This window comes from Cnephaeus nilssonii (genome assembly GCF_951640355.1).
Source record: "Cnephaeus nilssonii genome assembly, chromosome: 17".
NCBI lineage: Eukaryota > Metazoa > Chordata > Mammalia > Chiroptera > Vespertilionidae > Cnephaeus > Cnephaeus nilssonii.
The window spans coordinates 1715096-1924100 of NC_137088.1; the positions used below are offsets into that span (position 1 = coordinate 1715096).

Here is a 209005-nt window from a genome sequence, read left to right on the forward strand (position 1 = left end):
CTGCACCTCCCTTAACACACCCGGCCACCATGACTTACGATTTCCCCGCTTTGCTTACCTGATGTATGTATGTTTGTGTTTTGCTTATTTTCTTATTTTTTCTTTTCTTTTTTTTTTAAAAATATATTTTATTGATTTTTTACAGAGAGGAAGGGAGAGGGATAGAGAGTTAGAAACATCGATGAGAGAGAAACATCAATCAGTTGCCTCCTGCACACCTCCTACTGGGGATGTGCCCGCAACCAAGGTACATGCCCCTGACCGGAATCGAACCTGGGACCCTTCAGTCCGCAGGTGGATGCTCTATCCACTGAGCCAAACCGGTTAGGGCATCTTTTCTTTAAAAAAACCCACACAAACATATATATATATATATTTTATTTCAGAGAGAAAGGGAGAGAGAGATGGAAACATCAATGATGAGAGAGAATCACTGATGGGCTGCCTCCTGCACGCCCCCTACTGGGGACCAAGCCTGCAGCCCCAGCATGTGCTCATTGGTCGACGCTCAGCCACTGAGTCCTGCCAGCGGGGCTGCCTACCTTCTTGGTCACCATCTTGGGACAGTATGACAGGCCCGGAGAGGGCAAGGGTCCCAGTCCTATAAGTAGTACAAGGCCCCAGATTCCATTCTAAACACTTCAGATATTTTCTTTTTTTCTCTTTTATTGACGAGAGAGAGAGAGAGAGAGAGAGAGAGAGAGAGAGAGAGAGAGAGAGATTTGTTGTCCCACCTACCCATGCATTCATTGGTCGATTCCTGTATATGCCCTCAGCAGAGATTGAAGTAAACATTTCAGATTTTTTTTTTCTGATTGTAACATTTTCTTCATATTGTGGAGTGCGAAGAAGTATTGAACCCCCCACAGAGGGATGCTGGGTACCATTCCTTTATGGGGACCCTGGAAGACCCAGAGAAGATAGGCCAAGATATTCAGAGTGGGGGTTCCCATCTTCTGGGGGGGGGGGGCGTTGCTCTTGCAGGAGGGGCCTGCCCGAGGGCAGCTGGTGCAAGAGCAGCAGGAGGCCTGGCCGCCAGGGTTCTCGGTAGCCCCACTCCTCCCCCGCCCCCCCCCACTCCCCCCACTTCGGTGAAGGCGACCCTGGAGGCTGAGCTGGGGTGAAGCCAAGCTGGTCTGTCTGTGTCCCTGTGGCAGCCTCCGTGTGGCCTGGACGGTGCGCCCTCGGGTTGGTTCACGGCGGTGACCCCGGCAGCCCCCCGCCCAGGTGAGCCCCGGCCCAGGTGAGCCCCGCGGAGATCGGGTTGCCAGCTGCTCTGGGCCCAAGAGGAGGCAAGTGCCCGTCGGCTCCCAGCAGGTGGCGCCAGAGGCCGGAGAAACCTGCGGGCGGCGGGCGGGGCTGAGCAGCGGGCGGTGGGCGGGGCCTCAGGGCCCGCGGCGGCCGGAGGCGCGGGGCTCGGGTGCCCGCAGGTGGGGAAAGGGGCCCGGTTTTCTCCCGCTGCCCGGTCACCGGTGGGCGCGTGTAGCCGGCCCGGAGCCTTCCCTTCCCTGGACGTTGTCCATCGGCAGGGAAGCCGCAGGGAATAGGAGGGGCGCGTCTGGAGGGCTGCGCTCCTGGGGCCCCTCCAGCGAACCTCGAAATTGGGTGTACGTAGGCGAGAGCTGCTAAGGACCGGTATTCTGCACACTCCGTGCCCTCAGCTTTTCCTGTGAACGTATTTCCGCTGACTTCAGAGAGGAAGGGAGAGAGAGAGAGACATCAGTGATGGGAGAGAATCATGGATCGGCTGCCTCCTGCACCCCCCCCACTGGGGATGGAGCCCACAGCCCGGCCCTGTGCCCTGACCGTGACCTCCTGGTTCCTAGGTCCATGCTGCTGGGCTGAATGCCTCCAGACTTTGTGTGGGGGCGGCCGAGCCTGGCCTGCTCACATCAGCCCTCCCGGCCTGGCGTGGTGATGTGTGGCTCCCCACGCCTCCCCTTCCTCCATCCTGAGACCTCCTGAGGCCAAAAGTCTGTGGGATCTGGGCGGGGGGGGGGGGGGGGTGATAGATGGAAGCCAGGCGTCTCCTGGGGCGTGGTGGGGCCCTCATCTGAGCTCCTAGGGGAAGACGTTTGCCACTAGAGACAGACGGGGACGGGGGAGCAGATGCTCACTTCCTCGGGGTCGGCCTGCAGTTGGGGCCCCCTGAAGCCCAAGGGATCCCCTTGCTCACAGCTGTTGCCACAGCCGTGGGCACACAGACGTCAGGGACCATCCCCTCAGCAGCGGGCTGGGGCTCCCGGGGCCAGGTCTGCGGGCACAGCTGCCTTTTGTTACGGTGTGAGCAGCTTCTGCAGAGGGCAGAGCCCACGTCTGGAACTTGTTGAAATGTCTGGGAGTTCCGGTCAGGCCAGTTCCCTTCCTAGGGGTCACTCCCCCCGTCACGCCCCACTCCCCTAGGCACCTCTGCTGCAGAAGGTCTGGGGAGAGAAAGGTGGAGGGAGGGGCGGCCCCGCTGAGAGGTGTCAGCGGCACCTCTGGGTGTGCCCGCAGGAGGGGGCCCGCTTTGTCCCACATTCACTCACTCACCCCCCGGAAACACGGGCCTGGTCGGGCCCGCCCGGAGCTGGGCTTGGGGCCTGCGGAAGGGCATGGAGGAACACCTGGTATAGTGAGTGTCTGTGCCTTCTCGAGGCATCCACTGTGACCCCCAGGGCTCTGACTCGGCAACCGCCGTGTCCCCCAAGCCTCGCCCTGGGTCCCGGCAGCACCTCAGCTTCCTCTTATCCTGGCCTCCTCAGAGAAGCCCTGGGCCGGGGGTGGGGGGGGGCAGGGGAGGGACATAGCCACTCTGTGAGCCCAAAAAGAGCCCTGGGGAAGGTTGGGAGTGTTGGAGAGTGGGAATTTCTGAGCATGCTTCCAGAGAGGCCGTGGACTGTGCCCCAGACAGAGCTGTCAGTGCTGACACCAGGCCAGGCCTTGAGATACGGTCTCATGGCCCCTTCCCAGCACGTAGGCCTTCTTTCACAGAACACTGTCAGCTTTCTGAAGAACAGGATGACCCTGTGAATAACATGGTCGTCAATGGCATGACCCTGACGTTGCTTGGGAAAACTGTTTTGTCTTGGGTTGCTTGCTCTGCAAAAACAGGATGTGGTTAATGTGCTTAAAAGTGGTCCTGCACAAAGGGTCGGGGCTGCTCTCCAGACCCCCTGCATGGAGAGAGAGCAGTCGCCGGCCGGCTATTAAAGGCTCCCTAAATTTTAATTTGGTCTGGACTCCAGTGGTCGTTCACTCTCGTTCGCTCCACAACAGGGGGTGGGCTTGGTTGGAATCAGCAAAGATGAGGGGAGGGCTCAGCGGAGCACCCAGCCTTTCTGCTCTCTTGGTGGCCAATGGCAGACGCTTAGCCTTGCTGGCCATTCCTCAGTCTGCGGGTCAGCTCGCTGTCAGAGGGACCACCTTCCCGGAAGCCAGGCCTCCCGGCTGGAGGCGCTATTAATAGAGAAAGAGCCGTGGCAACCCAGATGTTGCTGCCCACCTGGCACCTGCTGCTATCCAGCCCGGAACTGGGGGAGCCAGGAGGGCTCAGAGGACCCTGATGCCTGAGTGTGACATCAGCCCCACGGCCTAGCCCGCTGATGCTCTGACCACACCCACTGCAGGGCAGGGCACGAGGTGCAGGGCCTGGCGTGAGTGGCTGCGGGGCAAAGGCCAGACTTGGGAATCTGGGCCTTTCTGTTTGCCACGTGGGGTTTGCTTCCCCATCAGAGACCCCACTCCGTGCTGCCCACCTGTCCGAGAAGGCGGGAACTCCGCCGTGGCTTCTGGAGCCTCGCTGGGCACTTGGTGACGACAGAGCACACAGCCCTGTCAGCCATCTGCTCTGCCTGGGGCCCCGGTGGAGCTCCGTGGGGAGGGGCCGTGGCCGACCTGAAACCCTGGCGGTCAAGGGCATTCTCAGGAGCGTGCTTGGGTTTGCAGGAGTGGAGCCGTGGAGCGGTCAGGCGTGGCCCCTCTCAGGAGACCTGTGGGACAGTGTGGAACCCTCCCCCGGGGCCGCCCATGCACGAACTCATGTCTGAACCTCTGTCGTCTGGGCTGGTTAGGAGAGGGCAAAGGGCATGGCTTTCTACTGGGCCTGCTCCCCACACTCTCACTCCCCATCCATGGAGCAGAGGAGGTGGAGGGAACCCCATGGGAGCTGGGGTCCTCATGGGGAGGATGCGATAGGGGTTGAGGCAGCATTTTCTAGTCTGTGGGGAGCAGTTTGTGTCCCTGTCTCTCCCGCAAACAGCTCCTTGCAGGCAGGTCCCAGTCTTCGCTGGGCCTGGGCTGAGTGGGAGCTGGAGGCCTGAGGGGGATGAGTACCCGCGGGGAGAGAGGCAAAGCCAGCCGGGGGGCCTGTCGGGAAGCGCCGGGCCAAGGGAAGCAGCGTGTTTTGACTTGGACGCTTACGACTCGGAGGAACCGTGGCTCCGTGATTTTTTCTTGTCATAACAAGCGTGGCAGCACACCACTCACACAGCACGGGGCCTCCATTAGCGCTCCTGGGAGCAGTGGTGGGCGGCGGCGTGAGGCTGCTAGTCAACATTTCTGATGATTTTTTTTCACTATTTCCCCCACATAATGCAAGTAAAGATCTTCACGTCGCAACAGGAACGGAACTCAGACCAGGCATCAAGCCAATTCCATGCCTTCAGCTGCCTCCCCTCTTCCTGTTCCACCCAGGGCCTGGGCCAGCTGAGGCCCCCAGTACCGACGTGAGGTGGTCCAGGCCAGCGGGGGCGGGGGGGCGGGGAGGGGGGTAGGGGGAGCTGCTGAGCAGGACAAAGATTGGGCTTTGTTTGTGGCCTCACACCGGCCCGAGGCTTGCGAGGCCGCCTTCTTGCCCGTGCTGGTGGGCAGTGCGGACACAGCTGGGCCGGGAGCGAAACCCTCCGATTCTTTGGCTTCTTTACTCCCCTTCCGTCCTGCCCCTCCGACCCGAGGAGGCGTTGAGGACAGGGTGCCGAGCTCCTGAGCTGCTCCTCAGAGGCAGGTGAGGCCGGTCCCAGCAGCACGACCACAAAAAGAGGCCCGGCCCGGCCCGCGGGGCACAGTGGTTGAGCCTCAACCTCTGAACCAGGAGGTCACGGTTCGATTCCCAGTCAGGGACGTGCAGGAGGCAGCCGATCAAGGATTCTCTCTCATCATGGATGTTCCTAGCTCTCTCTCCCTTCCTTTCTGAAATCAATAAAATATATATATATATATATATATATATATATATATATATATATATATATATAAAAGAAAAAAAGAGCCCAGAGCTCAAGGGGCCCTGGAGAAGGGGCCAGCTCTCCAGCTCCCAGCTGGCCTGGGAGAGTCCAAAGCCCATAGCACCCATCATCCAGAGCTGTCCTGTGAGCCTTCCTCATTCTGCCCCACCTCCGCTCTGCCTCCTCTTCCCGCCTGCAAAGCTCGCCATTCCTCTTCGTCCCGTGGCCGCAGCATCCTTGGAGCCTGGTCCTCCCTCTGCAGGTCACCACGCTGCGCAGCAGCCCAGGGCGAACTGGACTGTGTGGGGAGGCAGGAACGCCCTGGCTCGGCACGCTGCCCCCTCGCCGTCTGCGGGTGCCCCTACACGTTGCCCGGCCCATGGCCCGGCGGGCATCCGGGTGCAGCTCTGGGGGCCCTGCATCTCTGCATCCGCCCGAGGTCTGCCTTCCAAATCCCGGGCGTGAGCGCTTCCCGACCTGGATGGCTTTCTGATCCCATCTTCTTGCTGATTCCGTTTTCCCTCTGGTCGTCTGCGGGTGTTTGAGAGCCCAGACCAGAGCAGGGAGTGGAGGGGTGTCCATCCATATGGAGAACCCAGCGCCCCCGCCAGCCCCAGGGGTCATGCTGAAGGACACCCCAGGGAATGAAATGAGTCAGACACGGTCCTGGCTTGGGGAGCCCCTACTCTAGGCCAAGAGGAAGCAGGTAACCCCTGGAATAGTGAGTAATATTGGGAGGCTTGATCAGAGCCCCAGATAACCCGAGGCCAGCACCATCCCTGGCCAGCAGGAGTTCCCGGGCCGAACGCCGCGGGTGGACAGGGACAGGGCGGGCATATTCCCGGGGTGCTTTGCGGAGGAAGTGGAACCGAGCCCTTGGAAAGAAGGCAGGGCACCGCTAAGCCACGCCTCCGGGCCCCACTGTGCTATGTCCTTGGTCACCAAGGCGGCTGAGACCCTGGACGTCTGCTGACAGCCGGGACTCCACTCCGAGGAGGGCCCCTCCCCAGGCCCCCTGGCGGGTAGAGCCGATTACCCATGGGAACCAGCGGCGTGCTGGTTTAAATCTACGGGAAGCCGTAGCTCCGTGGCTTCTCAGGAAACAGAAAACATCCACCCCACCCCCCCTTCCAAGTAGCCCCACCCACACTGACGGGTGTCTATGAAGCCAGAAGAGTCTGGGCTGGGTCAAGGTCGGGTCAAGGCTGCCCATAGTGGCTGTGTGCCTGTTCTTCCTCAGGAGAAAAGGTGTGGCCCTAAACCCCCAAATCCAAGGTCACCCACCAGAGAGACAACGAATAACAAAGCTGGTCACCTGTATGCCAGACCCTGGTCCTTTACCCACATCAGCCATGCCACCCTCCCAGCCTCCGTGTCCTAGGGGGGAACGTCATGAGTTTGCGGGCTAGGAAATGAGGCTTGGGGAGCCGACATCAGTCGCCAGGGTCCCAGGTGGGAAGTGGCAGGGCTGAGACGTGGGTCCTCGCGGAGCCTGGATGCGCACACGGTCACCAGCCACTCCAGAGGAGGAGGCACAGCGAGGGCCATCCCGACGCAGGCGGGGGGCTCTTCTCTCCCCGGCGGCCGCACGTCCGGGCCGCATGGAAGCTGGGAGCGCACGGGGAAAGCCAGGTAAGGCCTGGCCATCAGCCCGGCCTGCAGGGTCCCCGGGTCCCTCCAGGCCGGGCTGGAACGCAGCCTCCCGCTGGGTCCCCTCGTCGCAGGAGCACTGCCTGGGTCTGTAACGGGGTCCAAGTTTACTCAGGTTCTATGCAGCCATGACGTGTGACGCCAGGGCGAGTGTGGAATCTCGTCTGAATCTTCCAGGGACTGTTCCCCCTCAGGAGCCCACCGGCTGGTGTGAGAAGCCCGGAGGCGGACCATCCGGGTCGGGTGCCGACACTGCCGCCTGCAACGTGAGGTGACGGGAAGTCCCTGGGGCTCTAAGGCTGGTGCGGAGGCAGCCTCCCGGCCAGACAGCCCCCGGGGCCCGGGCTGCAGGCCCCTGAGAAAGACCGGCTCCTCTTCCCCACCGCCAAGGTCAAGGTCACCGTCCCAGAGCCGGCACCGGCGCCTTCCACCTGGCCCCAGGCCAGCCAGGCGCACCCTCCACCTCTTCCAGGGTCACTTCCCGAGGCTCCTGTGCCGGGACGAGGCCTCAGCGTGGGTCCCAGATGGGTCCTGGCGCCATCTGGATGGTCTTCCCTCCCGTGGCCGTGACACCCTCCCCATCGGCCCCTCACGCAGCCTCCTCTACCTCCGTCCTCCCATGACCTTGCCTCCCCTAAACACCCCTCGAGGCCACACTGTCCTCACGAAGCTGCCGGCTGGGACACGAGGGTACCCCAAGAAGAGCCCCCAGGCCCCGCACTCCCGTCTCAGGGTCTGGGCCCCGCCATCCCCGTTCGCCGGGATGGATGGTCCCGCCACCTCCCGCGGGGCTTCGGGGAGCGCTCGCCGGCCGCGTCGGCCTCGGAGGGCGCATGCGCCGACGCCGAAACCCGTTTCCCAGCGACCCCGCCGCGGGCGCCCGGACGCGCGTCCTCCGAGCCGGCGTGAGCGCGCGCGGGGACGGGAGGGGGGCGCGTGCGCGGGGCGGGGGCGCGCGTGCGCATGCGCAGGGCGGGCGGCGGCGCGAGCCGAGCGGGGAGATGGCGGCGGCGGCGCCGAGAGCGTGAGCAGCCGCCCGGGAGCCGCCGGCCCGGGCTCAGAGCGACCCCGACCCGCCCGCCCGCCGCTCGCCATGGGCAACGAGGCCAGCCTGGAGGGCGGCGCCGGCGAAGGGCCAGTGCCTCCCGGCGGCACCGGTCCCGGCCCCGGCCCGGGCCCCGGCGCAGGGAAGCCGCCTTCAGCACCGGCCGGCGGCGGACAGCTCCCCGCGGCGGGCGCTGCGCGGGCGGCCGCGGGACCACCGGGCCCCGGACCCGGCCCAGGCCCGGGCAGGTAAGCGCGTGTCACGGCGCCCGGGGGTCTGGGAGGGGCCGGGGCCCGTGACCCCACGATCTAGTCCAGACGGTGAGGTCGGACTTCCGGCCACACTTGGAACCCAGCTCCGTGGGCGCGAGCCGGGTGGTCGCGGGAAGCGTCCTCCCTTTCCCGCCGCGCCCGCCGCCCTGCGAGGCCGGGTGGTGAGCGCGGGGTCAGTCGGGGCCTGCAGACCGTGACTTCGTCATGAACCCCAAATTTGCTTCCCCCCAACGTCGGGCTCGGAGGGGCTTATGTAACAGCAGCCCGGTCCTCCGCACCGGGAGCAGCGGATGGAGCCGGCCTCCCCGTCTGCTGGTGTCGGCAGGTGTCCATTGTGTGGGAGAGGAGGGAGCAGGATGGGAGTGGCTCTCTGGGAAGATGAGTGTCGCTGGAGGGGCGAGGGATATGGAAATAGTTGGACCATGAACTTGGTCATGCGCTTTCCTTGGGCATTGAGTGGCTGTCGTCGTCACTGGAGGAAGGGGGAAATGCCCCCGGACACCAGAAGGTACTTATTTGGGCTCAGCAGCACTGACAGGGTCGGGTGCTGTCACCAAGCGTCCGTGAAACACGTCTGGGGTGAAGCAAGAGTGCTCCTGAGTCACCGAGCACCAAATACGTTTCTGTTGTCTTACGACTTAGCTCGCCACCTCAGACCAGGGCAGCGCCGAACCGACATAGATTGCTTTGAGCAGAACACAGCTGATCAGATGCCAACCGTGAAACCAGCTTGTTGAAAATGTGTGCCAGCCCAGGTCCTGCAAACACCATCGAGGGCAGTGAATGCAGTGGGAGGGAATGCCAACCTCTAGTAAAATCATGGAAAACTCCGGAAAGCCACCGAGAGATGACAGGATAAAATGGAAGGCGTTATCTTTACGCCAGATAGCCCTGGGGAGCAGCAAAAGCGGGGTGTGTGTGTGTGCGTGTGCGTGTGTGTGTGCGTGTGTATGTGTGCGTGTGCTCGCGCTTCCGGCTCCAGGGGAGTCTGCTGCTGATGTTGCTTTGGCGTTTCTGTGTGGCAGCACGCAAACCGGGAGGGAACGCAGTTTTTGATTCTCCAGCTGCCCAGCTGTGCCTGTGGAGCGATTATTTCTTCCGAAGTCGTTTCTTAGACAACGAGCAGCAGTGAGAGGCTCCTAGTGGCCCGAAGCCTGGCGCAGACAGGCCAGCCCCAGTCCCTCTCGGAGGGGGTTTGCCCGTTTCACACGGGCTGCGCTCTCCCCGTCATGCAGGCGGATGGCACTCGGCTCGCAGCACCGCATGCACTGTGCACTCTGCTGCGTGCTGAGCTCTGTTTGAGGTTCGGCGTGCACGGGCTTTGACAGCTCTCCCTCTCCGGGAACACGTCTAGAGCCGAATGGCAAAGCGCCTTGGTGCCCTCTCTGTGGGGAATCCGGCTGTTCCCTTCTGGGAACCCGCAGGCTGCTCCCCTCCAGTTTATCTGCTGCTGCAGGGCCAGCACAGGGCATTTGGGAAAGGCTGGGGCAGCTCAGAGGGACAGGAGGGGGCTGGTGTCTGCTGCTCATGTTCCTGTTCCGTGTTTCATTGCTACCCGGCCCGTGCGTTCTGCAGACCCTCAGACTCCTGGGGTTCGGGGACCATGGGCTCCTGCTGGGCGCAGCAGTCACGGTAATCTTGCTCCTGGCGGTGGGCAAGGCTCACACCTGGGCCTGTGGTGTGAAGGTCCCTATGGCCATCAGACTCCGGGGGTGAGCTGGCTCTTTGTCCCCAAAGCGCAGGACTGAGACCCTGAGGAGACTTAGGGGTTTGCTCTTCCAGCTGCTCTGAGCCTGTCGCAGCACCTTCACGGCACGCCTCTCCTTCAGCATCAGAATAGCTTCCACTTCCTCTCACCACGAGCGTCTCAGGTACCTGATGCCAAATTTAGCCCGTTCTGTTCTGAGAAGATGCTGAACAGATTGGCCCCTTGATGGTGGAAAAGCCCTGGGCATGTGCTTTCGGGCCTCAGGAAAGAGCATGCACCGTCTCAGGCTGGGAGCCTCGGAGAGAGAGGTGGGGGACCAGGGAGGGGGAGATCACGTTACCAATCTCGAGGGGCATGGAACCGAGGTCTGGAGGGTGCATTCCTGCTCATTCCCGTCGGCGTGTCACCCCTCGCCACCCCAGGCTGAATCAGCCTCTCCTCCTCACCCTGAGCTGCTGGGCCCTGGCAGGGGGCGGCGCAGCCTTCGTGCGGAGGAGCCCGACTTGGGTCCCGTGAAGAGCGGCGCCGTCACAGCCCTGGGTTGCCTCGGCACCCACAGTCTGCCGTGGGTGAGCCGGCACTTTGGGCGTCAGAAAGTCCCTCGAGGTGAGGCTCTCGCTCTGGAATCAGGGTCACGTGTACAGTTACATGGGCTGTGCCTTTCCCGAGGGGTGCCGGCCGGGAAGGCTGAGCTGATCTCCCCTCTCCAAGCCTGCGCTGCTGTGAACCTCCCGGAGGTTCATTCCCTCACCATTGACGTGTATGTACACACTGCTGTCAGAGAGGAAGGGGGAGGGAGGGACAGAGAACATCACTGATGAGAGAGAGGCCTCGATCGGCTGCCTCCTACATGCCCCCCACTGGGGATCGAGCCTGCAACCCGGGCATGTGCCCTGACCTGGAATCAGACCATGACCTCCTGGTTCATAGGTTGATGCTCAACCACACTGAGCCACGCCTGCCGGGCCATTGCCTTATTTTTTAAAATATATTTTATTGATTTTTCACAGAGAGGAAAGGAGAGGGATAGAGAGCTAGAAACATCGATGAGAGAGAGACATCAACCAGCGGCCTCCTGCACACCCCTCACCGGGGGATGTGCCCGCAACCAATGTACATGCCCCCGACCGGAATCGAACCTGGGACCCTCCAGTCCGCAGACCGACGCTCTATCCACTGAGCCAACTGGTTTCGGCCATTGCCTTATTTTTTATTTTTTTATGGACGTTTGATCGACATCAGACGCCTGACAGGCAGTGCAGTGCTCAGGCTGATGGGACTTCTCCTGCACACACACCCCGACACACAGCCCGTCCAAGACGGTGGAACCCGAGAAAGCACCTTCAAAAAAGTTGCACAAAAGCGCCATGTTGACGAGGGGCAGCCTGTCTCCTCTGCGTCAGCCTGGGACGGGCCCGCGGTTTGACTTTGCACGTTGGTCTTTGGCCACCAGCCCCGGGGCACTCACCGGTGTCAGGAGCAAGGCGGGGCCGGGCTTGCGGAGGGCCGGAAGGGCGTGCGCTGCTCTCCGTCCTCCCGCACCTCACAGTCTGATCGGCCAGGCAGCTTTCGAAGAGCCTTTATGAGCCCGACCCCGGACGGCCCGCGTGGTGCTGCAGGCAGGTCCGCGTCTGAGGAGGCCGACGGCCGGCTGACAGGGTTGTCCCGTGAGGAGAGGGCGGTGCAGACCAGGCTTCCAGGAAGGGCGAGCCCAGGCCGCTGGGAGATGGGCTCGAGAGGCAGAGGAAGGGACATGGGCTGAGGAGTGTGTCCATGCCGAGGGGCAGTGAGCAGATAACGGGCCGAGTGCGGGACGTGCGGGAGCGCGGGGCCAACCCGGTGGGTTGCCTTCCCCTCAGCACCCCTCACAATCCGCGAGCATCCAAGGCCGCCTCTCGCTCGCGCCCAGCCCATGGGCCGCGGGGACAGCCTGAGCCAAAGGCAGCGGCCCGGAGGAGCCGGGAGGGGGCAAGGCTGCTCTGAGGACCACACTAGAGCTCCTTTCTCACGTGGGTCTTTCCCTGACATCTCAATAAAAACCTCAATGCGTTTGTCAGACAGGGACTCTGGTCCAGGATCAGCTAGACTCGTTCCATTGTATCAGCGAACAGTCAGCTCTAGAAAAAGCTGGGGCTAACTTGTCAGGATAAACTGAAAGGACACAGTTGCCAGGGTTGAGAGAGTGGTTACCATTTAGAGACCACGCTCGCTCCTGGATTCTCACGGAGGGCGTGTGCTGGGTTTGTACCAAAGTGATGGAACATCTGAATGGTGATGACATCAGACTTTCCCCCAAAGGCGGCAAACACTTCTGCCAGGGAGAGAGGGGTGCTTTGATAATATAGCCGTTCCCAGCATTAGCCTGGTAAGATGCTGCTAGTCAAAGAAAAAGTTATGCAGACATTAGGGGGAGAAAGGCTATCTTTAAAAATAACTTTTTATTATGGAAATTTTTGAATGTACATAAAAGTGGAGAGAATAAGCCAGTGAACTCCCCTGTTCCCCTGGCCCAGCCTCAGCCGACATCAGCTCGTGGCTGATCAGGTTTCTCACCTTCACTTCCCACCCCTTATGGAAGCAACTTCCAGACACCCCAACAGTTCCTCATCATCTTTTCAGGGTGCACGTCTAAGGAATGAGGGCTTCGTGCGGTCCTGACCATAGCACCAGGTCACAGCTACACAGGGTGACGGTCCCTTCTTAATCTCAGCAAATATTCAGGCAGGGTCCAGTTTTTCTGATTATCTTATGAATTTACTTTTACAGTTGGTTTGCTTGAATTGTGTCTATATGGGGTCTACGCATTGCATTTGTTTGAAACAGCTCTTGAGTTTCTTTAAATCTATAGATTTCCTTTCCTTTTTCCCTCTGGCAGTTTTTGATTGGAGAACTCAGTCCTCTGTCCTGCGGTCTCCCATGTTCTGGACTGTGCGGGTTGTACCCCTGTGGCGTCCTTTAAGATGTCCCTCTGTCCCACATTTTCCCTGTAAACCGGAATTATATATAGAAGCCATTCAGATGCTGAGTTCATTCTTTTGGCCGAGAAATTCTAGCTTTTTCACAAAGACTTTGTTGAGGGCTTCAGACATGAAGGAGCCGGAGCCCATGGAAATAGAGCCAGACTTCGGGCGAGTTTGGGAGCAGAAAGAATAGACCACTCCAGGGGTAGCTTTTCTGTTCCACTTTTAAAGGCCTCCTTGCTCTGCACTGTTTGGGTCTGAGCTTCCGAGGCAGAGCTTTGAGTCCCTGGGTCATGCCTGTCCCTCTGCTTCGCGGAGCCCGCCCTGTCTGTGGAAGGAGCCGGCTGCTGGGGCAGGATTGGGCCTTCGATAAACCCCTCTCCTCCCCCCGTCCTGCACCCGCCTGGGCCCCGTCCCTGTTGCTGATGGAGGTGGAGGGACCGACCTGGCGTGTGGGGGCTCCGCCAGGAGAACCTGTTCCTGGAGCCATGGCCCACGCACAGGAAGTTGGGGCTGAGTGGGAGCAGTCGGCAAAGCTCTGGCGCAGCTGTAACGGCCATTGCTGGGTGCCCGCTTCCCCGCAGGCATTCTGCTAGGCGTTTTTTTGTTTGTTTTAAATTTTTATTTATTAACTAGAGGCCTAGTGCACAACATTCGTGTACTGGGGGGGGGGGTTTCCTCAGCCCCGCCTGTGCCCTCTTGCAGTCTGGGACCCCTTGGGGATGTCTGAATGCCTGCTTAGGGCCGCTCCCCGGGGAGACATCCCATGAGGGGTCCTAAGCCCTGCCACGGCCACCGCCGCTGCACTTGCGATCCGTGAGCCCAGCTTGTGGCCCAGCGGTGCTCCCCCTGTGGGAGCACACTGACCACCAGGGGGCAGCTCCTGCATTGAGCGTCTGCCCCCTGGTGGTCAGTGCACATCATAGCGACCAGTCCTCCCACCGTTTGTTCGATTTGCATATTAATCTTTTATTATATAGGATTTTCGAGAGAAAGAAAGGGGGAGAGAGGGAGACAGAGACAGAGAGAAACATCAATTTGTTGTTCCATTTATTTTCTTGTAGTCTTCACCTGAGGATATTGTCCCATTGATTTCAGAGAGAGTGGCAGGGGTAAGAGAGACAGAGAGAAACATGGATGTGAGAGAGACACATTGATTGGTTGCCTCCCGCATACACCCAGACCACGGCCAGGGATCAAGCCTACAACCGAGATCCGTGCCCTTGACTGGAATCGAACTTGGGACCCTTCAGTCTGCAGGCCGATGCTCTCTCCATGAGCCACACCAGCCCGGGCCTGCCCACTTCGTTATGTGTTCGGTGGCTGCTTGCTGTACGCGCCCTGTCTGGAGCTCGAGCCTGCACCCTTGGCGTATTGGGACGACACTAACCAGCTGAGCTGCCGGCCAGGGCTTTTCTGCGAGGTGTTTCCCACACGGCGCCCCGCTCCGCCTGCCTGCGTGCAGCTCTTGCCGGCCCGTCTGCCGGGTCTCAGTCACCCTCCTGCCGGGACTCGCTGCTGTAAATGGTGAAATGGTGGCTGAGACCAGCGTGTCCACGGCAGGGCCAGTGTCCCTAGGACTGGACGCCCCGGGGAAGCTGGGGCTGGTGGGCCATCGGCTGTGGGACTGCTGCCCAGACTCCCGGCGGCACCAGGCATGCGGCTGCAGCGGTGACTCTGGTCCTGGCGTCGATGCCTCTGTGCCGTGTCCACGCCCCAGCACAGAGGGAAGCCGTCACAGCTGGGGAAGGAAGGGGAGCCTGGCCTCGGCTCCTGCCTGTGGCCAGGGAGGGGCCCAGGCTCCTGCCCAGTGGTTCCCTCCCCGCAGGTTGGGCCTCTGGTGGGTGTCTGCCGCCCGGCACTCTCTCGCCCGGTGTCTTACACGGTGGCCTGGTCAGCTGGGCCTGTAGGACGGCGCGGGGGCATGCTCCTGACTGCCCTGTGCGGCCCCTGGGCCCGGCTGGTGGCAGTGCTGCTCTGAGCTCCCTGTCCTCCTCTTTGCTCGGGGCCAGGGTTCTGGAGAGACCCTAACGGGGACCCCTGCTCCTTCCCAACAGGAGGGCCACACGGAGGCGTGTTGGGAGCACCAGGGAGCTCTAGGTCACCCCTGGGATCAAACCCAGAGCTGCCTGGCGAGGGGTGGCTGCCCCTGTAGAGGGTGGGGCTGCCCTCAGGGCCCAGGGTGGAGCCCCCCCCCCCCCGGTGGGGGAAGTTCTTGGCCCCGGCTGTGGAGGGGATCAAAGAGCCTCAGCAGCCTGTCCACAAGCTCATGCAAGGTTCCCCGCCCCCCGGTCCCCTCTGGGACTGACTGCCCGTGCGCCCAGAGGAGCCGAGCCCGCGGAGCTCCAGGCTGGGCGGGCGCTGTCCCCACGGGGCTGGAGGAGCGGCGAGGCGCTGGGTGCTGGGAGCGGGAGGGAAGGAAATTCCCGCTAGTCAGACCCGGGCATTCTGCACACTCTGATACAGGCAGACAAAAGGGGTTCCTGTACCTCCCATCTATGGGGCAGTTGTGAGGGATTCTACAGTTAAATTCCGTTTAAAAGCAGGAGGCTTTTCCGGGGAAGCTGGGCCATACACAGCGTTCAGGAGGGCCTTTCTGAGCACTACCTGGCGGTGCCGTCCCGGTGAAATGCAAGGATTAACAGAAGGGGGCTCTGCCCTCAGGGCCTCACAGCCAGCGGGGGGGGGGGGGCGGGGGGGCAGGAGACACCGCTCAGATCTTTACCCCCAAGTTCCTTAAAGTACAGTCTGCTCCCGCCTCCTCGCCGCCTCGCAGAGGTGAGGCAAACGAGGGCGGATGAAAGGCTGGAGTGTCTCACGTCCTCAGACAGCCCAGCATCTACCTGCCTGTGCTTTACAGCGCAGCCGCCTCTGCTGGGAGCCCTAAGGCCTCACAGGAGAGACCTCGCCCTCCGCCAGCCAGCTGACCCGCAGCCCGAATGCCATCACTGCGCACAGCCTGCCTCCTGCCAGTGTAGCCAGAGGAGGGGGAGGGCTGTGAGGACGGAAGGGTCGGGAAGTAGGACAGTTGAGCAAGGGAGAGGGGAGGCGGGTGCACGTGAAGGGACTGAGTCAGTGCTGACGGCCGCTCCCTGGCCGCGCGTGACGGGTGGGCCCTCAGCCCTTTCTGCCTGAAGCGGGAGGCACTGCATGGTCTCCAGCGCCCCCTCTGTTGGCGGAGGAAGAAGGAGCGGTGATGCTCCCACTGCCAGCCCCACTCGGGGGCACAGGGCAGCACGCACGGCCGGTTCCTGGGGCTCGGCGCCAGGCCCGCACCGAGGCCCTCCTCAGGGACGTGGTCTGGCCTCCGTGGTGCTCGGCTTGTCTGCCCACTGTTCACCGTGGCATCTCCCCGGCCCTGACGGACCCAGGCCTGCTCTCAGCCCCGAGGCCGCGGCCGTGGCGGGACGGCCCAGCGGCCAGGGGTTTTGGCCTCTCCCGGGCAGATGGCTCCGTGGTTGGCAAGTTCTTTCTCTGTCGGAAAGGGGTTTCCTCCTGCCCGCTTTTCTCGGTCCTGGCTCTGCCCTCGGGCGGGCGCAGCTGACTGTCTGCCTGGGGTTTCCCGGACGCCCCATGCCCTCCTCTGCGCGCCCCGTCTTCTCTAGATGTGCCTTCGCCAGCTGCTCCCCACCTGGGCGGTGCTGCCCGCTGTCAGACCCTGAGGCAGGGAGCCTTCTCCCACGCACCCGGGCTCAGCATGTCGCCTAGACTGGGTGGCACCGTCTGACGGCCACTGTGCCACCTTCCAGCACTCTGGCACCACCCCGCCTCGTGCCCGCCTCATGTGAGCCTCGCCGCCGCCGGCTCCCGCAGCCTGGCTGCGAGTCTGGGGGCTCCTGCCGGGCCTTCTCTGGTTGTAGACGGAGACCCCTTCCCACCCAGCGGCACCTCTGGCCGTGGCTCTGGCCGCGGCGGTGGGAGCTGAGGCAGTGTGCTTGTGGGGGTCTCGCTGGGAGGCCTCTCCCCTGCTGTGGCCCTGGGAGCCACTCTCCCACCCCGCACCGGACTCAGGGCCAGTGCCGGGCTCTGGAGGGCAAGGTCTTAGCAGCTCGGGGTTGTGGTGGTGCCCGGTGCCCGCTGAGGCCAGGGGCAGGGCCAGGGCTGGGTCTGGAAGCAGCCACCCTTGCACCCCAGCCAGGGCAGCCCCTGCGCACTGGGGAGGGAACCCTGTGCAGGCCATCCTTCTTGGGGGGCCACGCCATGCTGGCCTCTCGGGTACGTCGGTGTCCCCGGAGCAGCAGTGCTCTGCAGGGGAAACGCCAACACGCTTAGCAGGGACGGCGGTACCGTGGACCCCGTGAGTGCTTTGCCGACTTGCTTCATCTGTATTCCTCCAACTATTTCCAGCCAGAGTATTTCCAACCAAAACCCAGCATATTGCCCTGGCCGGTTTGGCTCAGTGGATAGAGCGTCGGCCTGAGGACTGAAGGGTCCCAGGTTCGATTCCTGTCAAGGGCATGTACCTTGGTTGCGGGCACATCCCCAGTAGGGGGTGTGCAGGAGGCAGCTGATCGATGTTTCTCATTGATGTTTCTAACTCTGCATCCCTCTCCCTTCCTCTCTGTAAAAAATCTATAAAAAATATATATATTTAAAAAACAAACAAGCAAACAAACAAAAAACCCAGCATATCGTTTCACTCGGAAATACTCTGCCGGTGGCACGGCAGACCGAGGGCCGTCGGAGGCTGTGAGGTCACCGGGTCTGGGCCTGCCGAGGCGTTGGGTGAGTTCATTGAGTGTCTGACCAAACAGAGCAGGCTGGTTTTTAAGTCGATAATTCTGTATGGCCCGTGAATGAGGTTATAAATATCCACACGGCCCTGGGCAGGAGAAAGGTCCCACCCCTGCCTTAGGATGTTCCTCTAATGGTTAAAAGTTGTTCTTATTTTAATCCAATGACATATCACAGCCAACAAAATTAACTGTAATTTCATAATATAACCTTAATACCCAGTTCATGTCCAGTTTTTCTTGATGATCTCAAAAATGACTTTTTAGAGTTGGTTTATTCAAATCAGGATCCAAATAAACATTGCGTGCATATAGAATATTATACACGGTGTCCCAAAATAATGTATACACACTTAACAGCTGAGAGCTCAATTTTGAAAATGAAATGTATTTTAATAAACTCTGCCTTTATATTTATTCAGAGTATATGTATACATTTTTACTGACTACAGTACTAATTAATGAATATGGTTTAAGATTCCTTGTGGTTTGTTTTGTCCTTAGTTTATATTTTTCCAGGGATGTATAGTCAAGGTTTGTTTTAGAAATGATTACATTCTGGGTGGGTGCCATTAGGAAGATTAAGCTCCCTTTTCTAGTTTATGTTCAGTTTCTAAGGATTGCTTTTTTTTAAATCCTCATCTGGGGACATGTTTATTGATTTTAGAAAGAGAGGAAGGGAGAGAGGAAGAGAGAGGGAGCGAAACATCGATGTGAGAGAGAAACATTGATCAGTTGCCTCCTGCGTGTACCCTGGGGATTGGGCCTGCTGCCCCGACTGGGATCAGAACCTGCCGCCCTTTGGAGCAGGGGCCGACGCTGCAACCCACTGAGCCCGGCCCTAGGGATTGCTTTCGGTAACTTCCCTGGTGCCGTCATCACACCGCACAGCAAACCCGCCAATGCTGTGGCTGCACACTGCCGCCCTCCCTCACTCACGTGGCTGCTTGCTGCTCGGAGTCCTGAGCGAGGCTGGGCTCCAGGCTGCGCTGAGTCCGGTTCTGCTCCACTTGTCTCTCCTCCTCGGGCACGTTTCCCAGGGTGATGACAGACGCACAAGGGGCATTCTCACCACGCAGACATGCACACGAGCACACACACTTCAAACCTTTGCTTGAAATCACACATCTACTAACATTCCTTTAGTCAACGTTAGGGTGGCGTTGCACTTAGTATGGCTGTATAACCAATTACCCCAAAACTTGTGGCAGAAAACAGCCACTACTCGGCTCACCGATCCTGTAGGTCGGGAATCCTGGCAGGGCGCGGGGGGATGGCTTATTTCCGCTGGAGTGTCTGGAGCTGCAGCTGGAAGGCTCCAAGGCCCGCGGGGATGAGTCCCGAGACATGGCCGTGCCTCACAGCTGATGGGGGTCGCTGGCCTCAGTGCTTCCCAGGTGGGCTAGCCCCCAGGGCTGCGGGCGAGCGGCGCCGGGCGGAGGCTGCACGCCTTTGGGCTCCTCTCCAAGGCCACACGTTCCTCCTCCGCCTCGTTCTAGTGGCCGAGCTGCTGCCGAGCCTGCCCAGGCCCAGGTCTGAGAGGAGGAGACGGACTCCATCTCTCGATGGGGCGTGTCAGGTTCTGTAAGGCATGTGGACTGGAAATCTTGCTGAGCTCAGTTTTGGAAAACAGAGTTTGCCACAGCTGAAAAACTGCTCCGCCTCTAGTGGGAGGACCTGCAAAGGCGCATGGCACAGGGCAGACCCACGGGAGGTAAAGGACGGAGAACAGTGCCATCCACCAGGCGCTTTCCCTCGGTGTGCAAACCCACAGATGCTCAAGGCCCTCCTGGCAAATGGCTACATTTGTAAACAACGCAGGCACACCCTCCCGGACACTGCCATCCTCTCTGGATCACTTTTAATGCCTTATACAACGTAAATGCTAGGCAAGTCGCTGTTACACGTGTTGTTTAAGGAACAATGGCAAGGAAAGAATCCGTATGTGTTTAGTACAGAAGAGAGCATCATAGGCCTAACTACATAGTACACATCAGCAGCAATGTAACTTCTTTACAACAATGTAACATTTTTGGAAATATTTTCAATCTACCGTTGGTTGAATCTGTGGATGGGGAGCCTGCAGATACCGAGGGCCAACTGTACATTCTTCTTTATAATTGACTAGAGGCCCGGTGCACGACATTCATGCACTGGGGTGGGAGTCCCTCAGCCCAGCCTACGCCCTCTCGCAGTCCAGCAGATGCTCCTGCGTTAAGCATCTGCCCCCCTGGTGGCTGGTGCATGTCATAGCGACCGGTAATTCCGCTGTTAGGTCGATTTGCATATTAGGTTTTATTATATAGCATTTCAGAGAGGAAGGAAGGAGAGATAGAAGCACCAATGATGAGAGAGAATCATTGATGGGTTGTCTCCTGGGGATCAAACCCGCAACCCGGGCCTGTGCCCTGACCGGGAATAAAACCTTAACCTCCTGGTTCATCGGTTGACGCTCAACCACTGAGCCACACTGGCTGGTCTGTATCCAGTCTTTCGCTCTCACAGAGAGCACACAGTGAGGAGCCTGGTGTATGCACCATTTTTCATTTTCACTCGTGTGTCTACGGGATAGCTACCTGGGAGTCAGGTCGCTGAAACTAAAGGGTAAATGCACTTTTTTGCTGCGTGTTGCCAACCCTGAGGGGCAAGAGAAGAAGCAGGGAACTGGTGAGGGGTTAACAGTATTCAGGTGTGATAGGATAGTCCCTGGCCCGGATGTGGTGGGCAGTGGGCAGTGGGCAGTGGGCAGTGGGAAGGGGGTGAGAGTGCTGGAAAGTGTAGAGGCAGGGTTGCTGAAGGGCTGGCTGTGCAGAGAGAGAGGGGTCAGAGGACCCTGAGTTCTGGCCTGAGCGTCTGGTGCGCTCTGGGCAGCAGGCATGGAGCTGGGACCGGACCAGGGCTTTGCTCCTGGGCAAGTTGTGTCTTCGAGGCAGCCAAGGGAGAGGCCAGGGAGGCAGCCGGTATCCAAGCCCGGGCTGGAGAAATAAGGAGCACTCCACCTGCAATTGCGTTAATATCAGTGCCGCCTGGTTCCTACAGGTGCCCTGAGGAAGAGATAAGGAAGAGGGAGAGGCTGAGGCAATACCGGCTTCCAAGAGGGCCAGGCAGGGATGTGCAATTTGACAAACATTTGTGTTATCAGACGCAATGGCTGGAAATGAGAGCCTCAGCCAGGGCCTGCATTCAGTGCCGCTGGCTCCTGCCCGGGACCGAGGACACAAGGTGACGGGGGGTTAGCATCCCTTGTCCTGCCACAGGGCACGTTGGAGTTAAACTTGCTTAAGGGCGTGGTCCCTCCGCGGGGAAGCTCTGACTCCGTGGGCGAGGCCTCGGGCTCCGAGGGCCCAGCGTGGTCCAGCCTCCTCATCTTCACACGTGGCAGCTGAAGCAGACTCAGAATCGGGGCCTCAGGAACTGCCTTGGTGAACAAGCCGGAGGGGCTCATCCATCTTTTTCTAAAAATATTTTTATTGCCCGGCCGGTGTGGCTCAGTGGTTGAGTGTCGACCTATGAATCGAGCTCACGGTTCGATTCCCGGTCAGGCACATGCCCAGGAAAAAATATGTTTAAAAAATACAGCTTTGTTCCCACCCAACTAGCTCCTTTGTGCTCTTCTTGTCAGACATGACATGTCTATACAGTGTCAGCTCAGCAGCACACACCCAGCACCCGGAGTTTTCGTCAGTTGCCTTTTCATCGTTTAAGAGCATAAAGGAGAAGAATAAGCAGTTACACTTGCTGTCATGCTTACCCACATCACTGCCTTCGCCGTCACTCACTGGTTTCGTGTAGATTCCAGTTCCTGGCGGTGTCACTTGCTGCTGCCTGACGAACTTCCTCCATTATTTCCTTCCTCCCTCCCGGCTTTATGGAGGCATCATTGGCCTTCATTACTTCTTATAATTACAATTTGCTATCAACAATTTTTCCTGCTTTTGTTTACGTCAGAATGTTGTTATTTTGCCTTCATTTAAAGTTCATCCATTTTCCCAGAGATTTGTAAGCTTACTTTATATTTGTTATTAAAAAGATTGTTGGCTATGGTAAGGTTCAAAATCAAAGACGGAATAATATTATGAAGTGACGAAATATCAACACATTTCTTATTCTCCAACTTTAAAAATGGCAAACCAATGGTATAGACTAATTTGAGACGTGTTTCATTTTTAAAAAAATTGAGATTATTGCACGTTCATATGCCGTTGTAAGAAAGAATACAGAGCCTTTCCTTTTAAATTTTTTCCCAAATTTCTCCCAGTGGTAGCATTTGCAAAACTGTAGTATAATAACGCAACCAAAGCAGTGACATTCATACAAGTCACCAGTCTTACTCCTATTTCCCTGGTTTCACTTGTCCTTATTTGAATAGTTTTTCTTTTCATTCTCTTTCTATGGATTTTAACAAACCAAAACTTTTTCAATTTGGTGAAATCTAGTTTATCAGTATTCTCTATGATGGATCATACCTACAGTATCAAGTCCAAAAACTCTTTGCCTAGACTAGATCCTTAAGGTTTTCCTAACATTTAAGCCTGTTATCCACTGAGAGTTAATTTTTGTATTAGATCTGAGGCGTAGGCTGAGGTTGTTCTTTTTCTGTCTATGGATCTCCAGTGGCCTCATCACCATTTGTTGAAAAGGGATCCTTCCTCCATGGAGTTGTTTTTGCACCTTTGTAAAAAAAATCAATTGAGCATATTTGTGTGGATCTATTTCTGAATCCTCTGTTCTATTTCATTGATTTATGTGTTTATCTTTCTACCAACACCGCACTGTCTTGCTTACTGTAGCCTTAATATGGGGTAGAATAATTCCTCCCACTTTACTCTTCTTTGACAAGGTTACTTTAGTGTTCTAGGGATCATGCTTTTCCATATAAACTTTAGAATACATTTGTCTATGTCTATAAAAACCTTACTGGAATTTTGATAGGAATTGCATTAAACCTATAGATCAGTTTAGAGAAAATTGACATCTTTTCAATATTGAGTCTTCCAGTTCATGAACATAGTATGCCTTTCCATTTATTTAGGTCTGATTTGATTTCTTGAATCAGCGTCCTATAATTTTCAGCATGCAGATCCTACAAATGCTTTTTCAGTGTATACCTCAGTAGCTTTTGGAGTGATTGAAGTGGAATTGTGTTTTTACTTTGATTTCTTCATGTTCATTGTGAGTATACAGAAATAGGACTGATTTTTGTGTGTTTATTTTGTATTCTGCAACCTTGCTTACCTTATTTAATAGTTCTATGATTTTTTTTAAAGATTCATTGGGATTTTCTATGTAGACAATCATATCATCTGTAAACATACAGGTTTTTTTTTTGTTTTTTTTTTTTACAGAGAGGAAGGGAGAGGGATAGAGAGTTAGAAACATCGATGAGAGAGAAACATCGATCAGCTGCCTCCTGCACACCCCCCACCGGGGATGTGCCCGCAACCAAGGTACATGCCCCTGACTGGAATCGAACCCGGGACCCTTGAGTCCGCAGGCAGACGCTCTATCCACTGAGCTAAACCGGTTTCGGCTGTAAACATACAGTTTTATTTCTTCCTTTCCAGTCTGCATGTCCTTTATTCCTTTTACTTGCCTTAGTTCAGCTAGCTAGAACTTGCAGTGCTATGTTGACTAAGAGTGGTGAGAGAGTAGCCAGAAGAGAGGGCTGGACGGAGAGACCTCCGGACACCCACTATGTTGAGTGGGGTGGTGAGGCCAGAGACCAGAGGGCTTGGAATGGCGGCAGGGTTTGGACTTGAGTCTAAAGGTGGCAGAGGAGTGTTGGAGATGGCCGAGGGTTGTTGGGAAATGCTCCTGGCCACTGCATGCGACACGCGTGGGGAGGGAGCCTGGGTCCTGGGGCTGCTGAAGGCTTTAGGCACGCTCAGAGCCCATCTTGGAGCCGGTGGCACAGGTTGTTGGACATGGAGCTGAGACCGAAGAATGGCCCACAGGAGGAGGAAGCGGTAGGTGAGGAGCCACATTCAAGGCCGGGTCCAGGCAGGCAGGGCGGGCCCTGGGCTCCGGGAAAGGGGGCAGGAGTCCTGGAGCGACAGAGCAGGTGGCCCTCGTGCAGGGGCATCCATCAGAGCTGCCTGAACACCCACACGAGACCTGCTGCCGGGAGGCTCTGCAGGGGCCGGGCCGGTCCCTGGGCTCAGCTCGGCCTCCTTCCCGGAGCCGCAGGAGGGTGCGTGCCCAGAAGCCCAGAGTCTGAGTGAGAGCTGCTTCCTTTGAGGTCGGTCTTCTGAGCGTAGCACCTCCTCCCATGTCACCTCCGGCCCTGTCTTGGCCGAAAAGTTTGACCCCGTGCATTTTCCTCGCCCACGCGCCCCTGTGGTGTCTCTTCCGAGTGAAGGCCGAGCCGCGTCCAGCCTGGTGTATAGGCGTTCAGAGCGACACCAGAGCAGGTCTCCAGTTTTTTGTGTCACCAGCAGGGTTTGCTTCTGAAGAACTTCTTTCATTTTTCACTAAGAGCTAGCTATTAGATTTCTGGAAACTGGGGGATGTGTTTAAATGAGTCACAGCTTTCGGCCGAAATAGAGGCTCCATCTGCTGCCTTTGCGTGGAGCTCTGTTCCCTGCGACGGTGAGGGACGCGGGAGGACTTGGTGTTCTGGGAGCTCACCTGGCCTGGCCCTGCCTGGCAGACCCGCCTCACCAGTGCTTTGGGGACGTGGGCCCTGGGTCTGAGCTGCTCCACTTGAGACCCCGCATGAGCCCACCGTGTCTGGGTGAGAGGGCGGGGGGCGGGGCCGCGGGCTCCTTGTCCTCTGACCTCTGCCAGCTCTTCCCTTGGCGTGCCCTTGCGTTTGCCCTTGGTGTCAGGGGGGAGCATCCACTGCAGAGATGGTGTCCTCAGGTCCTTGTGGCCTCCGGCGCCCTGAGGCTCGGCTGTGTCCCTGGGACGGGGGACCACGCGGGGACAGCTCACTGCTGACTCGGCTCTGAGGGCAGGTGGCCGCGCCCGGTTCAGGAGGGTCGTGGGAGCGTGAGCCAGCACGGGGGAGGGCAGGTCAGGAAGAGAGGCCTGCTCTCAGGGCGCTGGCCTTCTGCACGGCACTGCCTCCCTCCCCCTCTCCTTCCCTCCCCGCCTCCATCGCAGAGCTGCTGCGTGGGAACCGGAATGGCGCCGTGAAGTGTTGGTCACGCGCTGAAAGTGACCGGCTGTCTTGCCTCCCCCGCCGTGGCCCGGCCGCCTATCGCACATGCCCCTCTCCCGTCAGTCACGGCTCGTTCTCATGTGCGGAGCGGGCACAGCTGTGCTGAGTCAGGGCGCACAGAATCTGCTCACACCCCGCGCTCCCGTGGGGGCAGCTCTGCGGGGGGCGTGTGTCCCTCCTGGAGCCTCGTGCTCTTCAGCGGTTGGCTGACCCCCTTGGTCGCTCACCTACTGCCTCCCACTGGGCAGCCGGGCCTGGGCCCGCGGAGCCACCCCCCTGCGGGCTCCTCAGGACAGCCGCCTGGGCGCCGCGTTCCTGTGCTGCCCTGGGCCCCGACACCGCTCTGGGCGGCACAGCAAACGCCTGCCTTCCTCTGGGGCGGCTCTGCCCCTTGGCGCTGCGCACACGGTCGCTCCCGAGGCCTGCTGTGACCTTTCGGTGCGTTTCGTATTGTCGGACCTGGACCTTTACGAGCCTCTGCATGCCGCCTCCCGGAGCGGAAGCGTGCCTTTGGAAAGTCAAGACCTTCCCGCCACGGCGCTGCAGGTCGGTGAGCTGGATAAAGACCCGGTGAAAGTCCCAACGTCCAAGGCAGGGGTGGGAACGTTCTCCTGCCCAGGGGCATGTGGCTATTTATAACATCATTCACGGGCCATACAGAATTATCAACTTAGAAATTAGCCTGCTCTGTTTGGTCAAACACTTATGAACTCACCCTAATGCCTCGGCAGGCCCAGACCAAGTGATTTCACAGGCTTATATGGCCCGCGGGCCGACATTCCCCGCCCCGGCCTAAGGGTGACCTGATAGCATAGCGGGCTGTGAACAGGCCGTGCAGACCACGGCGGTGCGCAGCGCGGTCCGGAGGGAGCGCACGCCCACAGGTCGGCGAGTGGATGCGGGGGCTCCGCGGTGGGGACAAGCTGAGCAGAGGGCTCTGCACCCAGGAAATCTCTGACTGTGCTCGGTTTTCCTCCCCCTCTCCCTCTGCCTCTCTGGTTTCCTGTTGAAGTGAAGTTCACGGAACATACAATGACCAGCGTGGACGAGGACAACTCAGTGGCATTCAGCACGTTCCCATGTTGTGCAGCCCCACCGCTGTCTCCTCCTAAAACACTCTCCACCTCAGAGAAACCCCAGACCCATTAGGCAGCCCTCCCCCTCCCGCCGCCTGCTCTTGGTCTCTACCGATGGCCTGCTCTGGCGATTTCATGTAAACGGACTCATACGTGGCCTGTGGTCTGGCTCCTTTCACTTAGCCGAGCGCTTTCGAGGTTCATCCACGTGTAGCCTGTATCAGCGCTTCATCCGGTTCTTCTGTTTATTGTGGTGAACTGTACGTCCTGGAAAAGGAACCGTTTTAGTCGTTATTGAGTAGACCTTTCAGTGGCGTTAAGTGCCTTCACATTGCTGTGCAACCACCACCACCATCATCTCCAGAACTTTTCTTCCTAAATTGGAACGGTGTGCCCACTGAGCCTAACTCCTCTCCGCCCTCCCCCGCGCCGGAGCCATGTCCTCCTCCCGTCTCTGAGGACGGGACCGCTCCCGGCGCCTCCGGTGAGTAGAATCACGGGGTATTAGTCCTCTTGCATCGGGCTTCTTTCACTTAGCACGCCTCCGGGCCCATCCATAGTGTGACCTGTGTCAGAGTCACACTCCTCAGCTGAGGCTGCTCCGCGGTGTAGGCGCCACCTGTTTATCGCTGACCCGCACTTGGGTTGCTCCCACCGTCGCTGCTGTGGGTGATGCGGGATTCGTGGTCTCAGCAGCCTGGTGGGTAGCCAGCAAAGACACGCAGCGTCACGGAGACGAGCTGCCAAGGTTCGGGAAGGCGTCCAGAAGCAAGGTCTCCGCTCACGCCCCACGTCTCCCAGATGTTCTCCCCTGCACCGCCCCCCCCCGCTCCCCCCGCCCACCCCCCGCAGGCTCCCCGTCCGCACTGCACTCTCCTGCCCCAAAGCCCAAGCCCCGACATTCCTCCCAGGACCCGGACCAAGGCTTCCCTCCCAGGAGGTTCGCGTGGCTCTGCTCCCACGTCCCCTCCAGAGGTGCCCGGCTCACCAGGTCATTGCTCTGAGCCCCTGCACATGCACCAGGCTCGCTGTCGTCTTCCTGGTCTTGGCGAGTCTGAGTGCCTCGCAGTGTGCTGCCTGCCTGCCACCGGTCTGCATGCCGCCCGCGCTGGGCCCGGGCCCGCTGGTGCTGCTGTGGCGGCCCGGAGCCCCACTCCCGGCCCCCTCTGGCGTTCGGGTTGCACTGACCACGCCCTCTCCCGGCATCTACCTTGGGTCCCAGCGCCTTCCCCAGGCGAGAGCCGGCTGTGCCCTGAGCAGGCCTGTCCCGACCCCACTTCCTTGTCCTCTGGGCCAGGGGCCTCGGGCCTGAGCCTGAGCCTGGCCCTCGGACGGTCCCTCCTCTCCTGCAGCCACAGGCCATCTGCTTCCACCACCGCTCGCCCTCGCTGGCTGGCTGGCTGCGACTCACTGCTTCCCGCTTCCCTGAGGCTTGGGCATCTGGCTCCCAGGCTCCCCCACTCCTCGCTGCCAAGCCCGGAAAGGAAGGGGGGAGGCGGGGAAGAGCTCCGTTCTGTCCACGCCTGCGGTGCACCTGGCCCCTCGCGCAGCCGCCCAGCACTCGGGCATTGCCCAGGGGCTGGGCGTGGGCCATGGAGTGCGATCCCACGCGCTCACATGCACACTCACACATGCGAGCACATGCTAGCACTCACATGCACACACAACCCTGCACACACATGCGAGCACGCCTGCACACACCACTCACACGTGTGCACATGCGCTCGCACAGCGGCTCGGCGTGCCTTCTTCTCAGCCCTAATTGCCCCTCGGACCACAGCAGACTCCTCCCCGAGGGCCTCTGTCCGGATGGGTTTGGGGCCTGAGCAGCTGAGTGTAATGTTCTGAACGGAAAATATGGGGGGGGGGGGCATCCCTGAGCCTCTGCTCCCGATGCTGAGCCCTGGGAAGGGGCAGGGATAGGGGAGGGCTCCTGGGGCCGGCCAGAGGGGGGCCTCTCTGGTCAAGGGCGGGCCAGCCACCGGACTGGGATGGCTCCTGGGACGGGAGGCTTTGGCCTTGGGCCAGGCCCAGGGGCCGAATGAGAGTGAGCGCCCCACAGGAGGCTGAGCAGGGGGGCTGGGATCAGCCCTTGAGGCCCGAGGGGAGAATGGGAAGGGGGTTGGGAGTGAAGAGGGCACCTCACCTCACTGGAGGCTAGCTCCCCGAGGGGCTGGGAGGTGAACCCCCGCACCTGCCTGGCCCTCACAGTCTCAGGTGCTAGAGTTCCCCCCTGAGCTGGACCCCTCTGAGTGAGAGGCGGGAAAAGGAGAGCCGCCGGCCGAGGGTCAGGAGGAAGATGAGCGGCCAGGCCGGCCGACAGCGGCACGGGGTGCGGGAGCCTGGAGGGTGGGGTTCCCTCCACATGCCCTTCAGGGTGGCGGGGTGGACTCAGAGGGGCTGCTCCCTGGGCCACCCTGAGATGCCATTTGGTCTTCCTGTTGGTCTGCCACGCGCCCTGTCAGCAGGCCAGCACTCCGGCCGCCAGCCCCGGGTCTGCGCCTGGCCTCGTCTGCAGCTGAGCTGGGGCGCGGCCGGAGGGTCTGTGGGAGGCGCAGCAGGTTAGGGTGCGTGAGCCAGGATTGGAGGGAATTGGGTTTGCGAGAGGGCCTTCTACAAGGAGAGCAGAGTAAGCGGGGAGGGGAGGGTCAGATGAGGGGCTGCTGCCCATAGGAGCTGCGGGGGAGGGTCCCCACTGGAGGCTTGGAGGCCGTGGGCAGGCGGGAGCGTCCAGGGTGGGGCGACCCTGAGCTGCTGTGCGGTCCCTGCCTACAGGGTGCGGCTGGGCAGTTCCTGCTGCCCCTGGGCAGGCGGGGGGCGGGGGGGGGACAGCACGGCGGGGGGGCCTTCGAGAGGCCACGCACAGCCGCACCGTGAAGCCCTGACTGCCTCGCGTGAGAGAGAGGTTGTGAGTGTGGAGCTTGGAAGGTGTGGATAGAGAGACATGGCATGGCGTTGGGAGGTCTCCTCCTCATTCGCTGACCTGGTATTTCCAGGCCCAGCCCTGCCGGCTCCGCAGAGCCCTGGGCGGGGGCAAAGGGCAGAGGGCGGGTGCCACAGGCAGACTGGAGCTGGGCGGGGGCAAAGGGCAGAGGGCGGGTGCCACAGGCAGACTGGAGCTGGGCGGGGGCAAAGGGCAGAGGGCGGGTGCCACAGGGAGACTGGAGCTGGGCGGGGGCAAAGGGCAGAGGGCGGGTGCCACAGGCAGACTGGAGCTGGGCGGGGGCAAAGGGCAGAGGGCGGGTGCCACAGGCAGACTGGAGCTGGGCGGGGGCAAAGGGCAGAGGGCGGGTGCCACAGGGAGACTGGAGCTGGGCGGGGGTGGGACCCCTTCCATTGTTTCACTCAGAGCCTGACCTCCAGGCACAATTTTCTTTTGACTATTTTTGGGTCACAGGTAAGGGTTCTTATATAGAAACATAAGAAGCAAGCAAGCTATTGTTAGTTAAAAAAAAAAAGTCTTTAAAATTTAAAGTTAAAGCAGGCCTGATTTCTGGACAGAGGTTTCAGCGTGGAATGGACAGGAATGGCTTTGGTGTTTCTTTCTCCCCCAAATACACAAAAGCCCTAGTTTTTGAGTCCCATGGCTTCCCACGAGGAAGGGGGCCACTCAGGCCAGGCCTGGGAGCGCAGGCGCCCGCAGCCACACGGGTTCCAGCAGCCTAGGGCCGCGCCCGCAGTGGGCACTGCCTCATCCTGCCGCCTGTGCTGGGAGCAGGGCCGGGCGGAGGTGGGCCGGAGCCATCGCTGTGGCCGGGCTGTGCCTGGAGCCCGAGGCCGGCGAGGGCGGACTCCCCAGCCCGGGCCGGAGGCTGGGCCGCAGCTTGTTGAGCTCCTGCCCAGCTGCACGGGGCACACTGCCTCCGTGGTCACGTGACGCATGGTTTCCTGGAACTCCTCTCCCTCCTGGCTCAGCAGGGGTGGGCGCTGGCAGGCGCAGCACCGGCCTGGCAGGAGCTGGCGGGGAAGCTGGCTCGGCTTTACGCAATGGCCGCTGACTGGGGCGTAGAGCCTCCTGGCTTCCGGAGCTTCCCTGAGCCTCCAACTGACACTTCACACTCGAGGTCCCCACGTGGGCCCCGGAGCAGAGTCTGCAGGCCTGGGGCACACTGGGAGGAGGACCCTCCCGGAACGCAGGGCTGGATGTGAACAGGGGCCCTGGCCAAGGCCCGTGAGGGCTGAGCCTGGCAGGAGAGTCCTGGGGCGTGTGGCGGCCTGGAGGCGTCTTGAAGGGCCGGTCGCCACAGGCCGGCAAGACCAGGAAGTCTCTCACACTTGGCACGCAGGTGCTCTGTGCTGTCCCCAGACAAGGGCAGCATCCTGGGTTCAGTCCTTTGTGCCCACAGGGAAGAGTCCCTAAGGTGGTTCCACTGGTGTCCTCGCGGGGGGGGGGGGGCACCTGAAATCCAGGGGCTTGATGGGGTGACCCTTCCGGAGCTACGGGCTGTGGGCGGAGACTCTGGCCGCCCCTGACGCCTCCCTCTTGGCCCTCTGGGCTCCCAGCACAGGCCCCACCTCCCCTGGCTCCCAGGGGCCTCCTACTGATGAGCTGTTGGCCACGTCTGAGGAGTAAGTGGAAAGGAGGCATTAGGAGGACCCCCCGCCCCCCGCTGCATCCCGCTAAGGAAGCCAGGTCCTCACGCTCCGCAGTGACCCCAGCCGCCGGTCACGCCTGGACGTGGTGATAACTGGCCGAGCCGGCCTTGGTGGAAGGCGAGTGGCGTGCGTCACCTAAAACAGAAGTTGCTTCAAGCCTCAGGAGGCTCGGTTCCCACAGGCCTTGCCAATCGCAGGTCCCATCAGTTGGTTGAAGCAGCCTGTGTGTGGGGCGTCTGCTGCTTTGACGGCAGACAGGGACGGTATTCACGGTAGATTCGGGGACCCCTGCGCTCCGGGGGTTCAGGCTGATGTGAGAGACAGACCCCAGAGGCTTGGCAGCCTGGGACCAGGCTGGTGGGGGCACAGTGGGAGGGAGGCCCCAGGAGGCTCCCCGGGAAGTCAGGTCTCCTGGTGCTGGGAGGGCCCGCGAGCCCCGGGGAGCCGTGGGCAGGGATGCAGGAGGGCCGGCGTGTCCCGCGTGAGGAGCGGGGCGATGCTCCGGACAGGCGGGGGGCGGGGGCGGCACTGGCAGCCAGACCATCCTCTGTGGCGTGGCCGCCGGGCTGCAGGGCGTCTGCACCACGAAGTTGAACAAAGGCGTTTGTCAGTGTGTTCTGTTCCTCCTCGGGCTGAGAGCTGAGGTTAAGTCAGATGTACAAACGGGTCCACGGTTAGAAAACAGGACGGGCACAGGTGGAAAGCAGAGGAAAATGGCATTTGTTTTGGGTTGTAAATGGCTTCTGGTTAAATATGACGAATTGAAACATCTGTTTGCTCAGCCTCCTTACTGAACTAACAAAAACTGCAAGAAGAAACAGAAAAGCAAAGTCTATCTTTAACAACCGAAGACACATCCATATGCTGGAACGCAATGAACGAAGAACGGTTTCCAAGTACAGGGAAATTAGGCCAGGATGGGAAATGAGGATGGTTCTAGAAGTGGAATTTGCCTGTACGGAACCAGGGCACGGAGATCAGAGTCTAGAGAGCCAAACCCCAAAACCCCCTTCTTGGACTGGTTCGCAGAGCCGAGGTATGCGGGACCTTGAGGAGTGTCCCTGAGTCCTGTGTGATGCCAAGGGGTTGCTAAGGAGGTGGAGTTACCCAAGGGACTGAGCAGGTGGGGCGAAAACTGTGGGTTGCCAGCAGCCGGGACAATGGAAAGACAAAGAAAAAGAAAAGAGGTATAATGGGTATCCCTGGAGAAGGGAACAGAACAGAGCGAACGAGCAATTTCTAAAGGCACAGAGAAAGCGTCTCCCTGAAATAGAGGAGCACATTCATCTTCGGTCTGAAAGAACGTACTGGACTCGGGAAAGTAGATAGGGACCGTTCACACGTACCTTGGCGAAGTTACTGAACTCCAAAGAGAAAAGGGGTTCCACGGCATCAGGGGAAGTGTTGGGAATGGGGCGCATGGGGCACTGACCCGGCTGGCCAGGGCTCTCCACAGCACAGTCAGTGCCGCAGCTCAGGGGCGGTGCCTGCGGAGTCTTCCGGAAGGAAGTGTGAGCCTCGAGTTTTCTATCCAGACAAGCTGCTCCAGTCTAATGGCCGCAAAGGTGTGGTCAGACATTTGAGAACGAGGGGACGTGGTTCCTACGAGCTCTTTTGAAGTGAGGAAGTGAATAAAAGCCTCTGTGGTAGATGAACTCCTTAAGACCCGCGTGGAGAAGCGGGTAGCGGGCTGGTCGCCCCTGCACAGAGCCTTAGACCAGGGCGGCACCGAGGCCACTGGCCCTCCGGGGAGTCACCGCCTGCGCTGCCGGTCACAGCTCTGCGGTGAGGAGACGTGCCGCCTTCCAGTTACAGGAGCTCGGGGCGCTGACGCTCAGGATGACGCTCCGCCGGCCGGCCGGCGCCCACGCAGCTCGCCTGCCTCTGGGAAAGCCGCAGGAGGGAGGAGACAGGCCGCGCGAAGGTCAGGGGTCAGCACTACGTGTCCTCTGAGCTCTTTCCCGTGGGGACGAGTTCGCCTGAGGTGGGCCTGGCCGGGTCCGAGTGAGACGCTCCAGGAAGTGGCTGTCACTGGGCAGGTCTGCGTCACCGATGTGTCCGTGGCAGACCTTCCCGGTTGATGGGAACAGTCTTTCCACGGATCCTTCGCAAACCCCGCCTCCGGGCAGGCAGGTCCGTTAGTGGGGGTGGAGGACAGTGGCCCTAGTTTCCCATCCTCGTTCTGGATTCTGGAGACTGGCTGGGCCTGACGGGAACCAGGGCCAAATCCGACTGCCCCGAGAGGCGCTCAACCCAGGGCCACGGGGCCTCGGGCGGGAACGAGGCCCAGGCTCGCTTTCCTGCGGCTGTGGCCTCCTCCAGCCTCCTGGCGGCCCCTCCTCTTGCCCTGGCAGCTGCCCCTGGCCTGTGTTTGATGCGGCAACTCTTGCTCCTGCCACGCTCTCTGCCTTCCTGGCCCACCTGCAGTCTCAGCCCAGACACTCCCTGCGGCAACGCGGCCTGGCCCGGGACCCACGGAAGCTGGCTTGTCCACAGGAAGTCAGCTGCTGGTTTCTAAGTGGAAGGACGAGGGGAGGTGGTGGGTGTCTGGGCAACACTGGTTTCTTCCCGTGGGTTTGCCCGCTCCTGGTGTGCGTACGTGTATGCCGAGTGCATCCGCATACCTGCCTGGGGATTCACCACGCACGGGTGTGGCCGCTGCCTGTGCCGAGGGGGACCGAGTTCTCCAGGGTCTTTGGGTCTGGGTGTCTCATCCTCCTGGCGGGCAGCAGCTTCGAGGGGCTGGGAAGCCAGGAGGGAGGACGCCAGCTCGTGGGGAGCTCTGTTTATAGCGGGAACCCTGTGTGCCTCTTCCCTCCCAGCCCGCGGGGCGACCCCTCGCTTCCAGAGAGCGTCTCAGAGCCCGGCCAGTGCCCGAGCATCGACCTGTGAACCAGGAGGTCACGGTTCGATTTAGGTCACGGTTCGATTTCCCGCCAGGACACATCCCATGTTGCGGGCTTGATCCCCAGTGTGGGGTGTGCAGGAGGTGGCCAGTCAATGATTCTCTCATCATTGATGTTTCTCTCTCTCCCCCTCTCCCTTCCCCTCTGAAATGTGGAGCTTGGAGTGAGGAAGGTACCAGTAATGGTACCAGTGCCTGGGGAGGGGAGGGAAAGGCGAAGGCTTGCTCCCAGGAGGTGGGCTCCTGGGAGGGAGGGCGCCAGTAAAATTATACTTAAATATTTTTTTAAAAAGGAGGGCATCTCAGAAGCTGAGCCACAGCCTCCTCTGAGTGCTGCGCTGCGTGTCACAGTGCGCTCGCTCTGTGCTGTTGCTGTGAGCAGGGCTAATGCTCCTTGGTTCGTGGTGGTCAGGAGAGCTGGGAGGGCAGCCCCTCGCTCAGGGCTCCCTGACACTGACCTCGTGTCTCTAAGAGGGCAGGGCTGGGGCAGGAGAGACTCTGGTCCCAGCAGCCGATGGCGGCTCCTTTAAAGACAGGGGAGGCCCCCAGATCGGGTGCACAGGTGAGGAGGAGAGGGAGCGAGATAGGCAATGAGGCCAGGGGAGGAAACGCAGAGATGCAGCGTACGGCTCTTTCCCCTCGCCCTTCCCTCTTCCCTCTTGGGAGGCGTGTCCCATCAGCACTGGCCGTGCACAGACTCGGGGCGGGGGTGTGTGTGTGTGTGTGTGTGTGAAAGTGCACACGCTGAGCAGACGCAATCATGTTTACTGATGGGGACCCATGGCCAAAGAGCAGGAGGCTGCTGGCCTGAAAGCTGGGCGAGTCAAGCAATGTTTTCTTGTGTGAAAACGGAATTTCTTTCCGAACTCAGACTTTGTGAATTCTCGCATCCATTCCTGAGAGTTTCTCCCGGACCCAGCGGGGCGCCAGCTCCCCCTTCTGCAGCCCCGCCTCTCTCCTGAACACACAGGCACCGCGCTGTCCTCCCTGCGGGCCCTCCCACAGCCCCGCGGCCGCTGTGCCTATTCCAGAAAGGTCAGCCGCGAATTCATTAAACCTTGTTTGAAGCCGTGGGCTCTTCCGGCTGCTCTGACTTAGAAAAACAGCTTCCTCAGCTCTCTCCGGTCCCGCTGAACAGACAGCCGTTGGCTGGTGCGCAATGTTCATCTTTCAGCTCTCCCACTGGGGCGGTGGGGCCGCTCTGTGGAGCCAGCCTGGCTTCCCTGCTCTCCCAGCCGCTCCAGCCCCAGCCGCCCTCCCGCGTGCTCCCGCGGGCAGGGCAGGTGGTCTCCGGGGCCCTGGCCCTGTGGGTGCACCTGGTGTCCGAGCGGCTTTGGGCACCGGGGCTTGTTGGCCCCATGCCCTCCCTGAGGCTTCTGATCAGCGCAGCGCAGTCGGTCTGTTGGTCCTGGCGGCTCGTGCTGCGGGACAGGCGCGCCCTCCCGGCACCCTCCATGGCGGCCTCCTTCCTGCCCCGCTAAACAGCCTTAGACCTGCTTCCCGCCAGGCGCAGCCTTCAATGCTGGGAGGGAGGACAGCTGGCCGAACTCCAGCCGTTTCACACCCTCCCCCTTCCTGCCCCTCTTTAGGAATCACTGTGCCTGGATGCGGCACGTGCGTCTCCCCTGCTCGGCTCGGCTTCCGCCTCCGCCGCACTGCTGCCCTCTCCCTCCTTCTCCGCCCTCCGGTCCCCGGTCCCCGGTGTCTCCTCTGCTCTAGGGCAGTGCCCTCTCCCCTCACGGCACTGCCCCAGCTCCTCCGGGAACGGGGAACCCGAGGCTGCAGGGAGGAGCCTGGGCCTCGAGGGGCCTCCTGCTGAGGCTCCATGTCCATGAGCCAGGTCTTCGCCGGGGCGGGTGGGCCTGCCTGTGGACACCGCCTCTCCTTCCCTCCCCCCGCGTCTCCGCCAGTGGAGACCTCAGTGAGGAGGGGCTCCTGGGCCACACCTCTTGCCTCCTGGGGTCACTGCAACCACCTGGCCCCCTGGGTCTCCTGGAACGGTGGGCCCTTCTGTCATGGGGCAGCCTTTCCTCCACGCCTCAGGCTCCTCAGCCTCAGGCACAAAGCCCCTCACAGCCCCGGCTGCTCCTGCTCCCGGGACTGTGTGTGTGTGTGTGAGTGTGTGTGTGAGTGTGTGTGTGTGTGAGTGTGTGTGTGTGTGAGTGTGTGTGAGTGTGTGTGTGTGAGTGTGTGTGTGAGTGTGTGTGTGTGTGAGTGTGTGTGTGTGTGAGAGAGTGTGTGTGTGTGTGTGAGTGTGTGTGTGTGTGAGTGTGTGTGTGTGTGAGAGAGAGACCCTTCCCCTGGCTTCTCTGTTTCCGGCATTGCTCCGCTCCCACACCCGTCCGTGCTCCCCACAGACCTTCCCGGATCGGCCCTTTGTGTGTGCTCTATCCTGTGAACCAGCTCTTTTTTTTTTTTTTTGAACCAGCTCTTAACTCGCCCAGTTAAAATAGCCACACTTACCTGGACTGGACCCAAACTCCGATCCATTTCCTCATGTCTCTTGGACGCCCCCCACCACTAACTCAACAGAACCAAACCCAACCTCGTGGTTCTGCCATGTCACCCCCCATTCTCCACCCACCAACTGGCTTCTCCCCTTGGACCTCCCATCGCATCGAGAGGACCACTCCTCCTTGGACTCAAGCCCGAATGCCCTGTCCGGAGCCTGCCCTCCCTCTCACCCCAGGGGCTCCCTCTGGGGCTGTTGCCTTCTCCTCACTGTGCCCCCATCGTCACCGTTTCCTTACACAGAACCCGGCCTGGCCTTGTTGGGACGGTAGCGCCCTGTCCTCCTGGCCCTGCCACTTGGTCCAGGCCAGTGGTCGGCAAACCGCGGCTCACAAGCCACATGCGGCTCTTTGGCCCCTTGAGTGTGGCTCGGCGTTAGAACCACTTCTTCAAAATAGACTTGCCCAGGCCGAAAACCGACTTCTGCGCATGGGCCACGAAGTTTAATCGCACTGTACGTGCGCTCCCGCACGTGGTATTTTGTGGAAGAGCCACACTCAAGGGGCCAAAGAGCCGCATGTGGCTAGCGAGCCTCGGTGTGCCAACCACTGGTCCAGGCGCGTAATCGCTGTTGCCAGGAGCTGTCCGAGGTGCTGAACCCGCGCTGACTCCACCTGCCCTGCTGCCCTGCACAGCCACCCAGCTCAGCAGCCCTGCCGGCTCTGGGTCTGAGTGTGCTGCCCTTTCCCCTCGGAGGCAGCCCGTCCTTTAAGGCCTGGCTTAGCTGTCGCCCCAAAGCCTTCTCGGACTCCGGCCCTCCCCGGAGTCCCGTCTCGCAGCGATTTGTTTGCACATCTGTCTCCACTCTAGGCTGGGCTTCCAGAGGACAGGAGCCCTGTCCATTCACTTTTAAAGTTCATTTAATTGAGCACTGAGTAGCTGTTCATAAAGAATAAAAGAATACTTATAAACTAAGTATTTATATATATATACATACATATGTGTAAGATGTAAGGGCAACAACACAGTGACAGGTGTTCACGGTGAGGACCCACCTGCCATGGTAAGAGATGTAGCCCATTCATACCATCCACACCTGTCGCTGGGCCGGACAGCAGCCCCGGGTCAGGAAGTGCTCGCCAATGACTGAATGCCCAAGCGAGTGAGCGTGCCTCTAGTTTTCTCAGTGAGGATCGGTGCTGCTGGGCAAACTCCAGGTGAGGAGGTCATAACTAAATCCCATGTCTGCCCACTCGTGAGCTCACTGCGCTGCTCACACGTCTCCGTTTACTTTGCTCTGCTTACGGCGTGCCCACTCGGTCCCAGGCCTGGGGCTGGGCCTGGCCTGCAGCAGGGAGCCAGTCTTCCTCGGAGTGGGCGCTGGGATGGCTCTTTGGGAACAGAGTCCGGCGAGGTCTCCTTGCGGCGCTTGCCAGCCCTCACAGCCGCACTGCGCTCCCACAGAGCAGGAGCCCCGCTCACCCCGGGCAAGTCCTACAGGCTTTGTGAGTCACTTCCTTCTTTGTGTGGCTGTTTCCTCGCCTGTAAAATGGTCAGAATGGGTCCTGCCCCCCGGATTGAAGGAGTTACTGTGAAACAGGTGCTTGGCACACAGTGGGGGCCTGGTGAGGGCCTGGCTGGCATTTCTGCCTCTGTCATCCACAGAGATTCTGTGCGGCAGGGCTGGGGTGCAGGCAGAGGTTGGAGAGGACGCCCAGGGGCCGTCCCTGCAGTCCTCCGGGGGAGGGCCGAGCACCAGGCTTCTGGCTCACCCTCTCTGTCCTTCCCTCACTTCCGGGGGAGAGTCATAAGAAAACAGCCACACGGATACAGCAGAAACGGCTAAATTTCTCCGAAGAAGCCACGGCCTCGCACGCTGGGGGGCTGCAGTCCTTCAATGTCGCAAGGGCTCTCGGAGCCTCTGGGTCGCTTTCAGGGGCTGCTTTCACATCGCAGCCCAAGTAGCCACCGCAAACAAGGGAATTATGGGTCTAACCACGTGGGACTATTTCTTATCGATGCCTAGAAATTAGTCTACCCAGAGGCCCTAGTGCCAGGTTCTGGGCGTGGGCCAGAGGGGCTGGCCCGGGCCTCTGGCTGCCTGTCCCACCGAAGGGGAAAGTGCAGGCCTGTGAGACTGATGGGGTGTGCTGCTCTTGGTTGATGAAAGAAGCGTTGGATGGACACGTAACAGAACTTCTTTGGGGGAGAGTCTGTGTTGGACCGAGGGCGTGTCTGTCCAGCAGTTCCCAGGAGAGAGGAGGAACTGGTGTGCCTGGTGTGGGCCTCCGGGGGCTCCCGGCCTCTCCCCTCCGAAGTGGCTTGTCCTGCGATGCCTACCAGTTGGCTCCTGAGTCTTGTTGGCAAGCGATGGCCTTCACATAGAGGCAGCAAACAGACTCTCCTCCTGTCAGGCAGGCCCTACAGGCTGGGCTCTGGGCCGGAAGGGCAGGCCAGGCCGCTCCGTGGGCAGCGGTGGCCCGGCCTCTGCCCTGGCTGTTGGCCAGGCTGCCCTGCTCCGGTGCCAGTCGCCACCCAGGTGATCACAGACTGAAGCAAGCGTGGGCCTCCGGGGAGGCCGGAGAAGGCATTGCCTCGGGCTGTTTGTGCTCAGCTTCCTTCCAACTGGGAAAGAAAAATTGGCAGAAATGAACCTAAGTTGGGTCAAAGGAGAAGGCATGGAAGAGAACTGGGTTTAGCCTGACGGTTGGCTTCTGCCTCGTTGCGTCACCTCATTGCTGGCTCCGGGGGGGGGGGGGGGGGGGGCGGGCCCGGCGGACTGCCTCTGTGGCTCCTCTGGGCTCTCCCAGAACTCCACCCCCACCCAGCCTCGCACTAGCAAGAAAGCAGCGGGTCACCCATCTTGATGGCCGTGGTCTGGCTCCAGGCCTGCTGGGGGACTGCCAGAAGGCCCTTCTCCCGTCAGTGATGGCGTTAGCAGGCATTGGGGTGCCCCCCACCTCCAGCTGTCAGTCAGCCTCTGACGAGGCCACGTAGAATGTCACAGACCTGCCCGAGCAGCAGTTTGGACTTGAGCTGTAGCTCGGACACAGCTGGGGGGACAAATGCTGAGGTCACCGTCCTGCCTCCACAGACTCCAGGTAACTTGTCTGTGGCTCCGTCTGGAGTCGCAGTTTAGAATCGCCCTGGGCGCTTCCTGGGCGGTTTGGGGCCTGGTACTCAAAGTGTGGTCTGCAGACCCCAACAGGCCTCACCTTAGCGACTCTTCAGAACGCAGACCCCAGCCCACACTTCCTGAATGAGAGCCTGCACTTTCTCAGGAGTGAGAGGTCCGACCGGATGGCCCGGTGCTGAGGGCTCACGTGGGAGACGCTGCTCAGGGCCGAGTGCGCACGGCCCGCTGAGCACTCGGCCCGCGGTGGCGGGTCCTGCGCTGGGCAGGGCGAGGAGGGTGGCGGTGGGCGTGGGCGAGCCGCGCGGGCTGCTTCTCTGTGATGTGTCTAACGTGGCCCTTTTCAATGTCATTTCAGCGTCTCCAGGAGACTGGACCCCAAGGAGCCCCTGGGCAGCCAGCGAGCAGCTTCGCCAACCCCGAGGCAGGCTCCGGGGGCTGCTCCCGGCCACGAGAGCCCCCGGGAGGCAGGGGCCCAGGGCCCGGCCAGCCAGGAGGCTGGTGGCCCCCGCAGGACGCTGCAGGTGGACAGCAGGACGCAGAGATCAGGGCGGTCCCCCTCCGTGTCACCAGACAGAGGCAGCACCCCCACGTCACCTTACTCTGTCCCCCAGATCGCCCCCCTTCCCAGCAGCACACTGTGTCCCATATGTAAGACCTCGGACCTCACGTCCACCCCCAGCCAGCCGAACTTCAACACCTGCACGCAGTGTCACAGCAAGGTCTGCAACCAGTGTGGGTTCAACCCCAACCCGCACCTGACCCAGGTGAGCACCTCTGCCCGCTCCCCACCTGTGTGTGTCCCTGCGTTCCCCCCGCTGTCACCAGCTCTCTCTCCCTCATTTCCTCTGGCCTCCGGCCTCTGTGTCTTCCTGGGCTTGTGTTCTGGCTCCAGACGTGGGAGCGGAGACCAAGGCCTGGCCCAGGGCTCCTGTGGGATCGCACCTCCCGGAGGCGCGGGCGGCCCCAGAGCGGAGGCGCGTTCTCACCCGATCCGAGTTTGACCTGGAAAATGGTGCTGAGAGGACCAGACATGGCGTGGACACCTTTCCCAATGGGACTCACTGAAGAGGCCCTGGGCTAGCCTCTCCCTGACACGGACCTGAGGGAGAGCGAGGTGTGGGGAGGCAGGACACTGCCCCCCGTGTCTGGGGAGCTCCCCCTCTGCGCGCCACTTGTTTGTTAGCTGGGGCGGAGCCACGAGAGGCCCAGGCTGGGGCCAAGCGCTCACACTGGGTGACAGCGCCCACACTCTCCGGAGGCCACTTGGGGGCCATTTCCATGAGCTTGGCCTTCCTTCTGCCCCAGAGGCCCTGAGCCTACAGCCCTCCCCCCGCACCCGGGTGCTCAGCCACCCCTGGAGGCGCCCTGGCGGCCTGGCGGCTGCTGCTCCCGTGCTCTAGCTGAGCTGGCGCCTCTGCAATGAGCCGAGCGGGTCTGGCCCCCACGCTCTGCTCGGGAGGCCGTGGCCGTCTGGATGGAGAGCGGGTGCTGGCGGCAGGCACAGGCATGGCCGCCTCTGGAGCCAGAGCAGCAGGAGCCGTTTGGACCCCGTGGGGGGAAGTGGGAACGCGTGTTCACAGGTTGGGTCTATTTGTGACACGAGGTGCGTGGGTGTGGGACGCGTGGTTTGCGAGAGGTAAGTGTGAGGCTGCCAGGAAGGAGCTGCCGTGGGGGCGACTCAGCACTTGGAGTTGTTCCTGGAGTGCGGGGGCTTCCGAGGAGGCGCGCGCGTGAGGGTACATCTGGGACCGGAGGCGCCCGTGCTGCCCGCTGGTGAGGGAAGTGTTTGCCTTGAGCCCCGAGGACAGTGGCTGAGGCCCGCCGCTCACCTGTGCTTCCTCCGGGAGAAGAGAGCACCGGCCTCGGCCTCGTGGGCGCTGGGGGTGCGGGCAGGGACGCCACCGCCCTGGGCGTCCCCTGCGCCAGCCTCGCCTCTGGGTTCCCTTCCTCAGATGCTCTCGAGCTGCAGGACCTGAAGGGCTCCGGGCGGGCGGGCGGGCGGAGAGCCGCGCGTGGCCCCCTCTCCTGGTGGGCAGCCCGGCCCTCACCACACGTGGGCTCCTCCACGCCCGGCCCGTGGGCACTCAGCGGGCGGAGAGTCAGCCTCTGAGCGCGCCTGGGAGCAGCCGAGTGGGAGGACCTGGCGCCCATCGGTCCATCTGCCTCTGCTGGGAGGAAGCCGAGGCTCAGGGCCAGGGGGCCTGCGCTCACCCAGAGGCGCTGGAGAGAGCAGGCCTCGGCGCCTCAGGCGCGTGCGGGCTGGGCAGGGCTGTGGCTCTCGCCCGAGGCCGTGGAGCGCCTGGGCAGGGCTGTGGCGCAGACTCGCTGCCACAGGGTCGGGGCTGCCGTTCCCTGGCCGCCAGCGCGGGAAATGCTGGCCTGTCCTCCGGCTCTCGCCTGGGGCCGCTCCCCACGCAGCCTTTCTTCTGTTGGTTCCTGCCGGGGAGGAAGGGCCGGCACACCCTCCCGAGGGGCTGGGCGCTGATGCTTGAGTCTGGCAGGGGCCCCGCCCCTGGGGGAGAGCAGCTCAGCAGTGAGGACCAGGCGGCAGGGTTTGCTGGTAGCCCCCCCCCTCCCCCCCGCCCAGACCCCGTCGCCTGGGCACCTCTGATGTGACGCTCTCGGGACCCGTGGCGGCGGGCGGGGGGTGCCTGGCACTGCTGGGGGGAGGTGAGCCCTGGCCGAGGCCTGGCAGCCTGGGGCTGTGTCTGGCCTGGCGGTCACGGCAGCAGGACGGGCCACACCGCAGTGACCTGGAGGCCTCGTGGCCTCGCCGACCTCGCGAAGCGGCTCTTGGACCTCTGCACGGCGACCGTGGGGATGGGCCTGGTCAGCGTGTCACGGGTGAGAGTCACTGGCACGGACTGGGAGTGTGATGGAGCTGCTGTGCCGGAGGCTCCGTGAGGACCAGTGAGCGGGACGGGGGCGGGGGGTGCACCACAGGCCTGGTCCGCAGACCCAGAGCTGCGGCTCTCTGTCTCCTGCCCTCCGTCAGGCCCTTCACTTCCACTGGGTCCCCAGGGACAGCAGGCAGGCCTGGAGCCAGGACGCACACAGGCAGGGGCCGCCGTGGGCAGAGCCGCTCCTGGTCTGGAAGCACTGCCTTCCTGCGCGTGGGCCACGGGCCTGGTCAGCGCGGGGGCTGCCGAGGGGAGCGCCAATCCCAGCACAGGGCCAGCCCCCCACGCTGTGACGCCCTCACAGGCAGGCGCCCCCCACGCTGTGACGCCCTCACAGGCAGGCGCCCCCCACGCTGTGACGCCCTCACAGGCAGGCGCCCCCCACGCTGTGACGCCCTCACAGGCAGGTGCCCGCCACGCGCCTGGACCCCGGGGACGCATGGAGGTCGGGGAGGAGCTCAGAGCACCCTGCCCACAGGGGAGCAGACAGGTGTGGGAGCCGGCCTCCCCCGGGCCATCCCGGAGCGAGAGAGCAGGGTGCAGAGCTAGTGGCAGGTCTCGTCCCCCGGGCCCTGGCCATTTCCCACCACAGTCCGCTTCTGCCCAGGCTGACGGCTCAGCAGGCCTCTTCCCGGTGGAGGCCATGTCTTCCCGCGCTCAGGGTCATAACAAACTGCTCGAAACCTGGGGCAGACTGTGGCTGCCTGTGGGTCCGAACACGCTCACCTCCCGCAGGACCGTTCCCTGAGGCTGCCTGCTGGCGGCCAGAGGCGGAGCCCGCCATGCCCGGGGTGGGGTGGAGGGTAGGAAGGCAGAGTTGGGGTGAGCAATGGATGGAGTGATATGGGCTGGAGGATGTGGGCGTGGCCTGCAGCAGGCATAGCCCTGGCCAGCCCTCCTGGAGGCCCCGCCTTCCCCCTACCTCCTACCCCCTACCTCCTCCCCCCATCCGTCTCCCCCCATCGTCCCCCCCTCCCCCCTCAGCACAGCAGACCTCCTGGCTGGGCTCCTCCAGATGTGAGTCTGCCCTCCCTGCCCACCGCCCTTTCTCTGGTCAAAGTCGCTCATAAGCCCCTTTAAGAAGATGGCGGAGGAGTGAGCATGGCCTTTCCTGGCCTATTCAAGGATGTTGGTCCACTGTGCTCCCACCACCCCATTGGCAAGCCCGGGCCGGCTGCTTCCCAGGGTGGGCGGCGTGAGAGGGAGGGAGATGCGCGATGGCCAAGGTCCTCCTCCTCCTCTGCCTGCAGCCCCCCCCCCCCCCACGTCCGGGCCAGCCGGGCTGGGCACCAGATGGCCGGGGGCGGCTGGGAGCACAGAGCCCTTCGCGCAGCCTCCAGCCTCGCCCCCGTTCCGGCTCCCTCCTGGCCACACGGCCGCCCGCCCGCCCGGCCCAGGAGGAGCGCGGGCAGGTGTGAGGAGGACAGGGATCCGCTGCGGCTGAGGAGAGGCAACCGGCCGCACCTCCCTCCGCCTCCAGCCCAAACGGAAGCCGGTCCCCAGGAGCCGGCCCGTGGGAGGCCTTTCTCCCGCCTCCGCCCAGTGCTGGGCCGTCCGCCTTGAAGTATAAAAATGGCAGCAAAAAGGAGAAATAGACAAAGCGGGACCAAGAGGGGAGAGGCAGGAAGCCGGGACTGGCTGCCATCTGCTTCGCCCCACCTTGGGCCCAGCAGGCCGCCTGGTCCCCGCAGAGAGGGTGCCCTCAGCTCCTGTCAACCTTTCCTCCTCCCGTAGATGCCTTTCGAGTCTTTCCCGGGAGCGGGGCGCGGCCCTTGGTTCTGGAGAATCGGGTGGAGCGGAAGCCGGCGTGCTGCTCAGCCCTGGGGCCAGCGGGAGAGGCAGCCTGGACCGGAACCACCAGCCAGCGCAGGGCCCCGCCCGGGCGCCAGGGCTGCGGAGGCCAGGAGGGGGCCGGAGGCCAGGAGGGGGCCGGAGGCCAGGAGGGGCCGGGCGCGTGGTGCGAGGCTGTGACCAGACTCCTGGGGCTTGTAAAGGAGGGAAGCTAGGCTGCACCTTAGACCGAGCTGGACGGGCAGGTGGAGGCGGGAGGCCTGCGGGAGTGCGTGGTCCGTGTGGGGCCTGGGGGCAAGCCAGGTCCAGGGGAGCCGGATCCACGGCCAGTCCCGGATGCCGGGCTGGTTTCCAGGGCCTCCCTCGGGGGCTTGACCCGATGAGATTGGCACAGGCGTCCCTGCCCTGTAGGGCTCTGCGTGCCGGCCCCTGAGCCCGAGGCCAGGCAGCTGACGGGCGAAGCAGACTGTGGGGATTTAGGAAAACCGGAGGCTGGAGGGGCCGGCCCCTCCTCCGCCTGCCCTGGTCCCGGGGCCACAGTGGGGTGCTCCCTCCTAGGGGCCTGGCTAGTGACTCAGCCGGAAGAGCATGGAGTCAGCTGGCTGGTGGCCCCCAGGACCCTCTGGATTGAGCACCGCAGGGAGGCTCCGTTGTGAGCTTTTTCTGTGACGCCCCCACTTGCACCAGAAGAGAAAAAGCATGAATGCGGCATCAGGCCCGGCGTCGGTGCTGAGGGTCCGCCACGGAAGGCAGCTCTCCAGGGAGCCAGGCCTGGGGCGGCGGCGCTGCTGTCGCAGGAAGGCAGGCCCGTGACGTCTGCGCCCCTCCTTGCCTGCGGGGAGGTGGGGGAGCCGCACCCACCAGAGAGAGAGCCTGTGACTGCCGGGGCCCCGAGCTCCTGGCAGCCGTGGAGGGGCCGTGAGGCAGGCTCCGCCCGGAGTGGAAGCAGGTACCCTGGGCAGCATCCTCTGGGGTCCACCCTCTGAGGTTAAAACTCAGGGTGGCCAGCTTCAGCGTCACCGGGCCCCTGTGGGGAAGACGTAGAAGCCCCTCCTAAGATCCGCCCCCTGCCCCTTCCCGCCCGGAGCCCGTGGAGGGGCGGCAGGAGGCACTGCAGACGGATCACCGCTGGCCGCTCACTCTGTGGGGCTCACAGAGCCCGGCCTGGTCGCCAGGCCTCGGGTGGGCAGTGCCGCCTTAGGCCCCCACCCCGCCCCCAAGCCACCTCTTGGCCTGCACACCACCCCGAGCCTTCCACCTGGGGGTCCACGGCGGCCCCCCAGCCCTGAGGTGGCCGCCTGGCTTCCTGCCGGCAAGGTCAGCCCTGGCAGCCCCCAGCTCTGCCTCTGGCTCCGAGGACCCGAGGCCGGGTTGGCGGCCTGCTCATCTCCTGGCAGGTGCCAGGCCAGGTTGACGGACAGAGACCTGCAGGCGGTCTCTGGTCCCTCCCATTCTGGTGGGCGTCGGCCTGGGGTACGGAGGAGCCGTGGGCACTGGGTAGTTGAGGAGGACTCACCACTGCTGGTCCCGGGCCGGGGAGTCTGCGGTCTGCGCAGGCCCGGCGTGGACACCAGCTGAGGTGGGCGGGCGGGTGCGCCATCTGCCTGCCCCGGCGACAGCTCCGCCCTCGGAGAATGGAGGCAGAGGCCAGCGGGAGGCAGAGAGGGGAGTTTGTGGGTTCAGAGAGCCCCCCAGCCAGTGTCCTCCCTGGGAGGCCCTGTGTGCGGGCGTCTGCCTGGGCCTGTCCTGGGCACGGGGAGGGTGTGGTCAGGCTCCTGCGGGCCGGGACCTGGTGGACAGGAAGGCGTGAGTCCCGGCCGCCAGCCTCCCGGGAGCTTCTATTTGGCGGGGGGGGGGGGGGGGGGGGGGGGGCGGGGCGCCTGCTGACAGCCTGGCTGACAGGCTGGGGAGGGAAGGCGCTGGGGTGAGTGCGGGAGCCCTAGCACATGCCACCCCTGTTCAACCCCCTTCAGCCCCAGGGAGGTCGCCCTGAGGTCCCAGATGAGAGGCCTCACCGCTCAGACCCCTCTTCCCAGGAAGCCCCGCCCCGCGTGGAGAAAGCCAAGCGGGGGTTAGACCGAGCGGCCCAGAGAGGGTTCTGATGGGGCAGAGGGCGGGGGAGGGCAAAGCAAGCTCACAGCACACTCGGCGGGAAGGGCCCAGCATGTCTGGGTGAGGCAGCTGGGGGGGGGGGGGCGGGCAGGAAAGGAGGGGTGGGCTGGGGAGGGCCAGGGGCGCATGGGGGGCTCCCCCAGGGAAGTATGGGGGGCTCCCCCAGAAGGGTCGGAGCCCGTAGTGTATGCTCGGGCTTCTATGTGGAGTTGTTGGAGGAAAGAGTGTTATTGGCTCGTGTAGCTGGAAGTCCAGGGGCAGACTTAGGCACAGCGAGTGCAGAGGCTGGTGGAGCCCCAGACCCGCCTCCGTCTCGGCTCACTTCGGACTGCCTGGCTCCCGCGTCTCTCCGCGTGCTGGGAAGGAGGCTCCTGACCTTCCAGGCAGCATCCTCCAACAGGGATGCAAAGGAAAAGACCCTCTTATTGTTCCTTTACCTCATGACAGGGCTGGGCGCCGACTGGCCCTGTTGCCAAGGTCACATGCCCGTCCCTGCACCACTATCTAAGCCACTGATTGGTCAACGTGAGTCACATGCCCACTTGACTGAGGGAGGGGTTGGTGACAGGTAGAAACTACACGTCTGTCGCGTGAATAGCAACACCACGTGTCTTGTTTGTTCTGGAGGCACAAACCGTCCCTTTTCTTAGCCAGCCTGTCTTCCTGGGGGAACGAGGGCCAACCCTGCTCTCGGAGTGTTCTCGCCCGTCTCCTCGGCTGGCCTGCCTCCTCCCCACAGGGCCTGTGTGCTGAGGCCGCCCTCTCCCCCTCTGTTACGCATCTTTCTGCAAGTCCCCTGGATGCCGACTGCACCGCGGCCAGGCCACGTCCCCTCCCTCCTGCTGCTGAGGGGTCGCGGCCTGAAGGGAGCGGCAGGGGAGGAGGGGACCCGTGGAGGCGGAGGTCATCAGCCGGGAGGAAGTGTGTGGACTGGGGAGGTGGGATGTGGGGTGCGCTGGTGCACAGGTCTGAGGCGCAGCCAGTGGGCCGTTGGGGGACTGTCGAGCGGGAGGCCTGCGGGCAGTGGCTGGTGGCTGTGGGGTGGGAGGGGGCGTGTGTGCCTGCCTCTGCTCCGCTCCCTGTGCCTGGCAGCTGCTAGCGGGCAGGGTGGTGCCCTCTGCCTCCCAGCCCTGGCCCTGGAAGCCAGGGAACCCCCCAGCAGGGCTTGGCGCCCCGGCCTGTGCTGGGAGCTGCCCGGTGCCCCGGCCCTGGCCCTCCCGCTGACACGTGCTCCCTCCGCAGGTGCAGGAGTGGCTCTGCCTGAACTGCCAGATGCAGCGGGCTCTGGGGATGGACATGACCACGGCGCCGCGCTCCAAGAGCCAGCAGCAGCTGCACTCCCCCGCCAAACAGCCCCCGGGGAAGCCGGAGCAGGAGCGGCCCCGGGGCCCCGGGGGGCCACAGCCTGGGCCCCGCCAGGCCGAGACCGCCAAGGCCACCACAGTGCCGGGACCTGCCCAGGCAGCTGCCCCTCCCGAGGGGGGGAAGGTGTCTCCTCAGCCCCCTCACCCCATCAAGCCTTCCACAGCTGAGCCCCGGCCCCCTGCGGGAGAGGCCCCGGGCAGAAGTGCCACCGCGGTGCCCTCCGGGCCTGGTGCTGCTGAGCAGGCCCAGGAGGGCCTCACCGGGAAGCTCTTCGGTCTCGGCGCGTCGCTGCTGACCCAGGCGAGCACCCTCATGTCCGCGCAGCCTGAGGCCGACGCCCAGGGCCAGCCTGCCGCCAGCAAGGGGCCACCCAAGATCGTCTTCAGTGATGCCAGCAAGGAGGCTGGCCCGCGACCCCCAGGCTCAGGGCCCGGGCCTGCAGCTGGAGCCAAAGCTGAGCCTGCAGCCAGGGCAGGGCCCACATCGGGGCCTGGAGCCCTGGCGAGGACTGGGGGGACACCCAGCCCAAAGCATGGCCGAGCAGAACAGCAGGCAGTGCCCAAGGCTGCTGCCAAGCCAAAGACCATGCCGAAGGACAGGCCCGCCTGCCCACTGTGCCAAGCCGAGCTCAACGTGGGCGGCGAGGGCCCAGCCAACCACAACACCTGCACCGCCTGCAGGCTCCAGGTGTGCAACCTCTGTGGCTTCAACCCGACGCCCCACCTGGCGGAGGTAAGGGACCGGGGTCATGGGGCACGGGCGAGTGGGAGCAGAGGAGCCCCGAGAGCTGGGGCTGAGCCCCGGGGCGCCCTCCACCGCGGGTGCCCCGAGGGCTGCGCTCTCTCTTCTGTCCCTGCCCCGGCCGTCCCTCCACTCAGAGACCTGACGGCACCGTGGGTGCGGGCGATGTGCCCACTGCCTCTGACTGGCTGCGAGTGCCCTGAGCCTGGTCCCAGAGTCAGCCAGGCTCAGGGGGCCCCGAACTGCCTCCCCAGGCCCAGCTCTCGTGGCAGGACCTGATGAAAGATGCCAGCCCCTCTGCTCAGGGAGGAAGAACCTGGGGTCCCACCTGCCCGCGGCCTGTGCCCCTCACAGGGTGGAGGGCTGTTGGGCCCCAGGACAAGGCAGGCTTCTCACCGTGAGCAGGCCGTGCCCCGTGGCCCAGCCAGGCGGTGCCCACCCCTTTCTCAGGCCCTTGGTGTTGGGTGTTGATGTTCACTTGTCAAAGCCTCAGCCTTTGGGCCCATGTTTTCCCGGGCGGGCCTGCTCCCCTGGGCCTGCTCGTGGGGCGCTCAGAGATGCTCTCCTGAGCTGTGGGAGAGCTGGAGGCTGGGGCTGGAAAGGTGCTGAGCGCTGCCGAGCTGGGCGGGAGGGAGCAGGACGCCCGTGCTCTCGCGAAGCCTGAGGCTCAGGGTGCGGAGCCCCTGGTGGAGCTGGGCCACGCCAGCCTGGAGCCTGCTTCTGACCCTCCCCGTGCCCACGCTCCCTGCTCCGGACCACCCGGGGGCCTGCTCTGCTGCCCCGACAGACCTGCCTGCGTCCCCTTCTGTGGGTCTGACGGGCTCATCCCTGCTGTCATGCCAGGGGCCAAGCCAAGGCCGCCGCTGGGCCGGGCCGGGCACGGCGAGCAGGCAGGGCGTGCGGAGTGCGGCCCTGCTGGCCGAGGGCGGGCAGGGGAGCAGGAGGTGGTGGTGCCACGGTCTGGGTGGCACCGTTCTGACTCCCGGGGGCCAGGCCTCGCGGGGGCCGCCCGGTGTGATGAGGAAGACGGCTTGGCCGCCATGCTTCCCAGCATCCCTCGTGGGATGGCCTGTGGCCCTCGAGTGTCCACACTGTCCCTTCCCAGGCCCTTGGCCGCGGGGCTCCCTGGAGGACCCTGGTCTGCTGACCAGGGTGGGGAGGGGGCGCCGGGGACACGCAGGGCCAGAGGGGTTCCCATAGAGAGACTGCCAGGCACTAGCTCGCTGCCAGGTGCCTGGGGCACCCCAACACTGAGCGGCTGTGAACCCCATGGACTCCTGAGCTGGCCCAGCCTCGAGGACCCTTACTCCCCACTCCCCTCCAGAGACCTGGCCTGCATTTCCTCGCTAAGCAGGAAGGATGTGCACAGAAGGGAGCGGAGCCGGCTCTGTCCAGGAGCGAAACCGGTCCAATAGCGCCTTCGGCAGGCGGGGCCAGGCCAGCGGCAGCGCTGGTTCCGCCCAGGCAGCCGTGTCGGCACAGGCAGGCTCTGCAGGGCGTCTGGGCTCTCGCCTGCTCTCTCACCAGCTGCTTGGCTCTGCCTTCCTGGACCCGAGCTTCTGCCTCTCAGTGGCCAGCATGGCCCTGCGCCCCCTCCACGTCCCGAGGTCTCCATGGCCGCTCCCCTGCTGCCTTCTTGGCCAGCAGCACCACCTGTGCCTCCGTGGGCCTGGCGGCCACGCTGCTCAGCACCCTGGTCCTGGCTCCTCCCACCCCGCGCCCGTCCCCCTGCCTCCTGCGCACGTGGCCGTCAGAGGTGGCCCAGCTTCTCTACCTCCCCCTCCTCGCGGCTCTGCCTGCTTAGACCGCTACCCCAGAGGACCATGCTGCTCCGGGGAGGTGTGGTGGGCAGCCATGCCCGCTCCCGGGGTTCCCACCACGGGGACCGGAAACCGTGCCACCATCCACCATCAGAGATGCAGGCCGGCGGCCCGGGTCCTCCTCAGCGTCCCTTCTCCCCCCAGATCCGCTTGGTGGGCCACACCTCGCTGGCTCTTCCTCCCACTCTCCTAGGCCTCTCCGCTCCGTCTTCATGGCCACGCCTGGCCCAGCCCTGACCCTCCCCCCAGACAATGACCAGCACCTGCTCGCGGCTCTGCCGGCCGGGGGCCTGCCGGGGGCCGGTGCTTGGTGTGTCCCCTCTCCCTCCCGACAATGCTGCTTTCTTCGCTGAGGCCCAGCCAGACGGAGGGCCAGCTTTGATCTCAGCTCAGCGAACGGCCACGTGGCATCGGGAGCCCTTGGTGCGTCCCCGTGACCTTGGAGTGTTCTGTTGGAGGCTCCTGACTTCTCCGCAGGCCCAGCACAGCCTGCCTGGGAGGCGCTCCTCCTGCCGAGCGAGGCCTGCGGGTGTCCCCGTACCCGCGTGGCCCGGCCGCGGCGAGGCTTGGGAGGGTCGTGCTGTCAGTGCAGTGAGGGAGGGCGGACCCGGGACCCGCTGCCTCTGCCCTCAGGCCTCTTAGACCTGCTGGGCTCTCATCCTCTGCCCCGGCAGTGGGCGGGGTGTGGGCCAGGCCGCCACAGGGGTCGGTGCGGCTGGTGTCACTGTCACCAGACTGACCCGGGGCAGCGCCTCCGATGAGGAGACTGCGCCTGCGGGTCACTCAGACGCTCGCCCACGTGCCGGGAGGAAGCCCGCTTCAGTGCGGCCCGGCCGGCCCCTTGGACACAGCAGCCAGTGGCCCTGCAGGCCGTGCGCGTCCTCCAGGCCTGGGACAGCGCACTCCCCTCCCTGAGCGCCGGCTCCACCCTCCACGGACGGTGCGCACACCCCACCCTCACCTTTAGAGCCGCTGGCCTCCGGGTTCTACCTTCCTGCCCGGAAAGGAGCTGGGCCGAGGGGGGCAAAGCGGAAGTGGTCGCCAGCGCCTCCCATTGTCCCTTCCCAGGTCCCAGATGGCCCCCGGCCCACTTGCCGAAGGGGACAGGCAGGGTCAAGCAGGCAGCAGCTCCCCGAGGCTGAGGCCGGGGCTGGTGAGGGAGACTGTGGGGGAGAATGACAAGTGAATGAACAAGGGGATGGAGGAGCAGGGGTGTGGCGGGGCAGGGCGGGCGGGCAGGTGGCAGGGGAGAGGTGAGAGCCGCTGAGTCCTAGCCCCCAGGCACAGGGATTCTGCTTGCCTGCCTCTCACCCTGTCCTCAGTCCCCAGAGACTGGCCCGGGCCAGGTCTCCCCTGGCTCCACCCCTCCCAGCCCCTGCCCCTACCCTTCCCCCTACCCAGGGGGCTGGAGAAGTGCCATCAGCCGCAGGTCGCAGGTCCGGTGTTTATTTTTAGCTCGCAGCTCACATGCTGCCTCCTGCCAGCGCCCTCTCTTCCTGCTGCCTGTGTAGCAGAGCCGGAGAGGGGCCTCCATGTGTAAGCACGGGCGGACCAGGGCCCCGAGCTGTGGCCTCGGGCTCCAGGCTTTGCTGAGGGCCTGTGAGCAGGCCGCCGCAGGCTGGCTCTGAGCCCCTGGCAGTACGCCTGCCTCCCCCACCCAGGCCACCTTCCAAGGTGCCCTTGCTTCACTGTTGCTTCGGGGGAGGGGTCTGCAGGCCAGTGGTAGGGTCAGAGGTGTGCCGCGCCACCAAGGTGAGCAGGGGAGATGACCTCCCTGGAGTGGCCTACCCTGGATGGCCGTGTGCCCTGGATGGCCGTGTGCCCTGCAGTGACCCTGTGCCCTGCAGTGACTGTGTGCCCTGGATGGCCGTGTGCCCTGCAGTGACCCTGTTCCCTGCAGTGACCCTGTGCCCTGCAGTGACCATGTGCCCTGGATGGCCATGTGCCCTGGATGGCCGTGTGCCCTGCAGTAGCCGTGTGCCCTGAATGGCCGTGTGCCCTGGATGGCCGTGTGCCCTGCAGTGGCCGTGTGTCCTGGATGGCCGTGTGCCCTGAATGGCCGTGTGCCCTGGATGGCCGTGTGCCCTGCAGTGACCGTGTGCCCTGGATGGCCGTGTGCCCTGCAGTAGCCGTGTGCCCTGAATGGCCATGTGCCCTGGATGGCCGTGTGCCCTGCAGTAGCCGTGTGCCCTGAAGTGGCCGTGTGCCCTGCAGTAGCCATGTGCCCTGAATGGCCGTGTGCCCTGGATGGCCGTGTGCCCTGCAGTAGCCGTGTGCCCTGCAGTAGCCGTGTGCCCTGAATGGCCGTGTGCCCTGCAGTAGCCGTGTGCCCTGAATGGCCATGTGCCCTGGATGGCCGTGTGCCCTGCAGTAGCCATGTGCCCTGGATGGCCGTGTGCCCTGAATGGCCGTGTGCCCTGGATGGCTGTGTGCCCTGCAGTAGCCGTGTGCCCTGGATGGCCGTGTGCCCTGCAGTAGCCATGTGCCCTGAATGGCCGTGTGCCCTGGATGGCCGTGTGCCCTGCAGTAGCCGTGTGCCCTGAATGGCCATGTGCCCTGGATGGCCGTGTGCCCTGCAGTAGCCGTGTGCCCTGAAGTGGCCGTGTGCCCTGCAGTAGCCATGTGCCCTGAATGGCCGTGTGCCCTGGATGGCCGTGTGCCCTGCAGTAGCCGTGTGCCCTGCAGTAGCCGTGTGCCCTGAATGGCCGTGTGCCCTGCAGTAGCCGTGTGCCCTGAATGGCCATGTGCCCTGGATGGCCGTGTGCCCTGCAGTAGCCGTGTGCCCTGGATGGCCGTGTGCCCTGAATGGCCGTGTGCCCTGGATGGCTGTGTGCCCTGCAGTAGCCGTGTGCCCTGGATGGCCGTGTGCCCTGCAGTAGCCATGTGCCCTGAATGGCCATGTGCCCTGGATGGCCGTGTGCCCTGCAGTAGCCGTGTGCCCTGAAGTGGCCGTGTGCCCTGCAGTAGCCATGTGCCCTGAATGGCCGTGTGCCCTGGATGGCCGTGTGCCCTGCAGTAGCCGTGTGCCCTGCAGTAGCCGTGTGCCCTGAATGGCCGTGTGCCCTGGATGGCCGTGTGCCCTGCAGTGACCGTGTGCCCTGGATGGCCGTGTGCCCTGCAGTGGCCGTGTGCCCTGCAGTAGCCGTGTGCCCTGAATGGCCGTGTGCCCTGGATGGCCGTGTGCCCTGCAGTAGCCGTGTGCCCTGAAGTGGCCGTGTGCCCTGCAGTAGCCATGTGCCCTGAATGGCCGTGTGCCCTGGATGGCCGTGTGCCCTGCAGTAGCCGTGTGCCCTGCAGTGGCCGTGGTGCCTCGGGCTGGGCCCTGCAGGGAGCAGGGTTAAGAGTACGTGGAGGACCCCTGCAGAGCCCCCTCCATAGCTGGGCCCTGGGGGGGCCTCCGGGCAGGGAAGAGCTGCCGTCTCAGGGAGACAGACTCCAAGCCTGTGTGCAGGCCTCACCCTCCGCGCACACAGGGCCTGGCGCCGCCAGGACCCAATGAAGAGATGTGGCGTGTGGCTCTGTGGGCAGCACGCAGGACAGAGTCCCTGACGTGGCGTTTTCTATGGAGGTGTGAGCAGAGGAGCCTGCTCAGCACCCCTGACTCCAAGGAGGGCACCCCCACAGCGCCGGCCCTGGCCCCGGAGCCTGCACCCAGCACAGCCCTGGCTGGGGAAGGGCGTGGGGAGGAGGTGGGGGGGACCATGCACCCGGGGGTTCCCTGACGCCCTTGCTGGTCTGGGAGGCTCTCCACCGCGGGCTCCACACCGGCCAGCAGGGGCTGTCTGCTGCCTGGGGGGCCCAGATCCCCCTCTTGTCCAGACCTTTGTGCCGTAGCCCCCCTCCCCTCCCAGTCTCCCTGTCTCGGGGGGGAAGCTTTCTGTGGGGAGATGAAGGGACCCTGCTTTTGGTTTCATTTTAACTCTAAATACATGCTTTCTAAAAATTACTGATTTCTGAGAGGAAGGGAGAGGCAGATGGAACATCAGTGATGAGAGAATCATGGATCAGCTGCCTCCCGCACGCCCCCACAGGGGATCGAGCCCGCAACCCGGACCTACGCCCTGACCAGGAATCAAACTGTGACTCCTGGTTCGTAGGTGGACGCTCAGTCACTGAGCCACGCGGGCTGGGCTACGCATGCCTTTATGAACGGGAAAGTCTGTCATTTGGGGGCAACACACCTGTCAGTCCCTTCTCCTCGAGCTGCGTGCCGTGCTCCGGAAGGCGCTCTCCTCCTCAGGGCCGCCCTCGGGGAATGCTCTGAGTACCTCCGGTCTCCCTGACCGCACCACCTTCCCTCCCTCTCCCCACAGAAATCCGAGTGGCTCTGTCTCAACTGCCAAACTAAGCGACTGCTGGAGGGCAGCCTGGGGGAACCAGCCCCCCGCCCACCGCCCGCCTCGCAGCAGCCGCCCGCCGGGGCCCCTCACCGTGCAGCCGGAACAGCCCCTCCGAAGCAGAAAGGGCCCCCGGGGCCGGGCCAGCCCTCGGGCCCCCTGCCCGCCAAGGCCAGCCCCCAAGCAAAGCCCCTCCGGGCTTCTGAGCCCAGCCGGACCCCGAGCAGCACCCAGGAAAAGAAGACGGGGGTCCCGGCCAAAGCGGAGCCTGTGCCGAAACCACCTCCAGAGACTGCCCTGCCCCCCGGGACCCCTAAGGCCAAGGCCGGGGCGCGGAGGACCGAGCCCGCCGCCCCGGCCGCCACGGCTGCTCCAGAGGCCCCCAAGGCCGGGGAGGCCGAGGTCAGTGCCACGCCCTTGGCGGGACCCGAACTCAGGCCACAGTCTAGGCACGGGCTCGGCTCCCTGGGGCTGCGGTGGAGGCCGGGCCCCTGGGCCACAGCGGGGCGCAGGGCTGCCTCTGAGGCCGTGGGGGGCTGCAGCCTGTGGGCTAGAGGCTAGCCCTGTGCCTGGCGCCTGCTGGATGCTTTGCTGGGCGTTGCTACCATTAGAAGCAGTGAAGTTTCTCTTTGAGAACCTAGGGCTGCTTGGGGCTTGCCTGGGAACCTGCGAGTTATTCCAGGCCAGAGAGATGGAGAGGTGGGGCTGTGACCTGGGCGGTGGAGGGACCTCCGCTGGGCGCGGGGATGGACGGAGAGGGCGGGGCTCCAAGGAGCTGTGTGCACGGGAGTCAGCCTTTGCCTCTCGCCTGCTGCAGGAGCTGGTGGGCAAGCCTTACTCCCAGGACCTGTCCCGGAGCCCGCAGAGCCTCAGCGACACGGGCTATTCCTCGGACGGCGTCTCCAGCTCCCAGAGCGAGATCACCGGTGTGGTGCAGCAGGAGGGGGAGCAGCTGGACAGCGCAGGGGTGACCGGGCCCCGCCCGCCCAGCCCCTCCCAGCTCCACAAGGCGGGCAGCGTGCGGCCTTCCCTGCAGGCCCAGGGCCCAGCCTCCAGTGGCGAGCGGAGCAAGGTGCCCCGCAGCAGCGCCGAGGAGCAGAAGCGGCGGCCCCACTCCCTGTCCATCATGCCCGAGGCCTTCGACTCGGATGAGGAGCTGGAGGACATCCTGGAGGAAGAGGAAGACGCTCTGGAGTGGGGGCGCCAGCGGGAGCAGCAGGACACGGCCGAGTCCTCGGACGACTTCGGCAGCCAGCTGCGGCACGACTACGTGGAGGACAGCAGTGAGGGCGGCCTGTCCCCGCTCCCTTCCCAGCCCCCAGCCCGGGCGGCAGCAATGACCGACGAGGAGTTCATGCGGCGGCAGATCCTGGAGATGAGCGCCGAGGAGGACAACCTGGAGGAGGAGGACGCGGCCACCCCCAGGCACGGCCTGGCCAAACATGGCACCCCGAAGGGCGGCCCCAGGCCCAGGCCCGAGCCCAGCCCAGAGGCAGCGGCTCTGCCCACGCGGCGCCTGCCCCACCACGCCAGCACGGGCTACGAGGAGCTGCTCGCCCTCTCCGAGGGGGGCCCCGCCGAGGCGGTCGACGGCACCGGGGCCCTGCAGGGCGGGCTCCGCCGCTTCAAGACCATTGAGCTCAACAGCACGGGCAGCTACGGCCACGAGCTGGCCCTGGGCCCAGGCGCCGATCCCGGCCTGGACCGCGAGCCCGAGCTGGAGATGGAGAGCCTGACGGGCTCGCCCGAGGACCGCTCCCGCGGGGAGCACTCCTCCACGCTGCCCGCTTCCACGCCCAGCTACACCTCGGGCACCTCGCCCACGTCCCTGTCTTCCCTGGAGGAGGACAGCGACAGCAGCCCCAGCCGCAGGCAGCGCCTGGAGGAGGCCAAGCAGCAGCGCAAGGCCCGGCACCGCCCCCACGGGCCCCTGCTGCCCACCATCGAGGACTCCTCGGAGGAGGAGGAGCTGCGGGAGGAGGAGGAGCTGCTGCGTGAGCAGGAGAAGATGCGGGAGGTGGAGCAGCAGCGCATCCGCAGCACCGTCCGCAAGACGCGGCGCGACAAGGAGGAGCTGCGGGCCCAGCGCCGGCGCGAGCGCTCCAAGACGCCGCCCAGCAACCTGTCGCCCATCGAGGACGCCTCCCCCACGGAGGAGCTGCGGCAGGCGGCCGAGATGGAGGAGCTGCACCGCTCCTCCTGCTCCGAGTACTCGCCCTCGCCCTCCCTGGACTCGGAGGCCGAGGCCCTGGACGGCGGCCCCGCCCGGCTCTACAAGTCAGGCAGTGAGTACAGCCTGCCCACCTTCATGTCCCTCTACTCGCCCACCGAGCCGTCCGCGGGCAGCTCCGGCACCCCCAGCGCCGGCCGGCCCCTCAAGAGCGCCGAGGAGGCCTACGAGGAGATGATGCGGAAGGCCGAGCTGCTGCAGCGGCGGCAGCAGGGCCAGGCGGCGGGGGGCCGGGCGCCCCAGGGTGGCCCCTCTCAGCCCGCAGGCCCCCGGGCCCAGGGCTCCTTTGAGTTCCAGGAAGCCCCAGAGCGTGACTACGGCCGGGCTGCCCCGCTGCCCGTGGAGGGCACGCCCGCTGGCCTGGGCGCCGCCGTGTACGAGGAGACCCTGCAGACGGCCCAGAGCCCGGCCCGCGTGCGGCAGGCCTCCCGAGCCCTGGCCTTCGCCGAGGACAAGAAGGAGAAGCAGTTTCTGAACGCCGAGAGTGCGTACGTGGACCCCACGAAGCAAAACGGCGGCCCGCTCACCCCGGGCACCAGCCCCACCCAGCTCGCTGCCCCCGTGCCCTTCTCCACCACCACCTCCTCCGACGGCGGTGGCGGCCGCGTCATTCCTGACGTCCGAGTTACCCAGCATTTTGCAAAGGAGCCCCACGGCTCTCCCGCCTCCCCCAGCTCTGCCTCCCGGGAGGCCAGCACACCCTTTCCCCAGGGCCCTGCGGCCCCAGCCGCCGCGGCTCCTCGGGGGCATGTGCCTTCGGCGTCGCCTGCAGGCTCCGAGCGCAGCCCCTCACCGTCTGCCACAGCCCACAGCTACGGGCAGAGCCCGGCCACTGCAAACTACGGATCCCAGACGGAGGAGATGCCCCCGGCGCCCAGAGAGAAGCCGCCGCGTGTGAGTGACGGCAAGGGCGGCCCCGCCCCGCCCGCCCAGGGATATGCCTATTTCTCGGGCTCCAGCCCACCGCTCTCCCCATCTTCTCCCTCAGAGAGCCCCACCTTCTCCCCTGGCAAGCCGGGCCCCAGGGCCACAGCCGAGTTCTCTACACAGACGCCAAGCCTGACCCCTGCCTCGGACATGCCACGGAGCCCTGGCGCCCCCGGCCCCTCCCCCATGGTGGCGCAGGGCACCCAAACGCCACACGGGCCCGGCGCGCCCCGCCCGGCGTGGCAGCAGTCCTCTCGGGAGGCCCCCTTCATGGTCATCACACTGGCCTCCGCGGCCTCCAGCCAGACCAGGATGGTCCATGCCAGTGCCTCCACCTCCCCGGTGTGCTCCCCCACCGGCACGCAGCCCACCCCCCACGGTGCGTCTCCGCTGCCCTCAGAGCCTCCTGGGCCGCCTGGCTTCCCGCGGGCAGCCAGTGCCGGTGCGGACGGGCCCCTGGCGCTGTACGGCTGGGGCGCCCTCCCTGCCGAGAACATCTCCCTGTGCCGGATCTCCTCCGTCCCGGGAACGTCCAGGGTGGAGCCCGGCCCCAGGCCCCCTGGCAGTGCCGTGGTGGACCTCCGCACGGCCGTCAAGCCCACGCCCATCATCCTCACTGACCAGGGCATGGACCTGACCTCTCTTGCCGTGGAAGCGAGGAAGTACGGCCTGGCGCTGGACCCGGGCCCCGGGCGGCAGTCCACCGCGGTGCAGCCTCTGGTCATCAACCTCAACGCCCAGGAGCAGACCCAGGCCTTCCTCGGCACGGCCACCACCGTGAGCATCACCGTGGCCTCGTCTGTGCTCCTGGCCCAGCAGAAGCAGCCTGTCTATGGGGACCCCTTCCAGAGCCGCCTCGACTTCGGCCAGGGGGCAGGTAGCCCCGTGTGCCTGGCCCAGGCCAGGCAGGTGGAGCAGGCCGTCCAGACAGCCCCGTACCGAGGCGGGCCCCGGGGAAGACCCAGGGAGGCCAAGTTTGCCAGGTACAACCTGCCCAACCAGGGGGCGCCTCTGGCCAGAAGAGATGTTTTGATCACTCAGGTGGGCACAGCTCAGAGCGCTGGCCTCAAGCCGGGCCCTGTGCCAGAGCTGGGTGCCAGGAAGCCACACACCGTGCTGGTGCAGATGGCAGAGGGCGCAGCAGGCACTGTGACCACGCTGCTCCCGGAGGAGCCGGCGGGCGCCATGGACCTCACAGGGATGAGGCCCGAGAGCCAGCTGGCGTGCTGCGACGTGGTCTACAAGTTCCCCTTCGGCAGCAGCTGCACGGGCGCTTTCCACCCCGCCCCCAGCGCCCCCGAGAAGAGTGGGGCCGATGCCGCCCCACGGGCCCAGAGCAGCGGCCCCTTCTACAGTCCGCGCGAGCCGGAGCCTCCCGAGCCCTCCACCTACCGGGCCCAGGGGCTCGCGGGGCTCGGGCCCCCTGAGGAGCAGAGGCCCTACCCACTGGGCCTCCCAGGCAGGCTGTACTCCTCCATGTCCGACACCAATCTGGCTGAGGCCAGTTTCAACTATCACGCCCACAGGATGGGGCAGCTCTTCCAGGGCCCGGGGCGAGACGCGGCCGTGGACCTCAGCTCGCTGAGGCAGTCCTACAGCCTGGGCTTTGCGGACGGGCGCTACCTGGGGCAGGGCCTGCAGTACGGCTCCTTCACGGACCTGCGCCACCCCACAGGCCCTTTGCCTCACCCGCTGCCCATGCGGCGCTACAGCTCCGTGTCCGACATCTATCCAGACCACAGGTACGGCCCCCGGGGAGAAGTCGCGGGCTTCCAGGAGGCCAGCCTGGCCCAGTACAGCGCCACCACAGCCCGCGAGATCAGCCGCATGTGCGCGGCCCTCGACTCCATGGACCAGTACGGCGGGCGGCGTGGCGGTGGCGGTGGCGGCCCTGAGCTCATGCAGTACCAGCCCCAGCCTGGGCCTGGGCTCAGTGCCCCGCAGGGCCTGGGCCCACTCAGACCTGGCCCCTTTGGGAACCCCACCTTCCCGGAGGCCCACCCGAACCCTGGGGTCCTGCCCCAGTACAGGCCTGCAGCCCAGGGCGCGGCCGTCCGACAGCTGCTGCCGTCCACGGCCACGGTGCGTGCCGCCGACGGCATGATCTACTCGACTATCAACACCCCGATTGCAGCTACACTGCCCATCACCACCCAGCCCGGCTCGGCGCTGCGGCCCCTGGTGCGTGGCGGCATGTACCGGCCCTACACATCGGGCGGGGTCACGGCTGTGCCGCTCAGCAGCCTCACACGCATGCCTGTGACTGCCCCCCGGGTGCCCCTGTACCGATATCCTGCACCAAGCAGGTTCCCGGCATCCAGCGTGCCACCTGCCGAGGGCCCCGTCTATCTGGGGAAACCTGCTGCTGCGAAGGCGCCCGGGGCCGGGGGACCGGCGAGGCCAGAGCCACCGGGAGGGGCCGCCCGGCAAGAGCCTCTTTCCACAGCCGTGCCTGCTGCTGCCAAGGAGGCGGCAGCTGCCCCGGCCCCGGCCCCCCCGGCCGGCCAGAAGCCAGCAGTAGATGCTGCTCCTGCGGGCGGCAGCGCGGGCCCCGGCCGGCCGGGAGGAGAGGAAGCGTCGCAGGAGGAGAGGCAGCGGAAGCAGCAGGAGCAGATGCTGCAGCTCGAGCGGGAGCGCGTGGAGCTGGAGAAGCTGCGGCAGCTGCGGCTGCAGGAGGAGCTCGAGCGGGAGCGCGTGGAGCTGCAGCGGCACCGGGAGGAGGAGCAGCTGCTGGTGCAGCGGGAGCTGCAGGAGCTGCACACCATCAAGCACCATGTGCTGCAGCAGCAGCGGGAGGAGCGCCAGGCCCAGCTCGCCCTGCAGCGGGAGCAGCTGGCGCAGCAGCGCCTGCAGCTGGAGCAGATCCAGCAGCTGCAACAGCAGCTGCAGCAGCAGCTGGAGGAGCAAAAGCAGAGGCAGAAGGCCCCCTTCCCCGTGGTCTGTGACGGACCCGGCCGAGGGCCTCCCCCCGCGGCCACCGAGCTGGCTCAGAATGGCCAGTACTGGCCGCCCCTGACCCATGCGGCTTTCATCGCCGTGGCTGGGCCCGAGGGGCCGGGGCAGCTCCGGGAGCCCGTGCCGCACCGCGGCCTCCCCAGCTCCGCCTCGGACATGTCGCTGCAGACCGAGGAGCCGTGGGAGGCCGGCCGCAGTGGCCTCAGGAAGCGGCACTCGATGCCACGGCTGCGGGACAGCTTCGAGGCGGAGCCGGGGCCCGAGCCCGGCCCGGTCAGGAGGATCGCGGACAGCAGCGTGCAGACGGACGACGAGGACGGGGAGGGCCGCTACTTCCTGAGCCGGCGGCGCCGCAACCGGCGGAGCGCAGACTGCAGCGTGCAGACGGACGAGGAGGACAACGCCGAGTGGGAGCAGCCCGTGCGCCGCCGCCGGCCCCGCCTCTCCCGCCACTCGGACTCGGGTTCGGACAGCAAGCACGATGCTGTGGCCTCGTCCTCCACAGCCGCCCCCGCCCGGGCCACGAGCAGCGTGGGCATCCAGACCATCAGCGACTGCTCCGTGCAGACGGAGCCTGACCAGCCGCCCAGGGTCTCCCCCGCCATCCACATCACCGCGGCCACTGACCCCAAGGTGGAGATCATCAGGCACATTTCGGCGCCGGAGAAGACCGGGCACGGGGAGAGCCTGGCCTGCCAGACGGAGCCGGACGGGCAGGCCCAGGGCGGGGCCGGGCCGCAGCTCGTAGGGCCCGCCGCCATCAGCCCCTACCTGCCCGGCATCCAGATCATCACCCCAGGGCCCCTGGGCAGATTCGAGAAAAAGAAGCCGGATCCCCTGGAGATCGGCTACCAGGCCCACCTGCCCCTGGAGTCCCTCTCGCAGCTTGTGAGCCGCCAGCCTCCCAAGTCCCCGCAGGTCCTCTACTCACCAGTCTCGCCCCTGTCCCCACACCGGCTCCTGGACGCGTCCTTTGCTTCCAGCGAGAGGCTGAGCAAGGCTCACGTGAGTCCCCAGAAGCACTTCGCGGCCGACGGCGCGCTCCGCCAGCAGACGCTGCCTCGCCCCATGAAGACCCTGCAGCGGTCTCTGTCTGACCCTAAGCCCCTCAGCCCCACCGCCGAGGAGTCTGCCAAAGAGAGGTTCTCCCTCTACCAGCACCAGGGGGGGCTGGGGAGCCAGGTATGGGCACAGGGGCTGGTCCAGGGTGGGGCCGGGGTCTCTGCCTAGCCTGGGGCCCCCAGGGAAGGCTTCTGGGGGGAGGGGGTGGACTCGGCTCCAGAGGAAGGAGTGGAGAACAGAACCTTCCCAGAGGCTCGTGTGGAGCCTGCCGCTTGGCCAGGACGTCCTAGGCAGATCCACCCCCATGGGCCCTGCGCCATCCATGCAGACACCACTAGGAACTTCCGCCTCCTTAGCACCCCCTCCTCAGGGCCCATCCCCCCTTTCGGGCCTCCCCAGCCCTCCCGTCGGGGCCCTTTCCACTCCAGACCTCCACTGTGGGTGTTTCCTGAGAAACCGGTCAGACACAGTGACCGTCCCTCCTCCCCAGCCCTGGCCTGGCCTCCATTGCCCCACACGAAGCCCAAGCCCTTGTGTGGCATTGAGGGCCACCCAGCGGCTGCAGGCCTCAGCACGTCTGTCCACACACCTGTCCCCAGGGGCTCCCGGAGCATCACTGCCCGGGTCCGTGGCTTTAGTTGCTAACGGGACGACGAGAGGTGGCCTGCATGCGCGGCCGTGGGGAGGAGGGTGTGAGGGCCTGACGCCAAGACCGAGTGCAGGCTGAGGAGGGCGTCTTTCGAAGGCCCTCGGAGTCTTGGGAGGTTTTAGGCGGGGAGACAGGACCTGGCGGGCGGGCGTCTCAGACAGCCTCCTGGCGGAGCGGGCAGATGCGCTGCAGGAAGAGACTGCGAAGTGGCCAGGGCGGGGCCGGAGCCAGAGGCGTCCGAGGCGCACCTGCCGTCCTCTGGGGCTGAGGCAGAGGAGAGGGCGGGGCGGGGGGCTGTGGAGATGGTGAGCGTGGGTAGTGGAGAGCTGGGTGTGCAGGCCAGCGGGCTGAGGAGGGGTCAGGAGTCTGGGCTGGCAGGGGGGCCGTCAGGGAAGCCACGGGCTGGCCATGTGGGGCCACGGACGTGAGCACTCGGTGCAGCCAGGACAGCCAGCCGGCGCAGCCCGAGCTCAGTGTGAAGCCTCCCAGGAAGGCCCCCTCGGCTCTGAGGTTTGGGGGACCCTGTCGCTACGACACACAGTGAGAGCGGGCGGGGTTTCAGCAGCTTCTTCAGAAGCTGAAGTGTGAGGAGCCCCGTGGCAGCCCCACTGCATTTGGGGGACTTGGGTGGTCCACCCTGGGGCCTCTGGGAAGGCTGTGAGCCAGAGACAGAAGGAGGGCCCGGGGCAAACCTTCCAGCCACGAGGAGGGCCTGGGGGGCAGCGTCAGGCCCGCACACCCTCACCCCCCACGGCAGCCCGGAGAGGAGGGCTCGGTCAGGGCTGTGGAGGGAGCTGGGGGCGAGGCTGCCAGCACAGCCCCAGGGGCAGCTGGGAGGAGGGGGGCAGGCAGCCGGCTTGGCGTCACTTTAGAGAGGAGGGGGCAGGAGGTAGCCAAGGCCCCGGAGCAGCAGCACTGACACCCGCCAGCCTGTGCTCCTTCCGCCTGCTGGGCACCCTCCTCCAGGACCCACTCCCTGTACCCATGTCCCCCTCACTGCCCGTCCCCACAGCTGAGAGGACCACGCCCAGAGCCAGACCCACGGTGCACTCGGTGGGAGGCGTAGGGGGGCGCCCATGGGGCATCGGCAGGGCTTCTCAGAACCACGCGCTGGAGAGCCCACAGCACAGGCAGGGACCCCAGGCTGGGGCAGGGGCGGGCAGGCCTCGGGCCGCCTGCTGAATCAGGGCACCGGCAGTATGGAACCCAGCCCCTGCCCCACCAAAGCCAGGGCGCTTCCACCCTCTGCCCCGCCGAGCCACCCACACCCTGGGTCTCAGTGCTGCCCGCCTTCCCTCTGTCTCAGGTGTCGGCGCTGCCACCCAACGGCCTGGTCCGCAAGGTGAAGCGGACACTGCCCAGCCCTCCTCCCGAGGAGGCCCACCTGCCCCCGGCTGGCCAGGCCCCCCCACAGCTGTATACGGCCGGCCTGCTGCCCCGGGGGCTGCCCGCCGCCGCCCCGGCCAAGGCCAGCCTGCTCCGGGAGCTGGACCGGGACCTGCGGCTGGTGGAGCATGAGTCCACCAAGCTGCGCAAGAAGCAGGCAGAGCTGGACGAGGAGGAGAAGGAGATCGACGCCAAGCTCAAGTACCTGGAGCTGGGCATCACACAGCGCAAGGAGTCTCTGGCCAAAGACCGGGGCGGCCGCGACTACGCGCCCTTGCGCGGTCTCGGCGAGCATCGGGACTACCTGTCGGACAGCGAGCTCAACCAGCTGCGGCTCCAGGGCTGCGCCGCGCCCTGCCAGTACGCAGACTTCCCCGTCACCTCCGCGGTTCCCGCCACCCCCTCCGGCCCCGCTGCCTTCCAGCAGCCGCGGCTCCCGCCTCCGGCCCCGCAGTACTCTGCAGGCAGCGCTGGGCCGGCTCCCAACGGATTCCCAGCCCACCAGGCACCTGCCTACCCCGGCCCCAGCACGTACCCAGCGCCTGCCTTCCCTCCCGGCACCGGCTACCCTGCTGAGCCTAGTTTGCAAAGCCAGCAGGCTTTCCGGCCCACAGGCCATTATGCAGCCCAAACCCCCATGCCCACCACACAGAGCACCCTTTTCCCAGTCCCGGCCGACAGCCGTGCCCCCCATCCGAAGCCACGCCAGACATCACTAGCCGACTTGGAGCAGAAGGTGCCCACCAACTACGAAGTGATCGCCAGCCCCGCGGTGGCCATGTCCTCAGCGCCGTCGGAAGCCAGTTACAGTGGCCCCGTGATGGGCAGCAGCTACGAGCAGAGCAAGGCCCCGGAGCTGCCCCGGGCCGGTGACCGCAGCAGCGCGGGCCCCGCCCCCACCTACCCCTCTGACTCGCACTACGCCAGCTTGGAGCAGAACGTCCCCCGGAACTACGTGCTGATCGACGACATCAGTGAGCTGACCAAGGCCAGCACCTCCACGGCCCAGGACAGCCAGCGGCTGGAGCCCCTGGGCCCGAGCGGCGGCGGGCGTCCAGGGAAGGAGCCGGGAGAGCCGGGGGTCCTGGAGGGCCCCCCCCTGCCCTGCTGCTACGCCCGGGGGGAGGAGGAGTCCGAGGAAGACTCTTACGACCCCCGTGGAAAGAGCGGCCACCACCGGGGCATGGAGAGCGACGGCCGAGCAGCCAGCACCCACTACTACGGTGACAGCGACTACCGCCCGGGGGCTCGCGCAGACAAGTACGGGCCAGGCCCCGCGGGGCCCAAGCACCCCTCCAAGAGCCTGGCCCCGGCCGCCCTCTCCTCGAAGCGCAGCAAGCACCGGAAGCAGGGCATGGAGCAGAAGGTCTCCAAGTTCTCGCCCATCGAAGAAGCCCGGGACGTGGAGTCCGACCTGGCCTCCTACCCGCCCCCTGCGGGCAGCAGCGGCCTGGCCTCCCGCGGCAGGAGGTTCCAGGACGAGATCACCTGCGGGCTCAAGAAGAACGTGTATGAGCAGCAGAGGCGCTACGGGGCGGCCAGCCGGGACACCCCGGAGGAGGACGACCGTGCGTACAGCGGGAGCGGCCGGTCCCGGGGCCCCGCTGCGTACAGCGGGGAGAAGCTGTCCAGCCACGACTTCGGCGGCCGGGGCAAGGGCTACGAGCGGGAGCGGGAGCGGGAGGCTGCGGAGCGACTTCAGAAGGCGGGCCCCAAGCCCTCCTCCCTGAGCATGGCCCACGGCCGGGCCCGGCCCCCCATGCGGAGCCAGGCCTCGGAGGAGGAGAGCCCCGTCAGCCCCCTGGGCCGGCCCCGCCCCGCGGGGGACGCCCTCCCTCCCGGAGACGCCTGCCCGCAGTTCTGCTCCAGCCACTCCATGCCGGACGTCCAGGAGCACGCCAGGGGCGGCCCACGGGCCCACGCGCACAAGCGCGAGGAAGGCTACCTCCTGGACGACTCCCACTGCGTGGTCTCCGACAGCGAAGGTAACGCCGTGGGTGATGGCTGTGCGCCCGCCCCCGGGCCCTGGGCCCTGAGCTGTCCCCGTGGGTTCTGGCCTGGCCGTGGGCGGGGCGGTCCGAGTGCTGCTGGCGGCCGTGGTGCCGCCTGGTGTCCCTGCATGGCTTCCGCCAGGCCCCGCCGGCCCGGGTGACGCAGTCCTGTTGGTCCGCAGCGTACCACCTGGGCCAGGAGGAGACGGACTGGTTCGATAAGCCCCGGGACGCCCGCTCGGATCGCTTCCGGCACCACGGGGGCCACGCGGCCTCCTCCGCCCAGAAGCGCGGCCCCGCCAGGCACAGCTACCACGACTACGACGAGCCCCCTGAGGAGGGCCCGGGCCGCCACGCCGTGGCGAAGGAGCACCGGCACCACGGAGACCACGGGCGCCACGTGGGCCGCCACGCCGGCGAGGAGCCAGGCCGGCGTGCTGCCAAACCACACGCTCGGGACCTGGGCCACCACGAGGCTCGGCCTGCCCCTCAGCCCGGCCCGGCCCCGGCCCCGCAGAAGAAGGGCCAGCCCGGGTACCCCAGCTCGGCCGAGTACGCACAGCCGCCCGTGTGCCCTCAGCCTACCACCCCGCCTCCGACAGCAAGAAGGGCTCCCGGCAGCCCCCACAGCCAAAGCCAGAGCCCCAGCCGCAGCCGCAGGGTCGGCAGGCACCTCCAGGGCCTCAGCCGTCCCAGCCGCCTCCCTCCAGGCAGACACCCTCAGCAGCAGCGCGTGCGCCGCAGCCGCAGCCGCAGCCGCAGCCGCAGGTGCCCGGGCCGCAGCCCCCCCAGCAGCCCCCACAGGCGCGGCCGCAGCAGCAGGGCCAGCCAGCCGCCCGGGTCCCGCCGCTGCCGCCAGCCAGCCAGCAGGGAGGCCTCAGCCCGGCCCCGGGGCCACGGCAGGCTCCCAGCCAGCAGGAGCGGTAAGCAGGGGCCCGGGGCACAGCCCCCCAGGGCGGCGGAGCCTGGCCATCCCCTGGGCTCCTGCTGGGTGCGGGCGGGGCAGTCACGGGCAGCGTCTCAGCTCTGGGTTCTGTGTTGCAGCCGCGGACAGAGCAGGCCAGCGGCTCTAAAGGGGCAGCCAAGGCGGCCCAGCAGGGGCGGCCCCCACAGGCTCAGCCCCCGCCAGGACCCGGACCCGCAGGTGAGCCTGGCGCCCCTCACCCACCGTGCCCTCCTCCCGGCCCCGCAGGCCCCGCTGCTCCTGAGAGGGGCCCGGGCTGTTGGGATGAGCGCGGGTCCGCACTGGAGCCTCGGGGCCCAGGCGCTCTCGGCGGGGACCTGGGAGGGACGGGGTAGGGGGCCCAGAGCAGGACCTTGACTTCCTCCTCTCCTTCCTCCTTCTCCCTCCTGACTCCGTCCTCCTCGGCCTTTCGCTCCTTTTTCCTTCTTGACCTTCTTCAACGTCCTTTTCCCGCTTCCTCACACCCTTCCCCCGTTCTTCCTGTTGTCATTCCTCTCCTCCCGCCGTCCCCGTCCCCGGGCACTGGTGTTCAGCACCCTCACGCCGCCGTCTCCCTCCGCTCCAGGGCCGGGTGGAGCTTGGGTGTGACGGTGGTTTCCCCTCCCCGCCCCCCCAGGCACGAAGCTGGAGCCAGGCCCGGAGGCACCCCGGGGGCTCCTGCTGGCCAGCCAGGGGCCGAGGGGGACAGCGTGTTCTCCAAGATCCTCCCCGGGGGCGCCGCGGAGCAGGCGGGCAAACTGACAGAAGGTGAGCGCTGCCCACGCCAGGTGCCCGGAGGGCGCTGTCCCAGGCCTGCTGGATGGAGCTGGGTCTGGGGGCTGCTGGGGGCGCTCGGGCTGCGCTGGCTTCCCTGTGCCCTCTGACCCCGCCCAGGAGGGAGCCCGGTTCAGTGTCCTGATGCCTCTCTCCTTTCCACCTCACAGCGGTCTCTGCTTTCGGCAAAAAATTCTCCTCGTTCTGGTGACCCTGCCGGAGGGGTGAGTATGAGCTGCTGCACCTGCTCCCTCCCAGAAGGCCCGAAGGGTCTCACCTGCTCTAGGTCCTGGCGTCCTGGGGTCCTGGGGGTGGAGACTGGGCTTCAGCGGGAGGCGATGTGGCCAGAGCCGCAGGGTCCACTCCTCTGAGGGGGGGAAGGAGGAGGGAAAGAGGGACCCTGTGTCCAGGGGCCCCAACACAGGCCGGCTCAGCAAGCCCCTGCGCCCCACACGGTCCCAGCAAAGCGCAGCGGGCTCCCTCCCTGTCCTTCTCAGCACCCCTGCCCCCGGGGCTCGCCCAGCGAGGAGTGGGCGTTGGGTGGGGGCTGGGATGCGGCTCCTCCCAACCTCCGTGCGCCCCGCAGGCTCTCGACGAGCTGGAGGGAGGTGGTGTCTGTTGTGGAAAGACCTCTGGAGGCCGAGGCCTGGGCGCAGCTCTGGACTCTGCGTATAACAGTGAGTGGGCGCCAAGCGGGCGGGGCAGCCGAGGGGTGCGGGCCCAGTGCCTGTGTGACGGACACCGAGCTTGAGGTCACACACGGTCACCGCAGAGGAGGTCACGGGACGGGTCAGGCCAGGAGAGAGGAGGCCCAGGCGGGTGGCGTGCCTCCCCTGGAGCCTTCCCTGGCGTGCCCCCGGTGGTGAGGAGAGGGATGGCATCCGGACGGCAGGGAGGGGCCTGGCCTGGGTGCCGCTCTGCGAGCTGCAGCCCCTCCTACCGTCACGGCCTCTGCCCTCCCCGCTGGGCACAGAGGCCGCTGCTTCCCTGTGTGCGGGCGTGCGCGGCGGGCCAGGCGGGCAGGGAGAAGTCAGAGGGCCTGCGCCAGGCCTGCGGCGGGAGGGCGCTGGGTGGGGCCGAGGGGGCTGCCTGCCTCTGGAGGAGCGGGGGGGGGGGGGGGGGAGGGACAGGAGGGAGGCCAGCCTTTCGCCCCCTCACTCGGTTATTCCGTGAATGGTTCGCCTGCTCCAGTGCCGGGGACACCGCGGGGACAGACCCGTCCCTGCACTCAGAGGCTGGCCGTCCCTGGAGTGGGACCGAGGACAGGAAGGTTAAACCGTGAAGTTCGGTCCAAAGGGCAGTTTCTGCAGGCGACGACCCTCTCTGAGCCCATGAGGTCGGGGCAGAGGGTCCTGCCCTAGAGACAGTGGTCAGGGCGAGGGAGACCGAGAGGAGGCTGGGCGGGTGCAGGGGGAACAGCACCCCAGCTCCGGTGCCAGAGGCTACAGGTGGGCCTGACAGGCGGCCAGCAGGCCCGGGACAGGCGGCCAGCAGGCCCAGCCTCGGGTGGGAGCCTGAGCGGGGAGGAGGCCATGGCGTGTGGCAGCCAGCTGAGAGGAGCGCGGGTGGGAAGCAGCTGTCCACAGCTCCTGACAAAATCCTCTTTGCTTCCTCCCTCCTCCTTCCTCCCTCCTCCCCCTCCCTCCTCCCTCCTCCCTCCTCCCTTCTTCCCGCCTCCTTTCTTCCTCCTTCCCTCCTTCCTGCCTCCCTCCTCCCTCCTCCCTGCTTCCCTCCTCCCTCTTCCTTCCTTCCCTCCTCCCCTCCTCCCTCCTCCCTCCTCCCCTCCTCCCTCCTCCCTCCTTCCCTCCTCCCTCCTTCCCTCCTTCCTCCTCCCTCCTCCCTCCTTCCCACCTCCCTCCTTCCCACCTCCCTCCTTCTCTCCTTCCTGCCTCCCTCCTCCCGCCTCCAAGCATCTACAATCTGGGGCACCCTTGGCTCCCAGACTCGCCGGAGGGACATGGTGGGCGGCCTCCGTGAGGCAGGATGTTGGCTACCAGCGGCGCCGGTGGGGCTGCCTCCGCTGGACCCCGGCTTGACTTTCCGGAGCCCCTGCTCTCCTGGGCGCCGCCTGCAGGCGGGGCGGGAGGAGCCTCTTTGCAGACCCTGCGCCCGGCCCGCCGGCTCCCATGCGTTATACGCAGAGTTGGCGCACGCCGCCTTCCCACGGACCTGCCTCCCTCCCGCGGCCCGAAGCCCTCCCCGGCCTGGGACTGAGGCTGCCCGGCCGCTTCCTCCGCCTGCAGCTGCCCAGCCCCCTGGGCCGCAGCCCGCCCTCCGGGTGGCCTCGGCGCAGACTTCCTGGCGGTCGGGTGGGAGGACTTCACAGACACGAGGACCTCACACTGTCCCCTGCTGGAACCAGAGGCCATAGCACCGAGACGCAGCGTGGGCGCCCGCAGCCCGCGGTGGCCGTGCCGGCGGGCCGCCATCTCAAAGCCATTCCCCAGCCATCGCTCGGGCACCGCCATGTCTCACAGCTGGCTCCTCCCCCACGCCGGGGGTTTCTTTTGATTTCAAGAGCAGCCTTAACATTTCAGTTGGTTTACGTGTATACCTCATGAGCATCTTCGGTTTCTCCTCCTCCCCCCCCCTCCTTCGCGCGCCCTTGACGCTCCTCCCTCCACCCCGTGACTGACGGTCCCTCGCTGCTCAGCCCCTGCCACCCGGGGGTGCGACTCCGAAGCAATAGTGGGCAGCGGGCCGCCCAGAGCACAACCAGGGCGAGGCCTCGGAGCCGCCCCCGTTTACTGTGCAATCCAGTCCTTCTTAAGCCATCGCCGGGCGGCTCGCAGAGAGGCCAGCTCTGGCCGGGTGGGCCCAGCGCCCGGACTGGGGAGTGTGGCTCCGTCCACCCACCTGGTGGACGGGGGGCCTCCCTCCCCAGGCCCTGCCCGTGGGGACTGTCTGTCTCTTGGGCACAGCCCCAGTCTCATCTCTAACGTTCTATGCAATGAAATAGAAGCCCTCAAAGACAACTGTTAATATTTAATAAATCCCATGCTATGTCTAAGGAGTTCATTGCAAACATGCAATTGAGACACTGGACAGATACGCTCAGATCAGACCCTCCCCACCGCCCGCTCGCCTGTCTCTGTCTGTGGCATGTCTGACCCTGGCCGGCGCGGCCGCCCCCAGTGAGCACGCACACTCGCAGCCTCTGCACGATCTCATCCCTTTCCAATGCTCGACCCTCTCGCTTGGAGTCCTTTCTGCCTCAGAACCTCTCCTTCCGGAGCTCCCGCTGCCTCTGCACGAGCTAGCAGGGACCTGCCGGGTGCCGCCTGAGCCCGCGCCCTGCGGGTTCTCTGGCCAAGATGGCAGGCGGGAGCCTCTCTGGGCTGGACACTCAGAAGGCTGCCTCACCCCGCCTGGAGCCAGAGGCCTCGGCCACCCCTACCCAGCGGCGCGCTGCTCGGGGGCAGAGCCCGGACGCCTGTGGCCTGACAGGCCCAGGGCAGGGCTGGCTGTGTCCTGGGCCCGGCCCCGGGCTGCCGGCTCCAGGTCCCGGCCTGTGGCTGGAGGCGCAGAGCAGAGCGCTGTGAGCCAGGCGGTGGCTCCGGGGTGAAGGGTGCTCAGGAGAGCTGGACGTCGGGCCTCGTGGCGAGGTCATCTCGGGCGGAGCAGGGTCCCCTTGGGCAGCGGCTTCAGCCCCGTTTCGGGAGGCTTCTCACAGCAAACCTCGAGGCCCCTCTGCCCCTGTCCCCGGACCTGCACCCCGCCCACCCTCACCCTGAAGCCGGGCCTCCGCTGCTCCTGCTCCTCCCGCGGAGCCCGAGCCGGCAGGGTGGCGCCCGCCGCGGCCGGCCCGCCCGCGCTCTGGTTTGCACCATTCATTTCTCAGGGTCCACATTTCCATGCTTCCCATAGGTCGACACGGCCCTTCAGGGGACCCTGGCCGCTTCGGGGGGATAGGAGGTGTCAACCTCTGTGTTGGGCCTGAGACCCTGGTCCTCCAGGATTTGGGCCTCACGCATCCCACGAGCACTTGCCTCCTCTGAGACCAGGCCTGGGCTCCGGGAGGCGACTGAGCAAGGGCTGAGGGAGGCCCCCTCTCCCGCCTGAGCCCAGGGCCAGGCTCTCCTGCCACTAAAGCCGGGGTGGGCGGGAGCAGGAGGGGGCTGCAGGCCGGCTACCTTCTCAGCAGATTTCCTCCTGGCCAAGCCCCCCGAGTTTGAAAGGTCTGACATCTGCCCCTCCCCACCCGCAGCGTACCCACAGGGCACACCTGGGCCTTCACTCCTGTGAAGGCGGCCGGAGCAGGCCTCTGGGCACGGGCGTCCGGCCCTCGTGTGGATGCTAAGGGGCCAGCACTCGGGCCGTGGGCAGTGGGAGCACCGGGCATGTCTCCAACAGGAAGGGGTCCCTGGGACGCCGTCCAGGCCTCTGCATACCCGCCACCCGGCGTCAGAAGCAAGGGCATTCACTTCACAGCGACGCCCGCTCCCCATCTGCTCAGTCCCGGGGAGAGCGAGGTCTCAGGGCCGTGCTGAGGGGGAGCCCGTGGGGGGGGGGGGGGGGTCCCAGGCAGGTCCTCAGGTCCCTGCATGGCAGCCTGGCCCGCCGCCCTGTGTCCCCTCCCCCACTTTGTAAATAGGTGTCACCGTGGACTCCACAGGGTCAGAGTGACAGGCCTGGTCAACTGAAACTCCTCAGAGATGTCACCCTCTCCCTGGGCACCCAGCCTGCCCCGTGCACGGGTGGCCCTGAGAGCCGCGGAGGCGGTGACCGTGCGCATGTGACCCGGTGTGAGTGGGGGTGTCCGCCCTAGCCTCTGACCAGTCAGCCCCCTGCGGGCGCGCTGCCCCGGGCTGTGGCCGCCCGGCCTCCCCTGCCGGCTGCCGGTCTTGTTTTGCTTTCCCCTCCCTCCTCCCGCCCCTCCCTCCCTTCATTCCCTCCCCCCTTCTTTCTCTCCTTTATCTGAGGGGGGGGGGAGTGCTGTACAAAGTCAAACCAACAAGTTTACAGTTGTAAGTGCGATGACGAGTCCTCCACATGACCTTGTGACGTGCGTCCTCCGTGCCCTGTGAGAACTCGTGCTACTTCCGTGTCCCCCCCCCCGTGCTGTGACGAGGTAATTCCGTGGCATCAGAATAAAAGGACTTGATACCCACAACCTGCAGGCCGTCTCGGATGGTTTCTGACGCGCGAAGGCTGAGCGGAGGAGCGAATCCCCGCACGGCCACAGCCCCGCCGTGGGCAGCTGCAGGCAGAGCGCGCAAGTGCCTGCCTGGCCAGGGCCACGGCCACGGCCACGCCGCTGTCCGAGTCGCGGCCCCCAGAGGCGCCCGGGCAGGCCCAGGCTTGGCCCTGGAGGACGGCCTCCTCCGCCCCCGTCCAAACTGCTTTCTGGGCTCTGGCCCCAGGGAGACGGGCGGGCGGGTGCTGCCCCCTGGTGCCGCCAACAAGTCCTACGCCCGCCTGCCTGGCTGTGTCTGCTCCCACCCCCAAATGCAGGGGCTGCCAGACCTCAGTCCTGCCCGGAGGGACCCGCTAACCTTCCTAAAGGAGCCCAGCGTTGCTGGGTAACTTTAAAAGCACAGACCAACAGACAGAGGCTCAGCCTTGCCTCTGGCCTCCCCCCTCCCCAAGTTAGAACCTTGATGCATGTCCTTCTTGTTTGTATTTTTCTATTCTTTTTCATTTTATTTTATTCTTTTTTTAAAATATATTTTTATTGATATTTTACAGAGAGGGAGAGGGATAGAGAGTCAGAAACATTGATGGGAGAGAAACATCCATCAGCTGCCTCCTGCACACTCCCCACTGGGGATGTGCCCACAACCAAGGTACATGCCCTTGACCGGAATCGAACCCGGGACCTCTCAGTCCACAGGCCGACACTCTATCCACTGAGCCACACCGGTTAGGGCTCTTTTATTCTTTAAAAATATATATTTATTGATGTCAGAGAGGAAGGGGGAGGGAGAGACGGAAACATCCATGATGAGAGAGAATCACTGATCGGCTCCTACTGGGGACCGAGCCCGTTACCCGGGCCTGTGCCCTGACTGGAATCGAACCCAGGACCCTTCAGTCCACAGGCTGATGCCCTATCCACGGAGCCAAACCGGCTGGGACTCTTCATTTTACACGGAAGTTGGGAGGTCAGCTCCTCCCACTTATTTCTGCAGGTTCACCGGTACTTGGGGGGCCACCCCCGGCCCCCAGCCTCCAGCCTCTGGCAAGCTGAGCCTGGCGTTTCTAGCGGGTCCACTGCACAGCCCCGAAGGCAGCACGGGGTCCCCCGCTTTCCTGGTGCAAACACCGCGGAGAGGAACGTCCCAGCCCCAACCTCCCACCCACCGCGGCTGGGCCGCTCTCCCTCGCTCGCTCTCAGGGGGTGCTCACAGCCAGCGGCCTCAGGACCGGAGGACTCCCCCAAGGGGCCGATGGGGCTGAGGGGGAAGGCGGCGGACCGCGGCCACCGCAGCGCTGGCTCCGGTGGAGCTGGACCCACCGGGCCCTCCGCACCCAGAGCGTGGCCGGAGGCGGGAGGCAGGCAGAGGCCACCGCTCAGGGTCCCACCAGGCGCCACGGAGGGGGTGCGGAGGGCTGAGGGGCAGATAGCGCGGGGTGCGCCTGGTGGCTGATAACCCAGGCGACGCCCCGAGGCTCAGCAGCCCGCCCTTCGCCCCGCACCCCGCGCTCTGGAGCCCCGCCCCGGTCAGGCCGGGCGCGGTCCGGGAAGGTCTGCCCGCAGGGCGCCCGGCGGGGCCCAGAGCCCGGGCGGCGGGGTTCCTGCGGGGCCGGCGCTCGCACCCCGTCCGTCCGGTGACCCGCCCGCCCCTCCCCGCACAGCCTGGCCGGCCCCCGGCCTCCCCCGTCTCCCTGGGGCCTGTCCCCCGGCCCCGCCCGGCCTGCCCACCCTCCTGCGTGGCTCCCACCGGCCGCCCCCTCTCCTGGGGACCCTACGCCTCTCCTCCGGGACTCGCCCGCGGCGTGGCCCCGACCCCGGCTCTCCCCAGCCCCGCGCGCCCCCAAAGCCGCTCCTCTCCTCGCGGTCCCGCCCAGGACGCCCCCTCGGGCCCCCGGCTCTTCATCGGGGCCCCGCCCCTGACCCTCGAGACCACGCCCCTCCGCCAACGGTCCCGCCCACTCGCCGGAGGTCCCGCCCCTCCTCCGGGAGGCCGGGCTGCGCGAAGTTCGGGGGCTCGTCCGGGCTCCGCCCCCCGAGCCTCACTTCCGGGCGCCGTCCGCCCCGCCCCGCCCCGCCCCGGCGGCGACGGCAGTCATGGAGCGGCAGGTGAGGGCTCGGCCCGCCGTTCGCGCGGCCCCTGCGGCGCGGGCCGGGCCTGACCCTGGTGTGTCCCCTGCGCAGGTGCTGCTGAGCGAGCCCGCGGAGGCGGCGGCGCTGTACCGGGCCCTGAGCCGCCAGCCCGCGCTGAGCGCCGCCTGCCTGGGCCCCGAGGTCACCACGCAGTACGGGGGCCGCTACCGGACGGTGCACACCGGTGGGTGTGGAGGGGAACGGGTGCGGGGGCAGTGGGGGTGCAGGGCAGGCTGCCGGACAGCGCCCACGTGTGCGGAGGAAGCCGGGGTCCGAGGGCGTGGGGCTGAGGGTGCACCGCGCACGCGGCGTTCTGGACGCGCCCCTGGTGCTGAGCTGAGCGTGCGGCGCGGGCCCGGCCTGGTGCCGGCGGGGGGCCTGGAGCGGGGCGCCGCGGGGGTGTCGCCAGGAGGCTGGGCCTGAGCTGCGGCGCCGGGTGCCCGCCCTGCACCTGAGGGCCTGGCGGCAGGTGGGGGGCGCGGGCCTCCTGGGCGGAGGGCGGAGGGCGGAGGGCGGAGGGCGGAGGGCGGAGGCCGGAGCAGCGGCCTGAGCAGCGGCCTCTCCTGCAGAGTGGACCCAGAGGGACCTGGAGCGCATGGAGAACATCCGCTTCTGCCGCCAGTACCTGGTGTTCCACGACGGGGACTCGGTGGTGTTTGCAGGGCCCGCGGGCAGCAGCGTGGAGACCCGGGGCGAGTAAGTGTGCGGCAGGGCCCAGCGGGGGGCCCGCGCCAGGCTGTGCCCCTGGGGCTCCTGCCTCCTGCCGGGGCCTGATAAGACTGGCGTTGGCCCCAGACTTGGGCCTGGAGTGGAGCCCGCGGAGGCTCGGGGAGGCGGGGGAGAATGGAGCCCGTGCCCGGCGGAGAGGCCCGGCCAGGGGCCACGGTGGGGCCAGGACTGCCAGGTGGGTGTGGGCCGTGCTGGGTGGGAGGTGACCCTGGCCTGCCCCCGTGTCTTCCTCAGGCTGCTGAGCAGGGAGTCTCCCTCGGGCGCCATGAAGGCCGTGCTGCGCAAGGCGGGGAGCGCCGGCCCCGGGGAGGAGAAGCAGTTCCTGGAGGTGGGCGCAGGGCAGCCGTGGCCGGGCCCCCCTGATGGGCCCTGCAGGGGACCAGGGGGCGGGCAGTGGGGCTCAGCCTGCACCGCAGGCAGCCTGACGCCCGATGTGCCCAGGTCTGGGAGAAGAACCGGAAGCTCAAGAGCTTCAACCTGACGGCGCTGGAGAAGCACGGGCCGGTGTACGAGGACGGTGAGGCGCCGGCTGTGAGGGCGGGGTGGGCAGAGGGGCGGCCGTCGCCCGGGGCCCCCCCTGACCGGCCCTCTCACCCAGACTGCTTTGGCTGCCTGTCCTGGTCGCACTCGGAGACACACTTGGTGTACGTGGCAGAGAAGAAGCGCCCCAAGACCGAGTCCTTCTTTCAGACCAAAGCCCTGGACGTCAGTGATGACGAGGCGGCCGGGCCCAAGAAGCCAGAGCAGGCCGTCAAGGTGCTCCGGGCCGCGGCCAGTCCGGGAAGGCCCGCAGGGCGGCGCCGGGCTCCGTGCGCACCCTGCCCGCCCTGCGCCTCGCAGACCCAGAGGCCCTGGCTTCCGGGGGGCCGGGCTGGCCCTGGCGAGGAGGCTGGGTGCTGAGCGTCTCGTGTCCTCAGGGGGACCAGTTTGTGTTCTACGAGGACTGGGGAGAAAGCATGGTTTCCAAAAGCACCCCGGTGCTCTGCGTGCTGGACGTCGAGAGCGGCAACATCTCTGTGCTCGAGGGCGTCCCCGAGAGCGTGTCCCCCGGACAGGTGAGCCGACTCCGCCCACAGCTTCGGGGGCCCGGCCCGGCCTGAGCTCACCCTGCCCCCCCTGCCCCGGGGTCTTGTCCACAGGCCTTCTGGGCCCCCGGAGACACGGGCGTGGTGTTCGTGGGATGGTGGCACGAGCCCTTCCGGCTGGGCGTCCGCTTCTGCACCAACCGCAGGTGAGGCAGCGGGCGGGCGGGCAGGCGGGCGGGGTGTGTGGCTCAGGCCGGCCGTGACGCGAGTGTCTGTGGTTTCAGGTCAGCCCTGTACTATGTAGATCTCACCGGGGGCAAGTGCGGTAAGTGCTGGGCCCCCCGAGCTGTCCTGACCCGCCCGGGCCGGCCAGCCCGCGTGACGCTCCCGCTTCCGTCTGGCCCAGAGCTCCTGTCGGACGACTCCCTGGCTGTCTCCTCCCCCCGGCTGAGCCCGGACCAGTGCCGCATCGTCTACCTGCAGTACCCGTCTCTGGCCCCCCATCACCAGTGCAGCCAGCTGTGCCTGGTGAGCGGGAGGGGGCGGGGCCGGTGCGCAGAGGATGGGATGGGGGAGAGCTGACGTCACTCTGCTCCCCGGGGCCCCTCGTGGGCCTCCTGTCCCGGGTGGAGGGTGGTGTGAGCCCTGCCCGTCCTCTGGAGCGGGGCCTGGGCTGCCAGTGCTGCTGGCACGGAGGGCTGTGCGCCGTGGAGACGGCGCCGTGAGGGCGTGCTCCGCGTGCCGGTGCCCTCCCTCTGCCTCAGTGGCACGGGGCGGCTCTGCCAGGGGCTTCGTTACCGGCTCTTGCCCAGGAAGAGCTCTGGCCCGAGAGTGAGTCGGAGGCCCCTGCAGACGTCGGCCCAGCTCGCAGGAAGGAGCCACAGAGGCTCCTCCCGGCCCCCTTCCCGGGTTACCCCGGAGCGGACTGGCGCGGAGCTCTGCCTGAGGGCACCGCCGTCCGGCCTAACGGCCTCACCGTTGTGTCCGCAGTATGACTGGTACACCAAGGTCACCGCGGTGGTGGTGGACGTGGTGCCTCGGCAGCTGGGAGGTAAGGGGCGTGTGGCGGCGGGCGGCGGAGCCTGCAGCGTTTTCCTCCGTCCGTCCCCCCTGCGGGCCCAGCCCCCGGGCAGCCTCCACAGGGAGCAGGGCCAGCGCCACGGGCAGGGTCCGGATAGAGGGCGTCAGCTGGCCCAGCGCAGGGTCCGAGCGGCCACGCTGGCGGGACGTGGGGGGGGTGGGGGGGGAGGATCGCGAGCCCGGCCGCAGCTCCCAGTTAGATTTGTCCGGTTTCCCAGCGGCTGCCTGGAGCCGCCGCTCCCTCTGGGCTCTCAGGACCTGCACTGGGGCCGCGTTGTCCCGCCCCCGCCCCGCCCCAGCCCTTGATCAGCAGGCGCCTGGGAGGGTGCTCTGGGCCGACAGGCTCGGTCAGTCTCGGTGCTCGGTCTCCTCGGGACCCTGGGCTACCCCAGGGCGTGCGCGGTGAGTTCTCAGGCCGCCCGTCAGTCTGGGCGCCGAGTTGGGGAGGGCGGCCTTTCCTCCCTCCCCCCTGGCTGTAGGGACGCAGCTGGGTGCCTGGCCCTGACCTCCCGGCTCCCCTGTCTCCGTCCGTGGAGGGTGGTCACCCTGCCTTCCTGGGGCATCGATGACGTGAGGGTGACATGATAAAGAGCAGGAGCGCCCGGCTGGCTGGCTCAGGGGTTGAGCGTTGACCCAGGAACCAGGAGGTCACGGTTTGAGTCCCGTTCGGGGCACAGGCCCGGGTTGTGGGCTCGATCCGCAGTGTGAGGTGTGCGGGAGGCAGCCGGTCCATGCTTCTCTCGCATCCTGATGTCTCTCCCTCTCCCTTCCTCTGAAGTCGGTAACATTGTAAAAAAGAGCAGGGTCCCTCCCGCCCCTGTGCCAGGCCCTCTCCCCTGGCACCGTAGGAGCAGGTCGCCGGGAAGCCAGCCTTTCCTCGGAGCCCGCCGTTCCCAGAAGCCCTGAGCTCTGCCTCTCTTGGGCCTTCGGAGAGCCTGCCCTTTGCCCCCTCCTTGGGGGCTCCTCATTGCCTGGGGTGCCCTCCTGCGTCAGGGGTGCTCCCCAGCAGCCAGCCTGACCCGCCCCCCGCCCCCCGCACGCACACCCTGCTCTCCTGTCTCCGCAGAGAGCTTCTCCGGCATCTACTGCAGCCACCTGCCGCTGGGGTGCTGGTCCGCGGACAGCCAGCGAGTGGTTTTCGACTCTGCTCAGCGCAGCCAGCAGGTGAGGGGCCTGACTGCTGAGAGGCGGCCTGTGACCAGCCCCCGGGCCCCTGGGCCCAGGGCCCCGCGTCTGCTCCCCGCTGGCTGCAGTACCCGGCTACCGGGCCTCGCCCGCCCCTGAGGCCCTGCCGGCCCCTGTCCTGGCTGCCCTTGTCCTTGAGGCTCTGGCTGCCCTGGGGTCCCCGGTGCCGTCCTTGGCCGCGGTGCCCCGGAGCAGCCACCACAGCCTCCCTGGCCTCCATCCTCCGCACACAGCTGCACCCCTGCGCCAGGCATCTCCGCCAGGGACAGGGGGCTGGCACTGGGGGGCCTAACACTGCAGGCGGAGTGATAGAGGGCGGGGGCCTTCTCCCAGGGGTTGGGTGGGGACACCCAGTGTGCCGGGCCCGTTGGGTGTGATGCCGTGTGGTCCTCGTTCTGGCTAGAGCGGGCTCAGGCAGCCCTGCCCAGGGCGCTCGGCACGTTGTGACGGGGCCAGGGTTTGAGCTCAGGCCCTCAGGCCGCTCCCTCCCGTACCCAGTAGCCGTCACCAGAGTTGCTCAGCCCTGGCCTGGCTCAGGCGTCCCGAGGGGAGAGGAGGTGGGGGGGACCCACAGGACCCGGGGCAGGAGGCCACCGTGGCTCCTTTCTGTTAGGACCTGTTTGCTGTGGACACCCAGGTGGGCACTGTGACCTCCCTGACGGCTGGTGAGTGGGGGGCCGAGCGGGCCAGCCAGGCCGGGGGGCGGGGGGGCTGGGCTTGCGCTGGGGCAGCGGTGGCCCTCGGCCCTGTGCCGCGGCGTGTCCTGCAGCCTTTCCCGCCAGTGCCACGAGGACCCTGACCAGCCACAGCCGCCTCCCGCTCCCCTCGCGCCATGTCCTGCCCGGCCCTAGAGCGGCCCCACCTGCTGCTCAGCCCTCCGCAGCCCCAGGCACAGGCACCGGCCCGGGGCAGCCCTGTGGGCGCCCTCCTCCCTCCTCCAACCAGCTGGTGACCTGCCCTGGTCCTGCCCTGACTACACTCCTCCTCCCAGCTACCGAGGGCCCGGCCCCGGCTGCACCTCACCGTAAGGCCCTGCTCAGGAACCTCCTCGGACCCCACTGCCAGGATCTCCCCCGCCCCCACTGGCCCCGTGCCCCGGCCTGGCTGCCGCCATAGAGTGGGGACGGGCGTGGCGTGGGGTCCGGGTGTCCCCAGGTCTGGCAGTCCCCAGGCACAGCCAGTGTCCGATAATCAGCAGCAGACTGAGCAGGAGGCTCACCCAGGGCCGTGTGCACTGGGGGGTCTGGGATGGTCCCGAGCGGCATCCCTTCGCTCCTCAGGGCAGGAAGGCACCTGGCTTTCACGCCTCCGGCCAGGGACCGGCTCCGCAGGGAGGGGGTGGGAAGGTGGCCCTGCAGGTGCTGAGCAGCCGCTGCCTTCCCCAGGGGGGGTAGGAGGGAGCTGGAAGCTGCTCACGATGGACCGGGACCTCATGGTGGCGCAGTTCTCCACGCCCAGCCTGCCCCCGAGCCTGGTGAGTGCCGGTGGCCCCGGCAGGAGGGGCTGTGCAGGCAGAGCTCCGGGGTCGGCACTGGCCCGAGTCTGCTGGCCAGCAGGTGGGAGGCCAGGTGGGCCCGCAGCGTGGTCCGCAAACTGCCAGGCTGGGGTCTGCCCTGCACACAGGTTCCTGGGGCCGCGCCCCGGCCTCTGGCTGAACAGAGCGCAGGGAGACGGCGCCTCGAAGCCGCGGAGGGGGGTGTGTGCCACGCCCGCTGGAGGGGCAGAAGGCTCAGCGTTGAGAAAGCTGCCCACCTCCCCCCTGGGCAGAGGCCGCCAGGCCCCGTGACACCCCCTTTCCCCTTGGCAGAAAGTTGGGTTCCTGCCTCCCGCGGGGAAGGAGCGGTCAGTGGTGTGGGTGTCCCTGGAGGAGGCCGAGCCCATTCCCGACATCTCCTGGGGCGTCCGGGTGCTGCAGCCGCCCCCGGAGCAGGAGAACGTGCAGTTTGGTGAGCCCGGGGCGCAGCCCTCCCCAGCTCCCGGCACAGCGTCCGCCCCTTTCCTGCCCCCGGCTTCAGGGGGGGTTCTCTCCGAGAGGGTTCTTCCCCTCTGGACAGTCCTGGGGAGGACGGTGTCCAGGCGTCTGGGCACCTGCTCTGGGTATCAGCCTGGAATCCCCAGGCCAAGTCGCCTGTGGTGGGGAAACCAAGGCACAAAGACAGGCCTATGCGAGGCCTGTGACCACGCCTCCCCCAGAATGCGGCCCTGGCGGAGTGGGGCTCCTGGGTCCGTGTGGCCGTGGCCAGGCCTGTTCTGGAGGTCAGCCCCAGAGCTGCCGCTGCAGCGCGGCCTTGGCCGGGCAGCCCCGGTGGCCCTGCTGACAGCCGCCTCTCCCCGCAGCTGGCCTTGACTTTGAAGCAATCCTTCTGCAGCCCAGCAACCCTCCGGATAAGACCCAAGTGCCCATGGTGGTCATGCCCCACGGTAGGCACCTGGCCTAAGAGCCCCCGCCGCCCACCACCCCTCCTGGCTGCTCCTCACCCTCTGCTCCCCGCCTGCAGGGGGGCCCCACTCATCCTTCGTCACCGCCTGGATGTTGTTCCCAGCCATGCTCTGCAAGATGGGCTTTGCGGTGCTGCTGGGTGAGTGACAGCCCGCAGCTCGCAGGGCTGTGGGGGACGGGCGGGCCTGTTTGTACAAGCACCACAGGTACCACCCTAGTCCCCGGCAGCTCTGTAGCCCGGACCTGGTAACTACCACCAGGAACTGCCGGGCCGGGCCGGGCCCTGGCTCCATGGCCAGGTGGTAGGAGACGCCCTGGGGCCTCCCAGGGAAGGCAGTGCTCGCCCGGCAGCAGCCTCGCCTCCCCCAGCCCCTCCCCCGACAGCCTGTGCAGCTGGCCCCGGACGGTGCGGTGTCCAGGGGGCTGGAATGCCACTGACCACCGTCTGGTCCCTTCTTGGCCTCCAGTGAACTACCGTGGCTCCACGGGCTTCGGCCAGGACAGCATCCTCTCCCTCCCCGGCAACGTGGGCCACCAAGACGTGAAGGACGTCCAGGTAGCAGGGCTGGGCTCCGACTCCTCGGACTGGCGGGCGCGGAGGCTGGGGGTGCCCTCGGGCAGCTGGCTGAGGTGCGCTCTGCCCGCCCTGTAGTTTGCCGTCGAGCAGGTGCTGCAGGAGGAGCACTTTGACAAAGACCGAGTGGCCCTGATGGGCGGTTCCCACGGCGGCTTCCTCTCCTGCCACCTGATTGGCCAGTACCCGGAGACGTACAGCGCCTGTGTGGCCCGGAACCCGGTGATCAACATCGCCTCCATGTGGGGCTCCACGGACATCCCCGACTGGTGAGCGCCCCCTCCCGCCCTCGCCCGGAGCAGCCCATCCCCACGGAGCCCGCCCACGAGCTGCAGGGCTCCGTCTCCCGCAGGTGCGTGGTGGAGGCGGGCTTCTCCTACAGCAGCGACCACCTGCCGGACCTCAGCATGTGGGCGGAGATGCTCGACAAGTCGCCCCTCAAGTACTCCCCTCAGGTACACAGCCCGCCCCCCGCCCCCCCCGCCCCCCTCCCGTGCTGCCATCCATGCAGCGCCGGGGCCTGCTCACCCTCACCCGCACCCCCAGGTGAAGACGCCGTTGCTGCTGATGCTGGGCCAGAAGGACCGGCGGGTGCCCTTCAAGCAGGGCATAGAGTATTACCGCGCCCTCAAGACCCGCAACGTGCCTGTGCGGTGAGTGCAGGGCGGCCCTGGAAGCTGGCGGGCAGCGGGGGGACCCCCCAACTTCAAACACTCCTGCCTGCCCCCCACAGGCTCCTGCTGTACCCCCAGAGCACCCACGCCCTGTCCGAGGTGGAGGTGGAGTCGGACAGCTTCATGAACGCCGTGCTCTGGCTGCGCATGCACTTGGGCAGCTGAAGGCCCGCCCCCGCGCCCGCCGGTGGGGGCGCCCTTGGCTCTGGGAGGCTCCTGGGCCCTGGACTCTGGACGGGTGAGCGAGAGCGCGGGCTGTCTGGTCACAATAAATGAGGAGTCTGGTTTGTGCGGGTCCTCTGTGCCCAGCCCCGCCCTCGGTTCAGAGACCTCAGCCATGGGGACCTCATCTACCTCCGTGTGGGAGGGGAGGGGCCGTGAGGGATTCGCCCGTCGCTGTCCTGGCCACGGGGCTCCCCCAGGCCAGCTCCCTCTGCTGCAGCCCCTTCGGTTAGCAACTGCCTACACCACCCTTAGGCGGGGGCCTGGGAGGTCCTGCCCTCCCACAGCACCCGCAGGCTGGGGTGGCCCGAAGGGCAGCTCGCCCACCCAGGGTGTGCAGGGCCGAGCCCCCAGGCCCGAGCGGGGAGTTGCCAGTTCATTCCCTGGAAGCAGAGACTAAAGCACCGCCCGGGCGTGAGGAGGAAAGGTGGCTTTATGTCCGACAGGAAGCTCCGTCCCTCCCCGCACAGGGAGGGCATCGAGGCCGGGCCTAGCCCAGCCGCATGACCTTGTCGATCCAGTCCACAAACACAGAGACGCGCATGAAGACGGCCGGCCAGCCGGGCCGCGCGCACACGCGGTTGGGGATTATAATTCCCTCCAGGACCCAGCAGTCGTGGGTGAAGCAGGCAAGCGGGCCCCCGTAGTCGCCCTGCGGGGGGGGGAGACCGGGTGAGGGGCCTGTGCCGAGGCAGGGACTGGGCCCCGGAGGTGCACTAGTCCAGGCTGTTCCCACGCCCTCCCTGTGGGGCCCGCACCGACCTCACAGGCGCCCACAGGGGCCAGCAGCGCCCTGGTGCACATCTCGTGCTCCTGGACGCGCCCGCGGTACTTGACGTTGCACTCCTGGTTGGAGATGACGTTCAGCAGAGCCACGTTGAGGACCGAGTTGTTCCCTGTGCCTACAGGACGGGAATGGGAGGAAGGCAGGCCTTGCGGGAGGACCCAGGGCTGGCCTCTGGCCTGAGCGGTCCGCCCCGCGCCGTGTCTTACCTCTGGTCTCGCCCCAGCCTGCAATCTCACACTTGGTCCCCGGAGGCACCACGTACTGCTCGGGGGGCAGGCAGATCAGGGCCACGCGCTGGTTCAGGGCTACGGGTCTTTGGCAGAAATGAGGGCGCTCAGGGCCCGAGGCCGAGGGCCGGCCCCGCCTCACTGCCCCGGACCCGGCACACACCTCTCCAGCTTGAGCAGCAGCAGCTGGGAGTCCGAGGGCCCGCACACCATTTTGGCCACTGGGACCCGCTGCAGGCCTGGCTCCTGGGGCTGCGGGTTCTGGAACATGGTGCCCAGCCACACCTCATAGCCCACGAGAGGCTCGTGGCTGGGAGACAAGCTGCTCAGTCAGGACTCCTCGCTGCCCGAGGCCCACCTGTTGGCTGGCCTGGGGAAGGCGGCTAGGGGGAAGATGAGGCAGGGTGATGGGACTGGGTGGGTCCCCAAACCCAGGGAGGCTCACCAGGAGGAGAAGCACTGCTGGGAAGTCAGCACCCACTGCTCCTTCACCAGGGAGCCCCCACAGAAGTGCTGGCCATGCCTGGAGGATGAGGGTCAGAACGGGGAACAGTGAGGCCTGGCACACGGGCTGGACCTGCCACCTCGCAGCTAGAACCTCTGGAGCCAGGACAGGTTCCCACCCTCCGGGGCACACACAGGACAGCCTCGGCCCCTGGGCAGCGGGGGGGGGGGGGGGGGGGGGTTGGGCCTCACCGGTTGCGCAGGCTGACGGTCCAGGGTGAGTTCCCAGGCTGGCCCCCCACCACACGCAGCCTGGAGGGGGACCGGTCCTGGCGGGGCTCCCTCTTGCCACACTTCTCAAACAGCACCTGGTCTGGGGGCGGGATGGGCCCGATGTGACTCCTGCTGCGGGCAGGTGGGAGGCACCGGCCGGGCACCCCCACCCACGCCTGGTTCGGCTGTACCTGGGGGATCTAGGATGGACGGTGGTTGGTCCTCATCTGAAAGGGGATGTTCGCCCCGTTAGAAAGCCAGCCTTAGGCTGTGGGGGCTGGGAGGTGGGATGGGGTTAGGGGCAGGGGAGCTCACCGCAGCGCCTCAGCGCACAGTAGTCGAAGGGAGTCCGTGCGTCCGTGGTGTGGCACCAGGGCCCGTGGCTGTCCCCGTCCGGGTTCCTGCAGAAGTTCTCCTCCAGATGCGCGTGGGGGGCGGAGGAAGGAGTGAACCTGGGCGGGAGGGGGAGCAAATTCAGAGCAGGACCCCAACTCCCCGACTGGCTCCAGTTTGAGTTCGGGCCGGATGTGCCAACCAACTCACAGCGACTTGTGCGGCGCGTCCGCGGACCAGAGCTGGCACGGGACGCCCTTCCGCGTCTTGCTGACCGAGCCGCGGTACTGCTCCCCGGTGCCATAGTAACAGTCTGGGCGGGCAGGGGGCTGCGTCAGCCGGTGCTGGCCGAGCCCTGCGGCCGGGCGCCTCCAGCCCCAGCTGCGGCCTTACCCTCGGGGCGCACGTCGTCGGTGCAGCGCCGGATCTGGTAGCAGAAGGCAATCCGCATGCCAGGCCGCGTGGTGAAGCACCAGGGCGCCTCCGAGCCGTCGGGGTTTCGGCAGAAGTTCTCCCTGAGGTCCCTGGGGAGCGGCTCCGCTCAGCGCACCTGGGCTGGAGCCACGCCCCGACACCGCCCCAGGCCGCGCCCCGGAGCCGCCCCAGCGACGGTCGCCCGCCCGCTCACTTGCACGCGTATTTCTCGGGCGCGAAGCGGTGCTGATGCGGGCTCTGTGCGTCCCAGCGCTGGCAGGGCACGCCCGCGGCGGTGGTGTTGGCCGTGCCCCGGTAGCCCTCGCCCTTCCCGCGGAAGCAAGTGAGCGTCGTAGCTTCTGGACGCGGCTGCGCCTCGGGACCTTGGACGAACCGAAGCCGGTCGGAACTCGAGTCAGAACTGAGAGCCAGGCTAGGGCTGAGGCCGAGCCCCACTTCCGCGGGTCCCCTGCCAGATCACGCCCCGCCCCTTTCCCAGCGAGGCCCCGCCCCACTTTCCCGGCCCCGCCCCCTCCCCAGCGAGGCCACGCCCCCAGTTTGCCAGGTGCCCAGCCCCGCCCCTTTCCCAGCGAGGCCCCGCCCCCACCTTCCCAGGCGTCGGGCGGGCCCGTCCTACCGCAGCGGGGGAGGTCGCAGAACTCTCGCTCCACCTGCGGGTCGGTGGTGTAGCACCAGGGCCGCTCCGAGCCGTCGGGATTGCGGCAGTAGTTGTCGTCCAGGTCTTTGTCAGGGAACCTGGGGGCCACGGCCGGACGTGAACCCCGCCCTACTGCCTGCCATCGGGCCCGCCCCTGGAGTCCCCAGCCCCCCACTAGCCTGGCCCCGAGGCATGGGGCCCCCCGCCCGCGCGTACTTGCTCGGCTCAAAGCGGTGCGGGTGCGGGCGCTGCAGGTCCCAGCGCTGACACTCGCGGCCGGACTCGGTGCGGTCCACGGCGCCGCGGTAATCCTCACCGTTGCACGAAACGCAAGCGGCTGGAGACAGGGCAGTGGGTTATGGACGGTGTGGGGCTGGTCCTCGCCCCCAGGCTCGACCCGGATTCGCCTACCCTCCCGGCAGGACTTGATGCCGCAGCTCTGAAAGCGCACAGCGGGGTCTGTCGTGTAGCACCAGGGGCCTCTGGGGTCCCCGTCGGGGTTGCGGCAGAAATTCTCCTCCAAGCCATTCTTGGGTGTGGGCATGTACCTGGGTGCAGAGAGCTGCGATATAGTGCGTTTGGGGGGGGGGGGCGGGGGACCGGTGCCCACCGCAGGGACAGAGAGGAGGTGTCTGGCTCACTTGTGGTCATTGGGGTGCCTGTGGCTCCAGCGCTGGCAGGTTAGGCCACTCCTGGTGAAGGCCTTGGTGCCCCGGTACTTGACCCCATTGTCCACGATACAGGTCCGCACGTAGTCTGGGAGAGATAGACCCACGTCCACAAGGCCTGAGGCCAGCACCCCTGTCCCGGGCCACCCTTCTCCTCAGCCCTCACCTTTCTTCTGGAAGAGATCGCAGCGCCCTGAGCGCTGCAGCCAGGTGTGGGGCGAGTCCTGGGTCCAGGGCAGCAGCTGGCAGCCCTGGCTGCTCATGTTGTGGTGGAAGGCCCTGGGAGGAAGCACAGGGTTACGGGGGCCCAGGCTCCGCTGCCTCGGTCTCTTCTAGGCCCCTCGCCACGCACCTGCAGTCCAGCAGGCGCTCGCAGCGCCCCGCACACTCCTCGGCGTCTGCCACGTCCTCCTGCCAAGGCCCGGGCCCCGCTGCGTGCAGCAGGTGCCGCAGCTCCGTGCCCCGGAGCACCTGGAAGTCGTTTAACGGCGAGCGCTGCCCTGCAGGGGGGTGTGCGTGTCAGTCATCATATCGACACAGCCACGCTGTGTTCACTCAGGGAATCCGAGCTACGAGGTTCGCCCTGGCCCACGCGCTCAGTGGTTAGAGCGTCTGCCTGCACACGAAAGGGTTGCGGGTTCAATTCCCGGTCAAGGGCACATACAGGAGTTTTGGGTTCGCTCCCCACCCCCTGGTCAGGGCTCCTGTTTCTCTCTCTCCCCCTCCTTCTCTCCCTCCCACTCTCTGAAAAGCAATGGAAAAAATGTCCTCTGGTGAGGGTTAACAACAACAAAAAGCTACATGCTTGGGGACGGACTCTGTGGACACATTCAAGGGTCAGACCCCAGTCCAGGGCGGGAGAAGCAGGCCCCAGACATGGGAGTTAGCACCTGTATCCGTGTTTCGTGGGCAAGGCACCAGGCCCAGATCTGAAACATGCACTCCATGAGAGCCATGGGGCGCGGTGTCTGCCCGATGGAAGTTGTCTCGTCTCATCTCTCAGCTGAGGACGCCAGGCCCAGACCTGTCCCGCTGGCCAGGCAGGGGCGCAGCCACGCTAGCTCGTCTTTCGGACTCCAAGGCTGGTCTCTCACCAGCACCAGGGCGTGTGCTAGGGCAGACCAGGCTGGGGAGGGACGACTGCCCGCATGCGTGCCTCTGTGCCGTCCCAGCACCGCCTCGATGCCCAGCAGACAGTCTGCCAGCTAGACTAGGCGGTGTGCACCGTATTCCCGGGCCGCCTGTCTGACAGAAGCCAAAGTGGCTCAGTGGGTAAGTGAGCTCCTGGCTTGAAGGGCAGGATGGGCCTGGGGCTGACCTCGACCCGAAGGCAGATGGGGCTGGGGGGGGGGCTGGGGGGGCAGGGCACACTCACCAGGAGCCCACGGGCACTGCAGCAGCAGCAGCAGGAGTGGCAGCCACCCCATCCTCCCAGCTGGAGGCTGCACTGTGACCCATCGCAGCCCCATCCGGGACATTGTGAAACCTGTCCCTCCAGGATTGGGCGGCTCTGGCTCCACACCCCTGCTCCAGGCCTGCTGGGGCCTGACCTGAGACCCAGTTACAGGAATAGGGGTGGGGCCAGGCCCCCCGGGCGAGGGGCGAGGGCCCTCCCTGCACAGCTGGCCCCTAGGAGGCTATGCAGTGGGCAGGTGTAGGGGACTCTTGAGGTGCCCGGGGAGGGGGCGGAGTCCCCCTGCAGCCCAGGCTGCTCTGAAGGGAAGCTGCAGCCCCCCGCAGTGGTCTGGAACCTTCCTGAGCCTGTGCCCCCTGGAAAGGGGGGAATGTTCCCTGCCCAGCCCCAAAGCCGCCGCCCCTTTGGCTGGCTTATCGGCCGCAGCTGTACAGATGGGCCCACACCCGGACAGCCGAGCCCAGGGAGGACTCCCGCCCGTCCGCAGAGGGAGGCGGGGGAACAGGTAGCCGGGAGCTGGCGGGAGCCGGGGCGTCCTCGGGGGCATCTGGGCGGGCCCCCCGGTGCGGGAGGCGTGGAGGGCGGCCCGGGCGGCCGTGGGCCCTGGGGCTCGGCGGCGAGCTCCTCCCGCGGGGCAGGGTCCAGGCGGCGGGAGGCGGGTGTCTGCGGGGCCGAGGCGGGAGCACGGCCCGGGCGGCGGGGGGCCCCCTGGCGGCGGCCGGCGCGGCCGGTGCGCGTGCGCGGCGCGGGGTTTGACCCCGGGCGGGCGCCGTAGCGAGAGGCCGGGCGGATGTTGTGAGCCGGGCCGCGGCGGCCGAGCTGGGGTGAGTGAGGGGCGGCCCCCCGGCGCGGCGAGTCCCCGCTTCCCCCGCGGCCCGGGGCGGGTGCTCGGCGCGGGGTCCCGGCCTGTGCGGGCTGCGGGGTGCGCCGGCCCGGGGACCCCGGATCTCGGGGCCGCGCGCAGCGTTGGGGGGAGACGTGCCCTGCCCGCCGCGCCCTTGGCTCCGAGAGGGGTCGGTCCTGATCGGAGCTCGGATCCCCCGGCGGGACCGGGCGGACCGGCGCGGCGGGAGCCCGAGCAGAGCCAGGCCCGCTCTCACCTGCTCGCACCCGGCACCCGGGCGGGCGGTTTGCTGACCGGCCGGGTGACCAGGTCTCCGCTGCCCGCACCGGCGCCGGTGGGACGGGGCCGCGGTCACGGACCGTGGGGGCCGCTGTCCCCGTCCCGAGGGGCAGGCGGGGCTCGGCTGGGGACGGGCAGGGTGTGCGGTGGAGCCGAGGGCCTGTTTGGGGCGAGATAAGAGGCTCGGGGAGCGGGGTGCTGTCTGTCCCGGGCGGAGGGGGTGCAGGGGGGCCGGCTCCAGCCCAGGCTGCGGGGGACAGTCGGGTGCGGGGTCCTGTATTCCAGTGCGCAGCACACGAGCCACTGGCCACACGTGGCCGCCGAACCCTTGAAACGTGGCTAACGTAACTGAGAAGTTGACTTCAGCTTTTCAAACGTTAATTCCGTGCGAAGAGCCGCGTGTGGCCAGCGGCTCCTGTGGGCGGGGAGCTTTGGACGGAGGCTGACCGGCCTCTTCGCGGCCCCAACACCCGGTGAGGCTGGGCAGCGTGGGGGGAGCAGGACCTGCCATGAGCACTGGGCACGGGGGTGGGGTGGGGTGGGCGGCTGTGTGTGAGCGGGACTTTCCACCAGAGAAGGGGGTCTGGGCTGCGGAGGGTCCTGGCCTTGGGTGAGGGCAGGGCTTGTAGCTGCAGAGGCACCCAGCCCCGATGGTGGGCCGCGCCTGGGGGTGTCCTGTCTTCCGGATATGAGCGGGGCTCGGTGTGGCTCGCGATGGAGAGGGGTACAGGGGCGCTGCGCCCAGGCCTCCCCACTGTGGACACTGGGTTCATTTCCCCAGGTCGGTTCTACAAACACCCATCTGGCCCTGCTCTGGGGGGCCCTGGACTGACCCTGGGACATGGTGGTGACCTCTCACACGGGGTCCTACACGGCCCCCTCCCTCTGCCTCCCTCTGCCCAGCGTTGATGCGTGAGGGAGTGCGCCCACCTGGCCTCGCCGGCTCCCAGGCCTGCCTGCCCCCTAGCGCTGGGGGGAGGGGGGGGCTCTGGCTGGCTCCATGTAGACAACCTCTGCCCTGGCTCAGCCCCAGGACACTGGCCGCCCACGGACATGAAGGATGGCATCCAAGGGGGCTGACCTGTCTTTCTCCCGCAAGAGCTACGGGCTGACCTCGGACGAGAAACCCAGGGCCACAGGTGAGGCGGGGGGCTGGGAGGGGCTCCCCGAGCTGAGGGAGGGGGGGAGAGGCAGGGGCGTCCAAGGCCCAGGTCCCTGTGGCCAGCTCCTCCACCAGCTGCCACGGGGCAGGGCACCCACTGGGCCGCTCCTGACCCCGCGGGCCGCAGAGCTGGCGGCGGCTCTGACACGTGCCCTCCCTCCCGCCCGCGGCCCAGGCATCGTGCACGAGAAGCTGCTGGAGGACTACCTGCACCGCGTCTTCTCTCCGGACCACGCCGCCGCCGCCGCCAGCAGGTACGGCCTGCGGGCAGCCTCCTCCGTCTGCAGGGCCAGCCCGCAGGCTGGAGGCCGCACGAGGCCTGGGGTTCCCTCGCGGCCGCTCCACGCTGGGCCCCGCTGCGACCTCCCCTCGAGGGAGCTGGGGGGTCAGAGGCGGCGTCCGGTCAGCGCTCAGCGTGGCACCTGCCGGCTCCCCCCCACCTGGCCCTCGGCCGGCCGGCCTGCATCTGATCGGTTCACACCTCACCGGCCGTCTCCTTGCAAGTTCAATGCATTTAAGTTCAGCCCCCGTCAGTCCCAGTGCGTCTTCGCAGGCGCTTAGAAGCGCGTTGCCTGAGGTGCCTGGCGGGCGGGACTTCGCCATCTCACCGTCTGTACAGTTTGGATTATGCTGGATAGAAATTTTCTTTTAAGTTAAAAATTTCTGTCGCCATCCTCCTTTTTAAAAAAAGGTTTATTAGGGAATGATTGGCACACAGTAACCCACTTGTGTTCAAAGTGAGTTTGAATTGCGGGGAACCTGTGAAGCCATCGTATCATCAAGACAATGGACATAGCTCTCAGCTCTGAAAGTGCTTAGAAATTTAAATCCTGTTTTGTCATCAGCATACCCCTGAGTGTTTCCCCACGCTGCAGACTGGTCCTGCTGGGCATGTTTGAGGGCCGGGGGCAGCCCTCAGCCGGGCCCTGGTTTGGGGGCTGTGCTTTGGGAGACCGAGCTGTGAGGCGCCGGGCGTGGAGCGTGTGGCGGGAGTGTTGGAGCCGCAGTCACATTGAAGATGGCTGCTGAGTTGCTCCTTGCAGATCCGGCCTCCTTCCTGCGAGCGCCCTCCTGCTCAGCCTCTCGCCAGCCCAGGCTGCTCTGTCTCCCGCAGCCTCTGCGCTCGGGCAGGCTCCGCGGGCAGCGTTGTCTCCTGTTCCTTTAAGTGGCTGTGGTGGCCAAGGGGCTTCTACTTCTCGGGCTGCTGCCCACCTCCGCCCCAGCCCCAGCCCCAGCCCCAGCCCCAGCCCCAGGCCCAGCCCCAGCCCCAGGCCTGCTCCAGGGCCGTCTGATCCTTCCTTCACGTGACAGCAGAAATGATCCTGCTGCTGCCGCCGTGGCTGCCAGGAGGGCGAGCAGGTGGCAGGGCCATTGGTCAGCGGCTGTGTGGACGGGAGCCCTGGGCTGGGGCTGGGCAGGCAGGTCCAGAAAGGGCAGGCGGTGCTGGGTTGGCCAGATGGGCAGTGCCGGGCACTGAGAGGCCGTCTCAGGTCACCTGCCCACAGCTGCTCTGCAGATCGGGCACAAGACCAGGGCAGCCTGCCCGGCCAGCGTGGCTCAGGGGTTGAGCGTTGACCTAGGAACCAGGAGGTCACGGTTTGATTCCCCGTCAGTCAGGGCATGTGCCCGGTTTGAGGGCTCAGTCCCCAGTGTGGGGCATGCAGGAAGCAGCCAATCAATGATTCTCTCTCATCATTAACGTTTCTCTCTCTCCCTTCCTTTCTCTCTGAAATCAATCCTATATAATAAAAGCCTAATATGCTAAGTGCCCGGTCATCTGGTTGGCCGTTCAATCAATCAAAGCGTAATATGCTTTTTTTAAAAAATGTATATTTTATTGATTTTTTACAGAGAGGAAGGGAGAGGGAGAGAGGGTTAGAAACATTGATGAGAGAGAAACATCAATCAGCTGCCTCCTGCACACCCCCTACTGGGGATGTGCCCGAAACCAAGGTACATGCCCTTGACCGGAATCGAACCTGGGACCCTTGAGTCCACAGGCTGACACTCTATCCACTGAGCCAAACTGTTTAGGGGGTAATATGCTAATGATATGCCAAGGCCACTCGCTATAATGTGCACTGACCACCAGGGGGCAGATGCTCCAACCGGTCCGTTAGCTTACTGCTGGGGTCCAGCTGATCAGGACTGAGGGAGATGTGCCAGACACGCCCTGGAGCCCTCCTGCCGTCCCTCCCACGTCTCTCCCCGGCCCTGATCGTGCACTGGTGGGGTCCCTCGGCCTGGTCTCTGGTCTGTGCCCTCTCGCAATCCGGGACCCCGCAGGGGATGTCAGAGAGCCAGTTTTTGCCCAATCCCTCAGGCCAGGCGGAGGGACCCCACTGGTGCACGAATTCGTACAAATATATTACAAAAAAAAAAAAAAAAAAAAAAAGACCAGAGCAGCCCTCCCAGGTGTGGGCGGAAGAACTCCTGGGAGCCCCTGGGCCCTGGCGTGTTCCGTGAGGAGACTGGTGGCAGCTTTTCTTAAGAAATATGTGTTTTTATTGATCTCAGAGAGGAGGGGAGGGGAGAGACAGAAATGTCAACCCTGAGAGAGTCATGGAGCAGCTGCCTCCTGCACGCCCCCCACTGGGGATCGAGCCCACAACTCCTTGGCTCCTGATCGGGAATCGAACCGTGACCTCCTGGTTCATAGGTTGACGCTCAACCCCTGAGCCACGCCGGCCGGGCCTGGCGGCAGCCTTTAACCGCAGCCTGAGCCCCCGTCACGTGGCCGCACCTGTGTTTACACGGAGACGCAGCTCCGTGCACCTGCAGCCCCTGCAGCCAGGGGGCAGGAGCAGCTCACGGAGGAGCACGTGTGACTGAGACTGGGCTGCCGCTGCCCACCTATGTCCCCCCAGACCCCACTCCTTGGGCGGTGCATGGGGCAGGAGCGGGGATCAGAGCGGGAAGAGCGGGTGCCGGCAGGCGGTGGCCCTGACCCAGATGGGCGTGGGCCTCTCCCCTGCCTGAGACCCGCTGGTCCCCCCCTTCCCCGCTATTCTTAGCAGCTGAGCTCAGGGCAGAGCTGGCTGACACGAGGCACCCTTGCTCCTCTGAGCGTTGTGCTGGGAGGAGGCGGGGCCCGCCGAGGGAGCGTGGCGGGGCAGGTGGCACAGAGGCGGGCGAGTGCTCTCCTGGCCGTGGAGGCTGGTGCAGGACAGCCAGCCAGCGGCTCAGAGGGCTGAGCCCTGCACTCTGCCCGGCGTGTCCCATTCCACACGGACTTCCCTGGCTGTGTGGAGGCTGGGCGTCTGCCCCCGGGGCCGCAGGGCTGGGGTCCAGGGCTCACTCGCTGACCTTGGTGCTGACTACCGGGGTCAGCGTTGCTCCCACCTCCCTTTCCCAGGCACGATCAGCACAGCGCCTCCGAGGACGGGCGGGGTGGGCGGCACAGGGAGCACGTTACTCCCGGCCTCCCGCGTCCCTGCCGCAGACAGGGAGCTGAGGCTCAGAGGCCTGTTCATGGCCCCGAGGCTGCACCATCGGACAGCGCTTTTAGCTTAGCAGCGAACCTCGCCCCCTGACCCCCAGCACGCCGCGTCCGGGACCAGACACAGCGCTGCTTCTGCGGTCTAGGCCGCCACCCTCAGGAGCTCGGGGGACGGAGAAGGAGGGGTGTGGTGTCCTCCGGCTGGTTTCAGGGACTTGGGGGCCCCTAGCAGCTTCTTGCTCTCCCCAGGAAACCCCTGAACTTCCAGAACCTGCCAGAGCATCTGGACCAGCTGTTACAGGTGGACAGCGAGGATGAGGAGAGCCAGGGTAGGTGGCGGCTTCTGCAGTGGGGTTGGGGGGCCAGGCCGGGACCCGGTGGGCCCTGGGGGGGCCCTGGCGAGCTCAGCCCGCTGCGTTCTCTCAGACCTGGGCCCCGACCCACACCCCCCTCCTTCCAGGGCAGGCGGAAGGGCGGCTCGGCCCCTCCACCGTGGTCCTGGACCACACGGGCGGCTTCGAGGGGCTGCTGCTGGTGGATGACGACCTCCTGGGGGTGAGTGAGGGCGGGCCAGGCCCAGCCGGTGACCGCTCAGCCAGCTCCTCAGCCCCAAGCCCTCCCGACACCCCGAAACCCTCTTGGAAGTCCTCCAGCCCGTCTCTTCCCAGCACGGCATGAGCCCCTCCCCGCCTGCTCCCGCGGGGACACCCAGGCCTCGCCCCCACCCGTCGGGCGCAGGCGAGGGGGGCACAGGCCCTCGGCCCGCACCATGAGGTGGGCGGGTGGGCGGAGCTCACCCCTGCTCTCCCCAGGTGATCGGCCACAGCAACTTCGGCACCATCCGCTCCACCACCTGCGTGTACAAAGGTGCGGCGTGTGCGGCGGGGCCGGTGGCGGGGTCTGAGGTGGGGCGTGTCTGCCTGCTGGGCCTGACTCGGCTTTTTCCAGGGAAATGGGTGTACGAGGTGCTCATCTCCTCCCAGGGGCTCATGCAGATCGGCTGGTGCACCATCAACTGCCGCTTCAATCAGGAGGTACGTGCAGGTGGCCCCAGACCCTCCCGACTGCCCGCCCCTCCCCGGGCCTCACAGACCTTCCTCCCCAGGAGGGCGTCGGAGACACGCACAACTCCTACGCCTACGACGGCAACCGGGTGCGCAAGTGGAACGTGACCACCACGAATTACGGCAAGGTGAGGGCCGAGCCCCCGCCGGGCTGCCCGAGGGCCGGAGGGCGCAGGGCAGGGGCTCAGGGCTGCGTCTGAGAGCCTCCTCCCCGCAGGCCTGGGCCGCGGGGGACATCGTGAGCTGCCTGATCGACCTGGACGCCGGCGCTCTGTCCTTCTGCCTGTGAGTCTCCTGCCTCCTCCCTCCCCCGCCCCCGGCCGCCCCGGTTCCCGTCCCTGGGACGGGTGGTCTGGGGGGGCAGCCCCAGCGGGGCCTGGGCACGGCCCTCAGGCCTCCCTTCCATCCCAGGAACGGCGTGTCGCTGGGCACCGCCTTTGAGAACTTGTCCAGGGGCCCGGGCATGGCCTACTTCCCAGCCATCAGCCTCTCCTTCAAGGAGTCCGTGGCCTTCAACTTCGGCAGCCGCCCCCTGCGATATCCTTTCCGGAGGGGGCGGGGAGCTGCTTGGGACGTCGGGGCGCTGGGGCGGGCGGGGAGGGCCTGCTGCCTCGGGAGTGAGTGGGGCGCCGCTCGGCGGGGGGGCGGGGGGGGCAGCAGTCCCGTAGCCTCCTTGTTAGGGGTGCCGTGCCGTCGGCACAGCACGAGGTAACGGAAGGAGTGCCGCCCGCGGGGGGTCTGAGCCCAGATGCAGCTTAACTGTGACACCTACCCAGTGGCGGGCTACCGGCCGCTGCAGGACCCGCCGCGCGCCGACCTGGTGCGGGCACAGCGGCTGCTGGGCTGCTTCCGGGCCGTGCTCAGCCTGGAGTTGGACCCCGTGGTGAGCCAGGGGCGGGGCGTGGCGGGGGTGGGGTGGGGTGGGGGCCGCCCGCCGCCCTCCCTCACAGGCCCCTCTCCCGCCCAGGAGGGGCGGCTGCTGGAGAAGGAGAGCTCCGAGTGGCAGCTGCAGGGCCAGCCCACGGTGCTGCTCACGCTGGCCCACATCTTCCACCGCTTCGCTCCGCTCCTGGTGAGGGCGTGGGGGAGGCAGGGTCTGCACCTTCACCTGGGAGGGGCCCCCTGTGACCTGAGCCCTCAGACCCCAAGGATGTCACCCAGCAAGGAAGAGGGCCTCAGGGCGGGTCCTAGGAAGGGTGCGGGGCAGCGACTCCCAGGCAGGGAGCGGCCTGGCGAAGCCGGGAGGGCGCTGGGCGGCGCTGTGTCTCAGCCGAAGGGGAAGGTGCGTCTGCGCGGGGCGGCCCGAGGGCCCAGGGTCCAGCTGTGCGTGGGCCTGGCCGCTGCCCGGCCGGGTACCCCGCGTGGGTGCACGGCCGCCCTCACGGTGCCGCCCTCACGGGGCCGCCCTCGAGCAGCGCAAGGTGTACCTGGTGGAGTCGGTGCTCACGGGCTTCCTGCTGGGCGTCGTGGAGGCGGGCAGCCCCGAGCAGGCGCAGGCCGCGGTGGGCCAGGTCCTGGACCTCCTGTGGCTCTTCATGGAGGTGAGGCTCCTGCGCTCGGGCCTCGGCCGGGCGGCTCCCTGGGAGGGCCGGGGCCCGCCCCGCCGGCCTGAGCAGCCAGCTCTCTCCCCAGGACTACGAGGTGCACGACTGCCTCAAGCAGCTGATGATGGCCCTGCTGCGGCTCTACCGCTTCTCGCCCATCGTCCCTGACCTCAGCCTGCAGGTGGGCGCGCCGCGGCCCGGAGCCCTGGGCCCTGGGCCTCGCCTGCCCTCTGAGCACCCCCTCCCCGCAGATCCACCACCTGCGGCTCACCGTGGCCATCCTGCGGCACGACAAGTCCCGCAAGTTCCTGCTGAGCAGCGTCCTGTATCCTTGCCTTGCTGCTGGCGGGCCGCTCGGGGTCCCAGGAGGCTCGGGGACCAGAGCCGCCCAGCGTGGGAGGCTGGCAGGCCAGCCGAGCAGGGTCTCCAGACGGCGGCAGATTCTGGGGCGACTTGGAGGTGTGGGGGCGCCTTCAGCCACAGCACTGTACTTTTACCCGTGTTCCGGGTCGGGGGTTCCCGAGATCTAGAAGTCAGCTCTTCCTGCTCCCCCAGAATGTCGAGGGTGTGCAACTAGAATAGCGGGGAGCGTGGCTCTGGGCCCCTGGCGGGAGCTGTGCTATTGCCTCTTCTCTGGGGCCTTCGCCTCCCAGGAGAGGCCACCAGGCCCTGTGGCCGCCTGACCCCCAGCCACCTGTCCCTGTGGCCGCCTGTCCTGCACACGTGCACACATGGGCACCGGGCGTGGTGGGCTGACGGCCACACCCTCTGGGGCTCATGGAGAGACAAGCACAGGACAGCGATGGCCCCTGGGGGTGCACACTGTGGTGGGCATGTGGAGGTGGCCACGTGGAGGTGGGCAGATTTCCGCCGAGCTTCCCGGGAGGACGGGGGGCGGGGGGTGCCTCACGTGAGCAGAGCTTGCCTTGACGGGCTCCAGCTTCGACGCGCTCCGGTCCGCCGTCTTCTTTCACATCAAGAGCCCGCTGCGCGTGGAGGAGGCCGGCCTGCAGCAGCTCATCCCCACCACCTGGTGGCCCCAGCGCCCCAGCAAGGAGGTGGGCGGCCTGGGTGGCGGGTCTGAGGGAGGCCGGCCCGGGGCTGGTGGGTGGTGGGGAGCCCTGCTGTCTCCCCTCCTGCCCCCGTCCAGGGCAAGGACAGTAAGGAGGTGACGGAGGAGACGGCCGAGGAGCGGCTGCGGAGGCGTGCCTACGAGCGGGGCTGCCAGAGGCTCAAGAAGCGCATCGAAGGTCAGGCCTGCCTGGCCGGGCGGCCGGGCGGCTGGGGGTGCACATGTGTGCGTGGGGCGCTGGGTCGTGGCCGTGCCCAGGCGGGGCTCGGGGTCCCTGGTGGTGGAGCCCCATCCCAGCCTGCACCCCTCCTGCCCGGGGCCCGAGGGCAGGGCTGTGCGGGGCTCAGTGTCCGCCCCCCGCCCCCCCCCCCCCCCCCCCCCCCAGTGGTGGAAGAACTGCAGGTCCAGATCCTGAAGCTGCTGCTGAACAATAAGGATGAGGATGGGGTGAGTGAGTCGGGCACCTGGGAGGGTCCCTGGCGGGCCGGGCGGGGCGGGGCGGACCCAGGCTCCAGGGCAGGTCCAGCTCACAGCACGCGCTAGTCCAGCCTGGGGCAGTGTCCTCAGCTCATCACAGCTTCATCTTCCCACCCCTGCAGGGCGAAGCTTCTAGGTACATCTTCCTGACCAAGTTCCGGAAGTTCCTGCAGGAGAATGCCAATGGCCGGGGGGTAGGTGTCCGCCAGGCCGGGCAGCCGCGTGGCCCCTGGTCGCAGGCTCTGCGCTCTGGGCTTCTGCCCCCTCCCCGCCGCCTCCTTCCCACCGCGCCCTGGTCCTCTGGCCTCTGCCGGGAGGACGCTGGGGCAGCTCCGGTGAGGCGAGGGCTGGCTCTGGGCTAGAGCAGCGGCATGCGCGTGCCCTGTGCCCGCAGAACGCGCCCCTGCTCTGCCCCCCTGAGTACATGGTCTGCTTCTTGCACCGGCTGGTGGCCGCCCTGCGCTGCTACTGGGACGAGTACAAGGCCTCCAACCCGCACGCCTCCGCCAGCGAGGGTGAGCGGGCCGGCTCGGCCTTCGCGGCGGGCAGAGCCGGCCCTGGGTGGTGTGGGGTGCCAGGCTGAGGGTGGGGTGGGGCAGCAGGAGCCCTGTGGGCCGGGACTGCGAGCCGTCCGCGCTGACGGTGCCCACGGGCGCCCAGCCGCCAGCTCTCTGCCGTCCTGGGGCGCCTTGGGCTCTGAGGTGCTGGGCCCGGTGTTTGTGGGGGACACAGCCCTCAAGGGTCGGGGAAGCTTTCAGCGTCCTGCATTGGGGGATCCCCCAGGGGATCCAGGCTCTCATTTTCCCTGAGCGCCCCACAACCAAGTGCCCCCTTCACCCCAGGTTGTGCCGTTGCTGGCACTGACCTGAGATGGGGCGGGGGGTGGGGTGGGAGGTAGCCGAGGCCACGCTGTATGCCTGGGGGGGGGGCGGGCGGGTAGGTGGCCACCCAGGGGTCCCCTCTGTGCGAGGCCAGAGTGCAGGGGGCCGCCTGGGGAGGGTCCCTGCCGGGTCTGACTGCCGGCCTGGCCGCCGGCTTCGCGCAGAGGCCTACGTCCCGCCCCAGGTCTTCTATAACGGCAAGGTGGACTACTTCGACCAGCAGCGCCTCGGGGGCCTCCTCTCCCACCTCCGGAAGACCCTCAAAGGTGCGTGCCGCCTGGGGGAGCAGGGCCGGGCTGGGTGCACCGGGAGCCCCTCTGCCGTGAGTGCCGAGCTCCCTGTGCCCACTAGAGGGCGCCCGAGGTCCGGCCTGCGGGCCGAGAGGCTGATCTGCCCACTGGCCTCTGGTCTTGGGCCCAGCTGTCCCTTCCCTGGAGCACCCCGGGGCCTCGGGGAGCCCTGCAATGAAGCGGGGCTCGGGTGCTGACAGAGGGGGGACCCTGGGATCCTGGCGAGGCCCCGGGGCTGGAGTTGCTGCCGGAGCTGTTCCGAGGGGTGAGCGGAGGCTGCAGGGCCGGGCTGAGGGCACAGTGCAGGCCAAGCAGGGAGCCAGAGCAGACGGCCCGGTCTCGGGGGGGCGGGGGGGAGCAGCGGGGTGCCCCCGAGAGGAGAGCGAAGCCGGGGGCCGGGGAATGAGGCCGGGGCGCGAGGGCAGAGCCTGGCGGCCTGGTGACGGGGACTGTGAGCTCATAGCCGGCAGCGGGTGAGGTCGGGCCGCGGGTAAGACGCCCCTCTGGCTGCGGCTGTGCGTCGAGTGGGGTGCGAGGGCCAGGGGAGGAGACGGGTGGCCGGTGTGCAGGCGGCAGAGGAGGGGTGGGAGGGCCGGCTGCCGAGGAGGCAAGGGTGACCCGGCTTCTTGCCAGAGGCTGTGGGGATGGGGCACCGTCAGGAGGGGGCGCTGCGGGGCTCGGGGACGGCAGGACAGGGCCTGGGCTGGAGGCAGATGCCACGGCAGAGGGGGGGCCGCCTGTGGGGGGCCTGGGCCTGGGCGTGCAGAGGAGCTGAGCAGAGGCGGGGACAGCCTGGCCGGGCAGCGGGAGGAACAGTCAGAGCCGCGGGGGCAGGGGAGTGGGGCGCCTAGAAAGCATGAGGTCCCTCCCGGGAGACAGACAGAGGAACAGGGAGGGGTGATGGGGTGCCCCTGCCACCCAGCCTCTACAAGACAGAGTCTCCCGATGCACAGGGAGGACGTGCAGGGGTGAGGTGCAGGCACAGTGGCCAGTGGGCCCTGCCAGACCCCTGCCCAGCCGTGACCCTCGCCCTCCACTGGCCTGAGCGCCCCGCCTTTCCTCCCAGATGACCTGGCGTCCAAGGCCAACATCCTGATCGACCCCCTGGAGCTGCAGGCGGCCACCATGGACGACCTGGACGAGGACCAGGAGCCGTCCCTGGCTGCGGCCCAGGTGCCGCGGTGGGGCAGGGGCACTCCACGTCGGCGTCCCTCCCTCCCCGGCTCTAAGGGCCGGGGCTCACGCGGGCCACCCCTCTCCGCAGGCGGGCGCCCTTGGTGTGGGCGGAGTCACACCTGCCCTCCCGGCCCCAGGAATCCCGGAGCCCGAGCCTGGGTCCCGGGAGCTGATGGCGTCTGCCTCCTCTCTCCACCACAGCGCCCCGTGCAGGCCCTGGCCATTGGGGGTGCGCTGCCCCTGCCCCGGCCCGGCTGGCTCAGCTCCCCGACCCTGGGCCGAGCCAACCGCTTCCTCAGCACCGCGGCTGTGACCCTGATGACCCCCCGGCGGCCTCTGAGCAGCGCGGAGAAAGTGAAGGTCCGCACGCTGAGCGCAGAGCAGAGGACCCGCGAGGACAGTAGGTGTCGGGCGGGGACGGACGTGGCATCGCGGGCCCACCCCTCCTGTGCAGCCCCCGCGGGCAGAGCCAGGACACGCCCCTCCCCTCCCGGCCTCCAGCCCCGCAGCCTCAAGGGCGAGGGAAGTACATTCCGAGCAGGAAATCGATGGCACAGAAATAGGTCCGGAGCCGCCAGACCTGCCCGCCCTCCCGCCCTCCCGTCCTCCCTCCTGCTGGGCGGCCCAGGCTGCTTCAGCGCCTCGGAGACACCGGGCTGGCCCGGCCTGACTGCCCTCCCCCCTTCCAGTTGAGGGGAGCCACTGGAACGAGGGCCTGCTGCTGGGGCGGCCCCCCGAGGAGCCCGAGCAGCCCCTCACGGAGAACTCGCTGCTGGAGGTGCTGGACGGGGCCGTGATGATGTACAACCTCAGCGTCCACCAGCAGCTGGGCAAGGTCTCCGTCGTCCCCGTGTGTGGCACGCGGTTCTGCATGTTGGGTGCACGTGTGTGCGTGTGTGCGGGCGCCCACCTGCCCGGGTCTGCAGGGGCGCCTGGGCACGGCTGCACGTGCGCGTGTGCCACAGCAAGGCTGACGCCCGCCCGTGCTTCAGGCCTGACCTGGGTGACCGGGGGAGGGGCTTGCCGGTCGGTCACCATGGACGCTGTCCCCGCTCCAGATGGTGGGGGTGTCCGACGACGTCCATGAGTACGCGATGGCGCTGAGGAACACGGAGGACAAGCTGCGCCGGTGCCCCAAGAGGGTGAGGCGGGGCGGGCGCGGGCAGCCTGCCCACTTGGGGTCCCGAGGACAGTCCCCGAGGAAACCTGGCCTGGCCTGGCCCTGCCGCTGGGGTGACCTCAGCAGTTTTTCTTGTCCCCACCCCCGCCCCGACCATAGCACGTCAGCGAGGGGCTGGCACCAGGCCGGGCACGGTCTGAGCCCCATCAGCCAGCCGTGGCTGTGCCAAGGCACCCGCCCCTGGCCAGCTAAGTGCTCGGCGCACCCGCTGTCCTCATCAATTATGGATTCGGCCCCGAGCCCTTCTCGGACGCTTGCCGAGTCAGCAGGAAGCGGGCCTGGCCCCGTCCTCCCCGGAGCCCCTCCGCAGCTCACCGGCCTGGGGCAGGGCCTGGGGCCCAGCTGCCTGCGGTCCATCGTGCGCCCCTGGGCTGCCCAGCCACGGCTCCCAGACCCCCAGCGGCACCCGCTCCCCCGTGCCAGGGCGCGGCTACGGCCCTGTCCCGAGGCCTGCTCGGGCTCACCGCGGGTCAGAGGCAGAGGGGGTTTGGAAGAGAGGAGGGGTTCACCCCCTTTGCGCCCCAGGCCACAGTGGGGCCCGAGGCCGTGGACGCGGGCGGGTCCTGACCTCCTCCTCCTCGGGCAGAGGAAGGACATCCTGGAGGAGCTGACCAAGAGCCAGAAAGTTTTCTCGGAAAAGCTGGACCACCTGAGCCGCCGTCTGGCCTGGGTCCATGCCACTGTCTACTCCCAGGTGAGCGGGGCCGGGCCTGCAGTGCTGCCCTCCAGCCCCTCAGTGCCCCTGCCGCCGGGGGCCTCTGGCACACACACGCCCTCCCTGCCCCTCCCCTGTCCTCCCACCCCATGCCACGTCCCCGGACCTCTCAGTCCCGGGGCCCCTCCAGCTCAGACACCTTCAGGCTGAGCAGGGTCTGTCTCCACCTGCCTCTGCTTCCGGCGCCGCCGGGCGCCTCCCTCCCACGCCGGGGCCGGGGGTCCATGCCGCCCTGACGCCAGGGACACTCAGGAGCGAGGCAGAAACGAGGCCATGCCCTCCCCGGGAGTCGGCTTTGAGGGGTGGACAGAGGCAAGCTCCCTCTGAGCGCGCTTGCCCCCCACTGGGGCCGAGCCCGCAGCCCGGGCCTGTGCCCTGACGGAATCAGTCATGACCTCCGGGTTCATAGGTTGACGTTCAAGCACGGAGCCACCGGCCGGGCCAGAATGTGCCGTCGTCACCGTCTGTCACAATTAATTGCAGTAAAACAGCATGTAGCTCAGCTCCTCAGTCACCTTCAGGGCGCAGCTCGGTGGCGTTAGTGTATTCAGGCGTGTTCATCTTCCCAAACTGAAACTCACCCCCACTAACACCCCCCCGCCCCCCCCCCCCCCCCCCCCCCCCGCAGCCAGCGTTCTCCTCCGTCGGCCTCTGACTGCGCGGCCTCCCTGCGGCTGAGCCCACCGCGCTGGGCTGTTGTCACCGGCTCCTTGGCCTGGCCGCTGCCCGCACGGGCACCCTGGGGAAGCCGGGCCAGTTTCAGGCCGAGGGGCCAGCTTGTTCGTCCCTGACGGCCTGGGGGTGCTGCCACCGCTTGGCTGCTGTGGGTTCGAGGCGTGGGTTGTGCTCAGAAGCAGAACTGGGTCGCTCTGTCGTAAACTTCTCGAGGAGCCGCCATACTGCTGGCTCCGTCGAAGGGGCTTGAACGTGTGGTTTCCTCCGGGCTTTCTGTTCCGGCCCGGGGCCGGCCTGTCTGCCGGGACCACTGCTCGGCGGCTGTGGCTCCGCAGTGCGGTGAAATAGAAAGCGTGAGGTCTCCACGTGTTCCCTTCCGATTGTTTTGGCGACTTGGTGTCCCTTGAGATTCCATGCGGCTCTTAGGGTAGATTTTTCTAGAACTCGCAGGGTCCTGGGGTGAGAGCAGGCCTCCTGGCCCGTCGCTGCTCTCAGGAAACGCTCAGTCTCTGCTCACAGCGCCCCCGCACGGGGGCCCCTCTGCCGCTGCACCCGCTGGGCCCGGCCGACCTCCGGGCGCAGCTCTCGGTTCCCATGCCACGTTCTGGGGGGGCCTTTCCTGGGCCCCCGACCGGCCCTGCCCCGACCCTCACCCAGCACCCCGTGCCCCTCACCCAGCACCCCGTGCCGCTCACCCAGCACCCCTGCCCCTCACCCAGCCCCCCGTGCCAACCACCCAGCCCCCGTGCCGCTCACCCAGCCCCCCGTGCCGCTCACCCAGCCCCCCGTGCCGCTCACCCAGCCCCCCGTGCCCCTCACCCAGCCCCCCGTGCCAACCACCCAGCACCCCGTGCCGCTCACCCAGCCCCCCGTGCCGCTCACCCAGCACCCCGTGCCCCTCACCCAGCACCCCGTGCCGCCCGCAGGAGAAGATGCTGGACATCTACTGGCTGCTGCGCGTCTGCCTGCGGACCATCGAGCACGGCGACCGCACGGGCCCGCTCCTCGCCTTCATGCCCGAGTTCTACCTGAGCGTGGCCATCAACAGCTACAGCGCCCTCAAGAACTACTTCGGGCCCGTGCACAGCATGGAGGAGCTCCCGGGTGAGGGCCTGGGGAGGGCGGCCCGTCGGCGGCCCTGGTCTGAGCGCGGGAGGCGGGAGCGGCTCCTGCTCCGCTCGGCCTGCGCCCGACAGCATTCGCTGGCACCACGCGACGCAGCCCTGCCTGTGCCGGCGCCCGAGCCCAGCAGCTCCTCGCTGGCGCGGGGAGGGCACCAAACGGATCCCGCTCTCACTCAGCGCCCGGCACTGCCACGGGGTGTGGCACTGTCGCCGTGGTCACAGCGAGGGGTGGGCCCTGCTGGGGGCCACACGGGAGCCCCAGCTTCACGCAGACCCGGTTCCAGGCTGGTGGGTGGCTGATGTCTGGATCGGGCTGTGGGCTGCCCCCCCCCCCCCCGGACCTGGGTGAAGCTTTGTCCTCGGGTAGCGCTGTAGGTGCCGGGGCTCTGACTGCTGAGCCGTCGAGGGGTGGGCTCGGTTAGCACCCCGCCAGGACCCGCTCCCACCGCGAGGCCGGCCTTCGCCTTCCACCAGCCGTCGCTGAGTGCTGAGCACGGAGACCCCCGAGGCCGGCCGGGGCCCAGACTGACCCCGGGAGCCAGCTCTGCAGCCCTTAGCCTGCCCTCTCCCCTCCCCCCTGCAGGCTACGAGGAGACCCTGACCCGCCTGGCTGCCATCCTTGCCAAGCACTTTGCCGACACACGCATCGTGGGCACTGGTGAGGTGCCCTGCAGAGGGCGGTGGGGGTGGGGGTGGGGGTGGGAGGATGGGTGGCGTCTCTGGCTGGCGGTTTGCTGCATGAAATGGGACCAGGTGGGCCCAAGGCCCCTGCTGAACCCCCCCCCCCCCCCCCCCGCAGACATCCGGGACTCGCTGATGCAGGCGCTGGCCAGCTACGTCTGCTACCCACACTCCCTGCGGGCCGTGGAGCGCATCCCCGAGGAGCAGTGAGTGGGCGGGGGAGGGCATGTCCCCTGCCCTCACAGCCCCACGCAGCCTCACCTGTGCCCGCCACCCTTGCCCTGGCAGGCGCGTCGCCATGGTGAGGAGCCTCCTGGCTCCCTACGAGCAGCGGCCCTGGGCGCAGACCAACTGGATCCTGGTGCGGCTCTGGAAGGTGAGCGACAGGAGGGGGCGGGGCTGGGGCCGCAGCGAAGGGGCCCTGAGCACTGACCGCCCACCCCGCCGCAGGGCTGTGGGTTCGGGTACCGCTACACGCGGCTGCCGCACCTGCTGAAGATCAAACCCGAGGACGCCAACCTGCCCAGCCTGCAGAGTGAGTGCCCGGCGGGCGGGCGGGCTGGGGCCTTGCCCACGGCTCCCGGCTCCCGACTTCCCACGCCTTCCAGCCCCGAGTCCCTCTGTCCGTGGGGGGCGTTCCCTTGGTCCTTGCTCCCGTCCATGGTGCCCTGTGTGGGTCACCGTCACAGGGCCCGTCTTCCCAGGTGCTCCCTGACCTTGTCCCCATGTCCTTCCGTCCTTCTGCCACCGGCCTGGATGCCTGAGTCCAGGGCACAGGCGGGCGGCCGGGCCCCAGGGTGCTCGGGGCTCCCTGGGGGAGGGGGCATTTGGGTGGCGCAGGGGCTGTGCTGTCCCGGGCCCTGGTCCGGCAAAGCCGGGGTCTGGGCCCAGCTGGTCTGCCTGCTGCGTGCTACGCACCCCACCTGGCCGCTCTCCCCGGCCCACCTGGGGCGCCTCTGCCCTTGGGGACGTGTTTTGGCCTGAAGGGTGTCCCCGGAGGCCGCGTGCCTTAGGCAGCCCATGGGGAGGCCTTGCCAGTGGCCTTGCCCGGCCTGGAGGGTGGAGCTGAGCTGCACGTGGAGAGGGCAGGGGCCTCGCGCCTGCGGCTGCGGGAGCTATTGACCCGCGTGGGGGAGGGGAGGTCTGCCAGCCTGCGGAGGCTGCGGGCTCTAGTTCCTGCTGCCCCGCAGCCCAGGCTTGGCGCCCACCCCCTGGGCCACGGGCCAGGCCAGGCCAAGGGCAGCAGAGGGCGGCAGAGGGCGGCAGGGCGCCGCGGAGGCTCTTGAGGAAGCTGGCCTCGGCCCAGCAGGAGGGCTCTGGTTTCCGTCCGGGCTCGCTCTCTGCTCTCCGCTGGCCTGCGGCGGCCGAGGACGTGCTGGGCCGGGCGGCTGCAGGCCTAGGCTGGGGCTGTGGGCCGGAAGCAGCTCAGCTGGTGGCTGGCTCAGCAGAGGGCGGGCAGGTGGAGCTCTGCCCTCGCCTTCGCGACCTGAGCTTCCCGAGTTGTCTTCCGGCCTCACACCCATGCCCGGCGAGGGAGGACCGGCAGACGGCGGGCCCTGACCGCGCCCCGCTGCCCGCAGAGCCCTGTCCCTCCATCCTGCTGCAGCAGCACATGGCGGACCTGCTGCGCCAGGACCCTGACGTGGCGCCCAGCTTCCTCAACAGCGTCCTCAACCAGCTCAACTGGGCCTTCTCGGAGTTCATCGGCATGATCCAGGAGGTGGGGGCCTGGTGGGCGGGTGCTGGGAGGGTGGGCCGGGGTGGCCAGGCCGCTGACCACCCGTTGGTGTCCAGATCCAGCAGGCCGTGGAGCGCCTGGAGAGGAACTTCGTGGACACCCGGCAGCTCAAGGTCTGTGCCACCTGCTTCGACCTGTCGGTCAGCCTGCTGCGCGTCCTGGAGATGACCGTCACCCTGGTGCCCGAGGTCTTCCTGGACGCGGCCCAGCCCACCTCCGAGATGCTGCTGCAGCGGCTCGCCCAGGTGAGCGCCGGGGCAGGAGGGGTGGGCCAGGGACGCCCGTGGGAGCCCCAGCCGCCAACCACTGCCGCCCTCGCAGCTGCTGAACCAGGTGCTGAACCGGGTGACGGCGGAGAGGAACCTCTTTGACCGCGTGGTCACCCTGTGGCTGCCTGGTGAGGACCCGGGTGCCCCGCCCCCACACCGGCCTTGGTCCTCTGCCAGGAGCAGTGATGGCCACTCCCCTTTCTGCCAGGACAGCCAAGCGTGGCACCCCAGCCTCAGGGCCCCTCCCCTCAGGGCCCAGTGGGGAGGGAGGTTGGCACCCGCTGGGCGCCCAGCATGGGCGGCTCACCCCCCTCCCCTCCTCAGGCCTGGAGAGCGTGGACCACTACCCCATCCTGGTGGCGGTGACGGGCATCCTGGTGCGGCTCCTGGTGCACGGCCCCGCCGCAGGGTGAGTGTGGGGATGGGGGGCCGTGGGGCTGCGCAGGGCCTCCTGGCAGTCCTGCTTCCTCGTCTCTAGGATGGGCCTCGCTCAGGTTTGGGGCAGGAAGGCTGAGGGCTGCGGTGCCTGAATAGGTGGCGGTAGCAGCTGAGTAGAAGCAGGGACCCTGCAGAGCAGGCGCCTCGGCCCACGTCAGAGCCTCAGGCGGGCGGGGAACCACGACTGGTGGGTGGGGGGCACCCTGTGAGGTCGGGACAGCACTGCCGAGACGAGACTGAGCACACACGTGTCTGCGGAGGCTCCGCGTGGGTCCTGCCTTTATTAAGAAACTCCATGACAGTCCGATTCAGGCCCTCGAGGGGCCCAGCTCCGCTCCCCACAGGGGCCCCAGCCCGCCCTGCCTCCCTGCAGGGGGAGGGCGAGGGCCACATGAAGCCGCCGCCTCAGCCATTAGACAAGCAAGCCCGGCCCTTACGAAGCTCTCAGACCTCCAGGGACAGCGAGCGCCCCGCCCTCTGCTCGGCTTTCGCTGCTGAAAGCGGGCGGCGGCCTCGGTGCCCTCCCTGCTGCTGAGCCCGGGGGAGAGGCTCTGCCCCCTGCGGCTGTGATGCCCTGGCCACAGGAGCAGGGCCACTCGGGGGCCAGGCCAGGCCCAGGGGTCTCGTGAGGAGCCTTGCCTGCCTCGCGCCGCCCCAGACTCGGCCTGGGCCTGTGACGCCGGGAGGAGGTTGGATGTCGGTGCCGGAGGAGGGTGCTCCCTCTTCCACCTGGGGACGGGCAGGTCTCCCCTCCGCGGACCCTCCCTCCCCTCAGCGGCCCCTGCTCCAGGGGGGCCTCAGGCCTGGCAGGCCCCGTGCCGAGACCACCAGTGAGGGGGCCGCTGTGCTAGGGAGGACCTGGGGCCTCCCACCAGCGCCGGGAGCTCTCTGCGCAGCAGGGGCGGGGGGCAGGGGCCGGGCGGCTAGGTCACCACCGGCCCCTCGGAGCCCGTGGAGCTCGTGGACTCGGAGCCGACCTTGAACCGCGGACCCACCGGGTGGTAGAGGTCAAAGTCCTCGGCCACCGCCAGCTGCACGCGGCCGTTGACGCCCCTCCTGCCTGGCTCCAGGAACACCACGTGCTTGTGGACGCTGGCCTTGCGGCTGGGGGCGTCGGGCGGCGTGGCGCTGAGCACGGAGGACTGCGCGCTCAGCTGCTGGAGCGGGCTGGGGGTGCGGGGCCGGCGGCGGCAACAGCAGGTGCGCCGGTAGCAGCGGCGGCAGCCGGGGCAGGGCGGGGCGAACAGGTAGAGCAGCACCAGCACCAGGCCCACCACGCAGCCCAGCAGCGTGGTGTAGCCCGTGTTGAAAGCCTCGGGCGCCGGCTGCGGGTAGTGCACGCTCACATTGAACTCGTGCGTCTGGTTGTGCTGCAGGCGGGGCCCGGTGGCCAGGCACACAAAGATGCCCTCGTGCCATGTCTGCACGCTCCCGATGGCCAAGCTGCCGTCGGCCAGCACCGCAATGCTGCCGTTGGGGGATCCTGGGGCCACCAGCAGCTCTCGCTGCGGGGAGACCCAGGCGATGTGCCGGGCGGGGGCGCTGGTGTTGCAGTGCAGCGTCAGGGACCCGCCCACCTGCACCTGCAGCTGCTCCTCCGGCGGCTCCAGGCCCCGAGCCAGGGCCTCCGAGCAGTTCTCGAAAATGCGGCTGTGCGCGAAGAAGCGCACGCGGGAGGTGGGCACCCGGAACGCCAGGCACGTGTACTCGCGCGCGAAGTCGCTCACGGCGCTGAGTCCCCGCTGGTGCCAGCGCTGCAGCAGGTGGTAGAGGCGGCAGTCGCAGGGCAGCGGGTTGTTGTGCAGGTACAGGCCGTTCTTGAGGAAGGCGGGCAGCGCGGCCAGGTCCGGCACGGGGACCCGCCCCAGGCGGTTGGAGGAGAGGTCCAGGGTGCGGAGGCGGGTCACGCTGAGGCCGTGCAGGCTGTCGAAAGAGAAGGACGCCAGCTCGTTGCAGCCCAGGTAGAGCCAGCGGAGCGCGCCCAGGCCCTGGAAGGCCAGCCGGTCCAGGTGCGCCAGGCGGTTGTTGAACAGCAGCAGCGTCTCGAGCGCGCCCAGCCCGCGGAGGTCGTGGCGGCCGAGCGCCCGCAGCGAGTTGGAGGACAGGTCGAGCTGCCGCAGGCCGCTGGCGTTGGCGAAGGCGCCGCGCCCCAGGGCCTCCAGCTGGTTGTGCCCCAGGCTCAGGGCGCGCAGCTGGGCGAGGGGCGTGAGCCAGCCGGGGCGCAGGCGCTGGAGCGCGTTGTGGCTCAGGTCGATGTCAGCCGCAGCCGCGGGGAGCTCCGCCGGCGCGTCCTGGAGCCCGAGGCCCGCGCAGCTCAGCAGGTCGGCAGCGCAGATGCATTTGTTGGGGCAGTGAAGGGGCGCCAGGGGCCAGGAGCCCTCGGAGTCCAGGGTGCCTGAGCCGACGCGCAGCGCGCACAGCAGGGCGCCCAGCAGCACCAGCCCGGTCATGGCGGGACGACCTGGGGTGGGTCCGCCGCTCTGCGGGGCGCGGCTCTGGGACTCCCCCCTTCTGTTCCGGCCGGTGGCCCCGGAGGCAGGATGCGAACTGCACCCCGCACAGCCGGCAGCTCCTCCACTCGGCTGCCTTCTCGGGTTCCCAGCTTCCGAGTGCTTTCCTGGGCGCTCGGCTCCTAAATACTCTCGGGAGGGGAGCGCTCAGGGGCGGGGCCTCGGGCTCCCATTGGCTCCTGTCGGCGGGGGCGGAGCAGTCCCGACCCCGGCGAGCCGGCGGCGCTGGGCCGGCAGGTTCAGTGAATCGGTGGCTGGGACGCCGGGGAAGCAGCCTTTAAGCCGCTGTTTCCTTTGAAGGGCCGCCTGTACGAGGGAGCAGGTGACTTGCACTCCCTGCTGGTGGCGCCCCTGAGCCCGTGAGGGAGGGGGAAGCCGGGGTATGTACGGGGTGGGCTGGGTCACCCACCCCCACTCCAGCAGTTCCTGAGGCCCCGCCTCCTGCACCCCCCCCCGCCCCCCAGGAGGGAGAAAGCCACGTCAGTGCTCCTGGCGGACCCCTGCTTCCAGCTCCGCTCCATCCGCTACCTTCTGGGGCACCCGGAGCCCCCCGCCCCTGGCACTGCCCTGCCTGCCCCTGACCGGAAGCGCTTCTCCCTCCAGAGCTGTGAGTGGGCAGGGTGGGCCAGGTCGGGAATGTCCCTGGCCCAGGCTGGGGTGCTCAGGAGGCCCTGGGTTCTGGGAGCACAGTGGCCGGACACTTCTCACCCCCCAGACACAGACTACATCAGCAGCGAGGAGCTGGCCCAGGTGGAGCAGATGCTGGCACACCTGACCTCTGCGTCTGCCCAGGCCGCAGCGGCCTCCCTGGTGAGTGGGGCCACCCCCACAGGGCCACGCCGTCGCCTGAACGCACGGCTGTCCTGAAGGCGTGTGTCCACCTTGCACTGTGCTTCCTGCAGCCCACCAGCGAGGAGGACCTCTGCCCCATCTGCTACGCGCACCCCATCTCGGCCGTGTTCCAGCCCTGTGGCCACAAGTCCTGCAAGTAAGTGGGCCCCCGGGCGCAGGAGGCGGGGCTGGGCCAGGGGCAGAGGGACACCGGGCCCCCTCACCCTCCTGTTGCAGAGCCTGCATCAACCAGCACCTGATGAACAACAAGGACTGCTTCTTCTGCAAAGCCACCATCACGTCGGTGGAGGACTGGAAGGCAGGCAGTGCGGGCGCCACCTCCTCGGCTGCCTAGGTCTGCGTGTCCACACCGCGGGGGCCCGCCCTGCACCCAGACCCAGGCTGGGCCCTATTTATGAGCTCCCCTTGCCACCCCCACCCCCACCCCCTGCGTGTCCCCCATGGCGGGAGCCCAGCCCTCATTGTGCCTGAGCTCAACTTCCAGTCAGGGCCACGGTGAGCATTAAATTATTATTCAACAGCCCTGGCCCGGCCCTTCTTGAGGGAGTGGGCTGGGGGTGGGTGCCCAGCAAGGACCCTGCCCGATTCCGTCCACAGGAGAAGGCAGGTGTCCAACTGCTCCGCCTTGTCCAGGCCTCCCCAGACACGGTAGTGAGTCCAGGGCCTGTGACACGTCAAGCCAGTGTCCCCCTTGCCAATAACAGGGGCTCCGCCAGCCCCTCACATGATGATTCGAGGTTCCGGCACCGAGTCGCCAATGGACTTGTGGGGCAGCACGCTGGCCCCGTTGAGGTAGAGCTCGTCGTTAACGATGACGTCCTCACCCAGCACCGTCACGTTCTCCATTCGAACCTGGGGAGGCAGGCCTTGTCAGGGAGGCCGGTGCATGCCTGCCCCCTCCCCGCCGGCCGAGCCCAGACGCTCACCCACTGGCCCACGCGGCAGCGCCAGCCCACGATGCACGACTCGAGCCACGAGTGGGAGCGGATGTGGGCGTCGCGCAGCACGGTGCACCGCCGGATGCACACGCCGTCCTCCACCACCACGCCGGGGCCCAGGCTCACGTTGGGGCCGATGCTGCAGTTCTGGCCGATGCGGGCGCTTGGATCCTGAGGACGGTGGGGAAAGCACAAGTGGGGCATCTGTCCCCCGAGACTGGGGGGGTGAACAATGGGCGGGACAAGGGCTCACCACCAGCACGTTGCCCACGATGCCAGGGCCCGAGCACAGCTGCTCAGGCTGCTTCTGCCGCAGCGACTGCAGGAAGAGGCACATGCCGGTGAGGAAGTCCTTGGGCTGCCCTATGTCCATCCAGAAGCCTGGAGGGCGGGAATGCATCAGGGCTCAGCCCGCCACAGGCCACCCCACCCTGCGGCCTCCCTGCCTCACCCTGCAGCTCCATGGCATACAGCTGCCCCTCCTCGGCCATGACCGGGAAGACCTCCTTCTCGATGGACGTGGGCCGCAGCTGTGGGAGTGGGCAGCGCGTGAGCAGGGGCACGGGGGCGGCGGCCTGCCCTCCCAGGCCACCCGAGCGCCGCTCCTGCACACCTGGATGCGCCGCAGCACGGCAGGGCTCAGGATGTACATGCCCGCGTTGATCTTGTTGGACACAAACACCTGCGGCTTCTCCACGAAGCGGTGGATGCGGCCGGTGTCGGCCTCGCACACCACCACGCCGTACTTGGAGGGCTCCTCCACTTTAGTCACCTGCGTGCAGGGGGACTCAGGCCTGGCCGGTCCTGCCCCTCGGTATGGGGCTGTCCTCAATCTCAGGGGCTGTGCCGCACGTGCTTAGACTGCCCCGCTCTGCGCTCACAAGGACTGGGCAGTTCAAGGCGGCCCGGGGGGCGGCGGGAGGGCAGGCCTGGTCCTTACCAAAAGGGAGCCTTCCTGGCCGTGGTGCCGGTGGAAGTGCACCATGGCTTGGAAAGGGAAGTCGCAGATCACGTCGCTGTTGAGGACGAAGAAAGGGTCCGCAGTCTCAGACAGCAGGTCACGGGCCAGTGCCAGGGGTCCAGCTGGGGGAGGGGCGGTCACCATTTTCTGGGGGTCGGAGCCCTGCATCCAGGCTCAGCAGGCCCCATCCAGGCCGGGCCTTACCCCTTTCCTAGCCCTGAGCCCTCCCCCACAAGGGCTATCCCCGTCTCACTGACCTGTCCCCAGAGGCTCCTCTTCGTGGGACATGGAGATTCTGATGCCCAGCTGGAAGGGAGAAGCCGGGTCAGGTTCCTCCCCCAGAGGGAGGTTGAGCGGGGACCGACGGAAGGGCAAGAGTCGACTCAAGCCTCACCCTCTGCTCCTGCGCCTTCATTTCCTTCTCCAGCACCTGAGACATGTAGCTCACGGCCAGAATCACGTGGTCCACGCCGGCCTGTGGGGCAGAACCGCGCCGGCGCACAGGCGGGCTGAGCCAGAGGCCCGGGCGTCCCCCAGCCCGCCTCGCTCGCCGCCGTCCCTCGCCCTGCCTGCCTCCCCGCCCGGGCCTCACCGCGGCCAGCGCCTCCACCTGGTGCAGGAGGATGGGCTTATTGCAGAAGTCCACCAGGGGCTTCGGGGTGCTGAGCGTCAGCGGCCGCAGGCGCGTCCCGTAGCCGCCCACCAAGATCAGTGCCTTCATGGCGCCGGCGGGCGGGCGGAGACCGAGGCCGCGCTCCGAGGTGACCGCGGCCGCCTGGCCGACCCCCGTCACTCACTCCAGCCGCCGGGCCCTCCACCTGCCAGACTGACCAACCCTGGAGCTGTCCTGTCCGCCCAGGACGCCCGACGCCGACTTCCGCGCCGCCGCAAACCAGGATGCGACGCGGGCTGGACGGCGCTGGCCCCGAGCTCAGGCCGGCCCCGGCGGCGGTGACGTGAGCCCGGGCGGGCCAATCGGCTGCCGCGTACGTGGCACGGACGCCGGCGTCGAGGCGCTGGGGCGCAGCTCTGGCGGACGTAGCCAATGAGAGTCCGAGCGCGCCCGGTTGCTATGGGGACCGCGATTGGGACCCGCGGGTCAGCTGGCCATTGGCGGATCCAAAGGCGGAACTGGCGCCAAGGGCGAGGCCGCCCGCAGCGTCCGCCGTCCGGCCCGGCCCGGGAGGAGCGAACGGGGCCGCGGGGTGGGCGGGCCGCCTGACTTCCGGAGCCGCGGGGTCTTCACAAAGACGCGGACACGCTGGGTTTTAGCGGCTTTATTTTGACAGACACGACCTCAGACACAAGCGGGCGGGCAGCGCGGGGGGACGGAAAGGAGCAGCTCGGCCCGGGGTCTAAGCACCCCTCCCCGCACGCAACGTCCCGCACACGCGCCACTGCGCCGACGCGGCCCCGGCCACGAGTGTCCCGGCGCAGGCTTCGGGCGGCGTGGACAGGAAAGTGGAGCAAGAAGCGATTCCGAGGCAAAGCCTTACAGCTCCGGGAGACCAAAGGATTCTCCCAGGGTTCTCCAAGTTTTTTCCTCATTAAACCATTTTTTAAATCGGCACAAAGAAAACCAAATTGAAGAGCACTGAAGTTCAAAGCAATCTGCATCTAGGGGCGTGCACGTGGCCAGGGGTGAGCGAGTGAGCAGCTGCTGCGGAACTAGCCTAGGCCTTTGGCCCCTTAGGAGTCCCCCCGCCCCCGGCACAGGCCCAGTGGGGGAGGGGGGTCCCTGGCTAATTGCTAAACTGGTCCCTTCCTCTTCAAGCACCACCCAATGCCACCCCCAGGGGCTAGTGTCACTTGGCCTAAGGAAGCGCTATGGACAAGGGTCACTCGAGTGCTCCGACCGTGATCCCACGGTTCACTTTGGTCCCAAGTTGGGGCTGGGAAGGCAGGGCCCGGTGGGCACAGGGCGCTGGCAGAGCAGTGGGAAAGGGGTGAGCGCACACACATGCCCACCACCTGCCCGGTAACAGGGCTGGGTCTCCAAGTGTCGAAAGTGCTGAAAAGAGGGGACCCCCCTGGGGGAGAAGCAGCAAATCCCAGGCCCCTGCTCTTAGTGCCAGGAAGACACTGTAAGAGGGTACATCTGCTCCCCAAATACAGAACTCGGGAGGCACAGCACGCCTCCGGGCCGGGCAGGCTCAATCACAAGTACCCAGGGGCCGTCTCCGCCGCTGCCTTGCCGGGAAAGGGCGGGCTACACCATGAAGGGCTGCTGCCCGATGGCTGAAGCCACAGGAGGTACAGGAGCGAAGGCGGTCGTTACGGACCAGGACGAGCAAGCTGTCCCCCCAGGCCCAAGGAACGGGAACCTGCCCACCACTGGCACAGCGTCAGAGGCCGAGAGATGGGGCCCATCAAGGAGCCCGTTTAAGATGCTGAGGCTGCATCTGAGGCCAGGGAACCCCTCAGCTACCAAGGCCTCTCAGACACCGGTAGCAAGCTTCCCTTTAATGCCCGAAGTGACCGCGGCAGTGGCCTGCGCTCCGAGGGAGGGCACCAACCTTGGCAATGGGTAGGGGGTGCAGTGTCACCTCCTGGCCGCAAGTGGAGGCGGCAGGCTTCTGGGCCATGACGGGCCGCAGCAAGAGAACCACCCCCATGGGGAGGGGAGGGAGGGGTCCTCCGGGGCCTGCCCTGCACTTCAGTACTGAGTGTTAAAGGGGCCACACTCCAGGCCACAGAGGGTGCTGGGCCAACAGGGAAACGCCTCCCACAATGCATTCTGCTCCCCATTCTTCGTGAAAAGGCAGCACCTGCTGAAGGGCACAGGGGCAAAGCTCACCTCAGAAATGGGAGCGAGATCCTTTGCTGAGGAAAGCAGGAAGGAAATCAGTTCTCACTAATGAACAAGGCTACACCCAGGGGAGGATCCCGAGACTGGAGCTGGCAGATGGACAAATGGACAGACTGATGGACTCCAGGACCGAGAAGACAAAGCTCTCCAGCAGAGCCTGGGCCCTGCATCGGGTGCAGACCGTGGCCCTGTGTGCAGGCCAGCCCAAGCGGAGAGCTCCTGACCTGGGCTGCTGCCTGGAGCTTGGCTGGGGAAGCGAGACCCTGAGCGGACCACAGCCCGAGCCTGCGAGCAGCAGCCCATCCGGAGCAGCACGGCTGCCCACGCCAGAGGAAGGGACTCCCGCCCACGGCACGAGAACTGCGGACACCGTCTTGGCTAGAGCCGCCAGACGCCCCGAGGCCTGGTGGGACAGGCTCTTCGGCAAATGGAGCAGGGCCCCTTCAGTGGGACAAGGGGCGGGGACTCCGTAGGCAGGGATCTTGGTGAGAAAGGCTGGCTGGGGGTGCAGGCAGGAAGAGCAGCAGGTCCAAGTGCCCGAGTGCCTGGGAATCCCAGGGCCTGCCCTCAGCCCTCAGCCGGCGTCAGCCCAGATTCTGAATCCAGCCTCATGCCAGGAACAGATGGAGGAGGGCCCCAGCTGGGCACAGCTGGCCTTGTAGTGCCCTGGGAGCGTCAGTCAAAGAGCGGCTGACGCCCACACTAGGGTACATGCCCCTAGAAATGGGCACCCAATCCCTCTACTTCCGAGGAACGAAGGGTGAATGGGCATGGAGGGGCCCTGCATGAGCCCAGGGCTTCACCCCACAATTAGCAGGGCCCTGCAGCCACAGGCCCCAAAAACCCAGGCAAGAGAAACCAATGTCCAAGGGCACCCTGTCCCTGCTGCAAGCCCCCCAGGGGCACCTCCACCGAGTCAGCCTGGACACAGCAGGCGGAGCTGCAGGCCTGGCTGAGGACGTGTGCTCTGCTCTCCTCTGGGTTATATATATATGGATGCCAGGCTACAGCTAAAAACATTTCTTTTAGTTTATACCCAAGAGAAATATAACCCTTTAAAAGCAAGTCTGTGTGTCCTCACGGCGAGTTCCGATCAGTGGTCCCTGCCTGCGGGTGGAGAGGGAGGGGTTCCGGGCCCCGAGCTGGGCCTACTGGTTCTCGTCCCGCATCTGCTCCATGATGCTGATGAGGTTCTCCAGGCCGAACACGTAGCCTCGGTCCGGCCCGTCGTGCACGGTGGGGTCATCCCGGAAGCCCTTGAACGTGCTGTGTGCAAAGTCGATCATGCGGACGTCCACCTTGGGGGAGGACACGCTCTCGAGGCTGGTGCTGCTGGGGCTGCCCGGGCTGGTGCTCGGGCCGCAGGGTGGCGCCACCTCGGGCAGCCCTGTGTCCAGGTGCTTGAGACGCATCTCGGAGCGGCGGTCCAGGCAGGTCTCGGACCAGCACTCCTTGCCGTCGTAGATGACGAGCAGGGAGCTGGAGTAGAAGCGATAGGAGGCCTGTCGCTCCAGCACGGCCTTGAGGCCCCGCAGTTTGCTCAGGATGGGCTCAAAAAGGTCACGCCGCAGGTCCACGCCGTTGTGCAGGTACTGGTAGAGGGCACTGCGGAAGCCTTCGATGGAGAGCCCCCGGCCATAGTACTTGTTCCTGCAGAGGTAATGCCCTGTGTCCAGCTGGTACACCTGAAACCCCAGGAGACAGACAGGGTGAGTGCCAGGGCGTCTGATGGCCTCAGCGCCCTGGGCAAGCACCATCTGGAAAGTACTTCTGACCAAGCTGGGCTTTCCTGCTAACCCCACAACGGAGGCGGCGGGCCAGGTGCGCCCGAAGGGTCCCCGCAGGACGGCCGGGAGAGAGGCGCCCAGCCTGCAAGTCCTCTGCCATCACTTTGAAGTCCTTTTCCAAGCTGGACTCAAACTAGGAACATCTGACAGACCAGAGTCTTACTTGCCCCAACGTCACGGCAACAGGCTCTCCCGGCAGCTGGGTACCTGGAGCCCAGACCAGAGTCACCAGACACGGACAGAGGCTCCGGGAACATGCACCCGGGGAGGCGCTCAGCACCGGGGCTCACCCTCTGGCAGGAGGACACCTGGCCCGGGTAGCGGGGGACAGGGCCCCTCCAGCTGGCGGCGGCACCTGGCTCTCACCTGCATGCCACAGACCCTGACGCCCAGCGTGGCCGACGTGCTCTGCTCGCACTTGCGCATCTGCCGGGCAGCCTTCTCGGCGGACGCGTCGTCGCCGTGCTGCCGGGTGCCCATCTTCAGGTCCAGCACGCACGGGCACTTGAAGTGGTGCACCACGTTCTCCAGCAGCAGGAACTCTGCGCCAAGGTCAAGGCAACGACAGCAGGCGTTCTGTACGGGCCTCCCAGCCCGCCAGCTGCAGGCACCTCCCAGCTCCCGCGGGGACGCCACAGCACCGGCTTCTCTCACCAAACGCTTATGCCCTGGCCAGTGTGGCTCCGTGGTAGAGCGTGGCCCGCGCACCAAAGGCTCTCAGGTTTGATTCCTGGCCAAGGGCACGTACCTGGGCTGCGGGTTCGATCCCGGCCACAGCGGGGTGCGTGTGGGAGGCAACCAATGGACGTCTCCCTCCCCCCTCCCTCCCACTCTCTCAACATCAATGGGGGAAATATCCTTGGGTGAGGATTAACCAAAAAATAAAATGAACATTGTACTGCGGTGAAACACACACACCATACCATTTGCTGCTTTCAGTATTTAGGTGTGAGCTCAGTGGCCTGCAGCAGAGTCACATGATTGTGCCGCCATCACCACCCGCTGCCTCCACAACTCCCCAGACCGCACCCAGAAGCGGCGGCACCGCCACTTCCTCCCCGGCCCCTCAGCCCTGGTCCCGCTCCTCCCCCGGCCGCCGGTCTGCCTGTGCCAGGTCCCTACTGTCGTGGCGTCACAGAGCCCCCGTCCCTGCCTGGCTCTGTCACTTAGCAAAAGGTCTTCGAGGCGCCTCCATGCTGCAGCGTAACACAAGGCCCCTCCTTTTACGGAGTAACGCCACTGTGCGCGCCACCGCCGCCGAAGTCACCGTTTCTCTTCTTTGGCTGCGTCTTGCAGCACAAAAAGCTGAAGGAGACTCCGGCGGCTCGCACACACCCCTGCACCGCCAGGAAGACAGCTGCGCCCCGCCCCGGCCGCCAGGGCCTCGCCGGGCCGGAGACCCAAGGAGACCCGGCCGTGGCACTACCATAAAGATGAGAAACCGGATTAACATTCCCAACAGGAGTCCTGAGAAGAAGCTGGGTTAAAGCTCTACCAGGCCGTTTTCTGACTTAACCTCAAACCCGTGGGCTGTACATCTAAAACGCAGCCCTTGGTACTTAGGGCCTTGTGCTCAAACGGCTGTGGCCTGGGCTCCTGTCATTTCCGCCCACGTCTTCAGCTAACCCTCCGGACTGCAGCACCTTCCCTACCCCCTGAGGGCAGGCGCTGCGTGTTTCAGAGGCAGTGGAGGGTCAGTCTTACCGGTCCCCAAAGGCAGCACAGTGCGCTCTGCAGGGAGGAGGAAGGGGGGCAGGGCCCGTGGAAGGGAGACGGGACCAGGAGCCCGGCAGGAGGTCTGGCCGTGGCACTGGGGGCGCTGACAGGGCGGCAGAAGGATACTGTAGAGCTTCCGGTCCTTGGACTCGGAGCGCATGCGGCTCAGCTGCTGCTTGTGGCAGCGCAGGCTCCAGGGGTTGTGGCTGATCTTCTCGGAGCTCAGGCCGCTGTTGCCATCCAGCATCTGGAAGGGGACGTCCGAGTGGCTGTGCAGCTCCGCCTTGGGGCTCTTTGCCTCCTGGGAGCTGAGGAGAGAGCAGACACGATGTCACTGCCTGGGGGAGGGGGGAGGGGGGGTCTGCGGCATCGATGGCAGACTCTTTCTTTAAAACCCCGCACGGAAGCCCTGGACATCACACCCCGATGGCTGGCGCCCCCATTGGGCCTGGAAGAGGAAGTCGCGGAGAAGAGCAGGCCAGGGCGCGGGGGAGGAAGCAGCCGCCAGCGAGGAGGGCACTCCCGCCGCACAGGGCTTCTGGTGAGAAGACGCCGCCAACGGAAACATCAGGACGTGACCACAGCCTCACGCAAGGCTTTGCTGGGAGTGACCGCAGGCGCGCTGCCGCACAGCCACGCAGAGCAGGGCCACGCGGAGCAGAGCCACGGGGAGCAGGGGCACGGGGAGCAGGGGCACGGGGAGCAGGGCCACGGGGAGCAGGGCCACGGGGAGCAGGGGCACGCGGAGCAGGGCCACGGGAGCAGGGGCACGCGGAGCAGGGCCATGGGGAGCAGGGGCACGGGGAGCAGGGCCACGGGGAGCAGGGGCACGCGGAGCAGGGCCACGGGGAGCAGGGGCACACGGAGCAGGGCCACGGGGAGCAGGGCCACGGGGAGCAGGGCCACGGGGAGCAGGGCCACGGGGAGCAGGGCCACGCGGAGCAGAGCCACGGGGAGCAGGGCCACGGGGAGCAGGGGCACGCGAAGCAGGGCCACGCAGGCGAGGCCGTCCTGGCAATGGCAGAGCGCAGCGGCGGAGGCCGGGGCGGCTGCTACAGCGACGTCAATGTCACTGTCCTCTCCCGAGCCGCTGACAACCCCAACAGGGTGGCGCCGGCAGAGATCCGGTCCTTTAACTGAAGTGGGGAGCCCGCCAGCCCCCTCAGCGTGACGAAAGTCCCCTTTTCTTCTGGGGGGCACGGCTGAGGCCATTCGTGGGTGCCTTTCTGTGATCCCCTTTCAGAGCCACAAAGCTGGCTTCTTTGCCAACCGGCCCCGGCACCCTCGGAAGTCTCCGCGGTGAGGTGACACACGGGATAGGTCACCCTACATGGGTGGCCCAAGACCAACAGCCACTGCCCCCAACTCGACCTACTGCCCACAAGCACCAGTGGCAGGGCCTGGATGGGGAGGGGTGCTGCCCCCTTACCTCTCAGTGGTCTCGAAGGGCAGGCTGGCTTTCTCCTCCTTGTGGTCGCTGCCGCTGCCGGACCGGTGCAGGCTCCGGCGGGAGTGCTTGCGCCGCGGCTGCTCCCGCTCGGGCGTGTCGTCCTGCTCCACCGCCTCGCTTTCCACGTACGGGTAGGCCACTAAGTTGATGTAACCATCACTGTCCCCCTCGAAACAGACGGACACCACCCCTGTGGGAAAACAGGCAGCCCGTCAACAAAGGTCGCACCGACGGCTGGCGCGGCACTCGGCACACACCGCCCTGCCCTGAGCGCACGGACCAACGCGGGACCCCAGACGGCACCGTCTTTCCAGAGGCAGCTTCCCAGCCGCCTCCCAGGGCTCCTCACCCTGATCCTGGGCCCCTCTGTAGCTCCCCCACTCTCATCGGGAGCTCTCACTCGCACCTAATGTGCCCTCGGTGACACCTGCACCGACATCATCTGCCCTCCACCCATTTTATTTTTAAAATATAATTTTTATTCATTTCAGAGAAGAAGGGAGGGGAGAGAGCTAGGACATCAATGAGAGAGAATCACTGATCGGCTGCCTCCTGCACCCCCCCCCCAGCCCCTGCCCCGGATGGAGCCCGCCACCCGGGCATGTGCCCTGACCGGGAATTGAACAGCAACTTCCTGGTTCATAGGTCGACACTCAACCCGAGTCCCCCCCACCCCCCACCCCACCCCCACCCCTCCGCATCCTTTCTACAATCCTCTACATCTCCCAGACCTGGCTGGCTCCCTACTGGGACACGTTCTCAGTAAGTCCCTAGGAAGGGGGTTCAGAAGTCGGTTTCTGAGTCCTTGGTGCACTCCAGCAGCACAGACGGCCTCACTCACTGCCGCAGCCCAGGAAGCACCCCCTCCCTCCTCTGGGCCAGGAAGGTGCGCCTCGCCTCCCAGCAAGCTCCCCCCTGACCCCGCATGGCCTCCAGGAACCCGAATGCTGCCCCTCGATGAGTCCCCGAGACCTAAAGACCTCGCTGATGCTTTGGGATTGGATCTGCATAACAACATGACTGAGCTGCTCCCAGACAACAGAGACCCAGTCGCCTCCCCCACCCCGCCCCCCGGGCCAGCAGGAAGCCGCGCCGGGAGTGCAGCCCAGGGACCCACCTTTGTACTCGGGGGTGAACTCCTTCATTTCGGGCGGGAGGGACTCGTAGAAGCGCTGCTCGCGGGAGATGAGGGGCTTGCACACCGTGTGGTCGTCGTAGCGCATCATGCTGCTGTGGCCGCCCACCTGGTGGATGAAGGGCTCCAGGAGGACCCCGCGGTCCCCGGCCAGACTCGCGCTCTTGCCGTACTGCCCCACTTCCATGGTTTGACAAACACACATCGCGTTGGGGGCCCGCTGCGCACCGGGGGCGGAGGATGCAGCTCATGGGCCACCGCCGGGGAGCTGGGCAGAGGTCCTGCGGGCGGGAGCGGAGTGCAGGGCAGCGTCTGCGCAGAGAGGAGAGGGGGGAGGGAGTCAAAGCACCGGACAAGCCGGCCCCTCGGTGTCTGCTCGGGAGTCGGAGCCGGGCCTGCGGTGTGAGGTGCCATGCTGGTCTCCTCCCGCTCCCTTTGTGCACAGAGCCACGTTCTCTCCCTCTGCCAGCTCTCAGGCCCCTCCGGGCTCTCGGGAAGATGTGGTTTGAGAGCCGCCAAGTACGTCACAGCCGCCAGGAAAGCCGCTGTCCCTGTCCGTTCACAGAGAAGCGTTCAGGACAAAACCCAGAAGCAACACGAGCTCCTTCCGTTCAGACTCCCCCACGGCCAGCGCTGGGAAGGGTCCCCGACTCAGAGGGAGGGCTTCTGCCCGAGCGAGCAGGTCACACCGGCTTCCGGCGGGAAGCCCCTCCTGGGTGAGCTGAGAATCAGAGACACGTCCTGCTTTTCCCAAGGGACTCGGCTTCAGACCTCATCAAGTTCGGACCACGCCCCGCACCCCGGGCCTTCCTCCCGCTGGCCTTATACCCACCAGTGGGCAAGGAAAAGCGCTCGGTCTTCAAAGACCCTCCTTGTAATGTCCATTTTCTCTCAAGCAAGTTAAAGCAGTGGGCACCTTCCTTACTACTGAATATATTCCTATTATTTTTAAAAAATATATTCTTATTGATTTCAGAGAGGAAGGGTGAGGGAGAGAGGTAGAAACATCACTGATGAGAGAGCATCATTGATTGGCTGCCTCCTGCACACCCCACACTGGGGATCGAGCCCACAACCCCGGCATGTGCCCTTGACCAGAATCAAATCTGGGACCTCTCAGTCCGCAGGCAGATGCTCTATCCACTTAGCCACACCAGCCAGGGCCTGAATATATTTTTAAAGCTAGGAAGGTACCGGCAAGACTACACCTGAAAAGTTCAAGACTGAAAAATAAAGTATTTGTGGAGCAGGAACATGGTTTTACCTGCAAGAGTCAAATCAATTATTTTTTCCTGAACCTCACACTGATGTGCAAAACGGGCTACACACGAACTCTGTTGCAAAACTGTCTTAACCGGAAGCTGCCAGGAAACTATGTTCCACCTCACTGCTCTCCACAAAAAGACGCCGCGCCTGCACCCCGCGCCCGCCAACCCCACTCCGCCAGGCAGACCAGCAGAGCTTCGAGGCAGCGCGTCTTTGCTTGGCCTTCTACTGTCTAGGTCTCCTCCAGGACCAGACTCCCTGTGCTCAGGGGTTTCCCAGGCTCCGCGGCCCCGAGCCGGGGTCCTGGACACACCCGCGTGGCCCTCAGGCAGCCTGTGCTGCTCTCACAACAGCACTGCGCTGCCGTCTAGGTCCCCGTCTGTCACCACCACACCGTTCTCTCATCTCCACCCAGGACCGCGTGGTTCCTGCACAACGGAAGCGCTAAAACAAAGGGTGCCGGAATGAACTGAGTCACTGCAGAAGAGCCCACTGGGTAAAAGCGCACCATGAGCGGGAAGGACTCACAGCGGCAGAAAGGACTGAATCCATGTCTTACGTTTAGGGATATGAATCACCTACTGGGTCAAGTCATTGCAACCACAACATGATTTCGTCAAAACCCCACTTAATCTTGTTCTAAGTGTCTGTTCTGACAAAGGAAAGCCTAGCTTGTGCCATACTTCTCCCCCCACTCACCCCCTACTGCACACAACCAGTAACAACAGGTACCACACAGCAGCCACGAGGACCGGGACTGAGTCAGAGCATGTGACTTCTCGGTTCAAAACCCTGCCATCTCGCCCCATCTCGGCCAACGTCAAAGTCAGTCCCGTACCAGAGCCTGCCAGATCCCACGAGACCTGTGGCCCCCCGCCCCGTCCTCTCCATCGGGTTTCCTAGCCTCCCCACGCTCACACCTCACTGGTCACACCGCTGGCACACGGGCACACTGTGCCCCGATGGCCTCTGCACCTGCCTTTCCTTCCGCCTGGACCATTCTCCCCCCATACCCACATGGCTAACTCACTCGCTTCCTTCAAGAGGACTGAAAGAGAGGCTCAGCTCAGATGTCTTTCTCTTTACGTTTAAACTGCGAACCCACGTGGACTCTCGGTCCCCCTTCATCTGCTCTACTTTTTCTTCCTTTTCGCGGTACTTATCCTCTTCTGACATAGTGTGTATTGTATTTATCGGTAACGTCTGTGTTTGTTTTTATGATGATGTCAACTCCATGAAGGAAAGACTGTCTGTTTAGGTCACTATATATTATCCTAAATGGCGGAGTAGTGTCTGGCACCTGGCAGCCACACATAAAACAGCTGAATAAATGCTGTATGCACATGTTTGCTACAGATGTGTGCGGGAGGGTGTAAGTGTATAAATATGGAAAAGTGTCTGTGAAGGACACGTTCTTCCTTTCCTTTTTTTCCTATCAGGGTTGTACATAAAAACTGTTTACAGACTAATCTAGGGCCGGGACCAGAACAAAGAGGTGGCTTTACAGAGGACAAGGCATGTTGGCCACAGGACAGAATTCCAAATCAACACACAAAGAATCGGCAAAATTCTGCCTTCGGACTCTAAAAGGATGACGATGAGAGGAAAGTGTTGTAACTGCACCCGGGTAAGAACAGCAGCAGCTGAACACCAACGGGAGGGACAGGCCTGGGCGCTCCGAGCAGTGCTGTTACTGACACAGAGAGAACAGGGGAGCCGGCAGACAGAGCATCTCAACAACAAAGGGAGAACCACACCAACGATTCAACCACACTCAGAAAATACAGCGAGTCTGCTTGTTCGGATTCACAACGGAGTAAGCCTAGGAAGTGGCCGCGAACAAAAGCCGTGGCGAGCAGCTGCAAGGAGATCCGGGAGCGAAAAGGTCGGGCTACTTGAGCACGAGGAGGGCACCAGCTCCGCAGCAAGACGCACCCGGCCGGCACGTGCTGAGGGGCAGCCCAGGCGCACGCAGCACGCAGGTCCGCAGACACGCACTCGAAGAAGTCTGGTTAGAAGTCCAAGTTCGGTGGCCAACGTATTTTTATAACTAAATCAACCACGTGAGTTTGACACGCAATCTTTTTATAAAGGGCAGCGCCCTGGTGCCTTCACGTTCCACAGGTATGTTTGAGAACTTAAGGCCCTGGCCGGTGTGGCTCAGTGGATAGAGCGGCGGCCTGCGGACTGAAGGGTCCCGGGTTCGATTCCGGTCAAGGGCATGTACCTTGGTTGCGGGCACATCCCCAGTGGGGGGTGTGCAGGAGGCAGCTGATCGATGTTTCTTTCTCATCGATGTTTCTAGCTTTTATCCCTCTCCCTTCCTCTCTGTAAAAATCAATAAAATATATTTTAAAAAAAGAAATGGTTTGTAACTCCAGTACTTTACTACCTCTTCTGAAGTCAAACATCCACTTAAGCGCTAAAAGCATAACAGTATCATGCCCTTTAAAAATCATACAAAATGTATCTCAGTTTTTTAAAATTTAAATTTACACTTACTTAGTCAGGAATGCTAAGTAACATTCTGGCAATAATGTATCTTCAGTTTGTTTTTTACTCTCTGATATAATCCAAGGTCAAAATAGCAAAATCACTCAGCTAAAAAAGAACAAAATGGGCCGGTAAGCCATTCTAACAGGAAAGCCACACCCAGAGCTGGGTTGTGTAGTTCTGGACTTGGAAAGCGAGTTTCAGAAACATACCGACCCTGGAGGAAAAGGACAGCGCGTGCCCCGAAACCCCGGGCCGCACAGGCCGCAGCAGGAAACTACCATGAAGGCCGCGGTCGCCGACCCGTGCTCCGCGGACCGCGGGTGGCCCGTGCGGCCGAAAGGTTGCGACCGCGGCTCTCAAGCCCATGAGCAGAGCCTAAGGCCTCCCGAAGCCAAGTCCGTGCTGGCTTTTCCCCAGAGGCTGTGGGCCCGTCGGCAGGCAGCTCGGGGGCGAAGACCATCCTTCCCGCCGGGGCCGGACTGTGTGAGGCAGGCAGGGGCTCACACCCTTCCTCCTCTGAGAACGGAAAGAGGACGATGTTCTCAAAGGGAGAGGGGCTGCCACCCGGAGCCTGCCCTTCCCGCCTACCAGGGCCCGGCCCGCCCCTCACCTAGAAGCCAGAGGGGTGTGCAGAGGCCTAGAGCAACCGGGGCTTGAAACGGAGCCGGGAAAGGCTAACGGCGTCTATTCTGTTGTTTGTCCTCCGAGAAGAGGTGAGGAACCGTTCAGACTCCTGGGTCCTCTCCAGGATCGAGGGGCAGTGACATCCTCCTGAGAACACCAGGCTGCGAGCAAGCAGGGAGCGAGGAGGGAGGGGAAGCTGGCAGGAGGCCCGAGAGGTGCCAGCCCATCAAGAAACGGCCAGAAGAGAACTAACTTAGGACAGAGAGAAAAGCTGGAACCCAGTGAGCCCCGTTCCTGCTTTTACTGGACTTATAACAATAAGAAACCTGTGCTTACACACACACACGCACACGCTCACGCTCACACGCGCACACACACTCACACGCACACACATATTTTAGCAAAGATCCTTTTGAAAATACCTTTCCCAACTGTGCTGGAATGAGTGGGAAAGGGGAGGACTGAGGTCCCAGTGACACAGGGGAAACCAAAATGAGGGGACCAAGAGAGAGGAGGAACCAGGTGTCCCTCCCTCCTCGCCTGAAGCAGTGTCCGCTCACGACTGAGTGGGTGGACCTTAACCAGCAGCACAGGAGCCACACCCGAGTCAGGGAAGTCTCTGCGTAGCCCGTTTACAGGAGCATCCCACCACGGTCAAACCCAGGAAGCACGTGGCTAGGATACGTGGTTCTAAGAGGAACAGAAAACCACAGAACACTTAAATGAGACTGTCTGGCCCTGGCCGGTGTAGCTCAGTTGGTTGGGCATGTCCAATGCACACCAAGGTTGCCGGTTCGATTCCCAGGCAGAGCACATGCTGGGTTTGGGGCTCAATCCCCAGTAGGGGAGCATATTAGAGGCAGCGGTTCTATATTTCACTCTCTCATCCATGTTTCTCCCTCTCCCTCTCTCTACAAATCAATTTAAAAGTGTTTGGCCTGGCTGGTGTGGTTCAGTGGCTGAGCACTGACCTATGAACCAGGAGGTCACGGTTCAATTCCCAGTCAGGGCACATGCCCGGGTTGCAGGCTGGATCCCTAGAGGGGCGTGTGCAGGAGGCAGTCAATCCATGATTCTTTCTCATCATGGATGTTTCTCTCTCTCCTTCTCCCTTCCTCTCTGAAATACACAAACACACACACACACACACACACACACACTAGAAGCCCAGTGCACGAAATTTGTGCACAGGTAGGGTCCCTAGTGGCTGCTGGCCGGGGCTTTCCTTCGTTCTGCGCCACCCCCTGTGGTCAGCGCACGTCATAGTGGGCAGTCAAACTCCTGGTCGGTCGAACTCCCGAGGGGACAATTTGCGTATTAGCCTTTCATCATATAGGATATATATGATCTTTTTAAAAAATGAAACTGTCTAAAATGCCAAAACATAGAATGGGGAACATCTTGGCCTCCGTCTCTCATACTGCCCATCCCAGAGGAGACCCCGAATGAAAGAGGAGCTTCGGCACAAGGGAAAGAGGTGCGAAGGGCCAGGGCCCGGCCTGCTCTCCCGCCCAGGCTCCCGCTGTGGCGGTGACGCTGCTCCCTCCCCTCCGCCCCAGTGCACTCAGCGGAGGGAGGCTGAGCTCGGCAGGGGAGGCTGAGGCCTGAGGCCCGGCGAGCACACTTAAGTGACTGGGAAGCTGACGGGTACCTCCTACCTGGCATCCCCGTCACCATAACACGGTTGTAACAGGCTGCTCCATTTCAGCACAGAAACGAGAGAACAGTAATCCTTGTCCCTCACCCGACTGTCACGTAGCTGTCACTCTGGGCCGGTAAGTGCAGGCCATTCCCAGCACAGATCGGCTGCCTGGGCCAGTGCCCACCACGTGGCGCCGTGAGCGGCACAAGGGGGACAGGAGCCCTCCCACACCGAGGGGAGGTGGAGCCGAGCCTCTGGCCACAGCTCTGAGCTTGTCCGGTGAGCTGGAGGCTCCTTCAGAGCCCCTCACACGGAAGATTCCCGGTTAAAACAGGGGGCCCTCCGGATTGAGGAAGGATGGAACCGTGAAGTAGCGCCCGTCTTTCCTGTCTCAGTGACATCGCAAAGCGCTGGAACGCCAAAGGGCTTCGGACACCTGAGTCTGTGCTGTTTTAAAAGGGGCGCCAAGAGGCAACGCCTCCCATCAGGGTGGCCGCCACCCAGAGCGGCCACGCCTGATGGGAAGCATTGCCTCTTGGTGCCCGTTTTAAAACAGGACGGTGTCTGCAGAGCAGCATAGCATCAAGACGTGTACGCGTGTGACTTGTTATCAGGGCTACCTGAATTCATAAAACAAGTTAGAAAGTGTGTTTTCTCTGACTGTTTTCTGAAAAACATTTGTACACTCTTAGTGTAGTTTCTTTAAAATGTTTGGAAGAATTCACTAGTGAAACCACCTGTGTGGGGAGTGCTCTTTGGAAAGATTTTTGGTAAATTTCTTAATAGAGACTTCATAGTTACCGCGTGTCGGTTTGGGTGCGGTGTGTCTGAGGACTGCCCTGTGTTCTAGGTGCGGTGCTTACTGAGCCAGCTGTTCATGCTGTCGCCGGCCTGGAGCCTGTGGGGGTAGCCGTGATGCCCCTCATCGCGGCCAGTGATGCGGGAGGTCACACGCGTACCCGTCTTGACGCTATACTGCTCTGCAGACACCGGAAAACACGACCAAGACCCCGTTCCTCAGACGTGGGCGCGGACCCCGTTCCCAAACGTGGGCGCGGACCCTGTTCCCAAACGTGGGCGCGGACCCCGTTCCTCAGACGTGGGCGCGGACCCCGTTCCTCAGACGTGGGCGCGGACCCCGTTCCCAGACGTGGGCGCGGACCCCGTTCCCAAACGTGGGCGCGGACCCCGTTCCTCAGACGTGGGCGCGGACCCCGTTCCTAGACATGGGCGCGGACCGCGTTCGGCTGTCGTCGGGGACACAATGAAGCGGCCGCAGCAAAAGCAGCTCCGCGCAGCTCTGCTCTTTGGGGAGCGCCTGCTGCTCCCCACGGGGCCGAGGCCTCAGGTCTCCCCCGCGAGGCCCTGCTCGGTCCCTCGGCGCCTGTCCTCCTGCGAGGCCTTCCCGCTCCCGGCCAGACAGCGAGGTCCTTTATCAGTCAGCCCCTCAAAGCCAGGCCGGACACCTCAGGCGGCCCCCCACGGCACCCACAGTGACAGGGCACCCGCCGTAGATGGAAGCCTCATCAGAGGGCGCCCAGAAGCAGGTGAGCAACAAGCAGCTCGTGAATGTGGGCGCCGGCACAGGAGGTAAACGACCTGTTTAACGCCTCGCAAACCACAGGAGTGTAACTGCTTCTAGCAGATTCGATGACAGCTATGTCCTACCCTCGTAAAACGCCAGAATCACCACTTAAGCACCTTTAAATGGTAGACACACACTTCCACCTACTTCAGACACCTGGAGCTCCGGAGATGGGCACTCGCTTTCCCCACACAGACCCACCGACGCCGCCCCTTAGGAAGGCGTGTGCCTGATGTCTTCACAGCAGCATCCTTCCTCAGAAGCAGCTCCAAACCTCTTCCTTCTCTCGCCTCCTTCCTGACCCTCCTGACACATCAACACCTGAAAAGACACTCAGTGGGTGAGCGTCGACTATGAACCAGGTCACGGTTCGATTCCCGGTCAGGGCACATGCTCGATCCTCAGTGAGGGGCATGCAGGAGGCAGCCGATCAATGATTCTCTCTCTTCACCGATGTTTCTCTCTCTCTCTCCCTCTCCCTTCGTCTCTGAAGCCAATAAAAACATATATATATATTGTTAAAGTAACTGAAAGCCTGAACGTGCAGAGCTCTCAGGATTCTGGGAGTCAGACACACGTGACCGCTGGCCGCAATGAGGGGCATCACGGCTACCCCCGCAGGCTCCAGGCCGGCGACAGCGTGAACAGCTGGCTCAGTAAGCACCGCACCTAGAACACAGGGCAGTCCTCAGACACGCCGCACCCAAACCGACACGCGGTAACTATGAAGTCTCTATTAAGAAATTTACCAAAAATCTTTCCAAAGAGCACTCCCCACACAGGTGGTTTCACTAGTGAATTCTTCCAAACATTTTAAAGAAACTACACTAAGAGTGTACAAATGTTTTTCAGAAAACAGAGAAAAAACACTTTCTAACTTGTTTTATGAATTCAGGTAGCCCTGATAACAAAATCTAAAAAGGAAACTTACCATAAGAGAGAGAAATGAAAAAATTATAGACCAATATCCTTCATGAACAGACACAAAAATCCTTTAAAAATGTTTAGCAAAACAAATCCGATGACACAGGAAAAAACAATACAACATGACAAAATGGAAATGCAAGGCGGACTAAATCTCTAACGACGGAGCCCATGTAACTCATCGTATTAACGGGAGAAAAACCGTAAACAGCGCTCTCCTCCCCCATCCCAGAAGGCGGACTGCCCCAGGTGCCGAGGGTAACTGTGCCAGGACCTGCCAGGGCGGCACCATTCTCTGCACCGGGCAGGCCAGCCGCCGCTCCTCCAAGGCGCTCTCCCTGGAGGTCTGTCGGCCTGGAGGTAGCGGCTGCTCCCGTTATTTGGAGTTCTCTCCACCTCTTACAGCCACTCTCTCATCACTCCAATACCCCCTTTCAGTTAACCATTCTTCCAATTAAACTCACCCATGCTAATTACTGTGCCTTTTCAGTTTCCTCAAATGTGAAATGAATGGGCTATACTAGTCTCATAGGGCTGTTAAAAAAAATTCCTGGGGGGTACGATTAGGGGGTGGAGGAAAAGAGAAAGAACTCATGGACAGACAATATGGTGACTGCAGGGGGGGGTGAAGACGGAAGAGGGTATAGGGGGATAAATGGTGACGGAAAATAAAATAAAGGGGGGGGGGGGAGAAATTCCTTCTCTCATCCACTTAGATGTTCAAGAGAAAAACATGCAGACCAGGAAATAAAGATCCCAACAGAGTAAGAGGAATATTATGTATTGGTTCTCTTCCCCCAAAAAACTTAAACTATAAATAAAATATAGACACTTAAAAATTTTAATAAAATGCCCTCTAAAGCAGCAGTATTTAAAGAATCATTTTCTCACTTCAACAAATTTCCACATGAAATTTTCATTCATTTAAACCTCTACCTTACTTTCCATCCAAAAAATACCATTTTAGCAGCTTCATAAGAATCAATTTAATTATTTAAGAGATTTGGAGAGTTTTAAAAGAGAATTCTGATAACCCAGTTCTACAAAGAGTCCAGTGGTCACTGAACACTGGTCCAGGAAGCCAAAGATGGACAGAAGGCCCCATGCCAGGCAGAGCTCTGAGCAGGCAGAGGGTGCCAACGTTCGGCTGTCGCCGGGAAGGGGTTTGGGGGATCAGTCTTCACCACCAAAAGCACTGCTTGCCGCTCCCCAAGTCACAATCCAGCACACTGGCCAGCACCTCTGCTGGAGCTACTTTCCAATCCCCCCCCCGGGAGCACCAGACAAGGAAGCCCACGCTGTAAAGTTACTGTGAGTTCACACGGTCAAGTCCCAACACGTGCTCCACGTGACCAGCGGTCTACAGAGGGAGCACCGTCTGGAAACCGGCACAAACCCCAGGGCGGGCTCCCTGCGAGACGAAGGGCGATTCGGTGAGCCCTATGGGTGCCGGGAGCCTCCTGGCCGTGTCCGTCAACCAACGGAGTTCCAGACACACGACAAGGACGAAGTCCGTTTTACAGCAAACAGACCCCGCACCCCAGAAGCCTGTCTACTGCGAGCCCCTGGCTACCTCAACGCAATACCCACAGTGCTCGCCTCTGACACCTGAGGACCACGAGGGAAGAACAGAACCGGCCCGGGCCCGCAGGACTCACTGCTGGTCAGCTCTTCCCGAGTCAGCGCCCCCTCTGAGCCAGCCTGGGAGCCGGAGCGGCTCCTCTCAGCCGGGGTGTGAGAAGGAAAACGTGCACACAGACTTGTGCAGAACACTCACTGCATCCCGATTCCTAACAGCCGGACCCCAGAAACCACCCCAACGGCCACCAGCCAACGGGACCGGATCACACACAGGACTGAGCAGGGAGAGAGCAAGCACCACAGAATGCATGCACCTCCACCAGGCGGCCCGAGACGAGCGCAGTCACCGCCCGGGACTCGGAGTTCTGTCCTGAGTCGCTGCGCACACCGATGAGCCGCACTGCCCGCGGCGCCTGCGGGAGAGGCGTGCTGCTCCTGCGAGCCGCTGGCCACACTGTCATCCAATCAATACATACCTCCCAGAACTCCTCACACACGACATGGCCTCTCAGGCACATTTCGATTAGACGCCGTCTTCCCCAGCTCTGCTCGCCATGCCGACCTCCAGCGCCAGCCCTGCAGCTGACGCCTGAGCACGCGGGGCTGAGGCGCGTTTTCTCCACGGGCACAGCCTGCACTTGGGAAGAGCAGGCAGCGCGCCCTCCGCCACAGGCTGGGGAGCCATTGCAGGCAGCAAACTCACCAACGGAAAGTGCAAAATATGGAGAACCACGGCACTTGACGCATCGCTGAGGGACACTGGTCTCTGGCACCGGGGCTGACGGCAAACAGCGTCACCGTGTCCCACTCAGCTGGGAACACGCACAGGAGGCAATCCAAAACTTTACCATTTCCAGTAGAGTTTTCTTTGACCAGTGAAATGGCTCAAATTTTGCCCTGGCTGGTGTGGCTCAGTGGATAGAGCGTCGGCCTGTGGACTGAGGGGTCCCAGGTCAGATTCCGGTCAGGGCACATGCCCTGGTTGCGGGTTAGGTCCCCAGTGTGGGGCGTGCAGGAGGCAGCCAATCAATGATTCTCTCTCATCAGTGATGTTTCTCTCTATCCTGCTCCCTTCCTCTCTGAAATCAATAAAAATGTATTTTTTTAAAAAATGGCTCAAATTTTAATTCACTGCCAATTTTTAAATTTGGGAAATTTCACATAAAAATCTGGATTTCTGGTTTTCTTAAAAAGGAAGTCACAAGATCTGACAGCACACTGGCTGGAACTGAGCGACAGTGACCTTTCAGACAGGGTCTGAGCGCGGCCACTCCCCACTGCCCTCGCCCTGCTCCCGCACTCCCTGCCAGCGGCCCTGGGTGCAGCCGCATCACGGACCCACCAGATGTTTATAATCAGCGCTGACTGCCAGAAGGCACACAAGGATGTACACATGATCTCATTTTTATAAAAATTGTAAGACAGGAAAGAAAGCCTGGGTATACACTAAAACTAACAGCGAAGTTATGGGTGCGCCTTTATTTTTATTTCTTGTTACTCATATGTTCTCTCTTTTAAAATTAGTGAACATATATTACTTATATGCAAGTCGTGTTTTTATAACCACTTTGAGATGTAATTCCTCCCATTTACAGTGTTCAATTTAACGGCTTAGCATATTCGCAAAGATGTGCAACCATCACTACAACCTTAGAGCAAACCCGTTAGCTCCGTTCCCCTCACCCACCCCAGCCCTGAGCACCCGCCAATCTACTTCCTGGGTTTAGAAATGTGCCTCTTCTGGACATTCCACATGAACACCCACATAGTATGTGATCTGTGTGCTTGGTGTCTTTCACTTAAGCATGATTTTTCCAGGTTCACCCATGTTGCAGCATGTGTCAGCACTGTACTTTTTTATTGCTCTATGCTACTCCATTTCATGTACACACCACATTTCCTTTTACCAGGAGCAGCTGACGTATATGTAAGTCGTTTCTCCCTGTGGCTTCATGAACACGCTGCTGTGAACACACACACGTTTGTGTGGACACGCTTGCCTCTCCCGGGGAATAATTCGGAGTGGACTGCTGGGTCTTACAGTAACTCCACGTTTAACCCTTTAAAGAACTGCCAGCTTGTTTTCCAAAGTGGCTGCATCACTTCACATCCCACCAGCTGTGCGCGGAGGCTCTGCTCCGATTTCTTCGCCCTCACCCACACCTGTCGTGAGTGACCTTTGGGTTACAGTTAGTTGTAAGGTTCATTCGATCGTACCGTGCCCAGATTTTCTTATGGGCTTCCAGGTGCTCTCCTTTCCTGGTGTAAACTTTAGACCTGAAAAGAGCCGGTCCGCGCCCGCTCCAGCCTGCACTGCACAGCGGAGGTCAGGAGCAGCTTCTGAGCCCCAACAAAACAGAGCCCCGAACAGGGACCCAGCACAGAGTGAACGCGCGACCCATCAGATCGCATTTGTAACGCCTCCTTCCTAAATGCAACTTCAGGGGGGTCCTGATCACCTTTCACTAAAGAACCAAGAGGTTTGTTTTCTCTCAGAATCCATTGCTCGCATCCTGCTGCAGTCAGGGGAGACATGAATCTGATGTCAAATCAGGGCAAGAGCGCAGATCCACGGGGACAAGCGCCCTCGCCCCACGCCAGACAGCGCACCTGCAGCCTTGCCCGGCCGGGCCCTGCCCAGCACCGGCCCCGGGGCTCAGGGGAGCAGTGGGGGGAGAGCCAGCAGCAAAGACGGCGGACGGGTTCGTTCGCAGCGGCCAAGAGCGCCTAAGAATCTCAGCACCCAGTGCCATGCTCACCAACACGTCTCCCGCGAGTCCAGACGGGCACCTTAGGAGGGGGTGGCCACAGCCACTCCTGAGGCGGAGCTCCTGTCTTCAGGCCTCAGTTCGGCCCGTCCTAGGCACTGAGGACGGCCCCATGGCCACCAGAGTCACCTGTCCCCCACGTCAAGCAGGGCAGGGAGTGGAGCGCCATGGCCCCTAAGCCCCCACTTCCACTTGCCCGTCCCCTCCGTTCTGTTGGGTTACGGAGGGTATTCCCAACTCGGGTAAATTGCGCACATTTCTGTAAACATTTGGTCCTCATCTACTCCATGCAGGGGCACAAGGACACAAAAATCCCGTCTCTGTAGTGAAGGGGTTAAGACTTATCGGAGGAAACAGAAACTACTTTTAAAAGAGCAGAGCCCACTTTGTTCTGCACAGGGCAATGCCGCTGCTGCGGTTCGGAGGGAGCAGAGCATCCCAGGGGCGGGACGCTCGCGGAATGTTCCCGAGGCAGGAAGGCCCGAGCTGGGCACCAGAGAAGAAGCCGTGAAGCTGAAGGAGCAGGGCACCCCAAAGGGTGCAGACCTCATGGATCCAGCTGGTGATCTGTGCAGAGAAATCACTAACGTGTGTGGAATGTTCGGTAAACCGTTTGATTAGCGGGGATCAGGCCGGCTCAGCCCTGGGAGGTGGGCGGAGGCCAGCTGGCCAGCAGCGCCCTGAGCGCGTTAGGACGGGTCTCATCCCGCACACGTGCAGCGATTCTCACTTCAAGGAGCATCTCCGGGCGTGCAGGGTGTCTGTTCTCACGGTTACAAGTGCTGACATTTCCAGGCAAACGACAGGAAGACAAAGGAGCTTCAGGGGACAGAGGGTCTGCTATGTTACAACAACATTCTCACTTACTGGCAATTAAAGATGCCCAGCACTGAAGTGCCGCCGTAGCCACCTTTGGGGAATACCACACTGAATCCAGCATCGTAAATCCTCAGGAGGTTGTAAAAGCATTCTCACAGGCAGCCAAAGTTCTTGGGGATTCTATAATCTCCTTGGGGCGGCAGTTCTAACACAGGGTTACACCATGGATGGACTTTAATGAGCCCTCGAACCCCTAAAATTATATGCAAACATTAGTGTTGAAAACTCACTAAGGGGAGAGTCTGTCACTTGCTATATCTCAGAAAGGCCATAACAGGCTGTGAGCCTAACTTGGGGTTATTTTAACAGAAAACAGCAAAAACTTAACCACGTGGCTGCCTTACATTTCAAAGGACGCGGTACATCAGGGTGGGGGGGTTGGTCAGCTTGGGACAATATTGAGAAGCTCCTAATGTTTCAGTGTCTCCCTCCTTCCGTATCAAGAACAGCCCAATGCAGCCGACCAAACAGTCTCCCTCATCATTGATGTTTCTCTCTCTCCCCCTCTCCCTTCCTCTCTGAAACCAATAAAAATATATATAATTAAAAAATAAAAAAAGAACTGCTCAAGGAACTGGTCTCACCAAGGTCAAAACTCATTCAAGATTCAAAAAATGACTGGAGGGAAGGTAATGAAATAAACAAACAAAAGACTACTCAACCCCTCCCCCCTCCAAGTGAGGCTCTCCAGACCGGGAGAGGGTTTCCCACAAATTACACCGGAAGGGGACCAGGTCCTGACCCACGGGCTCCAAGGATGGTTGCCTGACTCGGTGGCGGCCCGGTGCAGGCTCTCTACGTGACCACATGCGGGAGGCTGTGCGGGAGGCTGTGCGGGAGGCCAGGGAGCCGCCTGGGCGAGAAGGGCGCTCCCGCACCCGGAACTCTCCTGCGCCCCGGCCCCGGGTCGCCACCTCCCACCCTCGCGGGAAGAGGGCCCGGGGGCCGGCTTCCACGGGGCAGGATACACGTCGTCGGTTAGAAGTTCATTTGGCAATCCCAAACCACGCGCAACGACAAAAAAAAAAAAAAAAAAGTTGCATCTTTTTCTGACCCTAACACCTCCCTACGTTCCCGGGTCTCATCGCCTCGCAGGCAAAGGGAGCCCAGTCTGCTGAGCCAGAGGAGGAGGCGCCACAACTCCAAGCAGCGGGGGTCGGGGACCAGAGACATCGGTCCCCACACCAGTCGGGCATCGCGGGCATCGACAGGCCCTCCGGGGAGAAGCGCACGCTGAGCTCCGGGGAGCGCGGGAGGCGGCGGCGGGCACGGGGCCTGCGTCCCTCCGACCCGCAGGGCCGCGGCACCGGCCTGCCTGGCGCGCGGGGCGTGCGCGGGGCTGAGCCTCGAGCCGCCTGCAAACCCCTCGCAGGAGCGACATGGAAGCAAGAGGAAGGGGATTTCCCGCCCGGGAGCGCCCCGCAGGGCACCGGGCTGGCAGCGGGCTGGCAGCGGGCACGGGTCCGCGCTGCGGCTCCAGCGCCCAGGGCTTCGCGCAGAGACGCCGGTGTCCCGCTCCCCCGCGGCCGTCCCCCGAGCGCGGGGCGCTCGGACCTCCACCCCGAGGCTGTGCCCAGGCCGGGCGCCCGCTCCGGGGAGGCTCCGCGGGCGGCCGGCGGGACGCTCCGGAGATGCTGTGCGACATCCCAGCCCTGCGCGCGCCCGCTCCGACCCGCGCCCGCCGCTGCCCGCCCCGCGGCCGTCAGGCCGGTCCATCCGCCCGGGTCCTGTCACTCACCGGCCCGGCCCGGGCAGCGGGCGCCCACGGCTCCCCACGGGAGCTGGGCCCCCCGGGCCTCCAGGTTTCTGCCCGCCCCTGGCAGGCAGCGCAGGCGGCTGAGCCCCGCAGCAGCGGCCCCGCACCGGCCGCTCGGTCCAGCTCCCGGCGCTGCCCACTGGGTAGGATCAACAACAAGATGGCGGCCAGCCGAGGGGGCGGGGGCCGGGCGTCATAGTAACCAGGGCGGCAAGGAACCCGCCCCCGGCCGAGGCTGTGCCCAATTAACAACCTCTCCGCCCGACACCCGGGGAGTGCTTCCCGCTGACGGGTCAGCCTGCCTGTCAATCAGAGCCAGCCTCCCGAGGCCGGAGCCGAACGCTCCGGCACGTGACTGTGACGGCACGGGGGGCGCATGCGTGCGGTTCCCGGGGTTGTTGGCGGCAGAGCTTTTGCGGGTGACTCCGAGGCCGTGGCGCCCTTGGCGTCTCTGCGTCCGCGACTGCGGTGCGGGCCCGGCCGCGTCCTCCTGCGCACACGCGGCCCGCCTGGGAAACGCCTCCTGGGTGCTGTTTGCTTTTCTTGGCCACGCACCCGGGAGGGGGGGCGTCGCTGTCCCCAGTTCACTGGCGAGGAAACTGAGGTGCAGAGGGGGAAGCGGGGTCAAGGTCACGCCACCTCTGCAAGTGGAGGCGCCGGTGTAATGCCCCTTCCCAGGGGCGTTCCCGGCTTTGGCCCGGCTCTCAGCCCCAGGCGCCACGTTGCCCTTCCCTCTAGAGTTCAGGACCCCGCACAGCCCCTGGCACCCGGCGGGCACTCCCTTTTCCCGCCCTGGAGCATCTTGTCGTGAGCTCCCGTGACTGTCATGATAGGCCTCGAGTCCTGGGCTCGGCTTCGGGGCCAGGGGCCAGCTGCCGTCACGCCGTCACACCGTCTACGCACAGCAAGTGCCGGGCCCAGCCAGCGCGGTGGCTGTAGGCCCCGCTGCGCCATCTGTAACCGAGGATGCCCGTCTGGCTCTAGAGGTGAAGATTTACCGAGCCCTCAGCGCCGGGCTGACCAGTGCCCTCAGCAGCCTGGCTCTCGCTTCTGCCCCCAGGCGAGCTCCAACTCCCTCGCTTTAATGGGAGCACGGCAACCTGTTTCCCCACTGGGCGCCCTCGGCTTCCCCCCCCCCCCCCCCCCCGGGCATCGGAACTGGCTCCGGAAGGGAGGTCTTCCAGCCCCGGAGAGGACGCCGGTCCACAGACTTGGCAGAGGGGAGGAGATTGAGAGAGCGTGGGGGTACGCGGCGAAGAGCCCCACCAGACAGCAGGGCCTTGTGGAGGCGGGCAGTCTCCAGGGACCTGATGCGCGGGCTGCCTCCCGCAGGGTGCTAGGCCGCCTGGCCATGTGCGGCAGCCCAGCTCAGCACACGGAGGGCTGAGGGCCAAGGAGCCAGAAGAAACATCAGGAAAAAATGGGAACCAGCCCTAACCGGTTTGGCTCACTGGATAGAGCGTCGGCCTGCGGACTGAAGGGTCTCAAGTTCGATTCCGGTCAAGGGCATGTACCTTGGTTGCGGGCACATCCCCGGTAGGGGGTGTGCAGGAGGCAGCTGATCGATGTTTCTCTCTCATCGATGTTTCTAACTCTCTATTCCTCTCCCTTCCTCTCTGTAAAAAAATCAATAAAATATATATTTTTTTAACGGGAACCACCCCTCAGAAGAGAGCTGGCGACCCCTCCACGGCCATCCATGCAGCGTTCTCTACTCTGCACCAACCCCCCCTCGGTGCGGAAGCTCCCATCCCTCCCGGGAAAGCCGCCCCCACGCAGGCAAGCTGCCCCAGCGCGCCCGCCTCTCCTGGAGGGAACAGCCCCCGTGCCCACAGGACAGGCGGCTCCGCTGAGCGTTAATCGGGCCATCAGCGCCCTGGACATCGCCTCCCCAAAACGCACCTTCCTCCGCCCCGGTGTTCCCATGAGGCGGGCGGTCTCCACGGAGAACAAGGAAGCACAGATCTCAGCGCTCCTCCCACGGGTGGGCGACAAGGCTGGGACTTTGCTGTTTGTAATTTTGTTTATTATTGAATCAACTTGGAGACACAGCCCGGGATCACGTGAAGAAATTCCCACGCAGCGAAGCAGCTCCGTGGCTCAGAGCCAGCGCCAGGCGCCCGTGCGCGTGTTGAACAGGTAGTCCCTGCCTGTCCCTGAGCGCAGAGGGTCAGAGAGAGGAGACGCTGCTGGCCCCGGCAGAACGGCTCCCTCCCCCGGGACTCCGGGCGGGAAGCCCCCTTCCGCTTGACCCAACCTGTCCCCCGCCCCTCCTTTCTCAGGAAATTCTTTGAGGTCCAGCGCAAACGCACGGGAAGCATCCTTGGTTCCCCGAAACTGGACAGCAGCTCCCCTGAGCCAGGGCCAGGTGAGACTGCCAGAACTCACTGGTCACCATGGAGCCTCTCCCCTCCCCACCTCCCCTCCCTGCCCCGGCTCTGAGTCCTCTATTTCCCGGTCCCCAAGCTGTTTGACAAACGTTGGCTGGAAGGTGAGTGGGGGTGAGACCCCATTCAGGGAAAGAGTGGATGGTGGGTGCCTGGTGGTAGGAGGAGATGCTGAGATGGGGAATGAGAGGAAGCGGTCCGGGAGGGGACTGGTTTGGGAAGAGGGGGCTCACGGGAGTCCTGGGCTCTGCCATCGAAATGTTGCTGTGGAAAAACAGAGGCACGTGCGGGGAGCCTGTCCCGGGGCCAGCGCCCGCCTGCGTCCCGACCCGGGTAGCCATCCACAGGGCAGGGGGCAGGGCTGGCGGGCAGTGCTCCCAGCAGCCTCTGTGCCCCCTGCGCCGGAGGGGGTTGACATACCAGGCTCATGATGCTGCTGGGTGCCTCGGGCGTCTCCATCCGGGGTGTCTCCATCCTGGGCGCCTCCATGAACCCCTCAGAGGACCCCTCCGTTCCCTGGATACTGGAGCAAAGTAAGAGCAGGACCGCAGGATGAGGCTCTGGGCCTCAGCCGAGTTGGTGACGGACTTGCAGGCACCGCGGTGTGCAGGAGGCTGACCTGGTTAGCAGCAGCGCCTGGGCTGGTTTGCTCGGTGCCCGCAGCCCCTGGGCCCATCTGAAATGCCAGGAGGGAGGGCCGAGCGTGAGGGCGCAGGCCCGCTGGCCCCAGGCGCCAGCGCCATTCATCTCCCCTTCGCGTTGGGGTGAGCCGGTGCCTGTATACCGCGTCCACATCGCTACCCCGCGTCTCCTGGGTTCAGTTCTGTGCCCACAAGGAACTTGGAGGTCTCCGTGGAGGGCAGGGGTAAGGAAGAGGGTCAATGCCCCAGGCACCACACACTGGGAGGCCACGCCTGGGCCGCCTCCATGCCCATCCCGTGCCAAGCCTGGGCTCTGCCAGCCCTGGGGACAGCTTCCTTCCCTGGCCTCTGCGCCTCTGACTGCACCCTCTGGACGAGCAGCTCCCTGACTGTCAGTCTGTCTGCTCGCCGCAGGGGCTTTGCTATCAAAGCTTGGCTGCAGCCGCCTCTCACAGGTGGGGCCCAGGCATGGGCTGGGGGAGGCAGGAGCCCCTACCCCCGGAGATGCCTGCTGAGGAGCCAGCCCAGGGCCAGGAGCAGGGCGCCGGTCACCGTCAGCACCGCCACAAACCAGGGCTCCGGCTGCCAGAAAGGCTCCGTGTGGGTCACAAGCAGGGGCGTCATCACCGCAGGCACCTGAGATGGGCACAGCCTCATCCTGCCCTGCCCGGACGCCCGGGCACCCGCCTTCGAGCCCCTCAAGGCCTGGCACCCACACCCCAGGTTTGCTCTGGAATTGCTCTGTGCACCCTCTGGGAGGCCTTCCCCCAGGCTCCGCCCGGACAGCTGGGTCTCCTCACCCACCAGGAGCCTCTCCCACCCGCACGGGCCCGGGGCCCCTCACGGTGGCGCCGTTGGTGCTGGTGGCCGCTGTGCTGGCCCTTGGGGGGACCAGATGCACAATGACGGTGGCTGTGGTGCTGAGGTGGGGGGTGGAGGGGCCTGCGTCGGCCACGCGGATCCAGAGCTCGTAGGTCTGGGGCTGCTCTGGGGGGGGCGGCCCCGACGGGAGGTCCTCGTGCAGCAGGGCGGCGCCTTGCAGGCGGAAGCGGCCCTGACCGTCCCCTGAGAGCAGCGGCAGGAGGAGGGGACCATGGCTGGCCTGGCCGGCTCCTCTCCCACACCCTGGTGGCCGGGCCTCACCTCCCACGATGCTGTAGGAGAAGGCCAGGCGCTGTGGCTCCTGGGGGACCCGACATGACACCGTGGTCACCTCCGTGCTGCTGCCCGGGGAAGTGTGGACGGCGAGCTCCTGGAACGGGGGCTCGCACTCGGGGGCGTGGTCATTCACATCCTGCAGGCAGGTAGCCAGGTCACTGCTCCCCAAAGCCCAGGCCACCCTCAGCCTCCTCAGCCTCCTCCCGCCGCCTCCCGCCTCCTCCCGCCACAGCCAGGGCCTGGGTCTGGGCAACAGGCCACAAAGCTTTCCACACGAGCCCTCCCCCTCCAGCCAACCGATGGAAGAAACTGAGGCACGGAGTGAGAACTCAGAGAGCCAGAGGGCGATCTGAACAAGGCCTCGGGGCTCGCTCACCTCCACCTCGACGGCGATGGTGCAGGAGCCGGAGCGGGGCTGCGCAGGGCCCTGGCCTTGGCCGTGGTCGGTCACCAGGACGGTGAGCCGGTGCAGCCTCTGCTGCTCGTAGTCCAGCGGCCCCAGGAGGCGAACCTCCCCTGGAAGGGACGGCCGTGACCGTGGCCTCAGCCTGCAGTCCACTCTGCCTCCACCCTGCACCCCAGCCCGCCGGGGAGGTACCGCTGAGCCGGTCCACAGCAAAGGCGGCCGGCCCGCCGGGGGTGTGGAACTCCGTGCCGTCGTGTGGGTAGTCCCTGTCCGCGCCCACCACGGAGCCCAGCAGGGTACGGGGCCCTGCGTCCTCGCGGACCCGGAATGTTCGAGGGACACAGGTCGGGGAGAACTCGTTGACAGGCGTCACCGTCACCAGGACTGGCACCTCAGCTGGAGGCCGTAAACAGTCAGGGCGCTGGCCTGGGAAGGGCTGGGGGAGACGTGTCCCTGCCCTTGCGGGGGGGGGGGGGGGGGGCCGTCTAAAGAGAGAGGCGTCTGGTGGGAGGGAGCGGCTAAGAGAGGAAAGAGATGCCCCCCCCCTCGCCCCCGTGCGAAATGGAGACAAACAGCCCTCCAGTTTGGGGGGAGGAGGAGGACCCTATCCGGAGAGAGGACCGGGGGGCAGAACCGCCTGTCCTGGCCGCCAGCCTGCCGCCGCTCACTGCTCATGGGGGGCTGCCCCCCATCCAGCACCAGGAGGGAGGCCGCGAGCTGAAAGCAGGCGCCGGGCGCGTCGCAGTCCAGGGTGGCGTTCACCTGCGGGAGGGGCCGCCTGTGAGCGCCGGAGCCACCCTGGGCCGCCTCGCGGGGCACCCACATTCCCCCGACCCCTGTTTTCCGGGCTGCCACGCGGGGAGGCTCCCCATGTCCTTCACCCCGCGGGCTCTCCCAGCCCCTGCCCCCACCCCTCCCAAGCGCCCTGCGGGGGGCCTGGCGCGGGCAGCACCTCCAGAACCCGGTCGCGGAGGCGGAGGCTGGCCAGGCCCCGCGGGCTGTGGGCCCGCAGCTGGTAGTGGAGGGTGGAGCCGGGGGAGTCGGGGTCCTCGCAGGTGAAGGTGCCCAGCGCGGTGCCCACGGGCGCGGTCTCGGGGATCCGAGTCCTGGGAGCAGAGCGCAGGGCGGGGTCCGGCCGGGCGGGGCTGTGGCCGGCGCCCCCAGGCCGAGGCCGGGCTGGCGGACTCACAGCAGCAGCGCCGGGAGGCAGCGCGGGGGCCAGCGGTTGACCGGAGTCACGTTCACGGTGAGATCCAGCTGGACGCTGGGCCCCGGCCGCAGCCGCTCGAAGGCCCGCACCTGCAGCGAGGTGACCGCCGCGCCGGCCCGCGCCAGGTCCAGGGGCGCGGAGGTCCGGACCACGCCGTCGGCTGGGCGGGGAGGGGGTGGGGGACGCAGGGCTCGGCGCCGCCCCCGGCGCGGGGGTCCCCGGCCCGGCCCCCCGGAGCGCTGAGCCGGCCACCCGTCGCCTGCTCCGAGGCTCGCCCCCAACGCGGCCCAGCCCTGTTCCTCAGAGGCGGGTAGGCAGTGCGAACACCCCCGGACCACCCCGCAGAGCAACCCGTACCCCCAACCCCGCGCGCCCCTCACCGTGTCCGATGGAGAAGCGCGGCCCCAGGAGTTCGTAGCGCACGTCCTCGCCCCGCGCCCGGACCCGCGCCACGGCGCTCCCGGGGGCCAGGTCCTCGGGGACCGAGACGCTCAGGCTCCGCTCCCTAAACCACAGGGCGCTGGCTCCGCCGGTCCTGCCCCCCCCCCCCCCCAGGCAGACCAGGCCCCTCCGCTGGGACTCCCTCACTCCAGCCGGCCGAGCCCCACAGCAGCCCCCTCCCCGCGGCGCGCCCCGGGCGGGAGCCTTACGCGAAGGAGAGCCGGCTGGAGGGGGCAGGCAGGACCCTCACGGTCAGCACCCCGCGGCAGCTGCGGCCGCGCCCCAAGGTCAGCAGCACCTGGAGCCGGAAGAGCTGCGGGCACACCGCACCGGAAGGGAACGGGGTGCTTCTCCCAGGACGCAGACCCCCCTCCTCCCCCCACCTCCGCAAGGAGCCCCAACATCCTCTCCTCCAGGACGGGGCTCTCTGCTGACACATTCCTTTCAGTCCCATTCGTGGGCCATGAACCCTTCTATTACGGTGCAAGCAGCCCCCAAAGGGTCATGTTTGAGGCATTCACGATAGGACCGCCAGCGGAGAGTTGCTAAGAGCCGGTCCCTAAGCCTCAGGAGTTTTAAAGAAGGAACTTCCCGACTGCCCTCAGGGGCACTGGCCGCCTCACCCGGACGGGCTCTCCCTGTGTGGCTGCTCTGAGCACTTCCTCCTCCTCGAGGCACCTTGGGCTCCCAGAGCCAGGGACCCCGCTTCCTTCTGGAACGCAGAGCTCAGCGCCCACCCAGGCCGCGGTGGGGGCGGCCAGCCTGGGGTGCGGGTGCGGGCGCAGCCTGGGCCTGGGAGGAGGCCCAGGAGGCCAAGAGCAAGCAAGTCTCCAGAAGCTGGTGGCTCTGCCCACTGTATGCCCAGCCCTTGGGCATCCCCAGGTCCCGAGTCATGCTCACCTTTGGAGCCTGGCCTCTGAGGCCCTGGGGGGGTGCCTGCAGCCAGCCCTGCCCACTGATGGAGAAAGGTCCGGGGAAGTATGGCGGGTCCTGGGCACTGGTGATGTTCACCTAAGCGGACAGAGATGTTGGGGTCCCCAGCCCCAGTGCCCCAGGCACCCCTGTCAAAATCCCCAACTGCCCAGCAGGTACCTGCCCACACCCAACCCTCCCAGGCCCCTGACACCGACGCTTACCCTCGCCTGGCCCCTTGGCCCTGATCCTCAATCCTTTCTGTTTTTAAACCATTTATTGAGTGTGTGTTTTAACTGCATTTTTTATTTTTTATTTTATTATTATTTGCATTACAAAAGTGATACAGAATTTTCATGGAGAACTCAGAACACAGAGAGCTTGAGGAACTCGCCCCTGAGAGGTTCCTGTGGCAACAGCCATGGTCACGGCCCTCTCCATGAGCGTGTACCCTGCAGAGACTCAGCTGCGCAAAAGGCTCCCTCTGCAGGCCATGCCTGGCCAGGCAGGGGCTGAGCCTGGGCTCCCTGAGCCGCCTCCATTCTGCCCCCCCCTTGCCCCCCAACACACACACTGCCTACCTGCTGGGCTCACCTGGGCTCCCCGGAGTTCCAGGCCTGGGAGCAAAGTGTAGAGCCGAGCCCCAGGTGTGACTGTCTCCGGCACCTGGATGACTTCCCCAGCTGCCCAGGGGAGACCAGGGAGGCTGTGCTGAGGCCATGCCTGCCCACCCCGCCCCTGCCTGCCGCCCCTGGCCTCACCTGGGCTGACAAACCGGCCAGTGCACTGGGCACGGTCAGGGTCCCGCTGCACGTTCACAGAGAGTGGCCCCTCGATCACTTCGCTGCCACACGTCACCTGCAGCCGCAGCTCATAGTGGTTCACAGCCAGGGCATCCAGCCGGGCGGAGCTGCTCAGGGTCAGCTGTGGCAGGTGAGCGGGGCCTGCTGGGGCTGGCTCCCTCCCCCGGCACCACCTCTGGCTCTGTGAATGGAGGTCTGCCCTCCCCGCCTGCTTCCAGCTGTTCCCCGACCCTACCTGTCCCACATAGAGCCCCTGCCACCTGGCCAGGCTGGGGGGGTTGAAGAAGGGGCTGGCTGGCTGCACCTGGAGCAGCTTCAGGGTGGGCGTGCGAGAGGAGCAGTTGAAGAAGAAAGACCACAGCGTGGTGCCAGGCCCCGCGCTCTCGGAGACATTGACGAACCAGGGCAGGCAGCGGAGGTCTGGGCGGGAGAGGCAGTCAGGCCGGAGGGCCCGGCACACGGAGCCCCGCCCAGGAGCACAGCTCTACCCTTCTGCCACAGGCCCTGGGCACGGCCCCCACATCCGGCCCTAGGTCAGCTCATGGCACAGGTTGGGGGCGCGGACTTGGCTGAGGAGGAAGCCAAGGTAGGAAAGAGGGTCGGAGTTCAGCCCCAGCCCTCCCCTCCAGGGCAGCTAATCTGAGAAGGGTCAGGCCTCCACGCGGAGTGTGTGCAAGGGGGAGAACGGGGCTCCCCACCCACCAGCTCCTCACCAGAGACAACCAGAGCCAGAAGAATTGCCAGGGGCCTGAACGGCACCATAGCGCCAGCTGGATGCCCGGGCAGCGAACCTGCAGACGCCGGCAGCGGAGGAGGCTCGGGAAGCCAGCTGCCTTTGTGGGGCCCACCTGTTGCCAGGTGAGTTGCTCAAACACACTGGGTAGGCGGGACTCCTGGGCCTCCCAGGTTGTAGCCCCACCCACCACCCCGTACCCCCCCTGACTGAGCCCTAGACTCCAGACAGGCGTCCAGAGGCCTGTAAAACCCCGTTTTTTCATCGGATTTCCTCCGTTCATTACTACAGCCCGAAGGAGGTGTGAGGGGAGAAGCAGCTTCAGATGCGGAAACAGCTCAGGGAAGAATGGGTCACGCAGTCCTCGGACGGAACAAGACGGTACCCAGGAACACTGGGCCCACGACGGGCTAACCGTGGAGTCTGAACTCCAGCTGCCATCCCCGTCAGAAGGTTCTCGGCCTACAAAATCTGAGCCCAGCCACCAACAGAATCTCTCAGAAGCTGTTTACCTGTCAAGCAAAGGAACCCTTGGTGATAGAGATCAAGCAGCAGGTATCTTGGGGGTATCCGGAGGGGCACAGAGAGCCTCCTGGAGCGGGAGGTGTCCTACATCTTGATCTGGGTGACAGATGCACACGTGTCTACAGGTTTTAATATTTATTGAGCTGTACCTTTAAGAATTGTCCATTTGGCCCAGCCTGTGTGGCTCAGTGGTTGAGCATCCACCTATGAACCAGGAGGTCCCGGTTTGATTCCCAGTCAGGGCACATGCCTGTGTTGCAGGCTCGGTCCTCAGTGTGGGGTGTGCGGGAGGCACTGATTAATGATTCTCTCTCATCATTGATGTTTCTCTCTCTCTCTTCCTCTCTGATATCAATAAACATTTTTTTAAAAAAGAATTGTCCATTTGTTGGTACAGGTTCTGTTTCATCTTCCTACCTCCACCCGGCGGGGTGCTCCGGGCGCAGTCCTGACTTCTGAACTCCCCTTTGCTATCACATCCGGGCCCCTGGCCTTGAGTACCATCCACTCGCTCTGCCTCCCAGCCAAGGCTTCGGTGCTGATCTCTCGCCCAGACTCTGGAGCCACACACCCCGAGGCTGACCCGCGCCTCCCCTCGATGGATAGATGTCTAACAGGCACCTCAAGAGTGACATGTCCACCAACGGTGCTTTGATTTTCCTCGCAAACCCACTCTTCTCCAGTCTTTCCTGGATCAATTCACGACAATCCCTTCCAACCAGACGTTCGGGCCAGAAACCCAGGAGTCATGCTTGATGCTGTCTTTCCCTGCTCATATTCACGCCTCACCAAGGCCTGATTTTAGCTTCAAAACATACCCCATAGTGACCCCCATTTTTTCATCAGCCCCACTGAGGCCCAGGCCCTCCCCGCCCATGCTGAATGAGGGCAGGAGCCTCCACTCTGATTACAGAGTGGTTCTCCCCAAACAGCGGGGATCCCCTCAACAGGAGCCAGCCCAGGGCATTGCCTGCTCAGACTTGCCCAGTGCCCAAGAACAAAGCCTCCACCCTAGCTGGTTTGGCTCAGTGGATAGAGCGTCAGCCTGGGGACTGAAGGATCCATGGTTCGATTCCAGTCAAGAGCACATGCTCGGGTTGTGGGCTCCATCCCCAGTGTGGGGCGTGCAGGAGGCAGCCGATCAATGATTCTCTTTCATCATTGATGTTTCTCTCTCGCTCTCTCTCCCTTTCCCTTCCTCTCTGAAATCAATAAAAATATATTAAAAAACAAAAAGAAAAAAGAACAAAGCCTCTGAATGGATTCCTAAGGCTGCCGGGGGCTGGTTTGGCTGACCTCTGCACTCTCCCAGCCACGGCCACCATGGACATCGTGGGCCTCCCTGGTGTGAAGGCCTGTCCACTCCGTCCTCCCGGGCCTGTACCTGGCCGGCCCCTCTGCCTCGAAGGCCCCTCTTCTTCCCCGCCCAGCATGGCTCCTCCAGACCCTCGGCGCCCCCGCTCCCGTCGGCCCGTTGCCCGCATGGCCGGCCTTTTCTGGCTGCTGACTGGTCGGTCTGTCTCCAGTTGGACAGTGTCCTTGACCCCAGCCCGAAATCCTGGCGCGGCGCTGCCGTTCCCACGGGAGAGCGCCACCCTGACCCCGGCACCCCTCAGTCTGTAGTGGGGGGGGCGGGGGGATGCAGATGTCGCCGCAGGAATCGCCGTTCACCGCGCGCTCCCCACTAGAGGGCGGCCCGGCCCAGCTGGGCCCGGACGCGGGCAGGAGAGGGCGGGGCCGGCCCTGGTGAGGGTCCTCCCCGGTGCTGCCGCCACGGCCCCTGCTGGCTGCCGAGTCCTCCGAGGGGCCGGGCCCAACCATCGCTTCCAGGGATTGTCCCGGCGCCCCGGGAGCGGGTTCCGGGGGGTCGGGCTCACTCTGCCCGCACGAGGGCGCAGCCGGGCGACCGCGCGCTCCAGGGGCCCCTGCGGGAGGAACCGAAGTTCCGTCTCGGTACAAATGGGGAAACTGAGGCTACCGTGGGGGAGCCACTTGTTCTGGGTCACGCAGCAAACCAGAGTGAGCTCAGCCGCCCGGGGCGTCGGGGAGTCCCGGCCGGACCCGCCGGCTGCCAGCGGCCCCGCCCCCCACGGAGCTGGAGCCGAGCGGGCAGTGGGCGTGGCGCTCACCCGCCCGGCCCGCCCTGGGGGCGGGGCCACGCCAGCCCCGCCCCGGCCCATTGGCTGCGGCGCCAGGGGTGGGGCGAGGCCGCCAGATGTTGGGGCAGCGCCGGCGGCGGCGGCGGCGGCGGGAGCGAGGAGCGGCGGCGCTGGGCAGAGGCGAGGGCGCCGCTGGCCCGCGGGCCCCCCACCCGGCCGCTCCCGCCGGAGTTCGCAGGGGACCCGGCAGGCCTGGCGGGGGCCCCGGCGCGGGATGCACAGCGCTCGGCTTGACAGCTTCCTGGGCCAGCTCCGCGGGGAACTGGTGAGGCTCGGATGCGGTGTGACTCTTAGGGACGCGTGCGGGGTGCGCGGCCCCGTCGGCCCGAACGACAGCGGGTGGGGGGCCGTTCCGAGTGCCCGTCCCAAGCGGGATAGGGGCGGAGCGGCCCGGGTGGCCCAGATGGCCCGCGTCGGGTTTCGGACGGTTGGGAGCTGCGCTGGGCATCAAGTAACAGCGGCCCAGCTGGCCATGCTGCGGGCGGCGGAGGGGGCGGGGGGGGATGGGGACAGACGCTTCCTTTGGGATGAACTGGGGCTTGAGGGACCAAGAGGCGCTGGGGCTGCCGCGGACGCCCCTTCCCAGGTTTGCCTGCACCTCCTCGCTCTACCCCGCCTGGCGAGGGCTCTGTGGGCTTTGGGGGGCTGAGTCCCTCAAATGCACGGGATGCTCCACCCCAACCCCCAGCCCTGAGCAGGCCCTACTTCCCGATTCCTGCCCCGCAACCTGCCTCCCGCCCGTGGGTGGCGGGTGCTGACTTGCCCAGCTCTGCGTGCCGCAGCCTGCCGACTGCCACCAGGCCGCTCCCGGAGCCGGGAGCTCCGTGTGCCAGCGCCCCGTGCCCTGTGCCCCCGGAGGCCTTGCTGCCGCCCCGGGCCCTCTGTTCTGGGATGGGCCTGGCCAGGCCGGGAGGGGTGGCAAGCACTGCCCCTCCGACTTCTGCCCTCTCTTCCTCCACAGCCGTGTGGCCGGGACACGGGCTCACCCCCAATGCCTGGCCCCCTTCCGCCACCCCCCAAACCCGGCCCGGGGGTCCACCCCCGGCTCAGGGCCTCAGACGCCTTGGAAGAGGACTCGGTCTGCGGTGCGGAGGAAGAGGAGGAGGAGGGCGTGGTGAGCGGGGACAGCCGGGGGGCCTGGGAGGGCCCGCGGGAGCCCGCCGTGGACTGGGACTCAGGCTTCTCCGAGGTGTCGGGCAGCACCTGGCCAGAGGAAGGGCCGCCTGCCCTCCGGCGCCCTGCACCCCCCGCGTGGCGCCCCCACAGACAGCGCCTCTCCGCCAGCGGCCTCCCCCTGCCCGGCGGGGCCCCCGTGGCCAGGGCGCCCCCTGCCCACCGGCCACGGCCCAAGTCCACCCCGGACGCCTGCCTGGAGCACTGGCGGGGCCTGGACGCCGAGGACTGGACAGCGGCCCTGCTGAGCAGGGGCCGGAGCCGCCAGCCCCTGGTGCTGGGCGACAACTGCTTCGCCGACCTGGTGCACAACTGGATGGAGCTGCCCGAGGCGGCCGGCGAGGGGGACCGCACCGGGGCGCCCCGTGCCCGCGCTCGGCCCCCCCAGTTCTTGCTGGGCCTCTCCGAGCAGCTGCGGCGCCAGCTGGCCAGGGCCCGCCGGGCAGCGGTGGCGGGGAAGCGCCTGTCGTGCCCGCCTCGAGCCGAGCCCGAGCTGCCCACGGACGCCTCCCGCTTCGCCGCCCTCATGAGCTGCCGCAGCCGCCAGCCCATCATCTGTACCGACGTGGTCAGCTACCTCTGACCCCGCCCCGCCCCCGCCCGGACAATAAAGACCTCGCTCCGGACTGTCCTTGATTCCAGAGTCTCTGGGAGGAGGCCCCAGCCCTGGAGGCACCGCCGGGGCAGGCGAATCTAAAGAGCGCCCCCCCAGGGGTCCCTGTGCGCCCCGTCACCCCCCTGCCCGGGCTCCGTCACCAGCCTCTGTGTGTGCGACGTTCTGCAGCCGCGTTTATTGAGCAGCTACTGGGGGCCCCCGCGCAGAGCCCGGTGGGGTGGAGCGGCCGCTGCCTGGTCCCAGCTCGTAGTGCAGGGGAGGGAACGCGGTGCCGTCCTCCTCGCCCTCACAGCTGAGCTCCAGGGCCAGCACCCGCTGCCCAGGCTCGGGCAGCCGCCGGCCGGTCACCTGCTGGGCCAGCTCTGTCACCCTGTGTGTGGGGGGGGGGGGGATTGGGGCTGAGCCGTGGCAGCAGAGGGACCGTGGACGAGGGCCAGAAGGAGCCCAGCCAGGAGCAGCAGCAACTCAAGACAGGAAACATCTGCAACTATTTTCGGAGCGGCTGGCGGGGCAGCGGGAGGCAGGAAGCGCCGGTCCCTGGGGAGTGGGCTCCGAAGGGGGCGCTGAGCGGGGCGCAGGGCTGCGAGCAGGCAGCTCCTGGCGGCCCCTCCGCGGGCTCTGCCTCACCCCACCCCCAGCCCGTTTGCTGACTCCATTTGGCGAAGGAAGAAAGCCTCACGAAGGAAGAAAGCCTCACGTAGGTGTGAGGGGCCCAGATGGGGCGGGAGAGAGGCCTGAGTCCCCCACCTCCATCTCCAGGGACCGAGCGGAGCTGGGCGGGGGCTCACCTGAGGCCCAGGCGCTGGGCCTGCTTCTCAGGCGGCCACCCTGCCGAGTAGAGCAGGGCCCTGCCCAGCAGCAGCATCCTCACCCGCAGCCCGTGCTGCTCCTGGAGGGAGAGGTCAGGTGCTGGGCCGGGCCGCGGGGAGGGGGGGGGGCGGGGCAGGGGAGGGGAGGGGAGGCACACCTGGAGATGGGCCAGGAGTGACTGGAGGGTCCTCTCGGGCTGCCCAGCGGGCACCTTCAGGCGGTCCCAGCAGGTCCAGGTCAGCTGGTGGAACTGCGGGGGGGGGGGGGGGAGTGAGGAGCTTCCCACCAACACCCTCTCCCGCCCCAGCTCCCGCCCCAGCTCCCACGGATGGCCTTCCCTAGAGGGGCTGGCGGAGCAGGAAGCAGCAGCCAGGGGTGGGGGTGGGAGGTGGGCTCCGGGCCCAGAGGCCCATGCGGGCGGCACAGGAAGGGGCCTGGGGCCCCCACGGGGACAGCAGCATCCACCACAGGCCGTGGAGGAGGGAGGGCGGCGCTTCCTGAGGAAGCGGGAGCCGGCCCCTGGGCGGGAGTCTCCAGTGAAGCCGCTTCTTCCTCACATGCCAGCCTGGGAGCTGGGAAAGGGGGTGTACAGCCTGTCCCCCTCATCCTGCACTGCCAGGGCCTTGGGCTGCTCTGGGCACAGGGGCTACGGGTAGTGTCTCCTGGGACCCACTGGCCTGGAGACCCTGCGGGACAGTCCACAGAGGCGTCCTCTTCCTGCCCCTTCGTCCCTGTTTCAAGAGTCTCGGGGGTCTAGTGCCCAGAGCGAGGGGCCGAGGGTGGCAGGCAGCCAGGAAACCGGACGTGAGATCCTGCCAACCCCCCGGAACATAGAGTGGGGTCAAGCTGAGACAGACCAGAGGTGCGATGGGGGATCCTGTCCCCTCCCCCTCCCCCTCCCCCATGGACAAAGGCAGCCTGTGTGCTCATGGAGGCAGGGCCCCTCACAAAGCCGCTCTGTGTGCTGTGCCCTGGGGGACCCCAGTGCTAGCCCGTGACCTCTGCCTTCTCCCCGGGTGAGGACATCCTCTCCACCCCCTCTTCTGTGCCCCAAGGAGGAGCTGACTGCAGAGCCGGGGCACAGCCAGGGCCCCTCACAGCCCTGCTCCCCAAGGGACATACGCGCAGCAGCCAGGGACACCCACATGTGTGCTCACGTGCACGCGTGAGAGCCCACATGGAAGGAGAGCCTGCCTCCCATCTGGCACACAGATGTGCAAGCACGCTCCCTCCATGCCACACCACCCAGGGCACGCAGCCTGTGCCAGGGACACACACATCCCGGGGCTGTGCCCCCCGCCCCCCCGTGACGCCAGGAGCCCAGTGCTTTACCTCAGTGTGGACGGGGCAGGGCAGGGTCCCCTCGCCGCCGTGCAGGCTGAGGCCAGAGGCGGAGGCTGACATTAGCTCTGCTTGCCCCCCCCTCCCCCTCAGGGGCACTCCTGGGAAGGAGGGGGCTGGGGCCTGTCTGGCTCACTAATGAGTTAAAGCTGCCGCTCCCCCAGACCCAGGGCAGCGGCGTGCTGCGCGGTGGGGGTGGCTGATGGCTACTTCCTGTGTCTGACAGGTCCCGGTCTGGCTTCCCCGCAGCAGGAAGGGGGCTGAGGGCGTCTTAAGGATCCGGGTCTTGGTGCAAGCCAGAAGCCAGCGCGGGCCTGTGGGTCGGCGCAGGGGAAGCCCAGGGTTGGAGTGGGTGGGTGTCAGGGGCTCACCGTGTGGACGGCGGGGGCGCGGGGCACGTAGCGGCTGTAGGAGTTCGCGGCCAGGCGCAGGTAGCTGTGGCGGAAGGCGCTGCGGGGCCGGGGCCCAGCCACCACCTTAAAGAGCTCCAGGCCCAGCAGGCCCGCCACGGCCGCTGTGGTGGTGGCAATGGCTGGGATGATCTGGCCCACGATCCGCTTGCTCTGCCAACAACAGGAGCCTGGGTGTGGGCCCGGGGTTGGGCCCCTGCCTCCACGCGGGGGGCCGGCAGGCAGGGCTACCTGGGAGCGGGTGGCCGCTGGGATCCCATAGTTCTGAGCCCGCAGGCTGGCTGCCGCCGTCACAAAGTCCACGTGGAAGTTGCTGTCATCGTCCTGGGAGGTTCAGGTCACAGGAGCGTTAACACTGCCCACGCCCCTCACTGCGGCGACCGTGGGCGGGGGCCCCGATCTCCCCACAGTTCTGTCCGTGGATGTCACCGCTCCCCACTCAGCAGAGGAGGGAAGGGGAGCGGCCCCTGGTCTGCCTGAGAGGACTCAGGCCAGGGGGCCCCCACGCTGCCTTCTCAGCTCCTGACCTTCCCCAGCAGCCTCCCCGCCTCGCCCTCTCCCGCCTCGGCTCCCACCTTCTCAAACCGCAGCGGCTCCAGCGGGGAGCCCTCGCCCCAGTCCTGCAGGGCTTCGCGCAGCCACTCCTCCTGCCGGGGGCCTGTCGGGAGGAGGCACCGGCACAGTCCTTGGCCCGTCTCCGTCCCCTGCACTCTGCCCGGGAAGACCTCTGACCAACGCTGCTGTCCCCTCTCCACCATGTGTGTGTGTGTGTGTGTGTGTGTGTCTGTGCGTGTGTGTCTGCATGCATGTGTGTGTGTCTGTGCGTGTGTCTGCATGCATGTGTGTGTGTCTGTGTGTGTGTGTGTCTGCATGCATGTGTGTGTGCTACATGACCCTGTCCTAACCTGGGGCCATAGATAAGTGCTCTTCAGAGCCCAATGGTTTGTGCTGTTTTTGCTTAAAAACCTGCCAAGTGTCCCGGCCGGCGTGGCTCAGCGGTTGAGCGTCGACCCGTGAACCAGGAGGTCACGGTTCCATTCCCGGTCAGGGCATGTGCAGGAGGCAGCAATCAGTGCTTCTCTCTCATCACTGAGGTTTCTCTCTCTCCCTCTCCCTTCCTAAACAAAACCAAACCTGCCAAGGGAATGGGGTCAGGGTGGGGGCGGGAAGCCTGCAGAGGGCCCGGGGATGCGCTGAGTGGTGGGGGGTTGGCTGCAGGGCCCCCGGCCCCCTCTTTCCTCCACTGAGGGCAGCACCAAGCCTGTGGGCGGCAGCTGGGGTGGGCAGGGCGGGGGCCCTCACCCAGCTCGGGGGAAGCCAGGCCACTGGAGAGGACGGGGTCCAGGCGCTGGGGGTCCGGCCGCGGCAGCCGCTCCAGCATTTCCCTGAGCGCAGGCGGGTCCCGTGAGGCCGGCAGCCCGTGCATCCGAGCGTACAGATTGGCCGCCGCCAGCACGTAGAGGAGGTGTGTGTCCTGCGGTCAGGCCAAGAGCGAGCACGCGTGGGTGCGCGTGTGTGGTCCCCGCCCGCTGGGGGTGTGTCTGAGTGCCTGCCACGTGGACACCCACGGGTGCCCAACACGGCTCTGTGTCAGCATCTGTCCAGGATACAGAGGTGCCCCTTTGCCCTCAGGGGCCGCACTGCCCTCCGGGGCTCCCCGGGGCCCCACTCACTTGACTGGCATCAAACTCCAAGGGCTGAGGACACTGTCTGGGTCCCGACCAGAAACGCGTTCCATCCGGAAGCACCTGAGGAAAGGGAGGCTGCTGGGCCCGGCGGTCCCTCTGTGCCCGCCGCCTCCGGGCCCCCCTCCCCGCCCCCCCCGCACCCACCACCCACCTCGTCAGGGGGGTGGCGCCTGAGCAGCCGCGTGATGCCGTAGCCGAAGCACAGCTGCCAGTGGCCGAGGGCCCACGCCACACAGTCCCGCCAGCTCCGCGGCCGGTGTCTCAGGACGCCCACCATCCGCGGCAGGGCCGGCACCCCTGGTCCCGCGAGGTCGGGGCCTGCCAGCGAGGCCGGGGCCCTGCGCAGACAGACGGGGAGTCTGAGCCGAAGCCTGAGGCCCTGGAGCTGGGGCCCCCCGGACGCCCCCTCCACTGGCGGAGGCCTTACCGCTGGTGGCCGTTGATGGTCTTGGCAGACAGACAGAAGAGCCCCTCGAACTCATCCCGGGCCCACTGCGGGGGGGCGGGGGGGCAGGAGGGTCAGGCGGGGCACAGCCTGCCGCTGAGGACTGAGCGCGGGACGGGGTGGGGGGGGCTCCCCACCTGCAAGGTGTGCCCCGCAGAGCTGGGGAAGTGCCTCACGGTGCAGACGGGGTGGGGGGCGTCCCCCGGAGCAGCGGCGGAGGCCGGAGCCCTGTAGCCCTCGGTCACGTGGGGCACAAACACGGAGGCGCTGCCCCGGGTGCCCTGCGTGCCCGCCTCCAGCAGCGGCTTCAGGTAGTGGGCGCAGCGCGCAGCCACATAGCGGCCTGGGAGGGAGCAGGGGGTCAGGGATGGGGCGGGGGGGGGGGGGGGCGGTGCTGAGTTCCGAGGTCAGGCACTCACGCGCCCGGAAACTGTCCAGGGCGGCCGCCACGCCGTCCACGCGGGAGAAGAAGCTGTCCCCGTAGAGGTGCTCTGTCGTGGGATCCAGAGGGTGGGTGCGCGGGGTCACCTGCAGGTCGGGGTTCAGGCGGCGAGCGGCCTCCGCAGCCACCTCTGCCTTGGGCCTCTGAGAAGAAAGCAGAGGACGCTGGGGGGGGGGGGGGCATCGGGGAGCACAGTGGAGACAGGGGTGCTGGGAGGGGCAGGGCTCACCTTCACGTCCTGGGCCCTGAAGAGGAACTGCCGGCTGAGGTTGGAGCGCTCCACGTGGTCCATGTCGGCCACGGTCACGCGCCCGCGGCCCCCGGCCCCCAGGCCCACGAGGGCGAAGCCTTTGAGCAGCTCGCAGCCAATGGCACCGGCGCCCACCTGCCGGCAGAGGGCCTTAGCCAGAGGCCGGGCCGCCGCCCCCCACGCCCCCTCACCCCGCTCACCAGGAGGTAGCGCTGGTGGCTCAGCTGCTCCTGAAAACCAGCCCCAAACACCGCGATCTGCCCGTCGTAGCGGCAGCCTCTCTAGGGGACACGGCCCTGGTCAGTGCTCGCCGCTGGCCCTGTGCACGGCCCTCTCCCACGGGGCTTCCCAGGTCAGGACCTTGGGCCCCGAGTTGGATGGGGCGTGGGCCCCACGGGGCTCTCACCGGCGCGCAGGCCTCAGGCTTGGGAAGGAGCTCCCCATCTTCCGGGAGGCAGTCGAGGGCATCAAAATACAGCCACTGGTCCAGGGGCAGGAACTTCCTGGAGAGAGCCTGGAGGCCGAACCCCGCAGATCAGGGCGGAGGGTGGGGGGGGGGACGCTGCACCCAGGCTGTGAAGCCTCCAGGGCCACTGTCTGGCGCGGGGCACTCCCTGGCACCCACAGTGACCTCTGCGTCCCTCCCAGCGCCCTCTGCCTGGGCCCGCACCCACCTTCAGCACCTCCTGGGCGGCCACTGCGCCCAGCACGGCTGCCATGGGGCTCAGGACCCCAGCGCTGCTCAGGGCGACTGTCCGCACCAGCGCTTCGTCCAGCGGCTCCTCCCCCGGCTGTCCCGCGCCCTCCGCCCCCCGCGGGGGCTCCAGGGCCTGGGCCAGGCGCACCACCTCCTCTGCGTCGGCCTGGGGGGCAGCGCTCCGTGGGCACAGCAGCCGTGGCCTGAACCCCACTCCCACTCAGACCCGCAGGCAGCCACCACCCTGTTCCCCAGAAAAGGAAGCCGAGCCCGAGGGGGAGGGCAGACGGGGCCCGGTGCCAGGCTGTGCAGCCTCAAGAGAGGATGCCCAGCACTACCCATGGCCCTGGGGCACAGCCCGAGCAGAGGGAGGGGACCCCAGGCTCGCCTTTATTTATTTATTTATGTCTTTGTTTATTTATTTATTTTAAATATATATATGTTTTTGCCCTGGCTGGTTTTGCTCGGTGGTTAGAATGTCGGCCTGTGGACTGAAGGGTCCTGGGTTCAATTCCGGTCAAGGGCACATGCCCAGGTTTAAGCTTGATCCTCAGTAGGTGGCGTGCAGGAGGCAGCCAATCAATGATTCTCTAGCATCACTGATGTTTCTATCTCTCGCTCCCTCTCCCTTCCTCTCTGAAATCAATAAAAATACATTTAGAAATATATATATATTTACTGATTTCAGAGAGGAAGAGAGAGAGAAACATCAATGATGAGAATCATTGATCGGCTGCCTCCTGCACGCCCCAGGCTGGGAATCAAGCCCACAACCTGGGCATGCGCACTGATGGGGAATCGAACCGTGCGTGACCTCTTGGCTCATAGGTCGACGCCCAACCACTGAGCCACACTCTCCTTTATCCGAGTGGGCAACTGCCTCTGGGATTGAAGCGTGGATCTGGGAGATGAGACGCCAATGAGACGGAGGCTGGGGAGGCGCCAGGGGGCCACTGACCGGATCCCAGGGCCAGGGCGGGCGGGCTCTGAGCTGCTGGAACCCGTGCAGCGCGCGGAAGGCCTGGTGCAGGCAGCGGGCGCGGCGAGCTTCCTGGGGACTCTGGGCCACCACGCGGGGCCGCAGCAGGGCTGCGTCCAGGGGCGCCTGCAGGGGCACGAGGCCCGGGGTCAGGCCCCGGACCCTGGGGGCCCCTGGAGCCTCCCAAGCTCCCCACCTCAGACGCCCGGCACGCACATGGCTCACAGTCTTGGGTCTCTGGACCTCGGTGACAGCTCCGCCGCGGATGTAACCGGAGAACGTTGCTGTGTCCCCGATCTCCAAGGTCCCGTCCTCTGGGGACGGATACCCAGCCCGTGAGCGTGACCTCTGAACCCGAGTCCTTCCCCACACCCCGGCCTATCCTGCATCCGTTTCCTTGACGCCGCCCCAGCCTGAGGGAGGCAGAGGGAGGACCTGTCCCCGAGGAGCAGGCTGTGTCCGTCCCCCGGGGGGCGTGGGCGCTGAGCCTGGACCTGGGGGGTCGGCTTACCCCGCACGCGGATGGGCCGGGGAGCACAGCCGTTGAGCTCGCTCATGCCCTCGATCCCCGAGAAGGTCACCGCGTCCACGTGGCAGAAGTAGCGGGCCTCGGCCGCGTCCCTCAGCGTGAGAATGCCCGGGGAGCCCTGGGGGAGGGCGCGGCTCAGAGGTGCCTGGACCTGCGCTCCGCGGGCCGGGCCCGGCCCCCCTCCGCCCACCCGGCACCCACCTGGGAGATGTGCTGGACGGCAGCCGTCAGGGGCTCCTCCTCTGTTTGGTCCAGAACCGTGAAGTCCTCACCAAAGTCACAGAACAACTGCCTGGGGTGGGGGTGGCAGAGGTCACGGGGTCACTGAGTTGGTGCCATGGTTAGCCACCACGATGGTGGCGAAGGCTGGGGACACTAGGGGCCAGACCAGGAGAGGATGCTGGGAGCGGCCTGGGCGGGAGTGAGGGAGTCAGCGGGGCGGGTCCGGAGGCCGGGGTGGAGGACACAGAGGGTGGGCCTGGAGACTGGAATCAGAGGGGGCCCCCCGAGACAGCCAGGCGGGCAGCCTCACTCACCCCACCAGGCCCCGGGTGTCGGCCACCAGGAAGCAGACTCCGTGCTTGCGGCACCAGCTGCCCACCTCCAGCTGCTCCTCTAGGCCCGAGGCCGTCAGCACCACCACCTGGCGGACCTCGGGGTCAGCGGGCTGAGGGCTGGGGACGGCCTGGCTGGCCCGGGGCCGGGGGCAGGGGCGGGGGGTGGTGCACCTGGAAGTCCCGCAGCAGGTCCTCGGTGATGTCGCCTGTGTGGACGCAGACCTGGACGGCTCCGTTGAGCTTGGCCACTCCTTCTTGAGATGCCTCCGCCCTGCCCCTTGCCAAGTCCTGCTCCGAGAGGAAGAACTGGAGAGAGACCCAGCCCAGCCTGAGCAAGGAGATCCCGCCCCGGCCGCACCCCCGCCCTCCACTCCCCCCACCCCGGTCTGGGAGGCTTCCCGGGACCTCACCTGGGCAGCCAGGTCCGCCCAGCAGGTGGGCTGCGGGTCGTGCAGGGTGAGGCTGCCCACGCCCATCAGGACCAGGTTCTTGGCCACCTCGGCGCCCAGGCCCTGCAGGCCGGACAGCAGGACCCGCCCCTCCTGGAGCCTCTGCATGGCCGGCAAGCCCAGCACGTACCTGCGGACAGACGGGAAGGAAGGGGCCGCGAGTTGGAGCTCAGAAGTCAGAGGCCACCGCCCCCCTCCCCACCTCGGGCCTCACAGCTGCCGGGAGTACAGCTCCTCATCCAGGGGCTTGGAGGTGTCGGGGACACCCATCCCGAGGCCGGGCCGGACGGCAGCCGCCCCGCCCACAGCTGCCAGGAGCCCCAGCCGAGGCCCGCTACTTTTGAAATAATTATAGACTCAGTGCGGGCAGGCGCTGAGGCTCGGGCCGTGCCAGAACCTGCCGGGCACAGCTTCCCTCAGCTCCTCTGTCCTCACAGGGAAATCGAAAATGAAAGTGGAACTGGAGGCTGATCTGGTTCCCGGTCTGGAGCGGGTGCTGGGCAGCCTGGCCTGGCAGAGATAAGCCTCGCGGCCCTGGGCACGGCCCTGGGCACCGGGCAAGGTGGGCGGAACACCTGGTCCCAGAGCAGCCAGCGCGGTCGTGGGCGGCCCCGTGTGGGCCGGATGCAGTGCTCTCCTGGGTCCCTGCCTGAAGGGGCTCCTGCCTGCAGAATGCTGATGGGAATTCCTTGTCCTGGGGACTGGCCGGCCTGCTGGCTGTCCGCCAGACAGGGACTTGGAGACCCGGAGGTCCGAGCCAGTCCCAGCCCAGGGGCCGTGGGAGCTTAGGAGGTTATGTGGTCTCAGCCCAGGGCCCAATCCCAGCCCTGGGTGGAGCCTGGCCCCTCTGGGGGTGCCTACGAGGCCCCGAGCCATCCCCTCCCAGAGGAAGGGTCCCTCTCGCCCACGCTGCCAGCCCAGAGCAGATGCAGGGGGCAGTCCTCGGCGGCCAGTCGAGGCCGAGTCCCAGGACTCAGTGAGGGTGGCTAGTCTGTGAGTGCGAGGCATGGGGCAGGCATGATCACGTGTCCTTGTTTCTCCTTTAAACTTTTATTTTGAAATAATTATAGACTCAAGGCGAGTTGCAAAAATAGGAGAGAAAGGTCCTGTGTAACCTTCACCCACGGCCGTGTCGTTTGCCTTCTTAGGGACTCGGAACCGGCGCTCTGGAGCTGCGGTCGCCAACCGGCGGCCTGCGGACCACCGATGGTCCGTGAGGTCCGTAAGGCTGGCGACCGCTGCTCTGGAGGGTGGGCCACAGCTCCCCACGAAACCCCACAATAGCTGAGCCACGTGCTGTCATACATTCTCCTTAAAAATTGAGGTAAAATTCACATAACATGAAAATAACCATGCAAAGTGGCCAGGTCAGTAAGAGTTAGCGCATTCTAACACTAAGAGCTGTGCAAGCACCACCCTCTCTAAGCCCTTTCACAACCCCTGCAGAGCACCCCACCATCACTACCCACCCCAGCCCCCTGACAACACACATTCTGTCTCTAGAGATGTGCCTCTTCTGGATATTTCCTACAAAAGGAATCACACAGCCCTAGCCGGTTTAGCTCAGTGGATAGAGCGTTGGCCCACAGACCGGAGGGTCCCAGGTTCGATTTTGGTCAAGAGCATGTGCCTGGGTTGCAGGCTCAATCCCTCTCACATCGATGTTTTTCTCTCTATCTCACTCCCTCCCTTCCTCTCTCTCTAAAAGTCAATGGGAAAATATCCTCGGGTGAGGATGGACAAGAAGGAACCATACAGCCGGTCAGGTGGCTCAGCAGGCTGAAACGTCGTTCTGTGCCCCAAAACGTACGGGTCCAATTCCCAGTCAGGGCACGTTCCTACGTTGCAAGTTCGGATCTGGGTCAAGGCGTGTACAAGAGGCAGTGGATGGATGCTTCTCTCTCCCCCCTCCTTTCTCTAAAACCAATGAAAAAACAAATCCTGGGGTGACGATTAAAGAAAGGAATCATAGCCCTAGCCAATTTGGCTCAGTGGATGGAGCATCGGCCGCAGACTGAAGGGTCCCAGGTTCGATGCTGGTCAAGGGTACACACCCAGGTTGCGGGCTCGATCCCCAGTGTGGGGCTTGGGGGAGGCAGCCGATCAATGATTCTTTCTCATCATTGGTGTTTGTCTTTCTCTCCCCCTCTCCCTTCCTCTCTGAAATAAATAAAAATATATTTTTTAAAAAAGGAATCATACAAAATGTGCACTATTTTTCCCTTAGCATGTTTTTGTGGTTCATTCACATTGTAGCGTGTATCAGTACTTCATTCCTTTCTATGGCTGAGTAATATTCCATTGCATGAGTATATCACAACTTGTTTATCCAGTCACCTGTTGATGGACTTTTGAGTTGGTTCTACCTTTTGGGTATTATGAATAGTGAATGCTGCTATATTCATGCTTGAACATGTAATTAAGACCTTGTTTTCAATTCTTTGGGGTACATACTTAGGAGTAAAATTGCTGGGTCACATGGTAATTCTGTGTTTAATTTTTTGAGGGACCAACAAAATGTTTTCCACCAGTAGTATACAAATTCCTATTTATCAACATTGTGGCCAATATTGGTTTTTCTTTCTTTCTTTTTTTAAATTATACCCATCCTGCCCTAGCCAGTTGGCACAGTGGATAGAGCATCTGCCTGTAGACTGAAGGATCCCAGGTTTGATTCCAGTCAAGGGCACATGCCCAAGTTGTGGGCTCAATCCCCAGTGGGGGGCATGCAGGAGGCAGCTGATCCATGATTCTCATCATTGATATTTCAATCTCTCTCTTCCTCTCCCTTCCTCTCTCTGAAATCAATAAAAATATATTTCGAAAAAAGTACACCCATCCTAGTGGGTGTAAAGTGGTGGATGATCTTGTGTGTGTGTGCATGTTTTCATTCAATAAACATTTAAAAAAATAAGTTATTGCCGAAACCGGTTTGGCTCAGTGGATAGAGCGTCGGCCTGCGGACTGAAGGGTCCCAGGTTCGATTCCGGTCATGTACCTTGGTTGCGGGCACATCCCCAGTGGGGGGTGTGCAAGAGGCAGCTGATCGATGTTTCTCTCTCATCGATGTTTCTAACTCTCTATCCATCTCTCTTCCTCTCTGTAAAAAATCAATAAAATATATTTAAAAAAATAAAAATAAAAAAATAAGTTATTAATTTGAGAGAGACAGAAACATCGATTTGTTGTTCCATCTATTTATGCATTCATTGATTGATTCTTGTATCTGTGCCCCGACCAGAGATTAAGCCCACAACCTGGGCATGTGCTCTGACCGGGAATTGAACCAGGACTTCCCGGTTCATAGGTCAATGCTCAACCACTGAGCCACACCGGCCGGGCTGGAAAACTGTTTGGCATGACTTTCTAAAGCAGGACGCTTACCTAGACTCAGACCCTGAGGCATGCACCTCGTAGGGCACAGAGACTCCAGCAGGAACGAATCACTGCAGCTTTGCCCACAGACTCCAGCCTGGGCACAGCCCAGACACGACAGCACCTGTCGGATGGGAAGAGCCAGTGCAGGGCCCGCGCCTCCCTCTGTGGCCAGAAAGTCTTGGTAGGTCGTAGCTGACAGCGGAGAGTGGAGCACAAACTCCAGTGACCAACACAAGGAACATATGTTTTGCAAAAACAGTTTGAAAAAGTCACAAGTGGACAGCTTCAGCCCTCAAGAAGCAACATCTAGCAGTCCTGGGGGGTGGGAGAATTCCATTTCCAGAGTTACCATAGCACATTACTCAGAATATCCCGGCCGCAATAAGACATGGCAAAGCACATGAGTAAACGGGAGAGGGTGACCACTCGCAGGAAGAGACTTCACAGAAACTCGCTGGCGAGCTTTGGAGCCGAGAAGTACAATAACAAACGAAGATGCACTATCACCAGAGCCACAAAAGTGCACTGCTCCTCATATATCAGCAGTGAGCAACTGAAATTAAAAACATTGTCCTTTATTAGTCCCGAGAAAAAGGAGGGGGAAAGAGAAATATTTAAGTATAAATCTAACAAAGTATGTACAAGGTCTATGTGAGAAAAACATTAACACTGATGAAAGAAATTTTAAAAGTTCTACATAAATGGAGATCCATCCCAGGTACATGGGTAGGTAGACACAATGCTGTCGAGATGTCAGTTCTGCCTGGCCGGTGAGGCTCAGCTGGTTGAGTGTCGTCCCATGCACCTAACGGTTGCGGATTCGATTCCCAGTCAGGGCACATGCCCTGGTTGCGGGCTCGATCCCCAGTAGGGGGGCATGCAGGAGGCAGCCGATCAATGCTTCTCTCTCATCATTGATGTTTCTATCTCTCTCTCCCTCTCCCTTCCTCTCTGAAATCAATAAAATATATTTTTTAAAAAGTTCCCCAAAGTACAAAAGTCTATTCCCAGACACAGGAAGAAAATATTCTTTTTTATTCTCAACATAGAAATCTTGCCCATCCTCTGCCCACCACCACCCCTCGTCCCCCCGCTGCTTGGCCAGGCCATGCCTAGCAGGACGCCAGGCAGGCAGAAGCTTGGGCAGGCGAAGCTGCCTGCGCAGCCTCGAGCACTTGTCCACAGTCAGTAAATGGCCCTGGTCTGGAGGCTCAGAAGCAGCCCAGCAGCTGGTCGTGGCCATACATGGGGGCCTGCAACACGGAGCAAGCCCCTGGCAGGAACGGTGAGCTGACCACAGCTCCCCCGGCCCCTAGGCCCAGAATGGGGGGTGGGGCCGGCTGCGCGCTGGGAAAGCACATCCCCTGGGCCTCACCCCAGCCCGAGCCCCAGCTTCTTGTCGCCATTGCCCGGAGACTGGTCCTGGGAGAGGGCCATGCCCACCCCCGGCTGAGCCAGTCCTCAGCTGTAAGTTGGAGGCGACAGACAATCTGGCCGTTGGTCGGCCCCACTGTTCTCGCTACCACAGGAAGGTGTCCAGCTTGGCCTGGGAGGGAGGGAGCGCTGTCCTGGCCCCCACCTTCTGCTTAGCCTTGGCCTTTGCCTTGGCCTTGGGCTTGGGCTTCACCGGCAGGGGGCGGATCAGAGTTGTGTCGGTCTGAAGGAGATGTCAAGGCAAAGGCTGAAGGGGGGACTGGAATGCAGGCAGGAGAGGCTGAGACTTGGGGTGGGCCACCCGTTACACTCAGCGAGGTGTGGCTCTGCACCCCAGGCAGCAGCCCCTGGCAGGCTGGGATTGGGGGACCCGGGAGGGAGGGTGTGGGCTCTGGAGCTCAGCTCAGCCAAGGCCACAGAAAAGGATACAGGCTGGATGAACTTGGTCCGGCCTCCGAGGCCATCGAAGCCGGTTCTGACCTGAAGGGAAAGGGAGAGCTGAGCGGCAGGCTGTGGGCTGCGGGCTGGCCTGGCCCCCGTGGGAGGCACTCACTGCGTCCGTGCTGCGGCGGGGCTCCACCCTGGCTCTCTTGGGTTGCTTCTGGCCCAGGACGGCGTTCCGGATGAAGAGCGGGAAGGCGCCGGCCAGCTCCTCGTCTGGCTCACCCACACAGTGCTGGCCGCCCAGCGAGAGCCGGGGCTCCTGCCGGAGACCCAGGGCCAGGCTGGAGCGGGTGGCAGCACAGGCGGGTGGGCGGGGATGGAGGACTAGGACCCCCCCGTGCCTCTCCAGGGAGCAGAAAGGACAATGGGCAGGTTTCAGGGGGCCCCGCAGGGCCGCAGTCCTGGCCGGGACTGAGGGACTCGGCTGCATGGGGACCGACAGCTTCTGGAGCCTTACCTGCGTGGGGCCTTTGGGCAGCTTCCTGGGACCGTCCTGAGTGGGAGCGCTGTGGGACACGAAGGCAAGAGGCAGGTGAGCAGACAGACAGGTGGTCGGCTCAGGACACGCCTCCTGCAGAGCCACCACATGGCGGGGCGTGCTGGGTGCTGGACAAGCACCTCAGTGACCCCTACGCCACGGGCAGACCTGTGGCCAGCTGGACAGTCACAGCGGCCAGAGTGGCGGAGGCAGGGAAGGTCGGACCATGTGCCCATCTGGTGGCTCCCACTCAGGGCTAAGCTAACCCCACTGCTCCCCAAGCCCCAGGCACCGCTCCATGTCCCAGGGCTCAGTGTGGGCAGGAGCGCCCAGCCGATGCCCACCCACAGGAGGGAAAGCCCTGACACAGGCAGGCCCACCAGGGAGCTCAGGCCTCGCCCTGTCTGCCCGAGGGGGGCCACCGCCTCCAGGAGACCCTCAGTGAGCAGACGGCCCAGAGCGGGGCGGCCCCCTCCCTGCACTGGCCAGAGCTGGGTTCAATGTCTCCATCCAGTTCCTGGGGCCCTACCAGCTGCACACCCTGCCTGGTCTCCCGGCGAGGGGAGGGTGGTGACCTGTGGTTGAGAATAACCAAAAACAGCCCTTGGCCTCCCTGCCCTGGGCAGCAGAGACTTCCATGCCTGACGGGAACAGTTCTCGTCTCCATGGTAAACTGCACGTGGCCTGCGTGGCCAGGGAGACAGCCTCCCGCTGCCAGTGCCTCTGCATCCCTGGTGCAGGTCCCCCCGTGCCCCCGCTCTGCACAGCTTCCCCCACCTGCCGCTCCAGCTGCCCCCTAGGTAGGGGTGGGGGCCGGGACTCCACGGTTTGAGATGGCCCTGCCTCAGGCATGAGTCTGAGAGGTGCCCGAAGGAAGAGGAGGTGCAGAGTTCCTGCTCAGGACCCCGGGGGGCAGGCATTCCACACAGTGGGAGCACCCCCACACCATCAGCCCATCCTGTTCCCACGGGACCTCTGCATCCTCTCCCACCCCCCACTCCCCGTCCCCTTGCTTAAAGGGCGATGGTGACGATGAACTGGACAAGCAAGACGAAGGCTGTGCAGTCAGTGCTCAGGGAGGAGGGAGGTGCTGGGACCAACGCCATCCAGCCCAGGGGCCGGCACTGCCCCGCAGCCCCTCGGAGCTGCCAGGCCGGCCCGCAGGGACCTTAGCCCCCCGCCCGGCGGTGGGCAGGGCCAGGGACTACCACTCACTGTGCCTTCTCCGGGCAGAGCTTCTTGGCATGGCCGTGCTGAAGGCCGGGGGGCCGGGCCGGGGGGGTGTCCACGTCAAAGGTGGCATTGAGGTCAATGTCATCACTGAAGGCTGGCCGGCGAAGCTTCAGGCTCAGCATCTCTACAGGGGCCGGGCTACAGGCACAGACAGAGGGGACCCAGCTCAGTGGCGCCCAGGACAGCGGCCCCGAGGGCTCCGGAGATGGTTCCGCTCCAGGGGCCTGCAGCCCGCCCCGCTCAGCGCCACCTGCAAGCCTCATCGCCACAGGAAAACCCACTCAGCTCAGTCCTCCAGTCACGGGCCAGCAACAGGCTGGGCGACAGGAAGGAAGCAAGCGAAACCCACGCAACCCAAACGCACGAGGGCTGCTGCCGTTTGACCAAGCGGCCTCGTTTCTCAGAACCAGCGCGAGGAGCAGCAACGCGGCCAGATCGCTGCCCCTCGGCGCTGCTGTGGCAGACGGCACCTTAGAAACCGTGAGGATGACTCCCTCGGGGGCTGGCACGCTCCTAGCTTGAATATAACAGACATTAAGGGAGGGATTCCAGACAGTTAACTTAATAACATGGGACAATGTGCATATGTTACATTTCAAAAGCAACACAAAACCAGACAAATCAGACTTCACGAGAATTTAAAAAATTGTGCATCAAAACATATTATCACAGAGTAGAAGGGCGATGCAGGGAGTGAGAAAACATTTGCAGATCATATCTCTGATAAGGGATTAAACTCTATGGAGAACTAGAGCTCAACAAGGAGAAAACAAACAATCTGATTCAAAAATGGGCAAAGGTCTGGAACAGATATTTCTCCTAAAAAAATTTACAAATGGCCAATAAGCCCATGAAAAGATGCTCAACACCACGCATCATTAGGGAAGACAAATCAAAAGCACCACGAGATGCCACCTCCCACCCCTTAGGATGCTACTATCCAAACAAACCAAACCAGAAGAACCAAAGGAACAATGTCGGTAAGATGTGGGAAGATGGACCGTGTGTGCACTGCTGCTGGCGTGTAAATGGCACAACCTCTGTGGGAGAAGAAAGGCAGTGCCACAGAAAACTAAAGCTAGAATTCCACGGGCCCCAGCCAAAGAAGCGATCCAAAGAGCGGGGAGCGATCCTGGGAAGCGATCCAAAGAGCGGGGAGCAGGAGCGGGGAGAGGAATTGGTACAGCCATGTTCGCAGCAGGGCCGTTCACAACGGCCAGAAATGGAAGCAGCCAGGTGCCCACCCACCGCGAACAGAAAAGCACAATGTGGCGGACACACAATAGGAACGGCAGTGCTGCAGCATGGTGGGCCCTGCGGACACGGTGTTACTGAACTAAGCCCGTCACGGACAAACACCGCGGAGTCACTGAACTGAGGTGTCAGAAGTCTCCATCAGAGACGGAAAGGAGGGGGCTGCTGCCGTGGCCGGGGAGAGGCGGAATTGGGGAGTTAATGTTCAATGGGCACCGTACGGCACACCTGTTTTACACTAATTTTGGAAAACAACTATATGTACAGTGTGTACACATGACTTGGGTCTCCCACCCCAGGCCACACACAGACTGCGGGGCAGGACCCCGCCGGGCAGCCGTGACGACCTCTGCGATAAGCCCATGTTTTCCAAATCCTCAACGACCGTTTTCACTTTCGGATGGGGAGGTGTTCAATTAGCAGACTGCAGCCAATGGGATCTTCCTGCCCCCGGGCCTGGTGGGGCTCCCAGCTCCTGGGGTGGAGGAGGACTCTGGGGAGTGGCAGGAACCACCCAGGGTACCCGAAGGCCTCCTCCCTCTGCTCAGGGGCAGGGCTGTGATGTGAGGGTGAGACGGGCCAGGAGCCCAGGGGGTGCGGGGCAGAGGAAAGGAACTGCGCAGGGATGGGGGGGGAGGGGACCTGAACAAGCACTTCCTCCCCCCCACCCCCACCCCGGCCAGGCCGCGGAAGCTCCCCCTTCCTTGCCTGCAAGTGCAATCGAGGCTGGGTGAACCCACCTAAGCCAGCTCCTCTCTGGGAGCCACAGCGCAAGGCACAGCCAGAGCCACTCGTGCCACCTTTTCACGGTGTCTGCTGTCCTGCCGCTCTTTACCCACCGGCGAGTCCAAGTCAGAAGAGGGGCACCCACGAGGCAGAGGCAGAGGCAGGCAGGGTCCGGCTGGGGGCGGCCTTTTCTCTCCTCGGGTCTCCCGGCAGGGCTTCCTGCTGCCATCCCCAGACCCTGCCCAGTGGTGCCCAGGCCGCGTGCCCAGCTTTGGCTCAAGTTAAGCCAGTCTTCTTCCCTTGCACCTCCTGGCCCCGCAGAGGGAACTCAAGATGCAGAGGTGCCCAGTGCCCGGCTCACTCCCCACACTGCCCTGGCTCAGGCGGACAGCTCTTGTGCCCTCACACCGTCCCCGGCAAACCCCTCTCTTAAGAAGCTCGAACTGCCCCCTCCTGCCGAGGCCTCTCCTTCCTTCCAGCCCCCCCCCCCCCCCCCCCCCGTGCTGGCGGAGGCACTGCCTGGGCCGTCCCGGGGACGCCAAGCCTGGGGAACATTTAGCCAGGCCTGTGTGCCGACGGGGCCTCGTGCCAGAGGCCTCAGGAGGTGGAGCAAGACGCTCAAAGCCCAACTTTCCAAAACGGAGCCAAGGCCCTGGGCAGGCCACCGCCTGTGCAGGGGGACGGTCAGTGTCTCCCCATGAGCTCATGGTGCCTGTGGGCCTTCCCTAAGCAAAGGCCTCCCAACCCCTTCAGCCTGGAGGGCAGGGGCCCCTGAGAGAGGTCTGCCAATCACCCCTCTGTAGTTGGGGGTGAGAGTTACCTCCGGAGGCCACCCTGAAATGACAGGAGCGAAGGATAGCCCTGCTGCAACTGAGTGGGCACCACCATCAGTACCCACAGACCCCCAATTCTGGCAGCGCGTGGCCCGGGACAGCAGAGGAGGGTGAGCTTGTCGCTGCTGGGGAGACTGGGGGGCTCTGCAGGCCGCTGAGCCAAGGGGAGAAGAGCCGACACACAGGAAGGCACAGAAGCAGGGGGGCAAGGAATGGTCCTCAACAGTATGACTTGGCTGCAGCCTGAAGACCCACCGCAGCCCACGGCCGTCCCGCGAGGGCTGCAGGCCCAGGGCCAAGGGCCCTGCGAGGTGTTTGGTGAGGAAGGAGAGGCACGATGCCCCGGGGCTGCTACCGCTGGGCTGACAGGAAGAGGGAGAGGGCGGGCCCCACGCCACACGGGAGGTGGTGGCTGGGGAAGGGGCGGGAGGCTCCAGCACCTGGCTGGACGTGGGGAGAGGGAGCATGAGATCTTCCCCAGGACACGCCAAGTGGCTCAGGGAAAAGACGGGGCCACTAGCTTGTGTGTGCTGTCCGGGCCCTCAGCCGGGCAGCGAGGGGGAGACAGCCCGAGGACGCCCGCCCCGCGGGCTGTGTGACACTCAGGAGGGACCATGGCCACGCATCCTTGGCCTCCTTGGCCTCTTGGCTCCCTCTGCTGGCAGCGTCCATGCACACACTCCAGGGACCAGAGGGAGTTCTTTGAGTGAATGTTTCCGTTTGCTCCAGACTCGGGAGCCGGGGGGTGGCGGGGGGACCCCCAGTGCCCCTGCCCTTCCCTGCCATCCGAGGTCCCGTCTGGGCTGCCCGGACTTCTGCTTGTCCGAGCCCAGAACCTGCCTCAGAGCTGCTTCGCAGCGAAACCTTGGCCGTCTCCCAGGCAGGAGGCACAGCCTTCACCCCCACACGGGAGCCACCGCCAGAGCCAGGACCGAGGCCCTGACCAGGGAGCTCTTCCAGCGCGGCCTGCACCCCGAGCTCACACACCTCTCCAACACCAGGCGGTTCACCGTCTCGCTGTCCCCCGGCGGCAGGCTCAGGGTCTCCTGCAGCATCTTCAGCTTCTTCCTCAGGCTCTTGGGGAGGAAGAGGACGTGTGAACGAAGGCTGAGGCCTCAAGCCCAGACAGACGCCAAGGACGAGAGTGACAGCGAAATCAGGCCCTGGAGCAGCGCAGGGCCTGAGCCCCGTCCCCAGGCCCCAGAGGCCAGGACCCCCCGCCAGACGCCTCCCTGGCAAAGCTCCTTCTCTGGTGACCTTGGGCTGTAGGTGCAAAGGAGACTTTGAGGGAAGACCCCTGTGCCGTCCACCAGGCTCCAGACCAGGGTCAAGGTGTCCATCCTGACCCACCCGGATGCAGGAGGGCGAGGGAGCCCAGAACCAGCTCCACCGACTGCGGAGGCTCCCGGGCAGAGCCAGCCCAGCTCTGCTCTCGGAGGGCACACAGACCACCCTCACTCCCGCTCCGCCAGGGGCGCCCCTCACCGCGATTTCCTTGTCGGCGCCCTGCAAATCCTTCTGGGCCGACCTCAGCTCCAGCTTGGCCTGGTCCAGCTCAGAGTAGACCACCTGCAACTGCCGGCAAGTGGAGGGGGTGAGCCAAGGGCGGCCACGTGCTCTGCCCCACCTGCGGCGGCCCAGGCTGCTCAGGGTAGACCGGGGCCCAGGAGTGTGGGGGCCCCCGGGGAGACCCTAGCTCTATGGGCTGGGCCGTGGTCCAGCGAGGCCCTTCTGGGCTGCCCCTACGTCCTGCGGCCGTGGATGCACCAGGCTCAGGAGTCAAGTGGCTGTGCTGACCGCATCGGGTTCCAAGAGCCTCTGCTCCGGGCCTGGTGCGGACCTCCAAAGGCGGCACATTTGGGACCTGTGCCCTCCCGCCAGCTGAGGGCAGGAGCCGGGGGGAGCAGGGGGGCATAAGGCTGCACGCCAGCAGAGCACCTGCGTGACCCGCCGCCCTAAATGGACAAGCCACACAGCCTGAGCCAACCCCCGTGAGGACCAGTGGCTGGTCTCCGAGTCAGGCGACAGCCCTGGGTCAGCCGTACCCGCAGGCCCCGGGCCTGAGCGTGAAAGCAAGAAGGCCCCTCTCCCTCCCCCTCAGCTCCCCACAGGTACCTTGCTTCTGGAGGAAAACAAGTCCTTCTTGAGCTTGTCGGCCAGCTCCCCGGAGGCCTTCCGAGCCTCTTTCAGATTCTCATACTCCCTGCACGGGGGCCAGGGAAAGGGACGTCAGAACGGGACACCGGCTGGTCGGACTGAGCACCAACCAAACACAAAGCCCAGCCCAGCCCGCACTCCTACTCTGACACCTGAGCTCAGGGGTGGCGCTGGGGAGGGTCCTACCCGCCAATGCCAGGACAGCGGCCAGCCTGCTCCCTCCGGCCCTCACTCAGGAGGCCCCTGCACCAACTGGCCCCCACAGGAGGCCTCTGGGGTCCTCTGTGCCTGTCAGCCACGCAGCCCTTCCCCACCTCCTCCCCACAGCGCTGGCGGATCTGAGCAGTTTCTGCTGTGAGCCAGGCAGGGCAGTAACAGTGCTGCTGGGACCCAGGCGGCAGAGACCATGAAGGGGCTCCACTCAGCGGCGGGCCAACCTCCTTGGAAATAACGCCTATAACCACTCACTTCTCTCAACAGCCCGAGGCCGGTTCTTACTGTCTCCATCAGTGAGCGGAGGGTCAGAGGCTAAGAAACTGGCTCTGGCCTCATGGTGAGGTGGGCTCAGAGCGAACGGAGGCGGCAGGCACCCCCGAGCTGGCCCCTAAGTCCACCTGCTCTGCCTGGTAAGGGAGGGGCAGCAGATGGGCAGGCATGGCTGGGTGCCATGGCTAGCGCCGGGGCTGGGCAGAGGGACAGAGTACACACTTCTTGAGGGACACGCAGTACACGGCCAGCTGCTCCACCGCTGCCTGGCCCACGCCCATGTCGCGGATCATCTCCTCCACCTCAGGCCGCTGGCTCTTGAGTAGGAGCTCAATCCTGAAAAACACCAGCCCCCGGCACTGAGAATTTGGAGACAGCTCTGCCTCCCTTTGCTGCTGTTGCTATGGTGACAGCCTGGGCTGCTAGGATGCTTTAGCAGCGGGTCTGCCCAGAGAAAGGCCCACAGCGGAGCTGAGCACAGCCTCGGGGGTGCTGCTGGGGAGGAAGGGGTGCCGCCAGAGGTGCTCCAGGCCCGGGATCCCCAGAGAGGCTCGTAGAGCACAGGCCTGCCAGGCCATCTGGCCACAGGCCAGGGAGGAATGTGGAAGGGCCCCCAGGGGAAGTGGGGGAGCCCAGAGAGGCTGAGCAGAGACCTGTGCCCACACCCAGCCGGCCCCCCCTCCCGCCCCCCCCCGCCTCTGGAGGTTAGAGCCACAGCGGTGACCCGACCCCTACGCAGTCCTGTGAGCTGTGCCCCCCGGGGCATGGGCAAGGAGGGCAGCCCGCGCACCGCTCCATGGTCTGCATCTTGCTCCTGAGCCGGCGGGCCTCCTCCCGGGCTTGTTTGGTCTCGTCCTGCTGCTGCTCCAAGAACTTCATCTGCTTCTGAGGAGCAAACACACCCCAACAGACCTGTCGCCTGGAGCATCCAGGGACCACGGCTAAAGGCACTGGGGAAACGCTACCCCGGAACTGCCGGCGTTTGAAAATGCTGAAAACCATGTGTCCCCTACACCCCTGGCCAGGAGGCGAGGCTGCTGGGCGCACTGGAGCTCGTGCTTTTCTGCTGAGGCCCTCGCCGCCGCTCCTCCCCGCCCCGCGCTCCCTCCGGAGCTGTGTCACAGAGGTGCAGCCCCGGCAGCACCCACAGGCCCCTCGTGGCCGCCAAACGCCTGTGCTGGGCGTTATGGTGCGTATTGCACAGCCCGGGCCTCGCTGTCCACCATCTAGACCCATGGGCAGCGGCCAGGACAGCAGCGCGGAGCCAGGGGCGGCCGGCCAGCTGCCCTCAGCCCGAGACCCTCCACCTCTGGGAACGCCTGCTCTGCAGCCAGGAGCGGCTCTGCTGCTTCCCTCCCCCTGGCCAGGCCACGTGACCCAGACCAGCCACCAGCAGGAACAGACACTGAATACCCGGGGGCTCGGTCTGTCCACAAGGACGCCTCCTTCCCACTCCAATGGCACCCGCAAGGACTGCTCCTCGCTGCAAGGCCAGCATGTCAACAGAGGGTTCAGATCAATCACCTCCTGCCCCTGGGAGAGCAAGAGCTCGCCGACCGGCTGATACAAAATTCACCGGGTCTGGAGCGCTGGCCCTGCAGGCTCTGATCCGCCGCCGGCGCAGCACAGCCAGCTTCAAAGGCCTCGCGCCTCGCTGGGCGCCGTTTGATCTGGCTCCGGAGAGCCGCCGCCGAGGGCTAGAGTGCGCATGGGCGTTTCAGGCGGCTCGTCAGTGAGTACACGCCGCTCTGGGAGCACGGCCCCGCCTCACCAAGGCCCTGGCTAAGCAGCCCCTCCGTGAAGTGCTGGGGAGGCCTCAGCTCCTCAGGCTCCCGAGCACAACACTCATAAGTGTGGCCAACACGGCCTTTCCTGTGGGCCGGTGGTACAGTATGGAGGCCTGGGGAAGAGGGGGTTCGCCTCCATCTTACACCTGCACACACCAAGCTGCTGACCAAGGCAGAACCAGAAGTCAAGCCTCGAGCGGTGAGCCCGGGGCTGGGGCTCCATCCCCCCCCACGGTGCCCACGGGACCCGGGCCCACCTTGAGGGTGGAGCACAGCATGTCGGCCTCGTCCAGGGCCCGCTGCAGAGACTCCACGGTGGCGTTGCGCTCCTCCAGCGTGTCCCGCAGGGTGTCGATGATGCCCTGGCTGTCCCGCTTCTCCCTCTCTGGAGCAGGGGAGGAGGACGGGGGCATGGGGGGGGGGGCGGAGAGAGGCCCGTCCACCTATCAGCGTGAGAACCTGGGCTTCTGGGCACCAGCACCCCACCCAGAGACAGGTGAGGAACAGTCCCAGGCCAGCGGCTGGTGGCCGCTGTAGGGAAGCCGGCTGGAGCCCTCAAGCAGAGACCTCACCGCCCCATGCCCACGCGGCGCCCAGTCAGTTCATCGTCCCAGAAGCCATGCGGGCTCCTGCCAGGCTCCGGGCCGAAGCCTCTCCCTCAGCCACTCCGGTACATCAGGGGGCCCCTCCCAGCTGAGGCACCTGGTCCCGGGGGCAGTTTCAGTCCCCTCCCTCTCCTCTCCTTTCTGCCAGTCACAGAGCTGGCCAGACGCATGGACACACAAGTGGGGAGAGCCCCTGGCCTCTCCCACCAGCACCCAAGTCAGAGGCTTCCCACAGCCCCGTGCCGCTGGCTGACTCACCTTTCTGGGAAAGCTGGGCCCTGACGTTATCCAGTTCATTCTGCAAGGCAACAGGCACAATGAGCAGCAGCCGGCCTCACAGCTGCCTCCCATCAGCCGTGAGAGCCCCGGGGGGGATCGTGGAGCCTGTCGGCCTAGAGAGGCACGGACTCTGTACCGAGGCCAGGCCCAGCAACAATGGCGAGAAGCCTGCTCTGGCTCCCTGCCTTCTTAAGCAGCAGCTAAGAGGGCGAAATGATATCAGGTACAAGACCCAGCACAGGGAAGAGGAGGAGAGGGGAAGGGAAGTGAAGCAGGGCCTGTGTGGGCAGCCCTGCAGCACAGGCTCCATTGCTTCCTTGGCCCGTGCTGGCCCTGACCCTCTCCGGGCGTCAGCTGCACTCAGTGGGGACACAAGTGGGCGTGGCCAAGGACCTGGCCACCACTCCTCCCTCCGCCCTGGGGTCCCGCCTGCTTCACAGTCCACCTCTCTCCCCCGCTCTCAGCCGGCTCTGTGCAGCACCATCGTCCAGCCCCAGGATTAATGTGAGCCCCTGGATGAAACCCCACACGTGCGAGGTTCTAACGAGCCTGCCCGAGCCTCTCGGAGCCTGTGTATACATTCCAGAGCCCCTGCTGCAGATCCGCTGAGAGGCCGGGGCAGCGCTGCGCCCAGCTCCCATTCAGGAGGCCAGAGCATTCAACACCCTTGTGGGCAAGAGAGGTGCCTACTCCATAAGCAGGAAAACCAAAGGGCGTGGCCAAGGGTCCATGGTGGCAGCTGGATGGAATCCAGGCAAATCCTCCTCCAGATCAACACAAGACTCAGAATCTCACACGTGACCAATACTAAGGCCCAGCCCCAGCAGGCGGAGAAGCCCCAGGGGGGCTGGACTGGGCTGGCCGGTGTGGGCTGAGCACCTGGAGGTGGAAGTGGTGGGTTGAGGAGGACGTGCCTGGGCTGCCTGAGAAGAAAAACCACCGCTAGTCCCCCGGCTCCTGCCACACCCAAGCAGGACGCCTTCCGAGCCCTGTTCCCAGCCACTCAAGATGCTGCCTCCTTGTCTCCCAGATCTGGCTTTGAAAGCCGGAAAGACACGAAGCTGCCTTTGTTGCCTGCATCACGGGGAGAACACAGCTTAAAACTGGGAGCAGTTACCATGACGATGAACATGCTGGCTTTCAGCACAAAAGCTCCACGTTCTTGAATCAGTGAGTTCCAAGGACATCATGGTACCCTGGAGCCAAGGCCAAACGAGCCCTGATCTGACAGATGCCCAGAAAATTAACCCTCAGAGTCCAAGCTCATGGCGAACTCTAATCCCACTTCCTCAAGAGGCTTCTTGTGCACAAAGCTGAACCTTAGACCTGGGGAAGCGGCAGGAGTGCGGAGGGAACCCACCCACCCGCCCCTGCAGTGTGGGTGCAAACCTGGATTCCAGGGCTCTGCCCCTATTGCTGCCTGGGGAAGACACGGGCACCGGAATGTGCTGAGCTCCCGGCAGGTCTGAGACACAGCCAGGTTGTGAACAAAGGGCCCTCACATCTCCCTGGCTGCGGGTTAGAAGTTTTCTCTTCTGCCCCTGACTGTCCAAGCAGCAAAGTGGGCTGGGAGGAGGGCTGTAGATCCTTTGCAAGGCGAGGGGACCTTGGGAGGGGCACTCTGACCCTGGGTCGGAAACGCTCTGAAACCCCAAAGGGAGAGCTCAACAGTGTGTTTCTCCAACGACTCATCTTCACCTGTCCTCTGTCTCCCCTCCAGAGCTCCCCCCACGCTCTAAGTACTCGCCCTGGGTGGGAGCAGAAAGAACTCGCAGAGAGCGTGGGGCTCAGTAGGAAGAGAGAAATTCCGGGTACCTTTAAGAATTCTGCATCTAAGACACCCTCCTCCTCCTGGGCAAGGTCAAAGAAGAGCTTATTGATGATGGATCTTCGGCCAACCTGGATGGGAGAACAAGGAAGAACGTGACTGCACAGCTGGGTCCTGGGCCAGGCCTGCTCTCGGGCCCAACATTTCACCCCGCATCCCGTGGAGTCAGAAGACCTCTGCAACCCTGCAGTGCCCCGAGCTGGTGCCACGAGCTGGGTGCCATGAGGTCATGTCTCTGGGACCCATATTGTAACCACTCAAAGGACACCCCAACTCCAGGTACTGGGCATTGAGAAAATCGGGAAAGGCAGAGAAGGGGCCCAAACCTACCCAGGTGAAGACTGATCCAGGCAGTGAGTGCGTCTGCCAGCTACCCGTGGGCATAAGCCCTCCCGAGCCACAAACCATGAGGCTCCCAAAGGGCCACGATACCAGCCTCAGAGACCGTCCCTCGTCCCTGCTTCCTGGCGAGGAGAAGAGGCCTCAAGCTGAGGGACGCCCCCCTCCCCGCTCACCTGGATTCGGCACTGCGGGCAGGTCCGACTTGGTGCTGTATCGAACCACTGGATCAGGCTGGAACGAGAAGCAGAAAGACAGACCGGCGAGCCATGGCTTGGCTGGAGACACACAGGCCAGGTAGCCACCCTGTCCACAAAAGGGTCTGCCTGCTCCCCCTCGACCCGGGAGAGAACTGCGTGGCCAGGTGGCTCAGATGGTGGCAGCACACACCAAAAAGGGCTTCGGGGCAGCGCGCTCGGCGGTCCGGGGTCTGTCTTTTGCTTCAACAGTTTGGACGGAACAGACCCAGGGACGCCCCTTCTCCCAGCCTCCGGCCCCTCTCCTGCGTCTCATCCAGTCACCACCTTCAGAACCACCTCCGAGACCGGCCAACACACCGGGTTTTTATCTTCCTTAACTCCCTATTGCCGAACAACCCTGAGCTCCCAAATCCACCAGAATTATTCCACCAGGTGGAGGCTGCGGCCAACCGCCTGGCCAGCCTGCCTCTGCGGCTCCACACCTCCTCTCTCTGGGCTACTATTTCGACCGCGACGACGTGGCTCTGGAGGGTGTGGGCCTCCTCTTCCGCGAGTTGGCGGAGAAGAAGCACAAGGGCGCGGAGCATTTCTTAAAGTTGCAAAACAAGCGGGGCGGCCGCATTCTCTTCCAGGACGTGCAGAAACCTTCCCAGGATGACTGGGCCAAAACTCAGGATGCCATGGAGGCCGCCCTGGCCTTGGAGAAGAGCCTGAACCAGGCCCTTTTGGATCTGCATGCCCTGGTTTCTATCCGTGCAGACCCTCATGTCTGCGACTTCCTGGAGAACCACTTCCTGGATGAGGAGGTGAAGCTGATCAAGAAGAGGGGTGACCCCTGACTAACATCCGCAGGCTGGCCGGCCCCCAGGCTGGGCTGGGCGAGTATCTCTTCGAAAGGCTCACCCTCAAGCACGACTAGGAGCCTTTGGAGCCCAGAAACCTTTAACCACCCCCCGCCCCCCGCAACCCCCGGTGTCTCTGGCTTTTACCTGAGCCTCTTCCCGAATCTACTAGCCATTCTTTTAACCACCCTGGAGCCCTCTCCCCTGCATTGGACCAAATGAAACAATAAAGCTTTTTGCAGCAAAAAAAAAAAAAGGCTACGGGTTCAATTCCCAGGCAGGGTGTGTATGGGAGGCAACTGATCAATATTTCTCTCTCGCATCCATGTCCCTCCCTCCCTCTCTCCCTCCATAGAGGCAATACATGCAGAGACGATCGCTTTAATTTCCCAAAGCTAATTAAAGAAATCATTCCACAAATGAAAGAATGTAATGAATCCCAACCAGGATAAATAAAAAATTATAACAACAAGAGAGCTGAGGTGTCTACCTAATTGTCAGACAAAATAGACTTTAAGTAAAAAAAAAAAGGTTACAAGAGACAAAAAAGGACTTTATATATTGATAACAGGTTCAATCCAAGAAGAAATAACAATTATAAACACGTGTGCACCTAAACACAGAGCCCAAAAAATATGTGAAAGAAACTTGGACAGAATTGAAGGGAGAATTCGTTCTAGAACAAAAAATTGAAGATGTCAGTACCCCTCACTTTCAATAATGGATAGAACAATCAGACAGATGATCAACGAAGAAAGGGAGAACTTGAACAATAAAATAACCAGCTCTAACAGGCATATACTCCACCTAGTAACAGCTGAATACACGTTTTTCTCAAGTGCGCACGGAACTCTCCAGGATAGACCATATGTTGGGCCACAAAACAAGTCTTAATAAGTTTTAAAATATCTAAATCACAGAAAGCATTTTTTTTTTACCACGATGCAATGAAACTAAAAATCAGCAACAGAAATAGAAAATTCACAATTACGAGGAAATGAAACAACACATTCTTAAATAACCAATGGGTAAAGATGTAATTACAAGGGAAATTAGAAAATCCTTTAAAATAAATGAAAACACAACCTATCAAAACTTATGAAATACAGCAAAAGCAGTGCTAAGAGGGATCCTGATGGCTGTAAACACACATTAAAAAAAGAAGACACCCATTAGGATGGCTATTGTAAGAGCAAAACCAAACCAGAAGATAACCAGTGTCGGCAAGGACGTGGAGAAATCTGAACCCTTGTGCAGTCACTGTGGAAAACAGTAAGGCAATTTCTCAAAAAATTAAATACAGAATCACCATATAACCCAGCAGTTCCACCTCTGGGTAGACCAAAAAGAAATGAGAGCAAGGACTCGAACAGATACGTGTTTACCAACATTTATAGTAGCACAGCTCATAGCAGCCAAAACACAGAAACAAAACAAGGTCCATTAACAGATGAAGGATTAGCAAAATGTGGTATTTCCATACAACTGAATAGTACCCTATCCTATATCATAAAAGGCCAGGGACCATAAGTGTAACGACCGTCCGACCAGTCGCCATGAGGTGCATTGACCACCTCTCGGTCCCTCCCCCTCCCCCGCCCCATGAGCAGTGGCTAGCGGCAAGCAGCAGCGAGCTACCCGCGCGTGATTTTGTGCGCTGAGCCTCTAGTTCAGTCGTAAAAAGGAATGAAATCCTGATACATACTATAATATGGATGACCCTTGAAAATATGATGCTTAGTGAAAGAATCCAGACTCGGAAGAACAAATACTGGATGATTCTACTTCTATGAGGCGCCTAGACTAGGAAACTCCAGGAGACAGAGGGAAAATGGAGCCTTCCAGAGGGTTTGGGGAGGGGGGATGGAGCATTATTGTTTAATGGGTAGTGGATTGTTGTTTTTTGTCTGGAATGATGGGAAAGTTCTAGAAATAGGCAGTGGTGATGGTTACACAGAATTACTAATGTACTTCATGCCACTGACGTGTACACTTAAAAATGGTTAAAACGAATGGCGTCTTTCAGCTCACCAGGTAAACACCACGGGCGAAGCTCACCCTCCCAAGTTAGAAAAATGATGGACAAAAGGTCCTGCAATCAGATGGTGGCAGACATGTCCAGGGAACACTGCCAGAATCTGATCCCTTCAGGAATCTGGTGGCAGATGGTGCATGGATAGGTCATGGCCACTGGTGGGCGACAGAACAAGATTAAAACAGAGGCAAAAGGGGCCTTGGGAAGAGTAGAAACCATGGCTTCAGCACGTCCCCTCTCCAAGGGTCTATTTTAAAGTTGGGTCATGCACTTTTCCATATTGAATTTGTTGTTGTTGTTAAATAAACTTTGTAACAGTCCAAAAATGGTTAAATGGTAAATTTTGTTATATACTTTTATTACAATAAAAAAAAGGCATGTAGTAATTTAAAAAAAAAGGGGGGGGGGCAAGAAGTGGTTCCGATGGCGAATTCTGCTCTGTATATTTTACCCCAAAAGATAAAGCAGCCGGGGCCCTGCACCAGCCTGCCCACAGCTGCGGGGCTCTCTCCCCACCGGCTGTCCTCCCTCGGGCCGCACCGCTTCGCCCTTGGTTGTTAACTGCATTTTGGGGTTTTGCTGGCGCCGGCGAATACATTGGGGTGTCTGACCAGAGAGCGGCCTCTGGACAGACATCCCAAACCGTCCAGCAAACCACAACAAGCCGGGCAGCCAGAGGCCTACCGGGTTTCTACCGCCAAGAACCCGGAGGGCTCGTCAGTTTGGGGAGAGCTCACCCCCGCCCGGGCTAAGAGTTTGGACGTCGCATCTCTTCGCCAGCCGAGCCCGCCATGCAAGTCCCTGCTCTCTCTTCACTGAGCGGGCTCTGTGGCCCCGGACCCCGCTCAGCTGTCACCTCCTGCGGACCCAGCCCGCCCTGACCCGCCTCGGCCCAGCTCGGGGACCTCCCGTGGGGCGCCGCGAGTGCCCCCCTCACCCCCCGTCCGGGCTGCGGGGGGCTGGCAGCCGCAGGCCCGACATCCCACACTCCCGCTGGGGATGAGGACGGCAGGAAGCGTCCAGCCCCCGAACAGCAGCCACTCACCACTGCAGGTGGAAGGTGTGGCCGCAGTGGATGGCGGCCACGTCGCGCGAGTGGTCGAAGAAGTCGGAGCAGATGGTGCAGAGCGCACGGATGGGCATGGTCGCCGGACTCCAGGGGCCCGGGTGGCCAGGGAAACCGCGGCAGGCCTCGGCCGCGCCCCCGCGTCTCAGCTCCCTTCAAATTTGGCTCCACGGCGCGACTTCCGGGGTAGGGCCGGAAGTGGCTACGCGGAACGTGGAGGCGGAGCCTAAAGGCTGAGTCCGGATTGGACGAACCATCGGGGGCGGGGTTTAACGGCCCTGCGGACAAATAGAATCCTGGGGGCGGAGCGCGGGCCGGAACCTGCCCGCGGGAGCGCGGCGGCGGCTCCCGGGAAGGTAATGGTACCGCCGAGTGCAGCGCGGGACCGGGAGCGGGAGCAGCCACGCCGCCGCCGGGCTGCTGTCGGGGCAAATCAGCGCTGATGCGCCGGGCTCGGGCTCCTCGGCCCTGGCCTGTCATGGCAGCCTCCTCTGGACAGCGGGAGAGTCGATGGAGAGCGGGCCCGCTGCGCCCCCGGCAGTGTTGGCCCGCGCGCTGGAAGCCCACAGTTCCCACAGACCCGAAGGATCCCCACCCTCCCAGCCCTCGGCTGTAGAGTCGTCCCAGAAAGATGGACACGGGTCCTAACCCCGCATGACGGACGATCCCCAAGTCTGCAGGCGGCAGGGCCAGTGCCCTGACTTCTGCTCTGAGCGCCCGCGAGGATCAGTTGTGCCCCTGGACTGTATGGAGCGTAGGAATTTTGGAGGCCCCGGTGTTCCATAGGCCAGTGGCTCACAAACCCTATTTCCTTATTCCCACATCATCAGTTATCTTAGGGTCTTCCCTGAGGGACAGCGGCATCCCTGGTGAGTTCCCTGGGCGCAGGGCAGGGAACCAGTCTTCCTAGGAGTCATCCCTCAGCTGCTTTTAGCAGCGTTACTCCCCGCCCTCCTCCCCAAGAAACCTCCTGCGGAGCCGCATGATGCACGCTGCCTTGTTCCGCCTGAAGGAGACTCAGAGGACCTCTGGGCCCAAGTGGAAAGCAGGGGTGTTGCTCCCAGGAAGAAGGACCTACACGAAGGGCAGCTAGAACCTTTGTGCGCTGCCTGCCCTGGGACCTCTCCCCAACCTGGGAAGCCCACCTTGGCTACAGGCAAGGTCTCTGTCCATGGTGGTTGGGTTTTGGTGGGTTCCAGTTCTATGCCTAATTAAACCAAGGACTCCTTGTGGGGTTTTTTTGTTTTTGTTTTTTTTTAATCCTCACCTGAGGATATTTTTCCATTGATTTTTAGAGAGAGTGGAAAAGAGAGGGGAAAACAGAGAGAAACATCAGTGTGGGAGAAACACATCGATTGGTGACCTCCTGCATGCGCCCTGACCAGGACCCAGGCTGGGGAGGAGCCTACAACCAAGGTACATGCCCTTGACCAGAATCAAACCTGGGACCCTTCAGTCCGCAGGCTGATGAGCCACACCAGCTAGGGCACACCAGGGACTCCTTGTTACATAGGTCTTGTCATGACAGCAGCCCACAGGTATTCTGTGGCACAAGTCCAACACAGGGCCACCATCCATGTGGGTTACAGCCCAAAGGAACCCGTCACCACCACCCAGGGGCACCCCGGTGAGGATGACTGCGCTCTCGGCCAAGCAGGCCCCGGGGCCCTCAGCACAGGCTGCTACCTGGGCGCCTGCTTCCAGCCGCTGCCCTCCCACTGCCTGCCAGGGGCTCCCCAGGAAGACAGGAGGCAGCGGTGAGAGTGGCCAGAGGCTTCGGCAGGGTGACATTTATTTGCCAGGTTCAGCAGGCACAGTGAGCCCACCGATCTTCACACACCAGAGCAGACCCACAGGCATGCAGGGAGAGGGGCAGGCCCGCCGCCAGAGTGCCGAGCGGGGCCGGGACCAGTGCGGCTGCCTGCCCGGGCCGTGGTGGGGTCTGACAAAGTGCACCTACCAGGAGCCTCCATCAGGAAACTGGGGAGCCTCATTCCACCTCCTCATCTCAGCAAGGGGACTCGGCATGGCTCAGAGGCACCCGGGCCTCTCTCAGCCCCCATAGAAGGGGGAGTGGGTCAGACATAACGGGGACTCCTCTCTTTTTCGTTGTGGAAGTGGGAGAGAGATAAAATCTGCTCGTGAAGGGCAGACCCCCCCAAATCAGACTGTGGGGCACTGCCATGCGCAGGCCCCCTGGGACGGAGAGGACTGTCAGCTGATCCCGAGGGAGGCCACCTGGGAAGAGGCAGGGATATCAGCCCTTCCGTCTGGCTGCGGTGAGGACCCAGCGAGGCTGGCGCACTGGTGCCGGGCCTGCACTGTCCTCCCGCTTCTCGTCGCCACATCCTCCTTGCTCCTTCCCCACTCAGGCTCCTGGCCTCGGCACAGGGCAACCCACTGCAGGGCCCGGGAGGCAGGCAGGGTCTCGGGAGGGGCTCCCCAGGGACCAAGATGGAAGCTTCTACCCTCCTCACTCCTTCTCACCTCTGAGGACCCCACAGCTACCGAGCAGTGCCCCCAGCCACACGCCCAGTCTTGTCCTAACGCATACTGCTCTAGATTTCTGCACTCCCCGTACCGGCCTGTGTCCACTCCTCGAGTCGCCCAGTACACAGGCACGTACCTCCGTGTGTAGAAGCCTAAGACCGCTGACAGGGCCTCGCTGGAGGACCAGCTCTCAGGGCAAGGCCACCCAAGTTTAGGGCCTGGGAGGGACTGGGATGCAGGGCCTGCCTGGGGGCTGTGAGGCAGAAGGGAAGAGGCGCAGGGACCTCCTGAGCATCCCTAGAGCAGCATCCCACAGGAACAGAACTGGTGAAGCTAGCGAAAGACAAAAGCCACAGGAATCCATGCAGGGGCTGGGGCCGGTCCTGCCTCTGGCTTGCCCACCACTCACACACACACACGGGAGACGAGCCTGCTCTCCCGTGGCCCCCAGACATGCCCCACAGTGAGAGGCAGGGGCTGGGGAGGGGTGCGAGGGCATCATGCCAGTGACTCTATGTACAGTGAAAAGCCCCTCATCCACTCTCCCACCCTCCTGCCCGTCCCCGCCCCCCACTAGCCTGCCACTCAGCTGGTCTCCTCCCTCCGGGACTCGGCAGAGCCAGCAGCCTCTTCCCCTTTACTAGAGGGCGGAGCCTGGCCCGCCGCGCCCCCTGAGGCTGTGCTGTCCGGCTGGGCCGAAGCCGGCTCGGGGGTGGCACTGCTCTGGCTGGTGGGCACAGTGCTCTCTTCTGTGGCTGGGGTGGCTCTCCCGTCCGTGGCTGGGGTGGCTCTCCCGTCCGTGGCTGGGGTGACGCTCCTGTCGGTGGCTGGGGTGACGCTCCCATCGGTAGCTGGGGTGACGCTCCCATCGGTGGCTGGGGTGACGCTCCCGTCGGTGGCTGGGGTGACGCTCCCGTCGGTGGCTGGGGTGACGCTCCCGTCTGCAGGGACTGCACCATCACTCTTTGCAGCGTCACCTGCTGTGGCTGAGGGGGCACTGCCCCCAGGGGCCGGGCCTGCCCCACCTGCAGCCCCAGGCGCGGCAGTGTCTGTGGCTGGAGCCGACTGGGCGGCCGCGGCGCTGGACTGCTCTGGCGCCCGCAGCCGCTTCATGAGCGTCGTCACTCGGACAGCTTTCTGCAAGGAGGAGAGAGAGGCTCAGGGAGGCTTACGGAAGCTGAGTCCCCTCCCTGGCGAAGGCCACGCCCAGGCCACCCCCCAGGGTGCCCCTGGCTGCCTCCGATCACCCCAGGGCTAGGCACCCAGCCGCTCAGCTACGCGTAGGTGGAGCCACGCCTGTGAGTGAGACGGGCAAGAAGCTGTAGGCTCCAGAAGGAGCACGTGGCATCAGCCACCCGAGCCTCACCTTCCACTTGGCCCTGGCAAAGTTCTTCTCGATCTGGGCACAGACGCCATCCTTGATGTTCTTGTCGGAAGCGGCGTTGCCAGAAATCCTGGAAAGGGTGCAAATGCGTCTCAAGGGTGGCCTCCACTCTGCCCAGCCTTGTAAGATCCAGGCGGGCCTTCTGCGTTCTGGCTGCCCCCAGCCCCCACTTAGGGTCTCAGGGGTGGGGCTGCTGGGTGTGAGGGGACAGAGGCCCGGCCTCTCCCACCTTCCTCGGGCCCCGCTCACCACTCGTGGGAGATGGCCTCTTCGGCGGTGATGCGCTGGTCCTGCTCCACCTCCATCAGCCTCGTGACCAGGTCTTTGGCTGGGGACAAAGCCAGGGAGAGGCTAGGCATGGCGCCCCGTCTCTATCTAGAGGCGATGGGTGGGCTGGGGCAGGAGCAGAGTCCAGAGAGGAGGCTGAGAACAGGGCCCCCGCACCAACCCTTCATGCTGCCCAGATGCGGGCACCGCCTCACCCGCCTGCGAGATGTCGTCCCAGTACGGAGAGTCGAACTCGTAGTCGCCAGCCAGGATCTTGCGGAAGAGGTTCTTGTCGTGGTTCTCATAGTCATCCTCCTCCACCTCCTCGTAGAAAGGCGGGTTCCCTGAAAGCCTGCAGGGGCCGGAGGCCGGGGTCACCCAGGAAGGCATGGGCACAGGCCCCACCCCCTGGCTGTGAGCCCCTTCGTTCGCCCGTCCACTCACAGGATGTACATGATGACGCCAATGGCCCAGCAGTCCACGGGGCGTCCATACCGCTGCCGGCCTACCACCTCCGGGGCTGCAAACACAGTTCCAATCGGCGGGTCAGCATCAGGCCTGCCAGGCCCGGTACCGTTCACACCCCTTCCTGGGGACTTCCCGACCCAGAGCCCCTCCTGGCAGGCCGTCTCCCACCCGCCCGCCCTGCCCCTGCTTGCCCAGGTACTCGGGAGTCCCGCAGGGCTCCTTGATGAGGCCGTTCTCCAGCTTGGCCAGGTGGAAGTCGCTGATGACGATCTTGGAGTTCTTCAGCCTGTTGTAATACACCAGGTTCTCCAGCTGCTCGGCCAGGAGTCGCGTGGGGGTGGCAGAGACAGACCCGTGAGGAGAGGGCCTCGGCGGCTGGCCCGGGCCCCAGGCCAGCTGCCCACGGACCCTTCGGCCAGGTTCCTGCCTCACCTTGAGGTTCCTGTGCACGATCTTGAGCGAGTGCAGGTAGGCCACGGCCTCCAGGACCTGCCGCACCACGTTGCTGGTGTCTCGTTCCGAGTAGTAGCCCTGGTCCAGGATCCAGTCAAACACCTCCCTCCCCGTGGCCCTGAGGGACACCAGCCCCTGAGCCCGGCGTGGGCAGGACCGGGGGTGGGGCAGGAGCACTGGGGCAGGCTACCTACACCAGGCAGCTGGCTGGACAAGGCACCAAGACCGGGACCCAAGGGTCCAAGGAGGGGGCGTTCCCTGGCTGCGGAGGGTGGGAGAGTCCTGGGGCCCCAGGCCCACACTCACAGCTCCAGGAAGATGAAGTACTCCTTGCGGGTCACAAACACATCCACCAGCTGCAAGATGTTGGGGTGTTTCACCCTGGAGCGAGAGGAGCACCAATCGTCAGGGGTGAGTGAGCCTCTAAGAGAGGCTCTGGGGGCCACAGCAGACTAACTGGCCAGAGGCCCGCATGGCCCTGCCCTGTTACCCCCCCCCCCCCCCCCCCGGCCTCACTCACATCTTGAGGATGCCGATCTCATTCTTGGCCGCCTTGCGCACCTTGCGGCCGTCCCGCTTCTGGAACTTCTTGCAGGTGTGCAGCTTGCCCGTGGTCTTGTCCTTGGCCCGGAAGATCTCGCAGAACTCCTCCCTGCAGCAGCGGGCACCCCACTCAGCCCGGCCTCGGTGCAGGCTGCACCCCACTCCCCTTCCCCGACCCTTGCCCGCCAGAACGGCACTCACGTTTTGATGACCTGTCCCAAATCATATCTGTCCGTCACCTCCGACGGCTGGTTATAGTTCTTCTTGTCGCCCAGAGTCACACACCCAAACGGCATTGCCAGGCTCTGAGCTGTGGGCAGGATGGGGTCTGGCTCAGCCGTGCCGCTCGCCCCCCACTTCTCCCCGCAGCACCGAGGCTGCCTCTGGGAGGCCCCAGCCGGCTCAGGCCACGCCAGAGGCAGAGTCCAAGGCAGGAAGGGCTGGAAGGTGGTCAGACTCCACTCCTAGCCTGCTTGTCTGCCCAGACCTCCAGCCACTCAGCTTGGCTACCCGAACGCCCATTGCCCCACTCATGAAAAGTGTACTAAACGGACATATCAGGGAGTCACTGTGTAATGTACACACTGAAAATATGGGTCAAATGATTTCTTTAGCCCTGGCCGGTGTGGCACAGGGGGTAGAGCGTCGGCCCGCAGACTGAAGGGTCCCAGGTCCGCTTCTGGTCAAGGGCATGTACCTTGGTTGCAGGGCCCAGGCCCTGGTCAGTGTGCATGCAGGAGGCAACCAATCGATGTGTCTCCCTCACATCGATGTTTCTCTCTGTCTCTCCCTCGCCCTTCCACTCTCTCTAAAAATCAATGGAAAAATATCCTTGGCTGAGGATTAACAACAACAAAATGGTTTCTTTACATTTCAGCTATTTCACAGATGACAAGGGCTGTCACTACCCACTCATCAGATAGTCATCTCTGAAAGTCTGAAGATGCCAAGTGTTGGCAAAGATAAGGAGAACATGGGCATTGCTGGTGGAGGGCGAGTCTCCCCTTTGGGAACCAGTTGCTAAAACGCTAGAAGTCAAATATATCCTATGAACCTGCAATTGCACTGCTGAAATACACATATTTGTGCATCAGGATACTCATACACGGATGCTCACAGTTGCAGTATTCATAATTATCAAAAACTAGAGACAACCAAGTACCCATCAACAGTGTTATAGTGTGTATTTATTGTGATACTAGAGGCCCGATGCACGAAAATCCGTACACTCGGGGGTGTCCCTCAGCTCAGCCTGCACCCTCTTGCAGTTTGGAAACCCTTGGGGGATGTCCGACTGACAGCTTAAGCTGCAGTCGGACATCCTTAGCGCTGCCGCAAAGGTGGGAGAGGCTCCCGCCACCGCCACTGCGCTCGCCAGCCTTCAGCCCGGCTTATGGCTAAGTGGTGCTCCCCCTGTGGGAGTGCACTGACCACCAGGGGCATCTCAGGCCCCGCCCATTGCCCCACTGCTGCCACTGGTCACAGCCATCCCCCAATCGCCATCCCCTCTGTCTGCCCGCTGGCACCTGCCTTGGCTGGCCTAGCACTGCCCACCGACCTGTCTGTTGTTCTGCCGTTTGGTCAATTTGCATATTAGGCTTTTATTATATAGGATAATCACACAATGTAATATTACACAACAATGGAAATGACATAGGTATAGCTATACCCAACCACAAGGTGAAACTCACACATTGTTGAGTGAAAAAGACACAAGTGAATATGAATATATATATATATATATATATATATATATATATATATATATACACACACACATACACACATATACATATTATGTATATATATATACACACATACATATAGTGTGTGACTATATAATCTATAATCAATGTTATCAATTACAGAATCAATATAACGTTCAAAACGGGCAGAACTAACTTGTGCTGTTTAAGGATATAAACACACTGGCAAAATGACAAAGAAAAGCTAGGAAATAAACACCTTGAGTCCTTCTCAGAGAAAGAAAGGGGTTGTGATTGAGTCAGGACACCTGGGGAATTCTGCTGGGCCTATTTATGAACCTAAGTGGTGTTTTCACAGCTCTATAATAATTTGTAAAAATGTATATACAAGTTTGACACATTCCTAAATTTCTGTTATATTTCAAATTAAAACTGTTAATAAAAATTATGGCCAGCCCTGGCTGGTGTGGCTCAGTGGATAGAGCGTCGGCCTGCGGACTGAAGGGTCCCAGGTTTGAGTCCAGTCAAGGGCACATGCCCGGGTTTCGGGCTCGATCCCCAGTGGGGGACATGCAGGAGGCAGCCAATCAATGATTCTCTCTCATCATTGATGTTTCTTTCTCTCCCTCTTCCTTCCTCTCTGAAATCAATAAAAATATATTTAAAAATAAAATTAAAAAAAAATTATGGCCAGCTGGCCCTGGCTGAGTTGCTCAGTTGGTCAGAGCATCATCCTGATATGCCAAGGTTGCATGTTCGATTCCCCAGCCAGGACACATACAAGAATCAGCCAATGAATGCATAAATAAGTGGAACAATAAATCAATGTTCCTCTCCTCTCTCTAAAATCAATTTAAAAAATATATGGCCATCCAAAGTAAAGAATACCTGGTGGCTATTAAAAAGAATAAAGTATTGATCCCCAGTGGGGGGCATGGAGGAAGTAGCCAACCAATGATTCCCTCTCATCATTGATGCTTCTCTCTCTCTCTCTCTCTCTCTCTCTCTCTCTCTCTCTCTCTCTCCCTTCCTCTCTGAAAATCAATAAAAATATATTTAAAAAATAAATAAAAATAATAAAGAAGATTGAAATGTACTGCTGTGGACAGTCTGAGATATGTCGTGAAGTGAGAAAGCAAGGAACAGAGTGGTGCTGCTACTTGGGTACATTTTAAAGGTGTTTTTTTTTAATATCACTTCTGTTATTTTTTTAAATATGTTTTTATTGATTTTTGTAGAGAAAGAGAAAGGGAGAGAGAGAAACATCAGTGTGAGAGAGAAACATTGATCGGTCGCCTCCCACACACACCCGACCGGGATCACATCTGCGAGTGGGTAAGTGCCGACGGGGAACCCAACCGGCGACCTTTCAATGCATGGGATGACACGCAACCAACTGAGCCACACCGGCCAGGGCTACGTTTTTAAAAGCGCACATGCCAGTTTATAAAACTGTTCCGGAAGGACCACTAGACAGCAAGAGTTCTCTGTGGGGCCAAGAACTGGTGTCAGAGGGCAGGCTCTTACACTTTCTGTTTATGATCTTTGTTAGGGTTTTCACCCTGATTGCTCTCATTGACGTAATCACTGCTGCATTCAGGTACCGTGCTTCGGGGAGTCCCCGGAAGGAGAACCCCCATCCGGTGGAGAAGCAAGGAGAGGCTGTGAGGGAGAAGCAGCTTAGGGCTGGGCCCGAGAGGGAAGGGTTTGCCGGGAGCCATGCAGGGGAAAGGTCCGGAAAAGCGAGCCGTGCCTGCCGGTGCTCGCTGCCGGTGCTCGCTGCGGGCCCACAGGAGACCCCACAGTCCGGTCCAGGCAGAGGCCCTCGGCCAGGGTCGGGGTTCTAGGCACAGGGGGACTTCATGCAGCTGACGGCGGTGGGCTCTGGGCATTCCAGCACCTGAGCCTGGCACCGGCGGTGCTGGGGAGACTGGCTCCATCGCCCACAGGAAAGGCTGTGCCCAGTCTGCCTCCCAACGCCTGGCCCCGGGCACGGGCTGCAGCGAGCTCTGCCCCGAGGCTGCGCCCAACCTGCTCAGCTCTGCCGGCCGCACATCGTCCCAGAGGCTCCCCTGCTGGAGGCACTCAGCCCCGGGCAGCGCAGGGGAGGAAGCCACCGCCAGAGGAGGAGCTGGGTCAGGGGGGACCGGCACCCCAAGGCCAGGCCCCGCACAGCCCACGCCCGCCCGGCTGCTGGCTTCCTCCCGGGCAGGAGCCACCCGCTCTGCCTCCGCATCAGGGGGCAATGCACAGCCCCTCGTCCGGGCTGCTTGGGCTCAGGGGCTGCGATGGCTCCCGGCAGCGGGAGTCAGGCCGGTTAGCCATCTCGGCAGGCCAGGCGCTGCGGAGGGGAGCGGGCTGTGAGGAGCTTCCCCGACGGCGTCTTTGCCGCCACAGTCGGCACGTGGCTGGAATCCCACTCCCACAGCTGCCGGCGAGGCCAGCCGCCCACCCTGCGGGCGCCATCTCTGTGCCCTAACCATGGCGGGGGGCGGGGGGCGGGGGCCCCCCCGGTGTGCGGTGACCGCCTTCCCGGCTGGAATCCCGGCGTGTGCTGGGTCCCACAGGGAGCACTCACTCGGCGGCTCTGCCTACACCGTTCCCTCTGGCGGGCGTGCCCTCCCCCCGCCTCCCATCCGTCTCCTGTTGTCACGCCAGAGTTATTTATAACCACCAACAACCATCCACTACCGAACATCCACCAACAGGTGACCGACCGGCCAGCCCGGCAGAGTCCCTCCGTGCAGCGAGTGTGGGCACTGCCTTCCTGGCCTCCGGGCCCAGCAGCCTCCACGGCCGCAGGCGCCGGCCCGGCGGCATCTCCTCTCCTGCGGCCTCTGGCCAGGTGCTTGTGCCGCAGCCTGTCTAAAAGCTTCCCTGCTCCAGACTCAAAATGGCCCTTCCCTGAACGCCGTCCGCACCTCCCGCTCCCCGCTCCCCACCCCACAGCTCCCGGCTCCCGCTCTGACGCACGCGGGGGAGGCTTCGCACGTGCCTGTCCCTGGTCTCGGCCCGGCTCTTGGCCAGGCACCTGCCCGTGTGCCCACAGGCCCAGGACTGCACTTGAGGGCTGTCTCCATCACAGAAGCCCGGCCTGCGCCCACAGTCTCAGCAGCCGGGAGGAGCCGCGTCCTCAGGCCTCGGGGGGCAGGGCGGGGGCCATCTACCTGCCCCCCCCCCCCAGGCTGCCTGGCCTCAGCCAGGTGCTGCTTCTCACCAGCTGACTGTGCTCACTGGCTGCCACCCCCAACCCGGGCCCGGGGCGGGGAGAAGAAAGGGGCCCCGCGGATGAGTGCCTTGGTCCCCTCCACCCCCACGGCTCTGCCATCTGCCACCCACTGCTGCCACCTGGGAGGCTGCTGGCGCTCCAAGCCCCTAGCACTTGCCTGCGACAACGGGGAGAGGGCCGGCCCCAAAGCTGGGACAGCAAGGAGCAGCTTCCAGAACCGCAAGGTCAGGCAAAAAGGGGTTTGCATTTCTGACCCCGTGGCCCAGACTCAACACCCAGCAGCGGGGGCTGTCCCCCCAGCGACCCAGAACCTGGGCTCCTGCACCCGGTCCACCCTGGGCCCCGGAGGGCGCAGGAGCCCCAGAGCGCCGGTTCCCTCGAGCCGTGGCCTTCCCTCTCTCTGCAGAGAAACGGAATGGTGTGCTCAGGGCTGCCCCGGGCCCGGGAGCCGGAGGCCAGGCTCTGCTCAGCCTGACCCTCCCCCCGAGGGAATGGAGCCGGAGGCCCCGAAGGCAGCCTCTGACTGCAGGGGCCCTGGTACTAAAGGTCCCCGGATGGAGACGGGTGCAGGCAGAGGGAAGGGTGTAAGGCGAGGCTGGCCCCTGGGGCCAAGGCCAGCTCAGGGGCCCCAAAGTCCCACCAGGGAGTCCTGTCCCCTCCTTTTCTCTAGGGTCAGGCCCCACCTTGCTCAGCCACAGACAGGCGTTTCCTGCCGCGGGCCCCCCGTCATGCAGGGTTCCACAGCCCCCAGCGCCCCGGGAGACTGGGGGGGCCCGGGGCTCGGGCGGCCTCCCGACAGCTGCAGGCAACACCTCCCGATTTAGTGGCATCTGTGAACACCCTGCAGGCGCCTCCCTCCCGGCTCTCCTCTGCCATCGGGGCTCGGCGTCCTGCTACCATGGACTTGCCCGGGCCCAAGCCCTGCCTGCCCCCCGCCCCCCGAGGCCTCCCGGGCAGGTCCAGGGGATGTAGAGACCTCGTGCTCAGGGTCTGGCCTCGGGAGGCAGAGCCGGGCTTCCAGGCCACCGTCCAGCTGCTGTGGGGGGCAGGCGGACCCGGGGGGCCCTGGCTGGGCCTCCGCCCTGGCTAACCCACCGTCCATAGTTCCTGCGGCCACTCCCTCCCGTCCGATGAGGTGCTGCAGAGAGAGGGGCCTCTCCTATCTCAGGGGCGGCATGCAGCCCCGTGTCACCTCTAGGAAGTTCCGTCCTCCCCATGCAGACAGAGCCAAAGGGTCCCCGTCTTTTCAAACCCCGAAAGAAACCCATGGGGGCCCTGCTCCCTGTGGGTGGAGGAGGGGGAATGCAGGGGAAGTCTCAGAGAGCAAGGGGTTGCTATGGTGATGGAAGTTTTAAAACAAGGGGAGGGGGAGGGGAGAGATGGTGGCCAAACCCCTTTGTGAATTCCCTGGGGCTTTGGCCAGGTTCCCTCCCCAGGGGTTCCGTGACCCTGGTCCCTAGCGGGTGGGGAGGAGGGGGGACTGAAAGGAGCGAGTGGGGCAGGGACACAGGGAGACAAAGGCACAGCCTGGGAAGGAAGGGGGCAAAGAGGGACCAGGGAAAGGATGCAGCCCCAGGACACGGGCGGGGAAGCGGGCGGGGGGTCCTGAGGGGCCTGTGGGCGCCCAGAGAGCCCTCGGGAATGGCCATGAGCCCTGAACACCTGGACTGGGGCCCGCCAGTGCCTGGACCTGAGGCCGAGCCCTCCTGGGTCCCGCAGACATCCACCACTGTGATGCGGGAGGCCCAGCCTCACCCGGGCAGAGGCCTGCTGTGGCCGTGCCCTCGTCACGGCGGCTCCGCAGCCCCCTGGCGTCCCCGTCCCCGGCTCGGGAAGGCGGCCCCACGTGTGGAAGGGCAGGTGTGGGGGATGGAAACGAGACCTGGCTGCTTCCTTAACGGCCCCTCCTCTCCGCTGCCCCGCTCTGCCCCTCCCCCTTCTGCTATCCTCTCCAGGCCTGGGGCCCGGGGCCCCTGGCAGCTCAGCCTAATCCCCTGCCACCGTGCCCCCTCCCACCAGGGCGTCCTGTCAGCACAGCCCCCTAAGCAACCTAGAAACATGATAACAACCGCACGCCCCGCTTGCCTCAGTTTCCCTGGATGGAGACCGGTCGCTTGGCCTCCTCCAGGGCAGGGGCTGATGGGCTGCTAGTGAGTGGTGGCCAGGGCTCGGCCTGGGGAGGCAGCCCACGGCCCCTGGGCGTCCTCACCAAACGGGGCAGAGGGACGGAGAGCCTGGATGGAGACCGGCTCTCCCCCCCACCCCCCGGAGAGCCGGGCGCTGAGAGAAGTGGAGGCAGCGGTACCCCACTTGAGGAACCCGGGCCCAGCAGGTGGCTAAAGCTGACAGGAATCAACTGGGGGTGGGGGGAGGCACCGGTCCCCTGGGGATCCTTGGGGGGCTCAAAGCCCGGGCCTGGGAGGAGCGTGGCCAGAAGGGGCTGAGCTTTGGGTGAGGGACGGAGGGCCTGCTCCCTAAGGGAGAATCTGGGGGAGCAGGCTCTGCCCAGGAGGTTATGGACAAAGCGTTTGCAGAGCTGTGGGGGCTGGGGGAGGCCCTGGGTCTCTGCCAAAAGCTACAGGCTGGGAAGGCACCACCTCACCGGCTCACTGTCCACCTCCCCCCCAGCCGGGGCCCTGCTCCCCACCCGGTGCCCCCGACCTCCTTCCCCGGTGCTGCTGACTCGCCCCCGCTGGCACAGCCACGCACATGCGGGAGGCACACGTGTGAGCACCGAGCCCGCACCTCCCAGCGGAAGCGCGGCGTCCCCCACCCCACCCCCAGCGCTGGGGGCCCTGGGTCCCCGGCTGAGCCCTGGGAGCTAGGTCCTGGCTAAGGGGCTGGTGGTCCCCAGCGGCTGGGAGCCCCCTCCCCGCTCCCCGCAGCCCCGCCCAGCCCCCTCCAGGTTGTCGTCCATTAAAAATAAATAAATAAATACCAGAAAAACTCTCCCTTGTCACAGAAATTAGGGACTGCTTGGCGGGAGGGAGGGAGCGAGGGGAGCCGGGCTGGAAGCTCTGGGAGTCCGGAGGGAGGCTCAGCCTCGGCGCCCCCCCCCATGGGGCACCCCCAGTGTCTGCGGTTAGTGTTTGCACAATTAGGAGCCCAGCGAGCCGGGGGCGTGGGGTACACACAAGGGGGTCGGGGGGCAAGTAGAGGAGATTCGCCTGGACTTGGGTCTCAGGGGCTCCCCCTGGGACCCCGAGCTGTCAGAGGTGACGGGGAACTTGAGCCCAACCCCGCACCCGACCCCGGATCTGCAGAGCCCGCGCCGGGGTCACAGCCCTCGCGGGTCCCCGCACACTCGGCGACCCGCACCTCGAGCCGGAGACCCAATCCTCCAAGACCACCCTGCGCGCTCGGGGACCCCCCCCCGCGCCCGGCCCGCCCCGCACCTGCAGCGCCGGTAGGTCACAGGGAGGCAGCGATCGCGGGTCCGGCGGGGCGCCGAGGGCTCCGGGGGCGGCGGGCAGAATCCGCTCCGGACTCGCGGGGCAGACGCGGCACCAGCTGCAGCCGCTCCGGCTCGCGAACCGTCAGCATCTCCCGCCGCTCGGCTGCACCGAATTCGCATCCCGGGCCGGGGGCGGGCTGGGGGCGGGGCCTCTCCCGCCGGCTCCGCCCCGGCCCTGCAGGAGCCTGAGGCTGAAATCCCACGCCCAGGGGTGCGGGCCAGGCCCCCTTAGGCCCCGGGACTGACTGGGCGGCTGGGATCAGAGGGGCCTGGCCCTGTCCCCCGCAGGCAGTGCGGGAACGCCTGGGTCCTGGATCCGCGCGGGACCCAAAGGATGAAACCCGCGTGGAAGCCCCGAGTGGGCAGCGCCAAGGCCAGGCGCACCCCAGACCAGCCTCCCCCGCCCCAGAGTATAAATACGGGGCGCGGGTGGCCAGTGAGGGTCCAAGACCCCCAGGCAGACTCGCCTTCCACCCCGGCCTCCACTCCTGCAAGGCCAAAGCCTTTGCCACCCCCAAGTCTGGGCCAGGAGGGGTGGCCCAGTCTGCCCTCTCCTCTATGGCACTGAATTCCCCAAACCAGCAAAGTCACCTATGGGGTGGTGTGGACGCGGCTTCCTTCCCGGTCATGTCACCCCCAAACACGCCAGCGAGGGGTCACCATCAGCCGCCTGGGCCGGGCTCTGGGGACACGGACCCCCCTCCGCCCAGAGGGCAGCTGGAGACCAAGCCCAGGCCCCGGAGCCCTGCACCGCCCGGCTGACTGCGGGCCGGCCCGAGCAGGCTGAGCGCTGTCCGGCAGGCGCGCTCAGGGGAGGCCCTGGCGTCCTCTGTCCCGGTCAGGGAGGCACGTGGGCCGATGCGGGCCCGTCCCCCTCCCAAGCCCCGAGGCCTCTATCTGGAGGGCCGACTTAGGCTTCTCCACGCACCCGAACCCTCCCAGGGAGCCCGCCCGCCCCATCTTGGGAGGGCTCAGCTCCCGCCCTTTGCCACGTGGAGTCTCCTCTTGGGTCCCTGGGGAGTGACTCCCACGGGAGGAAGGTGGGGCGGGGGCTGGAGGCTGCTGGGAAATGACTGCCCTGGCTACCTGCCTCCGGAGGCCAGGCCGTGGGGAGCCCTTCCCGCCCAGCCCTGGCTTCGGGTCCCCTCTTCCAGGGCAGCCTGGTGCCACCTGTGGGCAGGAATCCGCGGCAAGCTGGTGTCCGCAGCGCAGAGCCGTGTCCCCTCCCGGGCGGCTTGGCTCTGTGTGAGCATGAACGAGAGCCCGCACGGTCCTTCCTGCTGTCTGCCCACTGTCCCCAAACCATGGTTCTCTGGGCTGTATGGAGAGCGTGCAATGGGTTGCTGGCCTCACACAGGTCACCCATGTCACCATGTTTTCCGTGTTTCCCGAAGGGCATGCGTATCTAGGCCTGGAGAGGCTGAGCAGCGGCTGGGATGGGGGTTAGAGGCAGGGGAAGAGGTGGCTGCTGGGGCCCGGCTGGCTGCTGGCAGGGCTCCACCCCTTCTGGGTCCTGTGCACACTCCACGTGCCTGTGGGTGAGAGCACGTGGCAGGGTGTGTGCACACGTGTGTGTGTGTGTGTGTGTGTGTGTGTGCGCGCGCGCGCTCTTCTGTTGAAGGGGAAGGCAACGGCACTGTGTGTGCCGTGGTGCCCGGGGGCACGTGTGTCTGCGTTCTGTGTGCACCCAGGCGTGCTTGCTCGCGTGTGCGCATGGATGCGGTAGCTAGTCCCTGGAGCCACTGGTCCCTGGAACCATGGGTCCCTGGGGACTCTGGTCCCCTTCCTGTATGACACAGGCCTCAGGATTGTGGAGACTGGATCAGGGTGTGGGGACAGCAAACGGGAAGAGACCGGGACATGGCTGGCGGTGGGCAGGGGCTGTGATAACCCTATGCTATTGGCTGTTTCTAGTCTCTACACTTAGGGCAGCCCCTCACTCTCAGGTGCATGTGTGTGTGCATGTGTGTATGTGTGTGCACGTGTGTGTGCATGTGTGTGCGCGCGTGTGTGTGCACGTGTGTGTGGCAGGAGATGAAACTTGGTCTTTGTCCTTTGTGCAGCGGGCAACCTAAAGACAGAACCAGGGTTGGGACTGGGCCATCGCGTATCCCTCCAGCCTCCAGCCTCCAGCAGAGGCGCACAGGCAGAGCAGGGCTTCCTCATCGAGGCTTCGATCTCCAGCCGCCCTCTGGGTAGGCAGCAGCCACACCAGCTCCACGCCATCCCTTCAGCTCTCCCAGACACCGGCCAGGGGACAGCTCCCTTTCTACCCCCACTTTCAGAGCCAGGCGAGGTCAGGAGCCGTGGCTTCTAGCCACCGCCCTGGCCAGAGGGACGGCGGGAGGCCCAGCGCAGGGCAGAGCTTGGGACAAGAGCAGGGGCAGTTGGCATTGGCATTGGCATTGCCCAGTAGCCCTAGGAGGACCTCCTGGGGAGGCAGGAGCTGCCTGGGCTGGGGGGCTAAAGCGGGGGAAGGGAGCCCAAAGTTGACTATTCTGGCTCCCACTCAGGCTGGGCAGTCAGAGAGGCAGGATGAGGTGCGAGCCTCCCCTATCCACAGAACCTACAGAACAGGCCCGCGTCCCACCCGCAGCTCAGGTGTACCCCCCGGAGCCAGGCCTTATCTGCCCCCTCACCCGCACCTCCTGCCCCAGGACACCAAAGGCCAGCACTTCCACCCCCTGCCAATCAGCACTGAGCCCCAGAGGTTCCAACCACGGAGATAGCGCACGACCAGGCCAGCTCCCCAAGAAGCCCGCACTCTGACGGGCACCGTCCCTGGGGGGCAAGCAGTGCTCCCGGTCCCCGGCCACCTGGGGACTCTGTGGCTGCCGTCTATGGCGCCGGCCTCAGCCCCCCGAAGAGAGCCCAGGATGGGGGAGGGCAAACAGTCTTTTCCTCTGAGCGAGGGGAGGGGGCTGCCCCTCCATGACTCACTCCAGGCTGTGTGGGTTATTACATTATGTTTGAAATTGCCATGGCAACCAGCTGGCAATCAAGGGTAATTGCACTTGTCGCCAGGGCAACGGGGCAAAACCCACAGCAGCCACTCTCTGTGTTTGCCCTTGGGGTGCAATAAAGGTCAGGTTAGAGCAGAGCCAATGCCAAGGGGCTCCCGGGGCTCTCGGAGGGAGAGGCTGCCAGGACCTGGGGAGCTGAGGTGCGCAGAGGCGGGGTGTGACTCAGGTGTGCCAAGGGCCCCATCCCCGAACCCCTGCCGGGACCCCCATCCTTTCCGCACCTCCCCGGGCCTAAAGCACGCCACGGCACTCCAAGCGAACGGCACCGGAACTTTATGTGCTCAGAGATGGTACTTGTAGATGGCCCACGGGCCCTCCTCCTCGTACTCCCGGCGGCTGAGCCACAGGCTCTGGAAGGAGTCCCGGGAGGCCATGATGGAGCCTCCAAGCCAGGCGGCCACGGCGCGGTGGGGAGAGCCCAGCACGGTGGCACGAGGGCCCAGCTCCTGTCGCAGGCGCTCGGGGAAGCCGCTCACCAGCGTGCTGCCCCCGTCCAGCACCACGTTGGCCAGCAGCTGCTCCTGCTGCCGGGCCTCCAGCCGGCTGATGCTGAGGAGGGCCAGCTGCGGGAGGCCCAGCTGGTTGAGGCCCAGCAGGTGGGGCTGGAAGAGGGCCTCAGGGCAGCGGAAGCGCTCAGAGCCCAGCGTGATGACCTGCTTGTCCGGAAGCACGAAGTCCACCGGGGACTGGGCCTGCGTGCGGGCCGCCTCGGCTTTCACATCCAGAGCCACGTAGCAGCAGGTCTCTTTGATGTGGTTGACCAGCCCCGCCTTGGGCGGCGAGTGGCCGCCGGCCAGCAACAGCTCCGCCAGGTACTCCGTGAGGTCGGCCCCGGCCACATCCAGCCTGTAGGTGTCCAGTGGGGCCAGGTCCCCGGTGAGGACGGGCGCCACGTAGGAGGTGCCGTGGCCGCTGCCCAGCACCAGCCCAGTGGTGCGCCCGTAGGCGTAGAGCGCCAGCAGGGCCTGCTGCACGGTCTGCATGGCCGGCACGTGGAAACACTCGAAGAGGATTTCAGCCACCTTCTCGCGGTTGGTGCGCGGCGAGATGGGCGAGTCGGCCACCAGCACGGCCAGCTCCTCGGGCCGCATGCCCAGCTTGCAGTAGAACAGGTGCTGCCACAGCACCTCCAGCGCGTCCCAGTCGGAGACCACGCCCCGGTTCAGCACCGTGTACGAGCCGCCACCGGTGCCCAGCATCGCGTACCTGGGCTGGTCCTGGGCGGGCGGCTGCAGCAGCTGCACGCGTGAGGGCACCACGCTGAGGACGTGGTCCTCCCCGGCCAGGCCGCACTTGGTGAAGCCTGAGCCTGTGTCAATCACCACGGCGGCCGAGCTCTGGAAGTGGCCCGGCGCGAGGGTGCAGAGCCCGGGGGACTGTCCCGGCAGAGCGTAGTAGGCCCCGCTGAGCAGGCCCAGGCTCGTGACCACTGGCGAGTCGGTCATGTCCTCAACTGTCAGCTTGAGCCGGGGGCCCTGGGGCGCCGTGCCCACCATGGCCATGGGCAAGACCTTGTAGCTGGTGCCAGGTGTGGTGAATGTGACCAGGGAGAGCTGCTCCCCCGGGGCCCTGTGAGAGCCGACGGGCTGCCAGGGTGACAGCCAATGGGAGTTGGAGCCGGGAGGGACACGGAGGCCCATCGTTTCTCTGCTCACATAGACGCAGGTCTTCTCCTGGGCCAGGGGCACCCGGAGTACCCCCACGTGGGCGGGCAGACCCAAGGCCTCTCCTTCCTGGCACAGCGTGGGGGCCTGGCCAGCCTCCCTGGTGGAGGGGGCGCCTCTTGAGAGGATGAGCTCTTTGGAGACGGTGGGCTCTTGGCAAAAGGAAGGCTGCCCAGTGACAGAACGTTGCCTGGCAAGAGGGGCCCCAGTGAGAGGGGGCTGACCAGGAAAGGGGGGCTGCTCAGCAGAGGGAGGCTGACCCGCTGCAGGGGGCTGTCCAGAGACGGGATGCTGCTCACCGAGTGGGGGCCAACCGCTGAGGGGGCCCTGCCTAGTACCTTCGGCCCGAAGGTCGTTAGGGTGAGCAGTGCTGGCCTCCTTCCGGGTGTGGCTGCCTGTGTCCGCCTGGAGCACGGCCCTGGCTGCCTCCTGGGCTGGGGCTGGGCGGGCGGGCTCTGGGGCCGGCTCTGAGGTGACCAGAGAGGCATCCTGCATCCCGGACGCATCCAGGATCCAGATGGTGCGAGTGGGTTCGCTTTTCTCAGCCGCAGGATTGGACCAGCCGGGACCCTGGACACGGCTCGGTGTCCTCTCTCCAACCTGGAGCGGCACTCCCACTGGAATGGGCCCAGGGGGCAGGCCCACCCTGATGGGTGTCTCGGGACCAGGGCCATCCCGGGACTCCAGTTTGAGCTGGGCTTCCTTGGGGGCCAGGGCCACCTCGCGGTAGCTGCCGGATGAGAGGCTGGAGGGCACGGGGCTGGACAGCACCGACGAGACGGGCCAGAAGCTGGAGCGGTTGCTGTTAGGGGAGGCGACGGGCACGGCCAGTGGCCGGGTGGCCGGCATATTGTCAGGGGCATGACCGGACGGATGGTGGGGCACGAGGCCCACCAGTACTGCCCGGGAGCCCAGGGGGTCCTGGCACAGCAGTCCCAGCCTGGTGTTGCCCGTGTCCATGTCAAACACCAGCACGTGGCCTTCCGTAGGGTCCTGGAGCTGGCAGGGGGGGGCGCCGGAGGCGGGCCTCTGCGTGGCTTCCCGGGGAGGCGGGGCCGGGCGCCGCCCGAGGCAGGTGGCTGGGCAGGTGGAGAGCGGAGCCCTGGAGCAGGTGCTGTTGCAGGCACGGAGGGGCTGCCCCTCCGGCTGAGAGCTGACCTCCTGGCGGCTCCTCTGGGGCGTGGGGGGCCCCGGCCTTCCTGGGGATGCTGTGGGGCTGTCTAGGTTGAAGGTGTAGAACAGCGGCTTCTCTGCTGGGGTCTCCGGCTGCTTAGGTAACGCCGGCCTCCTGGCAGCTTCGAGCTCCGGGGCGTGGTCTGGGGACTCTGTGGGAGGGTGTCCCGGGGTGGGGAGCCGCTGAGAACCGAAGATCACTTTGTCCTGGCAGAACGTGACCACTTTGGAAGACTCCAAGAGGCCTGCCCACGGGTGGCCACTCTCCCTGAGCAGGTCGTCGGGGTTGCGGGTGTTCCGTGCGACGGCTGCCGGCGGGAGGGTTGTATGCGGAGCTGGAGTATTGGCCCGAGTTGGAGCTGGAGTTGGAGTTGCCTGAGCCGGACACCAGCACTTGCCCTGACCTTGACCTTGGACTGGAGCCGGAAGAGGACCTGGGGCTGCAGCTGAGCCAATCTCCCCTGAAAGGAAACGGGGGACCTGCTGGCTCGTGGCAACGCCCCAGGGCGCTCTCTGCTGGGTGCCAGAGGGGCCTTTGCCCCGGCCGACCAGGACTTTAGCCGGAGCCTTGCCCTCCCTCGCACCCTGCACCTGAAGCCAGGAGCTGCGGCCGCCGAGCTGGGCCAGGCCATCGGCGCTGTCCCTGCACACGCACCAGGGCAGGGGCAGGGTCTCATTCTCCAGGACGAGATGCACTTGGGCTTCCACGCCGGGGCCGGGGCACGGGCCGGTGGAGGAGAGTCTCAGGGCACCTGGGGAGGCCCGCTCCGAGCCACACTGTGCGCCACCCTCAGCGGGGCCCCAGGGGAGCTGGCGACCGGGCTCGGGACCGTGGGCCTGGGAGGCTGGGCCACAGGCCCCGTCAGTGACGGCCTCGAGGGACAATGCCAGCCCCTGCCTAAAGCACACGGACCCCGAGTTTCTCCACGGTCCCTGAGGCTCTCTGAGGCCACCCCCCAGCTGCTGGCTGCTGGCTGAGGGGTGGCCCTGGGGGTCCGATGGATCAGGGTCCCCCACCTGCTTGGTGACTTCCATAGTCCTGCTCCATGCCTTAGGTGCCCTGCCCCCACTGTGTTGCCGTGACAACCCCACACATCACAGCCCCCAGTGACCTGGGTGGGGGTGACAGAGTGTGGGAAACCAGGGGCCCCACCCGCCTTGGGGGACAGAAAGGCCCAGGTCGCCCAGGAAAGCCTGCCGAGCCTTGGCCGGCTCCTCTCCCCGCAGCCAGGGGGCCTCTCTGCTCAGGCGGTGCCGGGAGCAGGCGGACAGGGGAAGCTCCGGGGAGAGAGGCCGGGCGGGGAGACGCTGAGGAAGCCCGGGCTCCCTGTCGACCTTCCAGGCAAGACGGCCCTTTCCCCTCCTTTCCCAGTGGCAACCGGAGACGGGGCCCTGGCCCCGGGCGGCAGGTCCAGGTGTGACATGGGCCCCTTTCCCGCTCAGTCCGGAGGCAGGAGAGGGTGAGGGCCCGGGCCCCGGCCAGGCTCCCCAGCCTCTCGGCGCCCGCTCCAGGGACGGATGCTCCTTGGCAATGGCGCTGCTCCAGATGGCTCCCCTCTGCCTGCGCCTCAGAGCCCCCTCCCCAGAGCCACATCCTTGAAACCTGGGACTGGGATCCCACAGAGCGGGGGGTGGGGACCATGGGCCGTGCGGGCGGGGCCTCGGCTCAGAATTCTCAAGTCCCAGTGTTCTAGCTCTTGTCACATGTGTCAGCTTCCCCGTGGTGGCCGGAGGGGGTGGGGCTCTGGGCGCGGGGCTCGGTCACAGTGGGCACGGGGCCAGCCAAGTGGCAGGACAGGTGGGGGCTCAGCAAGGACATGGTGGTTACAGGGCCCCCACACTGCACACGGCTGGTGCACACGGGCAGGGAGGGTGCAGGCTGCGCACACAGTGGGCACAGCGGCCTACACAGGGCGGACGAGTCGGACAAAGGCCTGGACGGAGGGCGGGCACCTGGGAAATGCAGGCTATGAGGGCAGGGGGCAGCGCCCCTCTCCATTTCTCAGATGGGCAAACAGAGGGGCTGGGAGGATGGGACCTACCTAGCCCGCCAGCCCAGGCCCGGGCGTGCCTGCCGCCACGGAGGACAGGCATGGGCGGCCCTCGGGGAGCTGCTCACGGCCCAGGCCGGAGCCTAGAGGTCCTGCCCCCCAGCTACGAGCTCTGGGCCTCCTCCCTCTGTCCTCCAGGGCTGGGTCCCCTCGGGCCTCAGTCTTTCCGCCCAGGAAACAGGTTTGTGGAGAAGGCAGCGGCAGGCGTGGCCTCTGACGCCGTGTGTTTTCACAGAAGCTAAAAATAGTGCTTACAGTTGGCCGTGGGGTGTGAAGCGGTGTGACCGGGACCGAGGCTAGCACAAGGCTACGCCCGCACCTTCCTGACTCAGTCCCGGGCAGAGGCTGACACAGCCGGGTCTCAGCCCCGGGGCCCCCACCCCTTCCCTAATGCCGCCTTCATTAGGAATGGGGACAGGCCCTGGCCGGTGTGGCTCAGTGGGTTGGGTGTTGTCCTGTGCACCTAAAGGTTGCTGGTTCAATTCCCGATCGGGTCTGGGGCTCGATCCTCAGGGGGGCGTGCAGGAGGCAGCCAATCAATGATTCTCTCTCATTGATGTTTCTCTCTCTCTCTCCCTCCCCCTTCCTCTCTGAAACATATGTGTATACACATGAATGAATGGGGACCTCTGGACACTGCTCTCACCACACACTATGGCCCAGGACAGGAGCAGAGCCCAAGGGTCTGTGGCCTGCACATGGGCGCGCGCACGCGCACACACACACACTCTCTCACACACACACACACACACACACACACACACACACACACACACACTTGCTGAACACGGTTGACTTCATTCATCTCTGACCCCAAGGAAACTACTTTTGGGGCTTGGTTTTTCCCCAAAACAGAGATGCTTGGGCTGGGCTGTACCCGGGAGGCCCCGGGAGCCCCCTGACCGTCTGTCGCTGAGCCCTCCCCTACCTCCCGCAGAAGAGGGGCGCACGCCTCCCCTCAGGACTGGGTCTTTGTGAACGGCTGGCCTGGGTGTCCTGGGGAGGAGCAGGGCCCGCGGAGGGTGTAGCCCGCCCCTGGAGGAGGGCTGGAGGAGGCGTGGTGAGGGGAGAAGGCTCTCCCCCAGGGGAGCAGCCACACCCCTTAGGCAAGGGGAACAACAGCCCCGTGGACGGGGCTCCTCTGCGCCAGGCCACGCGGAGCTCAGGGCGCCGGCCAGGCGAGGGCATCGAGGCGCAGAGCGGAGAGGATTCGCAGCGGCCTCCCTGGTGAGGCCTGGAGCCAGAATCCGCAGCCAGGCCCCCGGGCGCTGGGCCCCATTCAGGAACGATGGTGCGGCCCTGGGTGCCCTGCCCAGGGCCCGCGGGCATGGCCCTGCGGGAGGGAAGCCAGCAGGCCTCGCTCCGGAGAGCGGCAGCCCCACCCCAGCGGGTGTCCCCCGCGGCCTGCCCCTCCTCCCAGCTCAGCAGGTGGCCCGGCCTGGGAGGCGGCACCTTCCCTGTTGGCGCCTTGAAGCCAGTGCCCTCCCGAGAAGCTGGCAGCGCTGAGTGGGGCCAGCTACACACCCGGGAGGCCAGACGCGTCCTTTGTACCGGAATTCGCGGCCACCAGAGCCCACTCCTGTCCATCCACCTGAGCGGGGGCACGGTGGGGGGGAGGGGCAGCTGGAGAGGCGCGGCCAGCCCCCCGGGGATCAAGAAGAGCATCGCCCCTGCCCCTCCCCCCACATGTTTTAAATAGTCTCTCACCAGGAAGAAGGGCATCCAATGCTATTTCTGATCCTGGAAAGTGAGGAGGGCCAACGTGTTGCCACGGCAACCTGCGAGCCCCTCCCCCAGGCCGAGCCCATTCCCCAGGCTCGGCTGCCTGTGGCAGAGGGGCCTGACGGGGCCTGGACGGCTCGCTCTGAGGGCAGGTGCCGGCATCGCCTCCTCAGGCTCGCCTGGCCCCTCCTGGCAGGTTTGGGGGGACGGCCCCCACCCTGGTGGGGGGCCTGCAGGAGCTGGGGAGAGGGGGCCGCTCGGAGAGCCTCCTTTCCTGTGGAGGGGGCTGGAGTGGCCGGAGGGTGGTGGGCAGAGGGCCTCGGGGGGCGGCACACCCGCTTCTCCAGGGCAGGCTGTCCTGCTGTGCCCTCAGAGTGCAGCTCTGCACGTCCCTGACCACCTGCTCCCCGCGCCCGCCCCGGGGAGACGCTGGGCCTCGCCCGAGCCCTGGGATCAGAGCAAGCCTGAAAGGGGGGAGAACAACAGCCAACATGAGCACAGCCCGGCCCCCCGGGCTCAGTGGTGAGCGTCCTTCTCTGCACCAAGAGGCCTCAGTTCCCCGCCAGGGCACAGGCCCAGGGTTTGGGGCTCAATCCCCGGTAGGGGGCGTGCAGGGGGCAGCCAATGTTTCTACTGCTCCCTCTCCTTTCCTCTCTCTCAAAATCAATAAAACATTAAAAAAACGTTCTTAATCCAGGATAAAAAAACCTAGCATCAGGAGAAATCTGAAAGAAAAACAGCAGCGGAGTCTGAAAGGGCTCCCGCAGCCGCCGCTGGCGATGGAGGGGGCTCAGCCTGCCTCCCAGGGGTACCCCTGCCTGCGGTCCAGGGGCGGCCGCGCCCCAGGTGGGGGGCCGCTCAGGTGGGGAGCATTCAGGTCTGTGGAGGGAGGGCATTCCGGCAGGAGCGCAGCCCAGGCAGAGGCCGGCCTCCGGGCAGACCCAGACGAGTCCTGTGCGGCTGCCCTCTCTGGGTCCTGAGGGGAAACTGAGGCCCGAGGAGGGCGGGCGCCTCTTGGTCTCCAGCTCCGCTCCCAGTGCTGTCTGTGTTTCCCGCTGGGACCTGAGCCCTGGGCTCAGAGTCCTGGAGCTCCTGGCGGGGCGGGCGGCGGGGGCGGGGGGGGGCACCATTGCATGGAGGCAGCACCCTCTAAAGAGCGGCCCCCCCCTCCTCCCTGGCCCCCGTCTGACCCGCAGGCACACAGCCAGGTGCAGAGCCCCGGCCTCGGGGACCTGCCGGGCGCGAGGGGTGCACATCCACTCCAGATCCAGGCTGTGGAGGCAGGACCCAGGGGTGCGGGAGGACGGACGTGGGGTCTGAGCCCCGGGCATGGAGGCAGGGGGGTGCAGGCCTCCGAGGAGTGGCACCGGGAAGTGCGGATGTTTAAGCACCGTCCCTGCCGGCGCGGTGCGGTGACCCCTCTGCTGTGCTGCTGCAGCTTATAAATAGCCACCGTGAGCCGCTCGGAGCCCCAACTGGCTCAGGCTTACGTAACTGCGCGGACCATGGCCAGGCCCCAGCCGGAGGGGGCCAGCACGGCCAGGGCCGCTGCCACGCCGGCTGAGGAGCAGGTGGGCGCTCCGCTCCCTGGGAGCCGTCCCCACCCAGGAGCCAGCAGAGGGGGGGGCGGGGGGGGGCAGCCAGTGCTGCCAGAAGCACAGGGGGTTTTGTGCCCCCGAGGGACACCAGGAGCCCAGGCCCAGGGCAGGGGGCGGCCTCACCCAGCAGGAGCCCCTGTGGTGGGGCCCGGGGCTGCTCAGAGGACGCCGCTCCCTCTTGGAGAGGGGGATCCCCAGCTCAGAGGGACGTGTCAGCGGACAGGCCTGGCGGAAGCCGTCACTGCCATGGAGGCCGGGCGGGGCTGACTCCTCGCTGACTCTGGTCCAGGCTGCACGGGTGGGGCCGGGGCACGCGGCAGGGTGCTGGCGCCAAAGCTGATGGAACTCCGTGACCGTGGCCACCGCTGCGTGGGGTCCCTGCCTTCCCTGGTGCATCCCCACGTCCCCGGTGCCCAGGCCGAGGCCGGCCACAGTGCGCAGGTGCCTACCCAACCGGACAGCCAGCGGAGGGGAGAGGGGAGGACGCCCTGGCCCTGGAGACGCTCGGGCCCCCTCTGCCTGCCCCTGCTGAGCCCGGACGCAGCACCTTCTCTCAGCGCCCCCACCGGAGCCCCAGCCTGGTCCCGAGCCCTGCCCGGCAGCGCGAGCCTGGGGAGGCCCAGCACGGAGCCTCCTGCCATCTTCCCAGCAGCGGGCAGGCTGCCAGGCCGGCGGTCCCTCTGCTCGCCTTCCAAGACCAGGGCTGCCGGACGGGGAGGCTGGGCCTGGGCAGCCCTGGAGGGACGGGCTGGTCCTGGGCCCTCACCCTACCGGTGAGGGGAGACCTGCCCTCGCTGCCGCCCGCTCCAGGGCGGCCTGGCAGTCCCTGCGGGGCCTGGGCGGAGCATCCTGGGACCAGAGGGTGCTGAGGGTCTGGAGGACGGAGAGCGGGCTGCAGAGCCGGGGGAGGCAGGAGCAGAGCCGCCCTTCCTTGCAGAGGCGGGGGGCGGGGGGCGGGGGGTGAGGGAGAGGGGGGACTGGGGTAACTGACGGGGACGGGCTTCAGGAGAAACAGTCCTTTCTGAGCGCCCCAGGGATTCCGTTGGGGGCGGCTGGGACCCAAGGGCCACGCCTCTGGACTGAGCTGGGCCAGGCAGGCTCTGCCGCCCGCTGCGCACCTGCTGCCTAGCACTGGGCTAAGGACTCCCACCAAGAGAGTACCAGGCCTCAAAGAACCAGCCACCCAGGGCCACTGCCCCCGGGGTGCCCCCAGCTGCCCCAGCTCTCCGGGCCTGTGCTCATTGGTTAAACCCCACTGTGCTCATTGGTTAAACCCCACTGTGCTCATTGGGTTAAACCCCACTGTGCTCATTGGGTTAAACCCCACTGTGCTCATTGGTTAAACCCCACTGTGCTCATTGGGTTAACTCCCCACTGTGCTCATTGGGTTAAACCCCACTGTGCTCATTGGGTTAAACCCCACTGTGCGCATTGGGTTAACCCCACTGTGCTCATTGGGTTAACCCCCCACTGTGCTCATTGGTTAAACCCCACTGTGCTCATTGGGTTAACTCCCCACTGTGCTCATTGGGTTAAACCCCACTGTGCTCATTGGGTTAAACCCCACTGTGCGCATTGGGTTAACCCCACTGTGCTCATTGGGTTAACCCCCCACTGTGCTCATTGGTTATACCCCACTGTGCTCATTGGGTTACACCTGCACTGTGCTCATTGGTTAAACCCCACTGTGCTCAATGGGTTACACCCCCACTGTGCTCATTGGTTAAACCCCACTGTGCTCATTGGGTTAAACCCCACTGTGCTCATTGGGTTAAACCCCACTGTGCTCATTGGGTTAACCCCCCACTGTGCTCATTGGGTTAACCCCCCACTGTGCTCATTGGTTAAACCCCACTGTGCTCATTGGGTTAAACCCCCACTGTGCTCATTGGGTTAAACCCCACTGTGCTCATTGGTTAAACCCCCACTGTGCTCATTGGGTTAAACCCCACTGTGCTCATTGGTTAAACCCCACTGTGCTCATTGGGTTAAACCCCACTGTGCTCATTGGGTTAAACCCCACTGTGCTCATTGGTTAAACCCCACTGTGCTCATTGGGTTAACCCCCCACTGTGCTCATTGGTTAAACCCCACTGTGCTCATTGGGTTAACCCCCCACTGTGCTCATTGGGTTAACCCCCCACTGTGCTCATTAGTTAAACCCCACTGTGCTCATTGGGTTAACCCCCCACTGTGCTCATTGGGTTAACCCCCCACTGTGCTCATTGGTTAAACCCCACTGTGCTCATTGGGTTAAACCCCCACTGTGCTCATTGGGTTAAACCCCACTGTGCTCATTGGTTAAACCCCCACTGTGCTCATTGGGTTAAACCCCACTGTGCTCATTGGTTAAACCCCACTGTGCTCATTGGGTTAAACCCCACTGTGCTCATTGGGTTAAACCCCACTGTGCTCATTGGTTAAACCCCACTGTGCTCATTGGGTTAACCCCCCACTGTGCTCATTGGTTAAACCCCACTGTGCTCATTGGGTTAACCCCCCACTGTGCTCATTGGGTTAACCCCCCACTGTGCTCATTAGTTAAACCCCACTGTGCTCATTGGGTTAACCCCCCACTGTGCTCATTGGGTTAACCCCCCACTGTGCTCATTGGTTAAACCTCACTGTGCTCATTGGGTTAAACCCCACTGTGCTCATTGGTTAAACCCCACTGTGCTCATTGGGTTAACCCCACTGTGCTCATTGGGTTAACCCCCCACTATGCTCATTGGTTAAACCCCACTGTGCTCACTGGGTTAAACCTCCACTGTGTGCATTGGGTTAACCCCCCACTGTGCTCATTGGGTGAAACCCCCACTGGAACAAACCCCAAAAGACTGAGGCTCCATTGGCCCCACTGTGCGGACGGGGAATGCCAGGGTGCTGCACTGAGTCGTCCCCCTTCCTCCAGGCTGGAGTAACCCTCAGGCTGGTTGGACTCTCACAGGGGCAGAGAGGCTGTGGGTGAGGAGGGGCTGTGGGTGAGCAGAGGCTGTGGGTGAGCGGAGGCTGTGGGTGAGCGGAGGCTGTGGGTGAGGAGAGGCTGTGGGTGAGCGGAGGCTGTGGGTGAGCGGAGGCTGTGGGTGGGCGGAGGCTGTGGGTGGGCGGAGGCTGTGGGTGGGCGGAGGCTGTGGGTGAGCGGAGGCTGTGGGTGAGGAGAAGCTGTGGGTGAGGAGAGGCTGTGGGTGAGCGGAGGCTGTGGGTGGGCGGAGGCTGTGGGTGAGCGGAGGCTGTGGGTGAGGAGAAGCTGTGGGTGAGGAGAGGCTGTGGGTGGGCGGAGGCTGTGGGTGAGGAGAGGCTGTGGGTGAGCGGAGGCTGTGGGTGAGCTGAGGCTGTGGGTGAGCTGAGGCTGTGGGTGGGCGGAGGCTGTGGGTGAGTGGAGGCTGTGGGTGGGCGGAGGCTGTGGGTGAGCGGAGGCTGTGGGTGAGGAGAAGCTGTGGGTGAGGAGAGGCTGTGGGTGGGCGGAGGCTGGCCTCCTGGCCTCCGGAGGGGACTCCCAGCCCTGCAGGTTTCATCGGGGCCTGGTGGTGGGCTCGGAGCTCAGCTCTGATTTCAGGGCCGCGGGGCCCCAGCAGAGGAAACACATTGGAGAGCTGCAGCCCAGGCCGCCAGCTCACACCCTGCAGCAGCGCCCGCCCCCCCCCCCCCCCCCCAGCACCAGTCAGAGAGCCCTGCTCCCCGCAGGCGAAGGGGCTCAGTTCAGGGAGTGGACAGGCGCAGCCCTGGGACCTCATGGGCCGCAGGAGGGAGTGACGGGGCGGCCACAGCCAGGAGGGCCCAGCGCTGGAGCTGGGCTGCACCTGGAGCCGCCCAGGGGTCAGGTCCCGGGGAAACCCCCCGGAGACCGGGGCCCAGGCGTGAGGGGCGTTTCAGACCCGGCTCCCAGTTCCCAGCAGAGCAGATCCGTGGGCCCCATGCATGCGTCCAGGTGCCAGACAGCGTGACGCAGCGGGCCCTGCGGGGGGCATCATCGCTGCTCCCTCGCCCGCTCCCCGCCTGGCCTCCCTCCGGCTCTCCCGGCTCCTGCTTGCCCCAGCCCCCCTGGCAGCGATGCAGAGAGGTGAGGCGAGGAGCGGCACTCATGGGGGGAAGGCAGGACTCCCACAGTCCTGGAGAGCCCTCCGCTCATGCCACCCCACCCTGGTGCAGGCTCGGGCCCGCCATGGCCACCAGCTACCTTCCCCTTGCACAGGCCACCCCTCATGCCGGAGGCACCCCTCGGGCCACCCCAGCAGGAAGGCAGCCCCGCCTTCTCCAGCCCTGGAAGCCACTCAGAGTCTCCCAGCCCGGCGGCGTGGCCCCGGGGTTGAGCATTGACCTATGAACCAGGAGGTCACCTGTTGATTCCGGGTCAGGGCACATGCCCGGGTTGTGGGCTAGACCCCCAGTAGGGGGTGTGGAGGAGGCAGTTGATGAATGTTTCTATCTCATCGACGTTTCCATCTTTCTATTCCTCTCCCTTCCTCTCTCTCTAAAAAAATCAACAAAAGCATTTGTTTTTAAAGACCCTCCTGGACCCCCAGCCCTCCTTTCCTCACCTCCCTGGGGCCCCATCAGGAACTTGAAACCGCAAAGCAGTCCCAGCTCCTGACA

The 209005-nt window shown here is 64.7% G+C and overlaps 12 protein-coding genes and 1 pseudogene across 15 annotated transcripts; 5 read left to right on the forward strand and 8 right to left on the reverse strand.

The window, feature by feature from the left end:
* Positions 1-7947: 7947 nt before the first annotated feature.
* On the forward strand, positions 7948-67558 carry BSN (bassoon presynaptic cytomatrix protein; the record flags this gene model as incomplete). The annotated part of the gene is given in 14 exon segments (XM_079795460.1): positions 7948-8147; positions 29964-29981; positions 39254-39662; positions 46944-47798; positions 53941-54366; positions 54782-61258; positions 63094-65158; positions 65347-65727; positions 65730-65999; positions 66002-66087; positions 66209-66333; positions 66745-66875; positions 67052-67105; positions 67468-67558. Coding segments are annotated over 13 exon segments (11484 nt in total). The 3' UTR covers positions 67093-67105; positions 67468-67558.
* A 6369-nt stretch (positions 67559-73927) lies between these two features.
* APEH (acylaminoacyl-peptide hydrolase) lies at positions 73928-82136 on the forward strand. The gene is made up of 22 exons (XM_079794972.1): positions 73928-74124; positions 74200-74332; positions 74718-74844; positions 75112-75205; positions 75319-75394; positions 75476-75633; positions 75795-75932; positions 76017-76108; positions 76187-76227; positions 76309-76430; positions 76893-76953; positions 78049-78146; positions 78781-78832; positions 79553-79641; positions 79975-80113; positions 80505-80588; positions 80666-80746; positions 81075-81163; positions 81260-81450; positions 81534-81636; positions 81728-81834; positions 81915-82136. Exons 1-22 carry the CDS (start codon positions 74113-74115, stop codon positions 82018-82020), a joined length of 2193 nt encoding a protein of 730 aa, XP_079651098.1. The 5' UTR covers positions 73928-74112; the 3' UTR covers positions 82021-82136.
* Positions 82137-82452: 316 nt separating this feature from the next.
* Positions 82453-87974, reverse strand: MST1 (macrophage stimulating 1). Its single transcript, XM_079794973.1, has 18 exons — positions 87257-87974; positions 86234-86381; positions 86048-86160; positions 85855-85969; positions 85625-85761; positions 85430-85550; positions 85193-85311; positions 84770-84938; positions 84535-84665; positions 84352-84454; positions 84124-84260; positions 84000-84035; positions 83788-83908; positions 83537-83614; positions 83255-83401; positions 83071-83177; positions 82840-82979; positions 82453-82729 (listed from the first exon to the last, which is right to left on the reverse strand). The coding sequence occupies exons 1-18, from the start codon at positions 87357-87359 to the stop codon at positions 82568-82570; spliced, it is 2187 nt and encodes a 728-aa protein (XP_079651099.1). The 5' UTR covers positions 87360-87974; the 3' UTR covers positions 82453-82567.
* Positions 87975-88012: 38 nt separating this feature from the next.
* Positions 88013-110225, forward strand: RNF123 (ring finger protein 123). The gene is made up of 39 exons (XM_079794971.1): positions 88013-88119; positions 89446-89557; positions 89756-89834; positions 93269-93348; positions 93480-93574; positions 93832-93886; positions 93968-94053; positions 94125-94211; positions 94301-94368; positions 94495-94620; positions 94852-94966; positions 95051-95155; positions 95499-95624; positions 95716-95808; positions 95879-95952; positions 96568-96685; positions 96778-96877; positions 97085-97146; positions 97299-97370; positions 97571-97691; positions 98222-98323; positions 99414-99520; positions 99725-99923; positions 100213-100358; positions 100582-100665; positions 101290-101397; positions 103020-103197; positions 103801-103875; positions 104017-104104; positions 104187-104274; positions 104349-104433; positions 105479-105618; positions 105693-105881; positions 105958-106033; positions 106230-106314; positions 109318-109460; positions 109569-109663; positions 109756-109841; positions 109922-110225. Exons 2-39 carry the CDS (start codon positions 89479-89481, stop codon positions 110037-110039), a joined length of 3933 nt encoding a protein of 1310 aa, XP_079651097.1. The 5' UTR covers positions 88013-88119; positions 89446-89478; the 3' UTR covers positions 110040-110225.
* On the reverse strand, positions 106593-109302 carry AMIGO3 (adhesion molecule with Ig like domain 3). The gene has a single exon (XM_079794974.1). It carries the CDS (start codon positions 108791-108793, stop codon positions 107267-107269), a length of 1527 nt encoding a protein of 508 aa, XP_079651100.1. The 5' UTR covers positions 108794-109302; the 3' UTR covers positions 106593-107266.
* GMPPB (GDP-mannose pyrophosphorylase B) lies at positions 110197-112570 on the reverse strand. Its single transcript, XM_079794977.1, has 9 exons — positions 112197-112570; positions 111999-112079; positions 111862-111910; positions 111584-111726; positions 111257-111415; positions 111095-111173; positions 110897-111024; positions 110632-110814; positions 110197-110557 (listed from the first exon to the last, which is right to left on the reverse strand). The coding sequence occupies exons 1-9, from the start codon at positions 112323-112325 to the stop codon at positions 110426-110428; spliced, it is 1083 nt and encodes a 360-aa protein (XP_079651103.1). The 5' UTR covers positions 112326-112570; the 3' UTR covers positions 110197-110425.
* Positions 112571-115418: 2848 nt separating this feature from the next.
* On the reverse strand, positions 115419-136180 carry IP6K1 (inositol hexakisphosphate kinase 1). 2 transcript variants are annotated; one of them, XM_079794975.1, is made up of 6 exons: positions 136005-136180; positions 120484-120813; positions 119346-119556; positions 118043-118224; positions 116567-116742; positions 115419-116098 (listed from the first exon to the last, which is right to left on the reverse strand). In XM_079794975.1, exons 2-6 carry the CDS (start codon positions 120704-120706, stop codon positions 115562-115564), a joined length of 1329 nt encoding a protein of 442 aa, XP_079651101.1. In that variant the 5' UTR covers positions 120707-120813; positions 136005-136180; the 3' UTR covers positions 115419-115561. The 2 variants fall into 2 exon arrangements, with proteins under 2 accessions (XP_079651101.1, XP_079651102.1); XM_079794976.1 differs by lacking the exon at positions 136005-136180 and adding an exon at positions 134255-135439.
* A 1942-nt stretch (positions 136181-138122) lies between these two features.
* Positions 138123-144742, reverse strand: CDHR4 (cadherin related family member 4; the record flags this gene model as incomplete). Its single annotated transcript, XM_079795040.1, has 19 exons — positions 138123-138178; positions 138643-138673; positions 138830-138932; positions 139029-139085; positions 139547-139686; positions 139895-140115; positions 140194-140344; positions 140585-140724; positions 140807-141010; positions 141283-141376; positions 141567-141720; positions 141804-141984; positions 142205-142329; positions 142475-142578; positions 143166-143276; positions 143772-143860; positions 143939-144101; positions 144216-144400; positions 144694-144742. The coding sequence occupies 19 exons, from the start codon at positions 144740-144742 to the stop codon at positions 138123-138125; spliced, it is 2358 nt and encodes a 785-aa protein (XP_079651166.1).
* A 2854-nt stretch (positions 144743-147596) lies between these two features.
* INKA1 (inka box actin regulator 1) lies at positions 147597-149197 on the forward strand. Its single transcript, XM_079795512.1, has 2 exons — positions 147597-147662; positions 148359-149197. The coding sequence occupies exons 1-2, from the start codon at positions 147612-147614 to the stop codon at positions 149151-149153; spliced, it is 846 nt and encodes a 281-aa protein (XP_079651638.1). The 5' UTR covers positions 147597-147611; the 3' UTR covers positions 149154-149197.
* A 63-nt stretch (positions 149198-149260) lies between these two features.
* Positions 149261-158391, reverse strand: UBA7 (ubiquitin like modifier activating enzyme 7). The gene is made up of 24 exons (XM_079795511.1): positions 157998-158391; positions 157745-157913; positions 157506-157640; positions 157314-157420; positions 156979-157069; positions 156760-156895; positions 156465-156562; positions 156228-156374; positions 155247-155435; positions 154979-155086; positions 154773-154853; positions 154552-154707; positions 154300-154465; positions 154018-154223; positions 153863-153927; positions 153587-153773; positions 153421-153495; positions 153050-153221; positions 152323-152405; positions 151979-152071; positions 151709-151900; positions 150154-150246; positions 149975-150075; positions 149261-149556 (listed from the first exon to the last, which is right to left on the reverse strand). Exons 1-24 carry the CDS (start codon positions 158051-158053, stop codon positions 149361-149363), a joined length of 3102 nt encoding a protein of 1033 aa, XP_079651637.1. The 5' UTR covers positions 158054-158391; the 3' UTR covers positions 149261-149360.
* Positions 158392-161766: 3375 nt separating this feature from the next.
* Positions 161767-179347, reverse strand: TRAIP (TRAF interacting protein). Its single transcript, XM_079794870.1, has 15 exons — positions 179167-179347; positions 175221-175278; positions 174693-174776; positions 172857-172896; positions 172251-172378; positions 170997-171091; positions 170429-170542; positions 169679-169766; positions 169049-169138; positions 168551-168639; positions 164733-164888; positions 163497-163545; positions 163149-163298; positions 163025-163075; positions 161767-162818 (listed from the first exon to the last, which is right to left on the reverse strand). The coding sequence occupies exons 1-15, from the start codon at positions 179262-179264 to the stop codon at positions 162681-162683; spliced, it is 1428 nt and encodes a 475-aa protein (XP_079650996.1). The 5' UTR covers positions 179265-179347; the 3' UTR covers positions 161767-162680.
* LOC307113386 (ferritin light chain-like) lies at positions 175314-176163 on the forward strand (annotated as a pseudogene). The gene is made up of 2 exons: positions 175314-175341; positions 175562-176163. The product of its transcript is annotated as a ferritin light chain-like (transcript).
* Positions 179348-182262: 2915 nt separating the features above from the next.
* CAMKV (CaM kinase like vesicle associated) lies at positions 182263-185088 on the reverse strand (the record flags this gene model as incomplete). 2 transcript variants are annotated; one of them, XM_079794872.1, is made up of 11 exons in its annotated part: positions 182263-182618; positions 182703-182814; positions 183044-183131; positions 183311-183389; positions 183544-183680; positions 183773-183848; positions 183988-184108; positions 184229-184367; positions 184556-184630; positions 184770-184901; positions 184994-185088. In XM_079794872.1, the coding sequence occupies 11 exons, from the start codon at positions 185086-185088 to the stop codon at positions 182263-182265; spliced, it is 1410 nt and encodes a 469-aa protein (XP_079650998.1). The 2 variants fall into 2 exon arrangements, with proteins under 2 accessions (XP_079650998.1, XP_079650997.1); XM_079794871.1 differs by having other exon boundaries at positions 182263-182814.
* Positions 185089-209005: the final 23917 nt, after the last annotated feature.

Excerpts from the sequence above, each read along its gene's own strand:
- AMIGO3 (XM_079794974.1), bottom strand. The coding sequence starts at position 108,793 with ATGACCGGGCTGGTGCTGCTGGGCGCCCTGCTGTGCGCGCTGCGCGTC.
- INKA1 (XM_079795512.1), top strand. The coding sequence starts at position 147,612 with ATGCACAGCGCTCGGCTTGACAGCTTCCTGGGCCAGCTCCGCGGGGAA. Across the intron at positions 147,663-148,358 it reads GCCAGCTCCGCGGGGAACTG|CCGTGTGGCCGGGACACGGG; the intron begins GTGAGGCTCGGA and ends CTTCCTCCACAG.
- UBA7 (XM_079795511.1), bottom strand. The coding sequence starts at position 158,053 with ATGGGTGTCCCCGACACCTCCAAGCCCCTGGATGAGGAGCTGTACTCC. Across the intron at positions 154,708-154,772 it reads GCCACCAGCGCTACCTCCTG|GTGGGCGCCGGTGCCATTGG; the intron begins GTGAGCGGGGTG and ends CTCTGCCGGCAG. Across the intron at positions 152,072-152,322 it reads AGCCGCTGCGGTTTGAGAAG|GACGATGACAGCAACTTCCA; the intron begins GTGGGAGCCGAG and ends TGAACCTCCCAG.
- RNF123 (XM_079794971.1), top strand. The coding sequence starts at position 89,479 with ATGGCATCCAAGGGGGCTGACCTGTCTTTCTCCCGCAAGAGCTACGGG. Across the intron at positions 99,521-99,724 it reads CGTCCCTGGCTGCGGCCCAG|CGCCCCGTGCAGGCCCTGGC; the intron begins GTGCCGCGGTGG and ends TCTCCACCACAG. Across the intron at positions 105,882-105,957 it reads TGCTGCAGCGGCTCGCCCAG|CTGCTGAACCAGGTGCTGAA; the intron begins GTGAGCGCCGGG and ends CCGCCCTCGCAG.
- TRAIP (XM_079794870.1), bottom strand. The coding sequence starts at position 179,264 with ATGCCCATCCGTGCGCTCTGCACCATCTGCTCCGACTTCTTCGACCAC. Across the intron at positions 172,897-174,692 it reads TAGATGCAGAATTCTTAAAG|AATGAACTGGATAACGTCAG; the intron begins GTACCCGGAATT and ends GTTGCCTTGCAG. Across the intron at positions 163,299-163,496 it reads TGCCCAAAGGCCCCACGCAG|GAGCCCCGGCTCTCGCTGGG; the intron begins GTAAGGCTCCAG and ends GGTCTCCGGCAG.
- APEH (XM_079794972.1), top strand. Across the intron at positions 80,589-80,665 it reads CATGGTGGTCATGCCCCACG|GGGGGCCCCACTCATCCTTC; the intron begins GTAGGCACCTGG and ends CCCCGCCTGCAG. Across the intron at positions 81,451-81,533 it reads TCCACGGACATCCCCGACTG|GTGCGTGGTGGAGGCGGGCT; the intron begins GTGAGCGCCCCC and ends CGTCTCCCGCAG.
- GMPPB (XM_079794977.1), bottom strand. The coding sequence starts at position 112,325 with ATGAAGGCACTGATCTTGGTGGGCGGCTACGGGACGCGCCTGCGGCCG. Across the intron at positions 112,080-112,196 it reads AGGTGGAGGCGCTGGCCGCG|GCCGGCGTGGACCACGTGAT; the intron begins GTGAGGCCCGGG and ends TCTGCCCCACAG. Across the intron at positions 111,025-111,094 it reads GTATGCCATGGAGCTGCAGG|GCTTCTGGATGGACATAGGG; the intron begins GTGAGGCAGGGA and ends CCCGCCCTCCAG.
- IP6K1 (XM_079794975.1), bottom strand. The coding sequence starts at position 120,706 with ATGTGTGTTTGTCAAACCATGGAAGTGGGGCAGTACGGCAAGAGCGCG. Across the intron at positions 118,225-119,345 it reads CCCTTCGAGACCACTGAGAG|CTCCCAGGAGGCAAAGAGCC; the intron begins GTAAGGGGGCAG and ends CTCTCTCCTCAG. Across the intron at positions 116,743-118,042 it reads CAAGGACCGGAAGCTCTACA|AGTTCCTGCTGCTGGAGAAC; the intron begins GTATCCTTCTGC and ends ACCTTGGCGCAG.
- MST1 (XM_079794973.1), bottom strand. The coding sequence starts at position 87,359 with ATGTCCCGGATGGGGCTGCGATGGGTCACAGTGCAGCCTCCAGCTGGG. Across the intron at positions 84,939-85,192 it reads CTGCGACCTCCCCCGCTGCG|GTCCCGAGGCGCAGCCGCGT; the intron begins GTAGGACGGGCC and ends GGTTCGTCCAAG. Across the intron at positions 84,261-84,351 it reads GACGCGCCGCACAAGTCGCT|GTTCACTCCTTCCTCCGCCC; the intron begins GTGAGTTGGTTG and ends CCTCCCGCCCAG.